At 43.6% G+C, this 232,668-nt stretch overlaps 2 protein-coding genes across 4 annotated transcripts; one reads left to right on the top strand and one right to left on the bottom strand.

Annotated features, from left to right (window-relative positions):
• Window positions 1-22,555: 22,555 nt before the first annotated feature.
• Window positions 22,556-87,841, bottom strand: SSNA1 (SS nuclear autoantigen 1). Of its 2 annotated transcripts, none has more exons than XM_069241324.1 (3): window positions 87,687-87,841; window positions 45,901-46,100; window positions 22,556-22,863 (listed from the first exon to the last, which is right to left on the bottom strand). In XM_069241324.1, the coding sequence occupies exons 1-3, from the start codon at window positions 87,736-87,738 to the stop codon at window positions 22,750-22,752; spliced, it is 366 nt and encodes a 121-aa protein (XP_069097425.1). In that variant the 5' UTR covers window positions 87,739-87,841; the 3' UTR covers window positions 22,556-22,749. The 2 variants fall into 2 exon arrangements, with proteins under 2 accessions (XP_069097425.1, XP_069097426.1); XM_069241325.1 differs by having other exon boundaries at window positions 87,584-87,709.
• A 723-nt stretch (window positions 87,842-88,564) lies between these two features.
• On the top strand, window positions 88,565-199,406 carry ANAPC2 (anaphase promoting complex subunit 2). Of its 2 annotated transcripts, XM_069241322.1 has the most exons (14): window positions 88,570-88,715; window positions 103,787-103,870; window positions 117,994-118,616; window positions 125,509-125,641; window positions 126,490-126,664; window positions 136,126-136,245; window positions 139,998-140,115; window positions 154,218-154,399; window positions 160,651-160,792; window positions 173,692-173,767; window positions 177,468-177,671; window positions 185,661-185,790; window positions 188,608-188,843; window positions 198,453-199,406. In XM_069241322.1, exons 1-14 carry the CDS (start codon window positions 88,629-88,631, stop codon window positions 198,663-198,665), a joined length of 2,523 nt encoding a protein of 840 aa, XP_069097423.1. In that variant the 5' UTR covers window positions 88,570-88,628; the 3' UTR covers window positions 198,666-199,406. The 2 variants fall into 2 exon arrangements, with proteins under 2 accessions (XP_069097424.1, XP_069097423.1); XM_069241323.1 differs by lacking the exon at window positions 103,787-103,870 and having other exon boundaries at window positions 88,565-88,715.
• The last annotated feature ends 33,262 nt before the right edge of the window (window positions 199,407-232,668 follow it).

Here is a 232,668-nt window from a genome sequence, read left to right as displayed (position 1 = left end):
CATTGTTTCTTTTTTCCCATCCTGGTGTTTTCTGTGCTTTTCCTACCTCTAGTGCGTTCATAAGGTGGCTGGAATGCCTGTGGAGTTTGATGCTGTGGGAGTTCATTGTTGTTTGTGTGGGTGCTCTGTTTATTTAAAGCTTGGGTTTCTCGGCATTCAGACCCTTTTTAGGTCACAGCCTACCAGGCCGCGCAGCTGTGTATGTGGTAGACATTTTGGAGTGTTTCAAAAAGTTGACCTGGGAATGTATTCTGCCCTTTGTCTGCCAATGGCTTTGTGGTTTGTAACTCACGTTTTCTGGCTTTACATGTGGTGGCTTTATTTGCTTTAGGCTCCTCAGCTCTAGTTGATACCTCCCATGCCAAAGCCCTGTTTACAGTATCCACAAACTAGTTTTCTGTAATAAACAGGCCTGTAAATCATGTTCTTATCTTGTTCCATTTGCTGGGCATTCAAAGACCAAGGTCAAATGTCAAGCTGTGTGTTGGAGGTAGCCTGGTGTTTATTTTGCTTTCGGCTAACTTCAGTTTGAGAGCATTTACAGGAAAGAGGAATGCAGCATACTTTCTACTTGGATTCTGAATGTGCATTTTTTTTACATTTTACTGTAGACATAGCCATCTTAAAAGTGATCACCTCCTTCAGCTGCGTAAAATATGTGCCTTTCATTCTTGGGGCTGGAAGTTCACTCTGGGCATCTTCGGGGGGGGAGGAAGCATTACCTTTTCTAAAATCATGTTAGAACTATTACTTACAGAAAAAAAACTTGCACTGATTTAGTGTGATGTACCAGTATTACTAAGATGAAACAGTTCTGCATGTGACTTTTTCGTATTTAACATGTTTTTTTGCAAAATGTCTTTATAAAAGAAGGTGGCCCAAAAGTTAAGGGTGCAGGATACCCTTGTTACTTGCTTTCTTTCACGTGAATTAACTTGTAAATAAGTGCTTGCCTGTTTTTAACAGGTGGGGGTGCATGCAAATTTTAGGAGGGTGCTTGTGGACCGTGCTGATTTAATCTGATGCACTAGTACTGCTAAGATGAAACAGTTCTGTATGTGAATGACATACATATTTGGAATTTTTGCAAAGACTTTTTCATATTTACCATGTTATTTTTCAAAATTCCTCTTCTGTGGTTGGTCCATTTAATTTGTGAAACTGCCTTTTTAGGAACAAAGTAAAAAAAACGCATTTCTGTCTCCGCTTCAGCCTAACATATGGTGATCTTTGGCAATTTAGACTGTTTATGGCCCACTCACTGTCAAGAACAGGATGTGATCTTTTCACAGGAAAGAGCCAGCCTCATTGTAACACAATTTAACAGTGCTGGTTTTTCACTTTGATGTGTAAAGCCTATGCTTTGTTTGTGACATCTGTGGGATCTCGTTATGGAGAGTTAGATAAGATTAAAGGCAGATTGTATGAACGCTTTTGTTTTTATGTTTAGCTATACAATAATTATGTATTCCACCTGCAACTATGCCTTTTTTTGGAACACATATATTAATGGATTTTAACGATTTCCTCATTTGTCCTTGCAGGCACTAGAGTCATGATTTGAATGGTATAAAAGGTGCAGCGGCACATGGGACCAAAAGCTTTTGGAAACCTGGTGAACCCCGATTATTGCTATATTTCACCACTAAAAAAGCAGCCACAAGTGCAGTTACCTTGCAGACACTAGGGACATGATTTGAATGGTGCAACAGGTGCGGTGGCATAGGAGCCAAAAGGTGTAGGAAATCCACTGATTATTGTTATATTCAACTACTAGACAAGCAGTCAAAATTGCAGTTACCGTCCATGCATTAGTCAAGTTTGACTGGTGCAGCAGATGCAGTGGCATGGGGGCCAAAAGTTCTAGAAAACCCACTGAATACCGCTTATTGCTATATTTTACTACTATTACCACCAACTCGCAACCAGCTATGGCCGATATCTTGCTGCTCCTTAGTGACTGTCTACCATTCCAGTGCTCCTTGTGGTGCAGTGCGAGCGCGGCCACCTCCTCCACCACTGTTTCCCTGCTTCCTGACCCCTCCTCTCTCCCCTCATGGACTTCCTCCCTCGTAGGCTTACTCTTCTCCTGACCTATTAGTGGCATACCTTGAAAGTGTTCGTTCACCTTTTTTCTCAGTACGGGCAGCTTTTATTAAAAAAAAGCTTATAAACGTTCTATGAAACATTTCAGCGCTGCGCTTGATAAGAGCACCAGTTATATTGCACAAACACTTTTTTATGGCAGTGGGAAATTACATGATGATGACAGGATGTAGACAAGAAAGGGGGTGGGTAGTGGTGGTAGAAAGGGGTGCACTTCCCACACGTTGAGCAAGTATAGTCAATAGTAGTTGATGTCAAAAATCGTGCAATGGTGCTATGCGGTAAGATGCTCCACTACCCAGGAGCATACGGTAGTGCTTCAAAGAAACACTAAACATGAAATTTAGCACAGAAGTCGCAGCACTCAAAACAATGTTCATAATAAAGATGTCCTCCAGTTGAGTTGGTTGTAGTGGATTCCTTTAATTAGTAGCCAAGGGCATCAAAATAGATCAGTTGAGCACTGATCCCTAAATACACCCAAGTAGTCAGTTGAGCATAGTTCCATATACACAGCCAACACGTGCCTCGTCACAACAGGTGACCTTTTCAAGGCTATGAGACGACACAGTAAGTAGGGAAGTAAGTAAGGTCATTCAATAGTAAAATGAACAGGGTGGAGGGTAAACCTTGCTGACCAAGACCGTGGTAAGTCAAATGTGCAAACCATACTTAGCATTAGGTACAGAAAGAAAACTGGAGCTATCCTCATGCAATGAAGTTCAACCTTGGCCTTCTTTGCACCTTTCAAACTGTCATGAGGGCCATGACTTAGGGGCTTTTCAATGGATCCCTGTCTTGTCTCATGCACAAAATCGTTTGTTTCAAAGACATTTTTCCTGGCAAGTTGTTTTTCATGGTAATCTTGTCAGTATGGCAAACCAATCAACTTCAGGTCCCAGGTGAGTGAGTGTAGGAAGCTGGCTCTGTATATACTATATCAAAGTGAGATATAGTGTGCAGGGATTCCCAAGAAGTTTGACAGAGGCAAAATAGATAATACTAATGATCTATTTGTGGTAGTGGTTGATCAGATAGAGGGTAGAGTTACGCATTTGTTGTACACACACAAGCAATAGAAGATACACACACACACACACACACACACTCACAGACTCCCCTCCAGACCAATAGGATTTTATATATAAAAATATATTTTTGTTACTCTATTACTAGAACCACAAGATTCAGTTTAGAAGTAAATACTGTTGCAGGTAAGTACTTAGCATAGACATCAATGTAACTTTGTTTTACTTTAGTAGAGTAAACAGGTTTTAAGAAAACAGAACAGTGGACACTACATTTTCTGAACAGTTCCTGGGGGAAGAAAATAGAGTACAGTTTTAGAGGTAAGTACACAACTTACAGTTACAGTCTCCGGGTTATAGGTAGTCCACCATTGGGGGTTCAAGTCAACCCCATACACCCACCACCAGCACCAGTGGGCCAGTCGGGTGCAGAGATCAAAGAGGAGCCAAATTAACCGGGGCCCCTATGGAGACAGGGGGTGCTCAGAATTTGGTCTACCAGCAGGTAAGTACCCGTGCCTTAGAGGGCAGACCAGGGGGATTAGAGGAGCACTGGAAGGGTCCCAAGTAGGCACCAATCCCACACCCTCAGCAGCACTGGGTGGCCAGGTTCAGGGTGCAAACAGGGTGTCTGGTTTTCAATGAAACTCTGAGGGGACCCCAGGGGGTCACTCAGGTGCTGCGGGCAAGGTCCCGGAGGGAAGTGGGGTTCGGGGTGGTGTGGAGTCTCGGGCACACCACCAGTCAGACAGGGAAGAGGGCCACTTGTTGATTGTCCCTGCACCGGGTGTTTATTTCTCCAAGGCCTGGGGGCTGGGGGTGCAGTGGGTCCTTTGGTGTTGGTTATCTTCATCCAGGACAGTCGCGGTAAGCGGGGTTCTCGGGATTCCCTCTGCAGGCGGTGTCGTGGAGGGGTGGAGAGGTCAACCCAGGGTGGGCACTTGGTTACTGTCGCCTGGGGGTCCTCTCTGGTCGGTTGGGCCACCTGGACTCGGGCTGTGGGCGTCGGGTGCAGAGTGGTTAGGACTCACGCTTCTGGAGTGAGGTGGGAGTCCTTTAGAAGCAGTTTCTTCTTCTTTTCTTTTGGACAGGTCCACTGTCCACTGGAATTTCTTGGTCCTCGGTGATGCAGACAGTCCTTGGGGTTTTTTTCAGGGGTCGCTGGACCTGCAGGACACGTCGCTTTTCTTTTGCAGCTCTTTGAAGCAGGAGACGGGCTGGTAAGGCTGGGGCCGAGACAGTTGTTGTCTCCTTCCCTTCTCTGCAGGGTTTTCAGCTCAGCAGTCCTTCTTCTTTCTTCAGGTCATCAGGAATCTGACTAGCATGGTTCAGGGAGCCCTTAAATACAAGATTTAGGGGTGTTTTAGGAGTCTGAGGGCAGTAGCCAATGGCTACTGTCACTGAGGGTGGCTACACCCTCCTTGTATCCACTCCCTTTGAGGAGGGAGGGCACATTCATATCCCTATTGGTCCCTGTCCTCCAAGATGGTGGATTCTGCAAGGAGGGGTTCACTTCAGCTCTGGACACCCTAGTGGTGGTCCCAGCTGAAGTGGTCACTCCTCCTTGCTTTTCTTAATTTTCCTGCAGAACTAGCCACCCAAAGTGGAAGCTTGTCCATGAGGCAGGCATCTCCACTAGCTGGAGTGCCCTGGGGCACTGTAACATGAGGCCTGGACCTTTGAGGCTCACCGACTGCTGTTACAGTTCCTGCAGGGGGAGGTGTGAAGCACCCCCACCCAAGACAGGCTTTATTTCTGGCCTCAGAGAGCACAAAGGATCTCACCCCAGGGAGTCAGAAACTCGTCTCTTAGTGGCAGGCTTGCACAGACCAGTCAGTCCTACACTAGAGGATTGGGTAAAATACAGGGGGCATCTCTAAGATTCCCCCTGTGTTTTTTTGTTTTTAATAAATCCAACACTGGCATCAGTGTGGGTGTACTGTGCTGAGAAGTTTGATACCAAACTTCCCAGTATTCAGTGTAGCCTTTATGGAACTGTGGAGTTCATTTTGACAAACTCCCAGACCATATACTTAATATGGCCACACTGTACTACAATGTCTAAGAATGGACTTAGACACTGTAGGGGCACATTGCTCCTGCAGCTATGCCCTTACTTGTGGTATAGTGCACCCTGCCTTAGGGCTGTAAGGTCTGCTGAGGGAGTGACTTACCTATGCCACAGGCAGTATTTGGTTGGTGGGCATGGCACCCTGAGGGGGTTGCCATGTCAACTTTGAGTGTGTTGGTGGGAAGAAAAAGGCAATCTGCACTGGCACTGTGCATGTGATAGGTGAAGGGTCCCTTAGGGTGGCACAACACATGCTGCAGCCCTTAGGGACCTTCCATGGTCACAGGGCCCTTGGTGCCACTGGTACCTTTTACAAGGGACTTATCTGTGGGCTAGAGGTGTGCTAATTGTGGAAACAATGGTACATTTGTAGGGAAAGAGCACTGGTGCTGGGGCTTAGTTAGTAGGAACCCAACACACTCTCAGTCAAGTCAATCAAAAAGTGGTGGGGCACCTGCAACAAGTACCAGTTTCCTACATTGAGCTAGGTACCATTTCACCTGCATAGACGCCAAGGGGTATTCTGAAGGTTTTACCACCTGAAGGAATACATTAGTCATCCCATTTTCTTTCCAAATCTGTATACTTCTACAGCGGAGATAATCTTGCATAAATTGACATTTGATGCATCCTTTATTTTTTTCATTTTTTTTATTTTTAATTTGTGCCTACCCTTGTGATGTTCTCCTGGTTGTTTTTTTTGTTACTCTTGGCCCCGTCTGAGAGCTCAGAAAGGACTGGTCCTATGAGAAGCAGGTTTGTTCAGATTTGCATAATATGGGCCTCTATTTAGAGTGGCACAGTGGTTGAATAATTAGAGGTTTGAATGCTACACAGTGACTGCCAATGGTTTGGACTATGTTCAAGCATTCCTCCCATCACTTTTTGTGTGTTTGATATAATGCCCTACGTGGCCAAGGGTATACCTATAGCATGTGCCCTTGCTCGTTGTGCCACATGACCAAAGCTATCCTTCACTTATAAGGCTTAATAAAGGTGAAACCGTTGTGGGTTTGCTTTCGGTCCCTTCAGGAGGACGCCTCGCCAGGAAGTTCAGGTTGGATTTTCCCATGAGAAGCAGGGACAGTACTGAATTGCATAAGGCAAGGCTGTCTCTATTGTGGCACAGTGGTTGAAAAGTGATGGGTTCTGATACATTCATGGTGCCACAGTTCATCTAATTTTCTCCTGTTGCTCACGCCCTTTTTCTAGGAATGACACACCATTAGTCTACAAAGTACGGGAACTGAAGAGAGCGAACATCTGCACAGTGGGGAGGCTGTGCCAACATGTGCTTACACATGAAACCTTTGCATCAGCAGGTTATGTCAAAGTTTGGGACTAGAAGAAAGACTGTGTAGGAGTAACTGAGTCACCACAAATGTTGTGTTATCATTCCCAGATCTGGCTATAGATTTTGCTATTCACCAGAGCTGTTACACCTACACAAGGTCCTCTGCTGCTTAATGAAATACATTTGGCTTCTTACTTGTAGAACTAAATATAGCATCAGTGGTACATCTGTGAAATGATATTCAAAGAGTACCTCGAGGGCAGCTCTTTAATGATTTGCAGCATTCTTGCACAGACACAGAAATTCATAGCTGTGATGGATTTGCTTACCACCATGCCTCATGAATATTTGAAATAAGCATTCCTTGTAAAACCAAAGTCCAATGTTTTGATTGAGAAATCATGCTGTAGACTCTGTAACTCTTAATTTAGTTTGTGGAGCAGTCTGCTGAAAAAGATGCAAGGTTATCATTGCACCATTTAGATTAGTCAGACCCCTTCTCTGATTCTCCGAACTGTACCTGCACACCACCACCACCACCAAACAGGAGCGCTCTACCACAGACTCCATAACCCCCTGCATAGCGCCACTACACAAGCACCACCACCACTGTAATACTGCCCTGAGGGATGTATCATGCCGTGTGACACAACATGTGAGGTACTTGCTATTGTTGTGGTTAGAGGATAGTGACTAATCCCATTTTGAATAATTTGGGGGCAATTCACAAAGGCATTTATGAGACCATAAAGTAGTACTACAGGAGTACGAATTCAAGTACTCATAACAGCAGTCGCAGTGCATGGATGGGGGCAATAAACATTAACTTCATTAAAAAAAAAAAAAAAGGACCTTAACTCGCCGCGCGCTGCTCCTCTGTTGCAGACTGCAGGCACAGGCTCCCAGCCTGCCCTGCAGCCAATCCTGACGCTGCTCAGAGCAGCGTCAGGATTGGCTGAGAGCTCCCAGCCAGGGCACTCCCAGGCAGACTGAGAGCCTGTGGAGACACTCCCCAGCCCGGCAACTGTGTTGCTGGGCTGGAGAGTGCCTACTGCACAAGTATGTTCGGCTGGCCAAAGACAGCTGGCCAAACACACGTGCCATGAGCACTCCCCCTCTCTGCTCGTCACCCCTGTGGCCCCGCCCCTTTAGAAGAAACAATAATAGACTAAGGGGCATATTTATATTCCATTTACACCTAATTTGCGTCATTTTTTTTAACACAAATTCTGCGCAAAACTAACTCCATATTTATATTTTGACGTTAGACACGTCTAACGTCAAAATATTGGAGTTTGCACCATTTTTTTTTAGATGTGTGAACCTACCTTGCATCAATGAGATGCAATGTAGGCATTCCCATCTAAAAAATGGTGCTAGCCCCATATTTATCCCCCATGCTAAAATGACGCACAGGTGGGAGGAGGGGCTAAATAATGGTGCGAAGCTTGCTTTGCATCATTACTTTACGCCTGGGTCAGACCAGACGTTAGAGGAACTGTTGACCCATTTCCATGGTTAAACACCATTGAATGGGTCCACAGGGGCCCTCCCCAAGCCCCAGGAACACCCCCACCCACACCAGAGGGACCCCATCCCAGGTAAGTAGGGTAACTGTAGGTAAGTATTTTTTATTTATTTTTTGTGCCATCGGGGACCAATTTGGGGCCCCCTGCATGGCACAGAGTGCAATGGCAATGTCCAGTAGCCACCGGTCCCCTGTGCTGGCCATTGGGGTGGTGGGCATGACACCTGTCTTTTCTAAGACAGGAGTCATGTGGTATGGATGGTTTTGTGTCCGAAAATGACGCTAGGATGGTTAGAGGCATTTTTTTTTGCCTCTAATTAGCCTAATGGCCTTTCTCAGTGCACAATCCCCTTCTCCCATACTGCCACCCCTACCCGGCTAACGTCATTCTTGTTTTACGCTAGCCCACCCCCCCTTTGCACCATTCCATAAATATGGCGCCTGGCTGGTGCTCATGAATGGCGCAAGCCGGAGCAAAACTTTTTGATGCAAAACTGCGCTAGTGCAGTTTTGCATCAAAAAGTATAAATATGCCCCTACGTTTATTATAGTTTTCTGCTGGTGAAGGGGGTGGGAGGGTCATGCTCCTCCGCCATAATGGTGGAGCCACCCCTGCATAACAGCATTTGGGGAAAAAGCTCCATCATGTGTAAGATTCATCATGTGGCATAGAGCCTTTTTATGAGTGCATTTGTTTTTTTCTGGTAAATGAATTTACTCGCACACAGATTTTTGTGTGAGTAAATCTACTGACGGGTGGGGATAAGCGACCCAAAAACGGACACATGTGTAGGTATTCACACACACCTCTTCCTGCCCGAGAAAAGATCCGAAATATACTCTTGGTAAGAGCAGGAGTCCCTCCTTTTGCAGGACAGAGTTGAAGAAAGGAAATGCCCCAAAATGTTGCGAAGGTGTAGGAGGGATTTCGCCAAATGGAATAATAGTTTCCCTGTGGAATGAAAAAGTGTCATTGCACAAAGGCGGTGGCATTTCCCCTGCGCCTAATTTTAGATGATGCACTATTACTCATGCAGAGGTGGCTCTGCATTCTTGGAAATTGGATTTAAAAAATATGTTAAAGACTTGCTCGAGGAAATACGTGACTGTCTTCTGAGAAACTCTGGCGAATTCCTGAATGCGAGGTATTAGACATGTGGACAAAGATTTGCGACTTTGAGTAATTGGCCCCTGGATCTGCCTATTGCCCCTAAAACAAGGTAAACAAGCATGTTGTCTTAAATCTCTCTAGCACTAAACAACAAGGTAGATTCATGCATGAGCTGCATTCAATGTATTCCTGTCTTCAGTATGTGTTTCTTAAATGGCAAACAACGTTAAAGCAAATATGTGCTGTTACTCCTTAAGGTCGGTTAATTAAACCTGCGCCATGCCAGTGAATTTTTTTAATTTATTTTTTCTTAATTAAAATATCTCTTGCCTCCATTTGCTTTGAAGACGATTTGGAAATAATAATCTTTGATAGTTTTTAGATGGAGAGCAGTTTAGTTATGAACATTGGATCGAAGACCTCACCATGAGTAGCCTGGTTAATTCTGAGATCTGCGGTGTGTGCTGTTACCGCACTTTTCGCAATGATGACTTTTGTGATCAGCACTATTTATCCGGGAGTGCGTTAAGCTCCAAATTCAAGTTATGCCGCAAAGCCGCTTGAGTGGGTGGGATTTGTAGCACTCGATAAATGCCCGCACTGCGGTGTCATCAGTAGGTGCAATACATTCATATAAATTCCTGGGCTACTCAGGATCAGATCCCAAGACGCATTTCTTGTCCTTTTACGACACCTACTGGTGTTTCGAAAAAACGCAGCGGTAGGAATTGTACCCTTTTCGTTTCTCTCTTGAATGTCAACCAGCGATCTTGCTACGTTTTTTTTTTGGGGGGGTTGGGGGGGGGAGGGAAATGTATGTGTGTGTATATATATATGTGTGTGTGTGTATATATATATATATATATATATATATATATATATACCAGTTCAAAGCTGTACCATGTGTTATTGGCACACGCAGCCAATTTTTGTGCGACCGAATTATTTGATCGATAGAGCTAAGGTATTCTGCTACATGGTTTGTAGCGCTTACAAAATCCCATACACAGATAACAAACATTCCCTTTATAAAGAAGGCAAGTCAAATTGATTTCTATAATTGTGTAACAAAAGAATTGTTACAACATGGAACAAAAGCGTAACAAACATGTTACTTGCTGTGTGCCCTTATCCAGGATTCACAGCATTAACAGGCAACTAAAAAGTGCGTGTCATGGCAAGAGTTTCGGGCCATAATGCACGCAAAGAAAGGACCCTCTTGACGGGGTTGGTGTTTGTATTAAGCCATACTTGGGTTCTGTGGGTTCCTCGTCGTCTCTGGGCAGCGGTGGTACTACACCCGTCACACCATTGATATCTGTGCCCCTTCTACCGATTTTCAGAGTTCATTTACCTTTTCACTCACCCCCTCCTTAATCCACCTCGCCTTTCCTCTCCCCCTTCACTGTCTCCTCCCATTCTGCCCCAATCTGTCTCTATCTCTTGCTCTTTTCGATTTCCTTTATGGTCTTTTTTATTTTCCTCCCTTTCCTCTCTCCCACTTCACAACCATCCTCAGCCCTATAATATCCTTCTCTTCTCTCTCATACCTTTAATAACTGTGCCCATTATGCCCTTCCCCCATTCCTGTGTGTGTGTATGTATGTATGTGTGTGTGTGTATATATATATGTATATATATATATATATATGTATATATATATATATATGGAAAATGTCACTTACCCAGTGTATATCTGTTCGTGGCATGAGACGCTGCAGATTCACATGCTGTATATTATCTTGCCATCTAGTGTTGGGCTCGGAGTGTTACAAGTAGTTTTTCTTCGAAGAAGTCTTTCGAGTCACGAGACCGAGGGACTCCTCCCTTTCGGCTCCATTGCGCATGGGCGTCGACTCCATCTTAGATTGTTTTCCCCGCTGAGGTAGGAGTTGAGAGTATACTAGATGTGCCCATGCAATGGAGTAGGTGTGTATGTACATAATGTGTATTAAAATAATATTTATTTACAAATTTACAAATCTTATTCAACTAACAACGGCTACAGGCTCCTGGGGAGGTGGGAGGGCGCATGTGAATCTGCAGCGTCTCATGCCACGAACAGATGTACACTGGGTAAGTGACATTTTCCGTTCGGTGGCATGTGTAGCTGCAGATACACATGCTGTGCATAGACTAATAAGCAGTAACCTCCCCTAAAAAGCGGTGGCTTAGCCTGTAGTAGTTAAGTTGTTTGAAATAATGTTCTTAATACAGCCTGTCCTACTGTGGCTTGTTGTGTTGTTAACACATCTACACAGTAATGCTTCGTAAATGTGTGAGGCGTAGACCAGGTGGCTGCCTTACAAATTTCAGTCATAGGTATATTCCCCAGAAAAGCCATTGTGGCGCCTTTTTTCCTAGTGGAATGCGCTTTTGGTGTAATAGGTAGATCTCTTTTTGCTTTGATATAGCAAGTTTGAATACATTTAGGGGCATATTTATACTCCGTTTGCGCCGAATTTGCGTCGTTTTTTTCGACACAAATTCGACGCAAAACTAACTCCATATTTATACTTTGGCGTTAGACGCGTCTAGCGCCAAAGTTCATGGAGTTAGCGTCATTTTTTGGCGTGAACACCTTCCTTACGTTAATGAGATGCAAGGTAGGCGTTCCCGTCTTAAAAAATGACTCCCAGGCATGTGCGTGGTATTTATACTCCCGGGCAAAAATGACGCCCGGGAGTGGGCGGGTCAAAAAACCCCCGCATTTGCGCCTCTTTTTAACGCCTGGGTCAGGGCAGGCGTTAAGGGACCTGTGGGCTCAGAATGAGCCCAGAGGTGCCCTCCCCTGCCCCCAGGGACACCCCCTGCCACCCTTGCCCACCCCAGGAGGACACCCAAGGATGGAGGGACCCATCCCAGGGAAGAAAAGGTAAGTTGTGGTAAGTATTTTTTTAATTTTTTTTTTGTGGCATAGGGGGGCCTGATTTGTGCCCCCCTACATGCCACTATGCCCAATGACCATGCCCAGGGGACATAAGTCCCCTGGGCATGGCCATTGGGCAAGGGGGCATGACTCCTGTCTTTGCTAAGACAGGAGTCATGTTAATGGCATCTGGGCGCCCAAAAAAAATGGCGCAATTCGGGTTAAGACGATTTTTTTTGCCTCAGCCTGACTTGCTCCATTTTTGGACGCCCAAACGCCATTTTTCCCTACGCCGGCGCTGCATGGTGTACGTGTTTTTTTTTCACGCACACCAGGCAGCGCCGGTCGGCTAACGCCATTCAATAAATACGGCGCCCGCATGGCGCTTCAGAATGGCGTTAAACGGCGCTAATTTTTTTGGCGCAAAACTGCGTTAGCGCAGTTTTGCGTCAAAAAGTATAAATATGGCCCTTAATTATCCATCTGGCAATGCCTTGTTTGGAAATAGGATTACCTGCATGAGGTTTTTGGAAGGCTACAAACAATTGTTTTGTTTTACGAAATTGTTTTGTCCTGTCAATGTAATACATTAGTGCTCTCTTTATGTCATATATATGTAAGGCTCTTTCGGCTACTGAGTCTGGTTGTGGAAAGAAGACTGGGAGTTCCACTGTTTGGTTTAGGTGGAACGGTGATATAACCTTTGGTAGGAATTTGGGATTTGTACGGAGAACCACTTTATGTTTATGTATTTGTATAAAGGGTTCTTGTATAGTAAATGCTTGTATCTCACTTACTCTTCTAAGAGATGTGATAGCTATTAGAAAGGCTACTTTCCAAGTTAAGTATTGCATTTCACAAGAGTGCATGGGTTCAAATGGTGGTCCCATGAGTTGTGTTAATACAATATTAAGGTTCCATGAAGGTACTGGTGGTGTTCTCAGGGGTATGATTCTTTTTAATCCCTCCATAAATGCTTTTATGACTGGGATTCAAAAAAATCGATGTTGAATGTGTAATCTGCAGATAGGCAGATATTGCTGTGAGGTGTATTTTAATTGAAGAGAATGCTAGCTTAGACTTTTGTAAGTGTAATAAGTAGCTTACAATGTCCTTTGCGGAAGCATGTAGTGGTTGAATTTGATTATTGTGGCAGTAATTAACAAATCTTTTCCATTTGTTTGCGTAACAATGTCTTGTAGTAGGTTTTCTAGCTTGTTTAATGACCTCCATACATTCTTGTGTAAGGTCTAAGTGCCCAAATTCTAAGACTTCAGGAGCCAGATTGCTAGATTGAGCGATGCTGGATTCAGGTGTCTGATCTGTTGTTTGTGTTGAGTTAACAGATCTGGCCTGTTTGGTAATTTGATGTGAGGAACTACAGATAGATCCAGCAGTGTTGTGTACCACGGTTGGCGAGGCCAGGTTGGTGCTATGAGAATTAGTTTGAGTTTGTTTTGACTTAGTTTGTTTACCAGATAAGGAATGAGTGGGAGAGGGGGAAAAGCGTAAGCAAATATCCCTGACCAACTGATCCATAACGCATTGCCCTTGGATTGAGGGTGTGGGTACCTGGACGCGAAGTTTTGGCATTTTGCGTTTTCTTTTGTTGCGAATAGGTCTATTTTTGGTGTTCCCCAGCGTAGGAAGTAATCCTGTAGGATCTGGGGATGAATTTCCCATTCCTGTGTTTGCTGGTGATCTCGACAGATTGTCGGCCAACTGGTTCTGAATGCCTGGTATGTATTGTGCTATTAGGCAAATGTGATTGTGAATTGCCCAATGCCAAACATTTTGTGCTAAGAGACACAGTTGTGACGAGTGTGTCCCTCCTTGTTTGTTGAGGTAATACATTGTTGTCATGTTGTCGGTTTTGACAAGAATGTGTTTGTGGGCTATCAGTGGTTGAAATGCTTTTAATGCTAGAAACACTGCCAACAGTTCTAAATGATTTATGTGCAGTTGTTTTTGTTGATTGTCCCATTGTCCCTGTATGCTGTGCTGGTTGAGGTCTGCTCCCCATCCCATCATGGAAGCATCTGTTGTGATCACGTCTTGAGGCACTGGGTCTTGGAATGGCCGCCCTTGGTTTAAATTTATAGGGTTCCACCATTGAAGCGAGAAGTGTGTCTGGTGGTCTACCAACACTAGATCTTGGAGTTGACCCTGTGCTTGTGTCCATTGTTTTGCTAGGCACTGTTGTAAGGGCGGCATGTGTAATCTCGCGTTTGGGACAATGGCTATGCATGAAGACATCATTAAGTGTTGGGGGTTTGTGACATTGAAGTCACTGTTTGGTTTGACTTGTCTTAGGTGTTTGGAATTTTCCCCTAGCTCTTGGGAATTGTCCACCCCTATATGAACCTGAAACCCTCCTCTCTGGTATTGTCCCTGATAGGTGGGTCTGGTTTGCAAGGTGGAAGGCTCTGGTGTTTGTGTACGAAACCCCCCTCTAAATTGTGGCTTTCTAAATGTGCCTCTGCTTTGTGGGGAGTAGAGCGCGCCCATGGCTTTGGCCGTGTCCTTCTTTAATTTTTCAATTGCTGTGTCCACTTCCGGCCCAAACAATTGTTCTTGGTTAAAAGGCATGTTTAACACAGCTTGTTGGATTTCTGGCTTGAATCCTGAGCTTCGTAACCCTGCATGCCTGCGAATGGTTACTGCAGTGTTGACTGTTCATGCTGCTGTGTCTGCCGAGTCTAATGTGGACCTTATTTGGTTGTTGGATATTGCTTGTCCTTCTTCCACAACCTGTTGGGCACGTTTCTGGTGTTCTTTGGGCAAGTGCTGTATAATATGTTGCATCTCGTCCCAGTGTGCCCTGTCGTAGCGAGCCAGTAGGGCTTGCGAGTTTGCGATCCGCCATTGATTGGCTGCCTGTGATGCCACTCGTTTGCCCGCTGCATCAAACTTCCTACTCTCCTTGTCAGGCGGTGGAGCGTCTCCTGATGTTTGAGAGTTTGCCCTCTTTCTTGCTGCTCCTACAACCACCGAGTCTGGTGTAAGTTGCTGTGTTATAAACACAGGGTCTGTTGGGGGAGGCTTGTATTTTTTCTCCACCCTAGGCGTGATAGCCCTTCCTTTCACTGGCTCCGGGAATACTGTTTTGCGTGCTTGAGCATGCCCGGGAGCATTGGCAGACTTTGGTAGGAAGTGTGGGTGGATGCCAAGGTGTTGAACAGTAAATAATCCTCTATTGGCTCTGAATGCATTGCTACATTGTGGAACGTAGCTGCCCTTGATAGTACCTGCGTATATGCAGTACTGTCCTCTGGTGGTGACGGCCTTGTTGGGTAACAATCTGGGCTGTTGTCTGATACCGGGGCATCATATAAGTCCCATGCATCCGGATCATCCTGTGTCATCCCTGTATGCGTAGGTGACTGCATTGGAGGTGTTGTTACTGGGGACAGCTGTGGTGAGTGTAGTGGGGAAGGTTGTGGCGAAAACCTCGGTGGTGGGGTTTTATCTCTGGCCACTTTCGCCTTTGGCTGCATTTCTGACTCTTGAAATGCCAGCTTTCTTTTGGTTTTGATTGGAGGAAGAGTTTGTATTTTTCCAGTCTCTTTCTGAATATGCAACCTCCTTTGCGTATGGTCTGGTTCCCCCATACTTATTTCCTGCTCAAATCTGTGTTTTTGTATTTGGCTGGAAAGTCCTTGCTCTTCTGTGTAAGAGCTTCTTTTAGGCTCCGAAGCCGCTTTTTTCTGTACCGATTCTTCTGAGAAAGTCTTTTTCGGTTCCGACATTACCTTTCTCACCTTGGGTGAGTCGGACTTTCGGTGCCGCGATAGTTCGGTGCCTGAATCTCAACGGAGTTGGATGTCTTCGGCAATTCTTTGGCCTTTTTCGGTGCCGATGTTTGGTCACCTTCCTTTCGATGGGTTAAGCCATGGCCTGCTGGCGGTGGCATCCGCTTGGCCTTTACGATCTTTGTGTGAGTTTTGGATGGGGCAGTTTTACTCACTGTTTTCTGCACCGTCGTGGGCCGTTCGCTTTCGGATTCGTCAGAGTCCGTCCCCTGGATGGAAATTCTTTCCTCCTCTTCTACGTCGAGTTGTTCTCTCGGTGTCGACGCCATTTGATGTCTTCTCGCTCTTCGATCACGTAGGGTCTTTTTTGATCGAAATGCCTGACAGGCCTCACAAGTATCCTCCCTGTGTTCTGGTGATAAACACAGATTACAGACCAAGTGTTGGTCTGTATAGGGATACTTCGAGTGGCACTTCGGACAGAAGCGGAGGGGGGTCTGGTCCATTAGTTTCGTCGATGGATGCGGTCGGGCCGACCAGGCCCCGCTGAAGAGCGGAAGCCCCGAAGGGCCGCTGGAGCACTTCTACAGTCGGTGTCGATACGCTAACACTAAACCGGTTCCAAGCGCGAACAATACCGTCGAATTTTCGATATTTAGCTAACTTTCCCGATTCGAAATATGGAGCGAAGAGGAACACGTCCGAACCCGATGGCGGAAAGAAAACAATCTAAGATGGAGTCGACGCCCATGCGCAATGGAGCCGAAAGGGAGGAGTCCCTCGGTCTCGTGACTCGAAAGACTTCTTCGAAGAAAAACAACTTGTAACACTCCGAGCCCAACACTAGATGGCAGGATAATGCACAGCATATGTATCTGCAGCTACACATGCCACCGAACATATATATATATATATATATATTATATGCCAATGCTTCGCTCTCTCCTATTCTTTCCCCATTCTCCAACCTCCTTATTTCTACCCTCTTTCAATCACCATTTGGTAAATATTCTCCTTTTGAATCTTTCCTTCTCATTCCCTGACCCCTTTCTCTCATGCTTCCTGCATTCTACTATCACCCTCCCATTTCCTCCCTTTCTCTCACCTCCATGGCTCGTCTTTTTTTCTGCACCCTCCTGATTTCTGCCCTCCCTTTCATTCACTACATTCAACCTCTCCAATCCCTTCCTTTCTTATCTTGGCCTATCCATCTTTCTATTAGGTATTTTCTTTCTTTTCTCTCCTGTGCAATCCGCCTGTACCTCTATCTTCACTTTTTTGCATCCTCTTAATCTCATTGTCTCACCCACCTAGTACTTCCTTTTAGGAAAACAAGCTGCATTAAAAAAAAAAAAAAGAAAAAAAAATGCTTTATTTAAGAGGAATCACAGACATGATGGTCTGCTGCCCCAGCAGGTCACTATGGCCCTCATTCTGACCTTGGCGGGCGGCGGAGGCCGCCCGCCAAAGTCCCGCCGTCAGATTACCGTTCCGCGGTCGAAAGACCGCGGCGGTAATTCTGACTTTCCCGCTGGGCTGGCGGGCGGTCGCCTTCAGACCGCCCGCCAGCCCAGCGGGAAAGAGGCTTCCACGATGAAGCCGGCTCGGAATCGAGCCGGCGGAGTGGAAGCTGTGCGACGGGTGCAGTTGCACCCGTCGCGTATTTCACTGTCTGCGCAGCAGACAGTGAAATACATGTAGGGGCCCTCTTACGGGGGCCCCTGCAATGCCCATGCCAGCGACCCCCCCTACCGCCATCCGGATCCCAGCGGTCGGACCGCCGGGATCTGGATGGCGGTAGGGGGGGTCGGAATCCCCGCGGCGGTGCAGCAAGCTGCGCCGCCGTGGAGGATTCAATGGGGCGGCGGTACACTGGCGGGAGCCCGCCAGTGGTGCCGGTCCGACCGCGGCTTTACCGCCGCGGTTGGAATCCCCATTGGAGCACCGCCGGCCTGTCGGCGGTGCTCCCGCGGTCCTCCGCCCTGGCGGTCAAAGACCGCCAGGGTCAGAATGAGGGCCTATACCTGCAACTTAAATCAATTGTAGAGGGTCTGAATTTGTGGCCTACCTCTTGCATAGTAATGAGCTGGGTTAAACTGTGACCCACTACAAATCAGTATATTGTGAATCAACCTATTAATAGTAGGTAGGTTGATTGAACACCAATGCATTCGGTAGACGTCAGTGCACAGCTTACACCCACTTTGACCAAATACATTTTAGTAGATTCCTATTAAGAAACAGCAAATTACAAGTCGTTATTTGATGCAATTTATGATTTTCTAATAGGAATCTTAATTAAGCCCCAGGAGTACATACTTGCTAATGTAAAGCCACAGGCAATAGGTAAAATTTGTTTATAACTCTATAAAATTTGTTTATGTTAGCGAGTGTTAATTTTTACATGTAACGCCTTTATATTCCACTTCACCTTTATTTTCCACTTCAACTTTATGTTCCACTTCACCAACCATATTATGTCATATGATACACCTTGTGGCAATCTCATTGGGAATTTAAAGCTCTGTGACTTCTTAAAACTGGAACATAAAAGAAGAGTCAAAAACCTACTTGAACGACTGTACTTGCTGCTATGATAACTACCTTCAGTGATTTGTAAAGTAAATTTGTTCTCGGATTCCTAACATGACAAGTTCATCATCTGTTACATAAGGAATACACATTAGTAACAAAACTACCCCTGCAAAAGCAATCACTTCCCCATCATTGTCAACAAATAAAACACAACAAAGTCTATACAAATGAGGATCCTTTTTCTAAGGTCTTGCATGGTCCAGCATAGCTCTCTAAATACTAAAGACTTTGGTAACTGAATGTGAGGCATGTGTATTCCAACTCTAGCAACAGCAATTCGGTTGCAGCAAATAAGTATGTTGATAGGTTAGCAAAGAATGCTCTGAAACAGCCAAACAAGACTAACTTATAGTCCATGAATCTAAGATGGCTGCCATCAATGCAAATATCGCGAGAATCCGGTGTCACCTTAATCTTGACATTTTTTTTAATTCACATTAAGCAGCTTCCCACTTCTCCTTTCCCCAGGTCTACTACTGACTTGCAAAGTACTTCTTGCATAGTTATTAGTTTGAGATAGCGAGGATACTGCCATCACTCCTGTTGAATCTGGATAGCCAGGAGAGTGCAAATCGGACAGAAAACCTGCCAAATCTGAATGTCACTGGGCACACAATTTACACACATTTGTTAATTTCAAGTGTGCCTAAGTAAATTTACCTGTGAATAATTGCTTATTTGAAAATTAGCCTCACAAGCGCAATGCAAAAAAACATGCCCTACGTTTAAATCTTGAGTACATTTCCAACTTTTCCTTGCTAGGAAGGGGGTTGGAAAATAGATTGTCAACCCCAAAAATGTACAAGTTTGTGGGTGTCGCCAGACAGCTTCTCAGCCCTGAAACACACTCCCATCCAAATGAGCAGTTACTTACATTAAAATATTTTTGTTAGTAAATACGTTTACAAGTGCAACACAAATTTTTGTGATAAAAAAAAAATGTGTACTGTAGACAGCTCTCACAGGAGTGAGCTCACCAGTTCATATTTAGTACAGTCTCCTAATAGAGGCCTTACATTGGGTTTCGGTCTCTCTGTACTATTGGATAAGGGCAAAAATCAAAATTACTTTAGGATGTCTTGTGGGGATAAACCAGATCTGTAAAAACCCCAAGTCCAATAAAATAGAGTTGCACGCCCAAGGAGTGAATAAATTCTTTTAAAATGACACTAACTTTGTCTTAATATTATAAAAATCAAAATCTCGAGAAGAAAGAAAAGTTCTTAAATTGCGAATCACCCTAAGTTAATTGCTTTCTGCCAAAAATCCCATTTACACCATCCACACAATCCTCTCACTGAAGCCTAAACTCCTAAGTTTTGTCCTGTTCCATGTATCTGAAAAATTAAAGCCCACATAACCCTCCTCTTCAACATGCATCCCGACACGCTAACCACTTACTGATGTATATAAACCCTGCCAATAACTCATTACTCGTCCACCACTCTCATCTCTTTGCCCAAAGTCCTTATATACTAAGACTCTCACTCATTCATCTAAATAAAAATAATAGTTTATATGGCGATGCAGTATTGTAATTACCATTTTATTCTATCATGGTTTAAGGCTCAAGAGATATGAAACTATTTTAATGAATTAGAATTTGAGATACAGAAGGGGACTTGCTTAATAGCAAGAAAAGGTTTGGCCCATACATTATATGACCATTACTCCTAGCACCCTCAATTTTAAACAAGAGCAGGTGGTTTAACCAGGGCAAGCACACAAGATCGGCCATGGACCATCATCATTAGTACTTACAGCCCTCTTACTATGTGCATAGGAAGAACCTAGCTAACTGGTTGCCTTTACAAATAAAAAATACCATTCAAAAGTTGTTTCAAGAACCGGTCACTGTAGCCAAGATTTTTTGGGCTCTATAATTATCAATGTAGAACCTTGAAAGGAGGTGCTTTGGAATAAACAAGAAAAGTGGGGGTATAGTGGAAGTGGAGTATTGGCCAGGTTGTGGATATGCTGCCTGACAAGCCCACACCAGGTATCAGTTAGACCAGGTTTTTCCAACCAGTCGATCTTGAGCTCCCAGACACCTTAACAGTAGCTCACAGCCCCAAGATCATTTTTAAATAAGCACATGGTCCCATGTATTTCTTTTAATGTTAATGGAAGGCTGAGTTTACAATATCATCACCAGGCTGCATATAGCAGAGCCTGATAATGAGCAGTGCTCTGTAAGATTTATGGAGCACAGAGGCAAAGATCTGAAGTACTTATCGCTTAAATACAAGTCCTTGTTGACTCGATATTCGAGCATTTGAACCAAATGATATCTCAAAATGCTTATAAATGGAAGAAAATGAAAAAGTTACCTTAATAATTAACTCTTCATTTTAATTTTCTTCATTTTAAAGTGTCACATTTACAAGCAGCAGGTCTTTTGCTCCAAGTGGCCAGTAGACACCTTGCCATATTTATAACTGAAAAAGTCTTTTTTATTTTTTTTAAAATGGGAGAAATTTAAAGTGAAGAAAACATTTTATCTGAAACATTGTCACTGTCTTTCTTCACCTTCAATCAAGCCAACTACGTCTTAATGTTTCTTCACTTAAAATTCCTCCCATTTAAACAAATGTATTTTTCTTTTATACATATGGCACCATGTCTACAGGCCACTGGGAGCAAGATGCCTGGTGTTTGTAAATCTGACACTTTGAAATGGGAGAAAATGTAAATGATGAGTTTTATGGAATCCATATAAACAAAGTTAACTTCTCAGTTTTATTTTCTCCACACAATACTATATATATATATATATATATATATATATATATATATATATATATATATATATATATATATGTGTGTGTGAAAAATACAGTCATTATTTTAGGTGGGAGAAATTTAAAGTGCAAAAAAGTTCCATATTCTGAACACATCTGCAGAACATTTTTCTACACTTTAAATTTCTCCTATAAAAAATGTTTGTGTTACACATGAAACGGTGCCACAGATGGCAAAAGGTATGTCCTGTGCCACAAGAACATATGACAGTCTCTCACTCACCCGTACACATATATTCAGTTCATACATCCCCCAAAGGCCACACTCATGGCCCTATTCTGGAAGTAGCATGTAAAGATGATTTTTATCGTAGTTCGAGCTGAACTGGTCTCTTATAATGAGGCTAGAAATAAATATTTGTGCAAGAAAATCCTGCGTTCTTGTTGGAGAAGTGTATAATGCTTGGAGCCTGGAAAGTTAACAATTTCATAGCAACCATACATTTACATCCCAAAGCAAAGTTGTAACAAAAGCCATAAAGAACATATCTGATTCACTGTTCCTCTTCACTAGAGTATGACCTACGGAGTAGGTACACACAAGAAATGAGTTGTTTGGATGATACACCAATTAAAAGGACAACCTTCTTGCTACCATTGGGGCAGTTTTGATCATCGTGTATTTAGCACTGGATCATTTCAATGAGCCAATGACCCTAGATCATTCCATGCACTGGCCTGTAGATTAAGATGTGTATCTGACATTGCTGGCTGAAGCCCTCCTTAGGTTGTGCTAGTAGATATAAATACAATTAATATAGGCAGTGAGAATGACGTTTTTTTAAAACATTGCAGTTCTACTACCTATTCGCAGATGTGAAGGACCTCATCTTTACCTCGTTCCCTCCACGGAATATGCTACTTGTTATGCAGGTCAAGGCAGTGCCCATGAGTTAAAGCTGGTGCTCCAGTAAACAGACAAAAGTTTTATTGAAAGTACTCTAAAGGCAGTGTATTGCCCATTATCTAGGAAGGTAAGTTGTTCTTCATGAACAGCTTGGGGCTGCATTTGGCTGAAGGATTTGATTCCGGTTGACTTGACAATTTGTGGTTGCTTTATAAGTAAAACATGGTATGAAGAAGTGCAAAATGTGTGCAAAATATAGCCATAACAAAACACGGACCTCGTATAACTGTTCTGCTTTACTCTCACAAACGTTGTTGGTGGCAAACACTTGCATTACATCTGTTTAAATATATTCCACCTAAAGAAGCTATACTGCATTTACCACATTTCAATCAGACCCACTCATTGCAATCAAAGTGTACCTAAATAGGTTCTGTCCTGGAGAAACACATGCTGTGTTTAAAGAGACGATAAATTGGCAAATTCAGTTTAAACATTCAATATAAGAAAAATAGGAAGTTACACAAATCAAACAAAAAAAGTCTGAAACAGGTATAATTACATTGTTTTATTGATGAATTGCAGCAAACAGTCCTTTAATTACAGATTAGTATAAAAAAGAAACTTCGACCATAATGATATATAAACAAAGTTATAAAATTACAATCCACTTTTTCATTTTGGGCCCGTCCTTTCCTGCACGCGATTCCAACTGAGGCAGATTCTCAGCCGCTGAAGTCCTTAGGGTCAGCTGTCCTTATGTTGGACATTTGTCGTAGGGCCTCGCAGCTCTGTGGTTTTATTCAGGTTCCCAGCTTCCCTCTTCAGAACGTTTAAAAGAGTCTGTGAGCTTTCCAGGATCTGGGAGGGGACGAGCAGAAAATCATAAAGTGAATGTTTTATCTTACAGTTCGCCTACACAACACCTACACCTGTCCAATCTTAATAAATGTTATTTCGTTGTACCTCTCCATTCCTTGATGTAAATATAAGGTTTACAAACGTCTCATAAGCAGGCACCTTAAATTAACCTTAAACAATCTATGATAGGATTGACTAGATGGAATCTTGGTTAAAGGATACAAGAACAAACTGAAAGGTGCTTTTCACTTGTAGACAGAGAGATGAACTCGCACACATGAAATTATTGGACTCTCACGCTTTACCTTCCCACTTTTGTCCAATGAAAGTGATTAGCTGCTGCTAAGTCTTGAAAGGGCATTACCTGCATTAAATGGGTGCTGTGTCCCTGCTAATCCGCTTGCTGTCATCCTTCCTTTCACCCTCTCTCCTGACTCTAGCCAATACAGAGCAAGCAATTTAAATAAACACTGCTCTTCCGCCCTGGGCCTCACTGACCTGCCATTGAGTCCGACAGCTATAGACTACTCAACCAGATTTTGCGTTTCTGTGGGTGGAATTTTCAAATTTCTATAAAAAGTAGGGTCAGGCTGAGTTAATTCTCTGCTCCATTGCCAGATAGCTAGAGACTAGCAGACACCATGCTTCACAAATACCACCATTTGAATAACCAACTGGAATCAAGAAGCTCAAATGTGGTAGATAAATGAGTCCACATTGTACTCTACATCATACTTTATCTACAAGAAAGCAGCAATTGACCTGGAAGGAAACTGGGAAACATCCACAACCCTTGGAACAAGATGTCAAGTTCTGTGGATAAACGCCAGGCTGGGCTTCTGACCCTATATCCTTTGCTCTGCAACGATTGTGAGCAGCTGCTCATTTTTGGGAGAATTTTTCCATGTGCTCTTGCAATAGTCTTGACCTGAAAATGGAAGCACAGTCTCTGGACACACATCAGAAAAGCAACTTCATCACTGCATCTTTACTGAATGGCTTGATGAACAAGTTACTTACCTTTGGTGATACATTATCTGGTAAAGACTCTATCTAGCTGTGGATTCCTTACCATAGAATTTCCAGGCATCAGCTTGGAATCCGTAACTTTTGCTGTGCAATACCCCTGCACGCTGTTGGGTGGCTCCGCGTGGCATAGTCGTGCAAGCTGTCTATGATGCCACAGTCACCTATTAAGACGGCACCAAAGCGAGCGCACATCAGTTACTTTTCCAGAAACGTCCACGCCAGAAGCCCAGAGCCATGGAAGAAATTGCCAAGTTTTGTCTGGCAAAACCAGGGCTCGGAAAGGGACAATCCTCAACCCTAGTAAATAAGTCTGCACAGCGGGGAGGCGTGTGGGTGTAAGGAATCTGCAGCTAGATAGAGTCTCTACCCGATAATACGTTACAGAAGGTAAGTAACTTGTTCATATGATAGAGACTTTATAGCTTCAGATTTCTTACCTTAGAATAGATACCCAAGCCATAACCTCCTGGTGGTGGGCTGCGGACAATTTCACTTCAGACTAAAAAGTCCTGCAGGACCGAACAGGCAAAATGCCCGTCTCTACGGACCGGATTGTCAAGGCAGTAGTGTTTGGCAAACCTGTGCAAAGATGCCCACTTTGCTGCATGGCAGATGTACAGGACTGGTAGACCTCATCCTAATGCTGTGGTAGCAGCTTTTCCCATGGTGTAATGGGTTCTCAAGCCCTCAGGAGGCTGCTTTTTGGCCAGAGTGTAGCAGATTTTTATGCTGAGACTGGCCCAGCATAAAATGGTTCATTTATGCACTTCCTAACCTTTCTGTGCTCCCACATACCCCAAAAAGTGTTGGTCATCCACCCGGAACTCTTTTGTGCGGTCAGGGTAGAATGACAACGCTCTTTTTCGGTCAAGTCCTTGAAGTCGCTCCATTTCCTTAGAGGGATACAGGGGAGCAAAGAAGGTGGGCAGGGTGATAGTCTGACCCAGGTGAAATGGGGTCTCCACCTTAGGGAGGAAGGAGGCACGAGTGCGAAGCACTACCTGGTCCATAAATATTGTGGGATACAGAGGCTTGGAGGACAAAGCCTGCCTCTCACTCACCCTTCGGGCAGATGTTATTGCCACTAAAAAAGGTTATCTTGATGGTGAGCAGATGGAGAGGACAGTTGTGCGGAGTCTCGAAGGGAGCGCACATAAGATGGGTGAGAACTAGATTTCAGTCCCACTGAGGCATGACAAAGGGCGAAGGAGGAAACATATGTTCAAGCCCTTTGAAAAATCTATGTACAATAGGTGATTTGAACAAGAAAGGCTGATCAGCCAGCCGTAGAAAAGCAGACAAAGCAGATGGATATCCCTTGAGTGTGCGCAATACAGATCCCTGCTGGGAAAGGGATAAAATAAAGAGAAGAATATCAGAGAGAGTGGCAGAAAGAGGATCACTAGAATGGCAGGCGTATACAGTCTTGGTGGAGGGATGCCTGGCTGCCAGAATAACTTTGGGAGGAAGGACATAGGCTGTCAACTGCCACCGCTAAATCTCCACCCATGAGGGCGTAATGTTGACAGGTTCAGATGGACAACACTCCGCTGCAACAGAAGATCCTCTGGAAGGGGCAGCCTGATCGGAGGATCAATGCTCACTTTTAGAAGCTCAGGATACCAGACTCTCCATGCCCAGTCTAAAGCTAAAAGGATTAATTGGGCCCAGTCGTTCTTGTTCTTCTGGAGAACTCTAGGCAGAAGTGGGATGGGCAGAAAGGCATGCAGGAGGCCTGAGCTCCACTTGCGGCAAAAAGCATTGCCAAGCAATTTCCGCCTTGGAAATACTGCTGACATTGCGCGTTCTCGTCGAATGCAAACAGATCTAACCAAGGCTCTCCCCACTACTGAAAGAGTCCTTGTGCCACCTCTGAATGGAGACGCCACTTGTGATCCACTAGGCATCAACGGCTGAGTTTGTCCGCCTGGCATTGAGAGAACCTGACAGGCGTTGAAACACCAGGGTTATGCCCTGCTGATCCAGCCATGTCCAGAGGCACTAAGCCTCTTGACAAAGGGTCCATGACCCCACACCACCCTGCTTGTTGCAGTACCACATTGTGGTGGTGGTGGTGTCTGTGAACACCTGCATTATCTTCCCCTTGACAAAGGGGGGAAGTAATGGCTTCAATGCTAACCAGATCGCCTAGAGCTCCAGTAAGTTGATATGTAGTCCAGATTCCGCTGGCGACCAAAGTCCCCTGATCTCCACCTCTCCCAGATGGCTGCACTATCCCAGATGTGAAGCATCTGTCACTACTGTGAGATCCGGTTGGGGAAGGGAGAGTAGTCTGCCTCTGACCCAATCACGGTTCATTAACCACCACTGCAGGTCTTTTGCAGTTCCCTCCGAGATCTGGACCTTGTCAGAAAGATCCCCCTAATGCTGCACCCACTGGAACTTCAGGTACCACTGCAGAGCCCGCATATGCTACCTGGCATGATTTACTAACAGTATGTAGGAGGCCATGGGGCCCAGCAGCCTCAGAGTCTGTCTCACCGAAATCCAGGATACAGGCTGAAACATCAGAATCACAACCTGTATCTTGGGCTCGCTGCTCAGGAGGATAAGCCCAAAACTGCACTGTGTCCAGAACAACTCCAATGAAAGGGAGCATCTGAGAAGGAGTCAGGTGTGACTGTGGTACGTTTATAGTGAACCCCAGCAAATGTAAGAGGTTTGCCGTAGTCTGGAGGTGAAAGACAACAGATTGTGCGAACGAGCCTTCAACAGCCAGTTATCGAGATAGGGAAAGACTGAAACGCCTAATCTGCATAGATGAGCTGCAACCACCGCCATCACCTTGGTGAACACCTGAGGGGCACTGGAAAGGCTGAAGGGGAGCACGGTAAACTGAAAGTGCTCATGGCCTATGCTGAACCGTAAGTAACGCCTGTGGAAATATGCACCCTGCAAGTCTAACGCTACCATCCAGTCTCCTTGGTCTCAGGCAGACAAGACCTGAGCTAGAGAGATCATTTTGAATTTCTCCTTTTTGAGGAAGAGATTGAAGCCCTGCAAATCCAGAATAGGGCGAAGACCCTTGATCTTTTGGGGGATCAGAAAGTAGAGGGAATAAGAACCACTGCCTACTTCCGATATTGGGACCATTTCTATAGCTCCCTTGGCCAAAAGAGCTGTCACATCCTCGTGGAGCAAAACAAAATGATTTTCCATCAGCTGTTCTATTGAGGGAAAGGAAAACTAAGGAGGGGGTCTGAGATGTGAGGTAGAAAGCAGCATACTGGGAGAGAGTAAGAAAACAAAGGCATTCCCACTAAGTGCTAAATGGCAAAAAAGGATTGTAAAGTGGCTAAGCTTCAGGAAATGAAGAAACTGTATGGAAAGCCTTTGAATAATGAACAACCAAATGAGAGCAACAAGAAAGCAACCAATGATAAGTAATGGGCTGGCCCAAAGCCCACTGTAAAAATTGGTATTGTCAAGAATAGGTTTTCAACAACAGTTAGCTAATCATTGCCTACAGGCGACACACAGCAAAAGACCAAGTCATACTAAAGAAATTAGGACTTCAATCAGGCACTGATGAATGAAGGACAGACACCCGACCTCTTGTATACTGTGAGATGGTACATCTGGACAAGGGACAAGCAGCATAGCAGTTGCATTCCTGAAAGATCACTTCCTCCACAGCTCATGCTGGTCAGGGAAGAAAGAGGAGCCACATGAAAAAGCAGCTTTTTAAAATACATACATGGCCTGCTATAAAAAAGAAACGTGTGCTTTGTTAAAAGAAGCATGTTGGGATGCAGAGACAGACATGGAAAAAAACAGAAGTATCAAAGGAATCAGGGACAGACTGCCACCCTGTGCTCATGTCATTCAAAGGTATGAGCAGACTCAATGTGTGCTATCTATGCATGTGTCGCTCATTGCCCCCACACTTAACTGCAGCTGCTGCCGGGCCAACTACTGCTACCAACTTAAAATACGTGCTAAACCTTCTCACCCCTTTCCGCTCAGCACCAGGTCGTGGGACGTGCCTTGCCTGCCTTTGTTGCTGAACTAACTAGCCAGATATTCAGTTGAAGACACAAATGAATTGAGCCACAGATCTCAAGTCACTGCAAGTGAGTTTGAGACCATAATCATTTCACAGTGGTTCTTCATTCTCGTGCTGTTTAAAGTTCGCCTCTCCATGTGCAGCTAGGTATTACCCTTTCTTAAAATGACTGACATGCAGTGTGATGATTCTGAGGGTTGTCTGTTATGTAAGATTACAACTTAGTCCATAAGGATCAAAAAGGTTCCACATAAAATACATCATTCAATACTGCAGCTTCATTTTGATGCAAACATTATTGATCAAACCATTTTAGACTCGGTAATATTTACAAAAAGTAATATATTACCGAAAAGTGTTTTAAAACAAGCACCAATCAGCACTAAGGACATGTGAAAAGTGTTTTCTAACCATCTGCTGTTTCTGCAGATGGTAGTATTTAATCTAGCACTGGTCAAACGCACCCTCGGGAGCTATGTTGTATCAACTACAAACCTGATAAACACAATTTATTTTGGTGCAGTCCCTTTTACTTCACTGCTTCTGAACCGATAATTCCAAATTGGGTGAAATAAATACGTCCGCTCATGTCAGTAACTGATTACTGTTCAGTTGCTATTACACTCATCTACCATTAATGTAAAGCTCCAAGTTGTAAGCCTGCTTTAAAAGGGTTATATGGGTGAATGCTCATGATCCAGGCTAATGGTCCCGGCTAACTGTAATGACTATTTTAGGTCAAACACAAAGGGCAAGCTAAGCCAGAAAAGAAATGAATCACTCTATGAGTAAAGTCTAATAGCTGGAATACAAACATAAGCCTCCATTAAGAGCCCACTTCCCCCTCCCCAACACACTATACACAAACATCAGATTGCTACAAACAGACCAGACATACATTATCTCAGATCTGTCAGAGATGCATATGCATCTGGTAAGTACCCTTTCTGCAGACCACCCAGACACGAAAACCACACACAGACACTCCCTGAACAGTATAAAGACTACCTGACACCAGTCTGCGATGTAAGCCGTGGCATTGCACTGCTAGGAAGCCACACTAATTTTAGGACTTGAGCAAACCACGTTATCAGTACCACTTTGGGGGATGGGTTCTAACATGATTTATTTGCAAAGTATGGATGCCTAGATATGGAAAATATGTCTTAGCAAGTCATAACTCTGCCTTTTGTGAGTTACCAGTCCACTCCCAAGATACCTTGATGTAAATGGAAATGTGTTCATAATTTATGATAAATTACCATAAATGTGATTATATAAATTGATAATTCTAGTAGTAATTATGATGATATTAAGCACACCATGTAAAATACATAATTTCGTAAATTACATTTTTTTTTTCTGAGCTTGTGTTGAATGACCGTGCAGCATCATGAAGAAGACTGAAACAAGCACATCCTGTCCCTCTGATCCCCAGTATATAATTCATTTATGGTCAAAGGTACAACAAGGAGTTACGCTGACAAGCCCGCAGGACTACTCATCATGGAAAACTTTGTTGGAGGAAACTCAAGTAAGGAATCACATTCCACTGTTAGACATTGCAAGAAATGTGGAAAGGAACATGGTTTCCCAAGTATTTTACCGCAGAAAGTGTAGGAGCCTATTTACTATGAACAGAGATTTACGGACTATTAAGTGAAAAGATGAAGCAAGTGTCAGTGATGATGCTGGAATGAGTGAGTGCATGAGTAAATGCTTAAACAGACGAACGTCATTAAAATCGCTTTAAAATTATGCTAAAGAATGTATATTTTGAGGAAAGATAAAATGCTACAAGGAACATCAACGCATGAGAAATTAATCTACGCCACAGAGCTTAGAGCTGACAAAGGGCTTCGAGAGTGTGCAGCCATTAATTGTGATTCAAAGATCTTACAAGTTTGTAGAAGGGACGTAGTGGCTGCAGAAGCCCATTATCATGATCTTGTTATAGGAATTATACAAGAGTTAATGCAAAGGAGGAAGATCATGCATCTAGCATTCCAAACGAGGATCACTACAAAAATATGAGAGATGAAGCATATGATGAACTACTTCAATATATTAGAACTTTAATTATTCCTAACAAAGAGATAATGCGTGTAACAACTCTCACTGAAAGGCTTGAAACAGTCCTGACACACAAAGAAATACAGGGAATAGACTAATCAACCAAGAAGCATATTATAAGAAAATTGGACTCAGAGTTCGGTGACAGCCTCCACATATTGCCAGACAACCAAGGAAAATTACAGGACAAACCTGAAAGTGTCATGCTACAGGACGTTGTAAGAAAAACCCTGAGTTTGAAAAGAGAATTATCAGTTTTAAAGGTTAAGGCGACAGACATGAATGAGATAACTGATCAAACGTCATCGCACATAAGAACAATGATTAAAACAAACTTGACATTAACACCATGGTCATATCATCGATCAGACGTTGATAAAGATTCATTTACAGTGCCAGATTACCATAAACAGTTCCTATTAGGACTTCTGACTGGAGATACAGAAAACACTAAGCTGTCCAAAAGGGTCCCCTTACTAATGCAATCATTCATTCAGGACATTATCTATGCAGTAACAAATGGTCAGCAGAAACTCCCCCCAACTCCCTCCAGCAATTGTTGCTTCCATACGCCGTAAAAACGCTGATAGGCGATGTTGAAATCATTTGCACTCTAAACAGACTTGGTCATGGGATTTATAATCACAAATGGAAGAAAATTATTCTGCCTTGTGTCTTCAGAAACTTGCTGCTACCTTAAATGAGCAAATTGTTCTTCCAGCTGACATACAGCCTCATGTCTTCACTGACTTAGCATGGGATAACATTGATAAGCTGGAAGAGACTATTATTGATAATGGGACAAAGGCATAGCTGTGCAGCCCAAGTTGTTTGGACCACAACCTTTTAAAGCTCCTCTCTCAAGCTTTGAGAAACAAAAGCAAAGAACATTGACCACCACAATACTAAAGAACTGTTCAGGTTTGTTTCTGGTGAACGAGTTGTGCCTCAGCCATTGATGACAAGTACCAAAGTCATGCCGGAATGTTTTACCCAACTTAAACTTGCACAAAATAAGAACATATCCGCATTGTTACAAGACAAGCTGTGAGCCTCGCATAGATTATACCAACTTGGGCAGGATTTAACATCAGTACTATAAACCTAGTTAGTGTATCACAGGATTGATTGGCTACTTGCCCACCATTAATGCAACTCAGTTGACAACTGTTTCTGAAATGTTGAAACAGTCAAAGCGGATAAGGGAATCACTGCGTTCAGTGAAAACTGAAGTGGTCCTTGATCAAGATCTCTACTTAAAAGCAATTGAGAGGAAGCATAAAGCAACGTATAACAGAATCATCTTTCAAATGGGCACCTTTCAGACCATTTGCAAAGTCATGTCCAGTCTTAGAAAACGCTTTCACAGCGCTGGCCTTCATGACCTTTGCACTGAAGCAGACATGACAGCAGAAGGATCAATATCATAAGTACTAGAAGGGGGCATCTCCAATTGTGCAGTTCGAGTACACAAGTGTGTGTATGAAGCTATGTTGAGACTGGCTTGGTTGGAATTTATCCCCTGGGTGGAATAGAATTATGAGGAGAACATTCAGGTAGTCTAATACTTCATTGAGGATGTTAATAACTTTGTAAAAGACCCAAGTCAACAGAGAATAAACGACCTCTTGCAGAATGCTGCCTTCGTTGAAGTAAATCAGCTTTGGGATGTATTCCTGGAACATCTTCGTCATGAAAATGGAGCTCTCTCTACAATTTGGATGTTTTATGTGGATGTTGTTTTAAAAAAAAAATGTTTTGCTGGCTTCTGCAGTGTGCTGCTCGAGAAAGAATTGGAATTTACTTCTTCTCGCCATACGTACTGTGATCCCATTGTGTTTTGCGTATGACAGGAGGAACAAAGCTAGATATCTCCTGTATACTATGCCGAAATGACATTACTTACAGTGAAACATCTAGAGATGCACTACAACTTCATCAACCAATGCTTTTCAGTTCAACTGTCAGATGTTAATCCATGTGGATGAATTCTGGTTGATCATGCGATAGAAGTAACGGTCAACAAAGACACACAGACCCAGGATGGTATGACAAGGTTCAACCTCAAGGCATGCATTTTGAAAAGATATTATATGACGGTTGAACACAAAAGCGCCTTTTTGGGTCGGATAAGGGAAATGGTTCATAACAACAGACCAGGTCTTAGTCACGTAGCCAGACGGGAGTCACAAACTGAAAAAGACAAAGATATTGTTACGAGAGCTGTTTGTCTGGTTCAAAGCTGGATAAATCCATTTGTTGGGCCACATGATCTCAGTCTCTCCACGGCAAAAAAGTGCACTGACATGTGCAGACTTCCCGCCAGTCAGTATCAAACAGACGCAGAGAACGATGACACCTTTTCAGAAAAAGACGACGAATGTGAATGATAAAATTGTGTTTATGTTCACTCATGACGTACATTGCCTATGTAAGATGTGACAACTATTATTATTTGAAATTGTAAGTGAAAATTATGCATATAATCTATAGCAGTATGTGAGGAATACAGAAGTTTTATTGTTATTATTTTAAGGAGTATATTATTATTACAATTAATAATCATACTTATTTTAAAATACTGAATTTAACCAATCTGGTGGTATTAGATTTATTTTTGCGCATATTCTGATGGATTTGTATGCTATTTATTAAAAATATGAAAACCATTATTTTTTCCGGCTAAAGTTGCCAATCCAATAATATCAGACAAAAGGCAAAGAGTGATGACTTGCTCTCACATATTTTCCATCTCAAGGCATCCATTCCTTGCAAAAAAATCATATTAGAACCCATCCCCCCCGAGTCGTACCAATGACCTAAATTTGGCATCCTGGCTCATGACCTACTTCAGACTATTAAAATGAGAACAACATAACAATTCCAGCATTCTATTTGGGAACCAGACATCATTTAGGTCTGCCTAATTTCAGTAGTAAAGAGCAGCAACTAAATAAATAAACACCCACAGACAGCATTGGTATGAATAATTCTTTCTACTCTACATACACATTTCCACTCTTCTCTTTCCTTTGATTTCCAAGAGCAGTCACATTCTAAGTTAAAATGGCAGAAAGCCTAAGTTTGGTGATAAACACAAGCAGAGAGATGAACATATCTCTAATTATATCCCAGTGATGGACAAGGGAAAATCTCTGTTGGTGTGCAGGTATTAGACGGGTAAGCTATGGTGTGAAGTTAGGTGGAAGGGAAAACAATCAGTGGCAGTGTTTGATTATGCAGATTTTTGTATGACGTTTGAGGTTGTGGCTGTATCTGCCTGTGTATCATAAATGTGTGTGTGCATCAAGCGCCTCTGGCCTGACTGCATATCTGTCCGCTTGCCTGTTTATACCTCTGTATGTGGGCCAGTCTGCCTGCAAGTGTACAGGTTAGTTTAGGCCGGAGAGCGTCTTTCCATATTGGTGGATATATATGCAGTGTGGAAACTGGGCAGAAATGTGCATATTTGTGCACTGGCCAAATGTGTGCATGCCTACAGCATTGTGAAAATTGTAAAGTATGTGCATGGCTGCAGCTCTGTGGAAACTGGAGCTGTGTATATTGTTGTACAAAAGCTTCAAGTGGTTACCTGCACTGATGAAAGGTCTGCTATGGGGAGTTTGATCTGAAGTGTCCTTGTTACAAACATTACTTATTTTACTAAAATGTTCCTTTTAGAATAGCCTTGGAACCCAATCCTTTTTTTATTATTGATTTGATTAAATACAAATATTACAGGTATGGGTGAAGAGAAAAAAAAAATGGCAAAAACATACATTATTATATAATTCTAAGCCTGCAAAAGTCAGGCATGAAGTACAAACCAACCCCAAACCCAGCTGACACACACCTAAGTCAAAGAAATGCTAAATATCATACAAGGCAATCATATCCATATGCCCTTGACTATCAATCAACGTACCACCACACCAGATGTCTGCCTCGTGATACGGGCCTAGAGATCATTTTCACATGACCAACTGTATCCATCCTCGACTGGTGCCCAGGTTAAGTGACCCTTTGTAGTGTGGTTGGTTTTATGTATCCTTTGCGCGTTAGCTTCAGGCTTTAGGCCTTTGTGCACTTTGCCCTGGTTGTATTTTATTCATTTGCTGGCAGCATAGAGCCTCTGTGCACTTTGCTCCAAATGCTTTTTATTAGGCTTCGTACTGTTATTTTTCAAATAGCCAGTTCTACGGTTTTGTTTTTTATTCATATCACACTGTTTTGCCTACTTCAGCACTGGAGTTCTCCATAACACATTCACTCTGTGCTTCAGTCAAGGATACAGTCTGGTACATTGCCGATAGACGTGGTAGGAGTTTAGACTTGGCATTCCTGCGTAGGGACATTTTGTGATCACGCTGACATGTTAATTATAAAATCATTTCCTTGTCCCAATACACGGCAGAGGGAGATTCCGACCAGGGAACCACAACTAGACGCTGACTGCCTCGTTGCAGATGCTGAACCAGATCACAGGCCTTTGCTCAGGTATAAGGGCTGATGTCTCCCCAGTGATTCGGAAAGGCAAGCTAGAAGCTTAACATGCTGTGCTCTAAATAGAACAAGCAGAGGGAGAGTAGAAACTGTTAGGCACTATGATAGCTTTGTTCTTATGTTTTACTCTCCTGGTGACTATTTCAATCCTACTGTGTTGTATTGTTCTGGTTATTGCGGCTCACGCCTTATTATCTAAAATACAGTTGTTTTATTAAAACATTATATAAAACTTATACTGTCTTTGTCATTTGTATATGAGATCATATTGTAAATGAGAGAGTTGGTTTGGATCTGAGTGACCATGACTTCCCTGAGAAGTTCCAAAGATGTCATGCGCTCGGCTGCCCAATCATTTCTTCCCCGTGGGAGAAATGAGGCACTGCTAATTAGCCGGAGCAACAACCGGATTTAGGGTGACAGAGTTCCTTACACGTGGGTCAGACTCAGTCCCCCACACCGTTATCGATCCTGCTGCCTAGAAATCCAGTAGTCTCATTTAGGATAATGAGAGCCCACGCGACATGGCGCCGCCAACGATTGGTCTGGCTCTAATATTTAGGTTCGACTGACTCTCTCGGTCTCATATATATATTTTGACTCCTCGGTTCCGTAAGCGGAGACGTCCGTGGGGCTGAGGATTTCCGCCACCACGGGATAGGTACATCCTATTACTTAGTGGTTGGTTGTTCAAGCTTGAACTCTGAAAGGAAAAAAACCCATTATTGGTGTCCCTTCTCTACCCAGGTGCTGTTCTTCTTTAGATGGCGAATCCGGTAGTGGTGCAAGTAGCGCTTAATATGCGACACCCGCTCACAGGACATCTGATAGCACATGGACTGACAGTCCACTTTTGTGGTGGACGCCCATGCAGCCTATAGAACAGAACTTTTTTATTCTTGGGTCGTATTTCCGGCAGTTGATGGGGGTACGAATACACTGTTGCGAATGTCCCTGGAAAGTACAGGGCTTACGCATACTTAGAGATACCTTTATCTTATCAACAAAACCATAATTGGCTTGATTGCGCCCTCCCACACACAGTAGCACAAGTAAGGTTAGGTCCACTGAGTAATGATGGTCCGACCTGGCCTTTACTGGCTACTTACACACCATATCCTGCGGTTGCAAATTTGGCAGTGGCTGACGTGCGTCGTTTATATATAAACTTAGCAACTACATCAGAAGACTGGTTCAGTTTGTGATGCAAGCATTGAATACTAATGCAGCGCGTGCTGCTCCGGCGCACCCACAAGCAGTGGTTCCCGGTATCAATCCGGCCACTGTACACTCAGTTATGGGTAAAGTACCAGCTAAACGTGAGGAGGCTCCGTTTTGGCTGGCGCAAAAAATTAATACGCTGCAAGCAGTATTTCCCCATACGGGACCTCAGGATAAACATAGAATATTGACGATGTGTTTGCCTTATGGCATGGTTCCTCCGGTGGACCTTTGTAATACCTGGGGCACGGTGTTTGCCGCGCTCTACACTACAGCACACGGTACACCGACATTAGCTAATTTACCGGAAGTGCTTAAACAAATTCAAGATGAATATGGGGCTGCCCCTGCCTTAGATTTGGGCATGCAGTTGATGGGCAATTTTGCCGCGGTTTCTTCTATTATTTTGAGTAATCTCAAGGGAGAGGTAGTTGCACTAGCAGTGCGAATGCGTCTTTGGGACGTTCCGCAGATTAATCAGGAGCGGGAACATCCGAGAATAATAGCAGAAACATATTCCAGTATTGGTCGCGATAGCCTAGGGGCTAGACCGCAAAAAACCCAGTTGCAGGGTAAAAATAATAAAAATAATGCTAAGCAACAGCAACCTGAGGGTACAAAAAACCGCTGGGAAAAGAAACAGCAAACACCTAAAAAAGATGGGGGACAGTCTCCGCAACCGGAGAACCCGCAGAATAGGTATAATCTCAGGAATAGGGATAATTTGAAGACGCCTGATAGATATCAGTATACTGATACACGCCAATCTCGTTCCTTTCAGGACTCCTCAGAGAAGAGAAGTGAGAGAGGTGGGCGGTCAGAGCGGAGGACGGAGTACGTGAAACCGAGACAGGATTCACAACGCTCTACGGAGGTTTCTATTAAACAAGAAGAGAAACCGCTGCAACAAAAACAGCAATTTAAAAAGAAGAAAGTGGCAGCAGTCTCAGTTAGACATGCCGCTCAAGAAGAGAGTTCTCTTGAACAAGATATGGGCGTTAGCACTGTTGGACAGCGCGGCAGAGGTCACAATAGTTCGCCTGAGTCTTCTAGAGCATCTGGAGGTGAAAGCAACTGATGACTTCATACAAGTCGAAACGGCGGATATGCAAGTCTCTGATCCTTATAGAGTATATCAAGTGACTCTGCGATTAGAAGGGGACATTGACCGCATTGTACACGCCATCTTTTGGGACCATGTGGTAAAATCATATGATGTTTTGCTGGCCGAACAAGATTGGCCACCTGACTTTGTTTGCGACTGTCCGGTTGGGGAGGAGGTTATTACACCTTCCTTCTCACCACTTGTTCCGAGAGAACTAGCAGAGTCCTATAGTAAAACATAGGCTCTAGCACAGGCTACCGCCCTATATAGAAATAACGTGGGGTGGGATAGACAATCACCTTATCATGTAATTCCAATAAAGGGCGAACCTCAGTCACAGCCGCAGTATCCTATCAAATTTGAGGCAAGGGCATCGGTTAGGAAAATTCTTACACAATTGGAGTACCAGGGTGTAATTGAGCCCTGTGTCTCGCCGATGAATAATCCCTTATTTCCGGTTGCTAAACCGGACCATTCATATAGGATAGTGGTGGATTACAGACATTTGAATAGTCATACACGCACATATGCAATACAGAATTCACATAGCGCAGCGCTTATGAATAATATAGTGCGTAAGAAATACAAAACGTTAGATATCTCGAAAGGATTTTTCTGCCAAAATATAGCGCCCGAAAGTCGGGACTATACCAGTTTCAGTGCGTTTGGCTTGCAGAATTTTTTTTGTCATTTGCCTCAGGGGTATAAGAATAGCCCAGGACTGTTTTCGGCTCGTGTGACTGAAATGCTGCACGAGTTGGACCCTGAAGCGTTATCATATGTTGATGACATATATCTGACGGACGATGAGATTCTGCAACATCTAAGGCGCGTATTGTTGTGGGGTTTGCTGATATTGGCTAGAAGTTTAATTTTAAGAAATCAAAGATTGCCTTCCTCAGCGTCATTTTCCTGGGATATGAGCTGTTGATTGAGGGCAAGAGCTTAGCGCCACATTTTTGGGAGAAATGTGCTTTATTGCAGCCTCCTAATACGGTTCGGAAGCTCCAGTCATTGTTGGGGTTTCTGAATTTTGGCAGAACTTACATTCCTGATTATGCTAGGCGTATAAGACCCTTATACGAATTTTTCGAGTAGATTTTGGACGATTGAGCATACACACATACTACGAGAGTTACAGACTGATCTCTTGGCAGTTAAACACTTACACACACGGACAATAAGACACATTTAGTCATCAGGGTGATACCTGGGGCTGTTGGGTTTACGTATGTCACCTTTAATGAGGGTGAGACAGTCCCGACTGCATACAAGTCCCACTTGTATTCTGCAGAAGAACAAAGATTTGCACAGACTGAGAAAATACTCACTGCAGTACAGATGGCTGTGATTAAAGAAAGACCGCTTGCTCAGGGCCAACGCATTGTTGTCGTTTCCCCGATTCCGGCCTTAGAGGCTGTTACAAAAGCGAGTGTTCCTAATTCGAAAGCTTTACACCTGCGATGGATACAATGGGCTACGTCTTTGACAGCCACTGATGTAGATTACATATTTGACCCTAAACTGCAGACTCAAGAATTTCTTCAATATGAATTGGAGTATCCAGTCCCTGCTGGCACATTGCCTATTGACCAATATCAGGTGGTCATGTATACCGATGGCTCTGCGCAACCAGCGGTTGGGACTAAACAACAGTATTCTGCTGCATGTGCGGTGGTGAGCGGCACGATGGAGGGGGAAGTGTTCTGCCCCCGACATACTTATACTAAAACCTTGGGAGATTGCACGGCACAGCTGGCTGAGCTCAAAGCTCTATTGTTAGCGTTGGAGCACACGGATCCGGCGATTTTAACCTTGCTGGTCTGTGACTCCTACTACTGTGTACAGTCTTTCAATGAATATCTGCACTATTGGAAGATGAATGGGTTCAGAGATTCTAAAGGCAACACCATTAAACACAAATTGTTGTGGGGTAAGGTTGCGGATCTGAAAGAGACGCTTCCTAAGGTCCATGTTGTGCATACACTTGGACACCAGCGCGTTGGAATACATGTTGTTGGGAATACTTTGGCTGATGAAGCCGCAAAGTCGGCAGTGGCTGTCGTTCGAGTTCCAAACCAGACAGAGATTTCGGCTGCCATAAAAGCTACGTCTGATGGTGCGCCATTTCCTAAAGGATTTCCTTCTAAATATAGTTATTGCTCGAGTAGTGCGCTAAATGCTGTTGTTAATATTCCAGGCATTGGTGTACGTGAACTACCCAATACAATTGAGAGACCTCAATTAATTTCTGCAGCACATGAGGGGGCGGCATCTGCACATGCTGGTGTGGCTGCCACGACTTCACTTTTACAGGCTCGTTACTGGTGGCCTGGTCTCTATAAAGAGACAAAGCAGTATGTCCTTTGTTGTGACATTTGTCAACAAATTAAAGCTTCGTCGGCTAGACGCCCGCAGCAGACGCCCATTCTGATTTCAAATAAACCTTTACAGTGTGTGTACTTGGATCATTGTGGTCCGCTGACAACAGATAGTGCATACAAATATATATTGGTTGCTGTAGATTCGTGCTCCAGATTTGTGTGGGTATGGCCACAACGCTCGGCTGACACTCGAACTGTTATTAAAGATTTGCGCATCTTTGTCGATACATGTGCAGTTGCGGCTTTTCAATCGAACCAGGGCCCTGCTTTTGCCTCTAAGGCATTCAGGGACACCATGGCTTCGTTGGGGGGTCCAACTCCAATTCTCGTCTCCATTTCATCCCGAGGGAAATTCTGTCATGGAGCGTTTAAATCGTGATTTAAAGCAACCCTTAACGGCCAGAGTTATAGGTACGGGTCGTGGTTGGCTAGCCCACCTGTATGGAGTACAGAGAGCACTTAATAACTTGCCTAGAAGGTCACTGGGGGGGTCGTACTTCATATGAGTGCCTGTTTGGAACACAAATGTATGTTCCTGATCTAGATGGTCCTGGTGTGGAGGCGGCAGATACGCCCTTTGACATAAATGATCGTGTCACTGTTTTGCAGGATTTACAACGATTCCGTGAAGATAACTCTTCTGCAAGTGCTGCCTCCTCAGGAATTAAGGATGAGCCAGTAACACCTACTGGTTGGATACCCAGGATTGGGGATCTAGTGCGTGAAAAGGTCGCAGTAAAGAAAGAATTTGGTCCTTCTTATCGAGCACCTGTCCCGGTGTTAGGAGTAAGCGGCACGAGAACTGTGATTTTACCGCCGCTGCAAGGGGCCAAAGGAAATCGCTTTGTTTCCATTGATAATGTCAAGTTACAACATGTGGCCGATTCTGCACAGCAGACCAAGAGGGACACCCAGTAGTTCCGGAATCCCTCTCACTACTGGGGAAGAAGTCCCGCTGCAGGTGATTTACACCAACGCTGTTTCCTCTCCGAGCTTGGGGAGGGTGGATGATGAACTTGCGATTGTTCCACAGACGATTAATATGGAATTTTTTGATCAAGTTGCTGTACGTTCTACTGATGTTTCTGAACATGTGGTTTATAGCGTGCCTAGGCGAGTGCCTCCATCTGCTTCTTTGTTCACAGTTGCACCTTTTGCAAGAACTGCCTCTGGCTGCTTCAACGACGCTGATGATGCAGTGTCCAGCTCCTCGTCCTCAATGTCTTCTGTCCGAGGTCCACGTAAGCTGCTGGGTTGGCTTAAACGCACATATTTTGTTTTTCCTTGGAACTATTTGTGGCTTTTTATGGCTGTAATGACTCTTTTTTTATGGTTGGGATTTGTGGTTACCTTTTTTCTGGTAATACATGGTCATTTTCTTCCTGATCGATCTGACATTGAGCACGTGGAGACTGTGTTAAAACCACATTTTTCGTCTCATATGGTTCGAAGAGACTTGTCCAATGTAAACATTTCTGCTATACCAATTCCGGATGGGATGTGTGGGATAAAGTAATGTTTGATATATATGGTCCCACTGAATTGATTCAAATACCGTATGTCCTCAAATTATCAATGAATGATATTGTTATACCAGGCATTGTTTCTGATGATTGGGATGTGAAGACAGTAGACTCTATGCTGACAGATTTGCAATATTATACTGTCTATGACGATGAAGATGCTTACCAATTTAGAGATAATCATGGTGACATGTTTTGCTACAACTATTCTGGACACCACTTTATTCATAAGGCTAGTAGCCCTAAGTCCATATTTAATTATGTGCAATGGGAACATTGCTCGACTCCTCCACAAGGGAGTTCTAAAATGTATTATGATAAATTTGCATATTTTTCTGGGCATGATCAATGAAATGCTAAGTCTTACTATTTTAAAGTTACTCCGTATTCTAATAAGCAAATCTTATTGACCGATCCTAAATTACTGTATTCAAATTTGTTTGTATCTAAACTTTCGGTCGAGGGGTATGAATACTGGTTTAAGACTGTTGACTTGAAAAGTGTTTGGGGTTCGAAAAATTGGCAGATGCGAGGCAGGGACACATTATTTCGAGCATGTATTATCCCTGTGCAGATGATTTTCCTAAATGACACAGTACAACAGACTAGCTGTTTGGGCTTGGCAACAATTAGAGAGTTAACTTTGCCTAGTATACCTGTCCCTTCCAAATTAAATAACTGGCAGCACTATGTGAATGCTACTTTTAGTGAATTTGCACATTGGGTCCAGAATGGTACGCTTAACACTTCATTGATACATCCGGGCGGGTGGTTATTATGGCCTGTAGACACTAATAAGTGTCATCAACGTTTTGTCACCTCTTCAGGGGTGTTCAGGACTAGTAGGGCAGACCCTCGTTACATTTCACCAGAACATGCTGATGTTATAACTGCATACAGCGTGGGGAAGCTTTGTCAGCAATGGTTGAAATCATCCTCGCTGGATGCAGTTAAGTCACATCTCACGTTACTGTCTAATGATACTGATTTACAAGATTTTTTGTCAGGTCCCAAGGTACCACGGAAGAAAAGATTTTTATACGAAGTTTATAATGAGATTTGGAAGCTTTCACAACAGGAGGCTGCAGCCCGGTTGAGGCAGATTGATCAGGAAAATCTTCTGCAGACTTTGTCTGTTGTTGATAATGGCATGCATACCCTTTCTGACCGTGTTTACACGATTGACAGCGTTGTTTCCTCTGCTATTGACATTATTAAATCGGACATGTCTTCTTTATATCATGGGCAGAGTCAGACGCGGTCCATCATGCAGCTGGGTTGGACTCTTGAGACCTTGAAGGCAGGTCGCATTCCATGGCAGCACATTCGTGCCAGAGAGATCTTTATCTCCTTTAATTTGACTCGTCAACAACAACTGATGGCTAAAAAGGAAGCGACGTATGTCATGTTGAATATTGAGAAATTGGAGAAACTGATTTTCACGGTTGCTGAGATTCCGTCAGCTGAGTGGTTGATTCATGGGGTTATTAATCTGCCTATCTCCACTCTGCAATTTACTTCTTGTTTGAAGCACATTCCGGTGGGTAGATATGAACTATTGGGAGACAGTTATATACACGAGGTGTGGGAGCTTCCCTTTCAATACAGATGTATTAATGGTTTGAGGGAGGTTTTTCTTAGCGGTAGCGAATGCGAAGCTTCTGTCAGCCATTCCATGGTTTGTAAACAGCTGTCCTTGCACGGAGCGTGTAACGCTTCGATTGCTAACTTAGCTTGTTATCTGAAGGGAGTTCCAGTCCCGGTTATTAAAAACACTCTCCAGGTGCTTTCTAACGGCAGTTACATTGTTCTTAACAGCGAACGCTGCTGTGGCATGCGTGCCGGAATAGTTTACGTTGTCGTTGTCAACAAGGCCGTTACGTGCTGCGGGAATGTGTTGTTTCCCCCCACTCAAATTAGGGAGGTGGTGGACATCTGGCCTCATATTGCTACTTCCAAGGTTAATTTCGACAAGTTGAGTCGGCTAAAAGCTTTATTGTTTCAAAAGCATGTGGCCCTTACATCTGCTAGCGAGACCTACGCACTTCAGGTGGCAAGGTCATCGGCAGAAATACAGTCCCTTTTGAATACTAACTTTCCGAGTCATTTCGGTGAACTTGTGGGACGTATATTTAATGCATCCAGCACTGCTGGTATTGCACATTTTTTCAAAGCCGTTGGTGTTGGTTTTGCTCACACCTTCTCTTCCATATTCGGTTTGATACCTTCGGCTATACACTCTATTTTTGGAAGCATTTTTGGGGGTTTCCCGATTACTTTGGCTTTATTGGCTGGAGTCTTGCTGTTGTTGCTATTTTTTCGCAATGGCTGTCCCGCCACGACGAGATCCTATATTGCTGCTCCCGTCAGCGCACCTGTGTCGTGAACGCATGATGCAGCATTTTGGAGCAATACTCCTGGGCCATTTGGAGTGTGACTGGTCTCTGTCGTTCAGACCGGTTTTGGATTGTGTGCAACCCGTGTTTCGGTGCCTTTGGTGCTCGTTTGAACATGCACTGGCTCTCTGGCTCTCACTGCGGCGCCCTCCAGTGGTCGATCATGATCTGTTGATGTTCCCGATTAGGGCTCATTCCCAGACTTGTGCACTACGGTTGCGTTTGCTTCGTGAGGCAGTTTATGAGATTCCCTTCCTGGAGGAAGATGGTTTTGTCTCATTCATAGGCCCTGCACGGGGTGCCGCTCTGAATGGTTTTGGGGCTTTGGAACACACCTGCTCCATGGTACTTTGTGGCGTGGATCTTCTGATATTGACATATATCGAAGTGGAGGAGCTCCTACTCTCTATTGCTTCTGTTTAACAATTGGATTTTTTTTCTCTCCTGCAACATTGACATTATATTGAATTTGGCCTTTTTGTCACATGTTTTCTAAATTTATGACTTTGTTGTCTTCTGACATTGTCGAAATATGTATATAATTTTAGGTATTGTTTATATCTGGGGCATATTTTTATATTATTGGAACCACTTTCTACCGACAAGGGGAGGGTGTAGTGTGGTTGGTTTTATGTATCCTTTGCGCGTTAGCTTCAGGCTTTAGGCCTTTGTGCACTTTGCCCTGGTTGTATTTTATTCATTTGCTGGCAGCATAGAGCCTCTGTGCACTTTGCTCCAAATGCTTTTTATTAGGCTTCGTACTGTTATTTTTCAAATAGCCAGTTCTACGGTTTTGTTTTTTATTCATATCACACTGTTTTGCCTACTTCAGCACTGGAGTTCTCCATAACACATTCACTCTGTGCTTCAGTCAAGGATACAGTCTGGTACATTGCCGATAGACGTGGTAGGAGTTTAGACTTGGCATTCCTGCGTAGGGACATTTTGCGATCACGCTGACATGTTAGTTATAAAATCACTTCCTTGTCCCAATACACGGCAGAGGGAGATTCCGACCAGGGAACCACAACTAGACGCTGACTGCCTCGTTGCAGATGCTAAACCAGATCACAGGCCTTTGCTCAGGTATGAGGGCTGATGTCTCCCCAGTGATTCGGAAAGGCAAGCTAGAAGCTTAATATGCTGTGCTCTAAATAGAACAAGCAGTGGGAGAGTAGAAACTGTTAGGCACTATGATAGCTTTGTTCTTATGTTTTACTCTCCTGGTGACTATTTCAATCCTACTGTGTTGTATTGTTCTGGTTATTGCGGCTCACGCCTTATTATCTAAAATACAGTCGTTTTATTAAAACATTATATAAAACTTATACTGTCTTTGTCATTTGTATATGAGATCATATTGTAAATGAGAGTTGGTTTGGATCTGAGTGACCACGACTTCCCTGAGAAGTTCCAAAGATGTCATGCGCTCGGCTGCCCAATCATTTCTTCCCCCTGGGAGAAATGAGGCACTGCTAGTTAGCCGGAGCAAAAACCGGATTTAGGTTGACAGAGTTCCTTACACGTGGGTCAGACTCAGTCCCCCACACCGTTATCGATCCTGCTGCCTAGAAATCCAGTAGTCTCATTTAGGATAATGAGAGCCCACGCGACACCTTCATCCTCACATGTCTCCCCTTTCGCTTATTGGGGCCTTTCTCTAGATTGTAAATGGCTAAAAAGTAGGTTCGCCACTCCACAAATGTGGGGGACTCATCCTAGCATAAAGGATAGTCTTTGTAAAATGGGTTTCTTTTCAAATTTCCACTTTGCAATTGTTTATGTCTAGGATTTGTAAGATGAGAGATCACTCTAATACATCTATTTAAATTATGTATTGTTTTGACTAGGTAATGCAAACTTAAAACATTTGCCTCATCATTTCCTAAAAAATCCTCGGAGCATCAACCAACCACAGCTTTGTCAGTTTTCACCAATTTAAGTGGTCAAAAGTGCATCATAATTTACTTTTTTCAACATATTTCTATTAAAATAACTTGAAAAACAGTTCAGAGGTAAAACAACATACGCGCAGACGTTAAACCAAGAACAGGCTCAATCAATGGCAGTTGAATTGGGGAAGAACCACTTTTCCTTACTTGCATTAAGGTCCAAGCCAACCCTGCTACGCCTCTGCATGGAGAGGGCTCTGGGCAATAATACTCTCTTGGCCAAGGGTAGAACATAAAACATAAATAATATGCGTGAAACCACAGAACCAGCAAAAACAAAATTTGGTAATACAAAAAAGCATGCGATATACTAAAGCTATAAAGGTAATGGAAGGTCAGAAACTTAATATGGGCTTTCGGTCGTACTGTATGTTAGTGAATAGGGCTGCTGGTGGGTCAATTTTTCCAATGAAGTCTGGAAAAGAATACATCGCTAGGTCTGTAAGCAAAGTCTCGAGAAGCCCATTTTACACAGAGTGAAAAGGATTATAAGAGATTCATACAGTGTTTTAGCAATGCCGTAAACTGAGATTTAATAACAGTAACCACATCCCGCCTGACCACCGGTGGCGTCTATCGCGCTGTTAAATATAAAATTTTCCTCATGCATCAACCTGGTTAAAATAAAAAAAGGCACTGCTATGCCGAAATGCGTTCCTGTTTTCCCTCACTTGGAGGAATACGTTTGCAGCTCATCTTGCTCTATGGAGTGCCTGTCTTCCTTGATGCAGGAGGAAAGTGTATATATTAGTGCTAGTACATTTAATTAGAGGGGCTCATAGAACCCAAGCCTACTTGGTTCTTTGCTCATGCCATTAAGATACCTTCATGTAGGCAGCTTCCGTTTCAGCAATGGTTTTGTCAAATTCGTTCCTTGAGGCCATCTTCCTTGCCAAGTTCTCGTTGACACGGGACAGCTTCTCTGTCAGGATCCTGATGTCATTTTGCAACTTATTCTTCTCTTCTTCTTCCAGCAAAATTTGCCTGTTAAGTTCATCCCTTTTGCTGCATAAGTCTTCAATACCTGTTTGATAGAATCACACCATTAATAACTGAAGTAGAAAATCCTCCTGGATTTGAACTTCATCTACAGCACAAAGTGATTGATACCTGGAAGTTAAATACACAGAGGGACTACTGCTTTATTAATGCCAGCTGGCCAAATAGGTAAGGTGTATCCTGTGGGGTACTATTTAATGTGCTTTCAGTTATTTTCCACAAGTGTGTGTAGTCTTTCGCGCTATTGTCGAAACTGAGCACTCAACTTCATTTCATTACCAGACAGCACTACAAAACAGGGTTCTATTTTTTTCAAAACTGTTCTTCCTAGGCACATATTGTATACTCAACTGCATATTAAGCTACATAAAAATTAATTATAATGTGTCTGGGTAAAAGGGTTAAGGCTTCATAAATATACTAAGTTGTGTAAGTACATCACTGTGGTAATACAACACCTGAAACTGTTATTACTGTGATGTACAGTAACTCTGGGTGCAGTACTACCACAGTATACTAAGTAATACTAAAGGACTGGTGAACAATAACTGGAGTCGGAGTTTGCCCGCCGATTCCCACATGCTGTTCCTTAATTCCACTGCTTTGCCCCTAAATAAAGTCTGACTGTCTTCACTGTTGGAAATGTGTGAAGTTGAAACTGTATAGTATGAACCTAGTTATGAAGCAGCAGTACAGGGGCGAAGCGCAGGGACGTGATTCGAGATCGATTATACTGCACACAAAGTTTCTAGATTGCCACCAAGCAGAGCAATTCTGTTCTTTGATAGAATTGTCTTAACTGTATTTCTGATTTGCAGGGTGACAGTAGCTCTCGTGTCTAAGGGATGCTGTCCAAAATCCTGGGCTAGTAGAAGGCCATCATTCTGATCTTTTCCATCATGTATTACTTTGTCTGCACTCTGGCAATGTCCTGGTTCATGGTGTGATGCCATGATTGCTAGGCTGTTGTGTCTGAGGACCTCGAGGAGTTGGACTTAGTTCTTGAAGAGGTTGTGGACCTCTTGATGGAGCCAAAACAGTTGCATCATCCCTTAATTGCATGAGCCAAAGTGTGTAGGATTACTTTCTCCCCCCCCCCTCTTTTAAATTGGAAAAAGGGATTACACCGAAGCAGAATACACCAGTCCTCCTATCAATATAAGATACAAATGCTATGTAAATTACACTCTGGGCGGGGGTGGGGTGGGGGGTAGTGGCGTGGCTTCAGGCTTCAAGATGGCGGTGGCAGTTTAGTGCTCCAGACCCCTCTGTCATCCGCTACTGTGAGCCCTGATTTTCGTGCAACCAGTTTGTCCCCAATGCAATTGTGGCCCTACCTTTTGGACAGGAGATGTGCTGCAGAGAATAAAAGATCCACGGAGGGACCGTGAGGGTCTGCCTGGGGATCACGCCTGCGAAGTGCGGCTGGCCTGGTGGATACCAGCACTCCCTTGGGGGAGGAGCCCCTACCCTCTGCAAGGCAGCTGTGCCATGCCATACCGGGTAGCGATCTGGCCCAATAACCAACGGCCAAATGGAGTGCCTGCCCCGAGCGTGACCGGGTAAGGCAGAAACCAGAGCGAAACACGCGGACGATGAAGAGGCGAGCTGTGGGGTGGGGCCCAGGCCCAGGCCCAGGGAGCACCTGGGTGCTGCTGTGACCGGGAGGGGGGAGTGGAAGTGGGGAGACTGGTGGTGAGGAGCGACAGCTGGAGAGCAGCGGTTTAAGCCGGGTGGACAGACTGGTGAAGGGTACTGTTCAAGCAGGAGTGGGTGGCAGACGCAGTGAAAAACGCATTGTGATCCCGCGATCGGTGGAGCCCTCCCCTTACCGCCCCCCCCCCCCCCCTTTTCCCTCTCTCTGGTTGCTGGCAACTGTGCAGCCCCCCAGAGGCTGGAGCCCTGGGGTGCCTCCCCTGCAGCAGCGGCGAACGGCCAGAGCCTCTGAAGTGATAGCCCTGTGCGACGGTGAAGAGGTGCATGGGGGCCTGTGACACCCACACCCTGCGGTCTTGGCATGGAGAAAGAAAGTTAGCAGGCAACCACCCGCATCCCAGTGGCGCACTGACCAGTTCACCACTCAGCCGGCCCCCCAGGAGGCTGGTGGCCTGCCGCCAGGGACCCCTGTAACAGAAGAGGTGGGCACGATCCTACAGACCAATCAATCCTTACAATTCGCCATTGAAACAAAAATTGGTGAAGTATGGGAAGATGTTGGCCTGCTGCAGCAGGACCTGCGAACAGCGGTGGGACGCTTCAAAGAAATAGAATACAGAGTTTTCCTGGCAGAGGATGAAATCACAGACCTCAAGACAAAAGTCGCCCAGCTACTGACCCGTACTAGTGAGCTTCATCATAGAGCTGAAGATGCAGAAAACTGCTCCAGACGCAACAACCTGCGCTTCATTGGCTTTCTGGAAGGAGCAGAAAAAACCCAGGTGGTTGAGTTTCTGGAACATTGGATTAGATCCTGAGTGCTGGAGCAACAATTTTCACCCTGGTTTGCCATTGAACGCCCAAAGAGCACTGGCACCCAGGCCCCCTCTGGGGGGGGCCCAGACGACCAATGATTGCTAGATTTCTTAACTTTGAAGACCGTGACACTATCCTCAGGGAAGCAAGAGCACACCTGGATCTCCGCTGGGACAATCACAAAATCCTCATCTTTCCAGACTATACGCGAATGGTGCAAAATAAATGTCGCTCCGATGAGGGAGTCAACCAGAAAGTAAGGGCAATGCAACTGTCTTACATGCTGCTCTTCCCTGCACGGCGTAAGATCCTAATGGATGGGAAATCCTTCTTCTTTGACTCACCGGAAACTGCTTGGGACTGGCTCACTGAGGGGCACCATGTTGCCCGGAAAGGCCCCCCTCCCCGCCCAGACAGCTCCCCGGGACCTAGGCGCAATGACTCGCTGGCTTGAGGGGTGGACAAAGATGCACTCAGTCCTGCCACAGGAGGCGGAGTGAGGTGGCCCGGCCAACCGAGACAGAGTCAACGGGACCAATGGATCCCAAGGGACCGGCCACATCCGGCTGTACAGAGGAAAGGCGGCCTGTGCCAGACCATGAGGATGATCGACTTAGCCAAACTTGTCGTGAGACAGAGACAAAACCGATGCAAATGTAACAGAGACGGGGAGAGATCTCCTGACCACGAGTGGATACGGGACAAGGGGTTGTAATATTGCAGAATTCTGACTATATGGAGGGGTCCACCACTCCACACCCATTACAGACACCTTGATTCTGAGGCTTTGGTTATGTTCTTGGGCGACAGATGCTTCAGGGATGGAAGTAAGGGGTGGGGGGCAGTTGGCGGGATGGGATGAATTAACAGTAGAATACTTTAGAGTCATGTTATGGCTAAGTTTTGTTTGCACTAATGTTTTTCTTTCAGGTGGTCACATCACGCTATGGCTACATAGCGCATGCATTCCTCCAGAATGGACCCTCCACATACGGCCTTCTCCCAGGGGGAGGCCATCATGCACAGGGAGCTTTATACAATTCAACACCGGTTCCCCGCACACACTGGAGCTTCCTAAACAGATTCTTTCCTGAAACGTTAATGGGCTCCGAGACAAAAATCAAGCACTCTGCGGTCTTCAACGCCCTTCGCCCCTTCTATAGTGTTGCTCCAGGAGAGACACTTGCTTGGCACCTGCTGCTCTATGCTCGCAGTGGCGGCTATGATAGTCTACCACAGCCATGAGGGGTTTCCGGCGAAGCTTGAGTATAAGTGCAGCAATATCTTGGCTCCACACCTGTTGAGCTTGTAGAAGGATGCTGAACAGGCAGACAGTTTCCCCCCGGGCCTTGACCAGGCCACTATCGTAGTGATCCCAAAGATCCATCCTCCTTCACTGCACTGCTCTGCCTACCGCCACATCTCACTCCTTAATACCTAAATAAAGATTCTATCTACGCTATTGGCTACCAGGTTGAAAAGAGGGCTGCCTTCTCTGGCCCACCTGGATCAATGTGGTTTCATGGCGACTAGAAGTACCAGGCACTGCCTTAGACGGTTGCATGCAGCGCTAGTTTACTGTGGTTCCCTGACCCCTCCCCTGGCGCTTCTTCTCATAGAAATCAAAAAAGCCTTTGATACAATTGACTGGTCATATCTCTCCCAAGTGCTTCTGAGTGCTGGGATTGGCCCTAGATATCGGGGACTGGTGCAGCTCCTTTACTCCAGTCCAACTTCCCAGGTACAGGTGAATGGGTTGTTTCGGACACCTTCCCCAGTTGCCAGGGAACCCGCCAGGGGTGCCCACTATCCCTGCTTCTCTTTGCTCCAGTGATAGAGCTGCTAGTGAAAATTATAAGAGAGGACCCATTAATCAGAGGATGGACTTGGCCCACCGGCCGTGAGGACAGCATTGCGTTGTATGCCAATGACGTGCTCCTGTGTCTGGCAAACCCGGCCAGTAGTGGACCCCAATGTCTGCAACAATTGAGGCTATTCTCTGAGGCCTACACTTAACCCCTGTAAGTCCATACCGGTCCCACTGCATCCTGCAAGGGACTGCTATGACTGGCAGAACAGCATTCCTATTCGACCCAACAGCTTCCAGTACCTGGGAATTACTGTGGCCCTCCTGCCCGAGTTGACCTGGTCACTCAATGTCACATCACTCACCCAGAAGATCAGGGATTACCTCCAGAGAAGGCAGACCCTGTCTCATAATGACCTGGGAAGGACAGCACTCTATAGGATAATGATTCTGCCCCGCTTCCTCTACCTTCTCCAGAATTTCCCCTACCAGCTTTCCAGGCGATGGTTTAAAGAAATGGATGCAGTGGCAGGGCAATTCCTATGGCATAACTCTCGCTCTAGACTTGCACCTGTCAATGAGATGTGTATGAAGGGGGGCTAGGAATGCCCAATTTATATTTCTATTACTTAGCAGTGCAACTGTTAGTACTTGATGATTGGCTGGGAGGTGGGTGGTCAGACCCAGCGTACCAGCTTGAACTCCTGATGTTGGGCTTTCCCAGACTGCTTAAGCTGTTGTGTGGTAACCACCCTCCTGTGAAAGATTCCCGAAGTGACGAGGGTGGTGTTGATGGGGTGGCGGGCACCGCAGAGAGTGACGAGAGGGTGGCAGAGCCTCACCCAGCAGACCTCACTGTGGCGAGGAACATGGCTCGGTGAAGTCTCCGCCTTGGAGGGGTTCCAAATATGGGACACTATAGGCATTTCACTTTTGGGGGATGTTTGGGTGGGCTCCCACATGCAGTCCTTTCAGGAGCTTCAGTGGCAGTACTCACTCACTAAGACCAAGTTTCATAAATACTTACAGCTCCGACATGCATTAAGTACACACATCAAGGCTGGTACGGTCCCCACTGAGTTTAGCCTGGCAGAAGCAAAAATCCTGGTGGGTGGTTGGGGGGGGGGGGGGGGCCAGATATATTGCACCCTGATCACCAACACAGCGGTACCACTCAAGAGTCTGAGGGAGAGGTGGGAGGGCTGGATGAGCCGAACAGAGGAAGAGGATTCGCGGGATGCCTTGATGGCCTGAGAAACTTGACCATGGCTACCCACCTTCGATTGGTACAAACATATTACCTGCATACTGCATACCTCACACCTAACAAAATGCACAAAGCGGGTCTCCGACCCCATGCAGACTGCTCCCTCTGTGTGAGCCCTAATGCAGACTTCTACCACATGGTGTGGGTTTATCCACACATAGCAACCTACTGGCGAGCGGTCACTGCTGAAATCTCTAGGATCCTGTTGGATGAGATAGAGGCGGCCCGCTACCAAACCTATTGGGAGTCCTTGAGGGAGTGGGAAACAGCAGAGCAGAGCATGCCTTCTTGAGGGTGGCGTGCCTGGTGGCCAAATGACACATATCGCGCCTGGCTGGAATGCAGAGACGGTACCGGCGATTGCTAGGTGGAGGCTGAGAGTGGACTGGTGTGCCCAGCAGGAAAAGTAGTTATATGAGGCGAGAGGGTGCCCATCTAAATACAACAGGGTTTGGGGGAGATGGACTAGGGCATGGGAGAGCCGATCAGACAAAAAGCCTTGTGTGTGATGACAATTGCTCAATGTGTTCCTAGACACCATAATATGCTGTGGTTACGCTCTGATGAAAACAAAATGGGATTTGTACATTGGTATGTCTATAGGGTGCAGATGTGACCTATTGATATTAAGTTGTTCTAACAACAAACCTAATAAAATTGTTTATCCCCCAAAGAATTACACTCCCAGCATCTTCAACCACCCCACCTCTTATCTTGTGCCAAGCCAAATCCATGCAGAATCCACAAAACCCATAAAATAAAGCACACCAAACACTCCCAAATACCCAATAAAGCCCGCTCCCCTAAAGTGACCGGCCAACCCCTTCCTGCATTCACCCTGCATAGATCTGCGTCCCGAACGACTCCTTATCTCCTGATAATAAAGCGTCTGTATATACCTTCACACCTCCTACTAATAAAGTGCCTATGCATACCCTCCAACCTCCTGCACCTTGCAAGTCCACTATCTCCAATTATATATACATATATATATATATATACACATATATATATATATATATATACACACATATATATATATACACATATACATATATATACATATATACACACAAGAAGTTATACTGGCTATAGAGCATCTTGCCAGCGAATAGCACCTCGGGGAGGGGGACTTAACACTGGAACCCATAAAAAAATCGTGTGTCTAAGTTATACTCCGATCTACCCCTTTCCAAATTATCCCCTTGGTCAAACCGGGAGACAAGAAACTACAGTATTTATGGTGGGTATAACCTGACTTAAAAACATCTTGTGCCGATGTGCCCCAGTACTGGTGTTGAGACCTGTTTGTTTTTACATAAGGCCTGAGCCAATGGTTCTATTAATAGAGCAAATAGTAATGGAGGGGAAGGGGACATAGACCTGGCACTGGAAAGTCTGATTATTTATTAACTCATTCTGGAGATAAAGATCTCTAACTCTCTCCTTTTTTCCTGCTGTGTATCTCTCAGAAGATTGGTGGAGCTATCAGAAAGTGCAGTTTGGTAAACTCTTTGTACCTTGTCCTATAAGGGGTGGATTTCTTACCTGACCTTTGTAGATCTATATGCTTTAAGAGGGGGAGAAGAAATCCTGTGCAGTCCATTTATACACCTCGCCAGACCGTCTACACATCTGCCAAAGAGGCATTATCTAGAGAAAAAGTCTGGATTTCCATTCTTATCCTCTTCAAACAATCCTGCTCTAAGAGGATGGTCTTAATCCAAGATCCATCTAGCCACATTAGTCCGCAAAGAAACTGATCAGCTATACACCACAACAGAGTGGTCTAAAAAACTGCCAATCTGATGAGAAATAGCAATAGCAGACGGGGACAAGGACTCTTAGACCAGATCAACCCCAGAAGCTCAGTGGAAATGTTTGGAGTACCCTCCCCTGGAAGGGTACACAGAGACCACTCCATATTTTGTAGTGACTGGGATCACTGCTTATGGGACCATACTAGGATCCTACATTAATTCTACAGGGTCCTGGCTCTATTAGAAGAATGAAACAATGCCCTGCATGGTCCTTAGCTACCTCATGGTATTTCACCTTTAACTCTTTTCTCCCTAAAATAGTGACACCCTTCTGTGTCATCGTAGCAGAAGAAAAAAAATGTGTCCCAAGGCACCAAGTGCTTTACTTTCTACTCCTCCTACCTAGATACCCAATGTGTTTTCTGTAACAGAATAACGTTGGGCTTAAATAGCTTCAGCCACTCTATCGAGGCAGCCCTATTATTAAGACAGCTAGCATTAAAATCGATCAATGTCAGATTCTCCATTGCTTAGGGCAACAGCCAAACCTTTTCAAATAACATTTATCAGCCCCCCGCCAATCTAAGCAGGGGTCAAAAAGACAGACTTCCAGAAAATGGTGCAAAACCTCTTAGCCCATAGTCTCTTAGTTCTGCTTCCCTCCCCAACTCCCTTGGTTCCTCCATAATCCCGCCTGCCCCAAACAGGCCCACCGCTCCTCTCCCTGGAAAATCAGATGCACTGTTATGCATTATAAGCAAAACATGGGGGTACCTACCTCCGCGCGACCACCCTCCTGTGAAAAAAAAAAAAAAAAAGCACTACAAAAAACATGCAAACATCATACATCTCATGTCTAAAACCCCAACCTGTTCCAATATGTCAAAAGCAGATATGTATGTCATAGCCACAATTAACGCCTCATCCTAGCAAAGCAACTCTCCCCCCACTTCTCTAGGAACCCGGAGCCTGTGCCCATGCATACATCGGTGCTTCATACACAAAAAATGTTGACTCCTCTCACCCAGAGCCAGAGTCTCCCTTCCCAACCAGAGATTTACGGGCAGAGATGAAATTACGTGTCCAACTTGGGTCTAAAAATAAAACCCTGAAGGGGGCGTGGCCAAGGCGTCAAGATGGCGGCAGCACATTTGTAGTGCTCCGGACCCCTCTGTCATCCGCCTTTGGCTATACCTGCAATCTGCGCCTACCGGCGGCACCTCTTCACCTAGGGGATCTGCTGCTCCCCCAGAGACAAACGGCGGAACCAGAGACGTCGGCCCGGTTCTGCAGCCGACTAGCGGACCATGACGGCCTGACGATCGCCTGCAATCAAAATGGCGGGCGGCACTTAGGGTCCAGGCTTGGGAGAGTGACGGAGCTCTCCTTCCCCCCCACACGCGCCTTCGGAGACTCATGAGGGCATAGCACTGTGGTACCCTGAGACGGGGTCCGTGGACGTAGGTGCCCGGAGCCTGTGGCGGCCAGGGACGAGCAACAATCAGGGCTCGAGCGGTGAGACGGAGGTGGAGTGCGGCTCACCCGCTCGGAGTGGTGGTGACAGAGGGTCGTGGTGCGAGGAGGGAGGCCCGACTGGCGATACAGAGGAGCCCCACTGCTGTTTGTGTCTGCCTGCTTTTTTTTCCCCCCTCCCCAGAGGGACCACGACGGTGGACCAGGGCAGTCTGACTGGCCCTGTGCGTCGGCTGGGGAAGGTGACTGCCTCCGAGACGCCCGTGGATGCCGAGTCAGACGGCAGGTGAATGCCGTGACAGGGGTTGAGGCGGAAGTGGCAAGACGAGGAGCCCGGGACCTGGCTGAGTGCCATACCGCCATTTGTTCTTGCGGCTGGAGGCAGGACTGGGGCGCCCCGGCCTCGGAGGTGGAGGATGAGCGGGGCCCAAGGATCCGATGAGTAGAGGTGGGGGGGTGGTGTGGGAATGGGGGGGAGGGGAGGGTGAGACAACGCTGATATTTAAGGAGAGGTCCTCTTCTCTTTCCCTCCCTTGTTTCCCCCCCTCCCTCTGTGGCCTTCATCGAGGAACTGAGAGGGCCCTCCCCCGGGACGGCTGTGCAGGGGGCAGCGCTTTGATGGTGTATGGGCGCGAGGTGCCAGGAGCCTCCTCTCTTCCCCTAAAGTGTGTTGCTCATTTGGTTCTCCCCCCTCCTCCCTCCCTCCCCACTGGAACACATTGAGAGATTGGCGAGGTGCAATTGGAGGTCCATGGGGTTTCTAACAGAAATCTGACGCCAGCACGTGGATCGGTGGAGTGAACGTCTGAGTGAGAACCACAAGACTGTGGAGGTGGCAATACCGGCCCTAGGCCCATGTGGGGCGACTTATCTAACTCCTGTTGACGGCTCTGTGGCGAACCGCTATACTATGATATAACCGAAACCAACATGGGCCACGACAAAAAGTCACGACAGACGGCTGGACAGACATGCATAGACCAATTTGCCACTGGTGCGAATGGGACTCAGTTGGGGGGATCGTGCTGGAAAAGAGGGAGGAGACCTGCCTGAAAAATCTGGGGACCTGGACAAGATTCTCCAAGCGATTCAAACCTCTCAGACGGCAGTAGAATCTAGGATAGGGGAGGTTAGGATGGATGTAGCCCTGGTCCGGCAAGATCTCCGTAATGCTACAGCCTGGCTAACAGAGGCAGAGTCGAGAATATCTACAGTGGAGGATGAAATGACGGCTCTCAAAGCACAGGTCTCTGCGTTGACATCTAGCAGATCGGAACTTTATCGCAGAGCCGAAGACGCCGAAAACAGATCCCGGTGCAACAACCTACCCCTAGTGGGACTTCCGGAAACCACGGCGGCTCCGTCTCTGGTCGCCTTACTGGAAGACTGGATTCGCTCTTGGATGGCGGCGGGCCGTCTCACACCGTGGTTCGCAATAGAAAGGGCCCACAGGGCTTTGCAGATGAGACCTCCACCAGGTTCCCCACCGAGACCGGTGATACTCTGTCTCTTTAACTACAAGGACCGGGATGCCGTGCTCCAAGAGGCGTGCTCCACGGGGGACCTCATATGCAACGGAGTGAATATCCTTCTTTTTCCGGACTATACTAGGGATGTGCAACAACTACGCCGCTCCTTCACTAAAGTGAAGCAAAAGCTGAGGGTAATGGATATATCCTACCGTCTCCTGTTCCCAGCCAAACTTGATCTGGTGCTATCGCCAAGTACGGACTGTGCCTTCCTCTCTCATATATAAATCTTAGCAAGGGGCATTTCTGATCACGTCCCCCTCCGGTTCTTTGCAGGCCATGCTCGGTCGACGGCCCACCCTATGTGGCGGCTGAATGCATGATATTTACAGGATCGGACCTATGTTGAGCAGTTAGGACAGGCGCAGCACGACTACACGAACAAAACAACAACTCCAACACCACCACCCTGCTCGACAACCTCGGCCTCAAGCAACTGGTGAACACCGCCACACACATCGCCGGACACACGCTTGACCCCATCTTCTCCGCCAGCAAACACGTCTTCTTCAGCCACACCTCCGCTCTACACTGGACTGACCACAGCTGTGTACATTTCACATTCCGACGCGAGACCCGCCACCTCCGCACTCAACCCATCCCTCGTCGACAGTGGAACAAAATCCCCGAAGAGCAACTCTTCTCCGCACTCGCCGCCAACCAACCCACCCTCACCACCGACCCAAACGACGCAGCCCTCAGCCTCACAAACTGGATCTCCAACTGCGCAGACAACCTTGCTCCCCCAAACGCACGCATCGACAGGCCAACACCAAAAAACCTCTCTGGTTCTCTGACACCCTCAAAGAATCGAAGAAAACTTGTCGCGCCCTCGAGGAAGCCTGGCGCGAGGACCACAACACTGACAACATGACCGCCCTCAAGAACGCTACCCGCGAACACCACCACCTGATCCGCGCTGCCAAAAGGAACTTTTTTACCGACAGACTGGACAAAAACAGCCACAACAGCAGAGAACTTTTTAGCATCGTCAAGGAGTTCTCCAACCCCAACGCCAACGCCGTCACGCCCTCACAAGAACTGTGCAACTCCCTCGCCATCTTCTTCCATTGCAAGATCAGCGACCTCCACGACAGCTTCGGACACCAGACCCAACCAAGCATCACCGAACCCACACCTCCGACCATCACCCTCAGCGACTGGACCCACATCAACACCGAAGAAACCAAAACCACCATGAACTCGATCCACTCCGGCGCTCCATCGGATCCCTGCCCTCACTTCATCTTCAATAAAGCAGACTACATCATCGCCCCGCACCTCCAGGCCGTCATCAACTCCTCTTTTTCTTCTGCTACCTTCCCCGAATGCTGGAAACACGCCGAAGTCAACGCACTACTAAAGAAACCTACGGCTGACCCGAGCGACCTGAAAAACTTCCGCCCCATCTCGCTCCTCCCCTTCCCTGCCAAGGTAATAGGGAAGGCCGTCAAACAACAGCTGACCACCTTCCTGGAAGACAACAACCTGCTCGACCCTTCACAAACCGGATTCCGAACCAACCACAGCACTGAAACCGCCCTCATCTCAGTCACATTCGACATCAGAACCCTGATGGACAACGGTGAAACAGTCGCCCTCATCCTCCTCGACCTCTCGGCTTCCTTCGACACCGTCTGTCACCGCACCCTAATCACCCGCCTCCGCTCCACCGGGATCCAAGGCCAGGCCCTGGACTGGATTGCCTCCTTACTCTCAAACCGATCCCAAAGAGTCTATCTCCCTCCGTTTCGCTCAGACCCCACCGAGATCATCTGCGGCGTACCTCAAGGCTCATCACTCAGCCCGACACTCTTCAATGTCTACATGAGCCCCCTCGCCGACATTGTACGCAAGCACGACATCATCATCACCTCCTACGCCGACGACACCCAACTTATACTCTCACTCACCAAGGACCCCGCCAGCGCCAAGACCAACCGACAAGAGGGCATGAAGGACGTCGCAGATTGGATGAGGCTCAGCCGCCTAAAGCTGAACTCTGACAAAACGGAAGTCCTCATCCTCGGCAACACCCGTCCGCTTGGGACGACTCCTGTAGCCCACGGCCCTCGGCACCGCATCGACCCCCGCAAACCACGCCCGCAACCTTGGCTTCATCTTGGACCCTCTTCTCACCATGACCAAGCAAGTCAACGCCGTGTCCTCCGCCTGCTTCCGCATGCTCCGCAAGATCTTCCGCTGGATCCCCGCCGACACTAGAAAAACCGTGACCCACGCCCTCGTCACGAGCCGCCTGGACTACGGCAACACCCTCTATGCTGGGACCACCGGCAAGCCCCAAAAACGCCTGCAACGTATTCAAAACGCCTCGGCCCGCCTCATCCTCGACGTACCCCGCAACAGCCACATCTCCGCACACCTGAGACACCTGCATTGGCTGCCAGTCAGCAAAAGGATCACCTTCCGACTTCTCACCCACGCACACAAAGCCCTCCACAACAAGGGACCGGATTACCTCAACCGTCGCCTCAGCTTCTATGCCCCCACCCGTCTCCTCCGTTCCTCGGGCCTCGCGCTCGCTGCCGTCCCTCGCATCCGCCGCTCCACGGTGGGTGGGAGGTCCTTCTCCTTCCTGGCAGCCAAGACCTGGAACTCCCTCCCCACCAGCCTCAGGACCACCCAGGACCACTCCGCATTCCGGAGACTCCTAAAAACCTGGCTTTTCGAGCAGCAGTAACCCCCCCCCCTTTTTTTCCCCTAGCGCCTTGAGACCCGCACGGGTGAGTAGCGCGCTTTATAAATATTAATGATTTTGATTTGATTTGACTTTGTACTAAACGAAGGCTCTGTGGCCTTCCCACGAACCTTATGGACGGCGGGTAAGGCAGTGCTGAGGGGCGTGGCCAGAAAGCTAGTGCGGGAGCAGGAATGTTCACGAACATGTAATATTGAGCGGCTGGAATTGCAGGCGATGGGATTAGAACAAACCTATGCCACAAGGCCCAGTGCTGGGGTAGCTCGGCAGCTCCTCTTCATATGCAAAGAAATCCGTGATCAGTCTTTTGAGGCCGCAAAGCACCTATGGAGGGCAACTACCGCAAAGATAAATGGGTGGGGGGACAAAACTGGGAAACTACTGTATTGGTTGATCTCGCACCACAAGTCTTCGGGGATTATTCCTGAAATTGAGGATGGGCGAGGGGGCTGCGTGACAAGCCAAGTGGAGATAGCGGACATCTTCGGTACTATCAGACACTATACCAGGCGTCGATGCTGAGTGACCCTGGTGAGGTCGAGCGGCTGCTTGAGGATGTCCCCCTCCCGCCACTACATGGGGCAGAGGTGTGGATCTTAGATGAGCCACTCAGCGGAGAGGAGATTGGGGAAGCCCTATCTGCATTGAAAGCAAGGAAAACGCCGGGTCCTGACAGATTCCCCGCGGAATACTTTAAATCGTTTAAAGATGATTTGGTACTGCACCTCCTAGCAGTTTTTACGGAGGTGGAACAGAGTGGTTACTTTCCGGAGGAACTGGACGTTGCCACTATAGTGATGCTTCCCAAAACCCAACCCCCATCGGCCCACTGTGCAGACTACAGACCGATATTATTGATTAATAGCGAGATCAAGATTTATGCCACGATTCTAGCGGCTCGCCTTAAGAGAGTGTTGCTGCAACTAATACACCTCGATCAATGTGGGTTTATGGCAGCTCGCAGCACCCGACATTATATCTGCCGACTACAGGTGGCTCTTGCTGAACGACATCGGCTCCCCCAAGACCTTGCCCTTCTATGCATAGATTTTGAGAAAGCATTTGATTCGGTGGACTGGTAATTTCTGTTTTCTGTGCTCCGGAGGGCGGGTTTCGGACAGAGATTTCGCCGCCTGGCTCGTGCATTGTATACTAACCCCTTGGCCCGTGTATTGGTCAATGGGGCTCTGTCCTCCTTGTTTGAAATTCATCGGGGTACGCGACAGGGTTGCCCCATATCCCCCCTTTTATTTACTCTGGTGATAGAGCCCCTAGCTCAGATCCCATATACTGGGGTTGGAGGTGGGGGCCCTCCCGGGAAGACAGGATAGCCCTATATGCCGATGATGTACTGCTGTACATGGCAGAACCTAGTATATCAGGTCCAAGAAGTCTCCACCTGTTGCATGAATACGGGCAAGTGTCGGGTCTGATAATGAACCCAAAAAAGATGGTGCTGGTTCCTTTGGCTAACACGCGTGACTGCTTCGACTGGCAAGATATGATACCCCTGCGCCGACTCAGCTTTAAATATCTGGGTGTCCCTTTTGCCTGAGTTGTTGTGGGCCAAAAATATAGATCCGCTCCTAGCCCGCGTAAAGGCTGACTTGCTAAGGTGGCAAGCATTGCCCTTAAATGTGATGGGCCTTGTGGCCCTATACAAGATGATGATCTTACCCAGACTTTTATATGTATTTCAGAACTTCCCCTTCCCGATTCCACGCTCTTGGTTCAAAGCACTAGAGAGAGCCACTGCCTTGTTTATATGGAAGGGGACCAGACATCAAGTAGCGACATGACATTGCCAAAGGGGTGTATAAGATGGAGGTCTGGGGGCTTTGGATCCCTATCCCTATTATTTGGCAACCCAACTCCTGGTGATTCATGAATGGTTCAATGGAGGATGGGAAGACCCGGCCTATCAGGTAGAGTTAGAGACTTTGGGATTCCTGGCTATCCTAGATATATTATATGGTACACCCATCCCGCGGGACATGGCAGAGGTAATTAAGATAGTCTTCATGGCATGGCGTGCTGCACTAAGACTCACTCGTTGGAATACAGTGATCACCCACCAGACCCCGTTGTGGAGGGGGACATGGTTGAAAGAGACAGCGGCACTGAAAGGGTTTGTGGGATGGGATCTGTTGGGCATATCACTGGTCGGGGACGTATGGAAAGGTAACACATTGAAATAATTTCAAGACCTTCAGGCAGACTTCCAATTGGCACACATGCAGTTCTTTTAATACTTACAACTACGACATGCTCTGGGGGAACATCTGCCGGAGTTCAGCCCGCTTGAGGCCAAACTGCTAATGGGTAGCATGGGAGAGAAAGGTATTTCCCAAATTTACAAAATGTTAATTAATAATACTCTGGGAGACCTGAAACCACTGAGAGTCAGATGGGAGTCAAAAGTGGGGGCTCTGGATGAGGCAGAATGGATGGAGGCCTTGATAGCACCAAGGGGGCTGGTAGTATCGGCGAGACTCCGGGCAGTGCAATTTTATTACCTACACAGGGCATATTTGACGCCGCTCCGGATGTGCCAGGTTGGTCTGCAGCCCACAGCTCAATGTCCTAGATGTGCTGGGGAGTCTGCAGACTTATTCCATATGGTCTGGTCATGTCCGGTGCTACAGATATATTGGGGAAAGGTGGTACGACAACTCAGTGGCATACCGGGGTTAGGGATGCAGATGTCCGTAAAACTGATTTTGTTGGGGGTGATGGATGACATGGGTGGAACATGAGCGAATTGCGCTCTTGCGGGTACTGCCCTGCTCGTAGCCAAGAGGGATATCGCAGCTACTTGGAACTCCTCTAGGGGCCCGTCGCTGCAACAGTGGAGAAGAGGAGTGGACTGGTGTGCTGGGCAAGAAAAACTGGTGTATGAAGCTCGGGGTTGCCCTCGAAAACATGATAGGGTGTGTAAGCCATGGCTGGAGGTAATGGGTTAGGTGGTGGCAGGGTAGTCCTGTCACGCATATTCTGTATTGATTGAAATGCCTTGTTGTCAATGCTTAATGATGCTATGGACTGGGAACTTACAGAATGTCCTGTCTCACATGTTTTGCACCTGCACCTTTAAAATAATAAAAATGTATTTAAAAAAAACAACAACAAAAAACTGAAAGTACCCTCTCCAAATAATCCTAAAGTTTGCGCCTTGAATACTGGTTGGAATGGCCAAACCCTTAAATTCTGAGAGCAAGTCTCTGAACTCTTTTTGCCTCCTGGCTGTTTCTCACGTTAAATCTGAGAAAATAGAGAAAGTGAACCTTCTGTTGAAGAAAATGCAATTTTTCGATCTAACAGGACTCAAAATGAATTCCTTATTCTGGTAGTCCTGGAAATAGGCAATACAAGTTTGTGGCCTTCCACCAGCCTTAGGACTACCTGCCGGGACATGATGTGCCCTTGCAATTGACAGATCTTGGGCAGGCAGCTATGCAATCTCCCTACCAAGTGACTCCCTTATCAGTTGGCTCAGCCATTTCCTCATGTCCGATTGCAAGGTTTCAGTGCCATAGGGCAGTGTTCCCCAACCCCCGGGCCGCGGACCGGTGCCGGTCCGTGGATCAATCGGCACCGGGCCGCCCCACTGTGGCGGGCGGTAAATGTTTGATAATTTTTCCGTGGCCCGCTTGTCACACAATGGGACAAGCGGGGCCACGGAAAAATTATCAAACATTTACCGGTCCGCGGAGATAAAAAGGTTGGACAACACTGCCATAGGGAACTCCTACTATGCCTATATTGGACCGACAGGACCGGTTCCCTTAATCTTTACGCTTTCTTGACGGAGATCTGGTTTGTTGATCCATTCTAATGTTAGTTTTTAAGTGTTCCTGCAGGAATGATGAATGGTTTTCCATCTGCTGCTGGTCAGTCATCAAGGTCATCATTTTCAAAGGCCACCACTTTTTCAGTTTGTTTCTAAAGATAAGGTGCTTGCTCAGTTTTAGTTTTCTTACCTCTCCCAATTTCTATAAGGATACAGTGGAGCATCTGTTTAGAGGAATGGCTTGAAGAGAATGAAGCAACTGAACTGTCTGAATCAGCTGGATTCTCTCAGTCCAAATTCCCCCAACCCAAAGCTGCTGGAGTACCCTCCTATGTGCTGAGCTTCTCTCTCATCTGATCCAGGACATCCTCCGGACCTGGCCCCTTTTCCAATCCAGAACATTCCCTAAAGGGGTAAATCTCTGAGCCACTTGTGTAACCGCTGGTAGCGCCATCTGCCCTCTTTATCTCCTGACTTATCCAAGATTAGCCCCGGACCTTGCTCTCTACCTTAAGCGCTGGTCGGCTTATTGGATCCCTCCTAGATTTGTACTTAGCCACCATCCTTTTGCCGTGTTGTTGGGCTCTACTTTCCTGAGGCATAGAAAAATGTAGTCCCACCCTTCAAGAGGAACAGCAAATGGACCAAGCCACAACTTTCCAGGGGGCCTAACCACCTAGCATATGGTGTTGAGCCCATGATATCTGGGATATTTGGCACAGTCTCAAATAAACCAGCTATTTATTGATTTATGCTCTTTGTTTATTGTTTCCACACCCACCTCTATTCTCTCCTCCTTGTCATCCTTTCTTCTCCTTCCAACTTTTTTCACATTGATTTTCCATTGGCAATGTTATCTATACCTCGCCCTCCAACCCAAATCCAAACCCTTAAGGGCCACACCGCCAGCATTAGGGAGGATAATAAAATAAACAGCAAATAAGGGAGTAGAAAAGAAAGTAAAAATGCTGTGGAGCACTCACGGACGTCTGTACTTCTCTTAAACCAATATGCCTCTCAGAGGGGAAAGGTGCTTACGAATGTAACCACCGAATATTGAGAGAATGTGAAGGAAGAGACTAAATAACCTGGGCTACCACAGTCTTCTCCGATGAAAACTCAGTATTGCAGTCGCCGCAGAATTATTGCCTCTGCGGACTCCCAAACAAATCGGATTACATCGCACGCTGCCAGCGCAGACCTCAGCATGGAAGCGACTGCAACACCGACAATGCGGGGCAAACTCCATAGGCATCCATTACATTCAAAGACAAAAACATTCTAGGGTTGATCAACTGGAACCTTCCACAAGACGGGGGGTGTTGCTATGCCACTATAGTGCCTCACTTTCTCGGCTCCTCTGCTGTCCTCTAATAATCCAGTTTTCAAGTTGCTTCAACGCAGTTGCAGCTGCCATCCAGCCCCAAGGAAAAGTAGAGGCAGATGTGGTGGATTTATAACATACTCAAAGGTCTAAGCGAACCCTTCAACCCCGCCCCTAACCTTCATGTTGGAAGCGCTTTATGTCCTCTCTGGACTGCCACGGGGCTACTATATCACCGCACCTACCACCGTTAGGTAGGGAGACAGTCTGCCAAACAAACATGCCAGCTGCCGGGAGGCGAACAGGAGCTTAAATCCACCTACTGGGGACACCTCCATATCTGTGAAGGAGGACTTTCAAGGCTATCAGTGTGGATGCTATTGCAAAGAATTGTTTCGATTTAGGTGTGAGAGGACCAGGGTGTATGTTGTTATTCTGAAGTCAATTTCTGGAAGGATATGATCCACTATCTTCAGGAGAAAAAGCTGGTTACATGTTGTTCTAACTGGCGAGATGGTCTGAGAAGGAGAAGTCTGTATCAATGGTGAATCAAAGTGAAATTATGTTGGATGTCAACTGAGAAGTGTGGGAGGAGGGGTGAAGAGGGTAAAGCAGTATAGGTTCTGTCAGAATGCCAGCACTGGATATGTGGTTGATTAACACTGCTTGCAAAGAGGTAGAATTTGTTTTGGCTTGTGCTTTTGTTAGGAGCATTCCGTTCTGGATTAGTCTAGTTCATTGTTAAAGTGCTTAGTTAATTAAAGCCACTACACATAGAAATTATGCATTAACACTACAAATATATTCCGTTTTTTTGTTATTAGGTTGACAAAGTATTTTAATTTCCCAAGTTTGTGTTTTTTTTTCAAAAGTTGCCAGATTCCATTGATAACAATAGTTCTCATTAGAGCCTTTTCAGAACCTTGGTTCATAATGCTGCAAAGCGGCACTTGGCAGAAAACTCAATAAGAGTGCGAGTTTAAGAAATGTTAGTTCATCACATTCCAGGTTTAATATGGCCTTCTGTTTATCAGGGCTGCATTATGGTGACCGTGTGTCAGTATTCCTTGTGAATTCATTCCCAATGTGGATTGGGAAACTGGCATTTACAAGATTATTTGACTTGTTCTCATAATTATACACCTTTAATTTTGCCTCAAATACACATACAAATTTGATGAACCATGAGTTCAATTGTGTCTGGACTTGGTTGCCTGCAAGTTCCTATTCTAGATTGATTAATGGGCCTCCTTAGTAGTTTTCTTCTTTCCGGTAGTAGCGCCAGACAAATACAGAATATGCATCATCATCTTTCCCATTCCATATAGCCTAGGCTCTTCTCCTTTAGTTGTTCTGAACCGGGGGGCCTGGTCCAGAGTTGGCTGAATGCCAAGGCGCAGTTGCATGAATGATAGTTTTAAGTGAAATGGGTATCCTTGATCAAAATAAGGTTGGTGTTTTAATATTTTGTAAGAATTAATAATTTTCTAGACATTGGCTTTCTTCACCAGGGTTGATTTGTTGTCTAGTAGAGAAAGAGATCTGGCCATCCGGTTAGATGCTTTTTAAATTCTTTAGGTGATACCTTTATGTTTCATACACTTTCTGCATGAAGGGATTGGCTTGCGTCTTTTAAAGAATCGTTCAGTCTGGCCTTCAAGTTCGGATTATTTCACGCCACACCCAAGCTGACATAATATTGTTTTCAGCTAGGTGAGAAGCACGGAAAGAAAATCGTTTTTTTTTTATAACCCCAAGTATTTTTTTTAATGAGGCCTAACTCTAGATGCAGCTGGTCCTGTGAGGTATCGTTTGGAAGTTTGAATATCAGCTGGTGTGGCTTGGCCACCAATTAATCTAAAAATCTTGCCTGGTGCAACTCCAGTGCTGTATGCTATTGTAGGTAGGACTTTTGGCATCATGACCTTTAGTAGGGGCCCTAAGAAAGAAACATGCAAGGTTTTTGAAAGCTGTTGGAATCCTAACATTATGGAGGCAGCCTTCAACTTCATGGTATTCATATGTGAGATAAAGGTACCTCTGGAACCAAAAACCACTCTGAAATACTTGTACTGTGAGGTACATGCAAGCCAGAGACCACCATTAGTCCAAGCGGCAGGTGTTCTAAGACTCTTCGTGAATTTAACCACTTTGGTTTTAGGGAGGTTTACTTCTAGTTTGTTCAGCTGTGAGTAAATGAAGAGACCATTTAGAAGGTGCTGCAGCCCTACAGGTGTCAAGGTCAATAGCAGCAGATTGTCAGCATACAAGACGTGTGTCAGCGGAAGACCACAGTTTTGGGGAGTGTGAGTTAAGATTTTAAATCATGTAGAATGTCTGAGATATAAGTATTGAACAGCAGCGGGGTGAGAAGGCACCAGTGCTTCAGTCCTGCTGTGGCATAAATCTTCCCTGAGACTCCTGACGCCGTCTACCAATTTTTACAGTTCTGGATTAGTTTATGGCAGTCACTGAAGGTTGTGAACTGTTGAGACTTAGAGGTAGACTTGAATGTTGTTGTACTGATGGATTTTGATAGCACTGGTGAGAATGCAGCCAAGGGGTTCAAGGTACATTTTGGTTATGATATGGGAATACTATGGATACAGACACCCAGCTAAGTGACAATCTCTTTTGGGTAAATAAAACCTTTGCTGCTTATGTACCTCTGCCCAAAAACAACATAAAAAAAGACACAGACCTTTAACCCACATTTGATGGCGTGCTTCATTACAGGGGGGCACCCCTTCACCAGCATCAACTGGTTCTAGGAAGGCTCATAAGATCTCTTGTTAAGTGCCAATATTTTATAGGTCATGATTAAATATAAGATTGTATTAAGGATAGGATAAATAATGAAATTTTACTCAGACTAAATACTATCTTATACAATGTTAAAAAAGCTAAAGAGAATGGGGTGAACAGTAGCTTTTTTAGGATATCTCCTCATCCCACCCAAAAAGACAAATCACTCTACAGCTTTCTGCCCTTTTCAGTAGGTGACAACATCTCTTGGCTTTCAATGGGACCTTGTTGACCCTCCCAAGTGATTTGACCTACTCTGTTTGTGGTGTAGGTGAGTATTCAAAGTGACCCATCTATCAGAGTAACCCTGTTTACTGGAGTCTGTCATGCCACTACACTCTATGAAGATGATTTCCTAAACAATGCAGTGGTATATTTGCGTTCTGTGTCTCTACCAATAGGATACATAACTTAATTTACATCAGTCTGGCCAAAGAAAGTGTAGCCTGCAGTTGTACCAGAGGGGGTAACTGGTGAGTCACTTGAGTGACGAGCTACGTGGTCAACACAAAGTATGGCCTAAGAACATGTAAAATGTGAGTAAACAGCCACTTCATAGGACAAAAAAATTGTAGTAACTGTCCTGAAACACAAGAGTCTCCAGTGTACAATGGAGATAGTCTGTCATAGCGGATCTATCAAAAATGATTTAATTAGTAAAGCAAAATTCAGTATAATATGCCCAATACACTAATCACTTTTTGTAATTAGGTTTGAAGGCGGAATATAAATTGCTAACAATTCAATTGAAAAAGCTATTCACACTATATTCAGAATTGAATCTGGGTCACTTCAATTATGCAGCATAACACACTATTACAAGTAGTTCACTTAAAAGTAGTTGATTTTCTTGACCCATTGTGGGTAAAAGTCTGTGGATCATTATCAAGACAAAAAGAATCCATAAAGAGCATGACTATGGAACATCAAAATTGAGATCAAGTAGAAAGTAGTACAAAAGGACCTCACTAAAAGAGCTACATTAACTGGATACACAAACCAATTTTCTAAAGCTTCAGGACACTGGTAAATACTAATTCTAACAAAGTGCCTCTGTCATGTCTTAGTCAGTCATCCCTAAATGCAACAAGCATTTGCAATGAAATATGTATCTCGTTTGCTCGAGTTAGAGCTATTAACGTTGTAGCTGAACTTATCTCGCCACATAAATTGAAAATGAAAAGTAAAACAGTTGACATAGGCAAGCAAATTCTAAGCGCCACCGCCGCCATCAGCTTGGAGAGACACACAAGGAAAAATAATTTTGCTCGCAGTCAAAGGTTTGCACTATACGAATACCATATAAATACATGCATATAGACACACATAAGTACATGTATTCTGAATAGATTTAAAACATGGGTGAGCAACAGAGGAGCTTAATTTCAAATTGCATCCCACGTCTTCAGCGAGACGTGTTGGTATTACTGAAACATCTTTCAACCCTCTGAAATCCCAAAAATGTGTAGAATGTAATACTGGTACAGAAACTGGACTGTGTTAGATTTGTGGTACGTGAAATTTAATGCACATGTCTAAGGTATTCGTTTTATAAACACTAGTGCTATACAATCGGCAGTAATGCCATTTTTCTTTGGGTGTACAGAAAATGTATTTGTGAAATAGTGGTATGCTAATAAGATGTTTTAGTATTTTCATACATATTTGAACATAACTACTTAAACAACTTAAGTAAATTATCAGCCTCTTCCTGTTCATAGACTGCTCTGCGTGTAGCCATTAAGACTAATTTGTGGACTGGAGTTTGCTTGGCTTAAGGTTGTAAGATCTAAGCAGCCTGTAGAACTACTTTGAATGTTTCTTTTTTATAATTTTGACAGACTTCTCCATCTTGCCAGTTAGGTGTTTTTTAAATGCGCTGTAGAAATAAGGCCTGTTTACTGTTAGAACTTTGCACACCTGATTTGCCTTCTTGATTAACACAGCGTAGTACATAGTTTCAGTAGTCAATCCATTCTGTGCATGCACCAGATTTTTTAAACCGTACTGGCACTCACCGTACTGCAGGTGCCAAACCGTGAAACATACAGAAATATATTTAAAAAGTGATGGGTAGAACTACTCAATTAACCTCAGCCACTGGTAATTAACTGCAACTGCAACCCAGCCCGTTGTTGTTTTGTACACCATGCCTCCTCAGTTGGACCCAGCCGCATGCAAATCAATCTTGGCCATGCTCCAATAGAAACAGTCCAGCCTGAACTGCCAGCCAGGTCCACCCTGAACAACCGGAACACAAACATCTGAAGACTGGTTTCGCTCATGAAACCAGCACACATTCCTATGTCCAAGCACAGTTTTTTACCTTTTACGCAATTGTTAGCCAGCATTCAGTCAGCGCAGACAATCCTACATGTGGTTTCTCTAATAACCACTACGACTGGACTGTATTAGAACGTCTGAGACTTCCGCGAAGGCTTGTGTTTTGTGTTAAGAATCTTCCAGAATGTGCTTTACGGTGGGCAACAAGACAAGAAAGGTTAACACACAGCATTTCCTTTGCTTCTCTGCTGAGAAGAATAAACAGACCTTAGGTCGCACTTTTCAATCCACCACCTGAAGAACGAGTTACTTACCTTCGGTAACGACTTTTCTGGTGGATACACTAGCTACCTGTGGATTCCTCACCTATTGAATACTCCCCTTGCGCCAGCATTCGACGGAAATCTTTTTCCTAGCTTCTGCACGTTGACGAGGACGTCACAATTGCCCACGCGATGCCGTCTGACGTCATACAGGCAATAAGAGGTCCTCGCCGACGTGCCGACGTCAGTACCAACATTTTTTTTACGTGCTTGAGACGAATAGGCCATTGAAACAATCAATCATATAACAATATTTATTAGAACCAACAGATAAAAACATCATTCCAAAATCTCAAAAAATTCTTTTTTCTTTTTTAAATAAATACATAAATATATACAATATATCTGCAAGCCCTCAAATAGCAAGAGGAGCACACCCAAGAATAACTTGGTTAGACCAGACAGGCAACGGTGAGGCGGGTGGGACCGTGAGGAATCCACAGGTAGCTAATGTATCCACCAGAAAAGTTGTTACCGAAGGTAAGTAACTCGTTCTTCTGATGGATACAACTACCTGTGGATTCCTCACCTATTGAATAGAGTCCCAAAGCAGTACCGCACTCGGTGGAGGGTGCCTGAATGGTCAAACCAAGAAATCCTGCAGCACTGACCGTGCAAAATGGCCATCCCTCCTAACCTCTGAATCCAAGCAGTAATGCTTTGCAAAAGTGTGGAGGGATGACCAAGTTGCGGCCTTGCAGATGTCGACCACAGGAACACCCCTAGCCAAGGCCGAAGAGGCCCGACTTAGCTCTGGTGGAATGAGCTCTTATTCCATCTTATTCTTTGCCAGAGAGTAACACAGTTTAATGCAAAGAATGACCCACCTGGAGAGTGTTCTTTTGTGGACTGCCCTTTCTCTCCTCTTTCACACGTACCAGATAAAGAGCTGATCCTCCAACCTAAAATCCTTCGTTCTGTCCACGTAGAAGCTCAGCGCTCTCCTTGGGTCTAAGCGGTGCAGTCTTTCTTCCTCTTTCGAAGGATGAGGTGGAGGATAAAACGAGGAAAGAGTAATTGTCTGGGCCATATGAAAGGGTGAAACAACCTTCGGCAGGAAAGCAGCCTTGGTCCTCAACACCACCTTATCCCCATAAAAAGATGTATACGGGGGTTTAACAGATAGAGCTTGCAGCTCACTCACTCTTCTTGCTGAAGTAATTGCAACAAGGAAAACAGTCTTCAGAACCAATAACCTTAAAGGGCAAGAATGCATTGGCTCAAACGACGAGCCCATAAGAAAAGTCAAGACTAGGTTCAAATCCCACTGGGGCATTTATTAATGGGAGGAAATTTATTAATGAGACCTTTTAAAAATCTTAGCACTATAGGAGATTTAAATAAAGATGGCTGGTCTGGAAGGCATAGAAAGGTTGACAGGGCCGACAAATATCCCTTGACTGTAGCTACTGCACAACCCCTCTGTGCTAGGGACAACGCAAAAGACAAGATATCCGATAAGTGGGCACGTAAGGGATCAATTTGTTTCTCTCCACACCAAATCACAAATTTAGCCCACCTGTTAGCGTAGATAGATTTAGTGGAGTGTCGCCTGGCCGATAAGATAACATCCACTACCTCAGGTGGGAGAGAAAAGGAACTCAGGTTGCCCCGTTCAATCTCCAGGCATGAAGGTGCAGGCTCTGGGAGGTGGGGGTATAAAACCTGCCCCTGCGACTGCGAGATGAGGTCTGCCCTGAGAGGGAGATGGAGCGGGGGGCACAGAGAGAGTTGGAGAAGATCCGAATACCATACCCTTCTTGGCCAATCTGGAGTTATTAAGATGACTTGGGCCCGGTCTTGGCGAATTTTCCTCAAAACTCGAGGAATCAAAAAGGTATGGGGGAAACGCGCAGAGTAACTGGTCGCGCAAGGACATCTGAAACGCGTCCCCCAACGTTCCTTGCACCGGATACTGGAGGCTGCAGAACAACGGGCAGTGCGAGTTCTCCCAAGTGGCAAAAAGATCTATCCGAGGGATTCCCCACATCTGGAAGATCTGACTGACTAGATCCGGATGGAGACGCCACTCGTGATCGGTCGAGAAATGCCGACTGAGACTGTCCGCACGCACGTTCAAGACTCCGGCCAGATGGTTTGCTACCAAGCAAATCAGATGGCCCCTTGCCCAGGACCATAGCCGCAGAGCTTCTCTGCAGAGAAGGTACGACCCTACTCCTCCCTGTTTGGACCTGAACCAACTGACCGCGAAGGGAAGGGAGGAAGGCCTTGAGAGCCAGACGTATTGCCCGCAACTCCAACAGATTTATATGAAACATCTGCTCCACTGGAGACCAATGACCTTTGACCTCCAGGTCCCCCAGATGAGCTCCCCATCCTAGAGTGGAAGCATCCGTTATTACTGTGGTCACTGGCGGAGGATGCTAGAACGGCCTTCCTTGGGAAAGAATGCCGTCCGCAATCCACCATTTTAGATCCACTGCAGCGTCTCTGGAAATCTTCACCGAACCCTCGAGATCTCCTTTGTGCTGAGACCACTGCTTCCGGAGGCACCACTGAAGAGCCCTCATGTGCCAGCGAGCGTGAGTGACCAACAGAATGCAAGAAGCGAACAGACCGAGCAGACGCAGGACCTTGAGGACTGGAACGACCGCTCCACTTTGAAACATTGGAACCAATGCCTGAATGTCCTGAATCCGCTTAGGCGGAGGAAAGGCACGATTCAGTGTTGTATCCAGTACTGCCCCTATGAACAGGAGGCGCCGAGAGGGCTCTAGGTGAGATTTGGGCACATTCACAGAAAAACCCAGGTCGAACAACAACTGGGTTGTCGACTGTAGGGGATGCAGCACGAGCTCCGGAGACTCGGCTTTGATCAACCAGTCGTCCAGGTAAGGAAATACCGCTATCCCCTTCCTTCTGAGCTCTGCCGCAACCACTGCCATCACCTTTGTGAAGACTCGAGGTGCTGAAGTAAGACCAAACTGAAGAACCGCAAACTGATAGTGCTGCGACCCCACCACAAACCGGAGATACTTCCTGTGCGACTTGAGTATCGGGATATGAAAGTAAGCATCCTGCAAGTCGACAGACACCATCCCATCTCCATCGTTCAACGCCAAAAGCACCTGAGCTAGGGTCAGCATCTTGAACTTCTCCTGTTTGAGGAACCAATTCAAGATCCTCAGGTCCAGGATTGGCCTCAACCGACCATCCTTCTTGGGGATCAGGAAGTATCTTGAGTAACAACTCTGACCCCTCTCCTGCTCTGGAACCAACTCCACCGCACCCTTTGAAAGGAGGATTTGAACCTCCTGTTCTAGTAACAGGAGATGCTCTTCTGAACAGTGGGATGGGTGGGGCGGGATGGGGGGAGGAAACTCCCGAAAAGGAAGGGCACAGCCTTTCCCCCACAATGCTGATGACCCAGGAGTCTGATGTTATAACCTCCCACTTGCGGAGAAAGTGCAATAACCTCCCCCCTACAGGAGTGGTATGAGAAGGAATTGGTGGAAGACTAAGGCTGCTTCCCATGTTGCACCCCTCCAGAGGAAGAGGCAGAGTGCTGCTGGGCGGCTCCCCTGGTTCGGACCCTACCCCTCCCCCTGTATGATCTGTAGGAGAGAGCAGAGGCGGGTTGTTGCTGAAATCTGCCTCAAAAGGAGGAGGAGGAACCACAACCAAACCCTCTGAACCTTCTAAAAAATCTGGATGAAACAGAAGAGGAGGCCTGCAAGCCTAAAGACTTTGCCGTGGCCCTACTCTCCTTAAACCTCTCTAGGGCAGAGTCCGCCTTGGAGCCAAAATGTTTATCCCCATCGAAGGGAAGATCCAACAGGGTTGACTGTACATCAGACGAGAAACCAGAGCTACGAAGCCAGGCTTGCCTCCTTGTAGCAAAAGCAGTACCCATAGCCCTGGCTACAGAGTCAGTCGTATCCAGTCCAGATTGGATTACTTGGGTTGCCGCTGCTTGAGCATCAGAAACCAAGCTCATCACCTCTTGAGGCACCTCAGTATGGGACGACTTTATTTCATCCATCAGGGCGTAAATGTATCTTCCCAAAATACATGTAGCATTAGTAGATTTTAAAGCCATGCTACGTGACGAAAAAGCCTTTTTAGAAGAATGGTCCATCTTCTTTGAGTCTGTCTGAAGGCACACCTGGAAATGAACCTGGGGCAGAACAGGATGAACATGAAGCCTGAACCACCAGGCTCTCAGGGGTTGGGTGCCTGGACAGAAAGCCTGGGTCAGCATGAGCCACTCGATATCTTTGAGCCACCGATCTATTCACACCGGCTTCTTCCATATTTCCAGGATTGGATCTAACAGAGCATCATTAAAAGGCAGAAGTGGCTATGCAGCTGTTGAAGCAGGATGCAATACTTCTGTTAAGATATTAGGCTTAGGCTCAGACACCGGCAAAGGAAGGTCTAAAAAATCAGCTGCTTTCTTAATAACCGAGTGGAATGATGCAGCCTCCTCCGTATACTCTCCAGGTGATGTTAAGTCCCATTCTGGAGAGGTGTCCAAACCACTGGCTGTATCTAAACCACGGAAGTCTCCCTGAGATTCCTCAATCTCTCCTTCCTCCAATGCCTGCTTCTGATATTCCTGCTCCTCAAGGAGGCGAAGAGAAAGCCTCCTCGAATGCAACCTGGCCTCAATTCTAGGTGTCGACATGGCTTCGGCAGACGTCGAAGCTTGACGCCGATCCTCGGATCCATCAGACGCCGGGTCCATCGGCGCCGTACGAGGCAAAGGGCGGACAGGAGCCACAGGTCTATTCTGCGTCACCGGTTGAGCGGTTGACGCCATAGGCGCCGGCGCTGAGCCCACATTTCCCATTAGAAGAAATGGCATAAAAGGTGCCGGTCGTAACGGAGCCGGAGCACCCATGTTGAAAGCCAAGGGGCCCGAAGGACCAGCCGGTCCACTACCTGGAGCCATCTGCTGAAAAATTGTAAACATTGCATTCAAGAATGCGGAACTGTTGGCTCCTGGGGCTGGGAAAGCCAGATACTGAGGAGCCTGGACTCGAGGCGACATCGGCGCCGTCCCCGGCGTCTGAGAAGCTGGTGAGAACTCCTGGCGCTGAGGAACCTCAAACACCGATGGAGGATTCACAGGCGACGTCGGCGAAGCTGGTGAAGTCGGTGATGCAAACGGCATCTGCGGCTGTGGAGAGATGGTGGGACTCACTTCCCATGTCTTGCGCCGTCGAGCTGAAGGCGACCTCGAAGGCGACCTCGAACGCGATCTCTCCCTACTCGACCGGCGCCGAGATTCACAACGACGCCGGGAGTCACGATGACGCCGATGCGACTTCGGAGAAGATGACTTGCGATGATGCCGCTTTTCTTTTTTCTTAGACTTCGCCAAAAAGAGCTTTGCTTCTCGCTCTTTTAACGTCTTCGGATTCATCCGTTGACAAGAGTCACATTTGTCAACGTCGTGGTCGGAGCTGAGACACCACAAACAGTCTGCATGCGGGTCCGTAACCGACATCTTGCCACCGCACTCATTGCAGGGCTTGAATCCGGATTTTCTTTGCGACATTCTATCTTTTCTCAAAGAAGAAACCGCAAAAATAACTAACTACGTAGAGTAGTAACAGTAGCTCCCTCGAAGAATAACCGTCGTTCGAATGGCCGGAAAAAAGGGAACGGACGTCGGCGAGGACCTCTTATTGCCTGTATGACGTCAGACGGCGTCACGTGTGCAATTGTGACGTCCTCGTCGACGTGCAGAAGCTAGGAAGAAGATTTCCGTTGAATGCTGGCGCAAGGGGAGTATTCAATAGGTGAGAAATCCACAGGTAGTTGTATCCATCAGAAGCTACAAACTAGCTGGCTATTGTTTGAAACGATGTGGGGCTGCCAGCGGAGTATGTATGTACGTGGAGAAGTTTGGTAGCAGCAGACTCTATTCATGGCATTCAGATATACTTCAGGCATGAACATAATCAAACCAGCGACTAGCTGACTCCTGCTGAAGAGCTGTGCCAATGAGCTGAAAGAGCTGCCCATTGGGATCATGCACTACATGTGCTACTTTTTTGCTGCTTCTTTCTCGTTTTCCTGTTGAACTGCTTCTTAGGTTGAGGGAGGGTCACGTGACCCCAACCGTTCAGGCTGCTTATATTCACCTTTACTACACATCTACAAGTGTTAAGTCCCGTTCTAGAGCTCAAAGAGAGCACAAGGACAGCGATAGCAAATATTTACAAGAAGCCAAGCTGTGAAATGTCAACAACGTACCAAAAGAGCTTCACTCTCCACCCTTAAAACAGAAATGTGAACTGTAAATGTATAAATAACGAAACTTCACAAACTGGCTGCAGGTGAACAAAAATAAGTTATTCACATATACATCTATTTTTTTTTTAATTGTTGCCACAGACTCGATTGAGAACAACTGTGAATGCATTTCTAGATAGCAGTCATTTACCTGCTCTATAAGTATCATGGGCGGAACAGTTTCTCATCTCTTAGATCCTTACTGTGGGTGCCTATTTTGTGTAATGAGGACTCCCTCCTAGTGAAATGCAATTTTAAGGACACTGAAATACATATTTTAATGACATCAAAAGACATCTTTGCACGCATTTTACCACGTGTATTTACTGCGACGTTACTTTAATATTTATGATAATTCCTCATGCTGAGTACTAAACTCGGGCGTGGCAATGAGAACACAAAGGACTTATTCTAGAATACATATGCATATAAAAGACAAGCATTTTTGCCTCACATTTCAACAAAGCTCTAATGGAGTTAGCAGAGCAGCCTGAGAAGATTTATGGCCCATAAAGAAGAAAAGCAATGCCCTGTGTGCGATGTCGAGAGTGCTGGCAGGGAGGGGCCCTGGAGAGAGAGACTCTCTGCGATTCAATACACGGGCATATGGTGTTTGTTTAGTAAAATAAGCTTATTTTAGGAACAGGCTAGAGGACAGCACTGGAATAAAGCCAAAATAAATGTCAGCGACAAGGGAGGAGGTGGGAGGAACAGAATGTTGCAATAAAATGCAGGCAGCTACCAGCCTAAAAGGGAGCACCAAATAAAAATGTCAAAAAAGTCTGTCACAGCAACAGATAAAGAAACCAAAGTGGAACATTACAGTAGTAGGTTACTGCTCTGAAACAGAAAAAAGGAGGGAGAAAAAAGACAGAACTGACCACTAGCAAGAAAGATTTTTTTAAAGGACACAGCAACCGACTAATGAAATTGCTTTAACCCACAGTATAAGTATACACCAGGACGAATGCTAACGCTTGACCTAAAAAGTAAGTCGACACAAGAGCAGTCAATACTAATGAATGGACTAAAAGAAAGAAAGAAATGCTAGCATTGACAGACATTCATACTCTTTGTTTAGTATTGAACTTTTTTCGCTCTGCCTTTACCCTCTTCACTTAAATTAATGTTAGTGTTAGACCTGTCTGCTCTTGGTGTGGTTTCCCCTGTTTTTTGGCTTCTGACCTCCTGTTTTGAGCCTGTGCTAAATATAATTGGTGCTGGTTTTAGGACTCTGGGCACTTTACCACTGCTGACCAGTGCTAAAGTGCAAGTGATCCCTGTGCAAATTGTGTTGGTGATTGGTTTCTCCATGATTGGCATATATGAATTACTAGTACGTCCCTAGTACAGTGCACCATGTGTGCCCGGGACCTGTAAATCAAATGCTACTAGTGGGCCTGCAGCACTGATTGTGCCACTCACATGAGTAGCCCTGTTAACATGTCTCCAACTTGCCACTGCAGTGTCTGTGTGGGCAGTTTTAAACTGCCAGTTTGACCTGGCAAGTGTACCCATTTGCCAGGCCCAAACCTTCCCTTTTACTGCATGTAAGTCACCCCTAAGGTAGGCCCAAGGCAGCCCCATTGGTAGGGTGGAGTGTATTTAAAAGGTAGGACATGTACTGGTGTGTTTTACACGTCCTGTTCGTGAAATGCTTCTAAATTCTGTTTTCACTATTGTAAGGCCTATCCCATAGGTTAACATGGGAATTACCTTAAAATATCTTGAGCGTAATTTCCCATTGGAAGCAGATAGAGATGTGGAGTTTGGGGTCTCTGAACTCACAATTTAAAAATACATCTTTATTTGCTCTGCCTGTCTCCTGGAATACACCTCTGGGTCAGGATGACAGTTGGGTTGTTTGTGAATTCACTCTAGACAGTCATACAAAGCAAGCTGAGGTGTGCCCTGCACATCTTGAGGGGTCTTCCTGGGCTAGAGTGGTGGGAGGAGCTGACACTAGTACGTGAACGGAGCTGTGCCTGCCCTTACACAAAGCAGTCTCCAACCCCCTAGAGTATGTCTGGGGCCAGGGCAGGAAAGGCATGGTCTTGTGCACTACAAAGACTTTCCTTTGAAGTTTGCCTACTTGAAAGGCAGAAATCAGTATAAGTACTGGACCTATGAGACCACAATTTTAGAACACTTTTGGACTGAGGAAATTCTGCCAGGATTAAGAGCTGGATGCTGTAGGAGGAACCTCCACTCTGCCTTTTGCTGTGCTGGCCTGATGCTTGCTGCTTCTGTCCTGGGAGTGAAAGGACTGGACTCTGCTTTCTACATCCTACTTTCCAAAATTATCCATGGGCTTGAGCTGAGCTTGCCTCCTGTTAAGAATTCTCAGAGCATCAAAGACTTCATCTGCCAGTGCCTAGGTTCTTCTACTGAGAGTCCTGACTTGCCAAATGGTGCCAAATCCAGTCACTGTGCCCTTGGAAGCGGAAACTGGTGTTCTCAGGAATAAAATCCATGCATCGGAACACTGTGGCCAAAAATTGATGCAGCGCCTGCCTTGCGGCTGAAGAATTGACACAGCGCCTGCCTTGCGGCTGAAGAATTGATGCAGCGCCTGTATGATCAATGCAGTGCCTGTTCCACTATGGATCCATCATCACCTTGCATCGGGATTTTCCACATAGTCCTTGGGCGTAATTTTCGCATCAACCCCACACCGCAGTAAGGAACCAAGGCTGTGTGACCAGAAACCAACGCAGCATCTCTCCTGCGGGGAGAAAACTGACCCATCACCTCCCCTGTCAGTAAGGAACAGACGCAAAAAGAGTTTGCAATACCACAAAAGTTATGATTTAAGACAGAATGCTGGATCTCTAAATCAGAAGCAGAATTCCTGATGAAGTTGAATCCTTTAATTCCATACTTTTACTTTCTCCCTAAAATTCACAAGCTGCAAAATTAGGCCAAGTGGATGCCCGACTGTATTAAGGATTGGATTGACTTCATGAACTATGGTCCATTTTTTAGACTATTTTCTTGGACCATATGTGGACATGATACCCTCTTTTGTAACGGTCACAAATAATATACTGAATATTTTGATCAAAATCAATTGTAATAGCTTCTCTGACATTCTGATTACCTGAGCTATCGAGGCATTACGCACAAGCTTACCACAGGACTGCAAATTAAAAGCACCTGAGAAACTTCTCAGAATAGATAACCAGTGGCATTATACTCTGTTACACTTAACTATGGGCTGTGGTACACTGGCATTTAAGAATATCAATAAATCTATGGCATTGATATATAGACATCATCCTTATTATCGGGAAAGGTGGTAAAAAAATATGGTGATACACACAACCAAAGTGATCCCTTCCTTAAATTCACATCCACCTATTCCAAAACTGAGATCTCATTCTTAGAGCTTAAGTTGTAAACAAGGATGACAAACTACAAAAAAAAAAACTTACTGAAAACTTACAGCTCACAATAACTTATAAGATTTGATAGCTTTCATCCACAAGCTCTTTGAGAGATCCTCCCATATGAGCAACTGTAATGTTTAAGGAGAAACTGTATTGAAAGTGAGACTTTTACAGTCAAGCAAATGAACTAACATCTAAACTTATGAACAAGAAATATCCTGAAAGGGTCATCAAGAAAGAAAAGGTGCCAGATACAACCACTGTGAGACACTACTGGAAAACAATACTAAACCAAACAACATTTTCCCCAATTTCAAACAATGTACAAAAAGTGATTTGAAAAAAGAATTGGCACATACTTAACTTTGGCCACTCACCCTAGACCTGTCACTATTTGCTTATAAAAGAACACATTAAAAAATCTCTGACGTGGCCAGGACTAGCTGCATCACAGTATTTTTTCCACTACGCACTGGCAAAGTCAATAAGTCTCACCTTGGTGAAATCTACTGGCTTTACCAATGCTTTTTGCCATGTTGTACCACAGCACAGCAAGGCTGAAAGTAGCTAAGTTGTGGCCAGTGTTGACTACGTAATATAAAATAAAATTGCTTTCAGCCATGCTGTGCAACATGCCTATTTTTTTTTTTTTTAAATAACAAAAAAAAAACACTGACAAAGCCAATAGGTCTTGCACAGGCAAGACCAATGCATGTTGTGATACTTGTTTATCTTCATCAAGCACAGTACATTCATGAGCATGTAAACTATAGTTGTAACTGTGTCCTAAGTTGCAGAATTCTACACCAATTGCTGATAAAGAATGGAATATAATTTTTAGCATTTCACAGGATGCAGAATAGGTTTTCACTTAAGATAGATATTGTGCTAAGTCATCTAGACTTTCAAATCTGATTTATGAGATTTACAAAACCTCTGCAAGAATTATTTGACTGTACAAAAATAGAAATAGCTTTTAGGTGAACTATATTTAATATAGTTTTGTTTGTCAGCATTAGACAGACCAATAGTTTTCAAAACACTGTAATGTTAAAGAGAATGCAGTGAATTATTCACAGAGACTCTCCAGGCGTAATCACAGGGCCACATATACTTTGCTGGTGTCTCTACCCTTCTCATCTCACAGTACCTGTTTAGAGTTGTGATGAGGATTAGGCCCAACACATATTCTTGGAGGAGGTGGGCATTAATAGCAGGGATAACTCTAAACATGCCTTTGTTTGAAACTAAAGTCCTCCACAATGTCTGCTAAGCAGGATTAATATATTTCATGAGTTATGTAAGAACTTAACAAATGAATAGGGTCCAAGACAAAACAGAGTAAGGAGAAGACGAGAAACCAAGCCTTCTCATACGATTCTCCTATGATCAGTATGTCAATTTCCACGCAGATCTTGTAAGCCCGCTCTCTGCTGCTCTTTGAGAAGTTACTGACAACACAAAGCTTCAAACACCACAATCTCTATGTTTAACCTTCCGGATGAACATGCAAGCTGACAACCGCCATCCTCCCCTCACAACACTATCCTCTCCTCTGTACTCCCTTTTACCCCCACCTGTGTATGGTGCTTTGTTGCTAGGTTTGCATTATATATAAACTTCCTCCATTCAGTCACTATGTTTTTTTCTTTGCAACTGTTATTCTTGTCAAAATAGCAGCATACTTGTTAAAGGTACATTCGTTTTGCATTGCATTTATTGCACTGTGGTGAACGATGATTTTTGTTTAGTGACTAGTTGTGGTGCCCAAGGTAACACTGATCAGCAAAATTCAGCTTCAGGATAACGGAATGTCAGAATTTTGCTGCCAAATCTGCCATTCATGCAAGTTCACCATTTTAAATGTTTGTGGAAACACAGGTCAATGTCTGAACATATGAATGTTGACATAGACCCGATTTATGTGATTTATTGTACATCCCAATCTGTCTTATTAAAAACATAGAGGTTACAGGAATGTTAAATTAAGATTGATATTTACTGCAGGGACATTAACTATTTAGATATGCCCTTGGCAAGACTGTGAAATTAGGTTTTTTTTTTGCAAACCTAAGCAATAGTCATTGATAACGATTCTTTAAAAATAGAATGGCTGTGCTGTCAAGTCACGAGGACAAATACTACAACTCTATGATTAGAAACAAGGCTAGAATAGGCAGCCCCTCTGCCCAAGATGTTATGCTGTGGTGGGCAGAAGCAAAATGTGATGACACATGACCAGTCCAATAGATGAGGAGGGCTGACTGAAAGCTCAGTATGTGTCCATATTTGGCTAGCAAGACAGCTACAGGTTTCTTTAGGCCAAATCTACAAAGGAAAACATTTAACTGTATACACATCTACTGCTCTCCAGCAAGGTCTGCAGGTGTAGGCAAAGGGAGGTGATGCGTTACATCGCTGCAGAACAAAATATTTTTTAAAACAACTTGTTAACAATACCTGTGCTTTTTTGGGTGCTCACAAGAAGAGCCAACTTAATAGACTGATTTGTGTGCTTTGAAGCTCAACTGCAATGTGTATGTGGTTGGGATGCTGACACAGGTGTTCCAAAATAGACTACTAGACAAGCAATGGTCTTGCCTCCTCCATATAGGTTTTGCACCCCGACTTTTCTTTATTGAAAGGTAATCTGATTTTTTGTCATTTAATAGAATGCACACCCCATCTCGTTAGAAAGTACACTTCAAACTTAGTTTTAATATTGATACAATGTTTTTGGGAATACTTTCAGGGTCTGTGAACCATGAGCTTTATTCAGACTGGATGTTAACACATGCATTTGTATGTTGATCCTATGTGTTTTTACCCCACCATGCACTCTTAGGAGTGCTGTACGGCTTTTGTGCAGAGGTAACAGTAGCCTTTCTGTTGCCGGTTGAGATTCTATCTTCATCATGCCGTACATCCAGTTCAGGAAGAAAATGTAAACTGGAATTGATATTTGGTCCACTAATTCATTTTCTTCAGAAATAATGCTCATAAAGCTGCCCACAAAGATGATTTTTACTTTCAGCAGGTGTGGCTTCGGCATATAAAAAGGCTCAGAGAATCAAAGATCTTAAATTCCTTTTTAGCCATAGATGAACTAGATATTCTTAAGGCATTTTTGGTCAATTATTGTGATCTGGGGTATCTCAAGGCTCACTTGTGATGTGTTAGAATAGCAGACCTTTTTTGTTTCCTAATGTTTAACATAAGACTCTTGCCAAACAAAGTGCTCTCTACTGTCAATCTCTCCATAGACTGGTGAGAGAACAGTAGCCTCCCTCCTTTTTGGGTGGACATACATTTTGGGTTGCCTTCCCTCCCCAAGTCCATCACAGCCTGCTGGAGAAGCAACACGTGGAGATGCAGCACCCTAGGGTTTATACTTCAAACACTTGTTTCATTGCACTAGATGTCTCACTATTCCACCCTTCAAGTACACTTGGATGCTGCATACAATTACACTGTACTCTGAAGATTTTCTGGTTATGAGGAAACAAACACCTGCACTTCCTGCATTGATCTTAGATCGAAATAACTTTGGGTGGCTCTCTGGGTATAATGTTAATGTAGGAAAGACCCAAGTGGTGTTATGCATTATGGATGTGCCAATGGTTTGCTTTAACAATGATCTTCAATATAAAATATTTAGGAGTCCCAACATCAAATGCAGTAGAGGGTATGGTTACATTAATTATGTAACGTGCAGAGAAAAGGGAAAAAAAAGTGTGCCAAATAGGAATCAACACCTTCATCGGAGTCAGTTTGGTCACATCAACTACATGGACATGTCGAACCTGCTAAAACGGTTGTTCCTTTTTTCCCCAGTGTACCGAAAAATATCCAGCAGGGTTTAAAAAAATAAATAAACAAATAAACAAACAAGGCTACTTAGAGTATACGAATTTCTTGTGAAAAATATGGGCTTTCAGTACTCTGAGGGTATAGGCTTGATCTTGCATGGTAATGCTGAACTATAATGCACAAGAATGTACAAGCTTACTAGCCCCACGCAGATGCCAGGATAGAATAGATGCTTTGAATTAGAACACTGCCTATAGAGGAGGGTTTATCTTTAAATGTGGCTCTCGGGTTTTCTTTTCTTCCAAATGTACACTTGAAGAGCCTTTTTGGGCTACACATGGGCAGAAATTAAGAAACACTATCAGGACACCCATCTGCTCCAGGAATACCTATTTAGAAGGTTATATCAGAAACATTAATCACACCAGGTGAGAGGAATAAAAATGACTGGTGCTTTCAACAGGTGTGGCGGTAATGCGTGAGCTTGCTCTGAAACACACAGCTATCAAATGGACGGGTCTTTTTTGCAGTTGCAGTCATTTTTTTACTCAATTATCAAGGTGCACCAATTTTAACAAGCCATTCACACGACTGAGGTGGCAGCATGCAGTAAGGAAATTTCAACTTCACAAGTTTGTTAGTGGTATGCTCTCTTCAGGGAAGTTGAAGATGATTCTGAAAGGATATGGGTTATTTGGCCTCGGTAAATAAATGGTCTGGATTTGGAGGAATTAGTACAGATGCAGTCTTAACATGTGGCTGCACAGGTGGTTAAAGTGGCAAATACAAATGCCAAACCATATATGAACGCAAATGGGCTATTAAGCAATTAGAAAAATAAATGTATGCCATGCAACCTTTACAATACTCAACTCAAAGATACAGGGAAATTGCACTGAATAATGCTAGGTCTGCTGGGTTTTAGGAAGTGTCTCGGAGGGAGTCTGCACTGTTTTGGAGAAGGTCTCAAATTTGACCATTGATCTTTTAGCCAAAACAGTCCTTAACAGGACCAACTATCTTAAGGGAATGTGAATTTTCTCATAAATGACTGTGCTACTTGGCAATGAATGTTGCGTAGTTGTGACTGCTTGAGAATGAATGGGAACTGGTGCTTTCAAAGTGCATTTTTGAAATTATGAAATGCATACGATTCAGTCAGGGGTCTTGTTGACTTTCACAGCAGTGGGCTAGCTGGTGAAGGGAATTACAGCTGTTTGAATATGATGGGGGTAGGTGGCATGTGATTATGTGGAAATGTGATGGCGGTGTGGGGCTAACCAAATGGAACTGGGAACAGTGCGTCAAACGTCAGCTCCGGAAATGTATGTATAAACAAAACTGATTGTGAAGCTTGTGCTGACTGGTAAATATTTAGTAGTAATTTTTGATCAAATACTTAAAATCATTACATACAAACATCCGAACTACACAATTTATGAGTAATATGATGGAAGGTTCTAAAAGTAAATAAAAAGATGTGTCCAGTAAAGATTTATTAAAAAGAAAAAAAATGATAACATTAGAATACTGAAATAAAAACGCTCGGAAGAGCAGGATTCTAATATTTCAGTACGCCAGGTCTTGGATGCTGGATCAACTTTACTTGTAACCCATTGGTAAGCTGCACCTGGGACCCCAAGAGACAATAAGAAAGGTACAATGGTCTCACGGTACAGCAGTTCGCTCCCGACTAAAACTTTGGATGAGAACAACTCTGACAAGATTATGGAATTTCCCTGGCCTGTCAGTGATGGATAAGATGTTGGCAGTTAGACACTGAGCCCAGTCTGTGCTACAATAACTGGGCAGATATCGCCTTGTTTATGCGTTAATTTCCCTAGCCTAGCAAGAGTCTGTGGTGAATGAGTGGTAAAACACAGATCTGAAACTTCTCTGCAGTACCTGATACCACTGGCCCAGCAGAAAGGAAGTAGGAGATGATGACGTTCACCGGTAAATTTAGGGCAGCAAATGCAGCCAGGATTCTCTGCAATAATTGCATAGTCTGCAAGATGTTGTTTCAGCGTACATCACCCAGGCTGGATTAAAGTCCGCAACAGGCAAGGCGGCAAGCCTCATGCAAATAATTTTCCTTCGTTACTGGGCAGAAAGGGGTTGGTGAAGATATGGCTGGGTCTTCCCCAGAGTATAAGATGCATCCAGTCCAGCAAGAGAGGTGCCTTGGCAAAGTCTATGTCTCATTTGAATGAGATTTTCATTGCCTGGCCGTTGACTGCTTTCTTCCAGGCTACAAATGTAATTTCCAAGCTGTGCAGACTCGCTGTCTCAGTTTCCAGGCAGATACTGTGAGCTGCTGATGCCAAGGGAAGCCCTTCTCTTCGAAGACTGTTTTGATTTCTAATTTAAGAGTGTTATCCAGGGCCCACAAAGTCCTGTTAAAGTACTTGACTAAATCCCCAAGAAACAAGAGGTCTGGAGCCCCAAGACCTAGTTCCAACCTCAGTCTTGCTCTTCTGGCCTATCGGGGAGCGTGAAAGGTTTTTCTGTATACTGAGATTTGAAAGCACATGAGAAAGTGCCTAATGCACCGGGGAAAGCTAAATGGCTGTAGTTTAATGCTGGAATCATAATTCTCAATTAATGCTGGTAATTATTTATCAACATTCTTTAATCAACTCTGACATGTGAGGATCTCTCCTACTGTTTGTAAGATTTATTTGTATGATAATCAATCTCACATCCTGCAGCACGGTTGTGCAAAACTTAAACAGAAGTGAGCATGACTAGTGCATAAGGCAGTTTCCCTACTGTTCTATGGTGGCGCAATCGTAGTTCAGACTGTTATCTTTTGCTTAGAGTTAGTTACTTAGTTCTAGAATCTACTGCATGAAACAGCATGGTGATCGCACTAAGTGGTCACAGGTACGGCTGTCCGGGGTTTTTAATATTTGGATTAACAGGGTTAATTCTGCATCAGAAAAGGAGTTTTCTAAAGCGTATATGATGGTCATCTTACTGCTACTGGCATATTTATAGCTCATCACAAGGTGCTCTGGAAGAGTGTTTTCTAGGTTCTCACATACCTACTCTAAGATTCACAGGATCAGCTAATAATCAAAAAAAGGCAAAATAGCATACGTTTTTACCATTCACTGTAATGGTGGCTCAGACTTCCAACTAAAACATTCAGCTATTGGAGAGCAGATTACACATAAAAATAGGCCAGCCAGCCAGGAAAAAGATGGATTACTAATATTCTAGTCAGCCATCGATTTGCAAATGCCCCTTGGTGAAAAATGTGTTAGTGGTAGAGAATGCTCATTGTCGTGAGCAGTGAAAAGAATCCTATACAGAAAGGAGTTGGACAAGAAAGTGGGAAAACAGTGACAAGAAGAGAAATCAGAGATAAAAAGTGCCTGCCAGAAGGAGCTAAAGAGACAGGAAGTCCAGGATTATGGAAAAAGAGACTTGAATTGGAATCAATACTAGGCAGACTTGGTACTCAGCAAATCTTGACTTTGGCAGAAACCAGGAGGGTCCCCAAGATAAACAATGGGCCTCTGGACATGTTTTTTTTTCCAATTAAGCTATGTGCTTACTTAAAGCTTTGAAGCTAATTGTTTCACTTGTGCTGGTCATTTTTAAAGCTAATTGTTTTACTTGTGCTGGTAATTAGTGGAGCCGAGGAAACAAAAAAGTGATGGGTGGAAAGACTGAATACATCTTGGCCACTGGTAATCATTCGAGGCCAAATTCCAGTCCCTCTTTTTCCCCCAATGCACCAGAGTGTGAGGCCCAAATAGGTGGAAATCGGCTAGGGGTGCGTGTGTTTCGACCCAAAGGCCTAGACTGTCCCTTTGGGAGCAGGAACAAGGCTGATTAGCATTTGGCTGATTCCTACCCGAGGTTGCATGGTGGGCAAAAAAAAAAAAAAAGAAAAAAAGAAAAGACCAATCAAAATGTGACAAATTACCCCCAGTGCCAGACATGAATTGAAGCAAGGCACCCATCGCTTTTTTATTTCCTCAATCACGGGAGCGACGTATTAACGATAATAATTTTCAACCAACCCGATATAAATCCGAACATATTTCGCTGTCCAACAGTTCACTCTTTTTCGAAATTCACAGCCCTATAATGCATTTTCCTTTCACATTTCTACTTCTACTACTTTTGGCTGTACCTACATGTATAAACCTCTTTCGAAGCAACTTTTTTTCAACTGGGGATGGGTTACCTATGAAATTAAAGAATATAGAGCAACAGGAGCGAGATTGTTAATGTGTGCGGGCATATATAGTCCAATTTCCTGTCCCCCCCAAAAGGGTCACAAGAGCTCGAAATAATAACGTTGCATGCGAGTAAACTGGCATATGGCCCTGTCTAGTCTGTCATGTTTAATTACCGAGAACATAGTAACAGACCCTTGGACTATGCAAGTGGTAAAACCAGGACAGGTGACAACAATTCAAACTACTAGCATATAAACACCACTCTCCTCCCGCTTCACACAGCCTTCACCAAAGCACCTCCTTTCATAGCTCTGCTCATATGACGGGTTTCACACTGGCACCGTCCGAATGCCCCCTTCGGGTGCTTCAACAGACAACCCTCCTTAAGCCCCTCTCTCACATTTCACCAGCTCGTTGTTGTAGGTTTGCAGCGCCGCCCCCTGCTGGCTCATCTTTGCAGCCCGCTCCCTCTGCCAGCTGCCCTCACTCGCGGTCTCCCGGTAACAGCCTCACTACATAAACTGCCACCAGTGACGCGACCGCAAAGCGGAGACCGCAGCAGCCATCTTGGAAGGGAGCAGTAAACAGGAGCGGAGGATAGCTCACGGATAAGACTCGGATAACGATTGCTTCATCACACGTTAAATTATTACAAAGCAGACCCCAGATAAAGAGAGAAAATTAAAACACCTTGTAAGTTCACCATATAATCACATATTTACAAACCATTTCAACTATTTTTGAGTAATAAAACTGTACTCAAATGATTGTTTCTTGTGAATGACTGGGTGACTGCTTGATGCCAGAAAAGGCCATTATCTACCTAAACTGAAACACTAGCATTCATTAATTACAGCTAGTACCACAACTACTGAAGGAAGGAACACCTACCGAGCTACAGACCGCACTGGTAGATGCCATATTCTAACATTACTGTAGAACGTTGAAATACAGGGACATATAGACTAGAGTAGAACAATCGCACAAAATGAAACCTGCTTAGACCTAATATTGAATATATGTGCAATGGATACATACATTTACATTTATTCGCAAGAGTAATAATATCTAAATGACAGTTAACTTAATGTGATTTTTTTTTGTGGGTTTGGGGACTGTGATTGCTCACCTTTTAATGGGCGCAACGACAGTTTAAGAACGGTCACTTAGTTATTCCAGCAAGCCTTAGGTCGCCTGGCTGCGTGAGTGTGTCTTTTATGTTCATGTCTACTTTATGCACGTCCGTCTTCTTTACCTATTGAAGGCGTAGCTCGCGCGCGACCGTCGGAAATTGACAGTTTACGTCATTAACCGGCGCGAACGGAGTTGCAGTTTATGGGCTATGGCTTACTCTGCCGGGAGTGAGCAGCTGTCTGCTGCTTGGAGTACCCTGAGCCTTGGTCTAGTCCCAGCCGCTGCCTTGGGCTTGGTATGTTCCAAAGTTGTCGAGAAAGCGAGGGTGACGGTGGTGTCGTAGAACGAAAATGTTGGTCTCTTTCATTCGCTCAGACCCAGACATACTTGCCAGCGTTAATGATATTTGAATCAATCAGCTACTAGTTGTTGTCAACACTATAGTTTACATATGTATCGTGTCCACTCGTTAGCGAAAGACGTGATGGATTACACATAAAACTGGCTAACTGCTGCCCCTCTAGCTTGTGGATTAAACATAATAACTGGTTAACACCAACTCCCCGAGCGGGGTTCAGGTTCACCAGCAGCTCTCTAAACACTACACAGTATTTAGAAATGAGTGTCATAGGAATTTCTGGCAGTGTTCGACACAGTCAGCTGACCACTGAGATCAAATGTATTATGTTGTAGTTTATGTTCCATGATGTCATGTGAGTCATCACAAATCCGCATGAGCGTTATTCCCAGGATTTAAGTGGGATGAAAGTGGTGGGGGTATCTAAAAGGGGCGAGCCAGGAAATTTTAACTATAAATCCATTCAATCCTTCACAGACAATTACCTGTAAGCACTTCATTTTCTTTTACTTTTGCACTGTCAGTATTTTATTACCTCAGTCAAATAGTTTCGCATATAATCACAATGTCAAGTGACGGATGTCACGATTGCTCTGCAGAGGGGCAGGGATGAAATTAGTTAAATGCATTGATCACTCCCTAATAGGCGCTGGAAGAACCTTATTTTGCCTTCAGCGTCAAGACCAGAGCCGTCAGTGTGGCCCGTTATAAATACACATCCACAACAGCTCTCAGAGTCGAAACAATCCAGAGTGCACCCAATACAACATTAATATGATACATGTAAAATACTAGAGAAAAACAGCATCATGAAAAAAGCGTGGCCAGTAACTAGAAACTACCTCAGTCACATGGTTTATCTTAATAATGTGAAGGGCATCAATATAGGGCCCTTTAGGGCCCAGTTTGAAAGTAGTTTTATATTAGTGCCGGATTCCAGACCTTACTCTCTACTTCAATCCCTGGGTATCCTCATTGTTACGGTCCTAGCACTCGAGGGGTTCAACCACTGAGAACATATAGGGCTTTTTTAGATTACTAGATAACTGTCTTCATCAGTGGAATTTCTTGCTTCTAACTTGTTAGTAATCCAAGTGTATCCTGCACGCTGGATTTCATTTCTGGTGCTACAATCTATGCTAGTTAACACTTTTGAGCTCTGAAAAATTCTACCTCTTTTTACTCAGAATGGTGGTAAGAATGCAGTGAAACCTGGTAATTCCCAGGGCATAGTTACCCAGGTCTAAAATGTTGCAAAAACAGGGTTAACCCCTAAGTGTTGGGAGACTGCAAAGCATGGTGCCGGATACTTTCTCCAATATTTACACAGACTCTGTACAACATCGGTGTGGTACTCCTTTTGTGTTTGCTCAACGTACCCTTGAGAGTTATATCGCCAACTTGATTCCTCCTTACTACACATTTTTATGGCATCAGTGAGGTAGTCTTGAGGGTGAACTACGATTGACCACAAACAAATTACAGATAATCATGGTACGTTTGTGTATTTATTCAAATTAATTATATTGACGGACATCAGCACACACAATGGAGCTCTTCAAATGGAACAGAAACAGTAGTATTACATAAGCAAAACAGGCACTTAATATAGTTGCAATACATACCGATTTAGACATTAAGGTAAGTTTTGAACAAGTGCATTCTTTTTGGAAAATGAGCAGTTTAGGGTGATTGCGTTTGTCAGGTAAGTTGTTCATTGTTTTGAACTTTTTTTTTTTTTTTTAGATGAAGGAATACTTCTTTTTTAGTGTTGTTCTCCTTTGATGAGGTGGGATGCATCTTGGAGGATGGCTCAGAGAGTGGCTGCATCCAAGATAATTCGACTAGCTAATAACGTATGTTTGGGAGTTGTATAGTGCGCTGTGTGTTACATTTGCAATGCAGTGGGTCTCGTTTCCTCTAGTTAGAGCTATTAGCATTGTAAATTCTTAAGTGGACTTTTGCCAAATAAATCGAAAATGAAAAGTAAAATGGTTGACAGAAGCAAGTCAATTCAAAGCGCCACGGATGAGCGTGAGCACGAGAGTTATTGGCTCCCTGCGTGAATGTCTAGAAAGGATCGTGGCTGGGATGAAAGGCAAACTGAAACCGGGGGAGGGGCCATCACACGCTGTAACAGGAAGAAGTTTGACATAGTTTGATGGCCAACAAAAATGTTCACTTAGTGAAATTGCCTGGGAGGGAACTCAGCACACAAAGGAGGGACATTTCATAATATGCACCAACAAAAATGAAGCATTTAACGCAAGCACATCAAAGAATGAATGAGTAGTGGACGTGGTGTTAAAAGCCTTTAGAGAGATTACAACAGGCCAGAGCACTTGCTCGCTCGACCTTAAAAACACGATCCAGCCAGAGACAAGCCATGTAGTTGTTTAAGCATAGCTGATGTTTTGTGATCATGGTCCATTGGTACAATCTAGGAGAATGTTAGGTCTGAAGTCTGAATAGTCATTGTTGGGATTGAGGTTTCTAAGTGGAAGAAGCGGAATTGGTTGTTTTTTGTGAGTTTGTAAATGTGTGGTAGCATAGTGTTATTTTGGTCAATGCTGAAGCCAAGATACTTGAAAAGTGCGACCATTGTGGGAGATAGTGAGTTTTTCTAACCGTTTTTTGATCAGATAGTGGTATGTTCATAAATATATCTGTAGTATAGGATGATATGGGGGCAAGTTACTTAGCCCAGGAGTGGATTAGAGGTCTATTAAAAGAAGGGAGGTTCTAGGGGTCCTTGAGCAAGATGATTGATCCTTTGGTGAAAAGGAGGCGGTAGCTGCCCCAACAAGGTGTTACCTGATTGGGTAATAACACCATCTACTTTTGTACTGAGTTTGCACAAATGCACTTTTCTGGACTGCTGTTGCTCTTGCCTGAGAAATGTATTGACGCCAACTCACCCCCGAAGTCCCCTGAAGTCCATCTTTGCCCTGTAGGTCCTGCAGTATGCTGTGATGGTGGAAAGGGGCGATATGTGTTCAAGCAAAGTTCGTCCTGATTGGCTAGTAACATCGCTAACAGGAAAGTGTACAAAGTGAGGTCCATAGTGCTTCAAGTCTTACCTTTAAATGACATACAGAAAGAGGATAAATAGTGGCACTATAAAACGAGAAACTAGCTTTGGCAGTAATTACAGAGGAGAAAGGACTACAATGAGTAGCTCCTCCTTTTAAAATAGCTTATAACTTGTATTCAAAAACATTTTAGAAACATGATACTTGTATCCCCATTTTTACTGCACATACTACGAAGGATAAACTGGAAAGGGAGGTTTTTAAAGAATTCTCCATCAATTTTTCCTCAAGTGATCCTCAGCTGCCGCCTTCTCCATCCAGAGGTGTAACCTCAATTGAAAATTGCATTCTGTATGCCCATTTGTCCTTCGAATGAATAACCTTTATTAGTCCAGCAGTTTGATTACGTCCGTCCACTACACCAGAAGGTGGCACTTGCATTTACTCTGATCAAAATCTGTTGAATAGATTGTGTACCACTTTTGCTGTTCTCTTTCATCAGTCTCAAAAATAAGAGATGCAAGTATATAGATTGCATAAACTCACATCCTGCCTTGAGAAGATTAAGTACCGTTATTGACTGGATGAATGGTGGTGGGGGGGGGGGGGCGGGTACACAACTCGGAGGCCTTGTGAATGTGAACCTATATTGGTTAATCTAAGCATTCAAATTATAAAACTATACAAACCTCAAATTATGCAACCTATGGTAGAAGACCTAACGAGGGAACGATTTGAATATAATTATAAGAACGGCCCCCAATTTTGAGGACAGAGCCACAACCAGGGCCGGGTTCATAGTGGTGCGACCGGTGCGGCCCCACTGGGCGCTGACCTGGAGGGGGCATTGACCTGGGGTGGGGGGCACTGTGTTTCACAGTAACTTACAATTTAAAAACGCCTGAAGCAGAGTTCCATGTGGTCCGGCTGTCAGGCAACAATAAAAATGTCAAGATAACTCTCATGATTAATGTTCCTGATAGAGAAAGAGAATGGAGTTTTGTCCAGTGGCAGTTTTGATTCTCCATAAAGTAGTGCAGAGGGTTAATGTGCCTGTTGCAAAGAACAGGTCTGTATTTTATGTGGATAGCTGAGCGGATTGATGGCCTGTACCAGTGCTTTCAAACAAATGAAATGTATGTGGTAGAGGTGCTATGGATAGATAAGAGGCACTTTTGCTCGCTTATAGTGCGGGAATCCCACAAAGGAGGAGGGTAATCGCCAAAAAAGATTGTCGCACAGGGCACCGCCAGCGCGAAAGCCAGCCCTGATCACACCCATTTTAAATAGTACAACCTTTCAGGCAGAGGTTCATTCAACAGATACAGAGTGCCCCACAAACACTGCCGCTTCTCCATCAATCTCATCGGGGAATAACAATTCCTTGGAGGAAATTGATTCTACTGATATTATGCCTTCCAACACAGACAGTTTGATGCAGACTTAAAATGATCAGTTTCAAAGCAGATATTGAAAAAACTGAATAATCTAAATATAAACAAAAAATAGGAAAAGGGCTTGCAAAGGTGTCCGGGGCCTGTCACAGAAACAGCAGAAATAATTTCCTATTTTTAAAAACTGAGCCCTTCTGAGATAAAAATGACCAAAACCAGAAGTTGGGTGGACATTGAAAATTAGCCAGAGGAGCTAAATGTTTAGTCATGATGCATAGATTTTCCCTGTTTTGACAAACGGTCTGTTTGTTGGAGAATTACAAAATACCTATCCAATATAGTGGTCCACTATCTAACAGACTTAGGGCCTGATCTCGAACTTTGCAGACTGGTTACTCCGTCTCAACGGTGACCGATGTCCCATCCGCCGAAATCAAAATTTCTTTGGATATAATGGGATTTACATTTCGGCGAATGGGACATCCATCATCTTTGTGATGGAGTATCCCTTCCATCAAGTTCTAAATCAGGCCCTTAATGTAAATAACAATCAGTGGACAAATAAAGTACATTTTATGTTGAACCCCAAAACTTCATTTTATAGCTTGAAGTAACAGGAGGCAAAGAGGTCTTCATTTGAACCAGGCAAGGATGGAAAGTTTCATGCCGCCTAAAACGTTTTTGTTTAATCTAGCCCGATTTAGATTTAACTTTGAATCAAAAGCAAAACAAAATTGATGTTCATGTTTGAATAGAAAAACAAGCTGTAACATGAAATTGGGATTCATCCCTCAATTGCCTTCAGACAACATTTAAAATAACTTGCCTTTGTCTACAGTGCCAGCTTGCAATCAGGCCCACAAACCAGCATTGCGCTCAGTATGTGTTGGTGCTTCTAATGTACGGAAGCACAGCAACATCCTGTGTTTGCTAAAGGCAGTTTCAACCTTTAGACTTAAGACACAGCAAGAATAGAATGTGTTGGATTTAGTTCAACTCATCCTGGCAAAAGATTTCAGTCCTGAATTGTCACATAATCCACGTGATGATTGTGACTTGTTTATAGAGCATGCTGCCCACCTTAAATAATGGGGCATTCTTCTTCGTTGGTTAGTTCCGGCAAGATATCCAAAAGTGTAAACACAGTTGCTAGAGAACATTGATATATGTTACAAAAATGAGCCCAGCACTCCACATTACTGAGTGCATAATACTCAGGTAATGGTGGCTCTTGTTTCACACCCTTAATGATCATCCTCAAAGATGGGGCAAAGTATGATATGTTGGCCTAAAGTTCCAAGAGCCGCTCCAAATACTAATATTGAGTCTGGCTTGCTACATCATTTTGTAGTAATGGAATGAGAAACAAGCCCTCTATTCCCATAACATCTCTGTGACAAAAATGCCTGGTCTTGCAGCTAAACAACAACACGGATGCTTGCAGTGGCGGTTCTAATATAGTGTTTTGTTCATCGAATGTGGAAATCATTTATACAATCAGAGATGGAGAGAATGTAGCAGTGTTTTTTGCACAGTACAATATCTTGTGTAAAAAGACATATTGTTTGGGTTCAAGGACAGCAACCTTTCATGTTTATTTTGTCCTTGGAACCAGTAGGCCCTACTCCTGCAACTCAAACCCTTTGTCTGCCAGTTTACAGTACCACATTATGGATCAGGGAAGGTCATTGTTGTCAGTAAAGGTAATATTTGTGTCCATATGTTAATGCTTTTTAAACTTGTGTTTATGGTTCATTAATGTAAAACCTTTCGAACTTTGCAGATGGGTTACTCCGTCACAACGGTGACTGATGTCCCACCTGCCAAAATATAAATTCCTTTGACTATAATGGGATTTAGATTTCGGCGCATGGGACATCCATCACCTTTGTGATGGAGTATCCCTTCCATCAAGTTCTAAATCAGGCCCTTAATGTAAATAACAATCAGTGAGCAAATTAAATAAATTTTATGTTAAACCCCCAATGCTTCATTTTATAGCTTAAAGTGACTGGAGGCAAATAGGTAATATTTGCAGAAGTTTGAAAACAAGATTGATGAGGCTTTTCTGTTAAATGAAATGTTCACCAAAATGCGACTAGGTAAAAACGTTTTGCTAAAATACTGTGAAATTTTAGGTACTGTTTCTTTGAAACATCATCTACTAAAATGTGTCAAGGCATACTGGGATTCCCAAAAAATACTCATAATGGAAAGTCAGTGCAACCAGTTTCTACAAAATTATGAGAAACATGAAAATAATCAATTATTGGCAAACCCAACAGGTCTGACATTGGTGGTCAGCCTTTTGGTTTTGTCAATGCATGTATTGTTTTGACATGTTTTTTGTAAAACTTTATTGTTGTGGGAGCTGTAAGGCCCTCACCATTATAACAAACGTTGACAAAAAGCAATAATATTTTGTGGCTTCAAAAACCACACATTTCCACAGTAGTCTCTGGCACTGAACAAAACTACTTTGTGTGCTTGTATTCTCCTTGTGAAAGAGCACAATGCTGTTACTCACAGCAAAGCCATGCTGTAGCTAGGTAGAGAGAAAACAACACTCTGGACCCGTCTCAATCTGGCTTTCGCTACAATCACAGCACTGAGACCGCCCTCATCGCAGCAACCGACGACATCCGGATCCTCCTGGACAAAGGTGAAACAGCAGCCCTCATCCTCCTGGCCCTCTCAGCTGCCTTTGACACCGTCTGCCACCACACCCTGCACACATGCCTCCATGACGCAGGGATCCACGACAAGGCCGTGGACTGGATCACCTCCTTCCTCACCGACAGAACACAGAGTCCGCCTCCCACCATTCCTATCTGAAGCCACTAAGACCATCTGCGGCGTACCACAGGACTCCTCCCTCAGCCTGACACTCTTCAACATCTGCATGACACTGCTCGCCAAAATCATCTGATCTTACCACCGCAACATCATCTCTTACGCCGATAACACCCAGCTGATCCTCTCCCTCACCAAGGACCCCGTCACAGCCAAAACCAACCTCCACTAGGGAATGAAGGCTGTCGCCAACTGGATGAAGAACAGTAGACTAAAACTTAGATAAGACAGAGGTCGTCATCCTCGGCCCCACCTCCTCACTTGGGACGCCTCCTGGTGGCCACCCACTCCGGAGCCGCACCTACGCCCGCAACCTGGGTTTCATCCTAGACTCATCAAGTCAACACCGTCTCGTCCTCCTGCTTCAACACCCTCCGCATGCTCTGCAAAATCAACAGGTGGATCCCTACCGAAACCAGGACGGTTACCCAGGCCCTCGTCCAACCACATCACAGCCCAACTGAGAAACATACACTGGCTTCCCGTCAACAAAAGGATTTCATTCAAACTCCTAACCCACAAACACTCCACAACGCCAGACCAGCATACCGCAACAATCGTCTCACCTTCTACACCCCGAACAGTCAGCTCTGCTCTGCCGAACACACCCTCACCACTGTCCCACGCATCCACAGGACAACATCCGGTGGCAGATCCTTCTCCTGCCTCACGGCCAAAACCTGAAACACCCTCCCCATACACCTACGGCAGACCAAGGACCTACTGACCTTCAGTAGACTCCTCAAAACCTGGCTGTTCGAGCAGTAGCAGCTCCCCCCCACTCCTCAAGGCACCTTGAGAACCTCACGGGTGAGTAGTGCGCTCTAAAAATACACTGATTGATTGATATAGAAGTTTAATAAAACAAAATGTCTTGGTTAACTCAAGACCTAATTATGGGCCTAATTCTTAAAGTCACAAAAGTTCTCCCAAGGCGCATGCCGTTGCATTAGTGCAGATTTACAGTTTTTCATTAATTCACAGAAGTAAGCCAGGAAATCATACTCCTAGAAAATATTTGTGAACTGCATTTTAGCACAAGCAAATATGCATGTGTAGATTTCACTCTTGCCAAATTCTGCTGAGCGTTTGCAAGTTCACTTTTCCTCTAGCCATTTTTTCCCATATATGGAAGAAATTTTGCTTCTGCCCTTATCAGAAGTCAATTTCGAACCTTTCGCAGTATGGATAAAAATTAAGAAAATGCTGGTAAAAGCCTCCAAAACACGCAAGTTAGTAGCTTTGCACAGACTCAAAAGTGCATTCCAACCCTGGAACTATTGCTTACCGCTACTTCCAACCCCAGTATGTAGATCTGCTGAAAGGTAGAAAAATGTGGGAATTGGTAGAATTCAAACCCTTCTATAGTATTAGCCCTGGCATACCCAGAGAGTCTATTATCAGAGCCCTTATATAATGAGATTGCTGCATAATTTATCACCACACTATGTGGCACCTAAAGGACAAGTGGATTTGTTTTTACAGGACAAGAAGGTGGATGAAGCAACCTGTCCCATTAACAATATATATTTTATTAAATTCCACACCGCTGATGGGCTTTGGATTAAATGATGTTTTTGGTATAGTTTAGCTTTCACTTAAAAGCAATTAATAAACAATTGTATACCCTCTTGAAGGTGTAGCCATTAATGTGTTAAGTATCTGTTTTCTAAAAGTTAGAATGTTCCAAGTTGACCTGCCCTTTTGTTTTGCCAGTTGTGATCACATACTTACACAATTGTAAAGAAGTCAGCATTTTACTCATCAGTACATTATTCTGAGTTGCAAATTCAGACTACCACAGTTAAAACACCTAAACTTAGTCCTTATTAAACTATTACAGGATCATCCAGATCTTGTTTTATTCTGGGAGGCAATTATAATTTAACAGAAAAAGGAGAATTTAACTTAAAGGAAAATCGTAAGACAGGTAGAAAGAAATGGTACAATGATGAGGTTGTGAGCAAGCTGTGAGAATCAGCTAGCATAGTGTTTCTCAAGCTATGGGTCACAACCAGTTTTTTGGTGGGTCATGAAAGTTATAGCAATTAATAAAGGTTCCTTTAAATTCTGCATCTATCTTGTCACATTTGCTGTGCTTCAAGTACAAAGGTCAAATTTCAGGCTACTTCTTCTGACAAATTGCTGCTTATTTTTTCAACATGGAGAGTAATGTTTACAAACTCCTTTAACTTTGCAGTCAGAGGAAGCATAGTAAAGTGAATTATGTGACAATCTTACTCAAGTACAGGTAGCATGAAAGGAGAGGCAGTCGGATGTCATTGTTTTCGTTTTGTTACACACAACAAATGCAAATACCTATAAATGAAATGTACGAATTCAGCACTTACGAAATCAAACACTTTTGTTTTGTAATTCTGAAGTTTGAACCAAAGTTTTTTTGTTTTTGTTTTGTTTTGCAATTCTTTATTTGAGAAATGAGAGAAACATCTTACATAGCAATACATTTGGAGCGAGCAATCTCACTGAAACACAAACATAACAAAACATCTGTATGTTGATACAGCGCCATAGATAAACATATCTGGAAGATCAGTACCTTGTGTATATGCTGAGGCAGGCATAGTTTGTCCACGTTTAACCCTAAGTTTGGCTACCGGAGGGCAGCTAGAAGGAAGGTCGCTGTGATGGGGAAGGCATCCTGGGAAGTTGAGCAGATTTCCATACTTGCAGCTCTATCAGCAGACCTTAGCTTGTGTTAGGGCAGGGACAGATGACAGGAAGAAGAGGCAATGATGTTGCAAAGGGGGCGCATTAGGTATAGAGCATGGTCAACCATAGGGGGCTCCGATCTCAGATTAATAAATGAGGGAGGATATGTGCAGAAGGTTGATATGGGGAGAAGGTGCGGAGTGAGTGTGGAGGTGTGGGGTAGTAAATAAAAAGTGGGGGGAACAGAGCAGAATAAGAGAGCGGAAAGGCATGAGTGGGAAGGAGAAGAGGTGTTAGAGGAGAGAGAAGGAGCGAAAAGGAGAGGGGGGAAGGAAGCAAGGAGAGAAGGAAAAGAAAAAAGAAAGGCAGAAGAAGATGGGATATGGGGGTAAAGAAGCAAAGAAGAAGAGAAAAGATCAGCAGCATCAATAATAACAAAATAATAATGATAATAAAAACGATAATAATAATTATAATAATAATAGTAGTAATAGTAATAACAGTAATAACGACCGAAGGGGGGAGGGTTAGGTTAGGTAGATGAACATGGTTGGTTGTGAGGAAAGATTACGCAGAAGGGAGGCGGTAGGAGGGAGGAAGGTGAGTGCAGAGAAGGGTGATCCTGTTTAGCCCTGGCGTGGATGCGTTGTGAGTTGGTAGTACATTCTAGCGATAAGGGAGATGTAGACGTATTCAGATTTCATGATTGTTCCCGTTATCAGGGAATATTGTTGGCGATCAATCGTCCAGGATATGAAGGAAAGGAGCCCAGGTCTGGAGGAATACCTCTGTCCCGCAGACTGTAAATAAGTCGTTCGTGGGTGGCCGTTTGTTACATTGCTGAGAGCCACTCGTCATGGGTGGGAGGCGTTGTTGAGCGCCATAGTCTGAGGATACAGAGTTTGGCTGTTGCCAATGCTGTGTGCAAGAGGTGTAGTTGTGGGCGGGAGAGACCTTCGATATCGCCTTTGTCATGCAGGAGGAGTAGGGGTCGGGCGAGAGTGGATGGGAGTGGCAAAAGTTCCTATTGCGTGTTCCCTACTACCTTCTAGTAAGGCTGCATGGTCGGACAATCGCTGAGTATATAGAGCAGATCGCTGCGGGGGTGGGGACAATGCCAGAAGTTCGCATGGGGCAGGAGTCCCGCATCCCTACATTTTTGGGGCGTCCAGTACCATTCATGCAGGGTTTTGAAAAGGCAGCATTTCAGGCGAGTTTCACGTGCCCCCGGTCTCTTGCCTCTAGCAGGTCAGTCCAGTCGTCTAACTCATATTCCATCTGCAAGCGCGCCTGCCATTTAGCTTTGAGAGCGGTTAAGAGGGGTAGGGGGAATAAGTGTAGGTTTACCATGTTATGCATGCCTGACACGACTCTCCGGAAGAAACCCCAGGTTTCTAGATAGCTGAGCACTGGGGAGCGTTGAAGCGTCCATGGGCGGACCACCAAGCGGCGGTGTAGGCAATGCTCAAGCTGGACGTGGTGCCATGAATGATGGCTGGGTAGGTCAAATTCTTGCCGAAGGGCCGCAAACAACTTTGGATTCCCGTTGTCCAGAAGCTATTCAATATGTAAGAGGCCGTTTGACCTCCATTCCTCCCAGTCAGCTGTTTGCCCCCGATTAACAAACCTGCATTGCCCCAAAGGGGTGCATGATCATGGATCCGTTGACCTACTCCTAACAAGCGATGCGCCCGTTGCCAAGAATTCAGCGTGGCTTGGATCATGGGGTTGGCGGGTTCTGGCAGGGTGACTCCCGCACCATAGAGCATATTGAGTCCTGGTGAGGATTGTGAGAGCGTGTGTTCGGCTTCAACCCACAGCGGTGGGTCTGGTATTCCCGGGAGCATAAAGGCAACACATAGTGTTCCACAGAGGGTAGTCCCAGCCCGCCACATTCACAATGGGCTATAAGTGTGTCCTTGGATAACCTGGGCAGCATTGACCCCCCCCCCATACAAAGGCACGTATGCATCAAGCCACATCCCTGAGCATAGGCAGAGGAACCTGTCGGGGCAGCATCCCAAGGACATATGTAAACCATGGTAAAGTCATGAGTGAGAGACCTAGGTGGGGCCATTTATTGAAATCCCTCTTCGTGCTCATGAGCAGTGGGTCCAGGTTGTCTACCATCATTCGTTCCAGGCCCGATTAATGTAGATACCTAGGTACTTAAGGTGTTACTGTTTCCACTGACCCGGGAAGTCCAGAAGAACCGATCATATAGTCACAGGGGACAGAGGGAGCGCCTCACTTTTATCCCAGTTTATTTTATAACCCGAAAGTGTTTCAAATTCACCCAAGATCGATGTAGTGCTGGGAGCGAATGGTTGCGATCTGTGAGTGTGAGCAGGATGTCGTTGGCATATAGGTAGATGGTGGAGCTGCTGCCAGAGATGAGTACGCCAGTAATTAGGTGTGACTTGTGGATGAGAACTCACAAGGGTTCTACAGCTAGTAGGAATAACAATGGCGACAATGGGTAGCCTTGTTGGCTTCCTCGGCTAATGGGGAAGTCATCGGAAAGGAATCCCCCGCAGTTGACTTATGCCATGGGCGAGTTATACACCAAGCAGACCTTGTTGATGAATCCATTCCCTAATCCAAAACGTTTCAGGATTTCAAAAAGATACCACCATTCTAGTCTGTCGAATGCCTTCCAAGCAGCAAGGGAGAGGGGAGGGCCTCTTCCCATGAGTCTTGAGCAGCCCAGAGAGCATGTGACAGGGTACGGAGGTTGTTCCTGGAGGATCGGCCGGGTACGAAACACACTTGAGTGTGATGGATAAGGGATGATATAACTTTCTTAAGGCAGCTGCCAGGACTCCTGCCAGTATCTTGATATCCCCGTTGAGGAGGGAGATGGGACGATAACTGCCACATAAGAGATTGCCCTTACCTGGTTTAGGTAAGACTGCTATGGATGCCCCATTGGAGATGGGGCTCAGAGAACCCGTGGTTTCTACCCCGTGAAAGGTCTCATACAGGGAGTCCCCAGTCTCCGCTCCTGTCCATTTATAGAATTCCGCCGAGAATCCATCTTCCCTCGGGGCCTTATGGTAAGAGAGATTAGCAGTTGCCTGCATTATCTCTTCCTTACTTATCTCTCCCCCTAGTAGTGCTCTGCCTTCATCTGTGGGGCTAGGTACATGTGCCTTCTTGGAGAACGCGGTCAGTTTATCGTGATCCGCTTCTGTTTTGGGAGTGTAGAGGGTCTGATAGGAGCACCTGAATGCACTATCAATTTCCTGGGGGTGGATAAGAATCGTGTTGTCTATGTCCTGTATGGCTGGTATCGCTAGCGCCGCTTCTCTCTGATGAAGCTGGGCAGCCAATAAACGCCCTGCCTTTTCACCGTGCTCATAATGTCCTCCTTTCATCCGCTGCAGCGCATATTCCGCCTGAGAAATATATAGGGCCTTCAGTTCCATTTTGGCCTTTTCAAGGCAGTGGCGAATGGGGGTGGGAGGGAGTGTGTTGCGGTATATTCGCGGGTACACATCACCATACGTTCTTCTAGGGCTTGCTGGCGGGAACGTCTCTGAGCATTAGCGTTGGCAGCGCCTCTCACAAGCTGGCCCCTTAATGACGCTTTCGCTGCTGCCCACAAGAGCTGTGGGGAGGAGACCGAACCCTTGTTATTGGTCAGGTAATTTGTTACATGGGAGCGGTGTTGGTCTTTCCCCTGAGGGGTACGGTATCGCGAGGGATCCTGACGCCATGGCTTGTGCCCAGGGGTAGCTAGGCCCAGATCCATTGCTAGTAAAACCGGAGATTGGTCCGACAGCGCAGCCGGCAATGTCTGAGACGCCCTGATCAATGAAACCAGCCTATGGGTAGTGAGGAAATAATCCAGCATAGATTGCGTCCCGTGGACCGGTGAGACATAGATATATTCTCAGGCGGCCATTCTTGCCGTGGCCAGACCCGAAACAAAGATTTTTATAGGATCAAAACAAATCAAGACACTTTACTGGTTGATTCACAAATGATTATTATACATTGAAACCCAATTTCCACACATTATCATTTGAGTACAATGCATTTTGTCAATAAAGCTTTATATCTGTGCAGATTTAGAGTCCATTTCAATTGAAAATGTGCTCTCTGTAAATTACATTGCGCTACCACAGGATGCTTTAGTTACAATAAAAAAAAACTCCCACCTCCTATCAATTAAAGCTAAGTCGGTCTCTAAAGTTTGTTGTTCAAAAAATTTTGTTGTGGTTCTAAAACGTTTGGGAAGCACTGACCTATGTTATTTTAAGGAATTTGTTGCGGTGTGTAATGTCTGTAAGGCATGTAGCTTTTGGTGCAATGTGCATGCTAGATAATACTAGCTGTGGCATGAAATGTGTTGACGAATACTTGATGTGGATAGACACAGAAAGATTGTGTGCACAGCTGAGACGGGATCAGGGTCAAACTGGTGGGTAATTTTTAAATAGCATGATAGATACATTTGCTGAAAAGGTTTATTACTGTCCCACATAAAGGTTTATTACCATCCCACATATAAGCAAATGGGTGTAATGACGTATCCATTGCTGGGATACCATAAACTTAAACTTGTTTTTAGGCTTTGTGACACAACACAGAAATCATGTGGCAGAGAGAAGTTTGTTGTTCTTGAGATGGCTTGTCATTGAAAAGTCTTCTTCTTAACGAAGACCCTTTGGTTAGAAAAGTATTAGTGGTCAGTGAGCGTAAAGGTTACCAGACATTTTTTTACAGGTTTATTTAAGTTTTTAGTTCCTCATTTGAGAACTACAAAAGCTTAATGTTGCATAAGAAATTAAAAAGTCAGTAGTTCAGTCATTTCAGTAACCTTGAAGTGACTTCTTAATTAGAGAAGTAGAAAAGAACAGGAGCAATTGACTATGTTTAATCGTCGCTTTGATTGGCTCCCAGGGTGATTTTTCAATCAAGTAGAACAGTGGTTCCCAACCTTTTGACTTCTGCGGACCCCCACTTTATCATTCCTGGAACCTGGGGCCCCCCTCCGACGTGATTATTAAAAGCTGGGGACCTAATCTGTTAATATTATTCAAATCTCTAGGCAGTCGCGGACACCCAGGAGTCCCCGGACCAGAGGTTGAAAACCACTGAAGTAGAAGTTTCAGTTTGTGCAGTCTGTCAGAAGGTGGGTGGATAAATACCGGTTTCAACACGTAGGAGTCATTTTACCTTTATATGTTAGGTTATCTTTCAGGGACTTTAACCAATTTCATTTGTGTCGGAGGTTGTGTTTGGGATGGTAAATATTGCAGGGGTGTTTCAACATTTAATGTGCAAGTTGGTGCAACAGTATTTGACCCCTTTATAATGACATTGCCATTTGTGGCCTTCTAAGAATGTGCTTGATAAATTAGCCCACGTTTTAAAACTTGTGCTAGATATGGTTGGATGAAAGAGCATACAAGACATTTGCTGTCTTTTTTTTGCAGACATGCAGCTGAACCTTGGGGCATGTGACTCAGTGATAAATTGCTGCATTGTACTGAAATTAATCTCTTACTGAGCAGCTCTAAAGAAAACTGAAGGTTATTTTTGGGGCTGACTTAAATTTATGCTAGGTGCTTGTGGTATTTGGCTTCAACGACGCATCATACAAGAAGACTCTATAATAATTTTCAGTTTTTTACATAAATTGTACCATCCTTGAAGTGTATGTTCTTTAGCTCGAGGTTAGAGCAATAATCAGTACTGATGTCGGTGGTAAAGGGTTAAAGGCTGAACAACCTCAAAATTAGGCCACAACAGCAACCATTGTTTTCTTATGTTGAATTAGGGACTTCAGCAGTAGGCTGTTTTTAAGTTTGAGAGCAAGGCAAAGATAGGTGTATGTAGTTTTGATAACTATTGACAATTATTTGTGGTGCAAAAGTGTTGACTTGAGAAAGTCCAGAATATACAACACACTTGCGGACACTGTGGGAAAGATAAAAGCTTCTGTTTTGATTGTCAATTATTTTACAACAGTTAACACATGGTCTATCTTTCAGTGGTCAATTACACAATGACAGCCTGAAAAGTGATGTTGGTTCAGAGTTGGGTAGCTGCCTAGTCAAGGATATTACACAAGGAGTAGAAGATACCATTACTAAGTACAAGTGGAGTAGAGAATACCGGCAATACAGTGTGTTACATAATGTTTAAAAATGTATCAAAGCCGGGTGACTGTAGAAAGAGCCTTGCTGAAGAACAAAGGCAGTTTTCATAGATTCAAGTCAAACTTGGCAGTGGTGTCAAGTGCTTGGTGCACAGGGACCGGTATGTGCTGTCAGAGAAAATGAAATGAGGGATACACTGTTATGAAGCATTCAGGAAATGCTAAAAATGTGGGGCCATGTAGGCGTTGCAAAAACTTAAAGAACTGATGCATGATATGCATGGATTTTCGACCAGGAAGTTGTCAGTGTTCATGATGTATCCATTTCATTAGGTCACAATGCGCTTTGAGGTCTCCTGTCTCAGTGAGCTTTCATACAATGCCTTGGTAATGGGCAGACCTTGAGGTTACAGGTTTTATGCATTCATTTAGCAGATTCTTTTGTCTATTTTTTTCTAAGATTTTCCAACATGAAGATGTGTCCTCTAGTCTGACTAGTGATAGTATGGTGCATGTGTTCTTACAAGGTATGAGGTAATTCATCATCGAATTGGAAATTGTGCACAGTGTCAAAAGTGCTTTGGTGAAAAGCTCCCACACCTGCAGTGAAAAAAGCAGAAAGAAGGGAAAGAGAAAGACCTGCAGAAACCTTACTATAGGTAATAATATTTTAGGGACAACCAAAACGGGGAGTGAAAAAAACAACTAGAGACTACTGTTATGACAAACAAGTTGGCATTTTTGTAGGTGCGTACACAGAATGGCAGTACATCTCCAAGGGTCTGATAGAATACAATATGTCCCTCTGATCAAAGTGCTATTGCAGTCACTAGTCTCTCTTCTAGTCCTTGCCAAGGTGCAGACCATTTCTTTTGGATCCTAAAACATATATAAAAAATAATGCTGTCAAAACAGCAGCCTTTATGTGTCTTGCAGGAACCGAACAAAGAAAGCATCCTGTAACGCTGTTAAACAAAAGTCAAAATAGACCACTTTAGGGAACAAGACACGCAAAGCAGCAGGTATTGCCTGTTGGAGAAACGTGCAGCCATCTTGTGAGGAATTTCATATGGCATGAGTGATAATAAGATAGTAACACAGTTCTGCAGTGGAAATCCTCAAAGATCAGTAATAGCAGCACCAATTACCAGCTGATAGTAGAGTACAGGAGATGAGAGTACTGAGGGACCAAATAGGAAAGTAAGATTTGAAAGAAAAGCAGCAGCAGAGGAACCGAGGTAGAAAGCAATAATCTTAGGAACAGAAAGATGAAGAAAACAGGAGTGGTGACCAACAGACATTAGACACTATTAACTGGACCCAAAGCACTGTGAACCGGTGTATTTACGGCACTTCACACTGTTTTAGTAATGGAACTATCTAATTAGACATGACAAAAGGAAAGAAGGCTAGAAAAGACAAATTCACAAAATTCCTGCCAGGCCTCGAAAAATCATAAAAATGTTACTAGACCTGCAGGTCTAGTAACTTGAATAATCTACTCAACCTAACTGTAATATACTTGAGCTGTAAACTGGTCTTAAATTGTGTGATCCTATAACTAGCCTATCCTGATTTAATCTGTCTCGTTGTAGTGAGTGGGTGAGTAGATGTTTCTAGGCCTGTCTGCAGAAATCTATCTGGGTACTAGAATAATAAGCACAGTGGCAAATTGACTGAGTTATAGAAGCGGCATCGGAGAGGGGATGCACAGGAGTTAAGGAGACGAGGAGGTGTCAGATTGCAGAAAGCAGGGATCTGTAACAGGAGCAACAATTAGAGAGGCACTAGGACATCTTAACCTCTTAAATGCGGACGTCGGCCACTGGCCGACGCCCACACACCCTCCCTGGTGCGGGTCACGACCAGTGGCCGACACCAGGAAGGGCATTAATAAATCCTCGGGTGCGTCGCACCCGAGGATTATTTTTATTTTTTTTTCCCCCCCCCGGGAGACACGGAAGCTACCGTGTCTCCCCCCGCCCCCCACCCGCCCCTTTGTGACGTCAGCGCGCCGCGAGGCGCGCTGACGTTACAAAGGTGTTTTCCCCATGAAAGCAGGAAGCAGCCTTGCGGCCGCTTCCTGCTTTCATGGGGAAAACGGCCTTTTTCACGTTCGGGAAGGCCTCGTAAGAAAGGGGAGAGTCTCCCCTTTCTTACGAGGCCTTCCTGAAAGTGTTTCCTGGCCCCCGATCGCAGCACAGCTGCGATCGGGGGCCAGGAAACACTTTCAGGAAGGCCTCGTAAGAAAGGGGAGACACTCCCCTTTCTTACGAGGCCTTCCTGAAAGTGTTTCCTGGCCCCCGGTCGCAGCTGTGCTGCGATCGGGGGCCAGGAAACACTTTCAGGTTTCCTGGCTCCCCCGATCGCAGCACAGCTGCGATCGGGGGGGTCAGGAAACATTTTGAAAAGGCCTCGTAAGAAAGGGGAGACTCTCCCCTTTCTTACGAGGCCTTCTGAAACTGTTTCTGGCCCCCGATCGCAGCTGTGCTGCGATCGGGGGCCAGAAACAGTTTCAGAGGGCCTCGTAAGAAAGGGGAGAGTCTCCCCTTTCTTATGAGGCCTTCTGAAACGGTTTCCTGACCCCCCCGATCGCAGCTGTGCTGCGATCGGGGGCCAGGAAACCCCACTAGACACCAGGGATTTCACTTTTGGGGGGCAGCCCCCCCCCGGAAAACGGGCCGCCCCCCCCCCCGGATAATTTTCCTAAAAAAATAAAAAGGTAGGTGCCCCCTGGGGAGGGGGGGGGCGCGATCGCACCCCCCCCCCCCCCCCCCAGGGGATTTTTTTTAAAAAAAAAAAAAAAAAAAAAAAAAAAAAAAAAATATGAAATGACAGGGGGTCGCCCGTGGGCAGGGTGACCCCCTGTGGGGGCAATTTTTTTTTTAGATGTTGTAGGGTTTCCCTGGGGGCCATTTTGGCCCCCAAGGAAACCATACAACAACTAAAAAAAAATATATGTATATATCTATATATATATATCTATGTAGATAGATATATCTAGGTACATGGATATATCTATAGATATATCTATGTAGATATATATTTATATATATATATATAGGTAGATCTGTATCAAAGAGATTTATAAAGCGCGCTACTCACCTGTGAGGGTCTCAAGGCGCTGGGGGGGGACGGGGGGGAGGGAAAGGGGCTAGGAGGTTCACTGTTCAAAAAGCCAGGTTTTGAGGCCCTTCCTGAAAAGAAGTAGGTTTTGGGTCTTGCGAATGTGGGTTGTGAGTGCGTTCCATGTTTTGGGTGCAATGTAGGAGAAGGATCTGCCCCCGGTGGTGGTGTGTTTGATGCGGGGGTCAGAGGCGAGAGAGAGGTCAGCTGAACGGACGTTTCGTGTGGGGGTGTGGAAGGTGACTCTCGTTGAGGTAGGCAGGGCCTGTGTTGTGGAGTGATTTGTGTGTGAGGATGAGGATCTTGAAGGTGATCCTTTTGTCAATGGGGAGCCAGTGGAGGGATTTGAGGTGTGGAGAGATGTGTTCGTGTCGGTGGAGGTCGAGGATGAGTCGTGCTGCTGAGTTCTGGATGCGTGTAGTTTGCACTTGAGTTTTAGAGTGGTGCCGGCGTAGAGGGCGTTTCTGTAATCAAGCCTGCTGCTGATGAGTGCGTGAGTGACAGTTTTTCTGGTCTCTGTGGGGATCCATTTTAATGTTTTTCAGTATACGGAGTTTGTTGAAGCATGAGGAGGTAAGAGCGTTGATTTGTTGGGTCATAGAGAGGGAGGAGTCTAGGATGATGCTGAGGTTGCGTGCGTAGTTGGCGGGGGTGGGTGCAGGGCCTAGCGTGGTGGGCCACCATGGGGGGTCCCAGGTTTTTTTGGTGAGGGCCAAAGAGGATTATTTCGGTTTTGCTTGAGTTGAGTTTCAGGTGGTTGGCTGTCATATATACATCACTTTTGTCAATATGTGTGTGGTTTCCCTGGGGGGAAAAGGGTCCGACTTGTCTAGTGGCAGTTTTAGTGCCATAAAGAAGCGCAGAAGGTTTATATGCCTACTGCAAAGAGCACATCTGTATTTTATGTAAATAGCTGAGTACATTAGTAAAGTCTATGGAGAGATGAAGGGCACTTTTGCTGGGTGGTAATGAGGGAATCCGAGGAGGAGGGAGTGGGAGCACCAATAATGATTGTTGGACTGGGCGCAGGAGGTGCTAAAGACTGTGACGAATGGTATGTGACAAGGTGTTTTTTGAGTGTCTTGAAAGTACGTGCTGATTGAGGGAAGAAGCGCAGGTAAGGTGGCCTCTACTGTTGCACGTATCTCACACACACCATCGATTTTGTGACTGTCTACGTAGGCTAGTGTTTTAGAGCAACAGTTTAGCCAATAGCAGAGATGGCATCTTGATGGATGACTGCTGCCTGCACTCGGGTTATAGAGGACCGCTCTGACATAGGATCAGAGACTGAGACATCAGATACTGAGACAGCATCTGAGGGATAGGACAATGGCGCAGACTCTGGGAGTGATTTTTCAGTCAGAGGAGTCCCATTCGAAAACTCCTCTTCCAGTACATTATGAGGGAGGTGATGAGGACAGTCCTGCTGTCCCTTCGCAAGCTGTTCGTGCAACTGGGTAATAGTGGGTTAGGCCAACCCAGAGAGCAGGTGAATGCGGCGGCAAGCAGAGAGAGAGTGCTCTCTTGGGAGCTCACCAATTTAGTTCAGCCCCAAATTCCACCACCCAAATCATATTGTGGAGACATCAAAATTGTCTATGGCAAAACAAACTGGTTTTGTAAGGCAGGCAGGTCCTGGATTCGGCGGCCATATAGAGAAACACACTAAACCCAAACATTTCTGGAAACTAGACATTCGGGGGAGTCCACAGAGGTGTGACTTGTGTGGATTCCCCAAAGTTTTCTTACCCAGAATACCCTGCAAAGCTGAAATGTTGAGAAAAAACTCTATTTTTCTCGCATTTCTGTCACACAAACTACAGGAATATGCTGGGATCCACAACATTCCTACCACCCAGTGACTCCTCACCTGTCCTGATAAAAACACTACCCCACTTGAGTGCCTACACCTAGTGCCTGTGTCAGGAATGGATCACCCCAGGGTCAACAGCTGCCTCACGTAAGGACCAACATTGACCGTTGTGTGATCTATTCCTGTCGCAGGCACCAGGCCTAACCACACAAGTGAGGTATCATATTTATCGGGAGACTTGGGGGAACGCTGGGTGGAAGGAAATTTGTGGCTCCCCTCAGATTCCAGAACTTTCTGTCACCGAAATGTGTGGAAAACGTGGTATTTTAGCCACATTTTGAGGTTTGCAAAGGATTCTGGGTAACAGAACCTGGTCCGAGCCCCACAAGTCACCTCATCTTGGATTCCCCTGGGTTTCTAGTTTACAAAAATGTGCTGGTTTGCTAGGTTTCCCCAGGTGCCGGCTGAGCTAGAGGCCAAAATCCACAGGTTGGCACTGTTTTCTATGAAAAAATGTGATGTGTCCACGTTCTGTTTTGGGGCATTTCCTGTCGCGGGCGCTAGGCCTACCCACACAAGTGAGGTATCATTTTTATCGGGAGACTTAGGGGAACGCCGGGTGGAAGGAAATTTGTGGCTCCTCTCAGATTCCAGAACTTTCTGTCACCGAAATGTGAGGAAAACTTGTTTTTTTAGCCACTTTTTGAGGTTTGCAAAGGATTGTGGGTAACAGAACCTGGTCCGAGCCCCGCGAGTCACCCCTCCTTGTATTGCCCTAGGTCTCTAGTTTTCAGAAATGCACAGGTTTGGTAGGTTTCCCTAGGTGCCGGCTGAGCTAGAGGCCAAAATCTACAGGTAGGCACTTCTCAAAAAACACCTCTGTTTTCTTCCAAAAATTTTGATGTGTCCACGTTGCGCTTTGGGGCGTTTCCTGTCGCGGGCGCTAGGCCTACCCACACAAGTGAGGTATCATTTTTATCGGGAGACTTGGGGGAACGCCGGGTAGAAGGAAATTTGTGGCTCCTCTCAGATTCCAGAACTTTCTGTCACCGAAATCTGAGGAAAACTTGTTTTTTTAGCCACTTTTTGAGGTTTGCAAAGGATTCTGGGTAACAGAACCTGGTCCGAGCCCCGCGAGTCACCCCTCCTTGGATTGCCCTAGGTCTCTAGTTTTCAGAAATGCACAGGTTTGGTAGGTTTCCCTAGGTGCCGGCTGAGCTAGAGGCCAAAATCTACAGGTAGGCACTTCTCAAAAAACACCTCTGTTTTCTTCCCAAAATTTTGATGTGTCCACGTTGCGCTTTGGGGCGTTTCCTGTCGCGGGCGCTAGGCCTACCCACACAAGTGAGGTATCATTTTTATCGGGAGACTTGGGGGAACGCCGGGTGGAAGGAAATTTGTGGCTCCTCTCAGATTCCAGAACTTTCTGTCACCGAAATCTGAGGAAAACTTGTTTTTTTAGCCACTTTTTGAGGTTTGCAAAGGATTCTGGGTAACAGAACCTGGTCCGAGCCCCGCAAGTCACCCCTCCTTGGATTGCCCTAGGTCTCTAGTTTTCAGAAATGCACAGGTTTGGTAGGTTTCCCTAGGTGCCGGCTGAGCTAGAGGCCAAAATCTACAGGTAGGCACTTCTCAAAAAACACCTCTGTTTTCTTCCAAAAATTTTGATGTGTCCACGTTGCGCTTTGGGGCGTTTCGTGTCGCGGGCGCTAGGCCTACCCACACAAGTGAGGTATCATTTTTATCGGGAGACTTGGGGGAACGCCGGGTGGAAGGAAATTTGTGGCTCCTCTCAGATTCCAGAACTTTCTGTCACCGAAATCTGAGGAAAACTTGTTTTTTTAGCCACTTTTTGAGGTTTGCAAAGGATTCTGGGTAACAGAACCTGGTCCGAGCCCCGCGAGTCACCCCTCCTTGGATTGCCCTAGGTCTCTAGTTTTCAGAAATGCACAGGTTTGGTAGGTTTCCCTAGGTGCCGGCTGAGCTAGAGGCCAAAATCTACAGGTAGGCACTTCTCAAAAAACACCTCTGTTTTCTTCCAAAAATTTTGATGTGTCCACGTTGCGCTTTGGGGCGTTTCCTGTCGCGGGCGCTAGGCCTACCCACACAAGTGAGGTATCATTTTTATCGGGAGACTTGGGGGAACGCCGGGTGGAAGGAAATTTGTGGCTCCTCTCAGATTCCAGAACTTTCTGTCACCGAAATCTGAGGAAAACTTGTTTTTTTAGCCACTTTTTGAGGTTTGCAAAGGATTCTGGGTAACAGAACCTGGTCCGAGCCCCGCGAGTCACCCCTCCTTGGATTGCCCTAGGTTTCTAGTTTTCAGAAATGCACAGGTTTGGTAGGTTTCCCTAGGTGCCGGCTGAGCTACAGGCCAAAATCTACAGGTAGGCACTTCTCAAAAAACACCTCTGTTTTCTTCCAAAAATTTTGATGTGTCCACGTTGCGCTTTGGGGCGTTTCCTGTCGCGGGCGCTAGGCCTACCCACACAAGTGAGGTATCATTTTTATCGGGAGACTTGGGGGAACGCCGGGTGGAAGGAAATGTGTGGCTCCTCTCAGATTCCAGAACTTTCTGTCACCGAAATGTGAGGAAAACTTGTTTTTTTAGCCACTTTTTGAGGTTTGCAAAGGATTCTGGGTAACAGAACCTGGTCCGAGCCCCGCAAGTCACCCCTCCTTGGATTCCCCTAGGTCTCTAGTTTTCAGAAATGCACAGGTTTGGTAGGTTTCCCTATGTGCCGGCTGAGCTAGAGGCCAAAATCTACAGGTAGGCACTTTGGAAAAAACAGCTGTGTTTTCTATAAAAAAAATTGGATGTGTCCATGTTGTGTTTTGGGGCATTTCCTGTCGCGGGCACTAGGCCTACCCACACAAGTGAGGTATCATTTTTATCGGGAGACTTGGGGGAACACAGAATAGCAAAACAAGTGTTATTGCCCCTTATCTTTCTCTACATTTTTTCCTTCCAAATATAAGAGAGTGTGTAAAAAAGACGTCTATTTGAGAAATGCCCTGCAATTCACATGCTAGTATGGGCACCTCGGAATTCAGCGATGTGCAAATAACCACTGCTCCTCAAAACCTTATCTTGATCCCATTTTGGAAATGCAAAGGTTTTCTTGATACCTCTTTTTCACTCTTCATATTTCAGCAAATGAATTGCTGTATACCCAGTATAGAATGAAAACCAACTGCAGGGTGCAGCTTATTTATTGGCTCTGGGTACCTAGGGTTCTTGATGAACCTACAAGCCCTTTATATCCCCGCAACCAGAAGAGTCCAGCAGACAAAACGGTATATTGCTTTCAGAAATCTGACATCGCAGGAAAAAGTTACAGAGTAAAACATAAAGAAAAATGGCTGTTGTTTTCAGCTCAATTTCAATATTTTTTTATTTCAGCTGTTATTTTCTGTAGGAAAAGCTTGTAGGATCTACACAAATGACCCCTTGCTGAATTCAGAATTTTGTCTAGTTTTCAGAAATGTTTAGCATTCCGGGATCCAGCATTGGTTTCACACCCATTCCTGTCACTAACTGGAAGGAGGCTGAAAGCACCAAATATAGTAGAAATGGGGTATGTCCCAGTAAAATGCCAAATTTGTGTTGAAAAATTCGTTTTTCTGATTCAAGTCTGCCCGTTCCTGAAAGGTGGGAAGATAGTGATTTCAGCACCAGAAACCCTTGGTTGATGGCATTTTCAGGGAAAAAACCACAAGCCTTCTTCGGCAGCCCTTTTTTCCCATTTTTTTGGAAAAAACAAAATTTTCACTGTATTTTGGCTATTTTCTTGGTCTCCTCCAGGGGAAACCACCAACTCTGGGTACCATTAGAATCCCTAGGATGTTGGAAAAAAAGGACGCAAATTTGGCGTGGTTAGCTTATGTGGACAAAAAGTTATGAAGCCCTAAGCGCGAACTACCCCAAATAGCCAAAAAAGGGCTCAGCACTGGGGGGGGAAAGGCCCAGCAGCTAAGGGGTTAAGCAGTTACTGTATCAAAGCTACAAGGGTTAGTAAACATTCCGTGCAAGAACAAGGAGCTTTAGAATTCTGATTAAATTCACTCTTTCAAAAAAGAAATTACCCAAGGAAGAACATATTGAGAGGCTGTACCTAGAGTTTCACTGATGGAGAGATCTTCATACACTTGAGATAAGCATATTCCTTGTGCTTCACCGAATTATCAGAATGTCAAACGGAATTCTGCATGTCTTCAGAAAATGCCATGAGGCTCAGTATGGGACCTTTCGTCACTGCAGTCTACTACAGATTTTAAAAAGGTGTGAATGGTGATGGCAGTTCACCTGACCAAAATTGGTGACCTGCGTTTTTCATTGCTGGGACGTTGGGTGTAGAATGCCATATGTCTATCAATGTCGAATATTGAAAGCAAGCAGGGGGTTTTGGAGTGAATATTGAGATTAGTAAAGCTAAGCGGGTTCCAGGATGTAGAATGTGTTCATGGTGGTGGATCCTGATTCGTATGTAAATTGATAGAAGAGCACCAGGAAGCCTTTTGCACCTATAAATTTTAAGATTTCATCTGGATTCGTTTTATGTTTTTTAATAGGGGTAGCGTCTGTTTCTCAGTTGGAATTGCTTCATTTTTTGTGTTCTTTTTGTTTTATCTGTTCTGTTTTCAAGGGCATATGTTTAGCACTTGGCAACTTGTGGTGGATGTGAATGCTCATTTTGTTGTATGCATGTTGTTGTTTGTGGACTTGTGCATGACATTAGAGAGGTTGCAGGTACTGTTATTTGATGGTGCTCGTGGCCAGCAGCTGCACTCTCTGTTATCTAGTAAAGCACCTATCACATTTGGCTTAAGTCTTTGCATCTTTCAGTCCAGTAGCATGGAGTGGGCCCTCAGGGTCCCAGGGCAGTTGGGCGCACAGTGCAAAGTGTCATGCTCTTGGGGGGAGGGTCCTAGTAGTTGAATGCAGTAGGTCAATCCCTGGAGAAATGTGTGGCCTCCACATCATAACTTAGGATCTATGGGAAAGGTATGTGCACTTCCTGGGAGGACTCCTAGGTCTTTTAGTGAGCAGATATCTGTGGTGCTTTGTACTGTTGTGAAGCCTAGAGATGTTTTTTCATTAAGTCCTAAAACAGCATTTTGTCATTCTTTGGCTACAGAAAGTTTACCCATTGTATGGTATGATGCAGAATACAGTTGCTTAAAATATTTTGAGTTCCTGGACAATAAATTAAGTCAATCTTTTAATCTATCGTATGAACAGAGAATATATAGTAGTATGCTTTTTTTTTTTTTTTTAACAAGTTTCTGGCCAGGGGTGATGGCTTAAGGCTGTGGTCGTGCAGGCATTTACATTTAACTAGTCCTCCATGTCAGTAGTTCTTAACCTGGGGTCCGCAGACTGGGGATCTTGACACCTTCAGAGGGGGTATACTATTATTGAGAAAATTAAATAATCTTAGCATACGGTGTGTAAATCTGTAGGAATTTAAAAAGGCTAAAAATTAAGTTGGTATCCTTAGCTTGACTAATGGGAGCAGCAGGAGTACGGGAAACTGAATTTGGTACGGACAATTGGTGGCCTCATACGAAGACCTTGTATATGATAATAAAAAGAGAAAATGCAGTAAGAACTAAAAAGGCAAACTGATTGGCTAAAATCTAGTTTATTGTTTTGGCGTTTAGAAATAACACCAAATATTGAAAAGCTTCAACCTTACTATTAAAATTCCAACCTTTATATATTTTTAGTTTGTGATTGAAGTACAATATTTCACACACTTATTTGATGCATTTGTTTGTTGTATACTTTGTTCTGTATTTTTGTGTATTGTTTTGCAGTTAAAATCATCATAGTGCTTCATTGGAGGACCTCAGAAATCAAAAGGTTAAGAACCGCTGCTCTATGTTCTAATTTATGAGGATTCAATAAAGACCACGAGAAGAGTCCTTACTCATAGATTAGGCGGTTTGGGAGTCTGGCAAATAGCACATCTAGGCTATGACTTTTGGTATGTATTTCACGCTCCCTACGTGAAACTTCGAGACATTCTTTTGTAAGAATGTCCCCTTTTGATTAATCTTTTAGTGTTGGGTTAGACACTCAGATGAAAGAAGTGGGCTAAATCACAGACTATAATTCCCCTTATCGCACGAAACAAAGGCACAAATTAAAAGGAAATAAAAATCTATGGGGTCAGATTACTGATCGCTCCCGCTGGAAGGAGACTATTTTAATTCTTTAAAATGAAGACTGAATATATGTTTTCCTTTGTAATAGTCACTACGACTGCAGGCTAGCGAAATTTTCTGAAAGCTAAATGTTTTTCACTGGGGAGTTCTTTTTTTTAGTGCACATAAAAAATCAGTCCGTATTTTCATGAAATATCTAATGATAGTATCTTTTTAAATTGTTTAGTATTTTTGTTGTGAAAACTTTTTCATTTTTGTGAGATCGTTACTGCATGTACTCTGCTTTGCATTTTATGTTGTCATGGCCAGAAAGAAGCACTTCTCTTGGTGTCAAGATGAACGCCGAAAGAAGTCACTGTAGGCATCTCTAGTTTTTAAATCAGTGCTGAATATCTATATTTAGCTTGTGTCTTAAAACATTCCAGTTTTGTTGGATAAGACTAATATTGTGCAAGTAGTTATAGTAATTTGCCCAGGATCACACACTTGTCAAGAGTGGCAACCACGATTCGATCAAGGGTCAGCCCAATGTTACCAGTTTAATTGTTAGACCTTATCTCCACGTAGAGAGTTGTCGCCTATTGATAAAATAGGAAATGTTCCATTATGCTTGTATCTCTACAGTAGCCTAAATGTGGCCACGGGCATTTTTGTTCACTGGATTGTATCTCTCTGCACAGACCTAGCCATTTCTTCCCAGGATTTACTATAACTAAGCAGTTCTGTAAGTAGTTTCACTGTGCTATGAGTTCTTTGTTAAGCTCGACCATGTCTAGGGAAGAGCCATTTATGTGTGAATGGATGTGCTATACACAGTCATAGAAAATCTCTACTAAAAGCAAGGAAGTCTTTAGAACTCGTCTGACCACATATTACATATGCTTCTTTGTACTTGCATTTTATTGATTGCAAACTCCCCATGATGTATCAAAATAAAACAGCACCAAGCTGTTTTATTTTAATACATCGTGGAAAGCTTGCAAGCATACACCAAGCAAATGCCTTAGTGGTAGGCGAGGCAGCTCATGTACCTCACCAGCATTGAGCATTTTGGCACTTCCCTTAATGTCGGAGTCCAAGATAGAACTAATGTACCTAAATCACTACACTGAGTCTCATTCCAACTTGCGGCTTGTCGATCTATAAAGAAAACGAAAACAGGCCATAGGCCTAAGGCAGAGTTTATCATATTCTTTACTTGACAAGGGGTCCGGAGAGCCATTCAAAATAAATATCAGTTTCTGCCTACGAATATTAATGGAAGAGCTGTTGCTCCGTGGGGTTTTAAACATGTTTTCCGGGTTGTTCATACTGCCAACATGCTCTCTCACATGGACCACTAAGAGATCCTTGTATGACCGGACAGTCCCAAGTTTGAATCCCTAGAGGGCAGACGCAGCTATTCATAATTTGAAAATGGCTAAAATAAGGTACCAGTGGCAGTAGTAATATATCTAATTCACAGTGCTATGAAGTAGGAGCCAACAGTGTATAGAAACACATTGTGATTGCATTATATGCGTACCCCAAATACAGCCTGCAAAGGAGCATGTAAAGCAGTTAAAGCTCTTATATGTGGGAACTGTGGGTTTCTATCAACTGCCTCTGTTTATTTTACTTGGATTATGCTTTTAAGGACGACAGTATCATTGTTAGAAGAATATGGATGTTTTTGTGTGTCTAAAAAATGGAAAGATCTGTTTTGCCAAATAGCTGGAATAACTAAAACGCTAGTGGAAAGGCAGCAGTGATGTGCTGAGGAAATTCGAGTTTGTACATTAATACAGCAGCCATCAACTCAGATTTCCCCAAGGGCAGGCGATAAAAAGAGGGCCCGTTGTGTCAATATTTACTTGGGTTGACATTGTGATTGGTCCGTACTTAGGAGCAGAGAGGAAAAAATAAAACCATTAATATTTGTTCCAGAAGTCCTTTGTTCTTTACATCCAAGATTTTTGTAGATATAATCTAACCAATGGTGTCCTATTTAAAGCTGTCTCCTAATCTGGTTATATAAATGGTCTTTATTTTACATATGCAGGCAGCATCTCGATCAACCCCAGATGACACAGTTCGAGAAACAGATTTGAAGACTGCACTAGAGGTGCTACAGAGTTATGGATTACACTCCTTCATTGAAGAGTGGTTTACAGAAGTACTCCAGACTGACCTTCAAGGGAATATTGCACCTGAGTTCTGGAACTGCATCACTCAGTATGAAAATACCATTGAGGAACAGCAGTGTGCTCTACTTCTCCTTGATGCCTTTCGTCTGCTTAAGTGTCGCCTGGACCCTTACCTAAATAGTCTGGACGTATTGGAGAGGTGGACTAAAATGGGGCTTCTTCTTGGCTCAGGGTCGCAGACCCTTAGGGAGAAAGTTTACACCATGTTTAAAGCCATTCTCTTCTTTTCAGCCACAAAAACATTTCAGGACATGATCCAACAGTTTTATAGCCGCTCTTTTAAGATCTACATGAGGCACAGAAAAAGGAGAGATGACAACATGGACGAGTCGGACAATAGCATAAATGAAAATGAGCAAGGAAGTGATACAGAAGACAGAGACACTGAGGACTGTCAGTGCGCCGGATGCAGTAGCTCTAAAGAAGAGTGTTGGTGCCAGATAGCCATGGAGCAGTTTCAGCAGTTGAACGAGATTCTGTAAGTATTCTTAAACACATCTTGAACTTTAACCACAGTACTGAGCAGAATTTCGATTTGCAAGCTACTAGCCCACCATAATATCTTTGTCACCATTTTGTAAATTAAAATCATTCAGAAAACAGAACACACAATTGTTCAGCCACAATTCCTAGCATGTACACTGTTAGAAATTGGGTCTCTGGTTGGCAGAAATATGCACCCTGTCAAAGCAGGGACCATAATCCTAGTCAGGGTGAGTCAGATACACACCCTAAATTAACCAGTGCTCACCCTCTGGTAGCTTGGCACAGAGCAGTCAGGCTTAGCTTAAAAGGCAATGTGTAAAGTATTTGTGCAACACTTAATTACAGCAACACAGTGAAGTACACCACAAAAAGAGCTCCACACCGGTTTAGAAAAATAAAGGGTATTTATCTAAGTAAAGCAAGACCACAGCAACAAAAATCCAATCAGAAGAAGTCAAGATAAGAATTTTTAAAGATTAAATATAAAAATAGTGCTTAGAAGTCACTAGCGGTCAAAAGGTAACTTGAGCTCTCAAGGGACCGGTGCACATCTAAAGTTTAGGCCGACCACGATAGAGGGTAGGCCGGCTACAGAACCCATACATGATCTTCTGAAACAGTTCCTTTGATGGAGCAAAGTGTTGATGGCATGATACATCAGTATTTTCCATGCAGTCAGGTCACTACATCGTCGGGCTCTACTGAAGTGAATGCAATGTGTCATCGCTGAGCCGCTCATGTGTTGTCGAGCAGCCTCTGTGTTGGCGTAGAAGGGCAATGCAGCTAAATTTTACACGTATTCGGGGCGATGCGCTGGTTTTTACAGGAATCAGCTGCAGAACACACTTCTGAAGCCCAGGACTTGAGAGAGAACATCCAGCCCGGGTAGGACTCAAAGATTGCAGAGTCCAGCAGCACCAGTAGAGCTACAGGCACACTTTAATGTCCCCGGGACTGCAGGAGAATGGGAGCAAGCCCTTGGAGTCACTCTGGGTTCAGCAAGTTGGGTGGGTCCAGTCCTTGTATTTACCAGGGCAGAGATCAGCAGGTAGCGGGACAGCTCAGAAAGGCAGAGAAGTAGTTCTTTGGAACAGTCAGTCCAGGCAAAGTGGTAATCCTTACAGCACAGCAGTGTGAACCCCTCCCATCCTTCCTGCCCAGGAAGACGCATCAATAATCAGATAGCTGCTTATGTAGTTGAGTGTCCTGTCTTGTGACTTTCCGGAGGGAGTGCATAAATAGAGCTGTCACCCAGCCCAGTCCAGATTTGTATTGGAGGCAGACTGTCTGGCACACAGAGCAGTGGGAGCAAATAAATGCCCACTTTATAAAAGTGGCATTTCTAAAATAGTTATAATGATTCCGTCTTCACTAATAAAGAGTATTTATTATTACCACTCCAATGATATTAAACATGATGTAGCTACTGTTTCTGATCAGGAATTACAGCTTAAAAGTATGTTTAGCAATTCCCAATGCTGGCCTATGAGAGGAGTAGGCCTCACAGTAATGATAAACGACTTTGGGAGTTCTTCAATACCAGAGCATGTAAAACGTAAAAGTATGTGTCCTGCCTTTTACTTACATAGCACCCTACCCTATGGGCTGCCTAGGCCCTGCCCTAAGGGGGCCTTATACGTAATAAAAGGGGAGGTTAAGGCATGGCAAGAGGTTTTAAATACCAAGTCAAAGTGTCAGTGAAACTGCACGAACAGGCTTTGTAGAGTAAGGCCTGAGATAGGTTTGAAAGGCTACTTCTGTGGGTGACACAAACAGTGCTTCAGGCCGACCAGTAGCATTCAATTTACAGGCCCTGGGTATATGGTTTACCACTTCACAAGGGACTTACAAGTAAATTAAATATGCCAAACAGATGTAAACCAATGTTACCATGTTTTGGAGAAGAGAGCACATGCACTGTAGAACTGTTTAGCAATGGTTAAGTCCTAAAGCCAACGATAACAAGATACGAAAAAGAGGAGGAGGAAGGCAAAACGTTTGGAGTAACCCTGCCACCAGGGCCATTTCCAGCAGACATATACCCTACCTGGTGAATTAAACATGTCTAAAATAAGTTGTTAATTTAGTCAAGAAATGGGATCAACTGGTATTTTGGAAAAAAAATAGACACGTTGTGGGAGAAAGACTGCTTTGTTGTGGCCCTAGTCTGTCTGTCAGCTACACTCAACACAGTCAATTATTCCATTCATGTGTCCAGGCTCTTGGGGTGGGAAACAAGGCTCATGCTTTGTCCTGAATTCAATAGCTGTTGTTAAATATATACAGAGCATTTCCTCTGTCTCCTATCCTGTCTTGTCAGTTCTCGCTCTTGCACTGTTAATCAACGATCTTCCTTTGATATCCCGTTCGATAATTTTTTTTCTCTAAGGGTAACAATACCCAAAACATCATTAATGTGGGATATTATGGCAAGGATGATCACTCAGCTATTAGACAGTATGTTTTCTCTTGCTTCTTTGACACTGAGAACATTTAGAAGTTGAACTCCAACAAAATGATGCGGTCGACCCTCAGAATAGGCATACTACAGGGAAAATAGAAAATGGTAAAAGATAATATATTGCCTTTGCACAGGTTGGGGGTCTTTATTCTCATTCCATCCAAATGGTTCTGGGTGACCCATCTTGGATGTAGATTATGTCATGGAGTCCCCGGGCAGTCAGCCAGCTGTTGCCACCAAGCTTCGTTACCTTGGGCTTTTCTTTGATGATTCGTTGTTTCTGGCCATTAAAGTCAGATGGATTGCCTATACCTATTTCCTTCTTCTCAATACATGTAGAAACACAATTATGTTCCTTCCTCTGCACTCCCAAAACTAAGTTTGGCAGTTAAGGTACCTTATGTTAAACACATTTCCCCATAGAAACAAAATGGGCATAACTCTTTGGTACGCCATGCCCTACGTTCCTCTCACCTTGATCATTGAAATGCAGTGTATTTGGAAAGGCACAGAACTCAGAATTTGTTAGCCCATCTAATTGTAAGACTTAGCCATTATTACACTTACATCTCTTGGTGAAGTTATATTGACTTTCTGTGGTCAAGCACTCTTTCATTAAATTATTCTATATCACCATTCGTGCTTATTATGGGGAATGCCACGCTTTTCATCTGGTTCATTTCAATCATGTCTCTGCACCACCACCCCTATTGGTTTCCTTTTTATGTCCAGAATTTGGGGTGAAGAGGTAAATTATTCTCTTGTTACCTAAACATTGCAATGCCCTGTTGTGTATCCTTCTTAAAGTTACATCACTGTGGGGAAAGGATATTTTGAAACTATATCCTATTTTTTGAAACTATCCAACTGTTTGAATAGTTAATCGTTAGTTCATATGTAAACCTTTCATATTGGTCAGCTATACGTATTTAGTGAGTAAATAGGTGATCACTGTTGCTCCTGGATTTTCTTAACCATAATTAGTACAATTGCACATCTAGTGAATGCGCTGGGAATGTGAGTGCTTTTGTTTTAATCAATGGATATCATTCTTGGGCAGACTTCATCCTAGCTTGCTTACGCTTTATATTGCTGGGTCAGCTCAACATTGATTTTGAGATAAAGTTTCTGTTATCAAATTTGCGCACCTGAGTAATGAGATGTTGTACACTGATGCATTTTACCGTCATTAACTTGATACATTATGTTGGCCTCAATACAATGTTGTCCAGAGGTCAGAAGTTGATTTGAATCCCTTTTACTGGATTAAGCACCCACTCTCCAAAAGAGCACATCATCTGACATATGATTGCAGCTGGCTCTCGAAGATCTCCACACATACTTGGAACTTCAAAAGTCTTGCAAAGTAACTTTCTGTCGAATCACGGGCTGCTACATTGCACTTTTGGATTTCAGTTTTCACTTTTAAAACTCGAAATCAAGTGTTTCCTTTATGTACTTCCTTTCCAAGATAGCTGCCACTATCACTGAGAATGCCGCTTTCACTGAGAATGTATGAATTATGATTTATATTATTGCAAAACTCGCATAACAGTTATTTAACTGTGTGCTTACACACAAAGCATTCTGCACACGCCTCGTCCTCTTTCACTGTGTGCATAAACAGAAGTATGTAGATGAGCAGGAATGCTCATTAGAAGCTTGAGAAGGCAATCGTCGTACTGCGCTCTCTTGTTTTCGTCCCTTAATTCTTTTGCACCCTATGCCCATCTCCCTCTATCTACTCTCCCATATTACTCTTTCTCAGACAAACAGACACTTTCTCTCTCTCTCCCCCCCCCCATTTCCCCATTTTCTATACCTCTCGTTTTTTTGTCCTTTACCCATACCTGTTGTGTGATTCTTTCAATAATATCCAGAGGTAAAGTGGAGATAGTTGTCCAGCTTCAAGTAGTTCCTCAGCTATTTTCTAAATTGCTTTGCTTCTGGATGACAGTTGTTTTGTTTTTTACAAAAGTGTTTCAGTGTCCTAAGGCTTAAACACCATATTAAATAAGAAATCTATATATTCATTGTTTGTTCCATTACGTTTGTCATAATTTACATTGTAAGCATCACAAATACACTCTTTTTTGCCCTTCTATTAAGTGCTAAAGTAATGTTCAAAAAAGCTTCATTACTCCACCATAAGTCAATGATTCGAAATGTTCTCAGTAACTGATTAGTCATTTATCAAATTAGATAAATGACTTACTGTTATCAATTACCACATACACCTTGAATGAGTTGAATTGATTATGAACTCTTTTTAAGCGTTGCCAAACATATAGCACAGGCTGGGCATAAAACTACTCGCATTGCTTTCCCTTGGTTGGTTTTACTGTTGGTCTCATTTCCTTGCTTCCAGTTCAGTGGCTTTCCTTTTCCATCTTTTGTTTGTCCCTACCCTCTAGAATAGCCTCTTTACCATCTTTTGGCTTGGTTGACTTGTATCCTTCCACCCATCACTTTTAGGGAACTACGTTTTTCTTGTTACTTAACCACTCAATGAGTGTGAGTGTGTTTTGCAGCTCTCTCTACCTCGTGTGCGTCTCCCCACTACACAGTCAAATATCTGCTACCAGCACCCTGTTTTGCTTTCTCCCTCATGTTGCAAGTGCTCTCTGATGTGCTTCTCCTCAACCAAACTTCTTCTTTGTCCACTCTCCGTGTGGATTTCTCTTGTTTGATTCTTCCCTGCCTATGTGTTGATCTCATTTGTGCACTGCTTTCCCCTGTCCCTTCGCTGCTGCTCCCCAATGTCCCCACACAACTGTCATAAAAAATAATAAGAATAATATATATATATATATACATACATACACACACATATATATTTCTTTTTTTCTGCCTGCCCCGTGTCTTAAAAGCACCTTTTCACAGTACGAATGTTTCTTTTTTCTTTTTTTAAGCAGTCTGTCTTAGATGCGTGGTCACACGTCATCACACATGCACAGGCCTACAAAATGGTGTGGCCTTAGCATTGTGCCTTTTAAAAAAAAAAATCTTTTAGCCATGCTGCAGAGCATCTTGCCAATGCCTGCTTTGGCCAATCCAGTAGCCTGTTGGCTTTGCCAATGCTTGTTTTTCTGTTACGAATACAAAAAAGTGATTGGTTGTATGCTTATATTCGTTTTTTCAGCCCCTGGTAATTGCTTGGAACCTCATCCCAGTTTGTTTGTTTTTTCATAATGTCACCTCAGATTTAAAGCAGTCAAATGCAAAACAGCCTTGGTCCTGCTCCAGTATGAACAGTTCAGCCCGAACTGCAAAGTTATGTCCTCTGAACCATAAGAAAAAAAGCCCAAGACCGGTTTTGGCCTAGTTAAGCCTCTTCATTCGGACGTAGTTTGGTTCGAGTGGTACCGTGATCCTGAGATTTTGCTATCAGATAAGAATCTTGAGATAAGTAATATTTAATGTATGATTGGAATGCTTTAATTAATCATAGCCACTGGCAATCACACAAGGTCACAATCCAATCTACTGTCTTACTCCCACCATGTTGTTGTTGCAGTTGACGCCCTAAGTCGACGGTATGGTATGCCCAGACATGGGTCCTGTGCTCACTGTGCTATTGCAATCAAGCTATATCTGGCTGATGAGCCCTTATCTGGGAGAAGCTGGTCCTAGGCTGCTTGCATTCCGATTCATGGAGGACCTGGCTTGGCAGTTCGGGATGATCTGAACCCATTGGAGCAGGGTCAAGCCTTATTTGCTTATGGTTGGGTCCAAACTGAGGTGGCATGGTGGGTGAAAAAATGATGGACTGGGATGTGGCCCAGAGCAGTGCCACTGGCTGAGATTAATTCAAGCATTCCAGCCATCACCGTGTTGTTGTAATATTGGATGAACAGCTGTACTGAGCACTGGTGGAAGGGTAGATGTTGAGCACTGTTGCTTAAGTAGCTATTAATGGGAGATATTTTAGAGTTCTGTGGCAGAAGGTGGTGTGAATGTATGATAAATGAGTGTTGTTTGATTAAATATTTGGAAGCATTGTTATTTGATGCACTTGGAGCCCTGTTGGACAAGGAGCTGTGGTTGGCTTTTGTTGGAGCAGTTACTGCTTAAATACTGTTGATGAGGAGCTGTTCCTGAATGTTGCTCACTGAGGTACTGTTGAGATATGCCATTACAGAGCACTATTAGATTGATCCCTGTTAGTGAACGATGTTGCAAACAGAGCTGTTAATGCATTCTTGAATGAGGTGCTCAAACTGAGAAATGTTGGACAGTAAGCTGCTCTCAGATAGTGCTGTTGTAGGAGGCTCTGTTAATTGCATGTCAATCATGCCATTAGGTAAACTGCGTTTTTGAGCCAATTTTCTGGTTGTTACCGTACCCTTTTGGATTCCATTGTGTTAACGAGAGCTTTCAGGTTGAAGACTGTTGGTGGTAAACGTGCCATGTTTGTATCCAGTCACAGATTGAACCTGCTGGAGAGAGTCAGTTCTGACGCAGTCACCACCATCCTGCACAAGATGATAGAGGAGAGAATGGAGAAAAAATGCAGAGGGGAATATGAACGATCCTTCCTCTGTGAATTTCAAGAGGTATTCAATCAACATGATTTTGCTCTTAGTTTCATATCTGGGATATTTCTGTATTGTTTCCAAAACATCTCCATCTCACTTTGACCTACGTATTTTGTTTTTTGCTGCCCCCTTTGTATTTAACAGTGGAAGAATTTTTTCTACCTTTTCCCTTTCCATTGATTAACTCTGATTTGCAGTTGCAAACATTGATTGCCATTTGGACATATGACTAGTAGTTGCCTGTGGTTCTTGCCATACACACACTACAAACAGAGATTACTTGTAGCCTATAGTACCGAAGGACAAACAGGAGGGAGGAAACCTTGTAAGGATCCAGGAGCATCATTTTTAGATAAGGCTTAGATTAGATATTTGAGAAAATATAAGGTTGGGGGAGGAAACCAGGTGTTATGTATGAGGTGGTGTGTTTCCTAAACCAGAATATGATCACGCTTTAACAATCAACGTCGAATCCTTTGTGGTTATGATGGGGTTTAGCCTAGTGGCCTGCAATCACTAACCTTATGTTCATTTGGGAGTGCAATATAGGCTATCATAGTTAAGCATAGGAGCAATTGATTGTTACATAACATTTTATTATCAAAATGAATATTCTCTTATCTCCTTATTTTTATACTATGTTTAGTGCTGCCTCAACCCTGGTTTTTAATCAATAAAACAGTGCAAGGTACTACTATTTTTTTCCAACAGCCCATGACATAAGATGTGACCAAGACTATGAGCTGGAGAGTTGACTTTCGTACCACCAAATGGCAGAAAACTAGGTCTTGATCTACTGCAGTGGAGAGTTTTATTCTGTTCTGTCTATATGATTATCACGATAGGTTCTCTTTCCGTTTTCACAGTGGATTGAGAAGGTGATCGGTTGGCTCAGTAAAGTGTTCTTGCAGGATAAGACTTCAGTTCCCTCAACGCCGGAGTCCAGCAGCACACTAAGGCGGTGGCGCTGCCACGTGCAGAGGTTTTTCTATCGTATCTATGCTAGCATGCGCATTGAAGAGCTGTTCAGCATTGTCCGAGGTAAGCTTTAGGGCACACACACACACACCTGTTAACACATTCAGTTGCAACCACCATCAGAAAGTATGCTAAAAGTGCATCGAACTGCTGCACTTAGTCATCTATTCATAACTGTGATGCTGATAAAATGTAAACAGGACCTCAGAGTGCGTACTTTGAGCACTTCAAAGCATATTTTGAAATTTTGGAGTCACCCAATTAGCAGTTGTAGTGGCAACCCATCCTTCCGCAAAGACTATGCTCTGTGATTTGCACAAGGGATGCTTCGGTCCTCTCATTCTCTCCCGTGTATCACGGTCACCAACTTTTTTTTTTTTTTTTTTGTGCACTTTCCCTGCCCGTCCTGAATGGTGTCCACTAAGTAATGTCTGAGGTTGAAATCTGAAGATCAGTGCGTGGTATTTATTTGGGTGTTACCTTCAGGGTTGGAATGTTGAGAGTTTTTCGGGAAAATCCTCAAAATGGGTACACTCACGAAATTAAAGCTGTGTTAAAGCACAATGCAATACAATAAGATGATAGACAAAATGCTTGAATTGGCCTCAGCCACTGGCAATTGCTCGGGCCGCATCCCAATCCACCGTTCTTTATCCACTATGCCACCTTAGTTTGGACACAGCCATATGCAAATCATTCTTGACCCTGCTACTTGTGGGAACAGTCCATTCCGAACCGCCTGGCCAGGTCCTCCCTGAACTGGAACACAAGCAACCTAGGACCGGTTTCACCCTGGTTAGTGCTCTTCAGCCAGGTATAGCTTGGTTCGAGTGGCACAGTGTTAAAACACAAGTCAAGATTTGCCTGACTCTCCTGTTGCACAGTTGTGCATGCTTTTATTGTATATTCCATAGCACACACACTTAATCACAAAGTTTAGTAAAATGTCTTACTCATTGTGGTACTTTTTCATCATTCCGTGTAATCAGATATTTGGAACAGGAATTTAATCATAAGTGCACCCCTGTGCCCCTTTGCATTTCTGGATGAAGCCATCGTCGGGGGACTATTTTATGCATGTTGAGATTCTGCAAAAAGCAAAACTAAACAGTAAAAATGATGTTCTAAGCTCAGTGCAATGAAACAAAACTCAAAAGAACTATTCCATTATTTTCATTAAAATGATACATTAAGTGTACACAAATGGAAACATGTTTCACATTGCCATTGTTAATGCTGTTGGTAAAAATGTGGCTGCACCAGAATTTCTGATTATCTAATATTGACTGTTTGTGCTTTGTTTCGGTAATTGACTGATGATTTCATACTCTGTAGACTGAGCGAGATTAAAGTAAACTCAGCACCTGACTACTGTTGGGTAGCTTTTTTTGTGGGCTGCGTGCATGTACGGTTTGCCCAACAACTTGTTTTGAGACTGCATATTACGTCACTAACAAAGATTAGTGGTAAATATATAGCAAGTTACGCAGAGTAGGATAGTGCTAAAGTGCGTTAGAATCATCTCAGCAGGAGTTACCATAAATCCTTCCGGTGTAAAGCCTGTGTGGTTATTGCGTCACAGTCTCTCCTTGAAGTCTTGCAGGTGGCACAGGTTGGCATCTCAAATGGAATGTGTGTGAATCTTGCCAACTAACAATTTCAGAGTGTGCGTTGGGCCTAAACCACCTGTCTACATGTTCATGAAGACTGGTGGCCATATGGAGTGAACAAGGGACAGGAAAACACTAAAATGCTTAGTTGGCCATATTAGGTGGACAGAAAAAAGTGTCTGTCAGACAGTTGGAAAGGTCTATCTAAGGACAAGCAAAATCTGTAACAATTGACTGGCAGTTCCTGCAGACAAAATGCTACATTGGAAAGCTGGCGGGCATATGGGGTGGCTAAAAATAGGTCTGTTAGGCATTAAGGCAGTGTTGCCTGGTTGGTGGACATGTTGAGAACGCCTGATCTGGGTTTTACTTTTAATGTGGAGCACTTTGTTTTACAAGTAAGGTTACTCTGCTATGAAGTTCATTTAAATCCTTGTGTGTTTATTGAACGGTTTTCTAGTGCATCAATCATTCATGTACAGCTGCTTGTGGTGTTTTGCAGACGTACTCCACGCTTCTACAAGGACTTCATGAAGGGCATCTTGTAGAGAGCATTAGCCCCTGGACCGTTTGGGTTATAGTGTTTATTGAAAGACAGGGTGATAGGAATTAGTTGAATTTTTATTTAATAAATAGCCATGTAAAGTTGCAAAAGCTGCCCTCTACAAGCTTGGTGAATTCAGTTTCAACACTGCAAACTTTGTTGGTAATTGCGGAGGTAGCGAACACTGCAAAGTTACATTTGCAAGAAGCAACCCACTTTTAGTAGAAGATTTTTCCCCCAAATTGTTTTTTTTCCTTTTCGCTGGAATTGTTTCCAGTTTTTGAAGGTTTGCATAGGCGAGAAACATTGCAGCTTAGTAATACTTCATTGATGAGTCTATAACTTTACACACCCCTATTTTGACGATTTGTGACCTGCACTAGGCTTGGGTTTTGTCTGATGATGATCAGTAATCTCTCCAAGAGTGAGTGTCTTGAGGAAACTGTGATATTATGATCTAGCCCATAGTTCAAGCATCCAGCAGGTCATAAAAAGGACTTTCTTTGAATGGACGTTGGAGTCGCTTGGAGAGCGGAACGCTCTTTTTTTTCATGTGGAAGTTTGGTGTTTTGTATGGAGAGCTTTGGGATTGTGTTTTGTGCAAGGTTGTGTGTGTGTGTGTCTGTCTGTGTTTAGAGTTTGAGGAGGCAAGGCTATGGTTTAGCTGGTCATGTCTGTGTGTCTGTTTAGGGTTTGAGGGGCCAGGGCTATGATGCAACTGGGCATGCTAGTCTGGATTTGCCGTAATTCTAACATGACAGATCAAGGCCTGGGTGGCTGCGCAGAACGTTACATCCACTCTAACATGTCTTGGTGTTAGGTCTGCTGAACATCTTCTAATGGATTTAATGTTCCTGCTATTATAGCATATATTTGAAATACTTTGTTGCTCTAAGGGATCGTTAGAATCAATACTTGTTTGAAGCAATCTGTTTCACAGTAGCACCGTTAAATTCTATGGTGAAAGATTAGCTATAATACCAATATCAGTTGTCTATGCATGCCATCTGTTGTCCTTTCTGTGTACTGTCACCTTGTAATGTTACTATCAGCCAATACTCTTAATAGCAAACTACATCGTATCTTTTCATGACTTTAAAGTGTAATCGTATCTGTGAAATAAGCTAGTGACTTCATTCAACAGATGGGCTATTGCTGACAAGGGTGTTGCAGGTGCAGTGGCACAATGGACAACTAATGACTACTGAATAGGACGATAGGGCAGCCCATTTCATTTGCTTGCCCCAGGCACCCATTGTGGGCCAGAAGCATAGTTTCTGATGGATACAACTACCTGGGGATTCCTCACCTCATGAATACTCCCATGGCGCCAGCATTCGACGGAAATCTTCTTACTAGTCTCTGCACGTCGACGAGGACGTCACTCTAGCCCACGCGACGCCGTCTGACGTCATACAGGCAATAAGAGGTCCTCGACGACGTGCGGACGTCAGTTCCCTTTTTTCCGTGCATTCGAAACGGTTATCTTCGAGGGAGCAACTGTTACTCTTGCGGTTACAGTGTATATCTTGCTGCGTAGTCTTTCGCTGTGGAAATAATGTCGCAGAGAAAGTCTGGATTTAAGCCTTGTCGTGAGTGTGGAGGCAAGATGTCGGTGACGGATCCTCATTCCGATTGCCTTTGGTGTTTGAGCTCCGACCACGACGTCTCGACTTGTGATTCATGTCAGCACATGAATCCAAAGGCCCTCAAGGAACGTGAGGCGAAGCTGTTTATGGCCAAGTCAAAGGGGAAACATCACAAGAAGTCTTCTTCCCCAAGACATCGGCGTCATCGAGACTCCCGGCGCCGTAGAGACTCTCGGCGTCATTTGAAGGAGACTCGTTCCAGGTCTCCGGATCGGCACCGAAGGACATGGGAGGTCAGTCCCACGGTTACGCCGCATCCTTCGACGCCGTTGCCCTCTCCGGCGTCTCCAATTTCACCTGGACAGGCGTCGGTGATTGAGGTATTGGAGCCTCAAGTGTTTTCTCCGGCGCAGACGCCGAGGCCGGCGTCGGGGTCGCCTCCGAGACAGGCACCCCAGTATCCGGCTTTTCCCACCCCTGGAGCCGATAGTTTCGCATTCTTGAATGCGATGTATGCCATCTTCCAACAGATGGCTCCAGGGGGTGCTCCGGCTGGGCCTTTGGCCTTTTCTTTGGGTGATCCTGCGCCTCTTCGGCCGGCACCCTTTATGCCCTTTCTCCCGTTTGGGAACGTGGGCTCGGCGCCAGTGTCGGCGCCGGTGGCCGCTCTGGTGGCGTCAGAAGGATTGGCCCCGGGGATTTCCATCCCGTCGACGTCGGGATTTCGGCCTGTGACTCCGGTGGGTCCATCTGCGGCAGTTGCTCTTCCGTCGGCGCCGAAGTTACCTGTGGCGCCGGATGCGGCGTCGGTGGCTTCTGAAGATCGGCGCCGCGTATTGAGCAACGACTTCATTCAAGGAGACGTGCTCTCCGTGTATTAGAAGAGCAGGAGTACCAACGAGCCCTAGAGGAAGGAGAGCTAGAGGACTCGGGTGATGGGCTCCGTGGACTGGAGTCGGCCAGTGGGCTGGACACTTCCCCTGAGTGGGACCTTTCGTCCCCGGGGGAATATACTGAGGAGGCTGCTTCCTTTCATGCAGTGGTACGGAAGGCAGCTAGTTTTTTGGACCTGCCTTTGCCGGTGGTGGAGGCAAAACAAAACCTTTTGACAGAGGTGTTACATCCGGCCTCAGCCGCGGCGGAGCCTCTGTTACCATTTAATGACGCTCTGCTGGATCCGGTGTTAGAGGTGTGGAAGAGGCCGGAATCTTCCCCAGCAGTTCACAGAGCCGTGGCCAGGAGGTATCGGACGGCTCCAACTGACCCTGGTTTCTTATCTAGGCACCCTACGCCGGAGAGCTTGGTGGTGCAGGCCTCCTGTTCGTCCAAGTCAGCGCCTGGTTCTTTTCCGACGGTGCCTGGGGACAGAGATTCAAAGAAGCTAGAGGCGCAGTCGAAGAAGATTTTTTCGTCCTGCAGTCTGGCGTTAAAAGCCACCAATGCAACCTGTATCCTGGGGAGGTATATTCATGCTCTGATGGATGACATTTCCTCTTCGTTTACAGAGCTTCCTCAGAGTCTTTTGGATCTTGTCTCAAATGCCCAGGCTGCTGCGACCCAAATTATCCAGACGGGACTGGATACCACCGATTCGGTAGCCAGGGCAATGGGCACAACTGTGGTGGCAAGGAGACAGGCCTGGCTCCGTAACTCCGGCTTTTCGGCAGATGTACAGTCCACATTGTTGGATCTCCCGTTTGATGGGGACAAACTGTTTGGAGCTAAGGCTGATTCGGCCTTGGAACGTTTTAAGGAAAGCAGGGCCACGGCTAAGTCGTTAGGGCTCCAAGCTCCTTCTTCCACGGCCTCTTCCAGATTCTTCAGGAGGTTTCGTGGATTTGGGCGTGGCTCTTCCTCCTCTTCCTTTCGGGGGAGATATCAGCAACCTGCTTCTTCCCTATAGATCTTTCAGGGGGAGAGGTAGGGTCCGCACCAGAGGAGCCTCTCAGCAGCACTCTGCCTCTTCCTCATCCTCTGGCGGGGTGCAGCAGGGGAAGCAGCCTTAGGCTTCCACCATTTCCCACTCACTCCTCTCCTGTAGGGGGAAGATTACAGCATTTTCTCACCAAATGGAAGACTGTTACAACGGACACTTTGGTTCTCAGTGTTGTGGGAAAAGGCTACACCCTTCCCTTTCGGGAGTTCCCGCCCCGCCCTTCGTATTGTTCAGAAGAACACCTCCTGTTGCTAGAACAGGAGGTGCAAGTCCTCCTTTCAAAGGGCGCGGTGGAGTTGGTCCCGGAGCAGGAAAGGGGTCGAGGAGTTTACTCAAGGTATTTCCTGATTCCCAAGAAGGATGGTCGTTTGAGACCAATTCTGGACCTGAGGATCTTGAATTGGTTCCTCAAGCAGGAAAAGTTCAAGATGCTGACCCTAGCACAGGTGCTTTTGGCGTTGAACATGGAAGACTGGATGGTGTCTGTCGACTTGCAGGATGCTTACTTTCATATCCCGATACTCAAGTCACACAGGAAGTATCTCCGGTTTGTGGTGGGATCGCAACACTATCAGTTTGCGGTCTTTCCGTTTGGTCTTACTTCAGCACCTCGAGTCTTCACAAAGGTGATGTCGGTGGTTGCGGCAGAACTCAGAAGGAAGGGGATAGCAGTATTCCCTTACTTGGACGACTGGTTGATCAAAGCCAAGTCCCCGGAGCTTGTGTCGCATCATCTGCAGTCAACAACCCAGTTGTTGTTCGACCTGGGTTTTTCGGTGAACGAGCCCAAATCTCACCTAGAGCCCTCTCAGCGCCTCCTGTTCATAGGGGCAGTACTGGATACAACATTGGGTCGGGCCTTTCCTCCGCCTCAGCGGATTCAAGATATTCTGGATTTGGTTCCAATGTTTCGAAATGGAGCGGTAGTTCCAGTCCTCAAGGTCCTTCGTCTGCTCGGTCTTTTTGCCTCCTGCATTCTGTTGGTCACGCATGCTCGCTGGCACATGAGGGCTCTTCAGTGGTGCCTCCGAAGGCAGTGCTCTCAACACAGAGGGGATCTAGAGGGTACTGTCAAGATCTCCAGAGATGCTGCTGTGGATTTGAAGTGGTGGATTGCAGGCAACAATCTTTCACAAGGAAAGCCGTTCCAGCAGTCGCCACCAGTGGCCACAGTCATAACGGATGCTTCCACTCTAGGGTGGGGAGCTCATCTGGGGGATCTGGAGATCAAAGGTCTTTGGTCTCCAGAGGAACAGATGTTTCACATCAATCTGTTAGAGTTACGGGCTGTACGTCTGGCTCTCAAGGCCTTCCTCCCTTCCCTTCGTGGTCAGTCGGTACAGGTCCTAACGGACAATACTACCACGATGTGGTACATAAACAAGCAGGGAGGAGTGGGGTCGTACCTTCTCTGCAGAGAAGCTCTTCGACTATGGTCCTGGGCAAAGGACCATCGGATTTGCTTGATAGCAAACCATCTGGCCGGAGTTTTGAACGTGCGTGCGGACAGTCTCAGTCGCCACTTCTCGGCAGACCACGAGGGGCGTCTCCATCCAGATCAAGTCCGTTTAATCTTCCAGAGGTGGGGGTTTCCTCGGGTAGATCTGTTCGCCACTCGAGGGAACGCGCATTGTCCGTTGTTCTGCAGCCTTCAGTATCCGATGCAGGGAGCGTTGGGGGACGCGTTTCAAATAACCTGGTGCGGCCAGTTGCTTTACGCGTTTCCTCCCATACCCTTGATTCCTCGAGTATTGAGGAAGATTCGCCAAGACCGGGCTCTCGTAATCTTAATAGCTCCGGATTGGCCAAGGAGGGTGTGGTACTCCGACCTTCTCCAACTCTCAATGTGCCCGCCGCTCCGTCTCCCTTTCAGGGCAGACCTCCTCTCGCAGTCGCAGGGGCAGGTTCTACACCCCAACCTCCAGAGTCTGCACCTACATGCCTGGAGATTGAACGGGGCAACCTGAGTTCCTTCTCTCTCCCGCCTGAGGTAGTGGATGTTATATTAGCGGCCAGGCGACACTCCACTAAATCTATCTACGCTAATAGGTGGTCTAAATTTGTTGCGTGGTGTGGAGAGAGGCAGATTGATCCTTTGCATGCTCATCTATCGGACGTTTTGTCTTTTGCTCTATCTCTGGCGCAGAAAGGTTGTGCAGTGGCTACCATTAAGGGTTATTTATCGGCCTTGTCAGCCTTCATATGTCTTCCAGACCAACCATCTTTATTTAAATCCCCTATTGTTAACAGATTCTTGAAAGGTCTTCTAAATCAATATCCTCCAAAGCCATTCATTATGCCGCAATGGGATTTGTCCTTGGTCCTGACTTTCCTTATGGGGTCCCCTTTTGAACCTATGCATTCTTGCCCCTTGAGGTATTTGGTTTTAAAAACAGTCTTCCTGATAGCTATAACATCAGCAAGGAGAGTGAGTGAGTTGCAGGCCTTATCAGTAAAGCCCCCTTATACAACTTTTTATGGGGATAAGGTGGTGTTGAGGACCAAGGCTGCTTTCATCCCGAAGGTTGTTTCACCCTTCCATTTGGCTCAGGCAATTACTTTGTCCACGTTCTATCCTCCGCCTCATCCTTCCAAAGAGGAAGAAAGACTGCACCGTCTGGATCCAAAGAGAGCGTTGAGCTTCTTTATTGATAGAACAAAGGATTTCAGGCTGGAGGATCAGCTGTTTATTGGTTACGTGGGCAAGAGGAGAGGAAAGGCAGTCCACAAGAGAACACTATCCAGGTGGGTTGTTCTTTGCATTAAAATATGTTACTCTTTGGCAAAGAAGGATCCTCCTGAGGGCATTAGAGCTCATTCCACCAGAGCTAAGTCGGCCACTTCGGCCTTGGCCAGGGGTGTTCCTGTGGTCGACATCTGCAAGGCCGCAACTTGGTCGTCCCTTCACACTTTTGCAAAACATTACTGTTTGGATTCTGAGGTTAGAAGGGACGGCCATTTTGCACGGTCAGTGCTGCAGGATTTCTTGGTTTGACCATTTAGGCACCCACCGCCGGGCGTGGTACTGCTTTGGGACTCTATTCATGAGGTGAGGAATCCACAGGTAGTTGTATCCATCAGAAGAACGAGTTACTTACCTTCGGTAACGACTTTTCTGGTGGATACATTAGCTACCTGTGGATTCCTCACGGTCCCACCCGCCTCCCCGTTGCCTTTCTGGTCTTACCAAGTAATCCTTGAGTGCGCTCCTCTTGGTCTTTGAGGGTGCAATAGATGTGTATATAATATATTTATATATATGTATATATCTTTGTGTATATACTTGGTGTGTGTATATATTTTAAAAGAGAAAGTTTTATATATATATATTTATATATAAAAAGATTTACAGTTATTCATACAATGTTGTGTATTTTTACAATATAATGGGATGTTGCCTTGCTCTTTCATTGCATTGCTTGGTTGTTCTCATGCACGTAAAAAATGATTGGTACTGATGTCCGCACGTCGTCGAGGACCTCTTATTGCCTGTATGACGTTAGACGGCGTCGCGTGGGCTAGAGTGACGTCCTCGTCGACGTGCAGAGACTAGTAAGAAGATGTCCGTCGAATGCTGGCGCCATGGGAGTATTCATGAGGTGAGGAATCCACAGGTAGCTAATGTATCCACCAGAAAAGTCGTTACCGAAGGTAAGTAACTCGTTCATTTGTTGCATGCCTTTGAAGATAATTGTGGATTCTAATAAATCTTTTCGGTGTAGGAAATAGGAACACGTTTTTTTTATTCTTAATGTTTACCCTAACACTAAACAGTAACAGTACCAATGGCATGTGTTTGATGCACGAGCACTGCAAATATTTTGAAATCAGTTTTTTGTTCTTAGATTTTCCAGATTCTAAACCAGCTATAGAAGACTTGAAATACTGCCTTGAAAGGACAAATCAGAGACAGCAACTGCTTACATCACTTAAAACGGCACTGGAGACCAGGCTGTTGCATCCAGGTTCGTTTTTCCATCTTTCCACACCACATCTAGTAGACGGGCAGGCTTTGTGTCCGAATGGACCCACTTCTGAGTTAAAAGCGGTTCTGACATGCTGTTTAAGGACTTTGTAGCCCCTTTAGTACAATGATTGTGCTTATATTGTCATTGCTTGTAACCTTGCAACTTAGAATGTCCCGATATGCAATAATTTCACTATAAGCCACGGTTTGGTGGCTTGATTCGTGATAGTTTCACAAAGTTTAAAATGGACTTTTGAACTGCTATTTTAGCTGAGAGACAAATGTCTACTTTCAAAAAACCCAATATAGGCAGACACACACAGCTTCGTGTCATCTTCACTTATTTATCTAGGCTGGCATATCATGAAATTAGAGGTCTCCCTACCGGTTTCTCTGTGAGCTCCTGTTCCTGAAAGTTGAGTGATTGGGCCCTTTTTCGTTTGATAAGGCTCTAATCTCTGTCGATATTGAGATCCAGAACTTGTAAATACATAAAGTTGTACATTTTTGCCCACCTCTCACTGATTGAAATTAACACAGGTGCTTAAGCACATTCCACAGGTCTGTCTTGCACTGGGTTTCTTCCCAGGTGATCCTCTTGAAAATAAAGGACCCCTCTAGATGCAGTGCATGTCAGTTGCACTCCCTTTTCTTTGTTTGGGTTATACATGTATTTCATCTGAAACGACTGGGGATATTCAGTTCTGGCAGATGGAAGTGGACAAGTGCCGCAGCGTTTGGGTCCTGTCCCCAGACTGTACTCCAAGAGACGTGAGCAGCCCGATTTTACCCCCAGCCACAAGGCCTGAAGTTGTCCTTTCCATTGGAGTTTCTATATGCTCTCTAGACCTGGCACTACTCTAGCACAGTGCTTGCATAAAAGTATGTTCATATCTGTTTGCTACACACACCACGTGGAGGCACCTGTGACAGACTCTAAAGACAGTGTGAATCTATTTGATTCCAGCACAAGATTGCAGATCCTGTGGTTCTCACTTCCTACAGATATTTATTCCACATTCTCAAAATGGGGAGTGAGAGAGAAATGTAGAGCGGCCAAAATACACCCACCAGTGTTTAGCTAACCTTTCAGTTAAACTAACGGCGCATGTCTAGCATGCCATCACGTGAAGTTACTTAGAAATCCTCAGACTGTTGGTGGAAGTAAATATTTCTGTTGTAAAGATAGTATTTACTTGCACTGTGAAAAAAGTAGACCCATTTCAGAAGAAGCCTTTTCATATTTCTAGGGGCTGAAATACAACCTTAAATTACTGTACTCCTTGTGTTTATAACATAGGATTTGTCCAAGATGGAGGCCTTGTTACTTTGCTGTGCAGTCTATTACATATGCTGCCGGACAGTATGCTTTAGCATGTCTGCAGAAAGTATGTAAAGGAGGAAAAAGTGTAGACAATATTGACTTGTTTTAAAAAGTTAACCGAATTGCCGTCCTATGGGTCGATTTATGAAAAACATGCAAGCTCATAGAGTGAATTATTCTAACAACCCTGCTGCATGGCTTGTCGCGGTTGTTAAGTTTTGTTGTGTAAAGACATTAGTTAGAAATAACTGTGGTGTACTGTTCAGGAAGTGTACCACTCATCAGGAAGTAGCTGATGAATACATCACAAAATCCTTTACATTTCACCACGTATGCTTACACTGTCAAAGACATGCTTTCATTGGAATGCATGTATGGTGATTGGTTCGTTAAAGCCACCATTGTAAGATGATGAAGGCCAATTGCATACATTGTTGGACACCCCTCTATCTGCAGTGAGACAGAGTAAGTTGCTGGCATCAAATACTCAGTTGGTGGTTATGCAGGAATTGCTGCTGCCAGAGGTGATTTTGCCAGTGTCCTTGTCATCAAACTGCCCGCCGCAGAGGTATGGCTGAGGCTTGCTGGAAGTACTTTCTCCCTACGACACCCTTCCTTGCCTGTGTTCCATTCTGTCCTTGAGTGATGCCATCTTGCCCCTCACCAACTCTTCTACACATTCCCTCCTCTGCCAGAACTACCCAGCCCGTGAATAGACTACTCTTTGCCCCACAGCAGCAAGACGAGGCAATGGTTGTGGCCTTGCACCATGCATCACCAGTGCGTATCCATGCATGGATTGGTACGGTTTGAATCCAGGGATTAGGAGATGAATCTTTACCCCTAAAACTGTTGCTGCATAATGTCCCTAATGTGCTGGCTTTGTTCACCCCATCTACCTTGCTGCTCGTTGTCTATCCTTCCATTCGGGTCCCTCGATTTGCCCATATGAGCTATGTTTTAGCATTTTATCTAAACTGCTCAGAAGAAAACCATAGACACCGAATACCATTACTATCACCTTGTTATGATGAAACTAGAATGTAAATTTGTTTGCGTGTATCTTTCATAAATGTTATTGAGACTACAATGTGCACATGTGAAAAGTTCTGCATTAAGGCTTAAGTGCTCCAACAGTGACGGATTATGCTGTTATGTGATTTGGAAAAAGTGGCAATGTCTTTCATGATCTCTTAGTCACCCTGCAGCAACCCTCCTCTTGCTTGTTTTGACATTTTTCATATTTTTTCACTTCTGCCCCCAGTTCCTTCGCCTCCCCAGATCCCTTTCTAGTGGTGGCTTTAAAAACAGACAAAAGATGGTGGGAGGAATGCGTGCGATTTGTCTATCCACTGGCAGCCACTCAAGTAGCATTGCAACCAATCGTTCTTAAGCGTACCATGCTGCCCCAATTTGGACCCAATGCAGATCAATCCGACCAGTGCAGGCTGTGACGTGCATAAGTGGTGAGGCAAGCACATTAATCATTTTGATCCACTGACAGGCACCTTGAGACAGTGAAAAGGCCTTTCGGGTCAACGCCAAAGCTCTCAATCATGGCTTGTTATAAACAGGGTTTATAACGGACCTCCAGTGAGAGCACTGAATCTGAGGCTGAAGGCAGAGCGAGTTTCTAACAGTGCCTGGCAGTGGGTCATATAAGTAACAATAAAATATCGACTTGCACGCACACTTGCGCCCTCCTCTGGTCCTCCTTGGTCTTCTTTGGTCTGTCAGGAGCATGTGGTTTCAGAGCCAGTTCTCCTAACCACTCCAGATGCTGCTCTCATGCTGCTGATAATGTTAAGCAGCATGAGAGGAGCGGGCTGGCGGGACGCTCCCTCAGGCACTGTAGACAGCAAAGTAGAATGATTGCCTGCTGCATGTATCTGTGTTATCGTAAGGTCACACTCAACATCTGAAAGTCTCCTTTGAGTGTTTTGGCCTTCCAACGTGGTAAACAATTCCTATTATTTTAATAACTCTATGGCATATTTAAACACATTAGGGATGCAATTTGAGTTCTGGGCTAGAGAAATAGCTAGCATAAAAATAATAAGATTTTCGTCACTGTTATCTGAATTATGTATTTAATTAAATAAAGAGCCCTGTATACATATTCTTGATACTCATGAAGAACTTCCCATGGATTGATATTGTAATTTCTTACTTTGAGTTGAACATTAATATAATGTTTTCTCTTTTAGTGGAAGAAATGTTGTGACTAGATTTTGTTACAAAGCTATGTTTATACAGGTCTTTAAATATAAAATAAGTGCATCTCGCGCCACAGTGAACATGCAAAGTCAAAATATATAGGTGTTTAAGAGGTATTGTTCCAAAGCAATTGTATTTTGGGTGTTATGCTGTGGGAACAGATTCATTTCTATTTTAATGTTAGCACTGTTTTGTTTTTGTGTTTCTAGGTGTGAACACATCTGACATAATAACCCTCTACATCTCTGCAATCAAAGCCCTCAGGGAACTGGATCCATCCATGGTCATTCTAGAGGTTGCCTGTGAGCCAATCCGTAAATATTTAAGGTCAGAATATACCTTCGGTAACATTAGAGTCTGCATCTTCAAGGAGTGTCTCCACCCTTGTTACATTTTCAGCCATATTAGATGAAAGATGCTGTTACCTAAGCCTTCATTTGGTTCTGGAAAGCTGCAGTGCCACTTTTAAAATCTAGATTTCTTTGAAAACGTACACATAGAAAAGTCTCTATTCTTACTGTCTGTAAAAAAAAAAAAGAAAAAAGGTGTAAAACAGCAATTGGCAGTCTTGGTGTGGTCATTGGTTAAGTGGTTTGTGATGTCATTCATTATTTGTTGTGTGGGGCCATGTGCTCTCTATTTGGTAATTTATATTTATATTTTTTTAGGTTTTGGATTTTAACCATAAAAATCCTCTCAGTTTTTGGGGGATATATATGTTGTGTCAGGAATACATTATTTTTTCATTCTAAGTTGATAATCTTACTTTTAACATAACCTTAACACACATGTTCTTTGTTTCGATGGTGATCTGCTATAGCCCCTACTTAAAATGCCTTTATGTAATCTCTCGGCCCGAAACCACACATGGAGTGCAGCCAAAAGGACACTGCCCTTTTGGCGTAGGGCATGGGCTTCACTTTGCCCAGCAGCCTTGGGGGGCGTTCATCCACAACCTTCACCCTCTTTCTTAGCTCTCGAACTTGCAGGGGATGATATTGAGCAGTGCTCTGTGGTCCTGGTTAATTACATCTTTCTAGAAGTACATTCATTACCAGAAAATATAAAAGTTTGCTAAAAAAGTAACAGAGGGGCATATCCGGCTGAACAGAACATAATCACTGCATGACTAAACTGAAATGGCGAGAAGAGGTACATTTCTAATAGCCTAATTTAGAATACCGGCATCGAATACATACATCTATCTTCCCCTCGGGCAGCGCTAGTTCTATTTTTATAGCAGGGGTGGTTTTCTATTCTACTACATGTTAGTTTCTTACCCAGTGTAAAACTAGGGCCATTACTGGCAAAATACCTTCAATACTTTTTAATAAGACTTTACTGTAGGCCAAAGCGCTCTCCTGTCTGCAAACAATATAGGCAAGATAAAATTACAAAAGTCTTAAAGAATGGTCACAGAAGTGAGCAGATTTCTCAGTCTAATTAATTCATCAAATGCAAGGACCATAACAAATACTACTTAGTTTAAATACATTTTTATTTTATTTCGTATTACGACAGGAAATATAAAACCCATGCACAAAATCAAAACCTCTTCCCTCACCATCTAGTTAATTTCAGTTAGTTCCACCAAATTACAGATTACAGACTGATGAATTGAATACAGTTTCGAGTGAAATCAAATTGGGATTTTTTTTAATTTTATTTTTTTAGAATCCAATGCCTTTCTTATTCATGTAGTAGAAATCCAGTTTGGAATCTGTTCTGGGGCATTGTAGCTCTCGAAAGTCCATAGACTGAGTGCATGCCCACTGTTTCCTAAACTCCTGTTCCTTCTCTTGAACTGCTTGTGAGACTTTTTCCTCTGTAAGGTCCGCCAAATCCTCCCCATCCAAACTGCCTCTCCTGTAACTCCTGTAGCACCCCATAATGAAAGGATGCATTGTTTCGCTGCTAAAGTAGGTGGGAGATATTTTAGCGTTTTCTACCATATTAGGGGTAAATCTCAGAAGGAGGTCCAAGCAGATCCACCTCATGACAGTGTGCCAACTCGGAACCGTTTACATCCTCAATCGTTTAAGAACAGATTGCCAGAGTTTTAGGCGTGACCAGAGCATGACCTGAGTGAGCCCAGTCCTCCCACATTCTCTCCAACAGTGGACTCCCTTTGGATAACCAACAGACTTAAATTTAGTTGGAGTGTAGTGCCAGCTGTGTAGAGGTTTCTTAAGTGTTTCTGTACCCCCACTGTGACTAGTGTACTCCCCTGGTTATTAGTTTTTGCAATCAAATAGCTTAATAGCAAACCCACTCACCCAGGTATCCTGAAAGGGCAGTTTCTCCACTGGGTCAGGTCTGTTAAGGAGCAGGTATAATTTGGAGACAACGTGCCTCTCACTATCTTGTTGAAGAAATACTTTTTTGAATGGGTATAGCTCTCTAGTGGCTGTCCTTTTTCAAATTGGTCAGCCTTCAAACATATCTGTTAATGTTGTAAATCTTGCTCCCACCATCGAGGAGTCCCTTTTAACCTTGTGTTAGGAGAAGTCTCTATTGGTGCCTAGGTATAGCCTTCCTGTCAGATTTAGGTGCCCAAGGGACCTCATGGGGGTACCCTCTGCTTAATGTATTGTCAATCATGCATCAGCTTTTGTCCGTATATCTGTCTTAGTCCATTCTGGGAAAAAGCAGAGGTGAGCCTTTTAGTAATACTTAAAAAGGGTAGGTATCCTATCCCCCCTGTTTGATACCCATCGTACATTGCCACCAGCTGAGCCTCCTTTTTTTGTTTTGCCAAACAGAATTCCTTCATTTCAGCTGAAGGTTACCTTTGAAGTTCTTAACGTGCAGAGGGAGTGTCTGAAAGATTTTCGTAGTTGGGCTCTTGCTCTAGGCAAGACTGCTGGTTTAAGGATGACAGTACTTATGTTTGTAGGCGACTATGCGAATCCTACAACAAATCGCAACTGTCGTCCCAACCCTCCCGGCTCATAAGCAGCACCTCACCAAAAACCCAAACAGTAAAAGGTGATTTGTGGCAGCCTTCACGCATAGACTCAAAAGAGTGACATCTCGGGGAGTGTCGTGGTTAAAGGGAGATTACCCCTTTCTCACATGAACAACTCGTCTCAATCAAACACAGGCAATGAAGAAGATGCAGGAAAGTTTCAATAGGTTTTATTTAGCAAAACTCAATCTGCGATAAGTTGCATGGGCTGCAATGATTAGGATAATGAACAGTGCAAGAGACAGAATGGTAAAGACAAGAGTCATTAGTACAAAGATCTTCCCCCACCCCCCATCTTGCAGTGACATGAAATGACATGAGATATGAAATCTGTCCTAAAACCCTAATATAATGTACCTAATCTGTAACCTAAAAGAGAGCTAGGTGTGATAAACCTATTATGCCAATGCCATGTCCATGAGAAGAGCCCCCCAACCCTCATTATCTTGGAATGAGGTCTCTAGCTCAGACTCCGTAGGACACGAAGACTGGGTCAGCGTCAAGGCGACGTGCAGCATCGATAGGAGCGATGGCATCTGGTCGGAATCCCTCTGACTATCTGTTTAAGTGAGGAGTATTTATATAGATCTGCTTGGACCCCTGATGTAGGTCTGTTCCCAAACAATAGATAACAAGACATGCTTGGGACTGTAATTTCTATAAACAATTCCTTTGAAAGCGTGAAGAGGGAAAGTACCTAATGTGAGCACATACAGTTTATCTTTGTCGCTTGATATTGACGCCTTAGCAGGGTAGCACTGATAACGCAAACTAAAACATCGGCCTAACTAAAAGCAAGGCAGCCATCTTAAAAGATTTAATTAAATAAATGCGCTAAAACAGAGCAAGCTAAGTAGGGTAAAAGTTGCTAGGTGACGGGGGCACGAGTCTGCAAGCCAAAGGCTAAGCTAACTCCTGTATCCCATTAAAACAAACTAGGATTCACTACAAGATGTACAGCACCTTGGGGATCAGATAATTCCGAAGGGCTGCAACTCATCCCAGCCAAGACAGATTTTTATTTCTCCAATTGAGTTCACCATGTACTGTATTCCTCAATTTATGCAAACTGGATTCTTTGATCACACCTGTGGTTTTCCCCAGGTCCAGCCTGATGTGCTCAGTTTTTTAATTAGACCACTATAGTGGCACCAACTTTTGAAGTGTCAGCAGCATTGCATGGAGAGAGGAGATATTTAGGCCCTGGGATTTAGTCCACTATATCTTAAACCCTGACACTCATTGGAACACCTCACTTTCCTTCCTAGGGGACGGCAGCCATGTGGCTAGATCCGCCAATGATACTAGTATATCATCTGCAAATATTGTGAGTTTAAATTAATTTCTGGCTAGTCCCACCCCAGATTCGTAGGTTATTGCAGATTCTCTGAGCAAAGGGGTTACAGCTTAGGAGCAAAAAGGAAGGGGGTTGGAAGTGGACTTCCATACCTAACGCCCCGTTCTGTTGGGATCCACTGGCACCATCTCCTTTTGACCCCAACACTCGACTTAGGGGCTTAATATCCTGACTTTGGCAATCCTCTGAAGCTCTTCCCCACACCAGTCTCATGCAGGATGTTGTCCATAAAGCCCCATTAAACCCTGTCAAAAGCTTTCTCTGCATCCAGGGAGGTCAGCACATTTTCCCACATTTGGATCTGTCCCCACAGGGTTGCCACGCTGCTCCACAGTTTCTGGGACTGTTTATTTGTTGGGCTTTTTCCACGTCCCTCAAATCTGACCTTAACTGAATGATTTTCAAGAGTGTAGTGGACAACAGGATCCAGCAGTAGAGCCTCACTGAGACTAGGTGCCCCTTTCCTTACTGGGGATGTAGATAATTCCAGCATGCTGGACAAAAGCCCATTATCAGAAATAGGTAGGCGTTCCTGGGAGACTTCCTGGACCGCAGGGACTAATCTCTTCTTTAGGAGGCGGTGATTGAGTGGTGCACAACTTTTATTGGCAGCCTAGAAATGGTACTAATCTCTGCCTAAAGAGTGCCTATATCTCCACCCATCTTTCTGGCCCAGGTCTTCAAGGTGAGCTTTCTCCAACTTAAAAGCACAGCAGTCCCTTCATGAGTGTGCTGTGTTCTGTCTAATTCTCCGTTCATGACCATGTCCAGGTCTCCTTCCTCCATAATGCAAACTTAGTGCTCCCTAAAAGGGGGCTAATGCTTGGAACAGAAAGTGTTCCTTTCCCTGGTTTGGACAATAAACTGAACCGAATAATAGGGGTTACCCACTGAAAGTGCATTGATCTGCCCACCCATCTGCTCTTCTTATCATTTCGGTGATCTTTGAGTTGAACTCTACACCCTATTCATATAAGAATTATCCATTCCTGCTGTCCTGCCTCCGGATGGCAAGTCTAGTTCGAGGGAAGTAGATAAATCTCTTGTAAAAGGCCCATATCTGTGTTCAGTAGTGAAAGTTCATGCAGAAGGAATTTCCTTTTAGTGTGGTTTTTAAGCCTTTGACATTGTATGTGGTAACTGTCACTTGTGCTATTTGGGTAAGGGAGTTGGAAGTGGTTTCTAAAGGTACATGCTGGGTATCTGGAGATGGGGTTGTGGATGGGAGTGTGAAAAAGTCACCTGTTTCTCAGCGGTTTACATAAAAACTTTACTCCCTGAAGGACTTGGTTATGTTTTTGTGGAACATTCCAATCAAGGCTGTCAGGGAGAGGAAGGTGATCCACAACTTCTTGAATTGGGCATAAGCCAAGAATCAAACCGGTCTCTTTTAGGGACTTAGATGAACTGATCTGTCCCTCTCATTCAAAAAATGATGCAAAACAAGTGGCCTCACTAGATGCCCTTTCTTAGTACAAAGGATGTAACTGGCTAGAATCTCCTTTTATGGTGGGTTATGAGAGAGATATCCTGGAAGATTTGCACTTTGACACCATTGTAGAATATTGGATGTCAGGCCCGACTGCCTTCATAACTTTGTCTTCAGAGTGGTGTAGCAAGCTGGGATGCCCAACAGATTTTTGCAGCCCTGTTGATGTGAGAGGATCTGTCATCAGGCTTTTCGAACATAACTTCCAATAGACCCTGAACGTAGGCCTTGACCTCTGATACTGAGATTTAATTGATGTGATCTGTTTTACAAGACTTATTGCTTTTCCCGAAGGACGTTCATTGAGTCATTCATTTAAAATACACGTGCTCTTTAGTTCTCCAAGTCTATTATTCTCTCGTCCAGTGTGCTTTCAAGTGTGTTCACTTGACCATCAAGGTCTGCCAATCCCCTTCCATACCTTTTTTAGGCCCTACCTCAGGTCTGCATGTACTCCAGTTATTTCAGTTTTAAATGTCTTGAAAATATTGCACCATTAATAATTTCATTACTGTTCTGTGTCCAGAGCAGAGGTCCTGCTGGAGTCCACTCCATGCTGTCTGGTTTGGTAATGGAGAGGGTTTTCTATTTTACCAGGGGACTTTTGGAGTAAGTCATTGATTGTCCCTTCACGCTTACCTCCGGCTGCTATGATGGTAGATCTGAGCTATCAGCCATGTGTGGTTCATTGTAGGAGGTCTGGAGCAAATGTAGAGTCAAAGCATCAAGAGAGAAACTGCCTGGGGTGTCTCCAAAGAAAGGGAACCAATATCTAGCTAAGGGACACATTGCAGGTGTGAGACATCTCCAAGATGTTTAGTTGAGTGTTAGAATCAATGGGCAGGTACTCTTCCTCACTGCGTAACAGATGGTGGTGTTCAGCCAAATTTCTTCCTAATGATTTTTGCCCCAAGCTTAAGCAGGCCCAGGTCCCATCTGTAGCATTTAGGGCCTCAGGAGATAGCTTAAAGGTCCACTGTGTTGGCCTTCTGAAGGTCATTTGAGATCTCCAGAGTGTCTTGGATTGTGTAGGCTTGAGGAATTTGCCATCTCTAATATGCAGAGTTTTTTAAAAGGTGACTGAATACATTGCTGTCTCAGTAATGTCACCAGGACTCAATAGAGGGTGATTTATTGAGTGTCTCTCCCTCAGCACGGCCACCAGTATGTGGTCTTTGTCACTTTTAGATCAGCAGGAGGGCACACAGGCTATGCACAGGTTCTCTTGGTTCCTGAACTTGCAGGAGCCCCAAGCATCACAACAGCGAAGTCCACGGCATTGCAGAGATTTCTTTTTACCTGTCTCAAATTGCACTTTCCGATCAAGCAATTCACATCTTCTGTATGGGCAAAGCTTTGGCTGTCTTTGCACCAGACTCATAAAACCTACAGATTGGTTGACCTGACTGCTGTTATCTGTGTAGGTGGTGGATTGAAAATTAAAAGAAAACCCTAATTATAATATGTGATTGCTAACTGAATTTTAATTGTCAGCTGATTACAAACAGTTTTAAATGCTTACCTGAGTAAAAGAAGCACAACAAAATGGGGCAGGAGGATCTACTCTCCTGTCCAGTTATGTTGTGCTTCTTTTACTCAGGTAAGCATTTCAAACTTTTATTGTGTTAGATCAGGAATACTTTGATGCAATTGTTCTCCCTTCAGACTAATTATCTAGAAATAATGTTGATTAACCTGCGCTGTGTCACAGTTGTGAAAACTCTGCTTGATTAAATATTTGACCATATGCATAAAAGAGATGTCAAGCTACATAGAAAGATACCTGTTGTCCATAATATCAACTTACAGATTGTTCGGGTTTGAGCACTCTCTAGCTGATGAACCTTGAACAGCCATCAAGAAAGACAAAGTAGGCTTACATAATTCTGTAAAGTTCCATCAAAATTAGAGAATCAACATGTCGACCTAACCTTTCTCTTCCCAGACTTTGTAATTGGAGCGGATATTGAATAACCCGGATAGGAAGTGGTTTTAGACAACGCTCAAAACTGTACTGGAACTTCAAAGACCCTTTTGTGCTAAACAAGTTTCAAATGGATCCACCGCTTGTTGGATAGATTCTTATATCCTTGAGTCATTGCATTCAAGACTTTGCTTTGGTATTCCTTTCCGTTACTTAACATTGACATGTGCACCTACCTGAACATCCATTTTGTAAAAGCAGTTAGATACAGATCCTTGCCGTTTGCAAACATTCTTATTTAGATACTAGCTCTAGGCCCGGAATCCAGTTTGTTGAACTTGTACTGAAGACTGGATTTGGTTAGACTACCTGGACATAGACTCCTCCATCTCCTTTGTAAACACCAATGAGTCCTTTTCGTAGAACTCCAGTAACTGGAGTGTACAAATAGGTAAATGTTAATCATTTGGTTACTGTTGTGCTGTCAGTCTTTCTGATCTATGAAAACCTCTTTGTGTTCTCTTTTTAAAAAGAAAAAAGTGAAAGGAAAATTCTTTAGATGCATTAAAACAGAATGCAAAACATTGGCAGATGGTTCCTCTTGCAGATTTACTGCTCTGTTTGTACAGGCTTCCTGAATCCAGGCTTTACAGTACATTGACTTTATCGAAAGCAATATTTTTGTCAAAGCTCAATGTTTTGCCCCTTTTTAATTTGTACTAAGAAATTCACTTTGCTTTCCTTCATTTGTTTTATATCAAAGATGATCTAGATTTCTAACAGAAATATGGTCAGAGTGGGGCTCAATGCAAATTTCACCAGTATTTCATGCAGTTTTTCTGTCTCTGAGCATTTATGTCCCTGAATTTTTTTTCAATGGGTGTAAAATGAAGACCCTGCCCAAGCACCCCCCCCTTCCCCCCCCCCCCCAAACCCCATTCCCCCCTCCCCTCTCCTTTGGTCCTTTGGCAACATCCTTCTGAGACTTTGAGCCATTTTTTGCTGCTGTCATTTTTTAGATAATGCCCTTAATTTGGAAAGAGGCCTTTTGATGCCCATATATGATGCTTCTAAGTCCCTTGATGTTGAGAAGGACTAGAATGTTGTGAAAATATTGCCATGAACACACTCTTTTCCACTGTAAAATCTTTGCCATCATGAAGATACTGTGGTGTATTTAGACATATGATGGTCATCTTTGTAGGCTTGAGCTGTGTGATAGACCCAGGAGATTAAGTTTGGCTGAAATTTATGTTGTGAAACAGCTTCTAAGATAAAAATGACTTGACGTAGAATTGAAGATTTCTCAACGTGAGCGTTTGCAGCAGGTCACTACCGCTCGTGTTGAGAAACCTGCCGCTCGCATTGAGGAAGCTGCTGCTCGAGCATAAAATCGGTTCAAGTGGCAGGAAGAAGCAGCTCCCTTTTGCGCTGTGCATTGTGCCGTCCCTGCTGATTTTACAGCACGGGGCAAACTCCCTGCGCTAAAACTCAGTACGAGCAGCACAACTTAATGTACTCTGCCGCTCGCGGAGCTCCGTTTTTTCATCGCTTCGCGGAGTTCCGCATAGTAGATCTCCGTGAACTCAACCTAGGCCTATTAATTTGTTAATTTGCCCCAAGTCACAACAAGCAATTGTGATCTGAGTAGACTACATATCATTAAAGGGTAAACATAAGTAAATGACATCAACGTTTTCTATGATATCATTGGTTATAATCATAGCACATATTTACACAAACTCTGTTCCTGACATTACGATTGATCTGGGTAGGAATAACGCATGATGCTGAAGAGACCATTAATATAAATAGAGCCACATCTTGCGACCCTATGACCAAATTTCCAGAACATCCCATTACCCTTGCATATGAAAAACTAAATCCAGCAGTTGAGTCTTCTCCTACATCGCTTGTAAAGTGTGGAACGACTTGCCACTGCACATAAGAGCCTCATCCTGAACTCTGGAATTCTGTAAGAAGGTGAAAACCTGGCTTTTTGAGTAGTCACACTAGGCCCTAGCTGTGACGAGACTCTCACCTGGTCAGCGCCAGGATACCCTCCCGGATGATAGTGCGCTCTACATAGCATATCATTACATAAATGCAGACCAAGATGAACAGAGTTCTTTTATTTTCTGGCAGTCCAAAGAGGTGTACTGGATGCTGCCAAATGTATCCAAAACACTATCCATATGTTGTTTTTAAGGCATGCTAGATATTTTTTTTAAAGTCCTGTATTGCCTACATCTCCTACAGCTGGAATTATGTTGATAGTTTCCGAAGTGATTTGCTTTCTTTTGGGCATAACTGCCAAACAACAAGGTTTTGCACCTCTGGAGGGCCATAGTGTCTTGCTCAGCTCTACATAAAGACCATTCATTATCTTGTTTCCAAGGGACATTAATTGTTTATCTTTCCTTTATTAAATATTCACCAAATCAATTGAAAAAGTGCTTAAAATACACAGATGAGCATTGATGCCTAAATCATTTTACCTTCCCTCTTTTAAAAAAGGGAAGAATGGAAAACCTTTTCATAGATGCAGAACTTACCACAGTTAGTGATGTTTATTTTTTCCTGATGCTTCAACGAAAAGCAGAATTAAATTTTTCCGTAGCTACTAAATACAGTCTCCCTCTTCTCTTTATGGTTAAGATGGTTCTTAGTCTCTATAGTTTTAAGGTGTTTGTGTTGAAGATATTTCAGATCAATATGTAGCATCATAATCTTCTCTGTGATGGACAAATACTACAGTGATTCTAAGAGGAAATATTTTTAAAAAATCTACAGGTTTCGTTACAATTTTGTGTTATTCTCATAGGTTTCTCTACCACCAGGATCCAGGTACAATCTGTAACTATAGTCAGTTAGGATATTTTTGGAGTCAGGAAGTAGATCATGAATATAACACCAAACTTAAGACGCCTTGATCCTAACAACTGTTCAGGATTGAGTGGTTAGATTGTGACTGATAAAGAGAAACATGTTAAACTGACTTGTTGTCTATTAACCAGGAATCACAGAAGGAACAGTCTGGGTTGTAGCTAAAACTCTGACTCACTCCTTGCGCCGGATTATATATGAACTGTATTCTCCATCCTTGATCTTCTGATGGTTCCTGTTAGAAATGGGGTCTCTACTTGGCATTCTGTTTCCACCCTGTCCGAGTAGGGACGCTCACTGTAGTCAGGATAAGGGAGAATCCCAACTCAGATATCCCCTGCTCATCCCCTTGGTAGCTTACTTATATCAGTAGCAATGTGTAAAGCATTTGCACATAATACACAGTAATACAGTGACACCACACCAGTTTTAGAAAAATAGCCAATATTTATCTGTGTAAAACAAAACCAAAAAGAGAAAATCCAAGATACAGTAATAGGTATATGAATTTTTTAAGAAGTAACTTAAAAATACAATTCCTTGAAGTCGATAGCTCAGTCTGGGGCTATCATGGCATCGTGAACAACAAATCCAATAGTTGAGGCCGGCCGCAGCATCGCGGGCCATCTATGGTGTCGGGAACACCCGCATACAGTTCCTTGGAAATGTAGGGCTTTGTGATTCTCGCGATGAGATCTGGAGTGTGGTGTTGCTGGTGTCTCAGACATCGGTTCCAGAGGTCGGTGCGGGGGTCGTCGGGCCCTTGAAGCCACACCTTGAAGATCGAACTCCCTGCTGATGACGAAGTCAAGAGCGATTGCGTTGGGGCTGCGGTGCGAAGCTGGACGATGTGACTAGTGGTGCCCACAGGTCACAGTGCAGGCAGTGGCTCGGTGACGGCGTCCTGTGGCATCAGTGAGACCAGGCTGCTGTGTGAAGCGGAGCGGTGCAACGAACAATCACGGTGCAGGCAGCTGCTTTGTCATTGATGAAGTGCTGTTGTCGGTGAGCCCAAGGCAGTGATGCAGCGCGGGGCACGCTCAATGCAGCGCCCACAGGTCGTGGTGCAGACAGGGGCGCCTGTTGACGACACTGGAGTCGATGGCGCTGGTGTCGGTGGACTAGGGCTGCAGTGCGGGACAGGGGGGTCCTTTGCATACCTCACGAGCAGTGCCCACAGGCCACGGTGCAGGCAGCAGAATCGGTGTCTGCGTGGAGCGTCGTCGTTGGGGATGCCAGTGCTGGGGTGTGAGCAAGGCGATGCGTAGTGCAGGACCCACAGGTCACAGTGCAAACAGTGGCTCGATGGCACAGAGACCAGGGTTGCGTTGCGACTTAGGGCACGGCTCCGTGTGGCATCGTCAGGTCACGGTGCATGCAACGGCATCATTGACGGCGTCACAGTGGTTTTTCTTTTGTTGCAGCACAAAATCCACAGTTCCTAGTGCTGCAGGCAGATGAAGCTGAAGTCTTTGATATCTCTGAGAGTTCCAACAGGAGGCAATCTCTACTCCAAGCCCTTGGAGAAACTTCACAAGCAGGATACACAGCAAAGTTCAATCTTTGTCCTGTTTAAGGCAGAAGCAGCAACTGCAGGCCAACCCAGCAAAGAACACCTAGCAAAGGGGCAGTACTCCCCTCCAGCTCTTCAGCTCTTTTCCTTGTCAGAGGTTCCTCTTGATCCAGATATATTCTAAAAGTCTGGATTTTTGGGTCCACTAATTATATTGTTGTTTTGCCTTTGAAGTAGGCAAACTTCAAAGGAAAGTGTCTGTTGTTCACAAGATCCTGTCTTGCCCAGGCCTGGCCCCAGATACATTTCACGGGGTCAGAGACTGCATTGTGTCAGGACTGGCACTGCCCTTCCAGGTGTAAGTGTCAGCTCCTCCCTCCCCACTCTAGCCCAGGAGGCTCATCAGGATATGCAGGCTACACCCCAGCTCCCTTTGTGTCACTGTCCAGAGGGAATTCACACCAGCCCAACTCTGTCTGACCCAGATGTGGAATACACAAGCAGGCAGAGGCACAGAATGGTTAAGCAAGAAAATGCCCACTTTCTAAAAGTGGCATTTTCAAACTGACAATCTAAAAGCTAACTTTACCAAAAGATCTGTTTTTGAATTGTGAGTTCAAAGACCCCAAGTTCCAAATCTCTATCTGCTCCCAATGGGACACTACACTTAAAATATATTGAAAGGCAGTCACTGTGTTAACCTTTGAGAGAGATAGGTCTTGCAACAGCAGAAAACTATTTTGGCAGCACTTAACTGTCAGGACATTTAAACCACATCAGTACATGTTCTACCTTTAACATACAATGCACTCTGTCCCTGGGTCTACCTTATGGGTGACTTACATGTAGTAAAAGGGAAGGTTTGGTTGGGCCTGGCGAGTGGGTACACTTGCCATGTCGAAATGGCTTTTTAAAACTACACACACAGACAATGCAGTGATAGGTCTGAGACGTGTTCACAGGGCTACTCATGTGAGTGGCACAATCAGTGCTGCAAGCCCACTAGTAGCATTTGATTTACAGGCCATGGGCACGCATAGTGCACTTTACTATGGACCTATGAGTAAATCATATATGCCAATCATAGATAAAACAATCGCCAATACAATATACATAGGGAGCACTTACACTTAAGCACTGATCAGCAGTAGTAAAGTGAGCAGAGACAATAAACCAGCAAAAACAGAGTCCAGCATACCATAAAAACAGGAGATCAGAAGGCCAAAATACAGGGGAAACATGCCAATAAATGCCAGGTCTAACACGTTCCTGTAAAATTATATATGCTATTGAGTAGAATTCTCTTCAATTGTATATTTTAGAAGAGTCTAATTTTGGCATCACTGCATACAGACAATATCGTTGGGAAAAAGTTTTTTCTTGTGATGCAAAGAATTGTTAGTTATTTTACTGCTGCTTCCCCCAAAAAGCTCACAATATTTGGTAGTGTGATTGACTGCTCCTTTACGGGTTCTGCAGTAGAAGTCATTGATAAAGTGTAACTTGGTCTTAAACTCCATTGGGTTTAAGACCTTTGCATCATGGATCCATGAAGAACATTGTGTTCTGGCTTGATTGCAGAACTGCATCTCACATCTCATGTTACATCGAGATTAAATCTGATTCTACCACAAGGAGATGCAAGGCTTTTTTGCTTATATGAATCTAACGTTTGGTATTTCACAGTCCACTGTGTGATTCTAAGTTTTTTTAAAGTTATTTTTTTTTTTTTTTTTTTTAGAACAAAATCATGATTAACCGCTTTAGGTATGATCATGCTCATGTGACACCAATGAGCAGGATGCATCAGTGATTGTTGAACATATGTCCAATATTTGACTTTGGTTTACATCCTGTGAATGATTCTGCTTTCAGTGGGTATGGGCCTTCGGAGGAATCTTTGAAGATATGTTGTTGACTTTTTTCAGTGAGAGTTTTCACTTGCTTAGGCAAGTTCCTTCATGAAGTGGGGTGGCTCGCGTGACAAAAAGCTGCAGGTGGTCTGTATGGTCTGTTGATTTTCATTGCCAGTGTATTTCTGTTGAAGTACTTAAGTTCAAATAGAGCAGATCAAACCAAAATAATTTTATTCAAGATTCAGGAATAGTACATTAATACAATACATTACGGTGTTGCTGTTGATATGAACTTCTTTCAAAGAACTGAAGTGAAGAGGAAAATCTGTCTACAGTTTCTTCATTATGTAAAGATAATGTGTATATTTTAATAGCAATATGCCTGCAGTTATTTTCTATAATGTTTTGTGAAAGTGCCTCTCTGACATTTTTTTAGGACACGGGACGATACTGTACGCCAAATTGTAGCAGGCCTCACTGGTGATACCGAGGGCTCTAGTGATTTAGCCAATGAGCTCTCAAAAGCAGATCCAGTTACTCTTGAGAATGGGCAGGACAGTGACGATGAGATTTCAGAGCCAGAGGACTGGGTACCAGACCCTGTGGATGCAGACCCAGGTTAGTAAACACATTTTAATACTGTATTCTAAGAAATTCTCTTGTTATTAAAAACATACACTTTGTACAATCTCTGTACTAAAGCTGATTGTTTTCCGTGTAGTCCAAGTGAGGTGAGGACCAAGACAGTCAGTTGACAGATTATTGCAGCCTGTCTGTAGAAAACCACACTTTTAGGCTTCAAATTTGATTGTCTTGGTAGTGTCCTCTAATGGGATCTAATATATGGTTCAACGTTTTTGGTGGGCTGACTTCACCAGTGTTTGCTGAATACAACTTTGATCATGAAGAAAATAAAGCTATTGTGTTAGAAATGCTACACTTCGAAATGAAAGAGGATTTGCTAAGGTTTGCAGCTATCCAACCATGTTGGAACATTTTCAGCAGTTCCCGGGCAGACTCGGTCCACTGGGCTAAACTTCTAACAATCATAACCTTTTGCCATTGGTGACCTGGTACTTTACGTTGCCATTGAGCCCAAAATCTGAGCATTAAGTACAACTCCTTTGCACTCTACCTTCGGGATAGTGACGTTGAACAGCCCAAAGCTTACTTGTGGGAAATGGTGAGGGGTTAGAGACTCAAAACTCAATAAATAATTAAAGGTCTAGTCAATGCTTTTTTTGTTATAAAGGAACATGTATTAGACCTCTTACATACAGCACAGTAGTGTGCATAATCATCAGAACACATTCTGATTTGTGCTTCAATATCTCCAGTAACAATTAGTGTGGTTTGGAAGGCAGCCTAGGCTGCTTCTCTAGGACCAGTGTCTAGAGATAGTTCAGTGCAGACATTAGCCTAATTGTGGGATCTGGGTTATGTTTGTAGAGCCCTCCTGTGGTCCTGGTTGACCCAATAGTTTATTTTAAATATACTGGGAACCCTTCAGTTAAATCTGTCCCACATCCTGGACTCTCTGTTAAACTTCAGTTTGCGGGATAGTGGTTTATCTTTCTCCTGGGTGTCATGTAGTAGTCAAACATATTTCACTTGTTGATTTTATTTTTTAAAATAATATTTTGGTGTTTATCTGATTCGCTGCTTTAAAAAATCTATGAAAAAACTGAACTGCAGTAGAAAATCTTTGGTTCTCTTTGCATAGTTCCATAATTTTTTGCTTGCCCGTGCTGCTTAGCAAACAACCCATATAACATTAGTTTCAAAAGGAACACACCAGCTAAAAGTTTTGGGCCATGTGCCATCTACATGAGACTATAATCAGTCTCTGGCAAATTAGTACCATCTAATATAAAGCAAAGCTTCCTCAGTCAGATGAGGGCCATAAGTATATTCATGTATCAATGGGCCAGCCTGTTTAATAATAAAGGAAGGTATAAATATTTTAAAATTGGAGAAAGTGACAGTACCAACAGGTTTGATATTCTTAAGTTTTGATATGGCAGTTCTAAGAGTTTTTTTCATTAGAATTTCAAGCTTAAGGAATCAAATTGTTTAAAGTACATCAAGAGAAGCCTGAAAGGAAGCATAGCTAAAACAAAGTTTGGAATCAATCATCAGTTTAATTGTGTCTAAATGTCCCCACTTGGATAGGTAAATAGGGAGACCAAGAAGTAAACAACATACTAATCATATTAATCAAGGCAGACGTTTTTACATTATTGTATTGATATTAGAGGTAAACCACATACCTAGGTATTTCATTTTTGGGGGTACCATTTGATATCAGATCCATCAAACGTATTGCAGGCACAATTTATTAAGTGGTAAACTTTCAGTCTTAGTAGAGTTAATTTTATATACAGAAAAGGCAAAGAATAATGCCAGGAAAGGAATGTCTTGTCCAGTACCGGACCCCAAACTATAATAATAAGAAACAGAATTATGAAGTATATAGGCTGTGAGATTATTACATAATATCTTAATTGTGATTAATACATTTAACTCCAAAACTATGCTAACTGAGTATTTCACAGCCATAGTCTCAATTAATCTGATCAAAAGCCGCCTTGGCTTCAATTGAAATAGCAGCCAAAGGTACATTAAGTTTAGAAACTTGTAAAATATTAGAAAACACCCTTGGATTAGCAGATGCTAACATACCATCAACAAAACTAGGTTGCTCTAAATTAACAAGAAGAGGAAATAAGGATTCAAAGCAGGTAACTAGGATTTTGGCAAATAAAACTACAGTCAATATTAAAGAAATAGGTCAGTAAGTTTTACAGTAACTGCAGTCTTTTTCAGATGTGGGTGGGACAATGAAAAGGGCTTCTTAAAAAAAAAAAAAAAAGTTCCATGTGCAATGGAGTGAGATAAGAGAAGAACTATATACTTGTAAAAGTTTGTGAGCAAAAAGAGAACAACAATGAGAAAAAGAACCCCTAGAAAACGCAACAGAATCAGGAATGTTAGTTTTTAAGTGGTTGATTTACATTTAGAATCTAAGGGAATATTATTGTGGAACAAAGAAAACTTAAGAGGATGAATTAGGTTTAGGAAAACAGGAAGAGGGTATTCTAATCAGATTGGGAAATATTGAAATATTGCAATCATTGTATAGCTTCCTGTAAAAGACTTAGAATGCTAGTATCTGAAACAGTTGAGTTATTGCATTCATCATTAATACAACTATCAATCAATCAAAAAACATTTGTTAAGTGCACAACTGCTTCAAACACAAGGGTCCTGGCGCTCAACCAGACAACTGAGAGTCAATTGCGTTATCTTAGTAATTATGCTGCATCAAACAACCAGGCTTTATATTTCCTTTAAAAATTGCCCAGCGACTCAGACCAGCGCAATTTAGGCAGTAGTCTGTTACAGAGTTTGGCTGTGAGAAAGATCAGTGAGCTTCCTTCTCAGTGTGTCTTAATAAATTGTGGAATCTTCAAGTGGAGGTTAGTAGACCTTAATACTCTCTTGTCTATTCGGGGTCAATCTCTTCATCAGGTAGCATGGGGCAACACCACTGAAAGCTCTAAAGGCCAGCATCGGAGCTTTTAGATTTTTTGCGCTGTGCTACCGGAAGCTAGTGCAGCCGCCTTCAGTGGGAAGAGATATGTTGACGGCGGGGGACTCTCTGTATAAGTCTGGCTACGTTGTGAATTAGCTGCAGTCTGCGTATCAGTCCCGCAGGTAAGCCGAGGTAGAGACTGTTCAAGTAGCCCATACGAGAAGTTACCAATGACCATACTCTTGTGGAACCAGATGAAAAATTTCCTTGAGGTTTTCAGTTTGAGGAAGCTTACAGAAGAGATCTGTTTGATTTGAGTGTCAAAAAAGAGTGTAGAGTTGAATATAATGCAGAGATTTCTAGCAGAAGGATTCGGTATTGGAGGAGTGGGGAGGGGGGCAGATTAAGTTCTTCAGGCCCCAGAGGGTGGTCAGAGGCGGCCCTCCTTCACTGAAAACCAAAACGTCTGTTTTACCAGAATTTAGTTTCAGACAGTTATACTCCATCCAAGCCGCACGTCTTTTAGGTCACTCCTTGAAGTTGTAAAAGACTGCCTTCAAGCCACCTTGAGAAGTGAATAGCAATTGGGTGTCATCTACATGTGACACAGCCTTTACACCCCAGGTGTTGATTAGATCAGCCTGGGGGGCAAGATCGAGGTTGAACAGAGCGGGCTCAGGACTGATCCCTGCGTTACTCCTCACACCAACAGTTTAGATGCTGAGTAATAAGGGTGTAGGTACACACGTTGGGTTCTGCACTCTAGGAACTATTTGAGCCACGCAAGGCCTTGCCCCGAATACCTAGATGATGAGTCTGTTCAACAGGATGGAATGGGACACTGTGTTGAATGCAGCCGACAGGTCAAGAAGCAACACCATGACAGGTGTGCTATTAGCAAGTTCTCCCTAACAAACTCAGGTACCCTAGCAGGGCCGTCTCCATTGTTTAGCCTGCTCAGAAGCCCGATTGAGAATTGTGAAGAATGGCATTAGCTTCCACAAAGGTAGACAACTGTTGGTTCACCAATTTCTCAAAAATGTTGGCGTGCCTGGGAGAAGTGATATTGGTCTATAATTACTCAAGACACCAGGGTCTGAATCTGGCCTTTTAAGGAGCAGCAAAAGAGATATCTGTTTTCAACATGTAAGAAAAACACTGGACGTCAGAGAGAGATTTCAAATTTTATTAAGGTAAGCGTTGAAATGCTGGGCCATCATCCTACAACTGTGCAGAGGGCAGGAGTCTTCAGGGGAGCCTGACTTAACGCTTTTTAGCCTAGTAAGGAGACTTCTTTAGATATGGGGTCGAATTCTGAAATAACTGCGTGAGATCAGGGGTGTGATGGTGGCCGCATTTCCCACCTTAGACAGAATGGAAGCTTTGTCCCCTTTAGATGGTAGCATAAAGATTCAGAATTTTCTCATCAAAGAAAAACTAACGTTTTTCACAATGTTCGGCCGAAGGGAAGATGGCACTTTTAGCTACCACAGGGAAGATGAAAGATTTCACAATTTTGGACACTTCCCTAGAAGAATTAATATCAGTCTCAATACAAAGCGCAAAATACTCTCTTATCGTATTATGCGTTTTCTTGCGGGTGGTTCTTAGCACCCCTTTATAGGCATTGGGGTCATGCAGTTTCCTCCAATAGCGCTATAATTTCTCGCAGAGGCTTTTCTCAGTCTTTGGGGCAGGGTAAAACCATGGTGCAGAAGGCCTAGATCTTTTTTGCCACTTGCTTTTTCAAGGGAGCTGAACGTTAGTGAAGCATTCATTAAACAAAGTGATATCTGAGTCAACTGTCCCTAGAAGAATCAGCAAGGGAGAGCTGAGGGACTGAGCAAAGTATTCTTCTGAAAGATCTGCCATTTTCTTTTCATCTCCTGGTGAGGGGTATCCTGTTTGGAGGGCACGTTCCCTTAAATGTCAAAGGGATACTATAGTGATCGGACCAGAATTTTTATCCTACCACTAGGGTCGTCAGAGTATCAAAGCATTCTATCATGGTGGAAAATGGTAAGTGGTGGAACAAGAGGAGTGTGGTGAAGGTTTGTGAGGAGCAAGGAGTGTTTCACTCAACATTCAGGTGTGCGTGTCGGAGGTGAATTTAGTTTTGGTGGGGGTGTTGGCAATGCTCAGGAGGTGGGATCAGGTGAAAATATGCAGCGGAGGGGGACGCAACATGAATATAGAAATTTGAGTATGGAAAGTGCAAGTGATCAGGAGGTGGCCTAGGTGAAAATGCACAGGGAAGCAGATCGCAACATGGACTCAATAGTTGAAATTTGTGCATGGAATGTGGAAGTGAACCAAGTGATGTTGGACGATTGGAAGGAGGCGGAAATCGGGAGGCAGAGGTAAATAGGCCCAAAAGGATTTAATATCTAGGTCAATATGTATTGTATTAAGGGGTGTTCATGTGGTTCGTGGGAAATATCTTTGAGTCCATGATTGATCAATTTAATGTAGATTTATATTTTTTTTCAAGTTAGGGGTATTGTCGTTGATCTCAGTATCATTTGTTTTGTTGTATTGTTAAGGGGGAAGATGTGTTATGCTTTATTATTTGTATTATTTAAGTGGCAGTGCACCTTTATGGAAGGTTGTCTTTTATGTATTCTGGTGACCTCAGCGGCATTCCATGGGAGTCAGTTGAGACGTTGATTCTCCCTTGGATGGCTGCTCAGGACGTTGGGGTTGATGTGAAGAAATAAACTTCGCTGTTCAAGAACTGTTGCTGGTCTGCAGCTCTCCTTTCTCACTACCGGATACCACACAAAATAACTTTACAAATATTAACGGTGGTGATCTTGTTCAATTCACATTTTTGTCCAATTAAATCATTAAGCATTTGTGAAGATTTAGTAATAAAATTAACATGTACAAATTTAACACTCCGGAGAAGGATGTTATATTGAGCTTTACATTATTTTTTGTTAAGCACTTTGATGAAAGTTAGTTCGAGAGGAGATGTAATTAAATCTTCATCTCCTAGTTTCTGAACTAGAGGCAGAAATCTCCAAATTAGCAACAATAGGAGCGTGATCTAAAAGTAAAATTGAGTCCATATGAGCTGACTGCATACAACGAATAAGGGATCAGTTAACTAACTGAAATATAGCCGATTAGAGATAAACTACAATGAACAGGAGAGAAAAGAGGATAATTTATATTATTTAAGGGACTAGAGGAGATGGCAGCTTTAAAACCTTTAGACTTGCCTGAAACACGTTTTTACTTATATTTCCAATCACTGAAGGGGTCTGAGACTTCATTAAAATTGGCACCTAAGATAATGTTATGCTACCGAGTTGATATTTTTTATTTACAGGGAAAATCAGCTCGAAACGGCGGTCCTCAGACATAATCAGTCTGCTGGTTAGCATCTATGGCAGTAAGGAGTTGTTCATCAATGAATACCGAACCCTTCTGGCAGATCGCCTACTTCATCAGTTTGACTACAGTTCAGAAAGGTAAGCTGTCTTTGCTAGAGCTACAACAAAGTTAAATTATTGCCCTCCAAGCTTTCCAAAGTCCAGATATGGATTCAGCATTGAAAACTGTTTCATGAAATAGCAAGGGAAGTCACAGGCTTTTTATAGAAATTCTCTTTTTATTTGCAGTAGGTTTCAAAAAGCACATCATATCCACTAGTGACCGATGAAGAGACCAGCAGTGCATTTATTTCTCAAACAAATGTTATATGGATTGTGGAGCAGTTGATTGAGGGATCTTAGTAACTATATGTTGTTAGGTCCAACAAAATTACAACCATAGTGCAATGTTTTTTTCAATAGAACGAAGAATCATTTTGTGGTATGCTGTGCTCCTCTTTTATGCTCATATGTGTTCAACATTATCATACCTCTTTGTTTTGTGTGCTAGTAAAGGATCTTGTACGATCATACTTTTCTCTACATTGGGTATTATTTTCAGTGGGTCTCTGGTAGTATTTTATGTTTAGTACTAGTGTTCTAAACTTTATTATTGTTGTTATACCTTAAAGTGTGCGTCCCCAAATACACATTGTTATCGGATAGGCCTCTCGCTTTTACAGGCTACCAAGGTGGATCTAATGGAAGGTGGGTCTCCGACTTGGAGAAGGGGGCTCTGGCAGATGCATTAACACAAGTTTAAGTGACTCCTCTATACAAGTCTGATTTCCATCTTCTAATAGATCCACATTCTGCTGCATAAAAAGAACCAAGAGGCCTGACTGATAACCTAACATAACAGGTACTTGGAAAAGCTCACTTTTCACCCAGAAGCGTATCTTGACTCTTAATAACATGTTTATTGTTACCCAACTCAATGGTATTCACTTTATCCACCTCAAAATGATGCGAGGCAGAGAGGGCCGATGGAATATGAATCGGTGACGGTGAGGTCAAACACTGGTCGCTCCAATAGGTGAATGCATTAGTCCATTGAGTCGCCAGATCCATTTGACAGGGCACCCTTCTCTTAGGTAGATCCTCTGGCAATACTTTCCTTTGTCTTCACAATCCCATCCTCTCTTGCCATCGGATCAGATTGTCAGGTGTGCTGTCCTATACTGTTCTCAGTAGAAGATACTCTACAGTTGGTGATTGCAGTTCTGTAAACAGTATAGTGCAGGGTTGTGGCTGCTGCAAAGCACACAGAGGACCAACTTTGTGAGTTCATAAAGCTGGGCATTCCTGACTATTCCCTAGGTGAACCTCCCTCAGCTCTGAAGGAGGGTGGACCGTCTTTCTTTTTCTTTTGTTTTCTGTGCTTGTTGACTTCCTTTGCCTTGATGTTGTGGTAGTATTCAATGGCAAAAAACCCTCAATGTTGAAGATCTCAGCGGGGATACCATTGATGGGATAGAAGCCCGCCACGGTGTTTAGATCAGAAGAGTTGATCATACATACTGCAAATTCATACTTTTAAGAGTTCTTTCTGCCAAAGGAAGTGCACTACGTAGAAAAGCCTGGCATGGCAGCTGAACAGACAGCAGAGTAAAGATTCCCTTTTGTTAAAAAATCAAATGCAAAACTACTACTTCCAGGAGCTTCATGGCTGATTGCCTAAGACTACAAGTGAAAACTAAAATGTCAAGAAAAGAGTGATTGAAACATAACCAATCCTTGCTCACAAAATAGTAACTGCCACTGACCCCTAGAATCATTAATGGTGCAATGCCAAAATTCTCATCTCTGAAGGCTAAAGCTTTCTTTTTTTGAAGCGTTTTAGGGGGATTTTTACAGCAGTCATATGTACTTCATAGTAACTGCATTTAATTATCATTGGTTTTGTTTTAAAGCATCAAAAATGTTGCCACTTTATGCATGCTTTTTTCAGAAGATAAATATTAAAAAATGAACATAATGTCAGTTTAAAATGTGTTCTGGGCTTCAACATTTAGACAGCGGTATTCTAATAAAAAGTACCAGTGATGGAGAACTAGAATCACTAGTAATGTTTCCTTTCTGTGCATGATGTTAATGTGGCTATGGAATCGGACCATGCAGAGGTCTCCCTATGCCACAGTGGTTCTTAAGTTCCGTGACATCAAATACTGTGCACAGACCCCATTCCTTTGTTTCTTCAGCATCTTACTGCCTTCCACCACATTATCCCGACCATAACCTAATTTGTGGCATCTGTCACAGCCCTAAGCAGTGGCATTTATCCGGATCAATAACCCTACAATCCTGGATAATTGATTTCTGAGGTTTCATCAGACTTCTCTGACCGTTGGATGTCATTGTCCTCCTGTCAGCTTGCAGCAGTCAATCGTGAAAGGACATATTAAACTTTACAGAAGGTTCCATGCATACTCATACATTTTCAGTTCTTCCTGGGCTCATGCTGACACAGCAGCAGGTGGTATGGATCATGGCTTGCCCTTCAGTTAGTTTGGCCTTGCTTTGCTGCTCCTCCTTTAACCCGGGAACCCATGATTAGGCTATGAATTTTGCATTCAGTAAGAAAGATCTTTTCTCATTTTGAAAGAAATTCTGGGGACCTGTGTAAAGGAATTATGGTATTGGATAATTGACGAATTTTCAATAATGCCACCAAGGCCCACCCTGAGAGCTTTTGTGAGACCCTTGGAAAATCAGCTCATTTAAGCATGTGGCAGTTTTTTTTTTGTAGCTCCTTCAACAGATAGGTTTGCTAGGAGCAGTCATTAAGCAGATATTTTTATCCAGGAGGCATTCATTTTTCTGAATGACTCCTTGTGACCTATGATGGATGTTCACCTGATAAGACTTCTAAATCATACATAACCTGCAAGGTTGAATCCTGCATTTTTCAGGGAAAATCCTGTCCTCTTCCCAAGGACATCCACACATGCGAGCTAACAGTAATTCTGTGGCTTTTCAGTTTTTGATTCCCGAACCCCCAGAATTTGTCTGTGGGGCTATTATATGGGCCATTCTGTATCCTTTCTGCAAGAATTATGCATGTTACTTGAGCGGATGTTCAAGCGCTTCAATGTTATGGCCTTCATCATTATTACATTGCAAGCATCTGAATGAATGTTTCAGTGACATTTTGGGGTGTTTTATTCCATATAATATTTGCCCCCTTAAATGAAGCACACTAAGATGCATACTTATCTGAAATGAAATGTGTTATTTCTTTCTGCACAGCCGCTCAACTGTTTGCTCAGTGTGTAAAAAGTATTGGATAGAGCAAGAAATATGCAAGAAGAACATGAACTATTTACATGGATTATTGTGCAACAGTCGAAGCATTTCACAACAGAATATTTGATTGGAATGGCATCTGCTGTGGTCAGTAGCCAATAGATTCTACAGAGTTGACAATAAAAAGGAAGATCAATATGACATTATTTCTATCATTTGCTCAATAGGCATTTGAAGAGCAATCTGTGTATTTAATCAGTTCGTGGTCACATGGAGGCAATGTGATCTAAATGCCAGAACCAATGATGATTCCTTTGTAGAAATGGTTATTCAGTATTCCTTTTTTTTTTTTATTGTTAATTAATTTTGGCAATTTTCTTGAATCAGCATTACATTTGGAAGACCACCGGTTCCCTCATTCAGAGTTCTCCATCATAGATTCCACTCTGATATCCATAAACAGTATAGCATCTTTGTAAATATCTGGGCTCCCCCAATACATTTTAATGTATGACTCTAAGTGTCAAAGTTTTCGACATTTTTTTAACTCTTATTTCTTTCAAAAAAAGGTAGCAAAATCTGATTTAAAGTATTATTAGGCTTACCACCCTATTGATATTGTTTACAAAACGAACGGGAAAAGGTAGCCTTAATGATAGGTAGTGCCACTGAAATTACACATCATCTGCCAGCTGCTGCATAATTTGCAGATTTCACCAGTGCAGATAGATTAAAATGTACTAAACCAGTCACCACATGTGATGCTGCGTAGGAGCAGACCCCCTTTCATTTGCTGTGTTCAGGTGTTAAGCTGATACTAATGAAGTGACTTTTGCCTAGATGGTATTTATGTGGGTTAAAATGGCAAAACAGTAAAACAGTATTGCCACAGAATATGCTCCATTACGCAGCATAATTTATTTTCTTGCCGAATAATCAGTCATTAATGCAGAATAATTTGGTCTGCCATTGCTATATGATTTCAGTTACCCTTATCGTAGGCTGTAAACAGAGTATAACTGCTACTTAAAATTTACAGAAACTGCACAGTCATGTCGAAGAAGCCCTGCAGAATTATGCAGTTTTTATGCCTCATTGAGAAGGATTCCAGGGCATGCAGCCTTCTTCAAAGGCTATTTTTCAGTAGAAACGATTTTGTTGATGTTTTGAGCCACCAACACCACCAGTGTCTGCTTGGTTATGATTCCTCTTTTTGTAAAGGCGGGCACTTTTATTTCACTGTTTCGTTGAGGAGTTTGCTTTCCTCAGCCTATTGTCTCAGCCTCTTTGCCGGCTCACTTTCATAAGTTTCCCTTCGTATGTGGTGAAGAAGTCTTTGAAGGATGTGCTTGACCTTTGTATCTGCTCTATTCCAGACTCAGTCCATAAAGAAATGTAAACTGGACCTCTAGGTGCTTTTATCGGAAACTGAGTAACAGAAAAAGAAAGCACCTCGGAGTGAAACAGGTGAAAGTTGGTAGAGTTCCTTCTTGATGCACAGCAGCAGTACAGCGAGGGAGCAAGAATCCTCCACTTCTACTGCGTGTGGGATCTGGTCAAAACCCTCCTGCCTTGGAATCCCCAGATTTCCCCTAGCATTGCCGCCGGTCCAGTTTCTGGTCGAACATCGAAGTCATTTTGTGCTTTCAATTTTACATGGAGTCACCAAGAACTTCTTAAGCGTCAAGCTCCTGTGTGTTCCAGGGAATACGACTTAATGCCCTCATGTGAATTTCCAGTGTGATGTCTTACAATAAGATTGATTTTACCATCATCCACAGACCCTGGATAACTCTTTGCTGAATAGCTTCCACTGATTCTGGCTTCAGAATATAATGTACCACTTCCTTGGCAATCTGGGACAATTACTGCTGAGCAACACAGCTTTCCATTATTGCATATAGTACTCGATTTTCCTTTCCCTTTCCAGCCTGCTTCCTGTTCAGAGTTAAGGGGACCCCATTTGTTAAAATTATGATGCCACATAACGGACATGTCCAGTGTTCAGCAAAGAAATTGCACAAAGAAAGCCATGATTAAAATAAGTCAAAGGAAGAAAATGTGAAGCAACAATTGACATTAAATAGAAAATGAGAGCGAACCATGAGTTATTCAATGATGTTGCTTGGAACATCGATGTGGTACTCCAAATTGACAGCTACCTATATACAGATTTTAGGCCTGTCATGAAGACGCAGCTGACTGCAAGACAATTTGTTACCAATTTTGGAACATATGCATAGTTGACTATAGCTTAACTGAGAGGCGTTCACTGTCTCACATCATGGCTTTTGGTGTACAATTCCACCTTATTTGGATCTCTTATATTGCAAAGCATGAAGGACTGCTCTTCATCTGACAAATATACTAAATCATCGCACATTCAGTTTTTATCTCTCACTTCAATTTTTCATAGAAAGCAATCATTTCTGTATTGTCTTACAACAGTTTGCTTTTTCATATGTTTCTGTCAGATCTCAGTTGTGAGGCACTATCACCTTTACTATCAAAACCAATACCAGCACCATTACAACCACAAGTATTTTCACCCCTCTTACCTCCCTTTATCGTTACTACCACAACAGCATTTGAGCATGCCCATGTTTGCATGCTAAATTACCCGAAAGTTAAACCTGTGCGGATTGCCTATGCTTGTTCCACCAGAATCAAATATTATGTGATGATCCGTGAACAAACCTTGTGAGGTGCTGAGTACAGAATTATTTTTTATTTTATTTTAAATTTAAATTCTTAGACCAGGAATTACATTGGCAAATTTACCAAAGTTTCACGTCTGGAGAAAGAGAGAAGCAGGAAGATCTAATATTTGAGTTGAAAATAGAGGCAGTCCTTTAATCTTTAAAAGTCTGTTAACTCTTTGACCTAATTTCCATGTGCCATGTAAAGTCAGATCTTAAAGTCATGACTATCGTAGGCAGAGAAGCTACAAAAAATGCCAAAGATATCAGGCATTGACTTCAGAAATGTAAGTCTGCCTTTTCCATTTATCCTTTATCGCCATTGTATTAGATGCACAGAATTTTTCCTACTAATGTAAATACCATGTAGCGCATGAAAGTAAAGAGGCATGCATAATATCTTGCCTGGGGGTAATAACTCATCTAAAATGAATAGATACTCTCAAATATATCAGTTTTTCGATAACAACAGTATTTATGTAAATACATAGTCCCACTTTATGAAGCTGGAGTTAATCTTGTACAAACTGAATTACAAATAAGGCATGAAATTGTGCCCAACCTGGGTGTTTGGCCTGTTGTTGGGTCTAGTAAAGATATCATACCAAGAGAGCCATCAATTAATTATTCTCAATTGTGAACAATAAAGCACATTTTACGAAGAAGTGTATGCTAGCCCTGTTTCCACTTCTGCCCACGTCTGACCCCCCAAAAACTTTCAGCACAACTTTCTTGTGGTAAAAACTGAAAATGGTCATAACGAGTCAGAGCAGGGGGCACTTTTTCCTGGCAACATGGGCTCGCCCAATAGGCATACAATCATCGTATCCCCCCAGCATCTCTTTTGAGGATCACAGCTCAAGTTTAAGTATTGATTGTTTGACTTGGATTCTTCTCAGTGGGTAAGATTATAGGAAAAAGTTCGATGGCATGTGTAGCTGCAGATACACATGCTGTGCACATCCCGCCATCTGGTGTTGGGCTCGGAGTGTTACAAGTTGTTTTTCTTCGAAGAAGTCTTTTCGAGTCACGAGACCGAGGGACTCCTCCCATTTCGACTCCATTGCGCATGGGCGTCGACTCCATTTTAGATAGTTTTTTTTCCGCCATCGGGTTCGGACGTGTTCCTTTTCGCTCCGTGTTTCGGGTCGGAAAGTTAGTTAGAATCTCGGAAAAAACGTCGGTATTGTTTGCGTTCGGTATCGGGTTAGTTAGAACAAATCGACACCGAATTTTGAAGAGCTCCGGTGGCCCTTTGGGGTTTTTCGATCCCCCGTCGGGGCCTGGTCGGCCCGGCCACGTGCGACTTCAAGGCTGATGGAACGGACCCCATTCCGCTTCTGTCCAAAATGCCATCACAAGTATCCGTATACAGATCACCATCTGGTCTGTAACTTGTGCTTGTCCCCCGAGCACAAGGAGGATACTTGTGAAGCCTGTCGAGCGTTTCGGTCGAGGAAGACGCTGAGAGACCGAAGAGCCAGGAGACTACAAATGGCGTCCAAGCCGACAGGTCAAGATCGTTTCGAGGAGGAAGAAGAAGCTTTCTCCGTCCACGAGTCGGATTCTGAAGAACTCGACGCCGAAGAAACATCCAAAACCGTGAGTAAGACGTCGAAAATCAAGACTCACCAGAAGTCCACAAAAGCCCAGGGGACGCCACCGCCAACAGGCCATGGCTTAACCCGAAAAATAGGTGACCGATCATCGGCACCGAAAAAGGGCACGCTGGGGGCGAAGTCATCCGACTCCGGTCGAGATACCGCCACACAGCAACCTCGGAGCCGAGACAGCGGCTCCGAGAAACTTCGGCACAGAGACAGCGGCACCGAGACACCACGCCGAAAACAAAGAAGGGTTCTTCGGAGCCTAAAAAGACTTCCGAAAAGGTTTCGGTTCCGAAACATCCAGCCTCGGAGCCGAAAACTAGTTCCTATACAGAGGAACAAGGATTAACCTCCCAATTACATAGATTTGGAGAGGAGCTTCAAGCTGGAGAGCCTGACTACACACAGAGAAGGCTTCATATTCATGAGGACACAGGGAAGATAACCACTCTTCCCCCAATCAAAATTAAAAGGGAACTTGCCTTTCAACAAAAAGACAAGCAACCACAAGCAAAGGTGGCAAGAAAAACAACCCCACCACCGTCTCCACCACCATCAATACATGCATCACCAGCAACAACTCCACCACTGATGCACTCACCAGCTCATACTACAATGAGTCAGGATGATCCCGATGCATGGGACCTTTACGATGCTTCAGTGTCTGACAACAGCCCAGACTCCTATCCTACAAAACCGTCACCTCCTGAGGACAGTTCATCCTACACACAGGTGGTCGCAAGGGCAGCCGAATTTCACAACGTCACCTTACATTCTGAGCCAATTGAGGATGACTTTCTGTTTAACACCCTATCCTCCACCCATAGCCAGTACCAAAGCCTTCCCATGCTCCCAGGAATGCTAAGACATTCAAAACAAATATTTCAAGACCCAGTTAAAGGCAGAGCCATAACTCCAAGGGTGGAGAAAAAGTACAAGCCACCGCCAACAGATCCAATCTATATTACAACACAACTAACACCAGACTCAGTAGTTGTCGGGGCAGCTCGTAAGAGAGCCAACTCTCATACCTCAGGAGACGCACCACCTCCAGACAAGAAGAGCCGCAAATTTGATGCTGCTGGAAAACGGGTTGCAGCACAAGCAGCAAATCAATGGCGTATTGCCAATTCACAAGCACTTCTGGCAAGATACGACAGAGCTCACTGGGATGAAATGCAACATTTCATCGAACACTTACCCAAGGAGTTCCAAAAAAGAGCGCAACAAGTGGTGGAAGAAGGACAAAGTATCTCAAATAATCAGATACGGTCTTCCATGGATGCAGCAGATACAGCTGCAAGGGCAATAAACACTGCAATCACGATACGAAGGCACGCGTGGCTGCGCACTTCAGGGTTCAAGCCAGAAATCCAACAAGCTGTGCTCAATATGCCATTTAATGAACAGCAATTGTTTGGGCCGGAGGTGGACACTGCCATTGACAAACTCAAAAAAGACACCGATACAGCCAAAGCCATGGGCGCACTCTACTGCCCGCAGAGCAGAGGCACATTTCGGAAAACACCTTTTAGGGGAGGGTTTCGAAGTCAACCCACAGAAACCACAACCTCACAAACAAGGCCTACTTACCAGGGTCAATATCAAAGGGGAGGTTTTCGGGGGCAATATAGAAGGGGCCAATTCCCAAGAAATCAAGGAAAATTCCAAGGCCCCAAAACTCCTCAAAATAAACAGTGACTCACAAGTCACACAACCCCATCACATAACAACTGTGGGGGGAAGACTAAGCAAAATTTTACAAACTTTGGGAGGAAATAACAACAGACACTTGGGTCTTAGCAATTATCCAGCATGGTTATTGCATAGAATTTCTCCAATTCCCTCCAAACATCCCACCGAAAACACACAATATGTCAAAACAACATATAGATCTTCTAGGACTAGAAGTTCAAGCATTGCTACAAAAGGACGCAATAGAATTAGTACCAAATCTAGAAAAAAACACAGGAGTTTACTCACTGTACTTTCTAATACCCAAAAAGGACAAAACTCTGAGACCAATACTAGATCTCAGAACTCTAAATACCTACATCAAATCAGACCACTTTCACATGGTCACATTACAAGACGTAATCCCACTGCTCAAACAGCAAGACTACATGACAACACTAGACCTAAAAGATGCGTATTTCCATATACCAATACATCCTTCACACAGGAAATACCTAAGGTTCGTATTCCAAGGAATACATTACCAATTCAAAGTGTTGCCATTCGGAATAACAACCGCGCCAAGAGTTTTTACAAAATGCCTGGCAGTGGTAGCTGCACATATCAGAAGGCAGCAAATACATGTGTTCCCGTACTTAGACGACTGGTTAATCAAAACCAACACGCTAAAACAGTGTTCACAGCACACAAAATATGTCATACAGACCCTTCACAAGCTAGGTTTCTCCATCAACTACGCGAAGTCACACCTTTTGCCGTGTCAAACACAGCAATACTTAGGAGCGACAATCAACACAGCAAAAGGGATTGCCACTCCAAGTCCACAAAGGGTTCAAACATTTCACAAGGTAATACAAGCCATGTATCCAACCCAAAAGATACAAGTCAAAATGGTAATGAAACTCCTGGGCATGATGTCTTCATGCATAGCCATTGTCCCAAACGCAAGATTGCACATGCGGCCCTTACAACAGTGCCTAGCATCACAATGGTCACAAGCACAGGGTCAACTTCTAGATCTGGTGTTGATAGACCGCCAAACATACATCTCGCTTCTGTGGTGGAAGAGTACAAATTTAAACCAAGGGCGGCCTTTCCAAGACCCAGTGCCACAATACGTCATAACAACGGATGCTTCCATGACAGGGTGGGGAGCACACCTCAATCAACACAGCATCCAAGGACAATGGGACATACATCAGAGGCAGTTTCACATAAATCACTTAGAACTGTTAGCAGTATTTCTGGCGCTGAAAGCTTTTCAACCCATAATAACCCAAAAATACATTCTTGTCAAAACAGACAACATGACAACAATGTATTATCTAAACAAACAAGGATGGACACACTCGACACAGTTGTGCCTCCTAACACAAAAAATATGGCATTGGGCGATTCACAACCACATTCGCCTAATAGCACAATTTATTCCAGGGATTCAGAACCAGTTGGCAGACAATCTCTCTCGAGATCACCAACAAACCCATGAATGGGAAATTCACCCCCAAATATTGAACACTTACTTCCAAATTTGGGGAACACCACAAATAGATCTATTTGCAACGAAGGAAAACTCAAAATGCCAAAACTTCGCATCCAGGTACCCACAACAGCAGTCTCAGGGCAATGCGCTATGGATGAACTGGTCAGGGATATTTGCTTACGCTTTTCCCCCTCTCCTTCTCCTTCCATATCTAGTAAACAAGTTGAGTCAAAACAAACTCAAACTCATACTAATAGCACCAACATGGGCAAGGCAACCTTGGTACACAACACTACTAGACCTGTCAGTAGTACCTCATGTCAAACTACCAAACAAACCAGATCTGTTAACACAACACAAACAACAGATCAGGCATCCAAATCCAGCATCGCTGAATCTAGCAATTTGGCTCCTGAAATCCTAGAATTCGGACACTTAGACCTCACACAAGAATGTATGGAGGTCCTAAAACAAGCTAGAAAGCCTACCACTAGACACTGCTATGCAAATAAATGGAAAAGATTTGTTTATTTCTGCCATAATAATCAAATGCAACCCTTATACGCATCTACAAAAGATATAGTAGGATACTTACTACATTTGCAAAAAGCAAAACTAGCTTTCTCTTCCATAAAAATACATCTGGCTGCAATTTCAGCTTACCTGCAAATTACGCACTCAACTTCATTATTTAGGATACCAGTCATAAAAGCGTTTATGGAAGGCCTAAAGAGAATTATACCACCAAGAACGCCACCAGTTCCTTCATGGAACCTCAACATTGTCTTAACACGACTCATGGGCCCACCTTTTGAGCCCATGCACTCTTGTGAAATGCAATACTTAACGTGGAAAGTTGCATTTTTAATTGCCATCACATCTCTAAGAAGAGTGAGTGAAATTCAAGCGTTTACTATTCAAGAACCATTTATTCAAATACACAAAAATAAAGTTGTTCTACGAACAAATCCCAAATTTTTACCAAAAGTAATCTCACCGTTCCACTTAAATCAAACGGTAGAATTACCAGTGTTCTTCCCACAGCCAGATTCTGTAGCTGAAAGAGCACTACATACATTAGACATCAAAAGAGCACTAATGTACTACATTGACAGAACAAAACTAATTCGAAAGACAAAACAACTATTTATCGCCTTTCAAAAACCTCATACAGGAAATCCAATTTCAAAACAAGGCATTGCTAGATGGATAGTTAGGTGCATTCAAACCTGCTATCTTAAAGCTAAAAGAGAACTGCCTATTACACCAAAGGCACACTCAACCAGAAAGAAAGGTGCTACCATGGCCTTTCTAGGAAATATTCCAATGAACAAAATATGTAAGGCAGCAACATGGGCTACGCCTCATACATTTACCAAGCACTACTGTGTAGATGTGCTAACTGCACAACAAGCAACAGTAGGTCAAGCTGTACTAAGAACATTATTTCAAACTACTTCAACTCCTACAGGCTGAACCACCGCTTTTGGGGAGATAACTGCTTACTAGTCTATGCACAGCATGTGTATCTGCAGCTACACATGCCATCGAACGGAAAATGTCACTTACCCAGTGTACATCTGTTCGTGGCATTAGTCGCTGCAGATTCACATGCGCCCACCCGCCTCCCCGGGAGCCTGTAGCCGTTTAGAAGTAGATCTTAAACATTTGTACATTTGTAAATAGATTACTTGAAACTTTATTATGTACATACGCATTCACTCCATTGCATGGGCACTACTACTAGCATACACAACTCCTTCCTACCCTCTGCGGGGAAAACAATCTAAAATGGAGTCGACGCCCATGCGCAATGGAGTCGAAATGGGAGGAGTCCCTCGGTCTCGTGACTCGAAAAGACTTCTTCGAAGAAAAACAACTTGTAACACTCCGAGCCCAACACCAGATGGCGGGATGTGCACAGCATGTGAATCTGCAGCGACTAATGCCACGAACAGATGTACACTGGGTAAGTGACATTTTCCTTCTTATGTCAAGCCATATACATGATTACCACTTAGTGCATTTTTTTTTTTTAACCACAACCTTAGTTGTGGATTAATGAGAATTAACCGTAGTGGGTTATTCCTATTCCCTGCAGTGCTGTGTTAAAAACGTACTCAGTCTGAAACTTGTAAGTCAAGCTTGCACGTCCAGTATCCGTCTTGTTATTTATTCAGCACATTTATATAATTGAGACCATTCCGTTTGTTTCTATACTGAACAATTAAGTTAAACATAATGTTTTCTTTAATTTTGTTCCTTCAGAGAAATCCGGAATGTGGAGCTGTTGAAGTTACGGTTTGGTGAAGCACAGATGCATTACTGTGAGGTAATGCTAAAGGTAAGTGATGTTTGTTAGCTGGTAGTCATGGCAATGTTTACTTGAGAAAATCGACACTTTTTTTTGCGACATAGTGTTGAAGTATCTTCCATTTCAGAAGTATATTGGTTTTCCGTATTTGTCATGATATTGAGGCCTCACCAGCTCACGCATTTCTGATGGATACTTCTGACCGCAGATTCCTCCCCTGTGAATATTTTCCAGATGTCAGACTGGAGCGGAAAACACTAAGGCAGTACTCCTGAGTGCCGATAGGTGGCAGCGTGAGGCTCTGCACTGACCTTATTCCGCTCTGAAAATGAGGCGTGCCAACATCAGTTCCTTTATTTCCATGCCTTCAGATGCAGGTCCCGAGCTCCGCTCCTTTTGTCTCTGACAAGAATTTTCCTGAAATTTTCTCAAAAACAATTTCTAGTGTTCAAGGGAAATAAAATGTCCCGCCTAAAACAGAGTTTGCATGGACTGTTGCAAACAAATGTCTGTGACAGATCCCCACGAGGTGTACCTCTGGTGCCTAGGGTAGAAACACGACTCAAAAGCCTGTGATGACTCTGCCCAGATGAACCGTAAGGTCATGAGCTCTATGTACCAAAACACCGCAAGACTCCACACCATTCCCGGTCAAAGTCGAGAGCAACGACCCGTTTCTACAGCAGATTTTTATTCCTCCAAATTTGGGTTAAATTGAAAAAAAAGCACAGATGTCCAAGTTTTGTCTAAGCCTCAAGGGCATCAGCATGCTGTGTGGTCTTGCTCACGATCTCCTGAGGAACTGATTCAGTTTCTGATCTCGATGTACCTCACCTTTCCAGGTCGTGAGCAATGTCGCAGCAAATTGAGGCCTTTAGGGAGTCTGCTGCATATTTTCGGCACGCTTCTGGCTCCCTCTGGCGCATCTCCAGTCCCCAAGGATCTGCAGAGCCCTCCAGGATGGCTCCCCAAGTCGACTCACAGCATGTGCCCCTGGAACTTGCTTCAGGTTCTACTTTGGTTCAAGTGCCACAATCTGCGTTTGTCCCTTTGACATCAGCTGCACCGGCGCAAGAGGAGATTCCACAACCAATATTGCTTTCTGTCTCCGAGGCGATCACAACTCGGCCAAGGCCATAGCCGTGCCCTGATACTATTGCGGCATCCTCTATTTACAATCATTCCATGACTTCGACACACTACTCCTCACACGCAGTCACGCAAGGGCACATCAGACTGTCTGCTCAGAATCAGACCAAAGGCAGACTTTTTATGATGACAGGGATAAATTTGTTCAACAATATGATGAGGAAAACAGGTACAAGGATCTACAAGATGCCAGTGGCCTAGACGTCTTCACAACCTACATTAGTTTCCCCTTCCAATCCAGCCCCGGAGGAGAGTGTATCATTTGCTGTAGTGATCAGATGAGCTGCAGAGGTCCTTGACCTCCAGCTCCCAACTATGGCTAGGCACCTACCGAAAAAGCTTATGCCATTTAATGAAGGCTTATGGATGGGGTTTCAGCCTTTTGGCAAAACAATATGGCACTCTGGTTAATACCAAGGTTGCTCATCGCCACAGTCAGTCTCCAGATGACCTGACTTTGTTATGCAGCATCCAACTCCATGGAGTTTGATGGTGCAGGTGTCCACCAGCAAAATCAACCCCAATACCTTTCCTCATCCTTCCTGACCACAGATCCAAGGGTATGGAGGTGTTTGGCAAGCTTTAGTTTTCCTCTTCCAGTCTTATCCTTGGTCGACTAAATGGCGGGTGCTACCTTGAGCGCTACACCCAAGCTCTATAGGACATGGTCAGTCAGATGTTACCACGGTCTGTGACGACTTACAGGCATCTTTGGGCCAAACTATTTGGGACAGCTGGGATGCGGTTAATTTGTTATCCGGTCTTCTGTGGAAATGACTGAATGCTTGGATTAGTCAATTGGCACAAGCATGGTGCTTCGGTGCCATGCTTGGATGAGGTTTATGGGCTTCTCAGGGGATTTTCAAATATCCTTCATAGATATACAATTCCGTGGCTTATAGCTCTTTGGTAAGAAGCCAGATTCTGCTTTCAAATGGCTTAGAGGGCTGCGCCACAGCTCATTCTTTGGGTCTCTCTGCATGTGCCATGCAGTTTTCCAAACATGTTTTTCTTTTGCGAGTATATACTAGACGTATTGCATAACAAGAAAGTGAGACAGCACAGCAAGCCCCTCAGTGTTTTCGAAGTCTGGTCTTCAGCTCACAGAGGCAATGTCCAGTACAGCACACAGCTCAGTCCCTTGCCCTCCTGCAACAACCTGAAAATTGCTTCAGTGTGCACTCTTCCACACACCGCCACCCTGTAGTAGGGAGGATCAGCCATTTTCTTACCCATCCTTTTTTCTGGGCAAACTGTTTTTGAGGACTCAAGCTGCTTTTCTGCTAAAAGAATTGACACCTTTTCATGTTGGGCAGGCCATCCCATTTCCTGCATTTTTTACCCCTTGACAGAGAAGGAGAGACTCCATTGATTGGATGCCAAAAGAGTCCTGTTTTTACATTGATCCCACCAGAGCCCTTTGGGCAGATGATTAGTTCTTTGTTGGTTTCCTATGGGCGTTGAAAAGCATGGCAGTGCAGAAAAGAATAATTTCTAGATGGCTAGTGGTCTGCCTTAAAATCAGCAATGCACTGGCCAAGAAGCAGCCCTCCTAAGGCTGAAGGGCCCATTCCACTCGATCTAAGGCTGCTACTGCTACGTTGGCATACAGAGCGCCTATCTTGGACATCTGTCAGCCATTTTACTTATTTGGTCGTGCAAGTCTTTGGCCTGAACCATTACACATACCCACAACCTTGGGAGGTACTGCTTTGGTATCTATTCCCAAGGTGAGGACTCTGCGGTTAGAAGTATCCATCAGAAGAACAAGTTACTTACCTTGGGTAGCGCTCTTTCTGGTGGATACTGTTGTTTAACCGCAAACTCCTCACCTCCCTTCCATCTTCTTGTTCAGTGGTATGAACTCTTTTTTCCATCTTAAAATGTCCCAGCCTAGGTTTTGACACACAGGACATACCAATTTGCTGACAAACCTGTGAAAGAAACTGACGTAAGCGCATATCAGTGGAGTTATGTTCGCACTTCTGGAGTGGAAGGAGATAGTACAGAGCTCCACGGTGCCACCTATCAGCCTGCAAAGGTACTGCTTTCAACATTTCCTGGTCCAGTAGGACACCTGTGGAATACTCACATGGTGGGGAATCTGGGATTAGACAGATAATCCACCAGAAATGGCATTATCAATGGTAAGTCACTTATTCCTGACCACCATTTGACTTTCTTAACCTGCCGAAATAAAGCATTTATGATGATCACAGGGATCAGTTGCATTCCCAGCATGCACGCAGTTTTGGATATTCCTACTCTGCCCTCTTCCTGGAGCTTTCCTTTCTGGGCTTTGGAGAGAGGGCAGAGTAAGTATTCTAACAAGTGTACATACTTCACCAATTCTGTCTTCAAAAACAAGATAGATAAGCCTTTGCTGCTAGCGGGACGGCTGAAGTCAAACCTGTTGCGTTTGCGTACACTTATTTGTTTAATAACTGTGCCACAAATTGTTTTCCAGTGGAAACAGATCAACTCACATTACTGATATTCCTTACTTAGCCTTACTTTGAGCACATTTCTTGTAAAAGGATGATGCTGTTTACTAACAACACCAATATTTCTGTTTGTGTAGGACATGGCAGACTCCCGACGTATTAATGCCAACATCCGAGATGAAGAGGATAAACTTCCTGAAGAAGAAAAGCCTCCTTTCAGTCTTGTTGCGGTCATTCTTTCCAGTGAGTTCTGGCCTGCCCTGAAAGATGAAAAATTGGAGCTTCCTCAACAAATTAAGGAAGCTATGGAAACCTATACAAAGAAGTATGAGAAATTAAAGGTAAAGTGACCTTCCACCTCACAATATTGCTTAAGTAATTTTTCCCATATTGTCACTAGTAATTCCTTCTTGTTATAAACTGTGTCTGCTTTTAATTGTGATTTACAGGATTGTTATGAATGGCTCTGATGGTGAGCAGTTAGTGTAAATGACTGTATTCTAAATCCAGTGCTGTGACGTAGCAACAGTTGTTCCAAAAGGTGTTACCGACTGTTGCTTTGTCATAAAGGAATTTTGGACTGCCCTGACTGGCATCTTTGAGAGCCTACCAGAGCAGTGCTGGAAAGCAGAGAGCACAACTTTTGGCGGGACAGGAAGAGAAGGCGCAGAGATTTTTTTGGATAGATGGCAGGAGGTTGTTTTTCTAGGTGTTGCCTTTACAAGCGCTTGCGCGCATGCTTGCTAAATCGTTTGTTATTAAAAATAAAAAAAACTTAAAAGGGTCTTGGAACCATTGGCTTACTCTAACGTCACTCTGATTTACGCGCTTTGGATTGGCCAGCACGTTGTCTTCACGTCACTACCTGTCGTTGTCTTCTTCGCCGGTCTTGCTGTAGAGTTGCCTTTGGACCAAGTACTCCTTCCGGTCACTTCCTCTGGCTACGACGCTGCAGGTACTTCTTTTTTCTTCCTGCATGCCATCTTCTTTTCCTTCCTCATGCCGTCTTCTTACTTCGCTCACGTCTTCTTTTTTTGATGCCTTCCTCTCTGTCTTCTTTCTTTGTTGCCGTCCGTCTATTTTTTTCTTTTTTTTTCTGCATACTGTCTACTGTCTTCTTTCTTCTTTACTGCATGCCGTCTTCTGTCCGAACCCACATTTTATGTGACTCAGAATCCTTTCCTCCGAAGACTTCAAGATTTTTATTTCTAAAATGCAGATGCCTTTCAAAGAAAGCGATGGGTATCCCATACCATCTCACTTGGTAGATTAGATTTTCTTTCTTGCATTAATTTCTTAGCCCATCCACTTGCATATTGATAAGAATTTCCCACATATTCGCTCTGTTCATTGCATTCAAGGCAGCCCCGAGATCCATAATAACAGGGAACAGAGTTTGCCAATTTAGATCGTCTTTGATGCATTTGAGTTTCATAGGCTGCTCGGTTTTGCTTTTTGTGCAGGATATCCAGAGCTTTGTTTCTTAAAGTATTTGAGTACTTAAAGACAATTAAATATTCCAACAGAATAGGGTCGTAAACCTCTAGATGAATTTGGAAATAAAGTGTTTTCAGAGAGGCTTTTTGGACTTAATAGGTTCTTGGTGTTAGAATCTCCCCTTGATGTTAATATCTCTAAGTTAGGTTTTGTCCCGCACAGGTGCATCTCGGCCATGACCCCCTCCTGATTCCCAACATGTTTGAATAATGCTTAGCACAGACCAGGGACAGATGACACGATTTGGTGTGCCAGTCATGGCGTTTTGAAAATGCACTGGGCTTCAGAAGGAGACACTAGTCCCATCTCCACAGAACCAGGCTTGCGTTACTAACTTCGAGTTTCATGGTGGACTGCAGTAATATGCCTAATGCAGGTGTCTGGCTTGGAATTGAACATTCTTACTTGTTATTATTATGAGTATGGCTCGTGGCCTGATGTCAGAAGAAAGCCTGCAGACTTAGTTCGCTCAATACAAGTACGAGGGTTGAAAATGGAACCTTGGTGAACTCTGAGCTATATAGAGCAATTCACCTAATTTTACATGATTTCAGTAGTTTGCTAAGAAGTTACAACCATTCCATATATGCCTATGCAAACGTTTCGAGTTTTAATTACTGTTATTGCGTCAAAATCCACCAACAAGCTAGGAGCATAGGGTAGTAGGAGTATGTTTTGTCAAGTGTGCAGGACATCAACTGCTACTTGCAGTATGGCTTTCTCAGTACCAGAGACCAATCTAAATCATGATTGTATTTATTATCTGGAAGATTATCTGGCTACCCGCTTACTTTAAGATTTCTTTCTGGCAGGTAATTGCTGAAAATGATTTTCTGCCCCCCCCCCCCTCCTTTCTCTCAGCCACTAGAGAGCTTGCCTTCTAACAGAAATATAGCCACGGTGGTAGTAAGCCATTACAACACCGATATTTCCCTTCTGACCTCTCCATTTGGGAATTATTGTTGTGAAGAAGGGATTTTTCTATTGCCTTATTCGGCAAAGCCAAAACACCGGACTTGCCTGTAGTATATGCAGCAGCCACAGGATGGTGCCATTATTCTATACATCTCAAATGTTAAAGCAGAATGTGACTTTAGCAGCTTCGCCTGCAACATCGTGGTTTCCATAGCACAATGTTCAAGTCTGCGGGACTGCGTCATTCATAATGACCACAGCAGGTAGAGAACCCAAAGTAAGTACTTATCCCAGGCTGGGACCAGTGTATGCTAAGACCTTAGGACAAATCGGAACATGAAAGACCTTAAAGTCAAGTTAAGTCCTGTCTCAATGTCAGAGTTTGCTTCAGCACTGCATCTTCAAATGGCCTCTGAACACGGTATTAATGTATTGGCGGTGCTTTGCTTTCATGACAGTGATAATGCTATGATGTATCAATTTAGGAAATATGACAAGGTCTTCGGTTTCAAACCTCCGTCGTACTCATGAAACCACCAAACACACAGATGGATACAGTGAAATACAAAACATCATGGACTTTGTAAGACATGGGACGAGCTTCCTCTATAACCAACATTGATTATCTCAAGGCTACCTTGGATGCTTGCACTGACTGTCAGTTGCTTGCGCCTTATTTCCCTGACGCGTTACTGAAGCACTTTCTGTGAATTTGTAGCATGTTACTTATGGTGATACACACTCTGATACGTCTGTAGTGTATGTTCTTGAGAAAAAGTGACCTAACTGAGCTTCAAATTAAAAAGTGTTGGTGTTACCTCTAGCTTTTGGGCATGCATTTCCAGCCCTCATGAAATCGCTCAAGTTGCAAAGGCTTCCTTGTACCATTTTTCCCCTCTAATTTACATAGTTCACTCCAGAGAGGATGCTGTCTGGGATAGAGACTGTGGGTTGAAGGAGGTTTGTTTTCATCCTTTCTGGAATGGTATTTTATCCTTGCAGTTTTGTGGCTTGTGTAGACCGTCATGTGCTCAAAAGCAGTCTTTAGCTGCATTACACAGAAAACAATTACAGTGGTGTATTCACAAACCTCACAAGTAATTCGATTTTTTGTAATGGATATGTCTAACCTCAGTGTCCTATTCTTTTGAACATCCCAGGCAACAGACTGAGGGCCATATATACGAACACATTTTTCCATAGACACAGATTGGGTAAAACACTTTGATACATCTGGCCCTGAATCTGTAAACTTTTCCATAGCTCTCCACGCTGGTGGGTGGCGCTCCCTTCTTTTCAGTGTCGGAAGCGATGTTATTGTGATGCTGCTGGAGCCAGAAACCGGCGCCATGACATCATGACACCAGAGTCATGACATCAGATCCCTTTTTTCTGCACCATTGACGCAAAATCCAGACCTTCAGTTTTCTACAGGGAATTTTTCAATGTTTGTCTAATTCAGATCAGGACTCTTGGTGGAGAACAGGATGTCACCACCCAAACGTTCAGGTTTTAAAACTTGCAGGGACTATGATGGATAAATACGCAACACAGACCTACACAACATCAGTCACTGGTGCTTGAGGTCAGACCATGAGATGAAGGTCTGCATCTCCTGCTGGAGTATACACCCCAAAACTATCAAGGAATGCAAGGCTGAGCTGTCATGGCACGGGCTCAGGAAGACTATTGAGCCAAACTGAAAATACAGACCAAAATTGAGATTCTCTGAGTCCGCGCTGTCATCTGAGTCATCCAGATGAAACCATAAAAAGAAGTGATGATGCAACTCAGGGCTACATCCCTCCTTCAAAGGTAAGTTGGCAGGACATTCCCCTGCTCTGCAAGACTCCTTTTCAGTACTGGAATTTCCCACTGTGGATCTGAATCCTGCAGCACACTTGGATCTGGTGCTGATCCCAAAGCTGCTACTGCCTGTGGTGCTGACTCCAAGGCCCCAGCCCACTCAGCCATTCCTTGAATTGCCCGGAACACATCCTGCACTTTTCCTCAGTGCGATTTTTGATACCATAATCCCATTTAAGGCACCTTCTGTCCCTATGGTCCTCTGGGCAGTTCCTTTGGTGCACTGCCAACACTATATCCTTTTTCTCTGCTCCTTCCTCTTCCTACTGTAACACTTGCTGTGATGGTGGCATCAACTCCTGCCTCAGTATCGATGACCAACGCCACTTCCACTCACCATATCTGCAGGTTCTTCACACTCAGCGCTAGTCCAGCCTTCACCACAATTGACATCTGAACCACTGTGACACTACCAGTTCCATTGCCTCTAAAATCAAGTAGGGTGGCACAGCATCTCATTGATAAGGTACAATACTTCTTTCAAGACTCTGATCTGTACAAAGATTCCGTCCCTGATCCAGACGATTGGTCCGAACAGTCAGTTACTATGGTCTAAGAAGCAAGTGGTCTAAGTGGACTTAGTGGCTCCAGCGATTGGAACGTCTGCCTCCCTCTGGGTTCTTGCAGGATGTGCAATCTACTGTTATGGACCTCTCCTTCGATGGCTCATGCCTCTTTGGAGTAAAGGCTGATTATGCTCTTGAAGTTCAAAGAGAGCAAGATAATTCAGCCTACAAACTGAACAGAGATTACTGTCACTTCAGCACTTTTGTGTCTTCATCTGAGGTTTTTCTTTTTGAGGCAGACAACACACTCAAGTCTCTCAGCAGCAACAGTCAGCCAACCCGCTCAACAGGCAATATCAAGGACGTAGCAAGGGTAGAGGTCATTCCCTACTCCTCCCTCTTCTCTCTTCCTGCCACAGGCATGGAGGGACATCATTTCAGACCAGGGGGTTACAAATTATGGAAATAGAGTATGCCCTTCCCTTTCAGCAGGTCCCTCCACCCATTCTGCCTTCTCCCATCCTTCCAGCTGACAACCTTTAAATCCTTAAACAGAAGGTTGAGATCTTACTACAAAAAGGGGCAGTGGAGATGGTGCCAGCTTAGGAACAGGGCCACATTTGTTACTCCCGGTACTTGATGATCCCAAAGAGGGATGACAGCCCTTATCCCATCCTAGACCTCGGGGTTTTGAACTGGTTCCTCAAGAAGAAGGTCAAAATGCTGACCTTAGCTTGGGTGTTACTTGTATTGGAAGCAGAAGACTAGATGGCGTCTATCGACTTGCAGCACATTTATTTATACATAACGATTCTGTGGTTGCACAGGAAATATCTTCGCTGTATAGCCAGATAGGCACACTCAGTTTGCGGTCCTTCAGCTTGGTCTAACTTCAGCTCCATGGTTCTTCACAAAGATGATGGCTGTTTTTGCTGCCCATGACCACTTGCATGTCACAACAGCTCTGCTGTTTGACTTGGGCTTTTCTGTCAACAAGCCCAAATCTGACCTGCATTGAATTGGGCCTTTCCTTCTCCTCTCTATTTAGAATATGATCCAGGTGTTTTGGAATGGAGCACAGGTCCAGTCCTGGTGATCCTACACTTGCTTGCCTGCTAGCTTCCAGTATTCCGCTGGTTACTGAAGTACAGTGGCAAAAAAGAGTGGTGCCTCAAAAACATCGGAGATCTTCAGAGCCTGCACATCATCCATACCTCGATGTCCAGTGCCTACCTGAAGCTCAACCCAGCCAAGACAGAATTTCTGTTATTTACCATGAACAAGAAACCTGGTTTATTAACATGATCCTAGAGGGGTTTGAACCTCAACTTTAACTAAATGACTTGGATTCACCCTGGACACCTGCCCCACCCTCAAGTAAGAAATTACCAAATAAAACAAAGATGGTCTGGCACCAACTCTCTCTAGTTAAAGAAAGTTAAACTGTTTCTTCCAGAAAACAACTTCGGAACAGCTGTTCAAACCCTCATACTCTCATATTTGAATGCTGATAACACCATAATGCATGGCTTCCCAGACTCCACACTATCACCGCTGAAGGGCATTGTGCATCCTGTAGCGCATCTCGCTCAGGGCATGCAGAAATACAATCACATTACCCCCATCCTGATAGAAGTCCATTGGCTCCTCTTGCTGGCTACTGCCATCTTAAAAAAACAGCTGCATCATTTACAAAGCCATAACAGCCTTGCAGGCAAGGTCACAATTTTTGGTGGTTCTCGGTACAACCACAACCAAGAGATCACCGGATCGTAGACTAAGAAGTGTAAAAACAGGGTAGCATGCCTCTTCTATCTATGCTTGTGTTAGACTTGTCAGCCTTAGTGTGGTCTTCCCCTAGTCTTTTTGGCTTCACTCCTATTTTTGCTGATCTCATTTTGCTGGCCTTAGGACTCTGTGCACTTTGCCACTGCTAAACAGTGTTAAGGGCATGTGCTTTCTCCTTAAAACATGCTAACATTGGCCTATCCTCAATGGGCATATTTAATTTACTTACAAGTCCCTAGTAAAGTGGTACTACATGAACCCATGGACTGTAAATTAAAAAATGCAGCCAGTAGGTCTCCAGCTTTTATTGTGCCACCCCGTAGGTAACCCTTTCAGACATGTTTGAGGCCTGCCATTGCAGCCTTTGTGTGCAGGTGTTACCTACAGTTTCAACCTGGGAAAATAAATCCTTTGCCAGACTCAAACCTTCCTTTTTAATACATATGTCACCCCTAGGACCGGTCCTGGACAGCCCAGCGCACAAGGTGCAATGTATTTAAAAAATGGGACATGTACTTTTAAGCTTTACATGTCCTGGTAGTGCAAAACTCTTATATTTGTTTTTCAGTGCTGCAAAACCCTCTAAGCCCAGGATAACATTGGAGTTACCTTATTACATTTAATAAGCTGTACCTTCGAAATGGTAACAGGTAACCAGTTCATGTTTGGTGCCTTGCAATTGTAATGAAAAATCCTCTTTCACTGTAAGTTGATTTATAAATTAGAGTTTTGAAAATGCATAACAAGTCAAATATTGAGTTTAATGGTTTAGAGTCTTAGGGGGTTATTACAACTTTGGAGGAGGTGTTAATCCGTCCCAAAAGTGACGGTAAAGTGACGTATATACCACCAGCCGTATTACGTGTCCATTATATCCTATGGAACTCGTAATACGGCTGGTGGTATATCCGTCACTTTACCGACACTTTTGGGACGTTTTAACACCTCCTCCAAAGTTGTAATAACCCCCTTAGTCTCTTACTACTTGCTTTCATGTTATATATACTTTTGTTCCTTTTTCTTTTTTTCTCTATATTTTGTCAATTAGAGGTCCAGGGATGAGGAGGGACAGGGTGATTTGAATCATAGAGGGCCATAGGGATCTGCTATACTGTCAATATAAGTGTTGCTGGGTGTTTGGCCCCTGCGTTTCTTTGGGGGGGTCAATTGCTCCACAAAATGTGATACAGTTTTTGGAGAAAAAAAATCATTCCTGTGCACATTCATGGTTGACAGATCAGCAGGTGACTCACTATCATGGTCAGTCTACTATTTCCTGGAATTTATATCACAAGAAGTCTCCCAAATCTAACACCTCACTTCTTAATGCTTTGTGAACAGATTTTTATGGGTAATATAACTTGATCTTTGCAGAGTATCTACATTTGATGTTCTTGGAGAACACAGACTTTTTAAGTAGTAGGCCTTAGTTTGACCGTTTCTGGGCTTCTACGCAATATATCTGTAATATTCCAAGATCTAATAATTAAGTTATTCTCGCCTTTTTCCAGTTCAGATTTGTGTTAATGTTCATAGACTTCCTCTGTGTTTTGCACTAAGTACTGTCAACACAAAGCATAGTAGAGAAACACTAAGAAAGGTTCTTCTGTTATACATTTTCAATTCCACACTTAAGTAGATGATCAGATATCCCCAGCAAACGTGGCTTAGTCACTACTGACATTAGCAGTATTAATGTTAATGCCACAGTCTGTATTGTAGAATATTGACATGCAATGTCTTTGCTTTTCCATCCAGGCCATGCGGACTCTAAATTGGAAGCACCACCTCGGACTGGTGAACCTGGACGTGGAACTGGCCGATAGAACTCTGTCTCTCTCCGTGTCTCCTGTGCATGCCGCCATCATCCTGAACTTCCAGAATCAGAGTGAGGCTCGTGGGCGTCATGTCCTATGACAAGGGGAATGGAGGTGGGCAGGCCTGGCACCACCTATGCCATGTCCCTGCCTTTGCTACTGCAGTGTTGAGAAGCATTCATTCCATATTCCCTAGCTTCTGAAGTTATGGTGAATCTAAACTGAATGGCCTAGGCTGCAGGTCTTTATTGAACTGCCGTAGTGATGAATGTAAACTTGTATTTTTTGAACTAGTGAACATGCTAGATTCACAATACACTAATGGTGTTTGTCTTGAATGAAAACACTGCAGACGCATAATTGTCTAATGCCTGCAAGAGTGATGGAGGGAAGGTTATGACCACAATGTAAAATTGGAGAATGGAAATTGAATATTGATGCCCTTGAGCTCCAGTACTTAGATTGTATTTATTTTCAAAGGTTATTGAAGTTCCATACGTTTTTTCAATATAGTAAATTAAAAGAAAACGTTAGTTTTTGGTAAGAAAGCTTGATGTTAAAAATTAATGTATGACCACACCTGCAATTAACATATTCCCTTCTCCCATCGTTAGGCAAGTGTGCGGTGCAAGTTAGCAGTCTTCTGTGGGCCAGCCCAGTAGTGTTTCTGCTGTAAACGATGTGAACGTTTTTGGGACTAGATTTTCCTAATTATTGCAATCCTTATGACTGCGAGCATGCAGACATGAAAAGAAAAATGAAGGCTCAGTTCTGTAGCAAATCTGCAGTTATGTAACAGCAATGAAAAAAAGACCCTATGAAATATAGGAGATTCTTGCACAAGTTGAGCATGGTTAAGCTGGTGCAAATTTCAAATACAGTACTTAAAAAAAAAAAAATGTATAAAGGGTATCAAAGTTCCAAAAACAAACAAAGTGCATTGAACGTGACTCATACAGGGACACAATTTGGACCACAAACGTGTCAGAAAATACAACATTCGTTATCCAGTAACAGATGTACTGCATTTAATTGGCGTATATGTAACACTGGTGTCTCCGCTGTTCACACACAAGCTGAAAAGGAATGAAAACCTGAGAAGAAAGTGAGATACAATATAACCTAGGTACTGAGCAATACATTAGCTCTCAAGTGAAATGTAGAGTTTCTGCTACTGTGAAACATTCCATGAATAAAGCCTGGTAAGCAGCCAGCGGACCCAGGTGACGTGGACAAAAATGCAAGTAGACATTTAAGCGGTGAAGTATTGCAAGGGTTCATGCAAACTAGTTCATAGAAAGGAAGTACCACATCAGGAATTCAACTACACTTCTAACAAGCAGATCAAAAATCACTTTTAGACTGTGTTTACAAGTGTGGCCTGCAACCTCCCTCGTGTCACAGTCTGCTGTAAATGGTTCATGCTGAATCTTTTGGGCAAGAATTCATGGTGCATTAATGCCAAGTTATTGTTTTGATTCTTTATGGCTTTTAGTTAGAAGAAAAACTAGAATTTTAAATTTAGAAATGGATTCTATTTCCAGAACTGATTTTTTTTCTAAGACTGGAACTCTTACGAGAGCAAGTTAGTGTTTAGTGTTGTCATTTTTAGAGTCAGCATTGATGACTCAGTGGCTGAGATACCACATTGTGACATCAAGACAAACAAGGATTGCTGGCTCCGAGCTATTAGTGGGATCTGTTTCTGAAGATGTCCTTACCTTAATGATAGCTTGACCTCTACAAATAATTGTTTCTGTGGTAACATTTGCCCCATTACATTTTATAAGCGTCTAGAGTGGAAGACTATTGGCTTAATTTTAATCGCTTGTGCCTCTCTAGCCAACAAAATCCTGTACATCTTGGATATGAGTGATTCTATATGCTTGTACCTTGACTGAACAAGATTGGTGCATCTTAGTTAAGACGGGTGGACTGCAGATCATTCTGCGTGTAAGACTGCCTTGAATGGTGTATGGCTTTTATCTATTACGTATAGCTATGCATATCATGGCATCTCCTCTAGACAGTATCCGTACTCAGTCTAACAGTTCTAAAACTGTTTCAGAGGTATCTTTCAAACAGGTGTTTGGACACCTAATAGTATCTGCTTTTATTATTCATTCAGTTGTCTTTGAGGATTGAAGATTATATTTTTCCAATAATTTTGTGCAATATGTTAGTTTGGGCTGTTAGCAATATGTCCCCTTTGTTAAAATTAGGAGAGATCCACAATGTATGCAGGAATAGTAGTACTCTTGAATTCCAATTAAAATTCTCCTTGCAGTCTCTTGCGCCGCTGGCATAATCCGTCAGAGCACGCATAAAATAACAGAATCAACATGAATATGTAGCTTCCTATTCATGTGCCTCATGCATGCACTAATCGAGGTCCTTTCTTCTAAAGCTTAGGCAGTTGTTTCCAATCCCCTTGATAGGTCATAGTTGTACCATCAGAAATGGAATTTAGTAGTATTATTATCACCTTAAAGGTACATCTATTCTCTGGATGTACCTCTATTCTTCTCTGGCTTTACCTCTTTTCTTCTCTGGCTGTCCTTTAGCCACCTTTCACCAGCCCTCTTATTTCCTAAAGAAATAACACTGCTCTCTGTGGAGTGTAATTGTTCTTTTCTTTCATTCGTCCTCCCCCTCCAGCTACAAGGAAAATAAATGTTATTTTTTAAATTCACTATATTCAAAATGTTCACTATATGCAGTAAAATATTGCTAATTGTGAATTTACATAAGAAGTCCATGCAGACAAGAACCATTTGCGTGGAAAGCAAAGTGACTTGTTTGTTTCTTTATATGATACATTTTTCTTTTATGTGTGGCTTTTGAAATGTCCTTTGATTGATAATATCGATTCTCATCCTGATTTCTAGGTACATGGACACTGGAGGAGCTGAGTGAGGCAATAAAGGTACCAGCAGCATCACTCAGGCGGAAGATGACATTGTGGCTCCAACAGGGTGTCCTCCGCGAGGAGCCTCAAGGAACATTCAGTGTGATTGAAGAGGAGCAGAAAGATAGAGCTGAAAAAGTCGTCCTAATAGACAGTGATGAGGAGGGAGACTCAGCCATGGCTTCTCAGGCTGACCAGAAGGAGGAGGAGCTCCAGGTTTGTTTTCAGATTAGTTGTATTTATCTATTGCAATTGGTCTGCTTTAGAATAATCACCTTCCAACATCCTGAGACTGGGTCTGATGTACGACATTGAAAGAGCGGAGCACCAGTCACTGAAATGTAAAACTGCCTTACCTAAGTGTTTATTTTTAATTTACAATTGACCTGTATGTCTGTTTTCCAAAAAGGCCCCTGTAATGCTCTCAGGGGGATAGGAGACAAGAATCAATTGTCTGAGTGAAAGAGCATAGTTTTTCATAATGATGGTAATTGTTAGGCCATTTCTCTTGGACATATGGGATTCAGGGCCTAAAAGGCATTTCTTGTAGCAAATACTGCTGTTGTAGTAGTTGTGTAGTACTATTACAGTCTCACTGAATTGAACCTCCTTTTTGACCTCCTAGAAAGTTAGATTCAACTACCAGATATATAATGTGCAAAAAAGATATTATCCATTTAGTAATTTGTTTTGGGTAAAGAATAAGACTTTGTTTCTGTTACATTAAATTTCTTAGAAGGAAGACTGCTTCATTTGGCATTACTCTCAGTTCAAGTGCAAATATATAAGCAGTTTTTCTGTTCTTCCTGGGTACACGTGGAAAGGAAGGGGGCTTACCTATGGAGCACTGCTGTGCTTGTAGTGACCGAAGAACAGCCCTTTTTATTTTTAGGAGAATAGTCTTTCAGGCTCTTGGTAAGGGCACATGGCACAGTATGCAGACTTTGGCCTTTTTGTTCCTGCCAACAGATATTTTGCTGCCTGTTAGCAGGTTGGGAAGGGGAGTCGGAGTATGAGTTGCTCTCCCTGTTGTTTTTTTTTTTTTTTTTTTTTTTTTTTAAACATCAGTCACCTTGGGACAAACACCAGTGGCGAGAGTGAATCTGTGTGCCACATGGTGAAAAGTCCGCAAATCCATTATCAGCTGAGTGTAGTTAGGGCACTTTGGAGGCGGCATACTCCTTTCCTGAGAGCTGTGGACAGTTAGATCTTGCAGTGGCCACAGCCTAGTTCCGGAAGTCACTGTACTCTTATTGGAGTGGCAGCCAGGTGCAGAGTATAAGTTATTTGACTCTTGTAATCGCAAAAAGGCAATTCTGGGTGGTGTCAGAACCTCGCATCACAAAAGGGTGAGTAAACTTGGAGGCGCAGCAGCATAGCAGTAGTGCGGTAACTGACGAGCAGTCCTTCAACATAACCAAAGGCACTGGAGAGTTATGAGGTTTTGCTGCCCTCTTGGGCTTAGCACAGAGGGAGTCATGCTCTCATTTAAGAGAATGGATGGGTAGAGGCTGAGGCGATCTGCTTCTTGAAGAGCAGTATGCCTGGTGGGTTCTGCCTCTCCTGGGAGGAGTGAAGTCACTAACAACAAATAAGTAAGGTGCACGGTTCCACTGAAGAACCGCAGGTCAAAAGAGCACTATTCAATGTAGAAGACAGAGCCCTCACACACCCAATGGATGGCATGCTTCATCATCGGGTCTGCTTCTCGTCGGGCTGGCGCTGCAATGTCCGACGAGCCCCTCAAGGGGTCTAGATTAAGTTGAAAAACACAGGGAGTTGTCAGGGTGATAATATTCCTGCGCTTCCGGGTTTTGCAGCCACTGGGTAGGTCTTGGGATTTGGACACTATGGGCAAACGGCCACAATAGTCCCACAGGCTCACATTTTCCCAAGGGTCCCTTTTCTTAATATAGGAGGGTCATAAACTAGTGTTTGTTTGTAGTTCTTTATGTAAGTTGTTTTTCACCTACTTCTGACTTAATTTGAGTCCATTATTGAAGCTTAGGAGTTTCTTTATTTTCGGTCCTGAAGAAAGTCCACTAGATCTGATCTGTTAGGGACTTCACACCCATGAAATATGTCGACCATCATTTAGGGTTGTAAGATCAATCTCCCTAGCCCTATCCTTTCTGGTAGAGTGCAGGAACATTGTCCCGCTGACCACTCCCTGTGTTTTTAACCTTGACCTAGACCCCTTCTAAGGAAATAATTAATAAATTGGTGCTAGAGTTTAGAGCCAATCTTAATCTCCTGTCTCCAGCTTGTCACTTCTTCTTGTAGGTCTGAATCTACCCCCACATACAACAACAGCACTGCTTCACAAAAGATCTCTGGCAATGAGCCCCCTTGAGGGGCCCATTGGACATTGCAGCGCCATATGATAAAGCAGGACACCCATTGGGTGTGTATGGGCTCTGTCTTCTACTTTTAATAGTGCCCTTTTGACCTGCGGTCCTTCAATAGAAGAGTACACATTACTTATTTGTACTTTATTTTGGGAGGTTGTGCACTGGACCAGATTAAAAATATCTCCCTGTCCTTCTATGAAGTCACTAACATCAGTCTCTTTTGCTGGAGATGTGGAATCGTGAGGGGAGAATTCCTTCTCAGTTTACCGATCTAGCGTCAGGCTGGGCACAGGCCATGGTGTCTGCACACTTTTCTACTCAGAGGTCTGCATAGCTTCACTTATAAAAGCTGGGTCCTCAGCTCTATGAAAACGTCTGTCAGGTTTTTAGTATGCCAGCTCCATTCCCTCTCTGTCTTGAGGTGTACAGCAGCAGGCCTTTTCCTTACCCCTGTTGTGCATTTCCTTCTATTTCAGAGGAGGTAGCAAACTATTCCTTCTCCTGTCCAATCCTTTCACTGTACATATACACAAAGCTTCTTCATTGGTAAAGATGAACTCTGCTTGTATTTAGAAGTGGTGACAGTAGTGCCCAAGTCGTCTTGGTCTCGCAAATACTAAGTTTTATCCGAACCTTTTACATCATTACAAAATGCATCTCTTCTGTGGTCATTGAGTTACATGGTGAACCAGCAAAAAAAGGTGCAGTGTGTCTCAGTTTTTTTATGAGATGGTAGGTATCACATAATGTCAACTGTGGTGTATATTGAGTCCCAGACTGCTTCCCAAAAAATCATGGTCTGTTCTTGTGTTTTTACACCTTGACCAGAACAGTACACAGGTTATGAAGTTGTATTTCAGGTCTCTGCTCTTCCCCCCTCCACTGAAGGTGTCAAATCAGATACCAACACATGCCGTTTATTGCTTTAAGATTGGGTTGGTGGGGGAGTGGTGATGGGAAGGAGGAGCACATGCAGGAAGGGGAGACATCTGCCCTTAGGCAGCTGATGATCTTTGAAATTGGTGTGTAGGACCATTCCATGAATTTCAGTGAGCGGGCAAGCAAAGCGAGTGAACTAAGCTGGCTAAAGAAGGATTTTAGGGTGGTGAAGGATTCTCCCACCAAGAAATTTTTGGAAAACGTACGTCAAATAGCGCATTTTACAGAACATTTTTCAAATATCGTCTTAGGCTTACCAGCTCTTGTCCTCTGACCCCTAAGGCCCCTTCCTCCTCAGGCTTGCATTGCTGAACTTCCTCCCATGTATCCTTCAGCCTCCACCGACACATCTATGTCCTTCCCGCCAACTAAACCTCCTCAGCTCCACCTCATGTACCTGCTCTTGTACTCTTCATTAATTTGAGAGGCAATTTTGTATGTCCCTTGTGCCCCTCAGTCTTCTTGTGCTTATTATTCTCCTCTCTTCCTGTGCTCTGCAACCTCTTATCTCCTAGTTTCTGCATGTCCCTTAACCCTTGGTATTTTGGAGTTAACCTGTGCTCTTCACGTATCAGACTCTCTCAACTTCATGACCCACGTCATCAGCCTTTTAACAACTGTGAACTCTCCAGACCCCTCAACCCATTAGTTCCTTTGGCCCCCTCAGCCCTTTTCAACTGCTTGTACACCTCAGATCACCTTATTCCCTCTGCCCTTCACCATATTGGTAGGCTCTTCACAGGGTACCTTCATTTGGAGGCAGCCTCCCCAGTGTCACAGCTCCATTGTTCAGACATTTGTAGACCACCCTCTAAAAGTGCACAGCTGTCAAATTCTCGCTCTCTTTCTCGGTCACTCTCTCATACCCTCAGTCACACTTTCTGACAAACTGTCTTTGTCACTCCATCTGACACTACCTTTCCCTCTGCCACTGGTATTCTGTCACTGTATCGCTGTCATTCTCTCTGTCTTTGTCACTTTCTCACTCTGTTATCTGTCACTGTATCTCTCATCACATTCTCTTGGTCACTTTTACTCCATTCCTCCAGCTCTGCCATTCTTTCAGTCACTATCACACACTGTCATTCTGAGTCTGTCATGCTTAGTCTGTCCTCCATTCAGTCTTACTCTCTCTCATCTTCACTCATTCACTCAATGTAAGTCTGTCATTTTCCCTGTCATTGTGACTAAGCCACTTGCTCTGTCACTCAGGCTATCAGTCACTCCTTTACTCGGTCCCACTCAGAGACACTCAGACTCTCACTCCCTTTCAGTTGCCCTATCACTCATTCACTCTCTGAACACACACAGCATTTGACATTTGTTTTTCATTTTACTTATTCTTTTGCCACATGACTGTGCTCCATCTCTGGTTCTCCTGGTCTGCTGAAGCTGAGCCCTTGGACAATTGTATTACTAGATCGTGAGACACGTTGTTGGTGAGGATAAATCGCCCCAGCTGTCATGCGCAGTTTGGATATGTTTTTTTCTACTGTCACTCAGAATCTGAAGCTGCAGAGTCTCAGACTCTCATACTTGATAGGGGAGAATAAAGCGAGGAGAGGGAATGTCCGAATCGCTTTATAGGGGAGCTGCTGTTACATCTGACCATCCTTACACCTTTAAAGCAACCTTCAACCTTGAGAGAAGAGGGAGAAGTGTAAACATGATGTTTCGCTATGAAACCAGTGTGGGCGTCACAGACCTTATTTGTTTTTATAATATTATGATAAGGTGACACGTATAGGATAAGTCATCTATCCTCAGATGGCGACTCAGACCTTTTGACTCTGACAGGAGTGTGAAATCATCCAACCAGACAATATGAACCAATAATCAGCAAATATGACATCAAATAATCAACATAATCAGTTGGAGCCAGTAATGTAAACACACCATGACCTATGTGGCCATAAGTCACTGCACCAGTTTAGTGAAGTTAAAACATTTATTGCCCTTTAGATTAACAAAGCTAAGATCACGTAAATCATGCGCAAGACCAAATGATAGAAATACAGAAATATCACAGGCTGTCCAAAACGCCTAAAGAATCTCAATCTAACTAAAGCATTTAACATTAAACATTCCAAAGTAACAATGCTTAACATCAACAGAATTAAGTGAAATATAGAAACAGCATACATTTAGTTTGTACAGTTGAAATAATCAAAATCAAATAATAAACAGACAATTTTAGAAATTGGATCAGGCATCCCTAACTAGCACTCTTATTAGAAAGCAAGTGTGGGCTTCACGCAAAAAGAAAATAAGACAAAAATGTATTTGCAAAACATCTAACTATGTCGCTAACCAAAATAAGCGTTTGGATTTTCTTAAGAGAAAACCTGCAAAGAAAACACAAATGCAGATTGGTTATACCTCTCCTAAATGGATCAGCAGTCAGTAGTATCTTCATCAGCAGAGCGCATGAACATCAGGTCTTCATTAGTCAGCATCAGGACATGAAAGGAAAACAGTTCAGTAAATTGGGCCTAGTATATCTGAACAGTTAGAATCATAAGCAAAAACTAAACAGCATCTGAACAGAACTGAAGCTAAGTGGAATCTGACTTACATCACCTAAAACATTTCTATATTAAAATCCCAAAAGTTACTCACTAAGCTTCTATTGGACATAACTATGGGGTGGTTTAGTTTTCAGCCAGTAAAACATCATCTGTGCTTCAGATGTATCTCTTCACATTTTCTTTACCCAGGATTGGATTACACTGTCACTCCTTTCTCTTCCTCTGACATTAGCTTCCATACAAAAATTACATATAAAACTACGTAGAAACATTACATGTGCTTCCTGCCAAAAATGAAACTTGAACAAAACAAAATATGTTACATGAAAACACAACATTGAGCACTGAGGCTCATTGTTAAAATAACAGTTTTTATCTCAAGGAAATATGTGACACCAGCAGTGAGAACAAGACAGAAATTTCCACTGTGCAAGTCACACAGGATGTTTGAAGAAACATTATTTTGCAGAGTTAACATTCTTTAAACATCGTGTCTCTTGAAAAGTTCTAAAACGTGAGGCCTTTAAATGAATGCTAAGCATTAAGAAAAAAATGTCATTAAAAAATGTAACCATAAATCTTTCAGTACATATTAATAATCATCTTGTCAGTATATTTAATTATGATTGAGCAAAATATATTTTCATTAGTCATTATTTAATTTCATGCCGAACTTCATTGTGGCTGACAGCAGAGTGATCACATTTCAAAGGGCACATTTTATTTTTCTAACATACATTTTCAGTTAGGCCTTCTAATACACGTTATTTCACATTATCTTTTAGTGACACGTTTTATTAATAATGTTCGCACTCCAACACCAGTAAGTTATAGACTTTGTCCAAGTCGGCATAGGTGTGAATTTCCCTATTCTGGTGTTATGAGGTTGTGTTTACACCCAAGGTCATGTAGGGTACCCTAGAGCTGTTTACTTATATACCTGCTAGAAGGCAAACACAACACCCACTTTTGACAGCCATTATAAGTTGTTTGAAATTGAGGTAGATGTTTATTATTACCCTGGAAAAAGGACATCAGATGGGGATTATAATCATGGAGCTGGTTGTCTCTCCATTTGCTCCATTCTGCCTTAGTTGAGTGTCAATGTCAGTCACGCAAGAAGCTTTGTGGCATTCATCGACATAGAGGAATGGCATGATCATTCATGCTCAAGGTGGCTGCGGTTCTATAATCTAGACCTAATAGGCAAAAATACTTTAGAAAATAAGATAAGACTGGTGAAAAAGGGCATTGACATTGAACACTTAGGACAAGAATAGTATATATTAAAAAATAAATGATAGCTCCTATTCCCATTGAGTGGTGCTCAGGACGCTGTTAGACATTGTGATTGTCAGCTCGACATTACAGTACCCTCTCCACCAAACTGAAGTTCTGCCGGCCTCATTTAGGTTTGAGCAGAACTTCAGTTTGTCAGCGATCGATACTACTCTCTCTGCCACTGACCTGCACCTCCTCTGATGAACCAATGGAGTAAGGACTGTTGGTTTGGCCATTTGTCCATCCGCCCTATTAGGAGTGGGCAAACAAATGACAAGTTTTTACTTTCACTTACTGCAAACCAAAATGTGGCGGTAAGTGAAAGCAAAAACATTTTAATTACCCCCACTCCTTGGGAGAAAACTCCCATAGCGAGGAAGGTAATTGTGGTTTTTTTAATGTTCAAAAAGAAAATCCCTCTTGGGATTTGGATTTTGTTTTTTTGAAAATAAAAAATAAGTTGAGGTTATTTTCTACAGCTCTCTCATGTTGATTGAGCAGTACAGCAAGCTTACAATGAATTGGCAGGAGCTGCAGTGATGGTGTTTTCTGCCAGTGTAAGAAATGTTCACTTCCCAAACAGCCATCACTAAATTTGGAGTGCAGTTACTCCATTAGAGCGACACAGTAAATTACTCTGTCTTCTTGACTGAGTAACCACACTCTAAATCAGGCCCTAGGATAGCTTTTGCTGAACAGCCAGCCTTCCGGCTTCTACAGCACCACCATATCTGTAGTGTTATTTTTCCAGAACCACCACGGCATACTGATTAAATCCTCCCTGTCAGTTCCCATAAGCACATCCTTCTGCACAAAGACGTGGGCAGACACTGTGTGATGGCAGTCTTCTCTTCTGAAAGACTGCTTTCCGTCAACCACACTCCAAGCCCTCCAGGCAAGTGTTCATCTGAGCAAAACACATATGTTCCAATACCTAACTTAGAAATATGAGGTAGGCAATAGTTGCCCTTTACATCAACACCAAGACTCTGTTTTGTCCAGAAGTTTCTTTGTGGACTGGAGTGTTCTCCACTCTGTACAGAGTTCTCAAGTCTCACTTATGAGCAATGGAAGTCAGGGTTCAAAGTTGCTGGTGTTCATTGTCATTGCAGCTAACATTGTAAGATTGAAAAAAGAATAGTTAGAATTTCATGACTTTGTCAGCATCTTGGAAACAGCAAGTCTATTTCTGGTAGCTTTTTCCCATTGATTTATAGGCACTGCATTCCTCTTTAAGCGTGTGTTAGGTAAACTGGATGTGTTTATGTATATAGTATTCTATATTTCTATCCCATCCTAAAGGAAACAGAGCATTGTACATGGTCAAATGCCAGCTTAAAGAACGTGATTAATAGGCAAAAAAAACTGGCTCATGAACAGTTAATGCTTTGTGTTGTAGTGTTCTGTGTATAGGTGAGTCTTCAACTTTTTCCTGAGTAGGAGCAGTGTTAGAGCGGTTCTGATGGATAATGGAATGTTATTCCAAATCCTGGGTGCATAGATGAAAAAGGCCTGTTGTCTTATTTTTCTTTTTATAATCATTAGTCTGATGGTGTCCTGGCTATGCTGAGACCCCTCTGAGATGGCTAAGCTTGCCTGCAAGTTAACCGGGGGTCCTAGTTGTGATGGCTTTGACAGTGATGCAGCTAGTTTAGAAGATGGTGCTAACCAGCAAGGGAAGTCAAATGAGTTCCATCAAGATGGGGGTGATGTGCCTCTGGATTAAATTTGATGTGGCATGTTGGATGCCTGTAAGGGGTGCCATTGTGGAGTCTAGGATGAGGAGTAGGGCATTACCACCTTCCAGATGCAAGAGTATAAGGGCTTGAACAGCAGTTCTGAAGTCACTTTCTGGATGAAAAGACTTTTCTTTCTTTAGACGGGAGAGCTGGTAGTAGGCCGTCTTTGTTTTTTTTTTGGGCTGTGTGTTCCTTGAGGGTGAGGTTGGTATCTAGGGTGAATTCAGGTCACTTGTCGTTTGGTGAGAGTTTTGGTGCGAAGCAGTCAAGGATCATGTCATTGAGCCAAGTTGGTACTGTAACCTGTTTGTTGTTCCTGGCAAATTGGAGTAATTCTGTTTTGGTTGGGTTGAGCTTCTGGTAGGCCCTGGATAATCCAGGTTCGGATGATGTGGAAGCGGAGTTTGAGGCGTTGTATGTCTGAAGCAGAGGGGACTTTCAAGTAGAATTTTGTATCATCAGCATATTCTTGAATATTGATGCTGTTATCTGTGAGTAGAGCTCCCTGGAGAGGTGGAAGATGACAAGGGACAGTACGGAACCCTCAAGGACTCCACACCTGATAGGGATTTTTTGCTACCTGGAGATGCCCATGTGAACAAACTGATGTTGTTTCAAAAGGTAATAGGAGAACCAGTGAAGGATATTGACTGTGAATCTCATTCAAGACTCAAGGGTGGGTATGAGGGTGGGATGCCAACTGTGTCGCATGCAGCTGCGAGGTCCAGAAATATCAAGGGGCAGGAAATAAGATGTTAATCATTTACACAACCCATGTGCTGTTTGTTGGCCCAGATTTCTCCATTTACTCCACACGTGAAATTACAAGAATGCTAGAACCAGGATCCATATTCAACTTGGCAGAAAAAATGATACATGTATGCCAGATGCAACACACTCGTTATTGCAGACTCCAAGCTAATGCCATTCTTTACTACTTTGGCAATCTAGTTCTTTAATGTTCTGTTTCTGTTGTTTTCCCTCTAGCTCTTTTGGACCTATATTCAGGCTATGCTGACCAATTTGGAGAGCCTGCCCCTGGAACGGATTCACAGTATGCTCAAGATGTTTGTTATGACAGGCCCTGTGGTGACTGAAATAGACATGCTGGAGCTACAGGCATTTCTCCAAAAGAAAGTGAACGATCAACAACTTATCTATTCAGGTGGTGTCTATCGACTTCCCAAGAATTCTAGCTAATGTGAAACTCTGAATGCAGACTTGTGGATTTATGAAGCATTCCGTCCAAGGTGGATGATGGCATGTGGGCACCGCGCTCCTGTCTGGTACCAACAGTGCTCCAGCTGAGAGTACATGTTCACAGTTACAAAGTCCTTTGTAACATGTTCACGTGCTAGCTTATAGGCTGATCACAGGCACCTCTTGAAGGATCCTATTTGGCAGTACAGCATTTATCCTTAATTTGATTGTAGGCATTTAGCCCTGCTTTTACATGGAAAAATGTTTAGACAAGTTACTTCCAGACTTTGATGTAAAGATCTGGGTTTGGGAAGCTGAAAAGACAGATGCTATCATTTGAGCGTTGACAGACTGTGGAGTTTGGCACTTGACCGTAAGTTCTTGGATCAGTCTGTCTCTCCGAAGCAAAGTCCACCTACCTACTAGTTCAGTCATTATTGGGAAATATCTGTGTATATTAACTTATTGTTCATGGGCCCTTAGCATTTTTTTATAGAATAACTTTTTTATTTGTTTCCTATTTAATGGCAAGGTATTGGTTGCATTTTGGCCCTGCAAGCATTTCAGCTGCGTCTTTACTTTTTGACACATACATTTTGAGCTGTTTGCTTCGGACCGTTTTTGCTTGGCTCAAAGCTTTTCTCATTCTTTGGAGAGTGATGTGTATGTAAATGCCTTAGCAGTGGTTACATTTGTGTTTCGTTAAAAAAAGGTTTTTATAAATAAAAAAGTTTAACCCAAGAGTTAGCATTAAGCATATTTGTTCATAGAACTGCTAGTACGTAAGGCCTTGTTTGTTAAAGCAGCATGTCTGACTTGCAAATTTGCCTTATATTTTCTTAAGTCATTAACATACCTCTTGCAAACCACCAACATTACTTTCTTTTTCGTGTGTGGTGAGGTAGATAGCATAATATATGCTGTCTATATTTGTTTTCCATAACTCTTCTGAACACCTCAAGGCCTATTCCCAAAGGCATTTTTGAGTTAGGGTAATTTTACTCCGGTAGTAGTACTTCCTGTACTCACAAATGTCGTCAGTGAATCCCTGGCCAGAGATCTCATATTGTGCCTGTTCCACCTCTTTGTACGTAGGTCAGTACTTCGAGTGCAGAGATAACCAAACAGGGATGTATAGTTTTTTTTTTTTTAATCTGTGGGAGGGATATTGGGGACTGGCTGGAAAATTGGTAACATGTACTACCAAATGGTTGATGTTTATGGACATTTAAGGAGGGGTTTAGGGAGGGACAGGCACATGATAAAACATCTCCCACATAAAACGAGCAAGACAACTGTTTATCACAAAAGTTACATCTAAATTTAATGCTGTAGTACTACTGAGGAAAAGTGGTCAATTCTTCCCCAGCCAAGCTTTGGTGTGAGAAAACCACCACACGTGTCCATGCTGCTGCAAAGCACTGACAAGTCAATGGAGGTAAGCAATAACTCCACACGGGGAAGAAAAAGGGAAACATTTTTGAATGTCAATTTATTTTAGAATTGTATTTATTTTTGTAATTATTTTAATGTAATTTTTTTAATGTAAGTCACATTTTTCAAGTACATCATAATGTTTTAATACATGTAAATCATGTATTACAACAAGGCTCCAACCACATGAAACACACCTGACAAGTCATAACCATCAGCAGATGATGAGATATGCAGCAGACTCAAATACAAATTCTTCACAGTAACTGCTTTCAGTCAGATTTCAACTAGGACGGTTAAAAGCTGAGCTAACAAGGGTTAAATTTGAGCTGCTGAAGTGGCATCAAGAACTTGTGGTATAATCTCGGTCTGCATTGGTATAAAATTTTTAAATAGAAATGAGAGTCACATGCGTAGACGTGGATCGAAATGTTGGATTTTTTGACAAAATAGACAAAATGTTCCATATACAAATTTTAAAAAAGTATTGCGAAAATAGAACCTTGAGGAACAGCTGATGGACAGTTATACTGTTGTAACTGAGAGAGTTTTTTGCAGTAAATATTTATTCAAGTTTTGATTACTTCAGGACAACGTATAGGCCATCATTTTGTCATTATAACAACTGGACATTCCAATGCTCTAATGTAGTGCATACGAAGTAGTAATTAGGATCTCCCAAATATAAGATTGTGAGCATAGTACTTTTGGCTTTGTTGACTGTGTGGGCACTTACCCTGGCTAGACTACAGCACCAAGAGCAATTTATGTATGAGTTTGCTATCTTTCAACTTAGCACATCATGTAGTTCAGTCTTGAAATGCATCCCAGTATTGGATAATGTATACAGAACAATAATCCACTTTTTGCATTTTAGTAGGCAACATTCTTGCCGAACCAGAGAGCCAATACCCTACTCCACCCTCCGTCCCAATTCTCTGGTGTACATGTTAAAAGGGGACGTGTGTGTGATGTGCCTCTCACTCAGTGCCCAGGTCTAAGACGTGATTCTCAGGTAGGATCAGAGTGCACTATCCGATTAAGCTTGGATATTCCCCTTCTCAATCAGCCAGTCTGGGCATTTCCATCAACTACTCTTCACTTAACAGTATGGATGGTTTCTCCAGTGGCCTAAGATGCACTTTGCCACTAGCAAGGTAGGTAACAAACAATCTTTGATGTCAAGTACGAGAGCTGGATGACCAGATAGAATGGGTTTGGGGTGTGGAGTGGTGAAAAGTGTAGGCCAAGCATCCAACCAAATCTGTTTGAGTGATGAACAGTCCCAGGGCACATATACAAGATTGTATTCTAATTGCCTACGGCGCCAACATTCAGAGTGTTGGAGTACACCTGCGTGGAGTGGAGCCTATGTCTTCTTTGAATGTAGTGCTCATATTGATTCTTATGTGTACGAAGTGGTGTCCTCATCTCTGGAAATTCTTGTAAACTATTATTGACAATCAAATGATCTATATGTAATACCGCAGGGTTCCCACGTATCCTGTTCAATGGGTGTCTCCCACTAGTTGGACTATGTTGGAGCTGGCAAGTGTATCCAGGGGTCTAGCTTAAGCACTTCATATGTATCCTTCCTCGCCTGTAGTAGACATGAGAACGTGGGCTCAATTCCTAAAGAGCTACTAAGCAGTGCACATTCTGTGACTGTGCAGGGTGGAGGGGTCTAAGAATTTATCTCTGAAGTAAATCATTTGGGATATCTAATTTCCCCAGAGAGCATGTCGAGATGTAAGGAAGAGTGATAACCTCCCACCTACCCCCTCTCCCGTCCCTTCCCCCTAATTCAGTAAGAGCATGTGGCTTGCTTATAGCTAGGTTCGGCCCAGAGTTGCTCCAAATTAATGATTTACTGAGGGAGGCTGATTGAGCATTGCTTTTTTAATGCAAATGCATAACATTCCCATGACATAATTGTATCTCGGGCTGCCACTTTTTTTTAGCCTGGGTCCTGCCCTATAACTAGAGATTTAAATGGGACCATTTCGCAAAGTCTGATCTAGTTTTTAGTAATGAGGGGAAAGATTTTGTCCTCTGACATATTTTGGAGACCCCTGTTGAGGAAAATTCTGAGGTCGCTGAGGCCCAGAGGGACCCGCTGCATAGGATAGGTAAATATATACAGGCTCAGGTAGGCCTTAACATATCTGCATCGCTTTGCAGTTAATCCTTTACCCCAAGACCTCAGAGAAATTCAGCATCATTAAGGTTGGTATAAAGCAGGGATACTCAAAGTACGTCCCGCGGGCCTCATGCGGCCCCTCTGACCTTTATATGCGGCCCCTGGGGCAACAGGACCACTGGGCAGCTGTTTGCTCGATTCCACACTAACAAAAATATTAAATACACACATAATCTTTTATTTCAAACTTAAATGGTGCTAAAGAAAGGAAGAAGGGACTCCTGCACTTAACTTCAGAAACGCCTTCATTTTTAAAGACACCTTGCAGCATAAGTGTAAAACTAAGACAGTCTCTCCAAAATTAATTACGTGTATTTAGTTAACATGCAGAACCTTTTCGCCTTAGTACAATTTATTTTATCAGTGCATTGAGATGTATTCCTTTTAAAGTGATAGTTTTCAAACATAATATTTGGAAACATTAATTATTTCCCTTACCCTGAGAACACCACCTATAGTAAATTAAAGAGGCAAGTCACTGGTATGTGCACTTTATGGGTGGCCTGGGTTCCTATCATACACAAACAACATTATAGGTTATTAAATCAAACATAGAAGCAGGTTATGTGCAGTGCACACCATGAATCATGTATTTTGAGGACATCTTAAATGTGATAATGCAGAAAAAGGAGGGAAAGTGACACAAAACAATTGCCTAGGATCACTCAATTTGGAAAAGTGGGTAAGCTGGGATTAATTCCAGGTTTTCTGGTTTCCCATTGTTTATTTCAGCCACTAGATGTATATCCTTTGTTTCCCCTACACCTACCTTGCCACCAATCCCCCTAGTCACCCCACCCGACCCCCACTGCCCTGGCATCAGTGCGGCCCCCAGGTACGTCACAGACCAAACTTTTTGGCCCCTGGGAAAATGTTTGCGAGTACCCATGTTATAAAGTGTCTTGGGTCACACAGGGTTAAGAGAATGTCATCACCATCCAGAAATGCCTTAAGCTGGCCCACTGTCGATGGGATCCCATTTATTTAATCTGTAGAATATCAGGCTATTGCATCGGGTTCTAACGCCAGAAAGAAAAGTAGAGGGGACTGAGGGGTACTTTGTCAGGTGCCCTTCTTGATCGATTTATCTCTGGAGGGAAATCCTCCACAGTTAATGTGACCTGTCAGGGACTGATAGAGCCAATTAACCTTTGAGGTAAAGCCTTGCTCAAGGCAGAATGTGTTTATGAAATGAAACTGGTAAGTCCATTCCATCCTGTTGAATGCCTTTTCAGCAACTAGTAAAATGGCAATTCTGTCATATAGGCAATTCTTTGAGTCACGCAGGAGATGGGCGAGGGCTGTGAGGTGATTCCTTAATGACCCACCCACAGACCTAACCCACTTCAAAATATTGTATGAGTGAGGGAATAATCTGTTTGTGTCTGTTTGCCAGGATCCTGGCCAAGATCTTAATATCCACACAGACTCTTCAGCCTCATTGAAGGCAGCTGAGAGCATGGGGTTGATGAGGGATTTGCTAGATTTGTTTAACTCAGAGAAGAGAGAAGAAGCAATCTGGCCCTGAGATCTACACATCAGTAGGTTTTGGATTGCAGACTTGATGTTTTCAAGTGCAATACCGCCACTCAGCAGGTCTTGTTCATCCTCATTGACACATGGCAGGTGTATGGTCACTAGGAACCTCTCTACTGAGGGCATAGTACCACCACTAGGAGTGAAGTTGTTTAGTGTCTTGTAATAGGAGACAAAGAATGGATATTTCTTCTGAGTGAATGAAATGATTACCTTGGAAATGACATCGCTGGAACTGCCAGTTCAGCCTCGCTTTGTTGAAGACAGAGGGCTGACAGCCTACCTGTCTTCTCTATGCGCTAAAAGTGTCTTTCTATTTAAGCAGGACTTTTTCTGAAGCAGACATATGTAGCACCGGGGTCACCAACCTTTCCATAGTGAGATCTACTTCAGTTCATTGAAAAGTATTGTGAGCTACACCCTAATAAAGGGATTCAATTACTGTACACAGAGGCCAAATCGCTTAAACACTGCCCTTAGAGTACCTCATTGCTGCTACAGGGAGCATACAGTATTAATGACACAGAAGCTATAGTGCTAACGTTTGTCATTTGGGGCCCCCAAGGATCAGTTTTGTCCCTTTGCTGTTGAGACTGCTAAAGGGAGAATGAAAGAGAAATAGAGAAAAGGAGAGACCGAGAATGTCAGAGAAAAAACGATAGAAAAGAAAACGAAAAACACACAAGGAAAGAATATAAGTATGAGGTTAAAAAAGCATGAGAGAAAGAAAGGAAAAGAAAACAAGAAAGAACAAATCAAAGGAGAAAAAGAATGAGGATATATTACAAAATAGAGAAAGGAGCAAAAGAAAGGAGATTATCAAAGAAAGAAAGAAGATGAAAGAGGAAGAAGAGTGAAATGAAAGAAAAGAGTGGAAGACGACGACAAAGGAAGAAGTAGAAATAAAGAAAAGAAAAAGGATAGAAAGAAAACAAATGAGCAAAGGATGGAAAGTAAGAAAAAGAACACATGATAGAAAGGGAAACAGTAGAAAACAAAAGAAAATAAACAGAAAGGAGAGACAAGGAGAAAATGACAGTAGTGGAGGAAAAAAGGAAAAAAATACAGAAAAGTACAATAAGTAAATACAACCACAAAAAGAGAGGCAGAGTAAGAAGAGGATGAAGAAGATAACAGAGGAGAAAAGGAGCAGAGAAAGAAAGGGCAAAAGGGAAAGAGATAGGACAAAAGAATGAAAGGAAGTGGAGGAGGAGTGAAATAAAGAAAGAGAAAGGAAGGAAATATACATGGAGAAAAAGGAGGAGAAAGAAAGGACATAAATTAGAGAATGAAAGAAAGAAATTTGAAGAAGAAAGAGAAACAGAAGCAGAGAAAGAGGAAAAATAAAGGAAACGAAAGTGTAGAAGAAAAACAAAAAATGGGACAAGGAAAAGTTGGAACATAGAGGTAGCAAAGAAAAAAAAGAAAGAGCAAAAAACTATGTAAAATAAAGACAAGAAAAAAACTGAAAAAGAATGCATAACAAATGAGAGAGAAAAAAGAAATGTAAAACGATAGGGAGAAAGAGAGGGGGAGGCAAGAACGAGTGGATAAAAGAAATTGCGAAAGAAAAGAAAGACTTGAAAGTAAGGAAAAAAGAAACAGAAGGAAGGAGACGCGAGCAAGAAAAGAGAAAAAGAAGTAACAAAGGATGTTTTCCAGAAGAGTATAGGTGCATCATTCTGCACTGTCACATAAACGCGCGTAGTGGTAGAAATAGCTGTCTTCTCAGTTGGGCAACTATATTCTCAAACCTGCCGATAGGTCATTATGTGCGAGCAACTCATTGGCAGCTTGCGAGCTGCTGGTAGCTCGCGATTGACCAGTTGACACTCCTGATGAAGTAGTCGCCATCTTTGCCTATTAGGCAAAGTATATCGTCAGCGGTTTTCAGTACAGTCTCAGTGCTGCATCTTTACATGAAGTCTGACTCAACAGTAAAAAGTCCTTGCTTAGCACTCGCACGGTTTTCCGGGGTTTTGTCATGCAGGGGTAAATTACAAACTGGACGAAAATAACTTGGACGCTCAAAATCTGCTCCTGATTTTTTCCAGTTATGAGAAACTGACAAAGATGAGTTTGTCTCCTAGGATGTAACCAAATAACTTTTCCGTTCCGTAACTTCACAGAACGACAAAGTACCCTTCAATGTTAGTCCCAGGAGTTTTGAAGGGTATGCTAGGAAGTTATTTTTTTAGCTTATGTTAAAAAAAAAAGATAGCAAATGTCTTGCTACTTTCTTTGGAACTAGTGGATTATTCGTATAGCCGATATTTTGTATACTGTTTTACAATTTCAAACGTTTGACGACAAGCTTGTGTATTTTTCTTTCATTTCTCAGTTGTATAAATTAGCTGGAAGCGATGTTGGTGCGTGTTGTTTCATATTTGCCATGATCTCCATGTATTGAGTTGAGCACATTCACCCATTTGTCCAAAGGGATCGATTGTAGGAAAGCGATGAATGTGGTTCCTAGACTGGTGGGTTCGATGTTCTTAATATCCCTAACTCCTTCATTAAATTGGCTAGATTGACCAGTGGTCACCACTTTGGAGGACTGGAGTAGGAATGAGATTAGGAACATATTAAAACAGCCCACCTAGGCAGGTTATCTTCATTGTCAGCATCCGTTCCTATCCAATGATGGGGTTCCAAAAGGCAATTTGTGCGTGGATGGGGTTAGAGCTAAGCTGCATAAGTTTATTTTGTGATCACCTAATGAAGGTCGATGTGCCTCAGGAAGACGTTATCAAAAGGAGATTGAGTTTTCAGTGAGACAATCAACAGGCTGTTGAGTGCAATTTAAGTTGTTTTCAGGAAGATGTGTACACATTGTGGAGTTCGACTGTCTTTGGGTCTTTTTATTCTACTGACAGACATGAAAAACTTGTGAATTGTTTGTCTTTTTTCGACTCTAGCATCTTACGGAGTCTTTGTGAATGTCCACCTCTTTTATCAATCCAATCAAAGCAAATACTCTGGTACAAGGAGGTCTTACACTTGCAGAGAGTATTCATTCAGCAGTATGTTGCTGAAAAAAATAGGTCGAGATTATTTAATAATTTAAGATCTGCAATCTCAAGGTTGTTTTTCAGCGCAGCTGCACTTATACATAATGATGTTATGGGATAACATAGAGCGTTACATAGGGGCTATTACTTTCTTTTGATCACGTTGTTTATGTTTGCATCTTTACTAATACAGATGGTTCTTATGTTCTGAAGGCCCTCCAGAATGGAAGTTTCAGAGATCCCTCCCCAATTTATTTCCGATCGATACTCTGAGTCAGTGTCACCTACCAAGTCCTCTGACTTTGGTAAGAGGGCTTATAGTTCTACATGTACGGCGTTCTTTATTATTTTATGGCCTGGGTTGTTAAACTTCATTTCAGAGCTTGTGTATCCAGTTAGTTTGAAGAATAACACTGTTCTCTAGAGAGCAAACACTGGAAGACATGTTCTTACTCTTATTCCAGAGACAACTCCCTTCTGTGATAAATGTTATTGGCCGCCTTGGAGAATGAAAGGCTTTTAGAATTTCCTTTCATCACTGGGAATTCGTAGAGAAAACAATAATGTTAAAAAATTGTCTTGAAATCTATGTGAGCAGCATTATGGATCGGCTCTGAGGAGTTCAGTATTTGTTTTAATGGTCTATGTATTTTTGGAGAAGTGGAGGGTAGATGACTTAAGTGCAGCAGCCAGCTTTATAGAAAAAGTAATTGGTGGACTATGGTAGTTAGCATATTCCATTCTACAATGACTTTGTAGACTGGGCCAAAAGCACCCTCTCAATCAATCAACCAAGGATTTATAAAGCACAGCAAATTACCCATGAGGGTCTCAAGGCGCTGGAATTGCTGACTGCTTGGGGTTGATCTGCTCATTCGAATAGCCACGTCTTGTCATTTCCTGAATTGCCGGAGGGATGAGGTGGTCCTGAGGGGTAGGTCGCTCCATGCTTTGTCCGCTAGGTGTCGGAAGGAGCGTCCTCCACTGTTGTTCCTGCGGATCAGGGTGGTGTCAGCGAGGGAGAGGATAGCGGATCATAGGTGTCTGGTCAGTTGGCGGAAGGTTATAGGTATGTTGATGTATGCTGTGCTGGTCTTTCGTTGTGCAGGGCTTTGTATGTGTGGGTCAGCATCTTGAACTGGCATCTCTTGACTCTCAGGGTAGCAAGGGGTAGGCTACGTCTTTTGGACAATTACTCAGAACTTAAAATTCAATCAACAGACACAATAATATGCAATCCAGCCATAACGCATATCTTGGAAAACTGAAATACTTTAGTAGCACAGCAAAACTTAATACTACATACAAAAATGGGGCCTCAGTTACAGGATTATCTAACACTATTGGTTGTCACTCCTACACCTAACTCCTGTGTCTCAATACTGCAGGGAAACTTAGGTTGAAAATTGGCTCAGGTGTGGGTACACTACTTTGCTTTGAGGGTGTTTACCTAGCAAGGGGACCCGTAGGCCAAATATTTCATAACTTTCTATAGAGTTTGTAGCAGCACCGGAGCCGCCTTTTAACATGCAGTTCCAGTGCAGGGCCGTCTTTCATGGTCTTCAACAAGGCCTCATGTTTTACCTGTCTGTAAAGAGTTCTCTACTGCACTGCAATTATGGTCTTTTTTTAATAATTTTGTAATTGTATTTAAGCTTGGGTTAGCGCTGGGCACACTGCTGAATACAAGTCTGCTTCATATGGGTGTTTTTTTTGCAACAGAAACATGGATAGGGTTTTTGTTTTTTTAATATGGAACAGTCTCTCCTGCAGGCTGAGACACATTCCTTCACTCCATAAACTGGAAGGCTTCAAAGCACTGGCAGACCTACAGCCTCTCCAACAATTTGCACAGACTTTGTCATGTTTCCCCAACTTTGGGAGACTGGTTTTAAGACTGGCACCAGCCATGGATCACAGCAGCTCTTGGAGTACTCTGCAGAACACACCCTCCTTGGTACCTATTGTGGAAATCAGTCAGGTACAGTAAATCAAATTTCTATAGTAAGTCTTCAATATCTTGGAAACCTTTAAGGTATTGCTTGGAATGTCACAGTGTTTCTGCAGACAAAAATTACCAGTAGCCATGGTTTCAGTAGCATCAGTACTGTAACGGTATTCCTGATTACCTTGGAAAATTTCACTTTGTGTTTGCAACAACTAGGAGGGCAAACCACTGAACTCAGCCCAACCTTCTGTGTTGATCTATTTGTTTTTTTGCTGCCAGTTAGTTTCCACCCTCTTCTCTATAAACAAGAGACCATGGACATAAGGGGAATGGAAGTAATATTCAGTAGGTTCATTAGAGGAAGAAGCAGAGAAAACTGCACCACGGTTGATGATGTTCTAATGCAATGGTTCTTAACCTGTGGTCCACGAACTCCTGAGGGTCTGTGAGGCCTACACAGAGGGACTGCAACTGGTTAGAAAATTAATTATTTGCAGCTTAATAAAGTATGTGCAAAAAATAAATTGAAATTGAAGTTTGAAAAATTTAACACGCTCTGTAAATTGTGAAGGAGTTCAAAATCCGAGGCTAAAGATTAAGTTGGTATCCTAAGCTTTATTGTTGGAAGTAGGGCAAACTCTGCTAACAATAGTATGAATGATTAGAGGCTTCAGTTGAAGCACGAGTATGCACCGACAATAATAGAGGATACATTAGGAGTGAAAAACTTTGATATGATGGAATCCAGCATACACTCTTCGTTAAAATTAAAATTTAGATTTTTGTATTTTTTGAGTTAATGAAACTATTTCATGTGTGTGTTTGTTAATTTATGCTGTTTCTGTATTTTTGTTTTGAGGTTCACATCATGGAAATTGCTTAGGCTGGGGTCGCCAGGTACCAATAGTTATTCAGTGGGGGTCCACAGAAGCCAAGCATTTAAGAACCATTGCCCCAATCAATGAAAACCCTTGAAATGCCCAAGACTGTTTTGAGAGGAAACTCCAGAGGAACATCATCCGTCAGAAAGATCAAGCAATGAACTTTCAGTGATGACATTCACCCTCCTCCTATCAGAGAATTTTTTTCACGCTACTCTTATCATTTATGAAGTTCCTGACATAAGTATTTGCTTTGCAAAAATACCAAATTCTGTTCAAGGCTTCTGACTCCAGATTTCTCACCTTTTGATTATTCTCCAGGCATCAGACTGGATCTGGAAACATTTGAGAAGTGCCTCTCCCCATTGCTAGGCGGAGCAGTGCAGATCTGCACTGAAGCCGTTCAGCTATGGAAAAAAAGTATGGGGTGTATATGTGCCACTCCCTCGCTCTGATATCAGTTATGTTTTTTCTGCACCAACAGACAGAAGTCCAGAGTTACCTCTGATCTCTCATAGACTGGTATATCTCATTAAAACAAAAATGAAAATCCAGTGTGCAAGGGAACTGTTAACTACCAAAACTAAAGGTTTTAAACCTTGTAAGAACTGTTCCAAACAAATGTCTGCAACAGATCTCATCAGGTTTGCCTTTGGGGCCTAAGTTGAGCCTTGACTCTAAGGCCTGCAGCGACTGTGTTGATGAGCCCAAAGGTCTTACAAGACCTCAGACAGCACTGAGCTAAGCACCAAAAGACTCTGCAATGAGACGGGGCCAAGTCAAATGGTCGGTACTGGTCCCATTTCCTGTCCAGAAGTCACAGAAGTTGTTCCCAGGCTTGGTCGTCATCGCACTCCAAGTCTTGGGGTAAGTCAGGAAAAAAAAAAAAAAAAAAAAAATCAAAGTTGGATTAGGCCCATTCTTGCTCCTCACACTTCTAAGAAGGCGCAAGAGCATCACCATGCCTCTCAGTGTCGCTCTGGTAGTTAATAGATGTCTGTGCCTATCCCTTAACTTATCCCGGCACAACCTGAGTTTCTGGGCATTTACATAAACAAGGCAGACAAGAGTTCTGTGAGACCATGCTCTGACTTCTCTGATCCTACTGCCTTCCTCTGGTGTGTTTTTGGGCCTCAAGAAGCCAACATACTCTCCATCTGGGGTACTAACGGGGGTTCGCCCTTGGTACCAGTTGGACTGTCCAGATCCACCATTAGGCTCCCACAGATTCCCATTCCGCCTCCACCACCACACTCCATGCCAGGTCCCAGAGTGCTGACGCTAGAGGACGAGGTGCCATTGTGCTACCTCTCACTCAAAATTGGTGCTGTTACGATCTCGACTGAGGTTGCGTTCTGCTTTCATTAAGGCACCCCCCTCTCCAGCTTGGCTTGCCATTCCCTCAAGGAAGTGCAGATGCTGCATTCCTTATTTGGCTTGCATTTGGACAATGATTAGAACGGAGTGATGAGATTGGGCAACGATACCATGAGGAAAATTTATATGATGACGTTCAAGAAGCCAGTGGCTGTGATACTACCCTTGAGTTGGGCCTCCTCTGTTCTGCCACTGAGGAGTGTACTTCTTATGCCAGGGTCATGCGTAGGACAGCTAAAGTTCTTGACCAAATCTTGTTCTGGCCCCCTGATCAATCACCAGATTGTGGGATGCCACCCCTCTGCCCTGGGCGACCCTGCATTTTTATCCCTGCCCCCTCCCTAGACAGCTTGGTGATACAGGCATCTTCAAGTTTGGACAATCCAGAACACCTTTCAGACTGCTCCCTCTGATGGGGAGCCCAAACGAGTGGAGACCTTTGGGAAGGCGGTATTTTCTTTCACCATGTTGGTCCTCAGGTCTGTGAATGCGAGCTGCCTCCTAGGCCGCATTTTACACATGCTTTGGAATTTGGTGTCTCAAGACCTCCCAGGTGTCCCAGATGACCTCCAACCTGTCCTCGCCCAAGCTGTACAGGATGGGCATGATGCAGTCAAGTTCACAACTTGTTGTGACTTAGACACCACCGATTCCATCAGTGAAGCATTGGCACCAGTGTGGCCATTCAGTGCCATGCCTGGCTGCGGTCAACTGGTTTTCTCATGCAATGTCGAATCATCCCTCATGAACATGCTCTTTGATGGGACTTGCCAATTCAGGGACAAAACTGACTCTTGAGCGGTTCAAGTAGAGCAGGGCCACTAATATGGCATGCTACCTGGGCTTATCTGTCCCCCCTCGTCAGTCGTACCAGCCCTACCATTTCTTTTGCTGCTTCTGCAGCGGTACCCCATGCCATCAGACAATTCAGCTTTGTAGAAAAGTACCATCTTTCTTGGCATGTTACCCCCAATTTTACCTGTATGTTTTTGCCTGTCTCACTGGGATCTTGCTGGTCAGGACCCCAGTGCTCATAGTTTATGGCCTAATGTGTGTGTTGTGTATAGTGTTTGACTGTGTCACTGAGGCTCTGCTAACCAGAACCTCAGTGCTTATACTCTCTCTGCTTTTAAATTTGTCACTGTAGGCTAATGACTTCATTTACCAATTTCAATTGTCACACTGGACCCCCCCTTATAAGTCCCTAGTATATGGTACCTAGGTACCCAGGGCATTGGGGTTCCAGGAGATCCTTGTGGGCTGAAGCATTTCTTTTGCCACCCATAAGGAGCTCAGACAAACCCTTCCACAGGCCTGCCATTGCAGCCTGCGTGAAATAGTGCACACACTATTTCACAGCCATTTTAACTGCACTTAAGTAACTTATAAGTCACCTATATGTCTAACCTTCACTTGCTGAAGGTTAGGTGCAAAGTTACTAAGTGTGAGGGCACCCTTGCACTAGCAAAGGTGCCCCACATAGTCCAGGGCCAATGCCCGGGACTTTGTGAGTGCGGGGACGCCATTACACGCGTGCACTACATATAGGTCAATACCTATATGTAGCTTCACAATGGTAACTCCGAATATGGCCATGTAAGGTGTCTAAGATCGTGGAATTGTCCCCCCATTCCAAATCTGGTATTGGGCTGCCACCTCACAGACAGGGTTCTGCCCTCCTGGGGTCTGAGCAGCCCAGTCCCAGGAAGGCAGAACAAAGCATTTCCTTTGGGAGCAGGGTATTACACCCTCTACCTTTAGAAATAGGTGTTACAGACTGGAGAATGGTAGCCTCCCATAGCCTCTGGAAATATTTTGAAGGGCACAGATGGTGCTCTCCTTGCATAAGCCAGTCTACACCAGTTCAGGGACCCCTTGTCCCTGCTCTGGCACGAAACTGGACAAAGGAAAGGGGAGTGACCCACTCTCCTGTCCATCACCACCCCAGGGGCGGTGCCCAGAGTTCCTCCAGTGTGTCCCAGACTTCAGCCATCTTGCGTTGCAAGGTGTGGGGACACTCTGGAGGCCTCTGAGTGGCCAGTGCCAGCAGGTGACTTCCTGATAGGTCCATACCTGATAAGGTAGCCAGTACCCCTCTCAGGGCCATTTAGGGTCTCTCCTGTGGGTTCTCTTCAGATTCTACTTGCAAGGTTCCAGCAGGAATCCTCTGTAACTACTACTTCATCCTCTGACCTTGGATCAACCACAGACTGCTCCAGGAACCGCTGTAACAGCAACAAAGTATCCAGAAGGGCTACTTTTCCTCTGCAACCTCAGCTCCAGCCAGCAACTGCAACAGTTTCCTTGGTGTGCACGCTCTGGGGACTCCCTGTCTTCACCCTGCTCCAGAAGGACCGAAGAAATCTTCCATGAAGTGACGAGTCACTTCCCTACTCACGCAGGCACCTTCTAAGTCAATGCCCATTTTTCTTGGACTCCTCACATGGTGACAAGCCTGCTCCATGGAACACAGAGGGTGGACCCCATCGACACAGACTGTCCTTAGGTCCTGCTGTCCCAATTTGGAGGAGGTAAGACATTGCCTTCCCCGAGAACTACAGTACCCCTGTGCACCACGTCATCTTCACCGCCTGTGGCCTCTGTGCACTCTTTGCAAAATTCCTTTCGTGCACAGCCTGGCTCAGGTCCCCAGTACTCTATCCTGCAATGCTCAGCTTGCTCAGTTGTTCTCTGGCAGCGGGGGGGCCTTCCTTTGTAGTGCTGCAACAACCACAGTTTGAACCTCCTTTGTCCCGGTGTCCTGGGACTCCCGTGGCTGCTATCTGGAGTCCTGAGGGCTCTCTGAAGTGAAGTGCTGAGAGCCCCCTCTTCCTCTTCACACAGAGTTGAGGCCTTCAGGTCCCCCCTGGGTCCAGCTAGCGCCAGCTTGACGCAAAACGCGACTTTGCCAGAACCAAGTATTGTTGAAGAATTCCAGTGCCAAAACTCGCCTGCATCCAACTTCGCTTCGTGGGACATCCAGTGCGTCATGCAGGAACCCGCAGCCATCTTCCCTTGGTGCATTTCTGCAGGCTTCGTCCAACCGAGGACTCTTCTTTTGCACCCTCATCTAAGTTGGCAGGGGCTCCTGTCCTTCCTGGATCTTCTTTCGACTTCTGGACTTGTTCTCCTTCCTTTGCAGGTCTTCAGGTCAAGTAATCCACCATTTGTAGTTTGCAGTCTTGCTTCGTTCTTGCAATAACTCTAATCATGACTTGTAGTTTGTCCTAAGGAAACTTGCAGTACTTTACTCCTGTTTTTCTGGGCTCTGGGGTGGGATAATTTACTTACCTTTACTGTATTCTTACTCTCACAGCGATTCTGCACACACTACACTTGTCTAGGGGGGAATTTGTGATTCACATTCCACTTTCTTAGTATATGGTTTGTGTTGCCCCTAGACCTATTTTCTCCCATTGCATTCTATAGCATTTCCTATTGTTTGCACTATCCTATGTCTAATTACTTATCTTATTTTGGTGTCTGGGAAATATATATTGTGTATAATACTTACCTCCAGAAGGAGTATTGCCTCTAACATGTTTTTGGTACTCTGTCACCGAAATAAACTACCTTTATTTTTGGTAACACTGAGTGTTGTCTTTACTTGTTTATAAGTACTGTGTAACTATAAGTGGTATAGCAGAAGCTTTGCATGGCTCCTAGTTCAGCCTAAGCTGATCTGCTATAGCTACCTCTATCAGCCTAAGCTGCTTGAACACTACTACATTTTACTAATAAGGGATAACTGAACCTGGTATAAGGTGTAAGTACCCAAGGTACCCACTACACACCAGGCCAGCCTCCTACATTGGTGGCAGCAGTGGGATAAGTGCTTGCAATTGCTTTACCACTTTGTTACTAGTGCCTTTCACAAGAAAAGCTTGCTCCAATACTTAGAACATACATAATATATGCCTAGAAGTAATTTCTAACTTCCTAAAAAGTTATTTTTAACTTTGCAAAACGTATACAAAGTTTTTGAAAAGTTGTTTTCTTTTCTCTAAAAATTTAGCTGTGTTAGTCTACTAACTTTTTACTCACTTTCCTAGACATTTTCTCTTTCAATATGTCTTCTGTAGAAGCTCCCCCTAGAGTTGTAAAAACTACCTATGAGAATCTACACTTTAAAAAGTTTGAGGGGGTCTCTGTATTGAATTGGTTTGGTGCCACACACCCCACATTGATGCCTCTAGAGCAAGTTGTCTGATGTTTCGTTGTTTTTGTTATCTCTTGCCTGGCAAGGCTTTGCTGCGGGCACACTTAAGGGATACTTTCTGCTTCTTTTGACCTTTTGAATAATGAAGGCTGGCCTTGCATTTGTAAAGTCACCAGTTGTGAGTCACTCCCTTTGACCTGCTTCACACCTGCCCTTGCGGTTCCTCACCCACAAGATGGTGTTCCTCATCACCATCACCTACGTGTGGTGAGTGAGTGAGCTTCAGTCTCTCTGTGGTAACCCACTGTACACTACCTTATTTCCAGGCAAATTTATTCTGCAAACACAAGCACCCTTCTTACCAAAAGTTGTGATGCAGTTTCACGTCAGTCAAACCATTGTCTGCAATCCCCTTCTATCATAGTCAATGTTGCTACTACTGTGATGGCAGGTGAGTTCTTGCCCTGGGCATGTACCAGGTGGCTACATATGTGTCACTCAATACATTTTTTCTTTTGGCATTTTTCAGTTGTATATAGCGCAAACTCAGCACGCAAGGGCACAGTCATTTTTTTTAGGCAAAGGTAGATAAAGTGATTTGCCCAGAATCGCACGATATTGAGCTGATGCTGAAACTCAAACCTGTCCCCCTGTCCCAAAGTTGGCAGCTCTGTCCGTAAATCCGGCTCACAAAGTACTACTGCCTGGACAGCCAGGATTGCCAAGGCCATTTCACCCGCTAGGTCCTACAGGACTTCTTGGTTTGAGCCAAATAACACACCTACCTCCTAATAGGAACTGCTCTGGTATCTATTTAAAAAGAGAGGAATCTATGTTTGGAAGTTTATAACAGAAGAACAAATTACCTTCGTAACTCTATTTCTGGTAGAGGCTATCTAGCCACAGATTCCTCACTCACCCTCCCATCCTCCTCGCTTGGTGAATTTGGTTCTACCCATTATTAAGACCCGCAAGTCTAGGAATCTGCCCACTGGTCAAAAACAATTTGCTGTTGAGGCTGTAGGTCTGTGGTTGTGGACAGTCTCAACAGCAACTGATGTCAGGGTGCTGGAGTGGCGCCTATATAGGTCCACACCTAATTTCCAGAGCTGAATGGCGTCATTGTGCAGCTACTCACTGCCTGCTACAGGAAGTAGCATTGTTCCTGTTTTCCTGGAGACAATGCTGCACACTTTCTTAGCTCTTTTGTTTTCCTCTCAACCTACGGGATGAATTATGAAGAATAAGTGATGAGGTCCCCTTTACTCAATACACACCAGCACCACATTCCTTGGTACTCTTTGTTGATGAAATGCAGTGTGGAGCTTTGGATCCACTCCTGCTTCCATTCAGAGAACAAGAAAATTGATTTCATTAGCAAGAAAGTGTGTCATTGTCAGTTACTTCCATGAGGATACTTCAGCCTTCTGCTCTACAGATTAGATATAATCGAGTAAACATAGAGTGGCATCTTCAGGGAAAAGAATTATGCATACTTTCATACCTATACCCAAGTTTCCAAAAGATGAGTTTACCTACACAGTGCTGGCTGTTTTAGGCACCTTTTGCCGAGTGATGCCTTGAAGCTCAACAACAGTGAACCAACATTCTTATGTGTCAATCGGGTTGCATGCTTAGATTGATTAGAAAAACAGTTATTAACAATGTCTTCATTGGATCAATTAATTTATCCTTTATTGATGTGTTCCATTGCAAATGAATGTAAAAGATTCAATTGGATAAATCTTTAAAAAGCACCTACAAAGAACCTTTTTACAAATACTATTTTATCAGTGCAAATGTGTAACATAATTCACAGATCGATATAATGGAGCTGTATGGGACTCTATGGAAAGATTTGTGGGAATTTGGTGAGCAGGTGCTAAACAAAGGAATGATCACCTCTGTCCAGATACTAGCTCAATGAAAAATTAAACAGACTTTTGAAGTCAGGGATAGTGCTATGGTTTTTCTATAGCATGATCTTCCTGGATACATCTACATCTCCATTGCCCTGGAGAAAGCAGAAAACCTTAGAATCCTGCTTCCTACCTTTTTTAAATGCATGTGGATTGTGAAATTCAGACCACGCGGAAGGAGGCTGACCCTTATGTCAAAGGGTTTTGAGAAATTAATTGTGCCCTGCTTAATGGCAATGGGGGGGGAAGGGGTCTTTAGCATTCCACGTTCCTTAATGGAAAGGGCAAGAGCATAGTAACTCAACTAGTAACAACAACAACTACAAAAGTATTTTTTAAATGTAAAGTCTCAAAGGATTCGTACCTTCCATTGAAGCTTCAGGGAAGGTTTGTCTCCAAAACAATGACTTGCTCACTACGCTGCTTCTCTTTGGCACTCTGGTATGGGGGATATTTCAACTATATTCCTTATGATAGAGGATAACTAGACAACTGCATGCTCACAAATATGCAGACTGTAAACAAAGTGGGGATTTCCCAAGATTTAGTGCCCAGAGAAACTCCATCCACTATATTCTCAAGGGAGCCAAGACTAATTCATCTGGAAAAGAAGGTGCTCTAAGTGCAATCTGAATTAACATCCTTTCTTAGGTATTATATTTAAAATCAAATTCCCAAAACCTGATCAAGGGTTAGCATCTCACCAGACGCACTGAATGACTTGCTGGTGCTACCATGCATATACTTTTCCATCCCTATGTTAAATAAATACAGAAGAATCCAAACAGGTAGTTTCACTACTAATGTAAAGTTCTCTCAGTGGGGCTGGGGCATGTGTTATGGGCATTTTCCAAGTGTGTAGCGATGGTAGCAGCATATTGCACCTGGATTATTGGCTAATCATAACCAGCTCATAACGAAACCTGCAGCAGAATCTTCAATAAACTCTTAAAACGGAATAGTGTTTTTTAGATTATCAAACTATGGTGTCTGGAAACAAATATTCTTTTGAAGAAGACTAGTTCCAGCAATTAGGCAATCTTCCTCTTTTCTAGGATGCGTTGCTGCTGCATTTTCTGGTGTTTAAGGGCAGTCCTCACAAGCAACTCCTTCAACATTGTCTGGAAGATAAATGATGGCAGACGATTAGGCAATTGGAAAGAATTAATTTACCTGAATGTCACCCCAAGCCGTTGCCTGTCGCATTGATGCAGGAGAAAGAACATGCAGCAGAGAGTTCCTTTTCAAAATCATCTTTTAACACAAGTCATTGTGCTGAATGTGTGAGTGCAAGGATTTCAAGCCCACATGAGTAGTAACCCATGTCAGGAGAAGTAGTATCTTTCAGAACACATCAGCTTGTTGGAACTGATTACAGTCCAATTGGCACTCTAAGCCTTCCTTTCATCCATAACCTTTACATTCATCCTTGTCAGATGAGGGTTGAAATCGAGGGATCTTTTAGGAAAGTATGGCTAGTCTGGCAATGGTCCCTGTAAAGAAACATCCTTTTAACAATGGTGCCATCTTCCAGACCCTCAGAGCTGGAAGGTGAAGGAGTTCAGTAGGTACTTCCCGGAGGAACAAAATTGAGTGCTATAGGATAAACATCTAACTGTTTATAAGCCAGTGCCCTCCATATGTAAACTGTTTACCACTAATGCAACATGCTTAGTTGGCACATCTCAACCTTATACCTACATTAGACAACTTTCCTTCCAGCAATATTTCTGGTCTTTACGGCCACACTAGAAACGTCTTTTTATTCCTTTTTTAATCTTTTTATTCTATTAAATAATGTTTGTGTGAATTCAAACCAAACCACTGTTTATCAATTTTGGGACAGTTTGCATCAGTGTGGATTCCTCATGCAGACTATAGCTAGTAAGGTTGGTTTTACAGGAGCAGACAAAACACTCATTCTAGCAGAGGTAATGCAATCGTAACTGTTCTCATGACGAATGTTCTAATCTCAGCCATTTCTAGGGCATCTACATTTTTTCTAAGCATAACTGCATGGATTCTGGTTTCCTTATGTAATCTTTTTTAATAGTTTTCAGTATGGTCTCATAAGGGCTTTGCATTCAGAATGTAAGCATAGTTTTCTTTCAGCTTACTACTCTATTTTGTACTCTTTGTGGACATCATGGAGATTCCCATGATGGTGAAGGAACGTTTTTCACCTGTAATCTTAGTTCTCCATCATTTTTAATTGTCTGTAAATCCATAAACATCCCTCCCGCCTCCCCATGGAAATGTGTACTAAAATGTTATAGGTTACTTTGGTACTTCAAATCATCGTTCTTAGCCCCTTTCAAAAACAAACTGCCTTACTTACCCTGCAGGGCGCATGACAGGTCTGTGATGACGGTATTACAAAACATTTTGATAGATGCTACCTATTGTAGGCATCTTTTCTTTAATGCATTTTTTAAATAACAAAATTATAAAATGTGTTACCGGATTCCTGCATATTTGATTGGTTACACATGTTCGAGCCTTCGTCTTTCAAAGGATCTATTCTAAATGGGAGATTCCTTGCTAAACATACTAATGAAATTCATGGTTTTATCCTAGATCAATCACTTGATTTTCTTTTTTTGACTGAGATCTGGTTCAAACTACACTTGGTACCATCTGATTATTTAATTCTCAGATATGACTATCTTAAACCAAGTGGAGGACAAACGGTTATCTTTAAAACAACCTTAAACGTTCCAATAGTAGATGAAACTTATTTTGCTGAAGCAGAAATCTTAGTCTACTCACTTACCGAGTGAAGTGCACGAATTCCATAACCAAGTTCCAATATTTATAAATGCCGAAAAACCGAATGCGGGCCCATTTCGTTTTGCCAATTATAAGCTTAGGGCCTGATTTAAATATTGGCTGATGGCTTATTCCGTCACAACAGTGATGGATATCCTGTCCGCTGAAATCTAAATCCCATAGAATAAAATGGGATTTAGATTTCGGCAGACAGAATATCTGTTGCTGTTGTGACGGAGTAATCCGTCCCCCAGTATCTAAATCAGGCCCTTACTTCCTTACTACCTGCTCCATGAAAGATTCTTGAAGCTTATGAGAACTCTATCTTGACCTCCAAGCTAGACGAGAACAATCTTTTACATGCACACCAGTGGGGTTTCTGTGAAGGTTTTAGCATGGAATCCATTCTGGTTGATGTAACTGAAAAACTACGCACATGTCTAGATGTACGCAGTTCACCCATTGTAATCTTCTTAGATTAATCGCAGCATTTGATATGGTTTCCAATGAAATAGTACTTTTCCGACTCAGCCAGGCTGTGCTGAAAGAATGCGCCCTTAAATGGTTCACTTCCTTTTTGCCAACTGATCACAATGTATATTCTCTCTGCTGTTTCAGTCACAGTTCTGGAACAATAAGCATGGAGTGCCTCAGCACTCAGTGTTGAGCTCATGCTTTTTAGTTTCTATTTGGTGCCGTGAGCTACTCTGATTCAAGACTTTGGCTTTATGTTTTTTGCATATGCAGATGACTCTCAAATTATCTTGAGACTGGACAGTAATGTTAATGAGAAAGAAAGAAAATCAAAACTTGTATGAAACAGATCTCACTACGAATGAATGACAACTTGCTAAGGCTGAATGCTTTGAAAACAGAGATTTGAGTCTTTGATGGTACTGATATCAGGTCCTCGGATTTTGGGCTACAAAATTTGCTCCTGCACCAACTCTTGCTTCAACATCCAAAAACTTAAGTGTAATCTTGAACACTAGACTCTCATTCCAGCATCACATTTCCAGAATTATCTCTATTTGCTTTCTTCAAATAAAAGTGATCAATAAGATTCTACCTATTGATCTAGGGAAAATGGTCATTCAATCTTCCTTCATGGCCAGAACAGACTATTACATTTTACTCTTACTGAGATTGCCTAAGAAAAAAATGGCTCGCCTGCAAACAGAGCAAAACGCAGCAGCTAATCTCCTACTCAGCCTAAAAATCAACTTTTCTCACAGAACCCCTCCCACTTGGGTCCTTTACTCTGCAACTGCTGATCTTTTCATCATTCCAAGACCACGTCATCAAAAGAAAGGAAGGCAGATCTTTCACCTTCATTACGCCAAAGCCTGAAATGTGCTAGTGCACTCCCTAAGATTAAATGCAGTCCATAGGGCTTTCGAAAAGCTATTAAAGCATACTTATTTTCACAATTACTGTATAATCCCACCTTCTCTGTACATTGATCTATTGTGCCAGGACACTATGGTCCATATTTAGACTTTTTTGCGCCGCACTTGCTTCATTTCTTGATGCAAAAGTGGCGCAAACTTACAAAATACAATTAATAGATTGTAAGTTTGCACCGCTTTTGTGTCGAAAAATGACGCAAATGCAGCGCTAAAAAAGTATAAATATGTGCCTCTATGTGAGTAACAGTTGAGCTTTACACATGCGATTAAGTATCTCCTTACATACATGATAAGGATATTTATTGCAAATTCGCCTGGGGGTTCCATGACCTTAGAGGAAGGAGGCTAAAGGCAGAGTTCCTTCATAAGGGTATAGAACTCGAGGTGACTTGCTATATCGTTATCCTGTATGGCAGGGATCACTTTATTCCATATAATACATTGCCACACCATCACCTTTCCCATAAACCACTTAAGTCCATGGTGTGTAGCTCTTTCATACCAAAGAGACAGCATATTTGCAAACATGAAGGACAGAAATAGCACCCCATTTGCAAAATTAAACACATAAAAAAGCTATTAGATATTTGTTGCAAAAAGATATTAGAATTATTACCCGTCAGTTTAAAAAAAAATAGGTGCAGTAGCTCAGAAGGTATGGAAAAATGCAGAAAAAATATAGCTTTTCTATAGTAACCTTAGGAGTTAAAAAAAAATAAACATGTTGCCATAAATATCTTCTTTCTGCATGTCACAATGCAGCTAGGAAAACGGAGCAGAAGAAAGAAAAGCAACATTTCGTTTTCCTTCTTTAAACATCTGCTTCAAGTATGCTTCTTGGCCTGACCCGCCTTTCCTCTGGGGACCTGATTCTGGCAGGCTTTGTGATGTCATGGGGGATCATACATACATTTTGTAAGCACTGGTACCTTGATGCTATGTATTAAACTCGTGGCTTTTTGTAGCACGTTTTGCTTTTGTAGTTCTTTTTCTCTAAATCCGTTTTCATTCACTGCCACTTTGCTGTCTGGTAAGCTTGCACTTATTAAGCTTTGTTGTGTAGATTGCCTTTAAGACAGCATAGTTTACCTGTAAAGTAAACTCGATAGTGACTGCCTTTAAGAGATCATTTACTTGTCAAATAAACTGGATGGATGATAAGGATGTAGAGCACTGCCTCATTTTTTGTCCAGGGATTAGGAATGTCATATCTTTGCTTAAAAAGTAAAATACTGTTCTCTAAGATTCTCACAAGCATTCAATGCTTCACCCGAGATAACTACCATCAGTCATTAATTCCTTACCAACTACAAAGCCAGGATTAAAAAGTATCTAATGAACAAATGCTTAGCTTTAAATCTCAGTCTGAGATATCTAGTGTTTATAGAGAACAATGGCTGTTTGATTTAACATGCTCGACAGAGGTCACCAGTGTCCAATCAGAGGCTGTCTCCTGTGGAATGTGGGTATCGCCTAATCCAATCAAAGGACATCTTCCTCGGTTTCCCAGCAGCAAAGAGGAAGATTACAATTACCCACTGGCGTTTGGTGGTCGCATACAATACACTCATTTGTCCAGGCTTCTGTTCCAGAGCAGGTCCTTCTGGCTCTGTTCATTCCACAGGAAAGTGGATTTGAGGTGACTTGTGTTTGGACAAAGGCTGGGCTATGTGTAATATGATGCGAACTAGACAGCAAAACATCCCAGTGAAGAAAACAAAGTCTCTCAGGGTGCATACAGAGGCAGCGCCAAGTAAGGGAGCCGTTCTAAGAAGAGCAAAGATTACTCTCCTCAAAGGGTCGGGTAGCAGTGGCTGTGTCCTTCCGAAGGAAGCGAAAAGATTTTACTGCAAAATCCATCACACACATTAACCAAAGCACAGTAAAGAGAAAGTTCCCACTCTTGAGACACTGATCAGATTTTACAAGACTGGATGCGTCCTGGGCTCATTGATGAATGTGGTTGGAAGAGCTGGACTGAGAACGGCCAACCTTGTACCTGGAGGGGTGTTCAAGTGGGACAAGATGAGACTTGACCTGCACTTATTAATGAAATAACAGAGTTTAGGCATAGGTTACTTCAGAAGGATAGTATTCTTCTTGCCTATTAGTGCAGAGAATTACCAGCTGCCAACAGCCATCAGTTTTCACACAGGTTACTGAGGGGCAGTACCAACCCACCACTAGAGGGGGGAGAACACTTTGAGTGGACCTTCTAGTAGAATTCAGAATTCTGCTAAAGGACGCAGTCACAGAAACCATGTGGAACTCCACCCATTGGACCCAACGCTTGAGCACTACCAATGGGCAAAATACACAATGAATCGGTAAATTAATGGAGAAACAGCTGTGCACACTACGCTTTGAAAGGTTTGTTACCTCAGGGATTTATGAGGAACAATTTTAAAGCACCTTCCAGTGGGATTAAGGAGACACTGTATCTATTTTTGGGGCAACATGCTGAGCAATCAACTATGAACACATATTGTCCTTTTTTAACTAGTAGTGTCCATGAAACACAGGAATGAGATTTCTGCACTGATTGAAACTACAAGCAGTACGAGAACTACTAAGATACATTTGGTAAAAAAGACGGCTTGCATCATCCATAATGGGATGTTGAGACAGCTGGTATTCATTGAAGTGAAATGAAATGAAAAACAACTTGTAAAATGTGCATATACCCAAACAGGAATTAAGGTGCTAAAAGCCTACTGAAACCCCAGAATCACCAGGAAAGAAGACAAGCCTAATTTCTTTACAAAGAGCCACATTTTAAGATGTTTCCTAAAGGCCGGATGATTTTCAATTTCTGCAACAGAAGAGGGCAAAGAATTCCACAATTTGACTGTCAACCGAAAAAGATCTGCTACTCCATCTGACGTGGCAAATTCTAGGAACCATCACTAGCTTACAACTGGCTGAACAAGGTTACCTGGTGGGAGAATACCAATGAACTTAGATCTAATGAACTTGGGGCCCTGATTATAAAGGGTGTTATGAGCAATACATAGGGACCTAAAAATCTTTTTTTCCCTCACCCGAAGCCAATGCAATTTTGAAAGTTCTCCCGACACAGTTTGGCATTTGGGAACATCAATAATAAGCTGAACACTGTGTTTTGGACAGTTTGCAGTTTTATCAAGAAAATTTTATTGATGTTCCATTACAAAGCATTTCAGTAGTCGAGCAGTGATGAAATCAAGGAGCAGACTACTGTTTTCTGTGATGAAATAGGGATAAAAGGAAAAAAAATTCTTAAGGATCCAATGATGTTAAAGCATGAGGAAACAGTGTGATGTTACTAACCTCTAGGCCAAAATAAAGTTGCTGGACAAAAATCACCCAAACATTTTTCGTAGAGTTAACAGGAGAAAGGGAAGAACCCAACAACTTGGGCCACCAAACCTTCCATCCTTCATATGTCTGCCTCCCTGATGTATCGATGGCAAGTGGTAAGGTACTTAGCTGGGTGTGATTGATGTTTTAAGCTGTTTGAATTTGTTATGCTACAGTATTAGTGGACACAGCAAGCCAAGATCGATGGTCGGTCTGAGAGACAGAAATACGCCTCTGAACTGTGGCAGTAGTGCATAGTGCAGAAGAAGCCAGAAGTGCACTCTGAAGCTTTGTAAGTGCTTCGGTGTTGGGCTAAATATGCATTGCTTATGTCAGGCTATATGTCATTGTTGTGAACTCTGGATCTCAATATTGGAATATATACCGTGCTTAATTTGAGCCGGTGGTTGCAAGTGGGGGGCTCCAGCACTTATTTTGGATAGCCAACACTTATTTTTCTGCATCAGGTATTTACTGAGAGCAAAAGACACATGGGAAAGACGGAAGGAAAGAAAATTGAAAAAGCGTCACAAAGGGAGAAAGCTGTAAGAGTGTGCTGAAGGGGCAGGGAGTGGCTGTAAATGAAATAAAGAGACCCGAGGTGGTCAACTCAAAGCAAGTAGCGTGTATTTAGTACTCGCCCTTGAATTCCACACTCTCATCACTGAAGTCCCAAATATTTAGGATTACGGACGTGCTATGCATCAAAGCAACAGCCATGCAGTGATTTCCCAAACACCCACCCGTTACAAAACGCCTGCGGCAGCAGAGGAACCAAACTAAATTATAGTAGTCTCAGATACTCAAAGCTTAGCATGTACGAAAACAGGAAAGTATTAAAGGTAATTTAAAGATTCCTCGGGACAGAAATAATGCCCTACCACAGTTTTAGTAGGGAGTAGCAGCCCAGTGGGGAGTGTTGGTGCAAGGTAACCAGCTCCAGCCACTTCAATCGGGGACATATAGATCAATTAATCATCTCGCATTAACATGTATTTTTCTCGCTATGTGGTAGCGAGGTGAGAATTAAATATATATTTTACGCAGGTAGGAGCTCGAGGAAAGATGAATGGGCCAAATTAGACTTGAAACCATGCCACCCACAGATTCAAAGGTGCTCCTAGTTCACAAATTGTTTGTATATTTACTGGGGACTTGTGAGGCTACGCCAGTGAGCTCAATTTTAGAAAGAGCAAAAAGCTTGCATATAAAAGGCAAATGTTCCAGGAGAAATGTTTAACCAAAGATTAGGACTGAGGACAGGTTGGCTGATGAGGGGCACCGGTCTGCAGGATAAAATATGCATCAATTGAGGTGGAAAAGTGCTGCAAATGAGTGTTAGGAAATCTATCTGTTTGCTGTGCCCCCTCACCATCTTGTTTGGGCTAGACTTAAAGGGCAAGATTAGCTAATAAGTGGCACACCACAGCACTGCAAGCAAAGTTGCTGTGCTGTGTTTCTTCACTTGGAAATAGTGAAATGGCATCATATCTTCAAAGAAATGGTGCAGTCCTGTTCTCTCCGTGCACTGGCGCACTTTATGCTGCTCAGCGCCAATGCAGGCACCCTTGCGCCGTAGTGTAAGCATGTTTGTGTTGTGGTCAGGATAGTTTTTTCTTCCAGAATGGGATACCTCTCTGCACTAAAACTATCCTTCGAGGCTATTTCCTCATTGTATATGCGCTGCACAAGGCAGCACACATTCAAAGAGGAAATAAAGAGGAGAAATACAGATATTTCTCCTCATTACGCCACTCGTGGAGATGCAGGATTTTGGTGCAAATCCATATCTACAAGTCTTTGTAGTTATGGATTTGTATCAAAATCTATTGGGAGATGCAAAGGAATGCCTATGCACCACTCATAGAACACCACCCTGATGCAAAGTAACACAAGGCAGCGCACCATGCTGCATTTCATCAAATTTGTTTGCAAAGCAAAACACATAGCTATTTGCATTGATTTGTAAATACCAAAGAAGAATTTTGCATCAGGTCTCCATTAAAAAAGCAACCCAAACCCAACTCAAAACGTCTATAAATCTCGGCCATGGTGTTTTAGGCCTTGCAGTGGCTGTGCTTTACTAAAATGGCAAAGCTACTTGTGCCCTGTTTAAAAGAATTGGTATTTCCAAATAGCCTTAACAGTCACTCTAGTAAGGCAGCTCTGTGTGCAGGCTCCTCATACAGTTGCACAGAGTACAGCTATGGGAAGTGGACATCAAAGATATAGTTGTCCCACCAGGTTCTAAAACATGGCATGTAATATCACATTCTTCTACCTATTCTATCAACTGAAAAAAACACTCTAAGTGGAGTCTGGCCTCTCACCTTTCATTCCCATGTTGGAGTCTCCTTTATCTAAAATGCTTGCCATATTGGATATTTTGCCAGCACTATGATGCCAGGTACTGCAAAATGTGCACCAAGAAATTGGCAGGGGCTTAGTTCGAATGCCACATTGTTGCATCTTCTTACACATTGTGGTCTCAAAGGAAATCTGTGTGTGAAATGTTATGTTGAGGATCAGATAAACAGTATTATTGAAAATGTCCCTGAAGTGTCACAACAGGATTCCAATGATGCCCTTAATCGTAAAATCCTCGCCTGGTTGAATGTTAATGTGGAACAGGATATCAGGATCTCTAAGAAATATAGCCTCTGAGAAGAACCACAATCAAGGACTGGACCTGTGCAAAACATCGTATCAGAATTGGGTGTGGGGGGAAATGTAATCTCCCCAAAACATTATGTACCTTTTGGATTGGTAAAGCACTTTGTCAATAAGTTGCAGTCTAACCCTGGCCAAATATACCAAGAATATGTGGCTCCATCACACTCGACAGAAACAAAGCCGCATTTGACTATGGTAAGGTTCGGACTAACATCTTTTAAGGAGACCGAAGTCTTCACCCTTTTGCCTGTTGGTTTATGACTGCTCAGTATTCATAAATTGAGGCTTTTATTACTAGAGTGCAGCAAAACAAATCTGAGAAATCCAGGACAGACTGAGTCCCAATTGTTTGAAAGGAAGTTTTTCATCTCTAGTGTCCTGAGGCCTTCATACCATGGACTGAAAACTAGGGAAAACAACCCTGTTTTGAACTTGGCTATCAGGGTAATGATGCAGAGCAGTGCAAATCCTAATTCAGGGTGTTGCTTCGGCTAGAAATTCAAAATGAAACAATACACAAACAACACTCAATAAACGAATGCTCAGACTGTGATTGTTCTTTAAAAATGAAGAGTACCTTAATGTATATACAACTATATAGTATGCACAAATTACAAGATTTCACTTGGGATTACAAACTGGAACCCCTTTAGAGGGTCTTCACAGAATGTCCAGGATTGAAATCACCTACTTTAAAGAAATATCTTAGGAGCAAGTCACCCAGTAAATCTAGTCTGTTTACGGTGTCAGTGATACCTTGTGACAATTTGTCCACCACCAAACCATAATACTACAAACCAGCAATGCCCATACAGGAGTCTACTGCAACATATGAGTCTTTCAGGATCAACAAGATTAGGTCAACAAGCTCCACTACATAAAGGTAGAGGCCTGTTGCCTTTGTCACCAAATGTAATAATTGCTAAAGCAACCCTGTTGAATTTATTGTGCCCATGTGGTCTGTCCCTAGATAAAACCATCAAACATTGTATCGAGACCCAAAGTACATAATGACATGAGCATTAGGACTCTCTCTTCAAACACCAAGCATTCACTGTTACCAGACCCTAAAAAGAGACATCTGTGGTAAAACCCTTTTTATTGTATTTGTCAAATAGTTCAAAATGTAAACCCACTTCCTGTGATGTTTTGTTAAAGAATTTACCATATAAAGCACATTCCTACTTTATCTACTAGAGAGTTTGGAATGTAACATCTGTTCCGGTGGTATTTGCCAGAGAGTTCACAATGTAAAACCTTTTCCTTTTATGTTTGGTATGGAGGTGTTTGTCAGAGAATTCACATTGTAAATACCTTCCTATTGTTTTTTGTCAGAGTTGACTATGCAAAGGTTTTTCCTATGGTATTTGCCAATGTATTCACCCTGTTAAACCCATATTGTAACTATCACAGAGTTCACAATGTAAAACTGTGTTCTATTGCATTTATCAGAGAGTTCACTGTGTAAAATCCCTTCCTAATGCCTTTAATAGGCAGCTCACAGTGGCTGCTAGGTACCATGCCAAAGCGGTGTATACTCAACTGGACACTCCACTCATCCATTACATATACATTTCTAGCAATAAATTATTCTTTAAGAGCCTCAACGTATTTTCAGTCAAGGTAGGCAGAAACTAAATTCTCTGTATCCAGTCCTGGATTTCTAACCATAAGCAACAAAAGGCATTCTAGAATGTTGCTTTGATGATGTCACCTAGGATTGTAAGATCTAGTGTGACATCAGTGACCGGATGGCCTCTTTAATACCCAAAAGCACATCTATAGAGAACAACATAAGTGGCAAACTTAAATGGAACAATGTGGTCTAGCAATTAGATTTTGAGACCAAGTGTCTTCCTTCTACAGATACATACACTCTCAGCCATGTTAACAACGATAATCAACATTCAATAGCATCCAGATATCTGCCATGCTGGTAAAGATAGTCATAAGAATCTCCTCACCATCCCATCCTGTGCTCAATTGCAACCCCTGCTGGCCCATTAAAATAACCCAGCTCCTAATACCAAGCTACACAATCCTGGGTCAGTTCTCAGGCCACCCGCAGGGCATGCAAGTTTGCCTTCAAAACATTAAGTATGCTTCCTTTTGGACAAAAAGTGGTCAGCAAAATTGCTAGAACCATAAAAATGTGTACCTACCCTTACTTGGTCTATTTCGACACTTACAGAGGTGTCCAAGAAAATCATCAGTAGTTAAGGATGACACGACAAAATCTGCTGATGCCATTTCTGGACATTAAGTTGGCTAAAATAAGGAACACGTCCCCAGAAGGCTACATGGAGAATGGCCATGAAGCCTTAGATACATAAAAAATGTTTTCTCAAAGCTGCCACTCTGTTTTTAGGTCTGGTTGTAGGCAGCTTAACTGCTAAGACCTCATGTCATCGATTCTTTAAAATAGTACAGAGAGTAGGCTTTGGGTCGTCCCCTATCAGACACTGGCTTTGTAGTGTCTTCCTACTTCGCATTGCTTGGAACGGCTGTCCATCACGTCTATTGCATTTCCAGGTTAGTTGCACTGTTCAATTTGTGCTTCCCATTAGGTTTTAGCCATAGGGTATCACATAGTCCCTTTGTTAGACAACAGATGTGACATGAGAGCCATTGTGTTTTTGGTGTATTTACTTTGCTGGCTTGATGACATTTTTATTGCTTTTTTTGGGTATGACGTGCATATTGTTTGGTTTTCCTAGTCTGTCACAATGCTATAGTGCTATTCACTCATCACCCTTGCATGTTCATTTGATTTACTTTGATATCATGATAAGATGATGTTGGATTCTTGGCTTTTTTGTGTTCAAAGTAGATGTGTGCACTAAGGCTTTCTTATCGATTCAGCAAAAATACCGGCCCTTCGTTAAAAGTATCTACTGTTGCAGTGTATGCCTTTCAGTTTCACCACTTCTAATGCAGACCTGATCTTCTGACTCCTTTTGCATAACACTCTTCTTTGAGGTTACAGCTTAGCTCTGCTAATGCAATTGGTTCAGAAATGGAGCTCTATTTCTATATTCCATTCTGCTGTAGTCCAAAATGCTGGTATTTTCTTTCTAGGACAGGTGGAGCCAACAAGCACAAAGCCGTCCAACTATTACCAAACTCTTCACTCTCAATAAACGCCGGGCCTGTTGGCTTTGCCAATGCTTGATTGTTCAGATTTGTCTCCCCCTGTTGCGTGCTAGAATACATATATTTACATCTGCTGCTGGCTGAGGATGTGCACGCCACAATCTGCCATGGCAATGCCATTGCTCTGACATTAGTGCACCCGCCTGCTTGCCAATAAAGACCGTATTAGTTGAGAGGTGGGTAAACACTCCCCGGGCTCTCACACACAATGCTAAATCCATTACATGCCGTACCCTCCACCAGGTAACACTGTTTGCCTTCCTTTATGAGGCGGCGTTATCCTCTAGTCACGTTACACAGCACGACTTGGGTTGCATGTTTGTCAAACAAACTTAGTCCTTTGTTTTTTTCCTGCGGAATAATGGCGACGTGATAGCGCTAGGAATGATACCTGTCAGCTGAGAGCCATTCGTATGCGCTCCTTTGGTAACCTTATCGAAGCTGCAGCAAAACGGACCATAGACAGTACGTTCAGGCGTGTTAGATTCTGTATGGCGCATGCCCGGAAGAGGATTAGTGAAAGCCTCGGTGACATTGAGAAGATGAAAAACTGATGTTTAAACCAACAATAACACAAAGCACACAAGCCCCCTCTCTCCTCTAACGAAAGGGCACTAAACACGTGGAATAGCTGTTGGCACCATTAGAGCACGATGCATTCACTTCTTGCCTAGACACCTATTTTGTGGAAAAATTGCTGTTCTAATGTGGCTTACAAAATCGGGTTTATACGCCTGTTGCTGTCCTTGAAGACAGGATATATCATTGGCAAGAGGTGTTCTTTCCATTGGCATGAATGTTTCTGCTCCAGCACATTTGTAGGTCTCGGCTACAGACAGTTTTAGTTGTCTTTTGACCAATTCTATTGCTTCTAGTGCATATGGAGTGGGCTTTGGGTCAGCCCCCTTGCTCATGTTTGGGTGACTTTGTTGTCTACTTCAGTTGTATCTTAATTCAATGACTTTCCTCCCTATTGTGTTTGTCTCAGTATAATAGCAATTATATATAACAGTGCTCTTATTTGTAGTGCATGGTTTGTATCCTTCCACTGCTCATGTTCCGTGCATTCAGGGAACAACTTTTTTATTTATTCTTTACGCACTCCATGGCAGTGTGTGCGTTTTCATGCTCTGTCTCCCATGTGGTACTTTCTCCATCATCAACCCCCGCTTGCTCACTGTATTGCTTCTCACAAACCTGTTGCTTTACCCACCCCTCTGAATCTATTTTTTTTAAAAACATTTCTACCATTTCCTCCGTTGCTCACCTGCTTAGCCTTGCCTGTCCTCATCTTCCCAAGCACACCCCACCTTCATTTTACTTTTTAAAAAATCTTTAGCTTCTGCTATGCTGTTGACAGGTGTTCCTCTTAAAATGGACTTTTAACTATTTCAAGATGGCCATCCCCAGTGCCATGCGTGTTGTGCTTCAAGAAAAGGGTTTGTATTATTTTACCACATCCATTAAAGACGATAAAAGCAGATGATGCACACATCCACCGTGGTCATCTCTGAGTGTGTTTGATAAAACATCACAAACGCATTCAAAGATGTCCATCGAGGAAGTGTGCCCACGATGGACATCTTTGAATGGGTTTGTTAAAGTATGACAACTGCATAGAAGGTGGCTGTTGTGGATGTGCTCATCCATGCCAGGCTTGTTTGAATGCATCTGTAATATTTTATTAAACCCATTCAAAGATACACATGCATCAGACCTGCCAACTCACATGGTCCCACATTGGGTTGCGCAATATAGACTCCCTTAACACGATCACCCAGTAGGGAACTGATATCACACAATGGGAGACAAAGTGAATTGTAAACCCACACTGAGACTGGGTTTCCAGCTCGTGTGAGGAGGCTTCACACACCCGATGTCCAATGGTGGTTTTGTAACCCCCAACAGGATATCTGGGGCAGACTCAGGAGCATTTGTTTCCTTTTTTGTTTTTGAAGAGGGTGAGGTAGCTTTGTCTGACAAGTAAGTGACTATTGCTGGCACACATCTGTAACCCCCCCCCCCCCCCCCCCCACTAGCCCTCCACAACTTATCTCACAGTAACAGGTTCAGGGATCTGCCCTCTCACTAAACCCACCTCCTCCTCTCACACAATTAACAGTTTTTTCAAGTTGGCTTGGCTGGTGCATCCACGTAGTGTCTGTAATTGCCTCTTTTATATATGATCCAAACAG

This window comes from Pleurodeles waltl, chromosome 6, assembly GCF_031143425.1.
Source record: "Pleurodeles waltl isolate 20211129_DDA chromosome 6, aPleWal1.hap1.20221129, whole genome shotgun sequence".
NCBI lineage: Eukaryota > Metazoa > Chordata > Amphibia > Caudata > Salamandridae > Pleurodeles > Pleurodeles waltl.
Note: the sequence above shows the minus strand (reverse complement) of the source record. Positions and strands in the feature narration are given on the sequence as shown.

What these genes read in the sequence shown, in the direction of transcription:
- SSNA1 (XM_069241324.1), bottom strand. Translation starts at nt 87,738, where the DNA reads ATGAGCCAGCAGGGGGCGGCGCTGCAAACCTACAACAACGAGCTGGTG. An exon ending in CAACAACGAGCTGGTGAAAT is followed by an intron (nt 46,101 to 87,686) that starts GTGAGAGAGGGG and finishes TCTATCAAACAG; the next exon opens with GTATTGAAGACTTATGCAGC. An exon ending in CGGAAGCTGCCTACATGAAG is followed by an intron (nt 22,864 to 45,900) that starts GTATCTTAATGG and finishes GTCCCCTCCCAG; the next exon opens with ATCCTGGAAAGCTCACAGAC.
- ANAPC2 (XM_069241322.1), top strand. Translation starts at nt 88,629, where the DNA reads ATGGCTTACTCTGCCGGGAGTGAGCAGCTGTCTGCTGCTTGGAGTACC. An exon ending in CCCTGTGGATGCAGACCCAG is followed by an intron (nt 154,400 to 160,650) that starts GTTAGTAAACAC and finishes TTTTATTTACAG; the next exon opens with GGAAAATCAGCTCGAAACGG. An exon ending in ACTGTGAGGTAATGCTAAAG is followed by an intron (nt 173,768 to 177,467) that starts GTAAGTGATGTT and finishes CTGTTTGTGTAG; the next exon opens with GACATGGCAGACTCCCGACG.